This window comes from Bos indicus x Bos taurus, chromosome X (assembly GCF_003369695.1).
Source record: "Bos indicus x Bos taurus breed Angus x Brahman F1 hybrid chromosome X, Bos_hybrid_MaternalHap_v2.0, whole genome shotgun sequence".
NCBI classification, from domain to species: Eukaryota; Metazoa; Chordata; class Mammalia; order Artiodactyla; family Bovidae; genus Bos; species Bos indicus x Bos taurus.
The window spans coordinates 64,269,544-64,542,256 of record NC_040105.1 but is presented as its reverse complement, the minus strand read 5'-3'; the positions used below and the strand labels follow the sequence as shown (position 1 = coordinate 64,542,256).

The following is a 272,713-nucleotide window of genomic DNA, read 5'->3' as shown; positions in this document are numbered from 1 at the left end:
TAGGGTCATTGTTACCCTTTCTAAATTCCATATATATTCGTTAATATGTTGTATTGGTGTTTTTCTTTCTGACTTATTTCACTCTGTATAATAGGCTCCAGTTTTATCCACCTCATTAGAACTGATTCTAATGTGTTCTTTTTAATAGCTGAGTAATATCCCACTGTGTATATGTACCACAGCTTTCTTATCCATTTGTCTGCTGATGGACATCTAGGTTGCTTCCATGTTCTAGCTATTGTAAACAGTGCTGCGATGAACATTGGGGTACACAGTCAGTTCAGTCGCTCAGTCATGTCTGACTCTTTGCGACAGCACGCCAGGCCTCCCTGTCCATCACCAACTCCCGGAGTTCACTCAGACTCACATCCATAGAGTCAGTGATGCCATCCAGCCATCTCATCCTCTGTCATCCCCTTCTCCTCCTGCCCCTAATCCCTCCCAGCATCAGAGTCTTTTCCAATGAGTCAGCTCTTTACATGAGGTGACCAAAGTACTGGAGTTTCAGCTTTAGCATCATTCCTTCCAAAGAACATCCAGGACTGATCTCCTTTAGGGTGGACTGGTTGGATCTCCTTGCAGTCCAAGGGACTCTCAAGAGTCTTCTCCAACACCACAGTTCAAAACCATCAATTCTTTGGTGCTCAGCCTTCTTCACAGTCCAACTCTCACATCCATACATGGCCACTGGAAAAACCATAGCCTTGACTAGACGGACCTTTGTTGGCAAAGTAATGTCTCTGCCCTGCAATATGCTATCTAGGTTGGTCATAACTTTTCTTCCAAGGAGTAAGCGTCTTTTAATTTCATGGCTGCAGTCACCATCTGTAGTGATTTTGGAGCCCAAAAATATAGAGGCTGACACTGTTTCCACTGTTTCCCATCTATTTCCCATGAAGTGATGGGACCAGATGCCATGATCTTCATTTTCTGAATGTTGAGCTTTAAGCCAACCTTTTTACTCTCCTCTTTCATGTTCATCAAGAGGCTTTTTAGTTCCTCTTCACTTTCTGCCATAAGGGTGGTGTCATCTGCATGTCTGAGGTTATTGATATTTCTCCCGGCAATCTTGATTCCAGCTTGTGCATCTTCCAGCCCAGAGTTTCTCATGATATACTCTGGATATAAGTTAAATAAGCAGGGTGACAATATATAGCCTTGACGTACTCCTTTTCCTATTTGGAACCAGTCTGTTGTTCCATGCACAGTTCTAACTGTTGCTTCCTGACCTGCATACAGATTTCTCAAGAGGCAGGTCAGGTGGTCGTATTCCCATCTCTTTCAGAATTTTCCACACAATAAATTCTAGAAAATTCTGAAAGAGATGGAGTACACACGTCTCTTTCAATTCTGGTTTCCTCAGTGTGTATGCCCAGCAGTGGGATTGCTGGGTCTTATGGCAGTTCTATTTCCAGTTTTTTTAAGGAATCTCCACACTGTTCTCCTCTTTCACTTTCATTTAGAGGCTCTTTAGTTCCTCTCTGCTTTCTGCCATAAGGGTGGTATCATCTGCATATCTGAGATTGCTGATATTTCTCCCAGCAATTTTGATTCCAACTTGTGATTCATCCAGCCTGAGGAGAGTGATGTGAGAGTTGGACCATAAAGAAGGCTGAGCACCAAAGAATTGATGCTTTTGAACTGTGGTGCTCAAGACTCTTGAAAGTCCCTTGGACAGCAAGCATATCAAACCAGTCAATTCTAAAGGAAAATAACCCTGAATATTCATTGGAAGGACTGATGCTGAAGCTGAAGCTCCAATACTTTGGCCACCTGATGCGAAAAGCAATTCATTGGAAAAGATTCTCATGCTGGGAAAGATTGAGGGCAGGAGGAGAAGGGGACAACAGAAGATGAGATGGTTGGATGGCATCACCAACTCAATGGACATGAGTTTGGGACAGGGAAGCCTGGGGTGCTCCAGTTCATGGGGTCATAAAGAGTTGGACATGACTGAGCAACTGAATGGCAACAACTCTGCATGTAAGTTAAATAAGCAGGGTGGCAATACACAGCCTTGATGAACTCCTTTCCCAGTTTTGAACCAGTTCATTGTTCCATGTCTGCTTCTAACTGTTGCTTCTTGACCTGCCTACAAGTTTTTCAGGAGACAGGTAACATGGTCTGGTATTCCCATCTCTTTAAGAATTTTCCAGTTTTTTTTGATCCACACAAAGGCTTTAGTGTAGTCAATGAAGCAGAAGTTGATGTTTCTCTGGAATTCCCTTGCTTTCTCTATGATCCAACAAATGTTGGCAATTTGATCTCTGGTTTCTCTGCCTTTTCTAAATCCAGCTTGTACATCTGGAAGTTTTTGATTCACATACTGCTGAAGCCTGGCTTGAAGGATTTTGAACATTACCTTACTAGCATGTGAAATGAGTGCAATTGTATCGTAGTTTGAAAATTCTTTAGCATTGCCTTTCTTTGGGATTGGAATGAAAACTGACTTTTTTCAGTCCTGTGGCCACTGCTGAGTTTTCCAAATTTGCTGATATATTGAGTGCAGCACTTTAACAGCATCATCTTTTAGGATTTGAAATAGCTCAGCTGGAATTCTATCACCTCCATTAGCTTTGGTCCTAGTAATGTTTCCTAAGGCCCACTATGGTTCCCATAGATATAGGGAATAATAGAATATCACATAATTACTCATTTGCTTTATCCCACTAACATACACAACTGTCTCAAAATGGCAGTATTAATACTACCACCACCTATATAATAATGAAAACAATTAAACATTTCTGCATGTCATCTCTCCATTTCCCTCCCTTTAGTAGCAATTATATACTATACTTTTACTTAGAACCTTCATTGAATCTTAGTTCTACATGTGTGTGTATGTGTGTTTGTTATTTATTTAATGCTCACTCTCTGTCCTTATGTGCTTCCCTGGTAGCTCAGCTAGTGAAGAATCCGCCTGCAATGCAGGAGACCCTGGTTTGATACCTAGATTGGAAAATTCCCCTGGAGAAGGGATAGGCTACCCACTCCAGTATTCTTGGGCCGCCCTGGTGACTCAGATAGTGAAGAATCTGCCTGCAATGTGGGAGACCTGTGCTCGATCCCTGAGTTGGGACGATCCCCTGGAAGAGGGCATGGCAACCTACTCCAGTACTCTTGCCTGGAGAATCCTCCTCAGGAGAGGAGCCTGGTGGGCTACAGTCCATGGGATCACAAAGAGTCGGATATGACTGAGCTACGGAGCACACGCCAGTCCTCATGTCAATGTCTTTCTAGTTATTTTGGTTTTCTGAAGTTTTTTCTCTGGTAGATTCCTCAGGTAGGGGGTCACAAAACCAATCTTTCTTGAATGATTACATGTTGATAGTAGTTTGTAGCCTCTAATCTAGAAAGTCAGTGTATTAGTTAGCTAGGGTTGCTGTAACAAAATATCACAGACTGGATGAATTAAACAACAGAAATTCATTTTTTCACAGTTCTGTAGGCTTGAAGTCCAAAATCTAGGTGTTGGCAAGCTTGATTTTCTCAGGCCTTTCTCCTCAGCTTGCAGATGGCCACCTTCTTACTGTGTCCTTGCATAATCTTTTCTGTGTGCATATTCATTCCTGGTTTCTCTCTGGGTCTTCACATTTCCTCTTATGATGACAGTGGGACTGAATTACAGCCCACCCTAAAAATGGTCCCATTTTAACTTTATCACCTTGAAAAGTCCTGTCTCGAAATACAGTTCACATTCTGAGATACTGGGTTTCAGCATAAGAACACTACAAGTGGGGAGGGAAGTACACGATTCAGCCCACACCAGTCAGTTTGGCTAGAGATAAACCTTAGCCCACATTTTCTTTCCTGTATATCTTGAACATGTAAATTTATTTTCTTCTGGCATAAACCATTGCTGTCAATACATCTGATAACTGGCTGATTTTCTTTCCCTTGTTCTCTTTACTAGGATACATAAGATTTTTTTTCTTTAAAGTCCAGTAGTTTTACTATGATATGATCATCTTGGGTTAATTTTCTCAGTTTCACAAATTCCCTTCTTAATTTTTTTTTCAAGTCTGTTGAAAGTTATTTTAGGAAAACTTTCTTAGAGTCTTTATTATTCATTCTTTTCCCCTTGTTTTGGTTTTCTTCTATGTATGTTGACTTTTCTCTAACTTCTGAATTTATCACTTTTTCTCAGATTCTATCTCTTTTTTTTAGTTTTAATTTTTTTCTTCTATTTATTTTCTTTTTCTCTTAAGGAATTGTGTGTTGAGTTTATTTGCTCTTGTGCTTCTTCTAGTTTAGAATTCATTTCTGATTTTTTCTTTTATTTGCAATTCTTTCCTTACTTCTGTCACATAACTTTTGAGTTTTTCTAATTTTGATTTATATTGTTGTTTCACATCTTGTATAATTTCCTTAATGTCCTTTTACTTGCTCTAAAACAGTTGGTTTATAGTTTTCATATTTTGTAGTGTTATTTATCTACCATGATTTTGTTGTCAAGGGATATTATTAGCCTTATTGTTTCATTGTAATAAACCTTGATCCTTTTCTGTTGCTCATTTTTACATGAAAAGGTTTTAATTTTAAAAGAAATTTAGATTGAGTATTTTTTTAATTTCATGGCTTTTGAGCGCCCTCTTGTGTTGCTTTTGTGTAACATTAAAACAAATGATATGGTGCTCTCCTATTTTCATCTGGACCTTCTCTTGCTGCACTGCCTAATTTGGATTCTACTCCCAGAAGTTTCTCCTCAGTGTGGGCTTTGTCCTAGAATGGACCTTTAGCTGGTTGGTTTTGAGAGTTCGGGGCTCACTCTACCCCAGGCCCAGATTGTTCCAGCTTCTTTAGGTCTTACCACTGCCCTGCTATAAGCATATGCAAAACCTCTCTCAGTTTTAACTGCTCTCCTTAAACTGGCCCTCTGAACTTTCCACTGAGTAACTAGCTATTTGGGGATTCTCTGGTCTGTTGGATGCCCCATTGCTTCCCTCTGCTTCCTTTTGCTGAAATCCATATATGTCTTATAGGTGCTGGTAATTTGTCCCCTTTCCTCATATTTTGGGATTCACAGGGGTATCTTATTACCTATTTTTGTTGCGGATATTGTCCATGGGTTTTGGGTTTGCTATCCTATTTTCTCTTTTTATAGAGGAACTTGGGGCAATTGAAAAACTGCTACCTTATCACCTTCCAGAAATCACCCTGTACATTAAGTTTTAATTGCAATTATTATATCTCTCATTTTATGTTTTAAAAGTTTTAATCAACTTTCTGAAACATCATTTACATATAATAAAATATAATACAATATGCCTATTTTACATGTATAGTTTGATGAGTTTTGGCAAATAAATACACCTGTGTAACTTACCACCTCCTTCAAGAGAGAACATTTTTATCATCCCAGAAAGTTCTCTTGTGCTCCTTTCCAGTCAATCCTTCTTACTCATGGCATCAGACAATCATTTATTTGCTTTCCATTACTGTAGATTTGTTTTTCCAGAATGGCATATAAATGGTATCAACAGTATGTAGTTTTTTGTGTCTGGATTCTTTCGCTCAGTATAATGAAATTCTATCATGTTGTTGCCTGTATCAAGTTTGTTTCATTTTAATGCAAAGTATATTCCTTTGTATGGATATGCCACTGTTTATTCATTTATTCTCCTGTTGATGGATTTATAATGTTTGACTTTTATGAATAAAGCTGCTATGGATATTCTTATACATGTCTTCTGATGGATATATACATTAATTTCTGTTGAATTTTTACCTAAGAAGTATAATTGCTGAGTTGTAAAGTAGATGTATGCTTTAGATACTGCCAAATAGTTTTCCAAATTGCTTATATCAATTTAACACTGCCATTAGTAATTATCAGTGTTCAGATTACTCCACATTCTTGTCAAAATTGGTATTTTCAATAAATGAGAAAAATTACCTTTCTAGTGAGAGAAAAGTGTGTTTTACTCATTTTTAACAGTGAGCTGCTCATTTTCCTTAGGAAATTATTTGTGGGAATTTTTTGAGTAGTAGGGTGAAAGAACATTCTTTCAGAAAGTTTCTGTGTTTGCTTCTGCTAGGTACTTAGGAGCAATATCTAGGACTGTAAACTAAATCAAGGTTTTATGTGTGTGTGTGTGTGTTTACCACCAGATGGCGTGTATTTCAGCTATAAACTTGAGCAAGGCCCAGCTTTTTGTTCAGTTTCTCAAGCACTTGATTCTCCCTTCTATAATAGAGAACCAAGGCAATTTTTTTTTCAGTTCCCTGGAGCTGAGGAAGTAGGGTTTGGTGAGATTACTTTCTAATTTGCACTTACTTAGGGTTGTGGCCCTTTCAGGATTCAGCTAAATTCCAGGGGTACAGGAAGAAGGCTTTTCCCCACCTTGGAGGGATCTAGGAATCCACAAAGGTCACCAGGTTTTGTAGATATTCCCAGGGCAAAGTAGCTTCAGTGTATCACATGTCTATACGGGTTCCCTTTTATTTTATCTTATTAATACTTTTTTATCATACCAGTTTTTGGATGCTTTTAACAGAGTTCTTTCTGTTTTATCCAGTCTCTTTAAGTGGTTTTCTGTTGGAAGATTGGTTCAAGTACCTAGTCTACCATATAACCAGGAATGGAAATTTTGCTTCATATTTTTATCATTATTTTCTGGTATAGTTTTTGTTTGTTTTTCTTGGAGTTTCTAATTGTCTTTTATATTTTGATTTTGAGGAAAGATATCACTTCTTCTAATCATTAATATTTTCTAGCTTCTTAATCTATCCATCACTTAGAATCAAGTTGCTTCTTTTTGAAGACCTTCTTTCTGTAGCATGCTGGTTTCTTATTCTAAATTGGACTGACTGCTTTCTAGGCCTGCTTCACAGTTGTCATCCTGGAGGGGTTTTGTCACTGGATTGATGAATTAAGTCTTTTATTTCTTGTTTCTCATGTCTTTTTCTTTCTGGGATTTACCCTGGTTTTGTTGAAGTACACTTTAGAATAACAAACTAAGAAAGGCTCTGCAGAAAGTATTCTTTGAGTCTTTACATTTCTGAAAATATCTTTTTTGTATTCATACTTGATTGGTGATTTGGCTAGATTTTTAATTTAATTTAATAATTTTCCCTCAGAATTTTCGAGTGTTACTCTAGCATTTGGTGTTGCTAATGATAAAACTGATTTTTGTTTCTTGATAGGTAGCCTGCTTTTTCTTTCTGGAAGTATTATCATTTTTCTTTATTTCTGACATATAAAATGATATAGTGTCTTAAGTATGGGTCTTTTTTCCCCTTTGATCTTAGTAAACCCTTAAAATCTTCTTTGAATTATCTGTTTCCTCTGAGATTAATTCTGCTTGTTTATCTTGACCTTTCTTTTCATCATGCTATTTTTCTTCATATTTCTGATGGTCTTTGGCTGTCTTTTCATATTTATAAATGAAATGATAGGTAATTGATATAGTTGATATATGTAGATCCATTTTCTTATAGTTCTCTAAATAGGGGATTGGACTAGATGTCTGTGTAGCTGATCAGGACTTGTGCCTAACAACCTTCTCTTTAGACTTGTGTTTGGAAGTTGACTTTAGGCTGGGGGACCCCAGATACTGGATTAAGAGGAGTTTTCATTTGTTCTTGGGCACCAACACCTATACTACCCTTCAGTTTTCTCCACATGTTTATTCTATTTCTACTGAGTCCTCATCTTTTTTTTTTCTTTTTTCTTTTCTTTCAAATTCCTCTCTTTTTTTTTGCTTTCTTTCTTTTAATTCCTTTTTTTTTTTTTTTTTTGCTGGGAGGTAAGAATTGGGTTAACTATGCAGAATTTGGGGATGATGGGTGAGAAGATCATGGGGAGCCAATGGGGACATTTGTTTCATAGACAGACTTTTAATTCAATCCACAGTTTTCAGATTCCCTTCTTCTTTTGACCTTGAATACTTGCCAGCTCTGAAATGGGAGCTTTTTTGGAATTCTGCCAGGTCCATTGGCTTGTTCCATTCTGTTTCATCAGTTGACACATTTCCAATCTTCCAGAAATTTGTTAAGCCCATTTTTTTCCACTGTTAAGGGCTTATTCCTTTATTACCATTTTAATGAATGTCAAAAGGGAGGAGATAAGCACATATCTTTAGTCAGACATCTTCAGTTAGAACTCTCTTATCTTTATAATGGCTTCATGGTGGACCTTTGTGTGGATGTAATATAGTTTATTAAATGTCCAATTGATGGACATTTGGGTTCTTTCCAGTTTTCCACTATTCAGACAATGCTATAGTAGACATCCTTTGTGCATACATCTTTGGGCAAGTACTTTTTTCTCTTTAAATTTTATCTTTTTAAACACTGAAAACATTTTATATTGGGGTACAGCCAATTAACAATGTTGTGAGAGTTTCAAGTGAACAGTGAAGGGACTTGGCCAGAAGTAAATTTGGTAGATATTGCCTAACTGTGCTCTTAAAACATAGACCCACATCACTCTCCAACTACCAGTGAATAAGAGTATTTTCCCCATACATCTTCACAATACTATTTATTAATTTTTTTAGTGGTTTTTGCCAAACATCAACATGAATCAGCCACGGGCACACATGTGTTCCCCATCCAGAATCCCCCTCCTACCTCCCTCCCCATCCCATCCTGCAGGGTCATCCCAGTGACCAGCCCTGAGCACCCTGTCTCATGCATCGAACCTGGACCAGTGATCTGCTTCACATATGATAATATACACGTTTCAACGCTACCCTCTCAAATCATCCCACCCTCGCCTTCTCCCACAGAGTCCAAAAGACTGTTCTTTACATCTGTGTCTCTTTTGCTGTCTTGCATATAGGGTCATCGTTACCAATTCCATATATATGCATTAGTATACTGTATTGGTGTTTTTCTTTCTGACTTGCTTCACTCTGTATAATAGGCTCCAGTTTCATCCACCTCGTTAGAACCGATTCAAATGTGTTCTTTTTAGTAGCTGAGTAATATTCCATTGTGTATATGTACCACAGCTTTCTTATCCATTCATCTGCTGATGGACATCTAGGTTGCTTCCATGTCCTGGCTATTATAAACAGTGCTGAGATGAACATTGGAGTACATGTGTCTCTTTCGATTCTGGTTTCCTCTGTGTGTATGCCCAGCGGTGGGATTGGTGGGTCATTTGGCAGTTCTGTTTCCAGTTTTTTAAGGAATCTCCACACTGTTCTCCAAAGCGTCTGTCTACAGTGCAGGAGACCCAGGTTCGATCCCTGGGTCGGGAAGTTCCCCTGGAGAAGGAAATGGCAATTCACTCCAGTACTATTGCCTGGAAAATCCCATGGACAGAGGAGCTTGGTAGGCTACAGTCCATGGGGTCGCAAAGAGTCAGACACGAATGAGCGACTTCACTTCACTCACACTGTTCTCCATAGTGGCTGTACTAGTTTGCATTCCCACCAACAGTGTAAGATGGTTCCTTTTTCTCTGCACCCTCTCCAGCATTTATTGTTTGTAGACTTTTGGATAGTAGCCATTCTGACCGACATGAGATGGTACCTCGTTGTTTTGATTTTAATTTCTCTGATAATGAGTGATGTTGAACATCTTTTCATGTGTTTGTTAGCCATCTGTATGTCTTCTTTGGAAAAATGTCTGTTTAGTTCTTTGGCCCATTTTTTAATTGGGTCATTTATTTTTCTGGAATTGAGCTGCAGGAGCTGCTTGTATATTTTTGAGATTAATTCTTTGTCAGTTCCTTCGTTTGCTATTATTTTCTCCCATTCTGAAGGCTGTTTTTTCACCTTGCTTATCATTTCCTTCATTGTGCAAAAGCTTTTAATTTTAGTTAGGTCCCATTTGTTTATTTTTGCTTTTATTTCCATTACTCTGGGAGGTGGGTCATAGAGGATCCTGCTTTCACAACACTATTGAAAAACTATTTATCATTTATCTTTTCCCATTTTGCCATTCAAATGAGCAGAAGTCTGTCCTCTCATTATTTTAATTTGTGTTTTTTAAACATGAGTGAGGTTAAGCATTTTTTGGATGCATTTTTCATTAACCAGTTTCCTCTGTGAGTTGCCTGCTGATGTCCTTTGCCCATATTGTTTGTCTTTTTCAAGTCGATTTGTGGGAGTTCTTTTTATATTATGCATCACAATTCTGACTCTAGGTTTACATAATACATTTGGGGTGTGCAGAGTGAAACAAAAGCTTCTTTACCACAGGATTTTAAAAAACCTTTAGTGTGATAATGTACATTGTGAAGAAGTGAATTTGGTGTGCAACATTTCCCAAACTAATCTGATCACAGAGCTATTGTTTTTTCTTGGACTGTCTTAAGGAGCTGACTTTGAGGGACCAGTTTGGGAACTGCTGTCTTATCTAGCAACTAAGCTCAATGAGAGTGAAGACAATATCTGTCTTATTCACCATTCTATATCCATTGTCCATTCCCTGGCATGTAGTAAACTCTCAGTAACTATTTCTTGAATGAATGAATGAATACATTTTTAATGCCCAATAAATAAGCATTTTTTTTGCACCTAATCATATAGTACTCTAATAGGTGCATATGTGCTCAATTGCTCAGTTGTGTCTGACTCTTTGTGACCCCATGTACTGTAGCTCAACAGGCCCCTCTATCCATGGGACTTCCCAGGCAAGAATACTGGAGTGGGTTGCCATTTCCGTCTCCAGGGGATCTTCCCAACCCAGGGATCAAACCAATGTCTCTGTTTCTCCTGCATTGCAGGTGGATTCTTTACTGCTGAGCCACTGGGGAAGTCCACTCTAATAGGTACTACTCAAGATAGAGAATTTGGATTTCATCTAATCTGAAACATCATTGACTATAATATATTCTCTTGTTTTATGCACTAGTAAGAAAGAAAAAAAATTCACTTTGCTGTACACCAGAAACTAACACAACATTGTAAATCAACTATGTTTTTGTTCAGTCATCCAGTCCTGTCTGACTCATTGCAACCCCATGGTCTTCAGCACACCAGGCCTCCCTGACCCTCATCATCTCCCAGAGTTTGCCCAAGTTCATGTTCATTGCATTGGTGATGCTGTCCAGCCATCTCATCCTCTGATGCCCTCTTTTCCTCCTGCCCTCAATCTTTCCCAGCATCAGGGACTTTTCCAATGAACCATTTGTTTGCACTGGATGACCAAAATACTGGAGCTTCAGCTTCAGTATCAGTCCTTCCAGTGAATATTCAGGGTTGATCTCCCTTAAGATTGACTGGTTTGATCTTGCTGTCCAAGGGACTTTCAGGAGTCTTCTCTAGCACCACAGTTTGAAGGCGTCAATTCTTTGGCCTTCTGTCTTCTGTATTATGGTCAAGCTCTCACAACCATATGTGACCACTGGGAAGACCATAGCCTTGACTATATGGACCTTTGTCAGCAGAGTAATGTCTCTGCTTTTCAACACACTGTCTAGGTTTGTCATCGCTTTCCTGCCAAGAAGCAGTTGTCTTCTGATTTCATGGCTGCAGTCACTGTCCACCGTGATTTTGGAGCCCCAAAACAGGAAATCTGTCACTGCTTCCACTTTGTCCCTTCTATTTGCCATGGAGTAATGGGGCCAGATGCCATGATCTTAGTTTTTTAAATATTTAGTCTTAAGCCAGTTCTTTCACTTGCCTCCTTTACCCTCATCAAGAGGCTCTTTAGTTCCTCTTCACTTTCTGCCATTAGAGTGGTATCATCCGCATATCTGAGGTTATTGATGCTTCTCCCACCTATCTTGATTCCAGCTTGTAACTCATCCAGCCTGGCACTTCTCATCATGTGCTCAGCGTATAGGATTAAAAAACAGGGTGATAGCGGACAGCCCTGTTGTATTCCTTTCTCGATCTTGAACCAATCAGTTGTTCCACACAGGGTTCTAACTGTTGCTTCTTGACCTGCATACAGGTTTTTCAGGAGACAAGTAAGATGGTCTAGTATTCCCATCTCTCTAAGAGCTTTCCACAGTTTTTCATGATCCATACAGTCAAAGGCTTTAGCATAGTTGATGCAACAGAGATAGATGTTTTTCTGAAATTCTCTTGGTTTCTCTATAATCCAGAGGATGTTGGCAATTTGATCTCTAGTTCCTCTTCCTTTTCTAAACCCAGCTTGGACATCTGGAAGTTCTTGTTTCGAATAATGCTGAAGCCTAACATGCAAGATTTTAAGCACGACCTTACTAGCATGGGAGATGAGTGCAATTGTCTGATGGTTAGCACATTCTTTGGTACTACCCTTCTTGGGAATCGGGATGAGGATTGACCTTGTCCAGTCTTGTTGCCACTACTGGGTCTTCCAGATTTGCTGAGATAATGGATGTAAAATCTTGATGGCATCATACTTTAGGGATTTGAATAGTTTTGCTGGAATTTCATTGCATTCACTAGCTTTATTAACAGCAGTGCTTCTTAAGGCCCACTTAACTTAGCACTCCAGAATGTCTGGCTCTGGGTGACTAACCACACCATCATAGTAATCCGGTTCATTAAGATCTTTTTTATACAGTTCTTCCATGTATTCTTTACACCTCTTCTTGATTTCTTCAGCATCTACTAGATCTCTACCATTTTTATCCTTTATTGTGCCCATCTTTGGACAAAATGCTCCCTTAAATCAACTATACTTCAATTAAAAAAATAAACAAAAAGAAGGAAAAATACAGCCAATTAAATAACACAATGCATTTTAGCTTTTATAATTTATATTTTATAATTATTGGGAGTGTTCTTTAAGACTTGTTTAGAAAAGGATTTTTATCATATATAACTCTTTTATATATGCTACCAAGAACTCTGAAATGAAATAAATTGGTTAAGGTATTTTTAAAACATCTTCACATTTGGAATCTGACTCTTCTGAATTACTTTTGGCTCAGTCAATATGTTCTGAATTTTCTACATAATATTATTCTTTGTCATTAACAACATTAGAAATGTATTATTTCTGGTGGTGACAGGGGAGTGGGGGGAGGGGTGTAGGCGAAGTGTTCTACTTTTGTCCATCCAAGGTTTTCTTCCATGTTGCTGCATCCATTTTGCAAGTTTTGATGCTGGTGCTTTCTTGATCTTACCAGAAGGTGTCAGACAATGACAGTTACATCATAACTGCTGCCTGAAAGTGAAAGTGAAATCGCTCAGTCGTGTCTGACTCTTTGCGACCCCGTGGACTGTAGCCTACCAGGCTCCTCCGTCCATGGGATTCTCCAGGCAAGAGTACTGGAGTGGGTTGCCATTTCCTTCTCCAGGGTATTCTCCTGGCCAACAGTAATTGTGAGATTCCATTAGTTATAAACTGCACGTCGATTTTAAAAATGCTAAAAGCATGAAGAAAAGTGCAGTTTTTGATCAATTAAATGGTATTAGTTGCTATCATTGTTCCTTTCATAAATTCTGCATTTTTCTTTAGCTCAATTTATTTTTCTCTTTTCCTTCATAACCCTGCTTTTAAAAAGAACAGTCTGTTTTTATTGTCTCACTTTCCTCCCCTTTCATTCACCCTTTAATCTACTACATTCTAACCCCCATCACTCCAGTGGTGATCTGTTTTAAGTCCTTTTGCAGAATCGTTCACCAACCAGTGAATGCTTATAGTCTGGGAAGATAACAATCAGATCAGATCAGTCGCTTAGTCGTGTCCAACTCTTTGCGACCCCATGAATTGCAGCACGCCAGGCCTCCCTGTCCATCACCAACTCCTGGAGTTCGCCCAGACTCATGTCCATCGAGTCAGTGATGCCATCCAGCCATCTCATCCTCTGTCGTCCCCTTCTCCTCCTGCCCCCAATCCCTCCCAGCATCAGAGTCTTTTCCAACGAGTCAACTCTTCACATGAGGTGGCCAAAGTACTGGAGTTTCAGCTTTAGCATCATTCCTTCCAAAGAAATCCCAGGGCTGATCTCCTTCAGAATGGACTGGTTGGATCTCCTTGCAGTCCAAGGGACTCTCAAGAGTCTTCTCCAACACCACAGTTCAAAAGCATCAATTCTTCGGTGCTCAGCCTTCTTCACAGTCCAACTCTCACATCCATACATGACCACAGGAAAAACCATAGCCTTGACTAGACAAACCTTTGTTGGCAAAGTAATGTCTCTGCTTTTGAATATGCTGTCTAGGTTGGTCATAACTTTCCTTCCAAGGAGTAAACATCTTTTAATTTCATGGCTGCAGTCACAATCTGTAGTGATTTTGGAGCCCAGAAAAATAAAGTGGACACTGTTTCCACTGTTTCCCCCATCTATTTCCCATGAAGTGGTGGGACCGGATGCCATGATCTTCATTTTCTGAATGTTGAGCTTTAAGCCAACTTTTTCACTCTCCACTTTCACTTTCATCAAGAGGCTCTTTAGTTCTTCTTCACTTTCTGCCATAAGGGTGGTGTCATCTGCATATCTGAGGTTATTGATATTTCTCCCAGCAATCTTGTTTCCAGCTTGTGTTTCTTCCAGCCCAGCGTTTCTCATGATGTACTCTGCATATAAGTTAAATAAACAGGGTGACAATATACAGCCTTGATGAACTCCTTTTCCTATTTGGAACCAGTCTGTTGTTCCATGTCCAGTTCTAACTGTTGCTTCCTGACCTGCATACAAATTTCTCAAGAGGCAGATCAGGTGTTCTGGTATTCCCATCTCTTTCAGAATTTTCCACAGTTTATTGTGATGCACACAGTCAAAGGCTTTGGCATAGTCAATAAAGCAGAAATAGATGTTTTTCTGGAACTCTCTTGCTTTTTCCATGATCCAGCAGATGTTGGCAATTTGATCTCTGGTTCCTCTGCCTTTTCTAAAACCAGCTTGAACATCAGGAAGTTCACGGTTCACGTATTGCTGAAGCCTGGCTTGGAGAATTTTGAGCATTACTTTACTAGCGTGTGAGATGAGTGCAATTGTGCGGTAGAGGATAACAATAGTATGGAGCAAGTCACAGTATCTTAAAACTAGAAGATTTCCTAATTCTGCCCTTTTCTTAATGTGGCAAACCATCACATTTGACCATTGTTCGTGGCTCCTTTACCACCCGCCCATTTTAGGTTCATTTTAAGTTCAATAGTTCTAGCTTCTTCAGCCAGTCCTCATATGACAAGGTTTCCAGAAAACTTCCCATCTTGGTTGCCTTGACCTGAACTTAATATGTAGTTGGCAGAGGCCTCCTCAGATGTGGAGCCCCAAGGGAAATTCACAATGTCCCCTAAAGGAACCACAAAGACCCAGCAATCCTTTTACTATTACTAGCTAGCTTTTGCTCCCATTCCCAGTAGATGCTATTTTAAACCGTTCCTCACCTCTCTTCTCACATTGCCTTCTCCATCTCAGTTCCCTCCCATTCTGAAGATGTTCTTGCCTCCCCTCATAAAGAAAATTGAAGCCAAATACCAGCTCCTCTACTTCAGAATCTAGTTATATTTGTGCTCAGCCTTTCCTGTTTACCTCCCTTTTGAAAAGCTTATCTTCTACACGTGTGGAAAGTCCTATACCCTCACATCTTTAAAGAGTCCTGACTTGGCCAATATTATTACTTTTCTTTCTTATCTCTTAAACTTTTTTGTCTTCATCACAGATTCTTGCCCTCAGCAGGTAAACATGCTTTAGAATCTACTGTATTGTGAGAAAAAGGTATGCTTCATTAATTCTATATCCAGGTTTAGTTAAACTCAATTATTCTTTTTTTCTTAGACAAACTTAATTTTAAATTTTTATTATTATTTATGTTTTGGTTCAAGATTCAAAAGTTATAAAAGGGCATACCAGGAAAAACTTCCTTCCCATTCCCATCCCAGTGGGAACCAGGGTTTTCAGTTTCTGTTGTCCCTTTGTAGCCCAGCCCTAGGGTGTCTATTGTATGTAATTAATAAACATCTAGAATGGCATTAGTTACATGCTGTTCTTGGGAAAATTAAAGGAATATTCACACAAAAAATTTTTCTATAGGGCTTTAATCTCTGAACTGTGGTTGAGAAAAGCTGTAGAGATAACTATATATATATATATATATATATATATATATATATATAAGCAGCTATGCATATATATACATATATTTATATATAATTTTTCTTTTTTAGAGAAATGATGTCATCTTATATGCTGTCTTGCATCTGTCTTTATTCACATAACCATATGTATTGGAGATCTATGTATGTTATCTAAATCTATTCTATTTATTAGATAGATACATGTTTGTATGCATCCACAAACCTAAAGATATCCCTTATTAAAAAAAAATTCACCTATATTTTTAAAAAAGCAGCTTGATGCAGCTATATTTCATGTACATATAGTTCACTTATTTTTTTTTTATAGTTCACTTATTTAAATGGGTTTTATTATATTCACAGAGTTTAGCAGTCATCCCTCATTTCCTCTCAACCCTCCCAGCCCTGGCAGCCACTAATCTATTTTCTGTATCTATAAATGTGCCTATTCTAGATATTTAATATAAAGGGAATCTTAACCATGTGTGGTCTTTTGTGACTAGCTTCTTTTACTTAGCAAACAGTTTTCAAGGTTCATGTTATAGCATGAACTTCATTTCTTTATAGTGATAAATAATATTTGATTGTATGGACATACTGTTGTAGGAAGGGGGAGGCCCCCCTTCAGGGTCCCAAGAGTGGGCTCTTATCTAACACTCAGAAAAGAATTGTCCAAGGAGACGCTGGCTGACAAAGCAAGAGATTTTATTGGCAAAGGACACCTGGGTGGAGAGCAGTAGGGTAAGGGAACCCAGGAGAACAGCTCTGCCACCTGGCTCGCAGTCTTGGGTTTTATGGTGATGGGATTAGTTTCCAGGTGGTCTTTGGCCAGTCATTCTAATTCAGAGTCTTTCCTGGTGGCGCATGCACCTCTCAGCCAAGATGGATGCTAGCGAGAGGAATTCTGGGAAGCAGACTGACACGTGGTGTCTCCTTTTGACCTTTGCCGAACTCTTCCGGTTGGTGGTGGCTTATTAGTTCCATATGCCTTACCAGGATCTCCTGTCATAAAACAACTCATGCGAATGGTTACTAAAGGGCCTGGCCAGGGTGGGCGGTTTCAGTCAGTGTGCTTCCCCTAACAATACCATGTTTTATTTTTCTATTCATCAATTGATGGAAGGACCTATGGACATACCACATTTTATTTTACTATTCATCAATTGATGGACATTTGTTTCTATTTTTTGGCTACTATAAATAATGCTGCTATCAATATTTGTGCACAAGTGTTTTTGTGGACATACATTTTGATTTCTCTTGGGTATATATTTAGGTGTACATTTGCTTGGTCATATAGTGATTCTATGTTTAATCTTTGGGGAAATTGCCAAACTATTTTCTACAAAGGCTGTACCATTTTACATTCCCACCAGCAGTGTATGAAGATTTCAATTAATCTACATCTTCACCAATACTTGTTATTTTCTGTCATTTTGATCACAGCCATCCTAGTGGGTATGAAGTGGTATCTTATTGTGTGTGTCTTTTTTCAGGGATTGAACCTGTGGCCCTTGCAGTGCTGAATCTTAATCACTGCACCACCAGGGAAGTCACCTTATTGTAGTTTTGCTTCACATTTTTCTGCTGGCTAGTGATGTTGAGCATCTTGTTATATTCCTTTTGACCATTTGCATATGTTCTTGGAGAAATGTCTATTCAGATCCTTTGCCCATTTTAAAGTTGCTTATCTTGTTTTTTATTGTGGCAAAATATATATAACATAAAATCTATGAATTTAACTATTTTAAAGTGTATGGTTATGTGGCATAAAGCACATCACAGTGTTGTGGAACAACCACTACCCATTTCCAGAACTTTTTCATCTTCTTCAGCTGAAGCTCTGTACCTGTTAAATAATAACTCTCCATTCCCACGTCTCCTCAACCCCAGAAACCACCATTCTACTCTATCTCTATTCATTTGACTACTCTAGGAACCTCATACAAATGGTATTATATTTGCCCTTTTGTGACTGGCTTATTTCCCCTAGAGTGATGTCTTTAAGGTTCATCTAAGTTGTAGCATGTGTCAATATTTCCTTCCTTTTTAAGGTGGTATAATATTCCATTTTATGTATGTACCACAGTTTGTTTATCCATTCATCTGTCAGTGGACATTTGAGTTGTTCCACGTTTTGACTATTGTAAATAATACTGCTATGAACATAAGTGTACAAATACCTACCCAAGTCCCTGCCTTCAGTTCTTTTGGGTAAATAACTCAGAAATGGAATTGCTGGATCATATAGTATAATTCTATGTTTAATTTTTTTTTTAAGGAATCACCATAGTGTTTTCCACAGCAATTGTACTGTTTTTACATTCCTACCAGCAAGGCACAAGGATTTAAACTTCTTCATATTCTTACCAAAACTGGTTATTTTCTATTTTTTGTTTTTTTAAAATAATAGTCGTCTTATTGCAGATGACACCACCCTTATGGCAGAAAGTGAAGAGGAACTAAAAAGCCTCTTGATGAAAGTGAAAGAGGAGAGTGAAAAACTTGGCTTAGAGCTCAATATTCAGAAAACGAAGATCATAGCATCTGGTCCCATCACTTCATGGCAAATATATGGGAAACAGTGGAAACAGTGTCAGACTTTATTTTTTGGGGCTCCAAAATCACTGCAGATGGTGATTGCAGCCATGAAAGTAAAAGACACTTACTCCTTGGAAGGAAAGTTATGACCAACCTAGATAGCATATTCTAAAGCAGAGACATTACTTTGCCAACAAAGGTTTGTCTAGTCAAGGCTATGGTTTTTCCTGTGGTCATGTATGGATGTGAGAGTTGGACTGTGAAGAAGGCTGAGCACTGAAGAATTGATGCTTTTGTTTGTTTTTTTTTTTTTTTTTAGAATTGATGCTTTTGAACTGTGGTGTTGGAGAAGACTCTTGAGAGTCCCTTGGACTGCAAGGAGATCCAACCAGTCCATTCTGAAGGAGATCAGCCCTGGGACTTCTTTGGAAGGAATGATGCTAAAGCTGAAACTCCAGTACTTTGGCCACCTCATGCGAAGAGTTGACTCACTGGAAAAGACTCTGATGCTGGGAGGGATTGGGGGGCAGGAGGAGAAGGGGACGACAGAGGATGAGATGGCTGGATGGCATCACTGCCTCGATGGACGTGAATCTGAGTGAACTCCGGGAGTTGGTGATGGACAGGGAGGCCTGGCGTGCTGCAATTCATGGGGTCACAAAGAGTTGGACACGACTGAGCGACTGAACTGAACTGTAGCTAGGGGTCATTGAGAAATCCTGAAGGCCTACCCCTCCTGGAAAGATACTTTAATCCCTGACTGAGACCTGAGAGAAGAGGATATTCTGTTTTCTTGCCCACGTGTGCCAGGAGTGGAGCTTCAGTCATGCTGAACTGGGGTGGGGGAGGTTGTGGGTCTTTTCTCAAGTGTCACAGAGTCTTCTTATTGAGATTTAGATTTTCTTGAATAAATGTTTTTGTGTTTGCTCTATGCCCATAAGACAGTTTCCAGCGAGTGTTAAATCACTGCCTGTGTCTTAAAAGTAATTTTCACCACTTATGGGTACTTCATTTGGGAGTGGATCTTCACAGCTCTTCACATTGCCACTGGGAAATGGAACCTCCTTCCTCTTTAAAATAACTCTATTACATTGCATTGAACGGACCATACTTTATTTAACTAGTTAACAGGTTATTTAAAAACAATGCTCCAATTAATAACCGCTTGTATATGCTAATAGGGCTTCCCAGGTGGTACTAGTGGTAAAGTGAAAGTGAAAGTTAAGTCGCTCAGTCGTGTCTGACTCTTTGCAACCCATGGACTGTAGCCCACCAAGTTCCTCTGTCCATGGGATTCTCCAGGCAAGAATACTGGAGTGGGTTGCCATTTCCTTCTCCAGGAGGTCTTCCCGACCCAGGGATCAAACCCAGGTCTCCCACATTGCAGGCAGACGCTTTAACCTCTGCGCCACCAGGGAAGCCCTTAAATACAAGAATACAGTCTCTCAGAAAACCTTCTATAGAGACACAGAACTTTAGATCCAAGTGCTAACATCAAAGATTTCAAAGGGAGGAAAGGAAGCCAGGTTGAAAGAAGAAGGGGGAGGAGGTGGGAGAGGAGGGCAAAGGGGGTGGCCTTACAGATGTCTCCTGCCACCTACAGATACCCAGGCTTTATGGGACTTTTCCCTGGGCCTCCGGAGAAGGGAGGACTGGAACTCGGCCCTACCGGAAATCAGAACCAGAATTCGAGTTCTCTGCCAAGAGGAGGTGATCAGTCTCCAATCCTCAGCTCAGGCTGAGGGCCCTTTGACCAGATTCCTGCTTCCAGGACTGGGGAACCAGAAAAACAGGACTGGGGAACTAGAAAAACGGGGAAAGATAGGAAGGGTTAAGGAGAGGAGACAGGGAAGGGGAGCTGCTGCTGCTAAGTCGCTTCAGTCGTGTCCAACTCTGTGAGACCCGGTAGACGGCAGCCCACCAGGCTCCCCCGTCCCTGGGATTCTCCAGGCAAGAACACTGGAGTGGGGTGCCATTGCCTTCTCCAGGGAAGGGGAGAGAGGTCAATAAAGATCCGCCTAACAATGCAAGATATGTAAGAGACATGGGTTTGATCCTTGAGTTAGGAAGATCCTCTGGAGGAGGGCACAGCAACCCACTCCAGTATTCTTGCTTGGAGAATCCTATGAACAGAGGAGCCTGGTGGGCTATAGTCCTGGGGTCGCAAAGAGTCGGGCACGACTGAAGCGACTTAGCATGCATGCATGAATGCATATGCTAGTATATCTGTAAGATACATTTCAATTGCTGGATGAAATAATATGAACATAAATAGCTTTGATAGATGTTCCCAAGGTTACCTCTGTTGAGGGCTTCAACCACTAATATAAAAGTGTATCTATTTCTTCATAGTACTCTGGCCATCATAGTATATTATCAAAATGTTTGGTCTTTCCTATCCTTATGTGAAAACTGATTTTAGATATAATTTTAATTAATTTTTTCCTGCTATGAGTGAAGTTAAGAATCTTTTAATATGCTTATGAGCCAGGCATTTGCTTTTCTGTGCTCTATTTTTATCTTTTGGTCATTTTAAAATTGGGATGATGGTCTTTTTATTGATTTGTAGATTTTTATATATTAAGAAAATAAGTCTTTTGCCATATGAATTACATATTGTTTCCTTTAGTATGTCCTGTGTTTAAATTTTTTATTTGGGGTTTTATTATTTAAGATTTCTTTTATTTTTATGTAGTCAAATTGTTCAGTCTTTTCTTTTGTGACTTCTAGGTTTGAGTCATACTTAGAAGGGCATCTCCCCTTCTTCCTCTGAGATTAAAAAAAAATGATGTCTATGATTCTTCCTAGTACTGTTATGGCTAGTTATGGTTTCAATTTATATTTAAGTTTTTCTTCTATATGGAATTACTTTTATTGTATTTGGGGGGGGTTAGTATTTTTTTTATTTTTATGTATTTCTTTTTGGCTGTGCTGGGTCTTCACTGCTGCATGGGCTACTCTCTAGTTGCAATTTGCAGGCTTCTCATTTCAGTGGCTTCTCTTGTTGTGGAGCACAGGCTTTAGCGTGTGAGGGCTTCAGTAGTTGCAGTATGTGGGCTTAGTAGTTACAGCTCCCAGGCTCTAGAGCACAGGCTTAGTAGTTGTAGTACACAGGCTTAGCTGCTGTGCAGCATGTGGATCTTCTCGGACCAGGGTTCAAATTCATGTCTCCTGCATTGCCAGGTAGATTCTTTACCACTGAGCCACTAGGGAAGCCCTGTTTTATCTTATTTTGGTGCAAGATATACCCATGAATCCAACTTACGTATTTATAGATAGCTACCTATTTGTCCTACAGAATAGAGACAATGTTTTCTTCATGTCTGCATCTTTAGTACCTAACATATTTCCTTGCTCATTGTAGGTTGTATATAAATGTTGTTTGAATGAACAAGATGAATACTCTGCTTCTCTTAAAATATTTAGTACCTGCCTTACTGTGGTGGACATACCTAAAATGACCCCCAATTTGTCATACCATGTATAATCCTCTCCCCTTGAGTGCAGGTAGAACCTGTCACTAGATTCTAATCCATAAAATATGGAAAAGGTGATGGTATGCAACTCTCATGATTACGTTAGGTTATATAAGGCTCTATGTTAGCAAATTAGAATGAGAGAAACTCTCCTGCTATTAGGTTGATGCAAAAGTAATTGTGGTTTTGCATTGTTGAACTTTGCCATTTAATATTGGAATACATTCTTAAATAAACGTGGTTATATTATACATCATTTAATGTGCATTTCTCACTTTATGTTTTTTTGCTAATGACATTATTTGCCATGTATTTTATATTTGTTTTAAACTATGGAAAAATGGAGAAGGAAATGGCAACCCACTCCAGTATTCTTGCCTGGAAAAGTCCATGGACAGAGGAGCCTGGTGGGCTGCAGTCCATGGGGTTACATGACTGAGCATGTGTGCATGAGGGTGGAGGGTGATGGGTTCGTAGCAATAAACTGGTAGAACTAAAAATAAATAAATAAAAATAAACTATGGAAATGATGTTGGACAAAAAGCAAATTTGAGCAATTTTCTTACTGGAATACAAAATGGATCATAAAGCACCAGAGACAACTTGCAACATCAACAATGCATTTGGCCCAGGAACTGTTAATGAATGTACAGTGCAGCAGTGGGTCAAGAAGTTTTGCAAAGGAGACAAGAGCCTTCAAGATGAGCACAGTGGCTGGCCATTGGAAGCTGACAATGACAAACTGAGAGCATTGAAGTTGATCCTCTTACAACTACATGAGAGGTTGCCGAAGAACTCAATGTCAACCATTCTGCTGCTGCTGCTAAGTCGCTTCAGTCGTGCCCGACTCTGTGCGACCCCATAGATGGCAGCCCACCAGCCTCCACCATCCCTGGGATTCTCCAGGCAAGAACACTGGAGTGGATTGCCATTTCCTTCTCCAATGCATGAAAGTGAAAAGTGAAAGTGAAGTTGCTCAGTTGTGTCCGACTCTTAGCGACCTCATGGACTGCAGCCCGCCAGGCTCCTCCATCCATGGGATTTTCCAGGCAAGAGTACCAGAGTGGGGTGCCATTGCCTTCTCCGCAACCATTCCAAGGTTGTTCAGCATTTGAAGCAAATTGGAAAGGTGAAAAAGCTCAATAAGTGGGTGCCTTGTGAGCTGACCGAAAATTTAAAAAAATCATTTTGAAGTGTTATGTTCTCTTATTCTTTGCAGCAACAACGAACCATTTCTCGATCAGATTGTGACATGCAAAGTGGATTGTATATGACAACCAGTGACAACTAGCTCAGTGGTTGAACTGAGAAAACACTCCAAAGCACTTCTCAAAGCCAGCCTTGCACCATAAAAAGGTCATGGTCACTGTTTGGTGGTCTGCTGCCCATCTGATGCACTACAGCTTTCTGAATCCTGGCGAAACCATTACATCTGAGAAGTATGCTCAGCAAATCAATGAGATGCACTGAAAACTGCAATGCCTGCAGTTGGCATTGGTCAATAGAAAGAGGAGCCTAATTCTTTTCCACGATGATTTCTGACCACATGTCACACAACCAACACTTCAAAAATTGAATGAACTGAGTTATGAATTTTTACCTCATCTGCCGAATTCACCTGACCTCTCTCCAACCAACTACCACTTCTTCAAGCATCTCCATGACTTTTTGTGAGGAAAATGCTTCCACAACTAGCAGGATTCAGAGAATACTTTCCAAGAGTTCATTGAATCCTGAAGCATGGATTTTTATGCTATAAGAATAAACAAACTCTTTTTCTCATTGGCAAAAATGTGTTGATTGTTAATGGTTCCTATTTTGATTAATGAAGATGTGTTTGAGACTAGTTACAATGATTTAAATTTCACTGTGTGAAACTGCAATTACATTTGCACCAACCTAACAGCTTTAAAGAAGCAAACTGCTAGGAAATAAACTGCCTATGGCGAGTGCCATGTAGCAGGGAACTGCTAGTGGCCTCTAGGAGCTGAGAGTCTCAGACCCATAATCGCAACAACTGAATTCTGCCAACTGTGTGAGTTTGGAGGAGCATCCCAAGCTCCAGATGAGACCCCAGCCTTGGCCTATACCTTGATTTCAGCCCACTAGGATCCTAAGCAGAGAACTAAGCCTATCTGTGCTGGGACTCCTGACCCATAGAAACTATGAAATAATAAATGGGATTGTTTTAAGCTGATAAATTTGTGGTAATTTGTTATACTGTAGTAGAAAATTAATTTACTTAAATTGTTGACTCTTAGAGCTTCCAAGTTTTCCTCATGTCATTTTAAGTCAGTTCACTCCATCTTATTCCTTTGAAGTCAAGTTTTTAAATTTAGTACATGACTTTTAAGTATTTATTACCATTAAATCCCACCTTCTTGGTTTGGAATCAGTATTCTATGCATGTAGATTATTTGAGAAGTTTTATCTCCTCTTCTGTGAGTTCTTCTTGGATGGTTTTTCTCTGTCCTTTTCCTCTAATACACTATGGATTGTTCTTTCTTTTGAGATATATCATCTGGTCCCATCACTTAATGGGAAATAGATGGGGAAACAATGGAAAGAGTGACAGACTTTATTTTCTTAGGATCCACAATCAATGCAGATGGTGACTGCAGTCATGAAATTAAAAGACGCTTGCTCCTTGGAAGAAAAGCTATGACCAACCTAGACAGCATATTAGAAAGCAGAGACATTACTTTGCTGACAAAGGTCCATACAGTCAAAGCTATGGTTTTTTCAGTAGTCATGTATGGATGTGAGAGTTGGACCGTAAAGAAAGCTGAGTACTGAAGAATTGATGCCTTTGAACTGTGGTGTTAGAGAAGACTCTTGAGAGTCCTTTGGACTGCAAAGAGATCAAACCAGTCAGTCCTAAAGGAAATCAGTCCTGAATATTCATTGGAAGGACTGATGTTGAAGCTGAAACTCCAATACTTTGGCCACCTGATGTGAAGAACTGAGTCATTTGAAAAGATCCTGATGCTGGGAAAGATTAAAGGAATGAGGAGAAGGGGAATAATAAAAGAAGAGATGGTTGGATGGCATCACCAACTTGATGGACATGAGTTTGAGCAAGCTCCAGGAGTTGGTGATGGATGGGAAAGTCTGGTGTGCTGCAGTCCATGGGGTCACAAATAGTAGGACATGACTGAGCGACTGAACTGAGCTGAACTGAAGTCCCCTACATATGAACCTTCAAGTTATGAAATTTCAAAGATGTGAATGTGCATACTATCAGTGTCGGGTGTGTGTGAAATTGCAGCTTTCCCTCCGTCTCCTATTGCCAATGATCCTTCAGCTCTACCATCTCCAACCTCCTCTCCCTCCTCCAGTCAGTAACTCTTCTTGCCAGTTCACTTGATGCTAGACCCTGTATACCAGCTGTTGTACTGTATTATTGTACTTTTCAAGGTACTGTAAGATTTAAAATGTTTTCATTTTTTGTGTTTGCTTTTAATGTATTATTTGTGTGAAAAGTAGTATAAAGTACTATGTAGCCAAGTGTCAGTTGGGTACCTAGGCTTATGAACACACTCTCAGAATGGAAGTCATTCATGTGTAGGGGACTTACTGTATTGCAGCATTATTACAGTACATTGTGATTATCTGCTCACATGCTCATCTTTTCCACTAGACTATGAACTCCTAAAAGACAGGGACCTTGACTTTTCACATCTTAGTGCAGTGCCTGACATAATAGAAGCTCAATAATTCTTTTTGTTGTGTGGGTAAAATGAAAGAAGTGATCAATAATAGGAAATGCTTCATATGACTTAAACAGAAGAGGTTGAAGGAGGATATTGTCGTGGTTTGTGCACAGGTTGGAAAAGAATTTCCGGTGTGAGGCAGAATGAAAGGAGAATAAAGTTTATTAGAGTGGGGGGGGGCAGTTGCTGCTAGCACAGCGGTCGGGCTTCCTGATAATCAGGGAGAGCCAACATTGAAAGGGGTCCTTGGTCCATTTTTATAGCCAGGGTACAAGGAGCGAGATGGGGTCTTGTGGGTCATTTGCTGATTGGATGAGACACATATACTGGGAGGGAGAGCCAACATTGAATGGGGTCCTTGGTCCATTTTATAGCCAGGGTACAAGGAGTGAAATAGGGGTCTTGCAGGTCATTTGCTGATTGGATGAGGCACATATACTGGGTGGGGGAAGAGTAAGGCAAATACCTTCTTCCTATATGGGGTAGGAGGGGAGACAGGTATACTCTCAGGAGGACCTGAAATTCTTGAATAGTTACAACATGGGGGAGGGCAAGGAGGATAAGGGTCTGTTTTTTTCTGTTCCCGCATTCCAAGACCCTCCTTGTTTTTTCTGTTCTTTTGTCCTTGATACACCACAGATATGATTTGAAGTCTCCATGAAAATTGCAACCCCTCTCTGAGGTGAATTCTGCCCCTATTCTCGCACTTACGGATAGAGCTATGATAATAAGCCTCCTTTTGTCCTTTGCATCTTATGGTGGCCCCTTTCCTGACCTAACTGTGCTTGACAGGTACATTTAATTCAAGACTAATTCTGTACCCAATTACAACACGTGTGGGTACCACACCACCAAGCAATTCTCAGACACTAGCTGGGTGTCCTAAATTCAACACAATTCTGACACTATGCGCCTAGAGATAACATCAGATCCCACAGGCTCAGTCCTACAAGACTGAGCCCCATCCAGCTCAGACATCAACTCCAAATTCACATTGTCACCTGTGTTTCAGAATTGCCAGTTATAGAGTAGAGGTTCCAAAACACCCCTCCATGAGTTTAATTACTTTCTAGAGTAGTTCACAGAACTCAGAGAAGTATTTTACTTACTAGATTACCAGTTTATTATAAAAGAGTGTAACTTAAGAACAGCCAGATGAAAGAAATGCATAGGGTATGAGGAAAGGTCATGGAGATTCCATCCATGCCCTCTCTGAGAGCACTCAGACCCAGAAGCCCTTCAAACCCTGTCTTTTTGGATTGTTTCATTTTTTGTTTGTTTCTTTTTGACCATGCCACACAGCTTGAAGCATCTTAGTCCCTGCCCAAGGATTGAACCCAGGCCCCCAGCAGTGAAGTGCCGAATCCTAACCACTGGACTGCCAGGGAATTCCCACTTTTGGAATTTTTGTGGCAGCTTCATTACCCAGACATAGTTGATTAAATTATTGGCCACTGGTGATTGATTCACCCTCCAGAATCTTCTCCTCCCCCAAGGTCAGAGGGTGGGACTGAAAGTTGTTTCTTCTGGCACCCAGCCCCCGTTCTTCCGCTAGGTCATTTATTATATTAACATAACAATAGACACCTTGACTGCTCTCCTCTTTTAGAGAATTCCAAGGATTTTAGGATCTCTGTGCCAGAAGGCAATGGCACCCCACTCCAGTACTCTTGCCTGGAAAATCCCATGGACGGAGGAGCCTGGAAGGCTGCAGTCCATGGGGTCGCAGAGGGTCGGACACGACTGAGCGACTTCACTTTCACTTTTCACTTTCATGCATTGGAGAAGGAAATGGCAACCCACTCCAGTATTCTTGCCTGGAGAATCCCAGGGACGGGAGAGCCTGGTGGGCTGCTGTCTATGGGGTTGCATAGAGTCGGACACGACTGAAGTGACTTAGCAGCAGTGCCAGAAGGGAAGCAAAGACCACATCACAATATCACAAAGATCCTCTCACGGCAGAAAATACTGAAGCCTGAGTACCTGAGTCACGGGTAGGTACTCAGTCATTTGCTGTAGCCTGCCAGGCTCCTCTGTCCAAGGGATTTCCCAGGCAAGGATACTGGAGTGGGGTGTCATTTCCTCCTCCAAGGGATCCTCCTGACCCAGGGATCAAACCAACATCTCTTTCATCTCCTGCATTGGGAGGCGGATTCTTTACTTTTAGCGCCACCTGGGAAGCCCCCAAGTTATGGGTAGAATAAGCTAAATACTCTTTACAGAGTAGAGAATTATTGCCAGCTCCTCTTTCTGATATCTGTGCCGCTGCTACTGCTGCTAAGTCGCTTCAGTCGTGTCTGATTCTACCAGTGCTTATTTCTTACTTTGTGATACCAAACCCCTAAGAGTTGGGAATGGAATCAAGAAATGATACCCTCTGAAATAGTGTAACCACAGTGTCTTATAAGACAAGGACATTTCCTAAATTTTTGTCCAGGAAACCTGAATATCTTCCCTAACCTAAGGAAGAGCTCAGAGTAATTCTCAGTTCTAACAGAGGGTATGGGGCTTATCCTCACATCTGGAGTGTAACTGATGTAAAGAAAATGAAATCACTTAATTTTATTATAATCTGTTTGACGTTGACAAAAAGTTGGTGTTCTATGAGAAGAATAGAAATAATGGAACCAAAAGTGAGAATTCATGAGTGTATCACCAGGCTTGACCTTGAGAGCAGACATAAATTTCTCCAGAGTACAGTAGAGGAGTTAATCATAGTGAAAATTCAAGAACAATGTAAATTTACCATAATAGTTATTTTAGGATATTTCAAAAGGATATTACAGTAGGTTTTGAAGAATGTTTAGTGGTAAGTATAAAAGTTTACTAGAGTTGCCATAACAAAATACCACAGACTCGGCAGTTTAAACAATAGAAATTTATTTTCTCATAGATCTGGAGGCTAGAAGTCCAAAATCAAGGTGTTGACAAGTCTGGTTTCTTCTGAGGCTTCTCTCCTTGACCTTGGGTGGCCTCACGCCCTGCAGTGGCTTGAAGCAGGGTTTTGGTTCCCAGACAGAGATTGAGATTTACTGTAGCAGTAAGAGAGCCAAATCTTAGCCACTAGACCAGTGGTCAGTGACAAGGCCCTGGCCATTTGGCCATGTAAAAAGAATTTTCAAAAAGAAAAAAGTAGTGAAACGAGGTAAGTGTTTATTAGGAGAAAAAAGAGTACAGTACGTGTGGATAGACATACCAGTGGACTCAGACAGTGCACCCTCAGGGCTTTTCTTGCTGGTTTCCTTTGGCCAATCATTTTGATTTGCCTAGTTCTGAGTCTGTATTCGGAGAAGGCAGTGGCACCCCACTCCAGTACTCTTGCCTAGAAATCCCATGGGCGGAGGAGCCTGGTAGGCTGCAGTCCATGATGATGTCGCTAAGAGTCAGACAGAACTGAGCAACTCCCCTTTCACTTTTCACTTTCATGCATTGGAGAAGTAAATGGCAACCCACTCCAGTGTTCTTGCCTGGAGAATCCCAGGGACAGAGGAGGCTGGTGGGCTGCCATCTATGGGGTCCCACAGAGTCGGACATGACTGAAGGGACTTAGCAGCAGCAGCAGCAGCATCTCTTATCTAGGCAGGGCCCAGCCTCCTCTTTCAGTTGTCCTGCTATTTTGGAGTTTCTGTCCACAAGGAAGGAACTCTAGCTGCTCACCCTGGGGCCCATCTATCTCCTGCCTCATCCTTGGCTTGAAGATGACCACCTTCTCACTGTGTTCTCACTTTTTTTTTTTTTTTCCAGTGTATACCCATCCCTTGTGTGTCTGTGTGTGTCCAGATTTCCTCTTATAAGAACACCAGTCAGATTGGATTAGGGCCCACCCTGGTGGTCTCATTTTAACTTCAGCACCTCTTTAAAGGCCCTGTCTGCAAATGCAGTCACATTTTGAGGTCCTGGGAGTTAAGGCTTCAACATACAAATTTTGGAGGAACACAGTTCAGTCCATACAACAGGGGGAAAGTTTTACAATATGAATTAAAAGGCAAGATATAATGTAATATTTTGTTGTTGTTTAGTTGCTAAGGCATGTCCAACCCTTTGCAACCCCATGGACGATAGCCTACCAGGCTCCTCTGTCCATGGGATTTTCCAGGTAAGAATACTGGACTGGGTTGCCATTTCCTTCTCCAGGGGATCTTCCTAACCCAGGGATCAAACCTGCGTCTCCTGCACTGCATGCTGATTCTTTACCACTGAACCACCAGGGAAGCCCCAATATAATATTTAGTGTGATTCTAATCATATAAATATATGCAGAAAAAGACTGGAAAGAAATACTCAAAAATATTAATGGTTTTTAGAGTTTGAGAATTATGAATAATTTAAAATATTTCTTCTTTATGCATTTCTGTATTTTCTAAATTTTCTATAATAAAACATGTATTATAATTAGAAAATGCAATAAAAGTCACATTAAAAATTCATTCCTTTTCCCCTTAATTTTATGACTAAATCAGCTTACCTTCAAGAATGGAAGACAAGGAGATAAATGTGACAGAATAATTGATATCAGTTGTTAAATTATAAGTGGTATTCTATTTTAGGTCATACTATGGTGAGGTTGATCTTGTTGATTGGTTCTCTTTTGAGTAAAATGATTAAAAATGACTTGTTTTTATGTGTGAAGGGGATAAAAAGGTATAAGCTTCCAGTTATAAAATGAGTAAGTCATGAGAATGTAATGTACAGCATGGTGACTATAGTTAATAAAAATATATTGCATATTTGAATGTAGGAGAGTAGATCTTGAAAGTTCTCATCACAAGAAATGAAATTTTTGTTATTATGTATGGTTCAGTTCAGTTCAGTTGCTCAGTCGTGTCCGACTCTTTGCGACCCCATGAACTGCAGCATGCCAGGCCTCCCTGTCCCACCAACTCCCAGAGTTCACTCAAACTCACACCCATCGAGTCGGTGATGCCATCCAGCCATCTCATCCTCTGTCGTCTCCTTCTCCTCTGCCCGCAATCCCTCCCAGCATCAGAGTCTTTTCCAATGAGTCAACTCTTCGCATGAGGTGGCCAGAGTACTGGAGTTTCAGCTTTAGCATCATTCCTTCCAAAGACCACCCAGGACTGATCTCCTTTAGAATGGACTGGTTGGATCTCCTTGCAGTCCAAAGGATTCTCGAGAGTCTTCAACACCACAGTTCAAAAGCATCAATTCTTCAGTGCTCAGCTTTCTTCACAGTCCAAGTCTCACATCCATACATGACTACTGGAAAAACCATAGCTTTGACTAGATGGAGCTTTGTTGACAAAGTAATGTCTCTGTTTTTTAATATGCTGTCCAGGTTGGTCATAACTTTCCTTCCAAGGAGTAAGTGTCTTTTAATTTCATGGCTGCAATCACCATCTGCAGTGATTTTGGAGCCCAGAAAAATAAAGTCAGCCACTGTTTCCCCATCTATTTGCCATGAAGTGATGGGACCAGATGCCATGATCTTAGTTTTCTGAATGTTGAGCTTTAAGCCAACTTTTTCACTCTCCTCTTTCACTTTCATCAAGAGGCTCTTTAGTTTTTCTTCACTTTCTGTCATAAGGGTGGTGTCATCTGCATATCTGAGGTTATTGATATTTCTCCCAGCAACTTTTATTCCAGCTTGTGCTTCCTCCAGCCCAGTGTTTCTCATGATGTACTCTGCATATATATGTATACAAAAGCTTTGCTACTACACTTAATAAAGGCTTGAGAAAGAACATAAAAAAAAGAGATGGAGAAATTGCAGAACACAACTAAATGAAATGGGAGCACTGAATATGAAATAGAAAAAGTGAAACAAACTGGATAAAAGTAATAGATCATCATATAGTCCAGTTGTTTTCAAACACGACTGCTCATTAGAAACATATTTGGAGCTCTGGAGAAAAAAAGCAATACCTGAGCATTTGCACTTTTCAAAAAATTCAAGATAATTCTGATATGCATCTGATCTTAAAAAGTGATTACAAGTTTTTCTATTAGATCCTAGTTTTTGTGATATACAGTTCTATTATTTTTCTGTTGAACAATCAAGATACAATGGTATTAAGTAATAGTTACATAATCATAATAGTAAAATATATTTATCAGTTTTCACAATCAATAGCCAGACAAAAATTAAAGATAATTACAATTGCAAGCCATAATGAGAACTTGATTAACTTATCAATATAAAATAATTACATACAATTTGGGGCGATCAAGCAGAGTGATGTGGTAAGTGGAAGTGCATACATGCATATGTTTCCATCCACCCAGCGAGTCTGTCGTTTGGTTGGTGCATTTAATCCATTTATATTTAAGGTACTTATCGATATGTAAGATCCTGTTCAGTTCAGGTCAGTTTGGTCAGTCGTGCCCGACTGCTCTAAGGTGTTGTACCATCCTATAGTCCCAATTTGGCTTAACAACTGGGAGAATAAGAGTATTGCACAGAGACTGCAGGGAACCAAGAGGCCTTGCCTTAAGAATTTATCTATGAGGGGTTTTAAGCCCTTCTTTACTTCCGACTTTATAGGATATTGTCTCTTGTTAGGATAGGCAGTTTCTGGCCCAAGGGTAATTCTTACAGGTTGGGTGTTTGTGGCCCTTCCAGGGATTCCTTTGTCCTATACGGAAGAGTCTATTGTTTGTAGAATATGGCTGGGAATAGAATCTTGCTCTTCTGGCTGGTCTGTCTTAGCAGAGTCAAAATAAGGGGCTACTTAGGGCCTCCTAACTGGAAGGTGGCCCCAAGGGAGCTCAGAAGGTCCCTCCCAAGGAAAAGGGTAGAATACTGAGGCACAACAAGAAAGGGGCAATAAAGATCCAATTGCAGAATGGTATTATAACTTAGAGACCCATTTTCAGGCCATTTTTCTCTATTCTCCAACTTATACAAAGGTCAGGCACCGTTATGGTAGAACTTAAGTTTTTCCTTTCTCAGTCCTTTATTTTAAACAACTTCCAGTTCTTAAGGATACACTCCAGAGGTGCTGCTTCTGGTTTGTGGGGGTGGGGTGGGGTGGGGATGGGGAGCCCTCCCATGTTGGGTAACTTGCAACAGAGAACAAGAGAGTGCTCCTAGAAATGAAATCTGGTGTCCCAGAAATATTTACCTGGAGGCTTTAGCTTGAAGGGGTTCAGGATGCCCTCTAAATTCCCTTTAAACCTGATGCAGTCTCAAGTGTCCTCTACTCTCCCACTGATTCCTGACCAAATGCCTCTAGTCTTCCTTGGTTCCACATGGATGCTGGGAAAGATTGAAGGCAAAAGGAAAAGGGGGCGGCAGAGGATGAGATGGTTTGATAGCATCACAGACTTAATGGACATGAATTTGAGCGAACTCAGGGAGGTAGTGAAGGACAGGGGAGCCTGGTGTACTGCAGTCCATGGATCATGAAGTTGGGCATGACTTAGTGACTGAACAACAATAACACAAGGTGTCCCCCCACATGGCCAGGGGAGGACATTTGAACCAGTGCAGACCAGTTGCCAGACTTTCCTTTGGAGAGATCCCTTGTCTATAGAGCTTATCTCCTGTAATGAGTTTTCCTGTGCTGGGGTCTGCCTATTCCTCACAACTGAGCATCAACAAAGTTTATAATTTGGGCTTCTGGGTAGCAAGCAGCCTGATAGATTGTCGGTAGCACTGTGGAGGCTGCCAAGGACTGGAGTGAAGGGGTCTGATAAATGCAAAGAGGGACCCTTGGAGAAATTGGAGTTGGGCACTATGGAAGATGGCACAGATTCAAGACTCAAGGGCTGGAAGGTGAAGAAATTCTCATAGTAAATTTTTTGGGCATTGAGTGAGGTGAGAGACTGGACAGCAGAAGAACCCCAAATCCCTTGCCCTATCTGTCTGGCAGCTAAGATAGAATTGGGAATCGTCTGATGATTCTGTCTGACACAGCACCAAGTTTGGCAGTGGCATGGACGCAGTTTAGGAATGAAGTCCAGGAAATCCTTCCCTAAATGAATGCAGAGATAAGAAGTGAGAAGGAGACTTTGTTGTGTGAGTAAGGTGGGAAAGAAAAGCATAGTGGAGGGTTCCATATGGGACCGTGAGAGGAGAGTGAGAGAGATCCCTTGGGCTCCTGCATGGTTGGAAATTGTGTTTCCACCATGTCCCAGCATCAGCTGTTACCCAAGCATTATTTGGAATCTGCAAGGCTCAAGGAATCCCCCTGCCATTCCCAATGTTGGGGGTAGCCATAGTGCTGTGGACAGACAGAGGTTATGCCTTGTGAGTCTTGAAAAGGGGCCTCAAGCTGACTTGAGTCAGGGCCTGTGAAGTCCGTGGTTTACCTTGAATTCTCAAGTTTCAGAACCAAATATGATCTCCAGGTGGCCTTGGCCTGCAGCACCTTGAAGCAGGGTTACAGTTCTCTGCCAGAGATTGAGGTCAGGTCTCAGCAGTGAGAGTGCTGAATCCCAGCCACTAGACCAGTGGTCAGTGACAAGGTCCTGGCCCTTCAGCTTTTCAGAAGAGAATTCCCACAAAGACAGGAAGTAATGAACCAAGTGTTTCTAGGAGGAAAAGAGTACAGTATGTGTGGATAGACACATGGGTGGACTGAGAGAGAGAGTCGTGCCTTTGTGGTAGTTTGAGTCACTCATATGGGGCATTTCTTCTGGGTTTCCTTTGGCAAATCATTTTGATTTGCCTGGTTCTGAGTCTGTATTTGGTATATCTGCACCATCTGCCTTTGGTCACCATCTGCAGTGATTTTGGAGCCCAGGGAAAGAAAATCTGTCACTGTTTCCATTGTTTCCCCATCTATTTGCCATGAAGTGATGGGACTGGATGCCATGATCTTAGTTTTTTGAATGCTGAGTTTTCAATCCAAATTAAGGTTACCAATCCAAAAACAGGAAGGTTGTCTTAGATTACCTTAGTGGGCCCAGTGTAATCACAGAGCCCTTAATAGTAGAAGAGGGGAGGTCAGAAAGATTCAAAGCAGATGGATTTGATGCATTGGAGCTTAGAAATGGAGAAGATTATATGTTAAGGAAATGGGACTTCAGTCCTACAATTGCATGGAACTAAATTCTACCAACAATGTGACTGAACTTGGAAGTGAATTCTTCCCCAGAGCTTCTAAATAGGAATGCAGATACTTTGATTTTACCCCTGTGAGACCCTGAGCAAATAATCCAGCCATGCAGTGCTGGACTTCTGACCTTTATAAAGTGTGAAATAATAAATTTGTGTTGTTTTAAGCTGATAAATTTGTGGTAATTTTTTACTGCAGAAATAGAAAACTAATATAGGTATGTTTCCTTTTGTAATTAATATGTAAACTGTGGGGTGCTACAAGGATCATCTATTGATTATCTTTGTCTGAATCAGTTACTTCTTTGGTGAGTACAAAATGGTGAGTTTTGAATTCTAGCATTTCTTTTTTTTTTAAATTCTAGCATTTCTTATAGATTTAGTAGCTGGTGTTCTTTTTTTAAAAAATATAATTATTTATTTATTTGGCTGCACCAGGTCTTAGTTGCAGCATGAACGATCTTCATGTGTGACCTTTTTTTAGTTGCAGCATGCAGGATCTTTAGTTGTAGCATGTGGGATCTATTTCCTTGAACAGGGATAGAACCTGGGCCCCTTGCATTGGAAGCATGGAGTTTTAGCCACTGGACCACTGGGGAAGTCTCTGTTAGCTGGTGTTCTTCTATAAAGAAGAGCTTCCCCATGCCCTTTTAAAGCATCACTATGAAATTATGCATTTTCTCTGTAAGGAAATGGCAACGCACTCCAGTATTCTTGCTTCGAAAATCCCATGGACAGAGGAGACTGGTAGGCTACAGTCCATGGGGTCACAAAGAGTTGGACATGACTGAAGGACTAACACTTTTACTTGCATCGAATAAATATCAAAAAATACTTCAATATCTTTTGAAACTAAGTGACAGCTTCAAATATAAAATTTCAAAAGTCAAATATATCCACATTCTATTATTCAGCAAGTCCACTGGTAATTTTTTAAAAATATTTATTTAATTATTTTTGGCTGCACTGGGCTTTTGTTGCTGCACGTGGGCTTTCTCTAGTTGCGGAGCTACTCCCTAGTTGCAGTGCACAGGCTTCTCATTGCAGTGGCTTCTCTTGTTGTGGAGCATGAGCTCTAGGGTGCAGGCTCAGTAGTTGTGGCAGACGGGTTTAGCTGCTCTGTGGCATGTGGGATCTTCCTGGATCAGGGATCAAACCCGTGTCCCCCACACTGCAAGACAGATTCTTAACCACTGGACTACCAGGGAAGCCCATGCTGATAGATTTATAACCAATAGTAATGTACATGTTTTCAGCAAATAATATGTATTAGAATGTTCAAAGCAGTACTATTTGCAGTAGTTAAACTGGAAAATAACCAAAAAGTGATCAATAAGGTAGAAGGAATAAATTGTGATCTAGTCCCACAAAGGAATACTGTACAGCTAAGAATGAATGATCTACAATGACACACAACAATATGGATGAATCTCAAAAAGTTAATGTTTTTTTTTTTCAAAAAGTTAATGTTGAATGAACTTCCTCAGTCTAGTAAAGGGTATATACAAAAAACCAACAGCTAGCAACATAGTTAATGGTGAAAACCTGAATACTTTCCCCCTATGATCAGAAACAAGGCAAGGTTGTCTACTCTCACCACTTCTACTCAATATCGTACTGAAAGTTTGAACAGAGCAATTAGGTAAGGAAAAGAAAGAAAGGGCATTCAGATTGGAAATGAAGAAGTGAAACCATCTCTGTAGATGACATTATCTTGTATATAGAAAGTTACAAGGAATCCGTTAAAACACTATTAGAACTTATAAGTGAGCTCAGCCAGGTTGCAAGGTACAGGAACAATATACAGATATCAATTATATTTCTATAGAAGAAAAAGAGGGAAACTTTTTTTTATATAATAATATCAAAAAGAATAATATACTTGAGAATATATTTATCTAAAGAAGTATAAAACTTACTCTCTGAAAACTATAGAATATTGTTGACAAATTGAAAGAAGACCTTAAAAAAATGGAAAGACATCCATGTTCACAGTTCAGAAGACTTGATACTGTTAAGATGGTAATACTTTCCAAATTAATGTATGGATATATGGCCATACCCCTCAAAATTCCAGCTGTCTTTGTAGAAATTGGCAAGCAGATCCTAAATTTCACATGGAAATTCAAGGGATCCTGGAATAGTCAAAATCTTCAAAGAGAAGAACAAAGTTAAAGGACTCACGTTTCCAATTTCAAAACTTACTACAAAGCTACAGTGATCAAGACAGTGTGGGGGACTTCCCTGTGGTCCATTGGCTAACACTATGTATTCCCAAAGCAGAGGATCTGGGTTGGATCTCTGGTCAGGGAACTAGATCCCACATGCCAAAACTAAGACCCAGCACATCCAAATAAATAGATATTAAAACAAAAAAGTGTGGGACTGGTGTAAGGACAGACATATAACTCAGTGGAATAGAACTGAGAGTTCAAAAGTAAACCCTCACATTTTCAGTCAGTTGATTTTTGGTGAGGTGCCAAGACAATTCATTGGGGGAGGAATAGTCTTTTCAACAAATGGTATTGGGACACTTTATATCCATATACAAAGGAATGGATATGGACTCCTACCTCACACCTTGCACAGAAATTAACTCAAAAATGGACCAAAGACCTAAACATGAAGTAAAACCATAAAACTAGTGGGAAACGTAGGTATAAATCTTTGTGACCATGAATTAGGCAATGGTTTATTACATATGATACTTAAATCAGAAGCAATAAAAGAAAAAATAGATAAATTGGACTTCATCAAAATTAAAAACTTTTATGTATCAAAAGACACTACGAAGGAGACTTCCAAGATGGTCCAGTGGTTAAGACTCAGCTTCCACTGCAGGCGGCATGGGTTTGATTCCTAGTCAGGGAACTAAGATCCCAAATGCCATGCAGTGGAGCCAAAAGAATAAATAAATGCAAGATTAAAAAAAGCATACATCTTAAAAAAAATAAAGACACTATGAACAAAGCGAAAAGACAGCCCATAAAATGGACTGCTGCTGCTGCTAAGTCGCTTCAGTCGTGTCCGACTCTGTGCGACCCCATAGACGGCAGCCCACCAGGCTCCCCCGTCCCTGGGATTCTCCAGGCAAGAACACTGGAGTGGGTTGCCATTTCCTTCTCCAATGCATGAAAGTGAAAAGTGAAAGTGAAGTTGCTCAGTCGTGTCGGACTCTTCGTGACCCCGTGGACTGCAGCCTACCAGGCTCCTCCGTCCATGGGATTTTCCTGGCAAGAGTACTGGAGTGGGGTGCCATTGCTATTAGCAAATCTTTTATCTTATAGAAGTCTAGTGTTTAGACAATATAAAGAACTCTTAAGACTCAACAATATAAAGACAATCAATTAAAAATGGACAAAGGATTTGAATAGATTTTTCTTGAAAGAAGACAGCCAAATGGCTAATAAGCACATGAGAAGATATTCAACGTCATTAATCATTAGGGAAATGCAATTTAAAACCATGATAAGATACCAATTCACACTTAGGATGGCTAGGATTAAAAAAAAAGATGAATTATAACAAGTGTTGGTAAGAAGGTGGAATAAATGGAAGCCTCATAATACTGTTGGTGGGCGTATAAAGTGGTGCAGCTTTCACGGAAAACAGTCTGGTAGTTTCTCAAAAGGTTAAAAATAGTTACCACATGACTCAGCAATTCTATTCCTAAGTATGTACTCAAAAGAATTTAACACATATGTCCACAGGAAAACGTGTATACTAATGGTCATAGCAGCATTATTCATAATAGCCAAAAAAGAAGGAAAGAAAAGAGACAACCCAAATGTTTGCTGGCTGATTAATGGATAAATAAAATGTGTTTTTTTTTCCGTACAATAGAACATTATTTGGCAATAAAAAAAGGAATGAAGTACATACTTATACATGGTACAAAGTTGATGAACCTTGAAAACATTATGCTAAATGAAAGGAGCAGGTTCACAAAAGACCACATACTGCAGGCTTCCGTTTAGGGGAATGTTTAGAATATGCAAATTTATGGAGACCAAAAGTAGAATTGTGGTTGCCTGGAGCTGGAGTGAGGGGGTTGGGAGGAAACAGGGAATGACTGGAAATGGGAACAGGGTTTCTTTTGGGGATAGCGAATATATATAAAATTGATTGTAGTAATAGAGGTACAACTCTGTAGTTATACTAAAAACTAGTGAATTGTACATTTCAAAAGGTTGAATTCTATGGCGTGTGAATTTTATCTCAATTATCAAAATAATAATACCATATGCTTTCATTTATATAAAGAAAAACAAACAAAAAATATCTAGGCTGTTAGAAGTTGGGACAGAGGTTGCCCTTGTGGGAAGGGAAAGTAGTTACTAGAAGGAAGCATGAAAGGAATTTCTGGGGTACTGATAATGTTTTGTTTCTTGATGTAGGTGCTGTTATATGAGTGTGTTCATTTTCTGAACATTCATTGAGCTGTATGCTTAATGATACCAGTGTGCACATTTCTCTGTGTATATCATATCTCAATAAAAAGTTTAAAAAGCTTAAACTTTGTAAATAAAAGCAACAAACATTGGAAAATATTTGAATCAAGTATTATAGAAGAAAGTTTAATATCTATATATTCACTCAGTTAGTTCAGTCACTCAGTCGCGTCTGACTCTTTGCGACCCCAAGAATTGCAACAGGTGAGGCCTCCCTGTCCATCACCAACTCCCGGAGTTCACTCAAACTCACGTCCACGTCCAGCGAGTCAGTGATGCCATCCAGCCATCTCATCCTCTGTCGTCCCCTTCTCCTCCTGCCCCCAATCCCTCCCAGCATCAGAGTCTTTTCCAATGAGTCAACTCTTCGCATGAGGTGGCCAAAGTACTGGAGTTTCAGCTTTAGCATCATTCCTTCCAAAGAACACCCAGGACTGATCTCCTTTAGAATGGACTGGTTGGATCTCACATTCTAATTTATAAGGAAAGCATGAGGACCCAAATAACCAAGTTTGGGGGAAAGAAAAGATAGGAATAAGCAATTTCCAAAAGAAATATTAATTCTAAACAGAATGTACTTCCTTCTACTTTTATTAGCAAATGACTTATTTAAATTGTAGACATGCTGTTGAGATTGTGATAAGGTTGGTTTACTCTAACATGGCTAATAGCACTGTAAATTGATAAAAATCCTTTGGGAAAGCACTGTAACAAGTATCAAAGTTTATAAATATGTTTCTTATCTTTGATATTGATTATCAATAATCCCAATCCTGGGAATGAAACCTAAGAAAGTAATTCAACTAAATATAGACATTGTATTAATGAAAGTGTTTCTTAGAATGAAGGAAAACTGGAAACAACCTGAATAAAAGTTTAAGTGGTTACATAAAAAATAGTGTATCAGTACTATGGAATATTATGCAACCACTAGCAATGATAATTTTGAGTATTAGAAGTAATTTGAAAAATATTTGATCATGAAAAAAGAAATAGGCAAAATATATGATAATATTCGGTGGTTTGGGGGACAGTTTTCATTAGTATTAAGTTGTTTTATAATAAAATCACACAAAAGTCATTGTTTTGCCCCTGGCCATTATACCACAAGAAAGAGATAGTGAAGTTGGAGAAAGCCCACAGTGATGGAGGATACCGTGGGACTTTTGGAAAAATAAAAGCTGAGGAAGGAAATAGGGTTGAACTTACACACTCATGAAAGGGATAGGTAAGTGAATGAGAAGAGCTGCATAAAATCTTGAAATGCTAGAATTGGAGAGTACCTCCTGATGCTTCTAATTAATTGATCAAGTTTGTATTGAATAAGGTGAAAGTGAAAGTGTAATCACTCAGTCATGTCTGATTCTTTGCCACCCCATGGACTGTAGCTTGCCGGGCTCCTCTGTCCATGGAATTCTCCAGGCAAAAACACTGGTGTGGGTTGCCATTTCCTTCTCCAGGAGATCTTCCTGCCTCAGGGATCGAACCCAGGTCTACCTGCACTGCAGGCGGATTCTTTACCATCTGAGCCACCTGGGGGACCACCTTCAATTGAAGGTCTATTAAATCCACTGTTAATCTGCACATGCTAGACTGGTCTCTACAGGGGCTCCTGAATTTACTTCATGCCTCTACCCCTTACGAACTAATATATATCAATATATTCCAGTCTGTACCAATGACTTCTTTCCCTGAATTATTTACAATAGCAATTTGTCAGTCTCATAATTGAATCAATCACCTAATCTAAGCAACCAAATAATTATCAGACACACGAATATTATTCTGAATATGTATTAAGTTTTTGTTGAATACTTCCTATGTGCCAGGCAGGACGAATTGACTTCATAAGCACATCTAAGCATCTCAACAACCCTGTGAAACCTGTATGCTGTTGCTACTTAGTTGCTAAGTCATGTCCAACTCTTGGCCAACCCATGGACTGTGGCCCACTAGGCTCCTCTGTTCATGGGATTTCCTAGGCAACCACACTAGAGTGGGTTGCCATTTCCTCTTCCAGGAGATCTTTCCGACCCAGGGATCAAACCCCTGACTCCTGCTCTGCAAGTGGATTCTTTACCACTGAGCCACCCGGGAAGCCCCCTTGAAACATGTATCCAAAAACTGAGGCTCAGGGATGTTAGATAATTTGCTCAAGACCAAGTGTCTGAGCTGGAAATTTAACATAGGTCTAATTCCAAAGACTGCCCTCCTAACCACTAGGTATTAATAATACAGTTTCAATTGTATTGTATATGTTTTCTTTCCCTAACTAGATTTTTAAGACTATGAGGGCAAGGATTTTATTTTCTCTTTCCTTTGCTTTGTGTATGCTAACTGCTATACACATAGTCCTCAATGGGTACTTAAAGCCAATAGCTGTAGCTAGCTGAAACTACCAGTTACTTCAAAATGGATTATATATTAGATGGATTCACTGGTAATCTATTCAGAATGGATTACTTAAAGGAAACAAGGATATTTAGGTCCTTCCTTAATCCCTGAGATGTGTATGGAAGAGAACTACACCTTCACAAAGCTGATTGCTTCTTTCTGACTAAGAACTGATTAGGCTGAATGGGATTAGGGTGTGATCCTTCTTTGATTCTTCTGGTTCTCTTCTGTTTTCTAGAAACTCCTAGCCTAAAAGGGCCCATCTCCACACTAGTGCTTCTCCTGGTCTGGCTTTGCTTGCTTCAGTTCAGTCGCTCAGTTGTGTCCGACTCTTTGTGACCCCATGAATCACAGCATGCCAGGCCTCCCTGTCCATCACCAACTCCCGGAGTTCACCCAAACTCATGTCCATAGAGCCAGTGATGCCATCTAGCCATCTCATCATCTGTCGTCCCCTTCTCCTCCTGCCCCCAATCCCTCCCAGCATCAGGGTCTTTTCCAATGAGTCAACTCTTCGCATGAGGTGGCCAAAGTATTGGAGTTTCAGCTTCAGCATCATTCCTTCCAATGAACACCCAGGACTGATCTCCTTTAGGATGGACTGGTTGGATCTTCTTGCAGTCCAAGGGACCCTCAAGAGTCTTCTCCAACACCACAGTTCAAAAGCATCAATTCTTCGGCACTCAGCTTTCTTCACAGTCCAACTCTCACATCCATACATGACCACTGGAAAAACCATAGCCTTGATTAGACGGACCTTTGTTGGCAAAGTAGTATCTCTGCTTTTCAATATACTATCTAGGTTGGTCATAACTTTCCTTCCAAGGAGTAAGCATCTTTTAATTTCATGGCTGCAATCACCATCTCCAGTGATTTTAGAGCCCCCCAAAATAAAGTCTGACACTGTTTCCACTGTTTCCCCATCTATTTCCCATGAAGTGGTGGGACCAGATGCCATGATCTTCATTTTCTGAATGTTGAGCTTTAAGCCAACTTTTTCACTCCTCTTTCACTTTCAACAAGAGGCTTTTTAGTTCCTCTTCACTTTCTGCCATAAGCATAGTGTCATCTGCATATCTGAGGTTATTGATATTTCTCCTGGCAATCTTGATTCCAGCTTGTGCTTCTTCCAGCCTAGCGTTTCTCATGATATACTCTGCATATAAGTTAAATAAGCAAGTTAAATTGCTTTCTTACACCACTCCTTTTCTTGTGTGGGAAATGGGAAATGGCAACCCACTCCAGTATTCTTGTGTGGAGAATCCAATGGACAGAGGAGCCTGGCAGGCAGTAGTCCATGGGGACTATAGTCCAAGGGGTTGCAAACGTCCGACACTACTTAGTGACTAAACCACCACAAACCACCACGGCACCTATAGAGGCAGGTCCAACATGCCAGGTTTTATCAGTAAAGTGGTCAACAAATAATTATGGAGTTACGTCAGCCAAGTTATGCCTCTGAGCCTCAGTTTACTCATCAGTAAAATGGAATTAAATAAGCCCCCTCCTCTAATATTTCAATATTGTCATAATTTCATAGTTAATATTTAGTTTAATATGTGGATATTGGGTGCTAGAAGGAGGTTCTCCCCAGAGTTGCTGGCCCCTCCTGGGTTGAGTTCTGTTTAATTCCCAAAGAGCCATAGTTAATATTTAGTTTATTAATTAATGGGTAGCTGGAGGTACACTATGGAGAGACTGGGGCCTATACATCTAGATGGGATTAATTAACTCTTGAAATCATCTTCCATTCTCCTGCTGACTGCATTAGGAAAACACCACAGTTGAGGGTGAGAACTGAGGGGTTGGAGTCAGCTGGCTATCCACAATCTGGTAGGGTCCTTGGGAAAGATTTCAGGGGTGAAAGCTCACGTAGAATTTCAGGTTAATTTCAGTTAAATTCAGGTAACCTCATGTAGGAAAGCTTGGGAAGGAGAGAGTTGAGTTGGAGACCCCTCTGTGCTGTTTTCCCCTCCAACTCTCACCCCTCCCCCACTCCTGTCAATCACCGATTCTGACTATCTAGCACAAAGGTAGAAAATCCCCTGGGGGTCTCAGGCCAGGAGGCCTCTTACTGTCCAGCTCTGATGCCTAGAGAAGAATAGGAAAAGGCTACCCTCCCCCCTTTCTCGCTCCCTGCCCACCGGTCTTGCTTTTGCAAGTGGAAAGCAATGTCAGGCCCCACGCAATCCCTTTTGCAAAGCGGGAGAGAGAGAGAGAGGTGTGTGTGTGTGTGTGTGTGTGGGTGTGTGTGTGTGTGTGTGTGGTGTGTGTCGTGTGTGGTGTGTGTGTGGGGGGGTGTGTGTTTGTGTGTGTGGTGTGTAGCGAAGAGGATTGGGGGTGGGATTCCATGACGTTAGCGGCTCCGCCTCCCGGTATATATAAGGGGCGCTTGGCGCGCAACGACCCCAAGCAGCAGCTTTGAAGCCTGAGCAACCGAACTCGGTAGCCCCAACCCAACTCGGCTGAACTCAGCCTCGCGGAATCCTAACCGAGATTTTCCGCGCCCTGGGCTTGCAACAGCTCCTCGGTAAGCCTTGAAGGCCGACACGTGTGTCGGAGGGGACGAGCGAGGGTCTGGGCATACCTAGGATTCTCTGGCAACCATGGCATGCAGTTGCATCAACGCGGCCGTGACCTGTTGCAGGCGAGACCCCAGTCCTGGGAGCCAAGGCTCCCATTTGCATCTCAGCCCCAGACCTTTTCTAGATGAGAGCATAAGAAACTGGGAGCTGAGTCGGGGGGCATAAGGCGGAACCCCTCTTCTCGGGTGCTAGCAATTTCGGGCTGCTCAGGGGCCCCTCTCGCGGGGGGTGGGTATCTCCTTATCTTCAGATGTCGAAGCCCCGCCTCACTGTTGATGCTTGCTGGTCAGCCTTGCGGGGCGGGAGGAAGTGGGGGAGCATTTGCTTACTCCCCTGGGCGACGGCAGTGCCAGTTACAGTGTGGGCTTGGATATGAGGGATGGAACTGAGTCGGTGCTCACTTTTGATCTGTGGCCGAGATTGGTCTCCCCTCTCTCCGGGGGATCTAGGAACCATGCTTATTTGAAGCCCTGGGGGTGAGCCCCGGAAAGGAATGTGGATATTGGGTGCTAGAAGGAGGTTCTCCCCAGAGTTGCTGGCCCCTCCTGGGTTGAGTTCTGTTTAATTCCTAAAGAGCCACAGGGCAGGGGACGGAGGCAAATGAGCTTCCCTAGCTCCTGGGTTGGGGTCTAGGATAAGCTCTATAGTTTCCCCGCCAAAGAAAGAAGAGACTGATATTGATTGAGCACCTACAAGGTGCCAGACCACTGAAGGATGGGGAATTTCACGTGCCTTTTCTGAAATTGTCCTTTCACAAACCTGTGAGGTATTGTTATTCCTACTTGCAAATGAAGAAACTGAGGTTAGAGGAAGAGTGACTTGCCTTTGTCCCCTCAACATCCTCCTCCCCTCCCCCACAATTCTTTTACTTGGTGGCATGGGTATTGTAATTCACTCTCAGAGCTTAGGGATAATGAGCCCTATTGAAGGTCTTTTGTCTTGTTTTTCACCAGATCCTTCCTAGCATCCTCTTCAATTCCAGCTAGAATGCTGTGGCAGGCGCTTTGCAGATTTGGTCAAAAGCTGGTACGCAGACGTACGCTGGAGCCAGGCATGGCTGAGACTCGCCTTGCCAGATGCCTGAGCACTCTGGATTTAGTGGCCCTAGGTGTGGGCAGCACTTTGGGTGCAGGCGTGTATGTCTTGGCTGGTGAGGTGGCCAAAGATAAAGCAGGACCATCCATTGTGATCTGCTTTTTGGTGGCCGCCCTATCTTCTATGTTGGCTGGGCTGTGCTATGCGGAGTTTGGTGCTCGGGTGCCCCGTTCTGGTTCTGCATATCTCTACAGCTATGTCACTGTGGGTGAACTCTGGGCCTTCACCACTGGCTGGAACCTCATCCTCTCCTATGTCATCGGTGAGATGGTGGGGCAGGGGGGCACTTACGCAGCCAGTGAAGGGGCTTGGAGTCAGGAAATCTGGGTGGAATGGTGAAGCGAGATATTCATCATTCACAGGAATTAAATATTCATAAATGCGTGTATTTGTTGGGGGGGCTGGGTGGGTTGAAGGTATGGAGAAATTGTTCGTTCTACCTACCTCTGTCCTGGCTTCCTTAATTGGCTGGTTTTGGTTCTTAAAAGGTAAGAATAGGTGAAAATAGCAGGGTTCTTATGACACTGGTCTGGGAGAGGGAGGAAAGGAGATGAGAGAGGAAGGTTGACCCCGTATTTCTCCCTCTGCTCCATTAGGTACAGCCAGTGTGGCCCGGGCCTGGAGCTCAGCTTTTGACAACCTGATTGGGAACCACATCTCTCAGACCCTGCAGGGGAGCATCTCACTGCATGTTCCCCGTGTCCTCGCAGAATATCCAGATTTTTTTGCTATGGGCCTTGTGTTGTTGCTCACTGGTGAGACAAGGGACAGGGACAGTGACCAGGGTGGGGCTAGTGGGGACTAGGCTTGGGAGCTTGTGGAGGTGGTAGCTGTGAGAAAGAAGAGAAACTGGGGAGTAAAGGTCTGCATCTAGAGGCAGGGAAACAGAGCTGGGACTGAGGCCTTTCTTAAAGTCCTGAATGCCTCTTTCCCACAGGATTGCTGGCTCTGGGGGCTAGTGAGTCAGCCCTAGTTACCAAGGTGTTCACGGTGGTGAATCTTTTAGTTCTTGGTTTTGTCATCATCTCTGGCTTCGTTAAGGGAGATCTGCACAATTGGAAGCTCACAGAAGAGGACTACAAACTGGCCGTGGCCGGACTCAATGACACTTCTAGGTTAGGAGAGGAGATACAGAGCTGGGAGCATGGTGGAGAGCAGGGGATCTGCACTGAGGGTTTCTGGTGGGGGTGGGGCTGGGGGTGGGGATGGGAACCTAGGCCTTGAAGACCCAGCTGAGTAGCTGGGCTTCAGAGAAAAAGAACAGTTGGCTGAACATGCCCTTACCTTTTCTGTCTCTTCTTTCACTTTAGCTTGGGCCCTCTGGGCTCTGGAGGGTTTGTGCCTTTTGGCTTCGAGGGGATTCTCCGTGGAGCAGCGACCTGTTTCTACGCATTCGTTGGTTTTGACTGTATTGCTACCACTGGTAATAGTCATTCCATTCCATTGGGGCTTGTGCACCTTGTTGTGCTCAGGTGGTGTTGTGGGTTGGGGGAAGGGTAGAGAACCAAGCCTGCTTCTCTGATTCAGACCTTGTGCCCCTTCCTGCAGGGGAAGAGGCCCAGAATCCTCAGCGTTCCATCCCCACAGGCATTGTGATTTCACTCTTCGTCTGTTTTTTGGCCTATTTTGGGATCTCTTCGGCGCTCACGCTCATGATGCCTTACTACCAGCTTCAACCCAAGAGTCCCTTGCCTGAGGCCTTTCTCTATACTGGGTGGGCCCCAGCCCGCTATGTTGTAGCCATTGGATCCCTCTGTGCTCTCTCTACCAGGTCAGTGTCAAATGTTTGTTCTCCTCTGCTGCCAGAGTCTCAGGTGATAGTGTTCCATACCAGAGACTACCCCTAAAAAGGCCCTTGCATGCCTGCCTGCATGAGAATTTGCTTCAGTCGTGTCCAACTGTCTGTGACCCTATGGACTGAAGCCTGCCAGGCTCCTTTGTCCATGAGATGTCCCAGGCAAGAATGCTGGAGTGGGTTGCCATGCCCTCCTGTAGGGTATCTTCCCAACCCAGGGATCAAACTTGCGTCTCCTACATTGGCAGGTGGGTTCTTTACCACTAGCACCACCTGGGAAGCCCTAAAAGGCCCTTTAGAAGCCCTTAAAAGGCCTGTGAGCAGAAAGCGGAGGCTCCTTAAGCTCACATTTTGGAGGAAAGAGATACCCGGTCAACACTGCTCTGGGCATTCTTCTCTCCAGCCTCTTGGGCTCTATGTTCCCCATGCCTCGAGTGATCTATGCGATGGCGGAGGATGGCCTCCTGTTTCGTGGCCTTGCCCGGATCCACACCAGCACACACACTCCCATCGTGGCCACTGTGGTCTCTGGCATTATTGCAGGTGAAAACTCTTTGCCATTCCCTTTGTTATTTCACCAACTCCCTTCACTTTGCTCTTGCCTTAGCTCATGTTTTCTGCCCATCAATTTCAGCATTCATGGCATTCCTCTTTGAACTCACTGATCTGGTGGACCTCATGTCAATTGGGACCCTGCTTGCTTATTCCCTGGTGGCTACTTGTGTTCTTATCCTCAGGTGAGGCTCCTTTCCTCTGCATACTGTCGTTTGGGTTTTAATTCTTAGATGAGGAGTGATAGGGATCTGCTTCTCTTCCCCCCTCTCTGCCTTCATCATTCTGACTCTCCTCGAGGAATATGGCTATCCCTCCCTGCCAAAAAATGCGACTACCCTTAGTGGTGATGAGGAAGGTTAACCTGCCTGGGAGAAGATGGTTAAGGGTTGTTTTTAATACTCCCATCTTCCTCTTGCCTCAGGTATCAGCCTGACCGGGAGATGAGGAATGAGGAAGATGAAGTGGAGTTGCAGGAGGAGAAGATCCCTGAAGCAGAGAAACTGACCCTACAGGGACTATTTTGTCCATTCAACTCCATCCCCACTCCAGTCTCTGGCCAAGTTGTCTATGTTTGTTCCTCACTGCTTGGTGAGCATTGGAATTTTTCTCTTGAGTCAGCATGATGTGAACTGGAGAGAGGGTGGCTCTCCTTGGAATGGGGTGCCTAATGTTTTAACATATTGCTCTCAAGAACTGGTTTTGATGCTTTTCAACTTGACTCTTGAAGCTCTGCTGCTGAGTGTCCTTTGCCTAGTACTGGCCCAGTGGTCCATTCCACTGCTTTCTGGAGACCCAGTGTGGATTGCAGTGGTTGTGCTGCTCCTGATGCTCATTGCTGGGATCACTGGAGTCATCTGGAGACAGCCACAGAGCTCCGCTGAACTTCACTTTAAGGTAAATGACCTCTTCTTTCCCCGCAACTAACCCATGTTGGAAGAATAGGTTCTAGAAACCTCACAGTCTCACATATTCTTTCACTGGACAAGAAGGGAAAGATATAGGAGATACCTAGGCCGAAACATCTTATCTGATGCTTATTTCTTTCCTGTTCCATTCCCCAGACTCTGCATATTCTTGAGTCCCATATGAGGTACACTACATGAGCAGGCACTGAAACACATAGCCTGAGTAGGAGTCAGACTCTCCCTTTCCTGGTTAAAAAAGGTTAGGAATCTCGTCTATCTTACCTCGTGGTCTGTACAAAGATTTTGCTTTGTTCCCAGGTACCTGCTTTGCCCTTTCTTCCACTAATGAGCATCTTTGTGAATATTTACCTTATGATGCAGATGACAGCTGGCACCTGGGCCCGATTTGGGGTCTGGATGCTGATTGGTAGGTATTCTTGGGAAGAGTAGGCCTCTTGGGTCCTATCCCACCTCCTTTCTTTCTTGGTCTCAAGTAGGAGTCATATTAAGCCTTTGCAGACCACTATTTCTCTACCTCACAGCTACCTTTTCCCACTAGGATTTGCTATCTACTTCGGCTATGGGATGCGGCACAGCCTGGAAGAGGTTAAGAGTGACCAACCCTCACTCAAGTCTAGGGCCAGAACTGTAGATTTGGACCTCAGCAGTGCCTGTGTGCATTCGATTTGACATCATCACACCTGAATGCTGTCTGGTCTCCCTGCACAATAATGGAGTGTACTCCTGACCACACTGAGCTAGGCTTCCCATGGGATGTTGGTGGGGGAACACAGACAGAGCTCTGTATTTATTGTGGAGTCAAGGATGTGTCTTTGCTGTTTCTCATCTTTTTTTTTTTTTTTCATTCGTTTACTTTTTAATTGTATCTGTAGTTGCTTAACCAGCTTTTAAAAAATTATTATTAAAAGAAACTAGAAAAAGAATCTATGTTTTGTTCTTTGTTTGCTAGAGGTGATGTGGAGCCTGACTTTCAGTGTGGAGAACTTCAGATAAGTCTTTTGTTTGCTCTGTCAGCACAAAAGTATCTGCTATGCCTGTGTGTGCTGCTTATTGGCTTGGGGTTTGAGTAGGATGGTGTAAGTAGCATCAAGTCTAATCACACTTCAGGGAACAAACTTGAGATATACTTTCCCCTTGCTACACTAAAGGTTAGTTTGTAAATAAGTAGGCAACAACACTCATCTCTGGGATTTGGGGGTGGACTCTCATCTCAACATTGGCATTGGTCAAGGCCAACACTGAGACCATTGTCTTCTGTTCCACTCCTTCTAGTTGGACCAGTCCCAGACTCCTGTGACTGCCTGGACAACAGAAATTTTGGCTGGGGTGTTTGGTACTTCTGGGAAGAAGAGGGGACAGCAGGAGAGAGTGGGTAAAGGACTATGTATATGTTATAGATACTTGTTGTAAGGAAACAGGTTAGAGCTGCTCAGACCAAGAACTATTCATTCATCCATTTACTCAACAACCATATGAGGAGCTCCTATAAAATGCTAGGCCCTGTGCTGGGTGCTGAGGATACAAACATGAATAAGACATAGTCCTTGCTCTCAAGGAACTCATCATTTAGTGGTGGAGACAAGCAGGTCAGCAGGAAACAGTGTGATTTGTCCCAGGGTAGAGGTAAGTGCTGAGTGCTGCAGAAGCATGGAAAAGGATGCATTTGACTTGAGTGTGCCTCATGGGGGATTAACCCGAGGCCTCTGCAGGGAAAGCTCAGAGTCCTAACCACTGGACTGCCAGGGAATTCCCCTGAGTAGGTGTTCATGAAGTGGACTGAGGGGAGGGCTTGTCTGCCAGTGAACAGTGTGCACAAGGCTGTGGGAGTATGAAAAGGCGTACTGTATTGGGAGTATGACATATAGTTTAATGTGGCTGAAGGGCAGCAGTATGGGGTTGTGGTAAAAGATAACAGAACATGTGGATGGCCTTGTGTACCCTACCTAGGAATTCAGATGTTATCTTAAAATTGTGTGTGTGTATGGAGGGGAGGGGGTGTTGTCACTGAATGATTCCAAGCAAAAGAGGTGGTTGGATTTATTAGTCTGGCAGCAGCAAGGAGGATAGCTTGGAAGAGGGTGGGGGAAGTTAAAGCAGTGTGATAATAGCTGCCATTTTTTAAGTATTTATTATAGGCCAGATAGTGTGAATAAATCTCTTAGTTCTTGCAATAACCCAGTGAAGTACATGTTATGATAATTATTTTTTACAGATAAGGGAACAGGTTTGGGGTAAGGAATATGCTATAGGTCACATAACTTGGAATGATCAGGGCCAGGATACAAACTCAGTTCTGACTCTGCAGTGTATACTCTTTAACCACTGTGTGACATTGCTAGCAGTGACTAGAAGAGCATCATAGTCATTTGGGCAAAATATTTCAAGAATTTTGTTCATGTGGATGTATAAGGTAAGAAAAAAGTGGCTGATTTAGATTTCTGGGTGAATGATCAAATTATTAGCCAAGATGGAGAGCATAAGAAGAAGAGCATATTTGGGGAAAGATAAATTCAGTTCCTGGAGAAGGAAATGACAACCCACTCCAGTATTCTTGCCTGGAGAATTCCATGGACAGAGGAGCCTGGTGGGGTACAGTCCATGGGGTCACAAAGAGTTAGATATGACTAAGTGACTAACTTTCACTTTTCAAATCCAGTTCCATATATGCTGAGTTTATAAACATGTACAGGAGTTTAGCTTCATATAGGTGAAGATACATAATCACCAATTGGAACTTGGAGCTAGGCTAGAGGTCTTAAGCTAGAGTTACAGATTTAGAAGTCATCAACCGACTGAGTGACTGAACTGAACTGAACTGAACTCAGAGAGCAGATGAGTATGTAATGGAAGCTGTGTGGGGCTAAAGATTGCTTTGGGGTGAAATAAACAAAAAAACTGAAGCACAAATTATATAATTTCCTTTATATACAAAGAACTCATAAAAAGTCAATAAGAGATGAATAACCTGATACAAAGGATATAGTTTTCAGAAAAAGAATATAAAATGCAAACAAATATAAAAAAGATACTCAACCTCACTTATCAAAGAAATGCAAATGAAAACAATCATAAAAATTCAGTTCTTACAGACTGGCAAAACAAATTTCAATGACAAGGCACTGGCAAAAGTGAGGGTAAAAAGGCAATCTTATGCATGATAGGGATATACATTCTTGTGACTTGTGGAGGGTAATTTGATGATACCAGAATTAAAAACACTTCCTTTTTAATCTGATAATTTCATTGATAGGAATTAAAATTTTACATATATAAGGATATTAACAGTGACAGTTTTCATCATAGTGTCAAAGTTGGAAACCACCTAATGTGCACCAGCCAGGAACTAGTTAAGTTACATTAATTCCATGGAATACTTAATACAGCCATTAGAATGATGAGATAGCATGGTAGAATATCTTGCTTTTCTGAATATGAAGCTTATAAATCTAAATAAAATGAAACAGCATGGTATTTACTTAAAAAAAGATGAGATAGAATTATATGTGCCAAGAGATGATATAGATGGACAGAGATCCAAGACAAGTTTTAAGCAGAGACAGAACAAAATGGAACAAAGACCTCCAAGGTGCAAAATATTTATATGAAAGAACAAAAGAGAATGCATCTATACATATTTTTTTGTGTGTGTGGAAAAATTAGCCAGAAACCTCTGATTTCTCTTAAGTACTTTTTCAGTTTTTTACTAGCTACAAACATTACTTTTAAAATTCCTTTTATAATCATAGTAAAAAATTGGAGGTACTAACATTGAAGGGATGGAGGAGGAGGAGGACGCGGTGCAGGAGGAGATGGAGAAGGAATGATTGAGGAGACAGGAGAGTGATGTGGCAGTCTAGGGAGGAAGAAGCTTCTCAAGGGCAGTCAACAATGCCAAATACTGCCTAGAGAGTCAAGTTAAATAAGATGACAACAGAAATGTTTCATTGGTTTTGTCAGTTAGTAGGTAATTGATCATTTTAAGAGCAGGGTCTGTCAGATGTTGGGGAGGGGGGATTGCAGTGGATTGTGAATGGAAGGTGACGAGGATGTGTGCTATAGGTGAGCATTTCAAGGCACAGCTGGAGGGAGTTGAAGGAGAGATTTCCTTTTTTTTTTTTTTAAGATGGGCAATTCTTGTATTTATATGCTTAAAAGAGATTGTCAATGGAGAGAGCACAATACATCCTGGCACTACTGTTTAAACAAATCATTTGTGAAGGAAGGAGTAGTTCTTTGATTCGGTTCTCTACGTCTTTTTTCTTTCAGTGCAGTGTTTCCAGATCTCAGACAGATAAGTATAACCTTCATGAATTTTTCTCTGTGTAAGTACTATACTATTTATAAAAAACACCATTTTTAGATTAAATATACTTCTTTAAAAAAACTATTTGGGGACTTCCCTGGTGATCCAGTGGTTAAGAATCCATCTGCCAATGCAGGGAACATGGGTTCAATCCCTGATCCGGGAAGATCCCACATGCTATGGGGCAACTAAGCCTGTGCACCACAATTACTGAGCCTGTGCGCTGCAACAAGAGAAGCTACCACAATTAGAAGCCCACCCACTGGAACTAGAGAGTAGCCCCCACTTGCTGAAACTAGAGAAAGCCTGTGTGCAGCAACAAGACCCAGGATGGCCAAAAAATAAATTAATTAATCAAAAAAGAAAACATTTTGCCATTATTATAAGTGGAAAATAGAATTTTTCTAATATAAATTAAAATATCCAACTATTAAAAAATGCTTGGCTGTGCATCACCTAAAATAATGGCCTACACCATATTTTGGAAACAGTTAACAAAGTGAATAATCTCTGTAGGATGCTATGCTTGAAGCTGGAGTAGAAAATTTCTTTAAGCATGGTGTAATCAATCTCTTCAAAGAGTCAGAGATAAAATTGCCCCAAATAATTATAGACACAAAGTGGGAAATAATAAGTATCATAAGAGAGGTATGCATGAAGTACCAGTCACATGAGGGAGTTCTGTGAAATCTTCCTGGAGGTTGAAGCTTTTAAACTGATTTAAAGGATGGGTAAAATATGTATCTCCCAGATATGATGGGAGAGCATTTCAGGAGGAGGGAACGTTGTGCTAAAGGCAAGAAGATGGGAAAGTTTATAATTCTGTTTCCCCAGAGCCTAGGATTTTGAAGTACTGAAGTGGATAAAGAAAGAAGGAGAGGTAGATTCCAGTCACTCTTGAACTCAGTTAATTCCAGGGCCTGCAACTAAAGGACAGGAAGTGTGTGGATTAGTATTATAATAAGCGAAGGTGAGAGTGGGTCTGTGATTTGTTTCAGTGAATTACATACACCTCAGATACTTACATCAAATTTTCTGTGTACATCTTCTCAAGTTATAGCTCATTTGCCCAAGTAATCCCACTGCCACAATTCTGACTTCATGAATCCTCCAATTTGCTACTCCGCAACTCTCCAGATATACTTTCTTTTTATCAGTTTCCTCCAATCTTTGCTTGTTCTCTTTTCCACTTACATTTCTGAATTTATTACCATTATCATTCTTGTGAATATCTTTATCTCACTAGGCAATACTCCAGAGTACTCTCTGCCCCACCCAGAGGAATCCAAACATCTTTTTCATACTTTCACCTCTGTAGTTCAAGATTGTTGGTGGCAATCACACAGGTGGGTGGGTTAACGATCAAGCTTGACCAGGCCCTCAAATGTGCTGGAAATCCTCTTTTTCTCTATGATTGCCCTGCTCTCTGAAACAACTATTTCTTACCTTAGTCACGTTCTTCAGATCTCTCCCTCCTACTCTCTGCTGTTGACCTTGTCTCATACTTTATTGCAAAAACACATGCCCATCAGATAAAAACTTCCTCATCTTCCTGTGGGTTTTTAAAAATGGAAATAGCTTTTCTTTTTGTCCCCTGATGATAAAAATGTGTTCATTGTAGGACACTGAACAACTGAAAGATATAAAGAATCCCAAATCCCAACACTCAAAGATAAACATTAATATTTTGGTAAATATTCTTCCACACATTTTTGTTAAAATATGCATACATGAGTGTTTATCTTTCTGTGAACTGTTTTCTTTTTTCAATTTACATATTAGTGGGATTGGTTGGTCCCTGTAGCCATGTATGTCGCTTCCCATTCATACTCAGACAGAAACCATCCCAACAGTTTATTTATTATTTTTTTATATTTATTTATTTTTATTGAAGGCTTCGCTTGTGGCTCAGCTGGTAAAGAACCCACCTGCCAATGTAGGAGATGCCCAAGACCTGGGTTCGATCCCTGGGTTGGGAAGATTCCCTGGAGGAGGGCACAGCAACCCATTCTAGTATTCTTGCCTGGAGAATCCCATGGACAGAGGAGCCTGGCGGGCTACAGTCCATGGGGTCACAAAAAGTTCGACACGATTTATCAGCTACAAACACATATACTTGATTTACAATTGTGTTAGTTTCAGGTGTCCAGCATAGTGATTCAGCTTTGTTACAGATTCTTTTCCATTTATAGGTTATTGCAAGACATTGGGTATAATTCCCTGTGCTATACAGTAAATCTTTGTTGCATATCTATTGTATGTATAGTCTTTTTTTTTTGGCCACACCACATGGCTTGTGGGATCTTAGTTCTCCGACTAGCGATAGAACCTGGGGCCACTGCAATGAAAGTGCTGAGTCCTAACTACTGGACCACCAGGGAACTCCCTGTATAAGTTTTTGTAGTTATTCAAATCTATAAAATTACACCTTTTTGAGCAGTTAGTAACTTCTTTCTTTTTAAAATTCAGTGGTAGGATATAGGCATTTCCCGTCTTACACATTTAGGTTGTTTTCTCAGCAGTGTCTTTAAAGGCTGTATAAGTATTCCACTATGTGGTATTAATGTACACTAGGCTGTATAAATAGTCTAGATTCAACTAGGTGAACAATTAAGAGATTTACAATGTGTCAGTGAACATTTCTGTTAATCTATCTTTGCAGAATTTTCCAATTTCTTCTTTAGGAAAATTCCTAGAAGAGGAATTGTTGTGGAACAGGGTATATACATTCTAAGATTTAAAGATATATTCATTTATTTATTTGGCTGTGCTGGGTTTTAGTTGTGGCATATGGGGTCTTAGTTCTCCAATTAGAGATTGGACCTGAGACCCCTGGAATTGGGAACATGAGAGTCTCAGCCACTGGACCACCAGGGAAACCCCCACTTTTAAGATTTTGATACCCATTTGTACTCCTACGAAGAGTACACAAGAGTGGGTCTTTTGTACATCTTATCAATTTGAAGTTTTGTTAATCTTTTTAACCTTTGCCAATCTGATAAATGAAAAAAAACTCACTTGCTTTATTTGCATTGCTTTGATTACTGGTGAGGCTGAATATCTCTTCATGTGTTTATTGGTTATTTATATTTCTTCCTGTGCAAATTGTCTGATCACATTCTTTGCTGATTTATGTGCTAGAAGATTTGTTTTTTTAACTTTAAGAGCTCTTATGTTAGATATGTTAACTGTTTATCTATTACATATGTTGAAAGTACCTTTTTCTAATCTGTGGTTTGTCTTTCAACCTTGCTTACAGTACCATTAGGAAGATTTTAATTTTTATGTGGTAAAACTTATTATTTTTCCATGTTGATTCTGGTTTTAGATCATGTTTAAATCTTGTTGTGTTTATAAAATATTCACTCAAACTTCCTTTAGAAGTTTTATGATTCAATTTAGTACTTGATTAATTCAGAATTCATTTTGGTATATGAAGTAAGTCAGGGATTTGGTTTTATTATATTTTTAAAATGGCTATTGCACTTCAGTACTTTTTCCTGACTAGCTCTTTTCTCCACTGATTTGAATCCTTTCTATATATACCTGGACCTGTTTCTGGACTCTATTTTGTTCCATTTCTCTGTATGCACTATTACCATACAATTTTATTTATGGTAGTTTTAATATCTAATAGAATAAGCCCATTCCTTGCTTCATTATTAATTTGTTTTTGGAATTTTCCAGCCTATACTTATATTTATTCTAGAGGTCTTCTTCTTTTGACAAGATGTAATGCTTATTAACTAATTTGTATTCTCAGTTGCTTATTCTCTTTTAATCCACTCTATTAATGAGAGTCTTAATAAGCTCTCATTAGAGTCCAAGCTGTTCACCTGCCTTATGTACTTATCTCACCATTTCTGCACTAATTTGTTAAAGGGTTGGAGTGGAAAATTTATAGTTTATGCTAGGGGAAAGGGAAGATAATTTACAGCCGGTTGAGTGCTACTTAATGGTATTTCACTGCTCACTGTTGCATGTCCTTCTCAACATGCACCAGCTTCTTTTATTTCCTTTCCTCTACTCTCTCTCTTTTACTTTTTTTCTGTCTCTTAATCTTACTTACTTGTAACATCTAAAGAGGCTATCGAGACCAAAAAAAAAAAAAAAAAAATTGGAGATACCAAAACAACATAAGGGTTTTTCACCTTTCTGCATATTTTCCTTTTTTCACTGGCCCTTTCAATGCAGTGGTGTCAGCTCAATAAGTAGACCTGACTTTGGAGTCATATTTGCAGTCAGTATTGATCAATTGAGTCACTTGATTCCTGGATGCCTTATATAATCTTGGATAATAGCTATTCTACTACAGACATTATTAGAAACTAAGAGCTCTCAAAGGACCACTATAGGCTTGAGAACTGAGGTCTAATTATCGTCCTGTTTGTTCATTAGTTCATCCATGAACAAAGGAGTTATGCTACAGCCAGGAGCTTGGGTGGGATGATGGAAGTTAGGAGCTCTTAACTGCCAACCAGGAAATAGGGAATTACAATGGGAATTTACATTTGATAAGTACCTACCATATGCCAGCCACTGTTTTAGATGTTAATACGTACACTATTCCATTGAACCAGAAGCCTAGAATGACTTTTATTCCCATCTTACAGATGGGGAAATTGATGTACTGAGATTCTAAGTAGCTAGCTCCAGGTCACACAGTATGTAGTGCATAAAGATTCAGTCAATTATGGGATACTCTACTGCCTTTGGGCTTTCCAGGTGGTGAAGAATACACCTGCCAATGCAAGAGATGCAGGTTCGATCCCTCGGTCAGGAAAATCCCCTGGAGGAGGAAATACCATTCTAGTATTCTTGTTTGGAAAATCCCATGGACAGAAGAGCTTGGTAGGCTACCGTCTATGGGGTCACAAAGAGTTGGATGCAACTAAGCAACTGAACACACACACACACACACACCCACATTGCCCTTTTCTACCATATTTCTTCCCCTAATTTAGCAATCTGCTGCTGCTGCTGCTGCTGCTAAGTCACTTCAGTCGTGTCCGACTCTGCGACCCCATAGACAGCAGCCCACCAGGCTCCCCCGTCCCTGAGATTCTCCAGGCAAGAACACTGGAGTAGGTTGCCATTTCCTTCTCCAAGGCATGAAAGTAAAAAGTGAAAGTGAAAAGGATTGTGAATTATATACCAGGGTTTAATAGAGGAGGATCCAAAAGAAAAGTATTTAACAGCAGTACTTCCTGTTTTACCCCCTCTTCTTCATGATACTATGTGATTTAGATGCACAAAATTTTGAAGAGGGAAAAGAAATTATTTTTAGAAATCTCATCTTTTCCATAGTAAATAATGACTGAATCTGAGACTCTCAGGGTTGCGAGGAAGCTATGTTAGTGTTCCCAGATTTGAAGCCATAATCTCTTCTCTTCATCTTGTTAGCCAGCTCCGCATCTGGCTTGACTGAGGTGCACAGGGCTTAAAAGAGGGGTATGTGAGGCAAGAGGTGGGAGGCTTGTTAATGTTTTGATATGCGATGTCTTAACACTGCTGTCTCTGAGTGGAGATTTCGGCAGAGGCCAACTCCTTCCTTGCAAGCATCACCCATAGATTTAGCTGGAATCTAACATATTCATATATATATATATTACACACCATCAATGAAATCATTTGTTTGGAGATGGGTAGGTCCCTTGCCCTTGCTGTGAACCTGCAGGGGAGTCATTGGGTATTTTTCTTAAGACTTGACAAGGGCAGGGCAGCAGAAACATATCTTGAATATCAGTGCGCAACATTGTTTATTTTACTTTTCTTTCCTTCTTTGCTCTCTTTTTTTTTTTCTTTCGAAGACCTGCTCTCCTCTTTTCTGTAACCCTTACCATCTGCACTCTTCCCGTAGTAACTGCAGTATGTTTTAGTATTACACTATACTCCCTCACTGTCAGTGATTCTCACCCAGCCCTCTGAACTGCGTCCCCAGAACTTCATGTACAGACTGTGCCCGGAAGCTCAGGCTCTACATCCGCTCTGCGACGGCTCTGCGATTTACGTCCTTTGATTTACGTCACTTTGGGGGAGGAGCTTTCCTAGCGTCCGGCGTCTGGCGTTCTCCTCTTCTTCGACGACTCGCTCTGTGGACTGGGTTTGCGGAGGAGCGCGGTGGCGTCGGCTCTGCCGGCTGCTGTGAGTGATTTTTTTGGTCAGGTACAGGTTAGTTGGGTGGTTTCTAATTAGCGAGGAGATGCTGCCATTAGGTTACCACTTAAAAAATATATATATATTTATTTATTTTAATCAGAGGATAATTACTTTACAGTATTGTAATGGCCTCTGCCAGACATTAACATGAATCGGCCATAGGCAAATACTTTTTAAAGTGGTTCTGAGGCAGTGATTTGAACTATGGAACTGACTCTTGGGTGAAGGAAGGTGGGCAAAAGGCAGGGTTTGGGGACATGGATGAAGTATGGACAGTGGTGTGGGGCCACCAAAAGTGGGAGATATTTATTGTAGTTTGGATGTGACGGACTTAAAATTCGGTTGAAGCTTCATGGTTAGTGACCGTTGGGGGCGCGGAGCTTCATGGTTAGTGACCGTTGGGGGCGCGGAGCTTCATGGTTAGTGACCGTTGGGGGCGGGGAGCTTCATGGTTAGTGACCGTTGGGGGCGCGGAGCTTCATGGTTAGTGACCGTTGGGGGCGGGGAGCTTCATGGTTAGTGACCGTTGGGGGCGCGGAGCTTCATGGTTAGTGACTGTTGGGGGTGGGGAGCTTCATGGTTAGTGACCGTTGGGGGCACGGAGCTTCATGGTTAGTGACTGTTGGGGGTGGGGAGCTTCATGGTTAGTGACCGTTGGGGGCGCGGAGCTTCATGGTTAGTTACCGTTGGGGGAAGGGAGCTGAGGCGCGCTAGTTGGGTCTGCAGAGAGCGGGAAAAAAGACGGTCGCTAGTTGGGTCTGCAGAGAGCGGGAAAAAAGACGGTCAGTGATTGGATGTTTTGAACGTATGAGCGGCAAGGGAGATTTTGAACCAATTAGAGGAGGCAGCAAGAAGACAGACCAATCACAGGGTAGCCCGGGCCCAGGGGGCGGTTTTTGTGTTGCGGGGCAGATGAAAATTTTCTCGAAGCCGAGTTCACGTCGGAGGAGCTTGATCCTGGCGTTCGGTAACTGCTTTTTCTGGGTTTAAAAATCTCCTCAGCATTTTTTCTTTTGGAACAGAACTGACAGGAAAAATTTGAAAAGAAATTTATTGCTAAGCTAGAGAATAAAGGACAGAATATTAAAATATTTTATTTCGTAGGCCTGAGCCGGAGATTCCAAAATGGACGACATTCGTTTTCGTGTCATGGACTTTAAAGGTATCTAGCTTTACACTAGAAAATGTAAAAATAGTAAAGAAAATGTTTAACTATTTGCTGCCTTATCTTATTCAGATCATCTGAATGTATTTTATTTCCTAATTTTGTCTCTTCGGAGTATCCATAGCTCCAAGTTTTCTCATTTACGTATTGGAAAACAATGTTAATGTTTAAGACACTGGAATCCTTTTAAAAACTAGCATAAGGAAATAGAATTCACAATTTTTAGCTTGTTTTCTCGGGATTGTTGTGCATGCATAGTGACTCTGGTTTAATCTGAAATAAAAATCTGTGTTAAAAGGACATTAAAAAAATTACTGCTAGATCCTGAAGTGCCTGTCCATAATCATCAGTGAAAAATAAATTATATCTTGTGTAGCATTAGGTTTAAGTGCATTTTATTATATCTTAATTCTTTTGAAAATTGGTACTCAATGGATGATATTTGTGGGAATTCTTAGTTTAAAAAGCAGTTCAATTGACTAGAAAACTAGATTCCGCAACCATGCCAGGTATGGGAGAGTTTACTGTACTTCTTTTTTGGAGGGACATGATTAGACCTATGGTATATTTGCATTCACGTTCATATAATAATGAAATACGTCATAACCAGATTGGCTAGAAATCTGTGATTTAAAAAAGTTTAGGTCAGTGTTTTGTTAATGCTTATCATTTTACAACAACAACAAAGCCCACTACCACTTAACCTTAAGTTTTAATTTAGGATATGCTATTTTAGGGCTTCGCTTGTGGCTTAGCTGGTAAAGAATCCGCCGGCAACTTGGGAAACCTTGGTTCAATCCCTGGGTTGGGAAGATCCCCTGGTGACAGGAACGGCTACCCACTCCAGTGTTCTGGCCTGGAGAATTCCATGGACTGTATAGTCCATGGGGTCACAAAGAGTTGGACACAACTGAGTGACTTTCACTTTCATTTTAAGGATTAAAAACATTGAGTAGGGATTATTACTTTTAAATATATTGTATTTGAGACCTGGTATTTACATAAATATTTGAAGCACACGGAAAAGTTTAGGAATGTAATGAAGACCTGTAAAACTACCACAAAGTTTTGTTGAATCTTCACATTTTGCCACATGCTTCTAAAAGATTGTGCTTAGTTGCTCAGTTTTGTCTGACTCTTTACGACCCCATGGACTGTAGCTTGCCAGGCTCCTCTGTCCGTGGGAATTCTCTGGGCAAGAATATTGGAGTGGGTTGCGATACCCTCCTCTAGGGGATCTTCCCGACCTAGGGATTGAACCCAGGTCTCCTGCCTTGCAGGTGGATTCTTTACCATCTGAGCCCCCAGGGATGCTCTCTAAAGGATTAAGGTGCCTTTTTTTCATCTTTGAAATATTACATAAATTGTTATCATTTTGTATGATATTTTCCTGCAAGTTGTATTTTTTTTTTGCTCTGTATTATGTTTTGGATATTTACCCATACAGATATTTTAGCTCTAGTTCATTTATTTATACTGCTTATTAGTAATATTACACTGACTATAAGTGTACCACAATTTATTTATCTAATCTCAACAGCATTACAACATTGTGTTTTGAAGAGTTTATCAGGAGCTTTCAAACATTTTTGACTACCACCAACACCAATGGAAAGGAAATATATTTTCCATCACATCTTGGTATATACACACTGTATCAAAAGTTTAATGAAATCATTTTACCCTTATTACATACAGTGCATGTGTATGTAATATTTTCTGTTCTATGCTTTTTGAATGATATTTTCTATTCTATGCTTTTTCTTTTAAAAATGTAAATGTTGGTTATGACTCATTAAATTAATTCATTTCTTGAACACTAGTGGATGAAGCTCTAGGGCAGTGCTGAACAACTGAAACATAGTGCAAACGTAAAGAATTTTGTATTTTTTGTACCACATTAAAAAAGCTTAAACAGATGAAATTAATTTTAACGATACAAATATTTAGCTCAGTATATCCAAAATGCTATCATTTCAACATGTAATCAATATAAAAATTATTAATGAAATAGTTTATATTCTTTTTCTTTTCTAGTCAAAATCATTGAAGTCTAGTATGTATTTTATACTTAAAGCATGTCTCATTTTGGACTTGCCACATTTCAAGTGTTCAATAGTCTCATATGGCTAGTGGCTACCCTATAGTGGCAGTGCTACTCTGGATTGTAATTAAGAATTTGAACTGCTGGGTGAAATGCTATAAGCATCTTTAACTTAACAAATATTGCCAAATCATTGTCAAAAGTAGTTTGAACAATTTATACTGCCTCTTCCTTTCTCTTTCCTTATTATTCTAATATTTGCTTTTGTCAGACTTAAAAAATTTTGCATGATTGAAGGGTGTTATTGTTTTTAAGTAACATTTTATTTTAGGACAGTTTTATATTTACAGAGAGTATAGAGAGTTCTTAGATACTCCTCAGCCAGTTCCATTTGCTCTAATGTATTACATGGATGTTTTAATTTGCATATCTGTTAAGTAGTGAAGTTGGGTATATTTTCATAGATTTATTTTCCATTTGAGGTTTATCTTCTGTGTACATAACCTTTTTAGTCAAGTTTTGTAAAAATGGATCACAAAAGGCCATGTGATAGCTTATTTTCTTCTCAGGGAGAATTGACATAACATCTGTCTTTTTGAATCAACAATTACAGTCAGTTTCAAGGTCAAAAAGGAACAGAAATTGGTCTAAATTATACTCATTGTGTCTAAATCATTGTAACTCCTTTTCTGCATGTCAGCTTTTCAACTATTTTAAAATACTTCTGTCCCTGGAAAGTCTCTTCTTCAGATTCAACATTTTTAGTTCTTTTAGTCATTCCTCATATTACATGGATTCTAGTCCTCTCATCATTTTGTGTGCTGTCCTCTGAACATGCTCTATTCTTTTCATGTTATTCCTTAAAGTATGGTACACAGAACAGAACACAGTTCTCTCGGTTCAGTATGATAAGCTCAAAGTAATCTTTTGCTTTAGATTTAGAAATGATCATTGCTGTCTTTAGATACTGTTATAGCTAAGATTGAATTTTTTTTTCTTTTTTTTGGAAGCTGGCAATCACACCATACTAATGACTCATTTTGAGCTTTTGGTCCCAGAAGACCCTCAGTCTTTTTTTAATACATGCTTATATTAAGCTACATCTTGACTGTCATATTGGTAGAGTTAGTTTCAGAGACTTAAATGCAGGACTTTTTGTTTCTTACGTTAATGTCATTCTGTAATTGGGGATTTAATTTTTGTTCCTGATTATATCTTGTCTCTTATTTCTTGTCTCTCTCTCAACTTCTTCATGCAAATCATTGATAAAATTGTTAAATAGGGTAGAGCCAAGGGCGGAATATTATGTTATTAAAAACTTAAGACTGACATTAATTCATTAGGCAGCAAGCTCTGAGTATGCTTTTTAAAAAAGTATTTATTTTTTTGAATTAATTTTTATTAGAGTATAGTTGATTTACAATGTTGTGCTAGTTTCTGCTTATAGCAAAGTGAATCAGTTATACATGCATATTGTATCCACTCTTTTTTAGATTCTGTTCCCATATAGGTCACTACAGAGTACTGAGTAGCATTTCCTGTGCTATATAGTAGATTCTTTAGTTATCTGTTTTATATAAAGTAGTGTGTATCTGTCAATCCCAGTCTCCCAGTTTATCCCTTCCCCCTTTCCCCCTTGGTAACTAAAATTCTGTTTTCTACATCTGTGACTCTATTGCTGTTTTGTAAATAGGTTCATTTGTACCATTTTTTTAGATTCGACATATGAGCAATATCATATGATATTTATCTTTTTCTGTCTGACTTCACTCAGTGTGACAATCTCTAGGTCCATCCGTTTTGCTGCAGATGAAATTATTTTGTTCTTTTTTTTTTGGATGAGTAATATTCCTCTGTATGTGTGTATGTGTGTGTATATATATAACCACATTCCTCCTTTGATGGACATTTAGGTTGCTTCCATGACCTGGGTATTGTAAATAGTGCTGTAGTGAACATTGGGGCACATGTATCTTTTCAAATTATGGTTTTCTCCAGATATATGTCCATGAGTGGGATTGTTGGGTCATATGGTAGCTCTATATTTGCCTTTTTAAGGAATCTCTATACTGTTTTCCATAGTGACTGTACCAATTTACATTCCCACCATACCCTGTCCAACATTTAATGTTTGTAGATTTTTTGATGATGGCCATTCTGACTTGTGTGAAGTGATACCTCATTGTAGTTTTGATTTGCATTTCTCTAATAATCAGTGATGTTGAGCATCTTTTCATGTACCTCTTGGCCTCTGTATTTGGAGAAATGTCTATTTAGGTCTTCTGTCCAGTTTTTGACTAGGTTGTTTGTTTCTTTGATATCAAGCTACATGAGCTGTTTGTATATTTTAGAGAGTAATCCTTATTGGTCACTTTGTTTGCAAGTATTTTCTCCCATTCAATGTGTTGTCTTTTTATTTTGTTTATGGATTCCTTTTTTTTGGCTGCTCCACAGCATGTGGGATCTTTCCTCCTCTGACTAGGGATCGAACCCACACTCCCTGCATTGAAAGCACAGAGTCTTAACCACTGGACTGCCAGGGAAGTCCTTGCTGCACAAAAGCTTTTAAGTTTAATTAGGTCCCATTTGTTTATTTTTGTTCTTATTTTCATTACTCTAGGAAATGGATCAAAAAAAATCATTCTGTGGTTTATGTTAGAGAGTGTTCTACTTTTCTTTTCTTCTAAGAGGTTTATAGTATCTGGTCTTGCATTTAGGTCTTTAATCTATTTTGAGTTTATTTTTATGTATGGTATTAGAGAGTGTTCTGATTTCATTTTTTTATGTAGCTGTCCAGTTTTCCCAGCAATACTTATTGATGAGGTTCTTTTTTTTTCCATTATATCTTCTTGCCTCCCTTGTCATAGATTAGGTGATCGTAGGTGTGTGGGTTTATCTCTGGACTTTCTATCCTTTTCTGTTGATCTATATTTGTTTTTATGCTAGTACCACATTGTTTTTATTACTATAAACTTTGTAGGATAAGTCTGAAGTCAGGAAACCTGATTCCTCCTGCTCCGTTTTTCTTTCTCAGGATTGCTTTGGGTATTCTGGGTCTTTAGTGTTTCCATACAAAATGTAAATTTTTTTGGTTCTAGTTCTGTGAAAAACTGGCATTGGTAATTTGATTGGGATTATATTGAATCTGTAGATTACTTTGGGTAATATAGTCATTTTCACAATACTGATTTTTCCAATCCAAAAAACATGGTAAATCTTTCGATCTTTTTGTGTTATCTTTGATTTCATCAGTATCTTACAGTTTTCTGAGTAGAGGTCTGTTGCCTCCGTAGATAGGTTAATTCCAAAGTATTTTTTCTTTTGATGTGATAATAAATGAAAGTGTTTCCTTAATTTCTCTTTCTGATCTTTTGTTGTTAGTGTACAGGAATGTAAGAGATTTCTGTATATTCATTTTGTATCTTGCAACTTTACCAAATTCATTGATGAGCTCAAGTACTCTTGAGTATGCTTATTCAACCTGCCTGATTTTCTGTTGTTTCCAAAGCCTGGCCACTGTCTTATTCTGTACTTGGCTTTAACTCTAGATTTAGAATTTTGGTTCATCTCTTTGAAGGCCTCTTGAGGCTCTCTGTATATGAACTTCTGTTACCAATTCCTATTCACCTTTCTCCTCAGCTTTATTGAGATAAAATTGACATATAATATTGTGTAAGTTTAAGATGTACAGCCTAATGATTTTTATATATGTATGTATAGCAAAGTGATTACCACAGTAATGTTGTTTAAGGCATCTATCACCTCACATAGTTACAATTTTGGGGAGAAGGATGAGGGAAATGGGTCCAAGTCTCACATCCATACATGACCACTGGAAAAACCATAGCCTTGACTAGACGGACGTTTGTTGGCAAAGTAATGTCTCTGGTTTTTAATGTGTTAACGCTGTGTAAACAGAAGTTAATTAAGTACTTAGATAAAAATAGCCTTTGGTATGGTGGTAACTAAAACAAACCAGATCTCAGCTGAATAAAAGACTCAGTCAAGAGCAGCAGGGCTCAGCTACAGTGGGTAAGAGGATGTAATGAGAGTAAAACTTATACAGAGACTTTGTAAATCTATACAGATACTTAGGGGTAGGATTGGATGAATTGGCAAGTTGAGTTTGGTTTTTGACCTTCCATTTTATAGGCGTGTGAAGGAAATACCAAATTCACTGAAACATTTATACAATGTGCATTTGATTGAGAGGACTGAGTTGTAGCTTTTTGAGATATTCCTCCTACTGCTATAGTTTGTTCAGAGTAAGTATAATTCTACCCTTTAGTCTCTAAAGTTTAGTGCCCTGGATGAGACTAGATGTATTTCCTCACCAGAATCAAGTTGGAAATTCCTTTTTTGATTAGCATGATCTAGTCATCTCTTGCCTTTTTACGCTCCCTGCTGCCCAGCCAGTTGCCCTCTAAAATTTGACGTACCTTTATCTCCTGATGAACCCAGACTTAAGTTTGCTCCAGTCCCTGAGCCAATTCTGTCTGGAGCAAGAAAGAATAACAGTATTATGAAGTAGGGAAGAGGTTGTTTTGGAATGAAGTCATAGTGGCCATCAGATTTGATATTTAACATGCTATGGGTATACTTTGGGCACCTGTTGAGCTTTATCATTTCTAACTGTCATGGTTTTCATGGAGTTAGCCCTGCTCTGTATCCTTTCCTAGTTGCTCTCAAGGATGAAGGTTCTGCTCAGAACTACAATACATTGCTGTGAATAATTCTCTTAAACTATGGTGCATGCAGTTTCATGTGACTTAGGCATTATGATTCACTGATTGGATTCTGTTGTGCCATACCCAGTTCGTCAGTTGGGTCCTCCTGGAACATTGCATAAGAAAAATGATTGTCTCTCTGACCATAAGATAGGCAGTATGATTTGCAGTGTGATTTTGTCCATCACTAACCTGTTTGTCCAATTTTTTTCCCATGCCCCCTTGACACTGTTTTGGACATTTTGACTGTCCTCATTAAAACCAGCCTCTGTTGGGAGATTTTCTTAGCCCACAACAGAATTATAGTGTAGCACTCTGAATAGTGTTGGCTCATTTATTCTCTCTTTACTATTTTTTAGTTGTCTCAGAGTCCTGGCAAGTCAGTTCTTCCAGGCCTTTCTCAATAGGCCCAATATAGTGGAAAGTATAGGATTTCATATTAGAAAGCCTCAGTTCAAGTCCTAGTTTACTACTTCCTCTTTCTGTCAGTTTTAAGAAGTTACTATGCTTTGTTAAATCTCAGTGCCTGCATCTCATAAAATAAAAATATATTCCAGGACCCTGGTGGTTCAGTGGTTAAAAATCCACTTTGCAGTGCAGGGGATGTGGGTTTGATCCCTGGATAAGGAACTAAGATCCCACATGCCAAGGGACAACTAAGCCTGCATGCTGCAACTAGAGAATCGATATACCACAACTAGAGAGTCTGTGTGCTGCAACTAAGACCCAGCCAAATAAATAAATATTAAAAAAGAAGAAAGTTCTTTAAATAAATAATCTCCCTTACAGAGTACATTGATGATTAAATGAAAATGCATATGAAAAAGCTAAGAGACTATATAAAGCACTAGGCAAATGTTAACTTTATTGTCATTTTTCATCCTTTTCTCACTGAAGAATTTGCAGATAATTATTGTGATTTGGAGTAAAATCTTGCCCCTGGAAAGTCTTTGAACTGCTTTGGCTTTTGAATGACTGCTTGAGTTGATGGAGGTCATGGGGAGAGACTTGGCAGGACTGTTGATAGATTTTTTTTTCCATGTTGTAACAGAATCTCCTGTCCTCAAGGACAGAGAAATTTTCCCTATACTGTACCTAAAATGCTGTCTACCTAATTAGAATTAATTGGTACAGATTAACATGGCTGCCTCAATAGAGTGACTCCCCAGTTTTAACCAGGATGAATCTCATTTAAATTAACTGAAATCATATTGTAAATCATAGTTTATTTCAGTAGCCAGGAAGATAATTTAATCATTTTCTTTCAAAATGTACAATCTTGCTTGATATAACCTTAATACAGGATGTTGTCTTCACATCTCAGGAATAGCCTGTATTTATAGAAGCTTTTTTCTGAACTTCTCCCAGAAGAAAGTCTCTCCTTCATAGTGTAACTCTCAACCATTCAGCTATGTGATCTCTCTTACTTACTCAGCTTTGCTGACTGCATTTTATCCTAAAGAACTCCAGTGCTGTCATTACCTCAGCTGGTGTCAGTCAAGTTGCTCAACTGAATGACACTGAAAATATGTTTTGAAAGGATCAGGTTATTTTGACAAAGAATGAATTATATAAAACATTAAGAGAACATTCACAAGTCAGAATCACAGTCTCATATACTATGTAACTAGGAGTTATAATTGATATTCTAATAAAATATCTGGATTAAAAAAAAAGTCAAATTTAAAAGTTTTATATTGGTTTTTTTCTTTTTTAAAACTTAGTTTTAAATTAGTTTATTTATTTTAATTGGAGGATAAGTACTTACAGGTATACATGTGTCCTCCTCCTGAAACTCCTTCCCTCTTCCCTCCCCACTGTATCTCTCTTGGTTGTCCCAGAGCACTGGCTTTGGGTACCCTGCTTCATGCATTGAACTTTCACTGGTCATCTGTTTTAAATATGGTAATGTACATATTACAGTGCTATTCTCTCAAATCATCCCACCCTCGCATTCTCCCACTGAGTCCAAAGTCTGTCCTTTATGTCTGTGTCTCCTTTGCTGCCCTGCATGTTGGATCGTTGGTGCCATCTTTCTAAATTCCATATATATGTGTTAATATACTGTATTTATCTTTCTCTTTCTGACTTACTTCACTCTATATGATAGGCTCCAGGTTCATCCACCTCATTAGAACTGACTCAAATGTGTTTCTTTTTTATAGCTGAGTAATATTCCATTGAGTATATGTACCACAACTTCTTTTTTTATTATTTTATTTTATTTAACTTTACAATATGGTATTGGTTTTGCCATATATCGAAATGAATCTGCCACAGGTATACATGTGTTCCCCATCCTGAACCCTCCTTCCTCCTCCCTCCCTATACCATCCCTCTGGGTCGTCCCAGTGCACCAGCTCCAAGCATCCAGTATCGTGCATCGAACCTGGACTGGCGACTTGTTTCATATATGATATTATACATATTTCAGTGCCATTCTGCCAAATCATCCCACCCTCTCCCTCTCCCACAGAGTCCAAAAGACTGTTCTATACAACTTCTTTATCCATTCATCTGCCGATGGAATCAAGGTTGCTTCCATGTCCTAGCTATTGTAAATAGTGCTGCAATGAATATTGGGGTACATGTGTCTCTTTGAATTCTGGTTTCCTCCATATGCCCAGCAGTGGGATTACTGGGTCATATGGCAAGTTCTAGTACCAGTGTTTTAAGGAATCTCCATACTGTTCTCCATAGTGGCTGTACCAGTTTGCATTCCCACCAACAGTGTAAGAGGGTTCCCTTTTCTCCACACCCTCTCCAGCATTTATTGGTTGTGGACTTTTTGATGATGATCATTCTGACTGGTGTGAGATGATAATTATTCTGGCTTTGGTTTGCATTTCTCTGAATTGAGTATTGTTGAACATCTTTTCATGTGTTTAATAGCCATCTGTATGTCTTCTTTGGAGAAATGTCTGTTTAGGTCTTTTGCCCACTTTTTGATTGGGGTGTTCTTTTTTCTGATACTGAGCTGCATGAGCTGCTTATATATTCTGGAGAAAATTCTTTGTCATTTGTTTCCTTTGCTATTTTCTCCCATTCTGAGGGCTGTCTTTTCACACTGCTTATAGTTTCCTTCAAGCTTTTAAGTTTAATTAGATCCCATTTGTTTATTTTTGTTTTTATTTCCATTGCTCTGGCAGGTGAGTCATAGAGGATCTTGCTGTGATTTATGTTGGAGAATGTTCTGCCTATGTTTTCCTCTAAGAGGTTTATAGTTTCTGGTCTTACATTTAGGTCTTTAATCCATTTTGAGTTTATTTTTGTGTATGATGTTAGAAAGTGTTCTTTCATTCTTTTACACGTAGTTGCCCAGTTTTCCCAGCACCACTTGTTGAAGAGACTGTCTTTTCTCCATTGTATATTTTTGCCTCCTTTGTCAATGATAAGGTGTGCATAGGTGTGTGGATTTATCTCTGGACTTTCTGTTTTGGTCCATTGATTTATATTTCTGTCTTTGTGCCAATATCATACTTTCTTGATGACTCTGGCTTTGTAGTATAGTCTGAAGTCAGGCAGGTTGATTCCTCCAGTTCCATTCTTTCTTCTCAAGATTGCTTTGGCTATTTGGGGACTTTTGTGTTTCCATACAAATTGTGAAATTATTTGTTCTAGTTCTGTGAAAAATACTGTTGGTAGTTTGATAGGGATTGCATTGAATCTGTGGATTGCTTTGGGTAGTATACTTATTTTCACTATATTGATTTCTTTGAATCCAAGAACATGACATATTTCTCCATCTGTTGTGTCATCTTTCATTTCTTTCATCAGTGTTTTATAGTTTTCTGTATACAGGTCTTTTGTTTCTTTAGGGAAGTTTATTCCTAAATATTTTATTCTTTTCATTGCAGTGGTGGATGGTATTATTTCCTTAATTTTTCTTTCTAATTTTTTTCATTGTTAGCATACAGGAATACTAGGGATTTTTGTGTATTAATATTATATCCTGTGATTTTACCATATTCACTGTTTAGCTCCAGTGGCTTGGACCTGGGAAGTGCATGCCACCTTGGGCTGTGGCGACTCCCATGTGGTCCATCCATTGTGAGCACATCCAACCCACACATCTCAGTGGTGTTTGTTATCCCTCCCTTGCCACTGCACAACTGAGCAAGTGAGCCTGAGTAAGTGGCCACTTTTGTCCCCTCATGTCAGCGCAGGAATGAGACACTGAAGAGACTTGCAAGCAGAGGAGGCCAACCTAAGCAAAGAAAAGAAAGGGGAACTGCCCCAGAAGTGGCAGGTGCAACAGATTAAAATCCTGCAGTTAAGCTGAGACTGCATTTGAGGGGCAACTGTTGACTTTGAGAACAAGTACAAGCTGGAACAAGGGATTATCTGACACTGAAATGACCCCACACTGCTTACAACAGCTCCAGAGAAATTCCTAGATATATTTTTCTATATAATTACTATTTTTTAAAAGTTTATTATTTCTTTTTATTTTTTATTCTTATTTTTTCCTGTTTTTTAAACTTTCTTCCCCATCCTCATTTTCCTCATACTATCCTAATATGGTTCTTTATGTTCAATTTACTTTTTTTTTATATTGTACTTTTAAGAGTCCAATTTTTCTATGTTTTTAATTTTTGCTTTTTGATCTTTTGTTATTAATTTTGTACCTTTAAGAGTTTAATTTCTAATACCCATTTTCACTTAGGAATTTGATTACTGGCTTGATTGCCTTCTTCTCTTTTGACTACTCCCCCTTTTCTCCTCCTGATCACCTCTATCTCCTTCCTCCCTCTTCTCTATATAACTCTGTGAATCTCTTTGGGTGTTGCTGGCTGTGGGGAGTTGTTTCACCATTGACCTAAGGGTTTTGTCTTCTGAGTTGTGTGGACAGAGAAGTCTTGATGCTACTGTCAGAGGTTGGGATTGAAACCCAGAAGCAGGAGGCTCAACTCCAGAACTTTGGACTATCATAGAATTCCTGACCCCAAGGAATATTTTTCCTATGACATACCTACACTGAGACCACACTCCACCCAAGAGGCAGCAAGCTTCAGTGCCAGACACCCCACACTAATGGTTTTTTTCTTTTCAAAAACATTTTAAGAAATCTTTCTAAATGATACTTGGATTTTTTTAAAACACTTAAAAATTTTTCCTAATTTTTTAAAAATTGTGGTATAATTGACATACAACATCATGTTGGTTTCAAGTGTGCAACATAATGATTCAATATTTATGTATATTACAAAATGATCAGCATAATAAATCTAATTTAACATCCATCACTATACATAGTTAGAAATTTTTCTTGTGTTGATAAATTTTAAGATTTAGTCTTAGCAGTTTTTTACTCTTAGCAATTTAAAAATATATAATAGTTGTCATGCTATACATCACATTCCTATGACCTATGTATTTTATAACTGAAAGTGTATCTTTTGATTTCCTTTACCCATTTGGCCCACTCTGCCTCCTGCTTCTGACAACCACCAATCTATTTCCTGTATCTATGGGCTTTCTCTTTTTAATGTCTCTATGTGTCAGTGAGATCATATAGTATTTGTCTTTCTCCGACTTGTTTCACTTAGCATAACACCTTTAAAGTCCATCCATGTTGCAGATGGCAAGATTTCATTCTTTTATGGCTGAATAATATTCTTTTGTATATATTTACCACATTTTCTTTATTCATTCATCCATTGATGGGCACTTAGGTTCTTTCCACGTCTTCAGTTCAGTCACAGTTGTGTCCGACTCTTTGCGACCCCATGAACTGCAGCACGCCAGGCCTCCCTGTCCATCACCAACTCCCGGAGTCCACCCAAACCCATGTCCATTGTGGCGGTGATGCCATCCAATCATCTCATCCTCTGTCGTCCGCTTCTCCTCCTGCCCTCAATCTTTCCCAGCATCAGGGTCTTTTCAAATGAGTCAGCTCTCTGCATCAGGTGGCCAAAGTATTGGAGTTTCAGCTTCAACATTAGTCCCTCCAGTGAACACCCAGGACTGATCTTCTTTAGGATGGACTGGTTGGATCTCCTTGCAGTCCAAGGGACTCTCAAGAGTCTTCTCCAACAGCACAGTTCAAAAGCATCAATTCTTCAGCGCTCAGCTTTCTTCACAGTCCAAGTCTCACATCCATACATGACTACTGGAAAAAACATAGCTTTGACTAGATGGACCTTTGTTGACAAAGTAATGTCTCTGTTCTTTAATATGCTGTCTAGGTTGGTCATAACTTTCCTTCCAAGGAGTAAGCATCTTTTAATTTCATGGCTGCAATCACCATCTGCAGTGATTTTGGAGCCCAGAAAAATAAAGTCAGCCACTGTTTCCACTGTTTCCCCATCTATTTGCCATGAAGTGATTGGGACCGGATGCCGTGATCTTAGTTTTCTGAATGTTGAGCTTTAAGCCAACTTTTTCACTCTCCTCTTTCACTGTCATCAAGAGGCTCTTTAGTTCTTCTTCACTTTCTGCCATAAGGGTGGTGTCATCTGCATCTCTGAGGTTATTGATATTTCTCCCAGCAATCTTGATTCCAGCTTATGCTTCCTCCAGCCCAGCGTTTCTCATGATGTACTCTGCATATAAGTGAAATAAGCAGGGTGACAATATATAGCCTTGACGTACTCCTTTTCCTATTTGGAACCAGTCTGTTGTTCCATGTCCAGTTCTAACTGTTGCTTCTTGATCTGCATACGGTTTCTCAAAGAGGCAGGTCAAGTGGTCTGGTATTCCCATCTCTTTCAGGATTTTCCACAGTTTATTGTGATCCACACAGTTAAAGGCTTTAGCAGAAATAGGTGTTTTTCTGGAACTCTCTTGCTTTTTCGATGATCCAGCGGATGTTGGCAGTTTGATCTCTGGTTCCTCTGCCTTTTCTAAAACCAGCTTGAACATTTGGAATTTCATGGTTCACATATTGCTGAAGCCTGGCTTGGAGAATTTTGAGCATTACTAGCATGTGAGATGAGTGCAATTGTGTGGTAGTTTGAGCATTCTTTGGCATTACCTATCTTTGGGATTGAAATGAAAACGGACCTTTTCCAGTCCTGTGGCCACTGCTGAGTTTTCCAAATTTGCTGACATATTGAGTGCAGCACTTTCACAGCATCATCTTTTAGGATTTGAAATAGCTAAACTGGAATTCCATCACCTCCACTAACTTTGTTCATAGTGATGCGTCCTAAGGCCCACCTGACTTCACATTCCAGGGTGTCTGGCTCTAGGTGAGTGTGAGTGATCAACCCCTCGTGATTATCTGGGTTCTGAAGATCTTTTTTGTACAGTTCTTTGGTGTATTCTTGCCACTTCTTAATATCTTCGGCTTCTGTTAGGTCCATACCATTTCTGTCCTTTATTGAGACCATCTTTGCATGAAATGTTCCCTTGGTATCTCTAATTTTCTTTAAGAAATCTCTAGTCTTCCCCATTCTCTTGTTTTCCTCTATTTTTTTACATTGATCACTGAGGAAGGCTTTCTTACCTCTCCTTGCTATTCTTTGGAACTCTGCATTCAGATGCTTATATCTTTGCTTTTCTCCTTTGCTTTTCGCTTCTCTCCTTTTCACAGCTATTTGTAAGACCTCCTCAGACAGCCATTTTGCTTTTTTGCATTTCTTTTTCTTGGGGGATGGTCTTGCTCCCTGTACAATGCCATGAACCTCCATCCATAGTTCATCAGGCACTCTGTGTATCAGATCTAGTCCCTTAAATCTATTTCTCACTTCCACTGTATAATCATAAGGGATTTGATTTAGGTCATACCTGAATAGACTCTTATGCTGGGAGGGATTGGGGGCAGGAGGAGAAGGGGACGACAGAGGATGAGATGGCTGGATGGCATCACCAATTCGATGGACATGAGTTTGGGTGAACTCTGGAAGTTGGTGATGGACAGGGAGGCCTGGCGTACTGCAATTCATGGGGTCGCAAAGAGTTGGACACGACTGAGCGACTGAACTGAACTGAACTGAATGGTCAGTGGTTTCCTCCACTTTCTTCAGTTTAAGTCTGAATTTGGCAATAAGCAGTTCATGATCTGAGCCACAGTCCACTACTGGTCTTGTTTTTGCTGACTGTATAGAGCTTCTCCATCTTTGGCTGCAAAGGATATAATCAGTCTAATTTTGGTGTTGACCATTTGGTGATGTCCATGTGTAGTCTTCTCTTCCACATCTTAGCTATTGTAAATAGTCCTGCAGTGAACATGAGTTTGCACATATCTTTTCAATTAGTTTTTAAATTTTCTTCAGATAAATACCTAGAAGTAGAATCATATGGTAGTTTTGTTTTTAATTTTTTGAGGAACTTTACTGTTTTCCATAGTGGCTGCACCAATTTACATTTCCGCTGACAGTGCTGAGGCATCCCTTTTCTCCAGATTACTGCCAACACTTCTTATTGCTTGTCTTTTTTTATGATGGCCATTCTAACAGGTGTGAAGTGATATCTCATTGTGGTTTTGATTTGCATTTCTTTGATGATAAATGATGTTGAGCTTCTTTTCTTCGTGTACCTAGTGGTCTTCAGTATGTTTCTTAAGTTTGAGTTTTTACCATTAAGTTGTCTGATTTCTTTATATGTTTTGGATATTAAGCCCTTATCAGATATATGATTTGCAAATATTTTCTTCCATTCTAAACTTTTCTAAATCTGTTATCAGTATTTTGAGCAAGGAATAATGGTTACCTAATCTTAGAAGAATAAAAAAATTTAATATTAGCCTATTAACTGCTTTATGGGAGTAAGGAAGCTAGAGGTTTTTATTTTCATATGTATCATTACTTGAGGCCTCTGAAATATATATGGTATGTTTTCCCTAAAATCTGATCATGAAGGGTTCTAAAGATTCTATGAGCTTTAAAAAATATTTGAGTATATTTGAAAATAATTTGCTTTGTGAAGTGGCTATGTGAATCTATTTTCTGATATTTAACAAAGAATTTAATTTAGAAGATGTATTGTTTATTTTAACAGGTTAAAAATCTGTTTATTGTAGCAGATTAAAAATATTCCAGAAGGTGTTCTTATTAGTATCGTTAAAGCTAGTTAATGCTCAGAAGCAGTGCAAGAAATTAGAGACGTAGGTTATGGAGACCTCTGTTACATGAGTTTGTAAAAACTTCAATTTTGGTAATGTGAAAAGCATCAATTATGGTTATACATCATGTTTTAATTTTAAGGAATTCTATGGCTTAATCAGGTTCAGCCATATGGATTCTGAAGCTCAAGTCTTTTAGAAAATGGTGAAATTATTTGTATAGTATTCAGTAACTGGTTAATGTTGTTGCTAACTGAGCATGTCATTTTTTTTCTCAGAAAGTAGGGTCAAGACTTCAGAGTATGTCTGCCTAATGTTTGAATGTATTAATAAGTATCTCAGTTTTACAGGGCATATATCTTAAGTCTCCCTTCAGAATTTCTACATTTTGTAGTTTTGAAGACATTGTTAATTTCTATTTTATAGTTTTAAAATGACCTATTAATAACAATACTATTTGTGAAGTCAATGCATTTTACTTTGAGAATGAGTAATGATAATTAAGTTATAAACAAGTGAGTCCTAGGAAATAGAAAATGTATTTGAAAATTGTACTCTTCCTTTAGCTAAAATAAACTTTATCTCCAGTTCAGTTTTACCCTAAGGATCATTGAAGTTTCTTCATGCTGTAGGAACAGATTTCAGAATGATTTGCTAGTTTCAGCCAGTGTTGATAGTTCATGTCACTTTTATCATTTGTTATTTCAGAAACTATTGAAAACCTAATTGCGACAGACATTTCACCTACCACACCTGCGGCAATTGATAGACTCTTCATGGATATAGGAAATATCAACAGAGAGTCTATGGCTGAAATACAGGATTCTCAGGTTGGTATAAAAATAATTTCATTTCGATATTTGGCAAAACTAATACAATATTGTAAAGTTTAAAAATAAGATAAAATTAAAAAAATAACTTTATGATAAGTTTTTATGATTCACTGTTTTAATTAATGTATAAATAAAAAAACAATCTTCATGATTAACATGAAATCTAAATACATAGAAATCAAGCCTAATGGCACATTTAGGGAAAATAGTGTTTTAGAAACCAATGGAAAAATATGTCTCAAATTACTATGTACTATTTAACCTCTCTAGGCTTCACTCTTCTCATATGTTAAAAGGAGAATAATAAAACCCACCTCCCAATGTTGTTATGAATAGTGAACAAAATAACATATTTTAGGTCCTGGGTTGTTGTTGTTCAGTTGCTAAGTCGTGTCTGACTTTATGACTCACGGACTGTACCACACCAGGCTCCCCTGTCCTTCACTATCTCCTGGAGTTTGCTCAGATTCATGTCCTCTGAGTTAGTGATGCTGTCTAACCGTCTCATTCTCTCCTGCCCCCTTCTCCTTTAGCTTTTAGTCTTTCAGGGCCTTTTCTAATGAGTTGGCTCTTTGAATCAGGTGGCCAAAGTACTAGAGCTTCGGCTTCAGCATCATTCCATTCAGGGTTGGTTTCCTTTAGGATTGACTGGTTTGATCTCCTTGCAGGCAAAGGGACTCTCAAGAGTCTTCTCCAGCACCACAGTTTGAAAGCATCAGTTCTTCAGTGCTCAGCGTTCTTTATGGTCCAGCTATCATATCTGTATATGATTACTGGAAAAACCATAGCTTTGACTATACAGACCTTTGTTGGCAAAGTGATGTCTCTGCTTTTAATATGCTGTCGAGATTTGTTATATAGCTTTTATTCCAAGGAGCAAGCATCTTCTAATTTCATGGCTGTGCTCACCATCCGCAGTGATTTTGGAGCCCCTTCTATGTGCCATGAAGTGATGGGATCAGATGCCATGATCTTAGTTTTTTTAATTAAGCCAGCTTTTTCACTTTCCTCTTTCACCCTCATCAAGAGGCTCTTAAGTTCTTCCCTTTCTGCCATTGGGGTGGTGTCATCTGCTTATCTGAGATTTTTGGTATTTCTCCTGGCAATCTTAATTCCATCTTGTGATGAATTCAGCCCTGCATTTTGCATAATGTACTCTGCATGTAATTAACAGGGTGACAATATACAGCCTTGTCATACTCCTTTCTCAGTTTTGAACCAATCAGTTGTTCCATGTCCAGTTGTAATTGTTACTTCTTACCTGCATACAAGTTTCTCATGAGACAGATAAGATGATCTGGTATTCCTGTCTCTTTAATAATTTTCCATAGTTGTGATTAACACAGTCAAAGGCTTTAGCGTAGTCAATGAAGCAGAAGATGTTTTTCTGGAATTCCCTTGCTTTCTGTATGATCCAACGGTTGTTGGCAATTTGATCTCTGGTTCCTCTGCTTTTTCTAAACCCATCTTATACATAGTAGTTAGTCACTTAATAGCAATTCTCTTTTCCTTCCTTTTGCAGTAGAATAAGAAACTACCTAGTAGTGGGGAACTCAGTTGAATATAAGCCTTCGGAGGTAGTGCTTTTTTTGAGGGGAGGGTATTTTTTTTCTAGTGTTTAATTGGAAGTCTGTCACTTAATTTTGAAATTGCCTTGAGGTTCTGAAACGTTTTGATAATGTTTACCTTGGGCAGATCCTTCCATTTAGGTGACTGTACAAATGGAAAGGTGAGAAGAAAGTTTATTGTAAATATCTTTCATATGAAGGGCACAGCAACCCACTCCAGTATTCTTGCCTGGAGAATCCCATGGGCAGAGGAACCTGGTGGGCTACAGTCCATGGGGTCACAAAGAGTCGGACACGACTGAGTGACTAATACCCACACACACACACATATGTAGCTTTATATATGATTCATATGCCATATAATTTACCCAAGTGTACAAGTCAATGATTTTTAGTATTTCACAGAGTTGTATACTCATCACCAAAGTGAACTTCAGAACATTTTCATCACCCCGGAAAGAAACATGCTCTATTTCCTTCTTTCTTCTCCAGCTCTAGACAGCTTCTAATCTACTTTCTGTCCCTATGGATTTGCCTATTCTGGACATATTATATAAATGGAATTATACAGTATGTGGTCTTTTGGGACTGACTGCTTTCACTTGAAAGTGAAAGTCCAAGTCGCTCAGTTGTGTCCAACTCTTTGCGACCCCCAGGCCAGAATACTGGAGTGGGTAACCTCTACTTTCTCCAGGGGATCTTCCCTTAGCATAATGTTTTCAAAGTTCTTTCATGTTGTAGCATGTATCTGTAACTCATTACCTTTTATGGCTGAATAACATTTCATTCTTTGGGTACGTCACATTTTGTATATCCATTCATCTGTTGATGAACATTTGGGCTGTTTATACCTTTTGGCTGCTATAAATAATGTTGCTATGGCACTATTAACAATATCTAGGACATGGAAGCAACCTAGATGTCCACTGACAGATGAATGGATAAGGAAGTTGTGGTACATATTCACAAAGGAATATTGTTGTTGTTCAGTCACTAGGTCATTTCTAACTCTTTGCAACTCCATGGACTGTAGCACACCACCACTCTCTGTTCCTCACTATCTCCCAGAGTTTGCCCAAGTTCATGTCCATTGAATTGGTGATGCTATCCAACTGTCTCATCCTCTGCCACCCTCTTTTGCTTTCAGTCTTTCCCAGCATCAGGGTCCATCAGTAATGGAATATTATTCAGCTATAAAAAGGAATGCATTTGAGTCAGTGCTAATGAGGTAGATCAACCTAGAGCATATTATACAGAGTGAAGTAAGTCAGAAAGAGAAAGACAAATATCATATATTAATGCGTATGTATGGAGTCTAGAAAGATAGTATTGATGATCCTATTTGCAGGGCAGCAAAGGAGATACACTTTGCTGTCTGTGTCTACAGAATAGACTTCTGGACACAGTGAGGGAAGGACAGGGTGGAATGATTTGAGAGAATAGCCTTGAAGCATATACGCTGCTGCTGCTCCTGCTGCTAAGTTGCTTCAGTCGTGTCCGACTCTGTGCGACCCCAGAGATGGCAGCCCACCAGGCTGTCCCGTCCCTGGGATTCTCCAGGCAAGAACACTGGAGTGGGTTGCCATTTCCTTCTCCAATGCATGAAAGTGAAAAGTGAAAGTGAAGTCGCTCAGTCGTGTCCAACTCCCAGCGACCCCATGGACTGCAGCCCACCAGGCTCCTCCATCCATGGGATTTTCCAGGCAAGAGTACTGGAGTGGGTTGCCATTGCCTTCTCCAACGTATATGCTAGTATATGTAAAATAGATAGCCAGTGGGAGTTGGATGTATTACACAGAGAACCCAAAGCTGGTGCTCTGTGATACCTTAGAGGGGTGGGATGGGGAGGGAGGTGGGAGGAGGGTTCTAGAGGGAGGGGACATATATATACCTATGGCCAGTTCATGTTGATGTATGGCAAAAACCATCACAATATTGTTAAGTAATATCCTCTAATTAAAAAAGTATTAATCCAAGTGAAAAAAAGCTCTTGATATTTTAATAAGGATTATATTAAATCTATATATAAATCTGAGGAGAATGAATGTGTTAAAAATAATGCTGCTATGAGCATTCATGTACAGGTTTTACATATTTTAAAACATTTATCTTTTAATTGAAGGATAATTGCTTTACAGAAATTTTGTTGGTTTCTGTCATTTCTTCCAGGTATATACCTAAGAGTGAATTTGCTGGTCATATAGTAACTCTTTTGTTTTTGAGGAACTGCTGGATTGTTTTCCAAAGTGACTGTACCATTTTACATTCCCAACAGCAGTGTATGAGTGACCCAATTTTTCCACATCAGGAGCAAAATTTATTGTTATCTGTCTTTTTGATTATAGCCATCCTAGTGAATGTAAAGTAGTATCTCACTGTGCTTGTTTTATTTTTAATTGTGGTAAAGTATACATAACATAAAATTTACCATCTTAACTATTTTAAAATGTAAAATTCAGTAGTATCAAGTACATTCACATCATTGTGCAACCAACTCCTGAACTCTTTTCATCTTGAAAAACTGAAATTCTATACCTGTTAAACAACTACTTCATTTTCCTTTTCCCCAGACTCTGTCAACCACCATTCTGCTTTCTATCTCCATAAGTTTGACTACTCTTGGTACCTCATATAAGTGGAATCATAACAGTATTTATTGTTTTGTGACTCTAGGGCGTGTGGACTTTAGTAGTTGTGGCATGCAGGCTTAGTTGTCCTGAGAAATGTAGAATCTTCCTGGACCAAGAATTGAACCTATGTCCCCTGTGTTGGCAGGTGGAGTCTTAACCACTGGGCCACCAGGGAGGTCCATGATCACTGTCTTAAATGACTGAATAACATTCCATCTAGTAGATTTATTGTAATTTATCTATATATTTCTTTATTACTGAGTGCTTATATTGTTCTTAATTTTTCACTATTGTAAATAATGATATGAGGAACACTATTAAGTGCAGAGATTATCCCCTCCATATTTTAGATTATTTCAGTAAAACAATTAACTGTGTCAAAAGATAAGAACATTTTTGGCTCTTTTTACATATTGTTAAATTGCTTTCTAAAATATCAAAAAAGGCAACTTCTTTAAGTTGCTTTATTCTGGATGTTAATATTTCCCTCTAAATACCATTTGTTTTTCTGGGAAATTTTGAGTCAAATATTAACTCCATGTGCTTTTGATGAAACATATCAAATAATACTTCATGTGAAAGTCATCATTAGGTCAGTTGTGGGATGGGGATACTATGTGAGAGAGATGGAGGTAAGCATGACAATTAGCTGCAGAATAGTTAGTGAAATGATGGCCATGCCAAATAAATAATCTGTTTAAAGCAGAGCTCATCAGGGAAATTTGAAACCATAGGGGGAAAAAGTGGCACTGGAGAAAATAAACGAATAAACTAAAATACAATTGTGTACCATTATTGTACACAAACTGAGTTTAAATTTTTTTTCCAGTTATTATTCCTTTTAGTCATTTGCTATCAATATGTTTATGATAAGAATGGTAGGTATATAACTTGTATTGTCGTCACTATAGCACACTGGGAGATTTAGGCCAGAGCTATGGTATATTGGTCTCAGGCAGTAGTACCACCCAGGATCAACTATTGCCTCTAGAGATCTCTTGCCAGAAGCCAACTTATTGCAAATTTTATTCTTTTGATGCTATGAGATTGATTCATTTTTTCATCTGGTTGACCTGATAGAAAGATAAACCCCAAAAGAAGCTGCCAAAATCTTTGCTCCCCTTGTTCCTAGAACAGGACATAGTAAAATGAATCTTATTATTTGAATATGTATTCTTTACTTAGCACTTTGGTAGGTAATGTGAGTGCTACATAAATTGAGTAAGGTACGATCTTTGATATCAAGAAGCCTAGTTGGGAAATAAGAGTAACAACAAAAACAAAAGATAAATAATACAAAGTAGCATAATTAATTGTTCAATTATGTGAAACTTAGTGAATACAGGAATTCAAAGAAGAGAAAGATAATGAAGAATGTAGTAGTTGTTGAAAATTGCATGTATGTTCTTGGTGAGGTTGAATTTGAATTTGAATTACATAAAGATAAGGGGAGGAGGTATATCTGGTGAAGCCAACTATGAATTTCTTGTTGTTTAGTCACTAAGTTGTGTCCTCTTTGCAGCCCCATGGACTGCAGCATGCCAGGCTCCCCTGTCCTTCACTATCTCCTGAAGGTTGCTCAAACTCATGTCCAATGAGTCAGTGGTGCCATCTAACCATCTTGTCCTTTGTTGCCCCCTTCTCCTCCTGCCCTCAATCTTTCCCAGCATCAGGGTCTTTTCCAATGAGTTGGCTCTTCACACCAGGTGGCCCAAGTATTGGAGCTTCCGTGTCAGCAACAGTCCTTCCAGTGAATATTCAGGGTTGATTTCCTTTAGGACTGACTGGTTTGTATGAATAAAGGTACACAGATAGGAATGAACAAGTTGTGTTGATAGGACAGTGATATAATTACTCTGATGTTAAGTTTTTGGGAGAAAAAGTAAAAAGACTAGGTTATGGAGGACATGTGCCGGAGTCCAGCTCCAGCAGCCAGGGAATCAGCCTGAAGGGGTGAGCGGTGTCGGTGGACAATGATGTAGCCTCTGACTCAAGGTGCGGGGCTACATGTTTATTTTAAGCTTCAGGTTTTCTTTTATACTTTGACAAAAGCATTAGGTCAGAGGTTTGACATTTTTAGTCCCCCCACCACACCCAGATTTATTGTCTCCAGAAATCATTGTTGCCCTACAAACAGAGTTCCTGCTTCAGCAATTCTCTCAGAATGGCTTTACTATTATCTACTTCCTCTTATGTGTCCTATACTTAACTTGTGATTATGTTGTAACTCATGCTACATTCCTCAGTTTATTTCTTATCTTTCTAAATCCTGTTTGCCTCTAGCATCTTAAGATCACCATCTCCTAAAAAGGCTTCTAGCTATTTATATCTTTAAAATTCCTAATCTCTGTAAGCTATAGTAAAATATGCTAACACTACAACATTCCTTAAACTTTTAGCTTTCAACTATTCTTAATTACTCCTAAACCCAGCAAACTTCTTTTGCCATAAATATTTCCCTCACAAACAGGTCTCAGATAACAATCCTTCCCATGGCCTCAAGCTGCCACCTGTGTGCTCATCCTGGAACATTCTTTGTAAAGATCCTTGAACAAATGTCAGTGGTTACTTTATAGATTATTTTCTGGGCACAACTGCAGAAGTCTTTGTGCTTTCTCATGCTTCTCTCAAAAACAGTAAGCACCTTAACATTCTTACCAGCCAACTGAAGAAAGGAAAGAACAAGTCAGAATCACAAGACCTAACTCCTTCATCCCAGGACTGTGCCTGCGGGATGAGGAGAGGGGGTTGGGGCCATGCCTCCATTTTGTCAGTAATGCCTAATGCTGCTCCCAACAGATGTGTAAATAACCCACAATAGTCACATAAATGTGAAACATGCAAGAAATAAAATATCATTGGAGGCAGACAGTATTTTAACTAAGAAAATGTTTCTGTTGCACAGATTGAAGAAATGGCAGTAAACCTGTGGAACTGGATAATTACCAATAATATAGGTTTGGTGATAAATGAAGAACAGAAAGCTAAAGGTACGTATATATTTAGTAACTCATACTATGAGGAATATTCTTATTGTACATCAGATTGTGTTCCTGTAATTTAAATATTTTTATCAGTTCTTAAATGCATATTTGTTGAAAGAAAATTAAACAAAACAATCCTTAGACTGTAGTTTCTCGAGCAAACCCTGCCTTGGTTTTATCATTTTTCAGAGGTTAGCTTTTTTTCATTGTAATTTAAAAGCTTCATTGAAGAAATAGTCTGGTGGTGAACAAAAAAGATGATTAAAAATGAGGTGGGGAAAATGAGAACTTGAAGAAGTGTCAAAGGACGTGGTTTGTTTCTCTGGAGAAGAGATGATTAGAATCATCTGGATTCTGAAGAACCATCAAATAGTAGGTTCTCTTCTCCATTAAGAAAATAATGAAAAATGTTGCTGTGTGAGGAATTTAGATTGAATAAAAAATCTGTAAAGAATAGTTTCTTTATGAGGTGAGTTGATAAACATTGGACTGAGTTACTGAGGAAAATTATAAAGCAAACAAGAATAACAACAACTAAAAAAAAACCCCAAACCGTATTCATCTGCTTTGGTGTATTAAATGTGATCCACTGTCTGGCAGAGTATGAGCACTTTAGCTAAATGGGCAGGATCTAGTGTGCTGACAGTTACTGATTTCCAACAAGGATAGTGACAGTTAATGCATTTATGGAAAGTATATTGCTTCATTATAAAGATTATGTTGAGGCAACCTGTCAAAAGGTGAATCTCTGGAGTGCTTTGCCTTGCAGAGAAATGAATTTTGTCTGTATGCAACAAATAGAATTTAATACTAAATATTTATCTGTATGAATATAAACCAAACTGTATACAACCTCAGTGTACGTATTGGGTACTTAGTGGTTAGTATAGTCAATAATATACTTACTTATTAGCCCACTCTTCTATTAAGATGTTTAGAGAACAGTTCTATCTCTTTAACTCTCAGATAAATGTTGATATCATTGCTCCTAGAGGGCTTAGATCCTGGAGTTGTGAGGAGGGAAGAGTTGGAAATTCATCTGTGGGAGAAACCTACTGCATAGATGAATTGTGTGATGTTAAAATGGGTTAATTCTAAACTCCTCCCATTCTGCGTATCAAGGGACACTGCTCTGGCTGTTTTTCACTTCTTGCCCAGTAGTGGGGATTTGGTAGATGAAATGGGAGCTGTAGCCCTAGGACCTTTCCTAATGTACTGACTCTGCAGTTCTTAGATATTTGGGTGCTTGTTATGTGTACAGTATTTTTAAGATACAGTGGAATACAGGATGTAGTGCAGGAAGCATCTGGTTTAAAAAAATTTTATTTCCAAAATACATTGATTGGTTGGAAGATATTTTGTCTCAAAAACAAATTCAATGTGCCTGGATTATGTTATGTGATCAAAAAAGTCATTCAAGATTTATGCACTATAATTTTGTATTCTTGGGAAGGATTATGGAACAATGGACAGAAATGGGAAAGCGAGAAGTAGAGGAATGACTTGTAAACTTTAGTTTTAGACCTGTTGTATTTGAGGTGACAGTAAAGTTAGAGATGTGAGACTGGAGCTTGTGTGAAAGGTTGGGCTGCCTATAGATTTGATAGTTATTCACATGGAGGTGATTGTTGAAGCCACACAAGTTGTTGAATTCTCGGAGGGAGAAAAGAAAGAACAGTGGTTCTTAAATATTTGTATAAATGAGAGTCCCTTGTGGAGCCTTTTTCAAATACAGATGCCGAGGCCCCATCATTGGAGGTTTTGATTTTGGGGTTTAGGAGGAATTCTGGGCATGTCTATAATTTGAAAAAATTTCTTAGGAATTTTCATGCACAGCAAATTTTAAGAACCAATGGTGTTGAGAGAATAGAGTAGTGAGATTTTAACCTTAATTCTTCCAGTTAAGTAAAAGAAGTAAAAGAGCAAGGATAGGAGACATAAAAGGAATAGTCAAAATATTCTAGAGGAGACTCACTATCCACTTCAGTTCAGTCACTCAGTTGTGTCTGACTCTTTGCGACCCCATGGACTGAGCATACCAGGCTTCCCTGTCCATCATCAACTCCCAGGACTCACTCATACTCATATTCATTAAGTCAATGATGCCATCCAACCATCTCATCCTCTGTTGTCCTCTTCTCCTCCCACCTTCAGTCTTGCCCAGCATCATGGTCTTTTCCAATGAGTCAATTCTTCACATCAGGTGGCCAAAGTATTGGAGCTCCAGCTTTAGCATCAGTCCTTCCAATGAATATTCAGGACTGATTTCCTTTAAGACTGACTGTTTTGATCTCCTTGCAGTCCAAGGGACTCTCAAGAGTCTTCTCCAACACCGCAGTTCAAAAGCATTGATTCTTTGGTGCTTAGCTTTCTTTATAGTCCAACACTCACATCCATACATGACTCCTGGAAAAACTATAGCTTTGACTAGATGGACATTTGTCAGCAAAATAATACCTCTGCCTTTTAATACGCTGTCTAGGTTTGTCATAGGTTTTTTTCCAAGGAGCAAGTGTCTTTTGATTTCATGGCTGCAGTCACCATCTGCAGTGATTTTGGAGCCCAAGAAAATAAAGTCTGTCCCTGTTTCCATTGTTTCTCCATCTGTTTGCCATGGAGTGATGGGACTGGATGCCATGATCTTAGTTTTTTGAATGTTGAGTTTTAAGCGAGCTTTTTCACTCTCCTCTTTCACTTTCATCAAGAGGCTCTTTAGTTCCTCTTCACTTTCTGCCATAAGGGTGGTGTCATCTGCGTATCTGAGGTTATTGATATTTCTCTCAGCAGTCTTGATTCCAGCTTGTGCTTCATCCAGCCCGGCATTTCACATGATGGACTCTGCATAAAAGTTAAATAAGCACACCCACTTATTGAGTACATACTCCTTTATAGGGTTGTCAAACCATGTTATGGCAGGCAGTAGGTAAAAGGGACAAGGTAAGACTCCAGAATGAAAATACAAGGCACATTATTCTTGAAGATTTAGAAAGGAATGGATTAAAGCTAAATAAACAGGACAAATAAAGAATTCACAAGTGCCAGCAGATGCAAATCTATGTTTTGTGTAAAGTTAGAGATGTGAGAAAAAATCTTTGTTTTGTGTAGTCTGTCAACAAGCACCCAACCAGGATATTTATAGTATAGAGGGCCAAGAACAGGCTGATGAAAAGATGAGGATAGAACAACAACATCAAAGAAAACATCTTTATACTGAAATAGTGTTCTGTCTTAGCCTCAGCTGCCTTTGGTCATAAGGCTTAATGGTGATAGTTATACACACCTGGATCAAGAACGTAGGCCTGGAGCAAAGTTCTTAGACTAAGACAGTTCCCACAGAGGGACACTGCTTCATGCTGAACTAGGATAGAGTGAGGTGAAGGAAGTGGTATTTTTCAAAAAGGTTATGATCATTGGGAAATGTTGCTGTGAAGTCAGGGAAGCTGATCTTTGTGAGTGCAGCTTTAGTAAAATGATAATGAAGCCTAACAGATGGCAGGACATTAGGGAAAAGAGGGAGCAGTAATAAAATTGAGATAGTGGGTCATTCAGATCATGAAATTTTGAGACTTTTCCTGGTGGTCCTTGTTAAGAACTACCTTGCAATGCAGGGGACACGGGTTTGATCCCTGATCTGGGAACTAAGATCCCACAAGCCTGCACCACAACTAGAGAGACCACATGCCTTAACCAGAAGACCCTAAGTGCTGCAATTAAGACCTGATGCAGCCAAATAATTAAAAAAAAAAAGTTGGGCAATGAGAGGAAGAGGTGAAATGGGATGGAAGCTTGAAGCACAGTGGGGTTAGTTGAATTTTTTCAAAGAAGGGAAATAGATATATTTGAAGGTAGTGGGGAAGGAATAGAGAGATCAGGGTCATTGAGAATACTGAAAAATTAGTAAACTTTGGAAAAAAAAACATTTTCAAAACTGGAAATGCAAGACAAAGTAAATATATGTTTAGAAATTATTTTACTGTAAGTTTTTTTCCAGAAACAAATTAAATTTGTTGAGGGAATGAATAAATTTTCCTTTTTGTGATGGTTAATAAAAATTTGATTACTTCAATTACCCTGTAATTTAAGCTGGGCAAATCACTTTTTATTGGAATATTAATTAAAATGATATTAACATAGAATGGCTGCAGAGTTTTGAAAATATCAAGGCAATTAGTTCAGTTATATGTGGAGTTATCTTTAAAAATCTGGGTATGTTTTATGATGAAAGAAACCACACAAAAAGGTTACAGTTATTCAAGCTTTTCTATTTTCAGGGTAAATTAACTGTACAACGAAGATATCTGTATTTTCTAAGTTATGCTTCAAGAACTTTACCTCATCTGAAGAAAATAATGTATTTAGGAAGTTTCACATTTTAGGAGAATAATCTTAAAATATTCTGATATTCAGAAATTTTGTCAGATGTTGAATAGCTTTAGATTCCAATTCTACTTAGAATTTTCCTGCTGGCATGGTGCATACAAGAGCATCATATGAGTCTTTGGGATTTAAGACCTGTAGAAATTAAAATTTGAAAATATCTGTTTGACTTAAGCAAATTATTCATTTGGTAATTTTCAGGTCATCTACTTTTGGTAATTGATTTTTTAAAAAGGCCTTTAAAAGTCCTATTTTTAACAACAAATATGATTTTACTTCACTCCTCTTTTCTCTTTATAGGTATATATAAAAGGAGAATGAATGTTTTGTGTTTATGGGTGTCTTAATTACTGAATTACTGTTTTGCAGTGCGGCATGTTGCTTGTAAGTTGATTCGCATGTGTGAGCACCCAGATGCTTCAGAAGAAGCTATTCATAGACAAATTCTGGTAAGTCCTAATTAAATCAAGAGAGGGCACATGCAGTGAGATAGTCATTACTCCTATGAAAATGGTTGAATTTTCCTGTGAAGATGGTTGAATTTAGTGTAAACGTGGAAGGGGTGTTATATCCTTTAATTCTGTCAATGTTGTTGTTATTCAGCCTCTAAGTTGTGTTTGACTCGTTGTGACACCATGGACTGCAGCAAACCAGGCTTCCCTGTGCCTTACCATCTCCTGGAGTTTTCTCAAACTGTTCATTGTCAGTAATGCCATCCAAGCATTTCATCCTCTCTTGCCCCGTTCTTCTCCTGCCCTCTGTCTTTCCCAACATCAGGGCTTTTCCAGTGAGTTGGTTCTTTGCATCAGGTGGCCAAAATATTGGAGCTTCAGCTTCAGCATCAGTCATTCCAGTGAATATTCAGGGTTGATTTCCTTTAGGATTGACTGGTTTGATTTCCTTGCTGTCTAAGGGATTCTTAAGAGTATTCTCTAGCACCACACTTGAAAAGCATCAGTTCTTCAGTGCTCAGCCTTCTTTATGGTCCATCCCTCACATCTGTACATGACTACTGGAAAAACCATAGCTTTGACTATACAGATGGACCTTTGTTGCTTTGACTATACAGATGGACCTTTGTTGGCAGAGAGATGTCTCTACTTTTAAATACGCTGTCTAGGTTTGTCATAGCTTTTCTCCAAAGGAGCAACCATCTTAATTTCATGGCTGCAATCACCTTCCACAGTGATTGTTTAACCCAAGAAAAAAAAATCTGCCACCATTTCTACTTTTCCCCCATTTGATTGCCATAAAGTGATGGGACTGGATGCGATGATCTTAGCTTTTGATGCTGAGCTTTAAGCCAGACTTTTCACTGTCCTCTTTCACCTTCATCAAGGGCCTCTTCAGTTCCTCTTTGCTTTCTGCCATTATAGTGGTATTATCTGCATATCTGAGATTGTTGGTATTTCTCCCAGCAGTCTTGATTCCAGTTTGTGATTCATACAGCCCAGCATTTCACATGTTGTACTCTGCATATAAGTTAAATAAGCTGGGTGACAATATACAGCCTTGATGTACTCCTTTCCTAATTTTCAACCAGTCCTTTGTTCCATGTCCAGTTCTGACCGTTGCTTCTTGACCTGCCTACAGGTTTCTCATGAGACAGGTAAGGTGATCTGGTATTCCCATCTCTTTAAGAATTTTCCATAGCTGCTTGTGATCCACACAGTCAAAAGCTTTAGTGCAGTAAGTGAAGCAGAAGTAGGTGTTTTTCTGGAATTCCCTTGCTTTCTGTATGATCAAGCAGATGTTGGCAATTTGATCTCTGGTTCCTCTGCCTTTTCTAAATCCAGCTTGAACATCTGGAATTTTTTGGTTCATGTACTGCTGAAGCCTAGCTTGAAGGATTTTGAGTATTACCTTGCTACCATGTGAAATGAGGACAATTGTATGGTAGTTTGAACATTCTTTGGTATTACCTTTCTTTGGGATTGGAACGAAAACTGACCTTTTTCAGTCCTGTGGCCTCTGCTGAGTTTTCCAAATTTTCTGACATACTGAGTGCAGCATCATCTTTTAGGTTTGAAATAGCTCAGCTGGAATTCCATCACGTCCACTAGCTTTCTTCATAGTAATGCTTCCTAAGGCCCACTTGATTTCACACTCCAAGATGTCTGGCCTCTAGGTCAGTGGCCACACACACCATTGTGCTTATCCAGGTCAATAAGACCTTTTTTGTGTAGTTTTTCTGTTAATTCTTTACACCTCTTCTTAATCTCTTCTACTTCTGCTAGGTCCTTACCATTTCTTTTATTGTGTTTATCTTTGCATGAAATGTTCCCTTGGTATCTAATTTTTTTGAAGAGATTTCTAGTTTTCCTCTTCTTCTTTGGCTTGTTCACTCAAGAAGGCTTTCTTTTCTCTCCTTGCTGTTCTCTGGAACTCTGCATTCAGTTAGGTATATCTTTCCCTTTCTCCTTTGCCTTTCCCTTCTCTTCTCAGCTATTTGTAAGGCCCCCTCACACAACCACTTTGCCTTCTTGCATTTCTTTTTCTTGGGGATGATTTTGGTCACCACCTCTTGTACAGTGTTAACAGACCTCCGTCCACAATTCTTCAGGCACTCTGTCTGTCAGATCTAATCCCTTGAATCTATTTCTCACTTCCACTGTATAATTGTAAGGGATTTGATTTAGGTCATACCTGAATGGCCTAGTGGTTTTCCCTACTTTCTTCAATTTAAGTCTGAATTTGGCAATGATGAGTTCATGATCTGTGCCATAGTCAGCTCCCGGTCTTGTTTTTGCTGACTGTATAGAGCTTCTCCATCTTTGGCTGAAAAGAATATAATCAGTCTGATTTCGGTATTGACATCTGGTGATGTCCATGTGTAGAGTCTTCTCTTGTGTTGTTGGAAGAGGGTGTTTGCTATAACCAGTGCATTCTCTTGGCAAAACTCTGTTGTCCTTTGCTCTGCTTCATTTTGTACTCCAAGGACATACTTGCCTGTTACTCCAGTTATCTCTTGACTTCTTACTTTGCCTTCCAGTCCCCTATGATGAAAAGGACATCTTTTTTGGGTATTCTAGAAGGTGTTGTAGGTCTTCATAGAACCATTCAACTTCAGCTTCTTTGGCATTTAGTGATTTGGGCATAGACTTGGATTTTTGTGATACTGAATGATTTGCCTTGGAAACAAACAGAGATCATTCTGTCGTTTTTGAGATTGCTCCCCAAGCACTGCGTTTTGGGCTCTTTTGTTGACTATGAGGGCTACTCCATTCGTTCTAAGGGATTCTTGCCCACAGTAGTAGGTATAACAGTCATCTGAATTAAATTCTCCCATTCCCATCCATTTTAGTTCACTGATTCCTAAAATGACAGTGCTAACTGTTGCCATCTCCTGCTTGACCATGTCCAATTTACCTTGATTCGTGGATCTAACATTCCAGGTTCCTGTGCAATATTGTTCTCCATAGCATCGAACCCTACTTTCAGCACCAGACACATCCACAACTGAGCATCATTTCTGCTTTGGCCCAGCCTCTTCATTCTTTTCTGGAGCTATTTCTCTGCTCTTCCCAGTAGTGTATTGGACACCTGCTGACCTGGGAGTCTCATCTTCCAGTGTCGTATGTTTTTGTCTTTTCATGCTATCAATGTTACTTTCATAATAATTATATCTGTTACCATTAGAGGTCTCAGTAGTACTGTAGTTGTTAGTACAGTAATTCAGTGGACTAAATGTTGAACTTATAATTTAGGATTTATGAAAAGTAATGAAAGTAGTCAAAAGTAATAGTTTTCTACTCCATCCCTTTCTACCTCTGTCTTGCTCCCTATGAGCAAGTATGTTTTTAATGGAAAATATTTTTCCCAGTATTTTAAAACAGTATTTTATTGAAAAGCTCAAATGTACACACAAAGTAGAAGATACAGTATGATTCCCCTATTTACTCATCACTCAGCTAGAGTAATCATCAACTCACCACCACTCTTGTTTGTTCTATATCTCTCCTAAGCAATCCCATGGATTATTTTGAAACATATCCAAAAAAATATTATTTTGCCCATAAATATTTCAGTACATGTTTCTTAAAGACAAGATTTTTATTCCAAAAAAACCCCTACCTATTATTATACCCAATTAAATTTAATAAGGATTTTTCTAAAATCATAAAATATCCAGTCTTCCCTCCCTGCAACTACTCACACTTATTCTCATCCATCCTGCTTCTTTCCAGTTGGTTTTTAGAATCAGCATTAAATTTGCACCTTGTACTTTGTTAATATATTCTAAATTCTGCATTCTGATAACTACATTGTTAGTGTATTGTTTAATATTAGTACTTTGTCCTCTGTTTTTCCAGAAAACTAGTAGTTAGATTTAGAAGCTTGATCTGATTCAGGTTCATTTTTGTCAGGAAGAATTCATCAGCGGCATGGTGTGCTTCCGTCAGGAGTCAGTAATGTTTGTTGTTTCTCTTCTGTTGTGTAGTGCCCTTTGATGATTGTTATCCCTAGATCCATTATTTCTGTGGAAATTTGCATATTCTACCTCTGTATTCCTTCTTTGTTTATTAACTGGAATAGAGAGAAGCTTTCATAAATGATTTGGTCACTCTGAAGTATACTTTGAGAAAGTCATGACTCTTCCCCTTTATTTAACAGTTTTCAGAATAATGAGTTGGTTCTCTAACATCCTTTAATAATGGCTAAGTGTTTTTTTTTTAACATTGTGAATTCATGGGTTTTAACATACTTAGTGACTGTCAATCCTTTGTAGTTATTATTCTTACTGAAGCACAGTGTCCTACTTTTGGCTAGTAGGAGCTTCTTTAAGTGGTTCTGAGTCTTTTGGCATGAACTCAGCAGTTTTTAATAGTTTTATTTGGTTTCTGATATGACAAGTTATCCAGGTTTGTCTTGTATAGTTCTTGCTCTAGACCTGGAATCAGCCATTCCTCTAAGGAGCCTTGTTTCCTTTTAGTGGAGAGTGTTATTTAGAAATAAGAGTCTGGATGTTACAGGTGCTCATTGCTATTGCATTGGCATTGTTTCTAGACCTTTTAAGTTGACAGAGCTATGAAGTACATTTTTTTAAAAAGAAAGTACATAATGAGTTCATACTGATATTTCCAGTTGCTATTTAGTATTATAGTATTTTACTTAGCTTCTTTTTTTTTTTAAACTTAGTTTCTGGATTTTATATTTGTGTCTCTTGGTTCTAAAAATCTTGGTGCTAAACATTAATATAATGAATAACCTCTTTTATCCTAAAAATTATTTTTATAACAGTTTCAGAATATACCAATATCAATATTATTACAAAGAATGATTTCTAAAAATGGTTAGGAATTTTTTTGCAGTTTTGTTCTTAAAGGTATATCCCACTAGGAATGTACAGTCAAAATATTGTTTCAGTATTATTAAAATATTATTTTAAAATTATGTCAAAAATTCCTTTCTCTATGATTATGCTGTCAACTTGATACAGTTAGATTTATTTGCTTCTATTTGCTTTTGATTTTTGTGATTGCTTCCCTCTTACTCATTTTGATTTAATGTTGTTTTATAATTATGTAAAATATTGACATGGTTCTGAAGTTAAGTCAAATCTACTAAAGGAACTATCTTCGGATAAGTCTAGCTTCTATCTCTCTCTTTTACATGCTATTCCCTCCCTTCCCCTGTAGATAACTATTTTGTTTATTTATTGTTTATCCTTTTGATTGTAGTTGTTAAGTTGCTAAGTCATCTCCTTGTGACTCATGGACTGCAGCACACTAGGCTTCCCTGTCCTTCATATGGATCTGAGTTTGCTCAGATTCATGTCATGTCCATTGAGTTGGTGATGGTATCTAACAAATCCTTTGATAGACATGTATGTATGTATGTGTATATGTATATAAATATGTATACAAACATTTTTCATAAACACATGTATGTATGCCTGTATGTACACATGTATTTTATTGAAGCATTATTTGTAGTATTAGTTTCATGTGTACAGCATAGTGATTCAGTATTTTTATAGATTATACTCCATTTTGGAGAAGGCAGTGGCACCCCACTCCAGTACTCTTGCCTGGAAAATCCCATGGATGGAGGAGCCTGGTGGGCTGCAGTCCATGGGGTTGCTTGGAAACGACTGAGCGATTTCACTCTCACTTTTCACTTTCCACTTTCATGCCTTGGAGTAGGAAATGGCAACCCACTCCAGTGTTCTTGCCTGGAGAATCCCAGGGATGGGGGAGCCTGGTGGGCTTACGTCTATTGGGTCGCACAGAGTCGGACACGACTGAAGCGACAGCAGCAGCATACTCCATTTAAAGTTATTATAAAGTAATGGCTGTATGGCCCTTTGCTGTACAATATATCTGTGTTGCTTATTTATTTTATACACAGTAGTTTGTATCTCTTTATCCCCAACCCCTTTCTTGTCCCTTCTTCCCGTTCACCGCTGGTAACCACTAGTTTCTTCTCTGTATCTATGAGCTTGTTTCTGTTTTGTTATATGTATTTGTTTGTTTTATCTTTTAGATTTCTTCATGTAAGTGATAGCATAGAATATTTGTCTTTCCTTTTGGTTTTAAAGTCTTCCCTGGTGGCTCAGATGGCAAAGCATCTGCCTACAATGCGGGAGACCCAGGTTCGATCCCTGGGTTGGGAAGATCCTTTGGAGAAGGAAATGGCAACCCACTCCAGTACTCTTGCCTGGAAAATCCCATGGATGGAGGAGTGTTGTAGGCTACAGTCCATGGGGTCGCAAAGAGTTGGACACAACTGAGCAACTTCACTTCCACTTTCTTTCTTCTTGTTTTAACATATAAGCAAATAGGTATTCATATCTATTTATCTAAGAATATCTTAACTGTTTATCTAAGAATACTTATAAGATTATTCTTACCTATTTATCTGAGAATACCTGTTTATCTAGGAACCTGCCCCAAGGCTCTTAGATAGTTGGTAACATTCCGTATGTATACTTTTCTCCACCATTTTTTGGAAAATAATAGTTCACTTTATTCTGAGATCACTACAGTTAACTTTGATTACTGTATTCTTGCCTGGAGAATCCCATGGACAGAAGAACTTGGTGGGGTTGTAGTCTGTAGGATCACACAGAGTTGGACATGACTGAGTGTGCATGCTTATGATTTGTTGTTGTTTAATCGCTCAGTCATGACCGACTCTTTGAGACCCCATGGACTGCAGCATGCCAGGCTTCCCTGTCCTTAACTGTCTCCCGGAATTTACTCAAACTCATGTCCATTAAGTCAGTGATGCCATCCAGCCATCTCATCCTCTGTCATCCCCTTCTCCTGCATCAGGGTCTTCTCCAGTGAGTGAGCTCTTCTCACTAGATGGCCAAAGTATTGGAGCTCCAGCTTTAGCATCAGTCCTTCCAATGATTATTCAGGACTGATTTCCTTTAGGATTGACTGGTTGGATCTCCTTGCAGTCCAAGGGACTCTCAAGAGTCTTCTCCAACACCACAGTTTGAAAGCATCAGTTTTTTGGTGCTCAGCCTTCTTTATGGTCCAACTCTGATACCTCTGCATGACTACTGGAAAAACTATAGCTTTGACTATATGGACCTTTGTCAGCAAAGTAATGTCTCTGCTTGTTAATAAGCTGTCTAGGTTGGTCATAGCTTTTCTTCCAAGGAGCACATGTCGTCGAATTTCATGGCTGCAATCACCATCTGCAGATTTTGGAGCCCAAGAAAATAAAGTCTGTCTCTGTTTCCATTGTTTTCCCATCTATTTGCCATGAAGTGATGGGACTGGATGCCATGATCTTAGTTTTTTAATGTTGAGTTTTAAGCTAGCTTTTTCACTCTGCTCTTTCACCTTCATCAAGAGGCTCTTCAAGAGTTCCTCTTCATTTTTTGCCATAGGAGTGGTGTCATCTGCATATCTGAACTTATTGATATTTCTCCCAGAAATCTTGATTCTGACTTGAGCTTCATCCAGCCCAGCATTTCACATGATGTACTCTGAATATAAGTTAAATAAGCAGGGTGACAGTATATAGCCTTGATGTATTCCTTTCCCAATTTTGTACCAGTCCATTGTTCCATGTCCAGTTCTGTTACTTCTTGACCTGCATACAGGTTTCTCAGGAGGCAGGTAAGGGAGTCTGGTATTTCCATTTCTTGAAGAATTTTCCACAGTTTGTTGTGATCCACACAGTCAAAGGCTTTAGCGTAGTCGATGAAGCAGAAGTTTTTCTGAAATTCTCTTGCTTTTTTCTGCGATCCAGTGGGTGTTGGCAATTTGATCTCTGGTTCCTCTGCCTTTCCTAAATCCAGCTTCTACCATCTGGAAGTTCTCAGTTCACATACTGTTGAATCCTAACTTTTAAGTATTTTGAGCATTTCCTTGCTAGCATGTGAAATGCGTGCAATTGTACAGTAGTTTGAACATTCTTTTACATTGCCCTGATTTGGGATTAGAATGAAAACTGACCTTTTCCAGTCCTGTGACCACTGCTGAATTTTCCAAATTTGCTGGCACATTGAGTGCAGCACTTTCACAACATCATCTTTTAGGATTTGAAATAGCTCAGCTGGAATTCCACTAGCTTTGTTCATAGTAATGCTTCCTAAGGCACACTTGGACTTCTCACTCCAGGATGTCTGGCTTTAGGTGTATTTTTTATTTATTTAACTTTTTTCCAGCCATACATATACATGTCCATTTTCCCCCAAACTCCCCTCCCATCCAGGCTGCCACATAACATTGAGCAGATTTCCATGTACTGTAGGGTAGGTCCTTCCTTTTTTTTTTTTTTTACCCAACTTAACATTATATCCTAGAGATCACTCCATAGCAGTATACAGACATATTCTTTATTTTTTTAGCTACATGGTATTATTCAATTGGTGCATGTACTTTATATTCAACCTGCCCTCTTTGATGGACATTTGAGTGCTGCAATGAAATGCCTTGTGCATGTATCTTTTCCTGTTTTTAAGGCTGTTACTCATAACCATTTTTGTTTTTATTTGTCATGTTTACGTCCATATATCTTAATCATATGCTTGTATCACTGTATTAGTTTGCTAGGCTACCATTAGAAAATACTATGGAGTGGGTGGTCTAAACAGTGGGAATTTATTTTCTCACAGTTCTGTCAAAAATCACGATCTAAAATCTAAAATCTTAAAAAGTTTAAGATCAGGGTGTTGGAAAGTTTGTTTTCTTCTGAGGCCTCTTTTTGGATTGCAGATGGCTGCTTTTTGGCTGTGCCCTCTGTGTGTGCACATCCCTGGTGTCCCTTTGTGTATCCAGATTTCTTATAAGGATACCAGTCAGATTGGATTAGGGCACACCTTAATGGTTTCATTTTAAATTTATTTTGTTATAGGACCTACCTTCAAATACAGTCACATTCTGAGGTACTGGGACCTAGGGCTTCAAATAAATTTTTGGATGGGGAGGGGGGCGATACAGCTCAGCGTACAATAATTAATTCTTGATTCATCAGCTTCATATATTGTCTGTTTCTTATACAGAAATACTACATATACCATGTTTCACAGATATGTGAAGATTTATCTCATATTACATATTGCCTCCCTGACTCTGCCTTTCAGTTTTTATTAGTTATATTATACTCTTTTTTATTTATGTTAATGATTATTATTTAAATTCAGATTTATTTATTTTTATATATTTAAGTATTTATTTCTTACTCCATCAGTTTTGGAGAGTATATATTTTTTAAGTTAATTATATTTTTGGACTGTGCTGGGTCTTTAATGCTACATGCAGGCTTTATCTAGTTCTGGTGAGTGGGGGTGCTACTCCTCTTTGCTGGGCATGGGCTTCTCATTGCTGTGGCTTCTCTTATGTGGAGCACAGGCTCTGGGCAAGCGGGCTCAGTCGTTATGGTGCCTAGCCCAGTTGCCCCATGGCATGTGGGATCTTCTCAGGCCAGGGACCAAACCTGCGTACCCTTCATTGGCAGGCAGATGCCCAACCACTGGACCACCAGGGAAGTCCCAGAGAGTATATCTTTACGTTCAACTCTGTGAGGATATTAGTACCTTTATCATTCTCTCTCCGTTTCCTCATCATTAACCTTCCAACTTCAGTTACATCTAATGTTTGCATTTTTGGCTTTATTGATTTTAAAGAATGATAACTAAAAGCATTTTATTGATTGTGACTGCTATTTAATTCTGTGGATAATAATGATGTATCTCTTTGTTTCCATCTATTAGCTGTCCTAATTCTATTTCCTCAGGTATTCTGTTTGTTGAGTAGTGGGTTGTCCTTTCATATTACTGGTTTCCCTCAAAAATTTGGTGATTCTTGCTTATATTTGGTTTGAGAGTCCTTGATAGTTTTCTGTGAATAGCGTGTCACACTATTTACTGTAACCCGAGTCCAATAACTGATCGAGAATTAGGAGCAGAGATTTTGCATTGACTTGTGTTGTCAGCCATTTGGAACTCTACTTTTTTCTAGTCTAAGTGATCATACTCACTGTTCCTTTCTGAGGAGGAGGGGAAAGTCTTTTGGGAGTGAAGCCTACTGCCTGATACTCCTCCTGTTCACATCTAGAATATTTCCGTATTTTGCATTTTTGTGCATTTTAGCATGTAGGTTTTTGCCTCAGTCAATTTGCTATTTTTCAGAGGTTCTTCATAATTTCCAATCAACTAAAAATACTCTTTTTTCAGGACTATTATTAATATTATTTCTATAAAAATATGTAAATTCCTAGAAATTATATGATATATATGATCTGTATCATAATATATATATATATGATATTATATATCGTTTCTAGTATATCATAGTATATAGTATATATACATATCATTTCTAGGGATTTGTAATAGAGGGTGTGGCTATAGTGTATACTCAATCCTCCATCTTGATTCAGTTCTTGTTTGCTTCCACAGTATTTGTATGTATTACTCATCAACTATTTATTTAGATGTCTTTCAGTTATAATAGTGTGAGCTTCTTTGGGGTGCCTGGCGTGTAATGGATATATAATAAGCATTTGCTGAACTAAGAAAATTTTTATTAGAGATATAATTAAATACCAGATCCCAGGTATGTTGACTTATAATCTAGTGTTTATCATAGAAAAATTTCTTCAGGTATGTGAGGCATTAATTTTTAGAACTTTCTCTTCTTGTTTAAATTATCCCAAAGTTTTCTTTTCATATTTCTTAGAAGATGTATTTTCAAGTCTATTAATTTTTTATTATTGCTTTTAAGACCATTTTTCTTTAATTATGGAGTTCCATGGAGAACATAGGATTCTAATAAATGCTGTTACTTTTTTGTTTTCTGTGGATTACACTACTGAATCTGGACAGAGGATTAAATATTTTACCCAGTATAATCATCAGCCAATTTAGAAGAGGTGTGAATTTTAAAAATTTATTAATTTTTAATTGGAAGATACTTAATTTACAATATTGTGTTGGTTTCTAACATCAGCATGAATCAACCATAGGCATATGTATTTCTCCACCCTCTTGAACCTCCCTCCCACCCCATCCAACCCTTCTGCATTGTTACAGAGCACTGAATTTGAGCTTCCTGAATTATACAGCAAATTCCCATTGGTTATCTGTTTTACATATGGTAATATATGTTTCAGTGCTATTCTCTCAATTCTTCCCACTCTCTTTTCCCCCACTGTGTCTACAAGTCTGTTCTCTATGTCTGCATCTCCACTGCTGCCCTGCAAGTGGGTTCATCAATGCCATCTTTCTAGATTCCATGTGAAAGTGAAAGTGTTAGTTACTTAGTCATGTCTGACTCTTTGTGACCCCATGGACTGTAGCCCTTCAGGCTCCTCTGTCCATGGAATTAATTCTTCAGGCAAGAATACTGGAGTGGGTTGCCTTTCCCTTCTCCAGGGGATCTTCTCGACCCAGTGACTGAACCCAGGTCCCCTGCAGGCAGATTCTTTACTATTCAAGCCACCAGGGAAGCCCTAGATTCCATATATATGCATTAATATACTGTATTTATCTTTCTCTTTTTGAGTTACTTCACTCTGTATAATAGGCTCTAAGTTCATCCACCTCATTAGGACTGACTCAAATGTTTTCCTTTTTGTGGCTGAGAAATATTCCATTATATATAGATACCCAAACTTCTTTATCCATTCATCAGTCAGTGGATATCTATGTCCATTGTCTTAGCTATTGTAGATAGTACTGCAGTGAATATTTGGGTGCTTGTGTCTTTTTCTGTTATGGTTTCCTCAGGGTATATGCCCAGTATTGAGATTGTTGGGTTATATGGTAGTTTTTATTCCTAGTACTTTAAGGAATATCCATACTGTTCTCCATAGTCGCTGTATCAATTTACATTCTCACCAACAATACAAGAGAGTTCCCTTTTCTCTACATCTTCTCCAGCATTTATTGTTTATAGATTTTTTTGATGATGATCATTCTGATTGGTGTGAGGTGACACCTCATTGCAGTTTTGATTTGCATTTCTCTAATAATGAGCAGTGTTGAGCATCTTTTCGTGTATTTATTAGCCATCAGTATGTCTTCTTTGGAGAAATGTCTGTTTAGATCTTCTGCCCACTTTTTGTTTGAGTTGTTTGTTTTTCTGGTATTGAACTTCATGAGCTCCTTGTATATTTTAGAGATGAATGCTTTGTCAGATATCTCATTTGTAATTATTTTCTCCCATTCTGAGGTTTGTCTTTTCACCTCATTTGTAGTTTCCTTTGTTGTGCAAAAGCTTTTAAGTTTAATTAGGTCCCATTTGTTTATTTTCATTTTTATTTCCATTACTCTAGGATGTGAATCAGAGAATTTGCTGTGATTTATGTCAAGGAGTGTACTGTCTATGTTTTCCTGTTAGGAGCTTTATAGTTTCTGGCCTTACATTTAAGTCTTTAATCCATTTTGAGTTTATTTTTGTGTGTGGTGTTAGGAGGTGTTCTAGATTCATTCTTTTACATATAGCTGCTCGGCTTTTCCAGCACCACTGTTGAATAGGCTGTCTTTTCTCCATTGTATATCCTTGCATCCTTGGTCAAACATAAGGTGCCCATATGTGCGTGGGTTTATCTCTGGGCTTTATGTCTTGTTCCATTGATCTGTATTTCTGTTTTTGTGCCAGTACCATATTGTCTTGATGACTGTAGCTTTGTATAAAGTCTGAAGTCAGGAAGGTTGATTCCTCCAGCTCAGTTTTTCTTTCTTAAGATTGCTTTGGCTATTCGAGGTCTTTTCTGTTTCCATGCAAATTATGAAATTTCTTGTTCTAGTTCTGTGAAAAATACCATTGGTAGTTTGTTAGGGATTGCACTGAATCTGTAGATTGCTTTGAGTAGTTTAGTCGTTTTCACAATGTTGATTCTTCCAATCCCAATCTAAGAACATGATATATCTCTGTGTCATCTTTGATTTCTTTCATCAGTGTCTTACAGATTTCTGCATACAGGTCTTTTGTCTCTTTACATAAGTTTATTCCTAGATATTTTATTCTTTTTTTTTTTTTTTTTGAAGTAGTGAATGGGATTGTTTCCTTAATTTCTCTTTCTGATTTTTCATTGTTAGTGTATAGGAATGCAAGGGATGTCTGTGTATCTTTTATTCCAATATGCATTCCTTTTCTTTCTTTTTCTTCTCCGACTGCTGTGGCTAGGACTTCCAAAACTGTGTTGAATAATAGTGGCAAGAGTGGGCACCCTTTTCTTGTTCCTAATTTTAGAGGAAATGCTTTCATTTTTGCACCATTGAAAATAATGTTTGCTATGGGTTTGTCATATGTGGCCTTTAATATGTTGAGGTATGTTCCTTCTATGCCTACTTTCTCGAGAGTTTTTATTATAAATGAGTGTTGAATTTTGTGGAATAGCTTTCTCTAGATGATTGTTTTTTATCTCTCAGTTTGTTAATATGGTATATAGCATTGATTGATTTGCATATACTGAAGAATCCTTGCATCACAGGGATAAAGCCCACTTGATCATGATGTATGGTCCTTTTAATGTGTTGTTGGATTCTATTTGCTAGAATTGTGTTGAGGATTTTTTCATATATGTTCATCATTGATATTGGCCTGTGATTTTCTTTCTTTGTGGCAACTTTGTCCCTTGTCTGGTTTTGGTATCAGTATGATGGGGGCTTTGTAGAATGAGTTTGGGAGTTTTCCTTCCTGTGTAATTTTCTGGAAGAGTTTGAGGACAATAGGTATTAGCTCTTCTCTAAACTTTTGGTAGAATTTACCTGTGAAACCATATGATTCTTGGCTTTTTGTGGGGAGATTTTTTTATTACAGTTTTGATTTCCATGCTTCTAGTTGGTCACTTCATTTTTTCTATTTCTTCCCGATTCAGTTTTGCAAGGTTATATTTTTCTAAGAATTTGTCCATTTCTTAGAGGTTGTGTGTTTTATTGGCATAGAGTTGCTTGTAGTAGTCTCTTGTGATCCTTTGTATATCTGCATTGTCTGTTGTAATTTGTTTTTCATTTCTAATTTTATTGATCTGAGTCTTCTCCTTTTTTCTTCATGAGTTTATCTAATGGTTTATCAATTTTGTTTATCTTTTCAAAGAACCAGCTTTTTTAATATAAATTTACTTATTTTAATTGGAGGTTAATTACTTTACAATATTGTATTGGTTTTGCCATACATCAACATGAATCCATCACGAGTGTACACATGTTCCCCATCCTGAACCCCTCTCCCACCTCCCTCCCCATACCATCCCTCTGGGTCATCCCAGTGCACCAGCCCCAAGCATCCTGTATCCTGCATCGAACCTGGACTGGTGATTCGTTTCATATATGATATTATACATGTTTCAGTGCCATTCCCCCAAATCATTCCACCCTCTCCCTCTCCCACAGAGTCCAACAGGCTGTTCTATACATCTGTGTCTCTTGTGCTGTCTCAAACCAGCTTTTAGATTTATCAGTCTTTGCTACTGTCTCCTTCATTTCTTTTATTTCTGCTCTGATCTTTATCATTTCTTTCTTTCTATTGACTTTGGATTATTTTTGTTCTTTTTCTAGTTACTTTAGGTTTAGGGTTAAGTCATTTATTTGATGTTTCTCTGGTGTCTTGAGGTAGGATTGTGTTGCCATAGACTTCCTCATAGCACTGCCTTTACTGCATCGCATTGGTTTTGAGTTGTTGTTTTTCATTGTCATTTGCTTCTAGGTATTTTCTGAGCTCCTCTTTAAATTCTTTGGTGACCTCTTGGTGATTCATAAGTGTATTATTTATCCTCTATGTGTTTGTGTTTTTATATTTTTTCCCCTGTAGTTGATATCTAATCTTATAGCATTATGGTCAGAAAAGATGCTTGAAATGATATCTGTTCTTTAAAATTTACCAAGGCTTGATTTGTGACTCAGATGTGATCTATCCTGGAGAACGTTCCATGTGCACTTGAGAAAAAGTACAGTCTACTGTTTTTGGATGAAATGCCCTTTATGTATCAAGATATCAGTTAGGTCCCATTGGTCCAATGTATCATTTAAAGCTTTTGTTTCTTTATTAATTTTCTGTCTGGATGATCTGTCCATTGGTGTGAGTTGGGTGTTAAAGGCCCTCACTATTACTTTGTTACTGTTGATTTCCCCTTTAATATTTGGTAACATTTGCCTTCTGTATTGAGGTGCTCCTGTGTTGGGTACACATATAATTGTTATATCTTCTTGGATTGATCCCTTCATCATTATGTAGTGCCCTTCTTTGTCTCTTGTAACAGTCTTTATTTTAAATTCTATTTTATCTGATATGAGTATTGCTGCTCGAGCTTTCTTTTGATTTCCATTTGCATGGAATATCTTTTCCAAGCCCCTCGCTTTCATTCTGTATGTGTCTCTAGGTCGGAAGTGGATTTCTTGTAGACAGCCCATATAGCCATCTTGTTTTTACATCCAATCAGCCAATCTGTGTCTTTTGGTTAGAACATTTAATCCATTTATACTTAAGGTAATTATTGATATGTATGATCCTATTACCATTTACTTTATTGTTTGTGGTTTGTTTTTTTTAGTCCTTTTCTTTCGTCTTATGCTTCCTGCTTACAAAAGTTCCTTTAGCATTTGTTGTAAAGCTGGTTTGGTGGTACTGAATTCTCTTAACCTTTCCTTGTCTGGAAAGCTTTTGATTTTTCCTTTGAATATGAATGAAATCCTTGCTGGATAGAGTAATCTTGGTTGCAGGCTTTTCACTTTCATCACTTTAAGTATATCCTGCCACTCCCTCCTGGCCTGCAGTTTCTGTTGAAAGATCAGTTGTTGTGGGGATCCCCTTGAATATTATTTGTTGCTTTTCCCTTGGTGCTTTTAATGTTTGTTCTTTGTGTTTAATTTTCATTAGTTTGATTAGTATTTGTCTTGGTGTGTTTCTCCTTGGGTTTCTCCTGTATGGGACTCTCTGGGTTTCCTGGATTTGGGTGGCTATTTCCCTTCCCATGTTAGGGAAGTTTTTGATTATAATCTCCTCCAGTATTTTTCCTACCCTTTTTTTTTTCTCTTCTTCTTCTGGGACCCATATAATTCAAAGGTTGGGTATGCATAATGTTATCCCAGAGGTCTCTGAGACTGTCCTTTTTTCTTTATTCTGCTTGGCTTCAGTTATTTCCACAATTTTGTCTTCAGCTCACTTATTCATTCTTCTGCCTCAGTTATTCTGCTGTTGATTCCCACTAGTGTATTTTTAATCTCAGTTATTGTGTTGTTCATTGCTGATTGTCTCTTCTTTATTTCTGCTAGGTCCTTGTTAAACATTTTTGTATCTTCTTGATCTGTGCCTCAAGTCTATTTATCTGTGCTTCCATTTTATTTCTTAGTCTTTGGATCATCTTTACTATTGTTACTCTTGATTTATTTTTGAGGTAGACTATTTTCTCTTCGTTTGTTTGGTCTTGTGAGTTTTTACCATGTTCTTTTATCTGCTGGATGTTTCTCTGTCTTTTCCTTTTATTTAATTTACTGTGTTTGGGGTCTCCTTTCTACAGGCGGGAAGGTTGTAGTTCCTTTTAACTGTGGAGTCTCCTTCCCCTAGGTGGGGTTGGACCAATGCCTTGTGAAGGTTTCCTGGTTTGGCAGATTTGTGCCTGTGTTCTGGTGGATGGAGCTAGATCTTATCTCTCTGAAGGACAGTGTTGGGTCCAATAGTGTGTTTTGGGGTGTGTATGGGTTGATATGGCTTTGGGCAGCCTCTCTGCTAATGAGCAAGGTTGTGTTCCTGTTTGCAGAAGTTTTGGTGTGAGGTGTCCACACTGTAGCTTGCTGGCCTTTGCTTGGGGCTTGGTCTCAATGTTGAAATGAAGGCCTTTGGGAGAATTCTCATCAATTAATGTTCCATGGGGTTGCGAGTTCTCTGGGATCCAAAGTCCTGAACTTGGGTCTTCCACTTTTGGAGTTCAGGCCTGACCCCTTACTGTAGGACCAAGACTTCACAGGTCTCACAGCAGAGAAGACTAATGGTGAAAGCTCCACTGAACAGCCCAGAACACCCAAAGAAACTTACACACTTACAAACAGAAGAGAAAAAAAAGAGAAAAGAAATAAAATTAAGATAAAAGCAGGAGTCAGAAGAGAACAGTCAAGCCAATAGACAAACCCAGAAGTGAAAATGAATACTAAAAACTAGACTAGCAAAAATACAAAATAAGAAACATGGGGGAAATGTAAATACTGTAAAAATAGGAAAATAAAATGAATTTATTTAAAAATAAGATGTTTTTTAAAAAGGAATAATAAGTAGGTTATAAAAAATAAAAATTAAAAGAATAATGGAGAAAAAACAACATTAGAACAGTATGATAAAAAAAGGGAAAAAATAGCAAAGTATATATTGAATGGTAATATGAAGAATATTCTTGTAATTCCTCCATTGACCTTTCCATACTGTGTGCTGTACTCAATCTGCCTATTCAGAAATTCCTCCAATATTTCTAGGAAGATCTGTGGAGCTGTTCTGTGCAGTATGTCTGAGACTCATATCTTGCCTTTCTCCAGCTTGTACTTGCTCCTAAAGTCCACAGTTGCTCCTAAGCCCACAGTCTCAGGCTAATTGTGGGGATTTAATCCACTGCACCTGCTGTAGGAGTACTGCCCCCTTCTCTCCTTTGCTCACACATCCTCTGGTGTTCCACTTTGGTTTTGGCCCTCCCTCTGTTTGTGGGCTGCTCTCTGGTGTCTGTTCCCAACCCAGACACAAGGCAGCCTATTAGGACTCACATGCTCAGTTGGGGTGTGTGGGGAGTGCCTGCTGGAGCCAAGACCTGTGGTAAGTTGCCACAGTCTCAGGTGGCTCATGTATTTCCCCATAGGAGCTGGCCCTGAGTTGTGGGTCCCTCAGCAGAGTCAAACTGCTCAGTCTCCCAGGAAGGTGTGGGCAGTGACCTGTGCCTGCTCACAGCTTGGCGGCACTTGCAACCCCTGGGGTTGAGATTGTAGTAGTCTCCTATCCTCTGCCTCTAGCTCTCGCAATGTCTTTTCTACCTTCATAGACCACAGCTGACTCATCCCACCTATGGCACTGGCAAAGGTGAGGTCCTGCATTCTGGGAGTGTGCGTAGTTAGAGCGTTCCCACCACAGTGATCTCTTGCCTCTCTGGCTGGCCCATGATTTTCCCTGGACTCCCTCAGCTGTGTTGTACTAGTCCCCTCAGAGTATCTTGATGGCAGCCAACCCTGATCCTCTCCCTGGGGTCTGACCCCTGAAGCCTGAGCCTGAGCATCTAGCCCCAATTGTCGTGAAGGGCATGTAAGCTGCTTCTCTGCTGAAAAGTGCTGTTTGACAACGAACTCTGGTGAATTCTCTCCGTTTGGCCTTCTAAGCACCTGTTGCTGTGTTTCCTTCGGAGGTTCCAAAGCTCCCCCCTGACCCCTCCTCTGAGGGGGTTTCTGAGTGTGTGGAAACTTTTCCTCCTTCGGGATTCCTTCCCAGGGGCACAAGTCCCTGTCCTGAAATCTTGTCTGTTTTCTTATCTTTATCTTTTGCTGTACGTTGTTGTGGGGAGGTTGGCTTGCCTTTTTGGAAGTCTGGTGTTCAGCAGGCATTCTGTAGAAGTTGTTCCATATTCAGATGAATTTTTGATGCATTTGATGGGTGGGGAGGGTAATCTCCCCATCTTACTCCTCTGCCATCTTGAACGTCCTTGAGGTGTGAATTTTTAACAATTATTTTGTACCTTCTTTCTTCCAGATGAATATGAAAACAGGAAAAGGATGGGTGAATGTTGGAAATGTGGTACTTGCTGATGATTTTTTTCAATCTGCCATAACTGTAAGTTACTGTTGATTTTTAACTGTTAGTAGCAGTTGTGGTTATTTTCATCATTACATTGTAATGTGGTTTATTTTCCAGAGTCTGGAGAAGTTATATTCCAAAATAACTCAGAGGAGCCCCACTGAGGAACATGTGATGGTGCAGAAGAATACTGTGGAGAGGGACCTTCTGAAAGTGCTTTCTTACCAAGCAGAGGCAGTAAGTATCATAGTCACCAGAGGTTTACAGTGGGGCATTTTCTATATGTAAATGCAAAAGTGATGAGATATAACCTATTAGAAGAAAGTCAGGTGTCATTGGTCTTTTATTGCATATTATATTTAACCTTTTTAATCTCTGTTTTATAGCTGAAGGTGACATTACTAATTGTAATTGGTATTTATTGGGGTAGATGAAATTGAAAAGACTTAGATAACTAATCCTTATTTTCAAGCACTGCATGTAATATCTATCATTATTTGTGGCAGTGGTTTCTATTTGAAACACCTATCTCTGTGACTCTCTTATGTTTACAGTATGGCTAAAGTGTGTTGATTGTTCAGTCATTTCTGATTCTTTGTGACCCTGTGAACTGTAGCCTACCAGGCTCTGATGTTCATGGAATTCTCCAGGCAAGAATACTGGAGTGGTTTGCCATTTCCTTCTCCAATACCCAAAGTACTGCCCCAAAAGAGCCTTCACATTTGAAATTATTCTGAGTTGTTTGCTAATATTTTCTAAAAGTGTGCTGATGTCAGTGTTCAGATCAGATCAGATCAGTCGCTCAGTCGTGTCCGACTCTTTGCGACCCCATGAATCGCAGCACGCCAGGCCTCCCTGACCATCACCAACTCCCGGAGTTCACTCAGACTCACGTCCATCAAGTCAGTGATGCCATCCAGCCATCTCATCCTCTGTCATCCCCTTCTCCTCCTGCCCCCAATCCCTCCCAGCATCAGAGTCTTTTCCAATGAGTCAACTCTTCACATGAGGTGGCCAATGTACTGGAGTTTCAGCTTTAGCATCATTCCTTCCAAAGAAATCCCAGGGCTGATCTCCTTCAGAATGGACTGGTGGGATCTCCTTGCAGTCCAAGGGATTCTCAAGAGTCTTCTCCAACACCACAGTTCAAAAGCATCAATTCTTCGGTGCTCAGCCTTCCTCACAGTCCCAACTCTCACATCCATACATGACCACAGGAAAAACCATAGCCTTGACTAGACGAACCTTTGTTGGCAAAGTAATGTCTCTGCTTTTGAATATGCTATCTAGGTTGGTCATAACTTTTCTTCCAAGGAGTAAGCGTCTTTTAATTTCATGGCTGCAGTCACAATCTGTAGTGATTTTGGAGCCCAGAAAAATAAAGTCTGACACGGTTTCCACTGTTTCCCCATCTATTTCCCATGAAGTGGTGGGACCGGATGCCATGATCTTCATTTTCTGAATGTTGAGCTTTAAGCCAAGTTTTTCACTCTCCTCTTTCACTTTCATCAAGAGGCTTTTGAGTTCCTCTTCACTTTCTGCCATAAGGGTGGTGTCATCTGCATATCTGAGGTTAGTGATATTTCTCCCGGCAATCTTAATTCCCGCTTGTGTTTCTTCCAGTCCAGCGTTTCTCATGATGTACTCTGCATATAAGTTAAATAAACAGGGTGACAATATACAGCCTTGACGAACTCCTTTTCCTATTTGGAACCAGTCTATTGTTCCATGTCTAGTTCTAACTGTTGCTTCCTGACCTGCATACAGATTTCTCAAGAGGCAGATCAGGTGTTCTGGTATTCTCATCTCTTGAAGAATTTTTCACAGTTTATTGTGATCCATACAGTCAAAGGCTTTGGCATGGTCAATAAGGCAGAAATAGATGTTTTTCTGGAACTCTCTTGCTTTTTCTATGATCCAGCAGATGTTGGCAATTTGATCTCTGGTTCCTCTGCCTTTTCTGAAACCAGCTTGAACATCAGGAAGTTCACGGTTCACATATTGCTGAAGCCTGGCTTGAAGAATTTTGAGCATTACTTTACTAGTGTGTGAGATGAGTGCAATTGTGTGGTAGTTTGAGCATTCTTTGGCATTGCCTTTCTTTGGGATTGGAATGAAAACTGACCTTTTCCAGTCCTGTGACCACTGCTGAGTTTTCCAGATTTGCTGGCATATTGAGTGCAGCACTTTCACAGCATCATCTTTCAGGATTTGAAATAGCTCAACTGGAATTCCATCACCTCCACTAGCTTTGTTTGTAGTGATGCTTTCTAAGGCCCACTTGACTTCACATTCCAGGATGTCTGGCTCTAAGTCAGTGATCATACCATCGTGATTATCTGGGTCATGAAGATCTTTTTTGTACAGTTCGTCTGTGTATTCTTGCCATCTCTTCTTAATATCTTCTGCTTCTGTTAGGTCCATACCATTTCTGTCCTTTATCGAGCTCATCTTTGCATGAAATGTTGCTTTGGTATCTCTGATTTTCTTGAAGAGATCCCTAGTCTTTCCCATTCTGTTGTTTTCCTCTATTTCTTTGCATTTATCGCTGAAGAAGGCTTTCTTATCTCTTCTTGCTATTCTTTGGAACTCTGCATTCAGATATGCATGTCTTTCCTTTTTTCCTTTGCTTTTCACTTCTCTTCTTTTCACAGCTATTTGTAAGGCCTCCCCAGACAGCCATTTTGCTTTTTTGCAGTTCTTTTCTATGGGAATGGTCTTGATCCCTGTCTCCTGTACAATGTCACAAACCTCATTCCATAGTTCATCAGGCACTCTTATCTATCAGATCTAGGCCCTTAAGTCTATTTCTCACTTGCACTGTATAATCATAAGGGATTTGATTTAGGTCATACCTGAACGGTCTATTGGTTTTCCCTACTTTCTTCAATTTAAGTCTGAATTTGGCAATAAGGAGTTCATGGTCTGAGCCACAGTCAGCTCCTGGTCTTGTTTTTGCTGATTATATAGAGCTTCTCCATCTTTGGCTGAAAATACTATAATCAGTCTGATTTTGGTGTTGACCATCTGGTGATGTCCATGTATAGAGTCTTCTCTTGTGTTGTTGGAAGAGGGTGTTTGTTATGACCAGTGCATTTTCTTGGCAAAACTCTATTAGTCTTTGCCCTGCTTCATTCTGTATTCCAAGGCCAAATTTGCCTGTTACTCCAGGTATTTCTTGACTTCCTACTTTTGCATTCCAGTCCCCTATAATGAAAAGGACATCTTTTTTTGGGTGTTAGTTCTAAAAGGTCTTGTAGGTCTTCATAGAACTGTTCAACTTCAGCTTCTTCAGCATTACTGGTTGGGGCATATACTTGGATTACTGTGATATTGAATGGTTGATGTCAGTGTTCAGAGTTGTACTTTTCCTCAGTTTGGCTTATAGGTTTCCTTCTTTTGTCACCATGCTGTTCGGTGTGCATTTTAAGTTGACAAAATATAAGCTGGAATGAGTTTACTCTCTGAAATTATGTAATTCTGAAAATGAAAGAGAACTTAAAAATTATCTAATCTTATTTTTTAACATCTTCACAGAAATATAATTCATATACTGTAAAATTCACACATTTAAAAATACAATTCAATGGTTTCAGTATATTCATACAATTGAGAACTTTTAGCACAATCTTAAGTTTAAAACATTTTCATTACCCCAAAAGAAATCCCCTATACATTGCAGTCATTCCCTATTCCTCCTGACCGCTGCTGCTAAGTCGCTTCAGTCGTGTCCGACTCTGTGCGACCCCATGGACTGCAGCCCACCAGGCTTCTCCACCCACGGGATTCTCCAGGCAAGAACACTGGAGTGGGTTGCCATTTCCTTCTCCAATGCATGAAAGTGGAAAGTGAAAGTGAAGTCGCTCAGTCGTGTCTGACTCTTAGCGACCCCATGGACTGTAGCCTACCAGGCTCCTCCATCCATGGGATTTTCCAGGCAACAGTATTGGAGTGGGGTGCCATTGCCTTCCTGACCGCTAGCAACCACTAATCTACTTTCTGTTTTTATAGATTTATCTGTTCTGGACATTTCATATAAATGAGATCATATAACAATCTTTTGTGCTTAGCTTCTTTTACTTAGCATGTTTTCAAATTTAATCTTTAATCTATGTTGTGAAAGTGAAGGTCGTTCAGTCATGTCCAATTGTTTGCAACCCCGTGGACTATACAATCTCCAGGCCAGAATACTAGAGTGGGTAGCCTTTCCCTTCTCCAGGGGATCTTCCCAACCCAGGGATCGAACCCAGGTGTCCTGCATTGCAGGCAGATTCTTTATCAACCGAGCCACCAGGGAAGCCCAATCTATGTTGTAGCATCTATCAGTATTTTTATTACCAAATATTATTGTACTATATGGATATACCACATTTTGTTTATCCATTCAGTTATTGATGAACATATGGAATGTTTTCAATTTGGAGCTATTGTAAATAATTCTACTGTGAACATTCATGTACAGATTTTTGCATGTACATGTTTTTATTTCTCTTGGATACATACCTAGAAATATAATTGCTCAAAAACATGATAACTCTGTTTAACCTTTTGTTGAAACTGCTGGACTATTTTCCACAGTGGCTTTGTACCATTTTACACTTCTGCCACTAGTCTCTGAGGGCTCTAATTTCTTCATATCTAGGGATTTTATAGATTTAGAATTTACATTTAGGACTTGACGCATTTCAAGTTAATTTTCATGTATGGTATGAGATGAGAGTCTATTTGCATTCTTTTGCATGTAACTCTCCAGTTGTCCTAGCACCATTTGTTGAAGACTGTTCTTTCCCCATTGAATGGTTTTATCACCCTTGTCAAAAATTAATTGATCAGAAATGTGAGGATTTATTTCTGAACTGTTGATTCTGTTCCCATTGATCTATATGTTTGTCCTTACACCAGTGCTATGGTGTCTTGAGTACAGTAGCTGTGTAGTCAGTTTTGATATAAGGAAGGGTGAATTTTCCAGCTTTGTTATTTTTCAGGATTATTTGACTCTTCTGGGTCTCTTGCATTTCCATATGAATTTTAGAAAAAGCTTGTTAATTTTTGCAACAAAGCCAGTTGGAATTTTCATAAGAAAACCACTGAATCTGTGGATCAGTTTGAGGAGTATTGCTATCTTAATAATGTTAAGTGTTTTGATCCATGGATATGAGATATTACCCATTTAGTTAGGTTTTAATTCCTTCTCATTTTTTAAATGATGAAACTGAGGTTCAGAGAGATGATGTGAGTTAATTGAAGATCTAAGACTAGAACCATGATTCTCTGACTTTTAGTCTAACACTCCCTACCCACAACTTTGTTGTTGTTCAGTCACTAAGACATGTCCAACTCTTTTGTGACCCCCCCATGTACTACAGCACACCAGGCTCCTCTGTCCCCCATTGTCTCTTGGAGTTCACTCAAATTAGGTTGCTGTAAAAAAAGAGAACCCTTTGTGGTAATTTTGTTTGCTTTTAAATGTTAATATCCTTTGTCAGTTACTTGAATGCAACTACTAAAAAATTGATAAAAAGTCCAGCAGGTCTTGGTCTTATATCTTAACTCTTCTACCAACTCGCTCTATGACTTTGGGGTGTTACTTAACCTCCTCAGGCCTATAAAAATCTAATATTTAAGAGATCACAACTCTATATTATATACTGTGACAGGGATGCATTTGACTTGATAGTAGTTCATGTGAAAAAGACCTATATGGTTTATTTTATTTACTGTTTTGTTGACGTATAGTTGATGTACAGTGTTATATGTTACACATGTACAATATAGTGATTGACAATTTTAAAGGTTATACTCCATTTATAGTTATTATAAAATATTCCCATATTATACAGTATATTCTTATAGCTTATTTTATTCATAATAGTTTATACCTCTTAATCCCCTACCCCTATGTAGCCCTTACCCCCCTTCCCTCTCCTCATTGGTAACTGCAAGTTTGTTCTTTGGATCTGTGAGTCTTTTTGTTTGTTTGTTTTATTCACTAGTTTGGTGCAGTTTTTAGATTCCACATACAAGTGATATCATACAGCATTTTTCTTTCTCTATCTGGCTCATTTCACTTTTTAGCATAGTACCCTCCCAAGTCCATCTATGTTGTTGCAAATGGCAAAATTTTATTTTTTTATGGCTGAGCAGCGACTTTACTTTCACTTTTCACTTTCATGCATTGGAGAAGGAAATGGCAACCCACTCCAGTGTTCTTGCCTGGAGAATCCCAGGGACGGTGGAGCCTGATGGGCTGCCATCTATGGGGTCACACAGAGTCGGACCCAACTGAAGTGACTTAGCAGCAGCAGCAGCAGCAGCAGCAGCAACAGCAAGCTTTCTTTATAGTCCAATTCTCACATCCATACATGACTCCTGGAAAAACAATGGCTTTGACAAAACAGACCTTTGTTGGCAAAATAAGGTCTCTGCTTTTTAATATGCTGTCTAGGTTGGTCATAGCTTTTCTTCCAAGGAGCAAGTGTCTTAATTTCATGGCTGCAATCACCATCTGCAGTGATTTTGGAGGCCCCCCCCCAAAATAAAGTCTCTCACTGTTTTCATTGTTTTCCCATCTATTTGCCATGAGGTGATGGGCCCAGATGCCATGATCTTAGTTTTCTGAATGTTTAGTTTTAAACCAGCTTTTTCATTCTCCTCTTTACTTTCATCAAGAGGCTCTCTAGTTCTTCTTTGCTTTCTGCCATGAGAGTGGTGTTATCTGCATATCTGAGGTTATTGATATTTCTCCCTGCAATCTTGATTCCATCTTGTGCTTCATCCAGCCCAGTGTTTCTCATGATGTACTCTGCATATAAGTTAAATAAGCAGGGTGACAATATACAGCCTTGATGTACTCCTTCTCTGACTTGTAGCCAGTCTGTTGTTCCATGTCCATTTCTAATAGTTGCTTCTTGACTTGCATACAGATTTCTCAGGAGATAGGTCAGGTGGTCTGGTATTCCCATTTCTTTAAGAATTTTCCACAGTTTGTTGTGATCCACAAAGTCAAAAGGCTTTGGCATAGTCAATAAAGCAGAAGTAGATGTTTTTCTGGAACTCTCTCACTTTTCCACTGATCCAACGGATGTTGGCAATTTGATCTCTGCTTCCTCTGCCTTTTCTAAATCCAACATGAACATCTGGAAGTTCACAGTTCACATACTGTTGAAGCCTGGCTTGGAGAATTTTGAGTGTTACTTTGCTAGCGTGTGAGATGAGTGCAATCGTGCGGTAGTTTGAATGTTCTTTGGCATTGCCGCCTTTGGGATTGGAATGAAAACTGACCTTTTCCAGTCCTGTGGCCACTGCTGAGTTTTCCAGATACCACCCTTATGGCAGAAAGCAAAAAAGAACTAAAGAGTATCTTGATCAAGGTGAAAGAGGAGAGTGAAAATACTGGCTTAAATCACAGCATTCAAAAGATGGATCATGGCATCCGGTCCCATCAGTTCATGCCAGTAGATGGGGAAACAATGGGAACAGTAACAGACTATTTTTTTCTTAGGCTCCAGAATCACCATGGATAGTGACTGTATCTGTGAAATTAAAAGACACTTGCTCCTTGGAAGAAATACTATGACAAACCTAGACAGCATATTAAAAAGCAGAGACATTACTTTCCCAACAAAGGTCCATATAGTCAAAGCTATGGTTTTTCTGGTAGTTATGTATGGATGTGAGAGTTGCTCCATAAAGAAGGCTTACTGCCAAAGAATTGATGGTTTTGAACTGTGGTGTTGGAGAAGACCCTTGAACGTCCCCTGGACTGCAAGGAGATGAAAGCAGTTAATCCTGAGGGAAATCAGTCCTGAATATTCATTGGAAGGACTGATGCTAAAGCTCCAATACTTTGGCCACCTGATGTGAAGAGCTGACTCATTAGAATAGACCCTGATGCTGGGAAAGGTTGAAGGCTGGAGGAGAAGGGGACGACAGAGGATAAGATGGTTGAATGGCATCACTGACTCACTGGACGTGAATTTGAGCAAGTTCCGGGGTACGGTGAAGGACAGGGAAGCCTGGTGTGCTGCAGTCCATGGGGTCGCAGATAGTCAGACATGACCAAGCAACTGAACAACAACAAATATATGGATGTGAGAGTTGGACCATAAAGAAGGCTTGTGCATCAAAGAATTTAGTCTTTTGAACTATGGAGCTGAAGAAGATACACCATATTAACAAATTGATCATCTCAATAGATGCATAGAAAGCCTTTGAGAAAATTATGATTTATGATTAAATCATAATTTATGATTAAAAACTCTTCAGAAAGTAGGCATACCTTAACATAATAAAGGCTATATGCAGCCAACCCACAGTAAGCATCCTAAATGGTGAAAAGCTGAAAGCATTTCCTCTAAAGTCAGGAACACGATAACAGTGCCCACTCTCACCTCTATTATTCAACATAATTTTCGTAGTCCTAGCCATAGCAATCAGAGAAGAAAAATAGTAGGAATCCACATTGGAAAAGAAGAAGTAAACAAATCAAGACTTTTTAACAGCAGTTCACATGTCAGAATTGACTTTTAGACATATAGCTTGTTATTCATTTTAACCAGTTACTGACATTTTGTTTTTTGCTTTCCCAGGCAGTTGCTGGAGGGAATTTTCAAAAAGCATCTCGTTGTATACTACGCTGTAAAGATATGTTGGTGAGGCTTCCCCAAATGGTGAGTGAAATCTCTGCCTTCATTCTCCTGTATCACATTCTAGGAAGACTCATTACTACTTCATGTGCTCCTATAGAGTTTATATTTTGTATAAGATTTACTTACTTAGCCAAGGTTTGAAATATTTTGCTTCTTTTGCTCTTTAATAGAAGAGGTGTTCTAAAAAGTGATACAGGTTACTTAACATTTCTTTGCTTTCCCTTTTATTGTCAAAATACTTTGGTAATATTTCCTCCATATGTCATGGTATATGATGAAAGAAAGAAAAAATGAGTTTATTGCCCTACTGACAAGGTTGATAGCAGCTATTCATTATCATTGCCATAGTATTTTTCTATATTGGGATTTGGAGGTGTGAGCAGTTTGATAGGATAAATAAAACCTGTTTCTCAGACTGGAGTTCATCAGTATTCCAGAGTAGATAATTTTTAATTTTTCCACTTTATCTCCCTTTTCCATTCTTTCTCCCCTATTTCAGGCCTATGCTTACTTCAGTCTTTACTGTTACAGAGGAGACTGATACCAAAGATAAATTTGGTATCAGGATGGTCTCAGGGCTCCATCACTTGTACCTTCGTGTGAAACTGGTTGTACTTTTCTCTCAAATTCTATGTTATAATGTAGAACTTAATTCAGTAACTATTTATATATTGCTAATATTATGTGGAGGTACTCTTCTAGTCTTTAAAAAAATTAAAAACAATTTCACAGTTACAAAACTGTAACAAGAATCATACAAAGAATTCCTATATATCCTTTGCCCTGAGACCTAGTTCAAGTTTTTCAATACTGATCTTTACACAAAATGGATTCTTTCTAGGATTCACTTAGTCTCTAGTCTCTTTCACTGGAAAACTTCCTCACTTTTGCCTTGACTTTCATGACCTTGACAATTTTGAAGATTCCAGAACAGCCATTTTGTAGAATGTGACTTAATTTATTTTTCAAAAATTAAAAAGAAATTTTATTGAGGTATATTTGACATATAACACTGTATAAATTTGAGGTATTTCACATGTTGATTTGATACACTTTTAATTTGCAGTATGGTTACTGGAGTAGTGTTAGCTAACACCTTTATAATGTCACATAAATGTCATTTTTTTGTGTTGAGAAGAGTCAAGATCTAGTTCCTTAGCAATTTAAAAATTTAAAGCACAGTATTGTTGACTAAAATCACTATGTTGTACATTAGATTTCCAGAAATTATCTACTAGCTGCAAGTTTAAACCCTTAAACGACGTCTCTGCAATTACCTCTCTCTAACCAAATTAGGGTTTGTTCAAAGATTCCTTACGATTAGACTAGGTTATGAATTTGGGGCCAGAAAATCACAGAAATGATTCTGTTGAATGACATACAAGTTTGATTTATTCTATTGGTGGTGGTGCTAACTTTGATCTCTTGGTTAAAATGGTTTCTTACAGGTTTCAAACTTATGTATTTTTTCCCTTTGTTATTCCTAAGTGTTTTGTGAAATGATGCTCTGAGACTTTGTAAAATCCAGTTTCTCATCCAACTTTCACTATCTGTTGAGATTTCCTGCCTGAATTGGTACTGTGATGGTTGACACCTGGCTATTTTTCTAATTCTATCCTTTCTATATTTATTAGGTGACATTCTAGTATAATTTTTTATTGAGCTAAAATATATATAACATAAAATTTGCCATTTTAACAATTTTTAAGCATGCAATTCAGTGGCACTAAGTACATTCACAGTGTTGTATAACCATCACCACTCTGTACTGATAGAAACTCTGTACTCATTACACAAATACTCCTCATTACTGCCTCCCCTGGTAACCTCTAATTTACTTTCTGTCTCTGTGAACTTGCTTGTTTTAGATATTTTATATAAATGGAATCATATAATATTTATCCTTTTGTGTCTGACTTATTTCATTTAGCATTAATATTTTCAAGGTGCATATCATGGCATGTATCAGAACTGGGTTCCTTTCTATGACTGAATAATATTTCATTGTATGTATATACCTAATTTTATCTGTTCATCAATTGATAGATACTTGAGTTGTTTCCACCTTTTGGTTACTGTGAATAATGCTGTAATGAACATTGGTGTACAAGTATTGGAATCCCTGCTTTTAGCTGTTTTAATCTAAGACTTGAATGGTTGGTAATATGGTAATTTTATGTTTAACTTTTCGATGAACCACCAAACTCTTTTTAATACTGGCTGTACCATTTTACATTCCCACCAGCATTTGAATTGGGGTTCCAGTTTCTCCATACCCTTAGCAACACTTGTTATTGTCTTGGCTTTAAAAAAAATTACTATCATAGCCATCTTAGTAGGTGTGAAGTGGTTTCTCATTGTGCCTTTGGCTTGCATTTCCCTACTAAGTAATGACACTAAGCATCTTTTCATGTGCTTACCAATTATTTTTATAGCTTCCTTGGGACCTATGTATTAAAGTCCTTGGATCTTTTAAAATGGGGATTTTTAAGATTACAACTATATTAATATGATTTTAAATACTGTTATAAATAGTGTTACAAGTTGCTGAACATGAAAATATTTAGCATTTCTACTGGTGCCAGTTTTTACAAAATGCTATGAACTAAAGTGTGTCCCCTCTTGACCCAAACTTATCTGCTGAAGCCTTAACTCTCCATGTGTATGGTGGTAGGGTTTTGGGGAGGTAATTAAGCTTAGATGAGGAAGGGCCTTCATGATGGAGTTAGTACCCTTATAAGAAGGGCACCAGAGAACTTGCTTTTCTCATATCCTCTACCCTATCATGCATGAAGGCAGCTCTGGGAAGAGAGCCTTTACCATAGAAAAGTGATGGTTAAACTTTTAATTTTGTACTTTTGTAACCTTCAGAACTGTAAGAAATTATTTCCTGCTGTTTAAATAAAAACAAAGTTGGGTTGTTTTTCCTACAGTGAAGTATCACCTCTTTCTGGTCAAAATGACCATCATTGAAAAGTCTACAAATAATAAATGCTGGAGAGGATGTGGAGAAAAAGGAACCCTCCTACAGTGTTGTTGGGAATGTAAATTGGTACAGCTACTGTGGAGAACAGTATGGAGATTGCTTAAAAAACTAGGAATAAAACTACCATGTGACCCAACAATCCCACTACTGGGCATATACCCTGAGGAAACTGTAATAGAAAAAGATACATGCACTCAAGTGTTCATTGCAACACTATTTATAAACAGCCAAGACATGGAAGCAACCTAAGTGTCCATCAACAGATGAATGGATGATGATGTGGTATATATACACAATGGAATATTACTCAGCCATAAGAAATAATGAAATAAATGCCATTTGCAGCAACATGGATGGACCTAGAGATTAACATGCTAAGTGAAGTAAGCCAGACAAAGACATGTATCGTATAATATTGCTTATATGTGAAATCTGAAAAAGATACTAATGAGCTTATTTAAGACAGAAACAGACTTAGAGAGCTCAAAAACAAACTTATGGTTACCAAAGGGAAAAGGCTGGGAGGGATAAATTAGGTGGTTGGGATTAACATGCATCTACTACTGTTTATATAAAATAGATAACCAACAAGGACCTACTGTATAGCACAGAAAACTATATTCCATACTCTGTAATAACCTGTAAGGGGAAAGAGTGTGTGTGTGTGTATACATAACCATCTCATCCTCTGTCACCCGCCTCTCTTCCTGCCATCTGTCTTTCCCAGCATCAGGGTTTTTTCCAGTGAGTCAGCTCTTTGCAGCAGGTGGCCAAAGTATTGGAGCTTCAGCTTCAGCAAGTCCTTCCAATGAATATTCAGGGTTGATTTCTTTAGGATTGACTGGTTTGATCTCTTTGCTGTCTAAGGGACTCTCAAGAGTCTTCTTCAACACCACAATTCAAAAGCATAAATTCTTTGGTGCTCATCCTTCTTTGGGGCTTCCCTGATAGCTCAGTTGGTAAAGAATCTGCCTGCAATGCAAGAGATCCTGGTTTGATTCCTGGGTCAGGAACATTTGCTTGAGAAGGGATAGGCTACCCACTCTAGTATTCTTGGGCTTCCCTTGTGGCTCAGCTGGTAAAGAATCTGCCTGCAATGTGGGAGACCTGGGTTTGTTCCCTGGGTGGGAAAGATGGCCTGGAGAAGGGGAAGGCTACCCACTCCAGTATTCTGACCTAAGAATGAAAGAGTTGAACATGACTGACTTTCACTTTTACCTTCAGCCTTTTTTATGGTTCAACTCTTACATCCATACATGGCTGCTGGAAAAACCATAGCTTTGACTATGTGGACCTTTGTTGGCAAAGTGGTATCTCTGCTTTTTAATATGCTGTCTAGGGTTGTCATAGCTTTTTTCCCAATAAGGAAACATCTTTTAATTTCATGGCTGCAGTCACTGTCTGCAGTGATTTTGGAGCCCAGGAAAATAAAATATGCCACTATTTCCATTGTTTCCTCACTTACTTGCCATGAAGTAATGGGACTGGATGCTGTGATCTTTGGAGAAGGAAATGGCAACCCACTCCAGTATTCTTGCCTGGAGAATCCCATGGACAGAGGATCCTGGTAGGCTACAGTCCATGGGGTCGCTAAGAGTCAGACACGACTGAGTGATTTCACTTTCACTTTTCACTTTCATGCATTGGAGAAGGAAATGGCAAGCCACTCCAGTGTTCTTGCCTGGAGAATCCCAGGGACGGGGGAACCTGGTGGGCTGCTGTCTATGGGGTCGCACAGAGTCGGACACTACTGAAGTGACTTAGCAGCAGCAGCAGCAATGCTTCTTTTCTGGCAGTTAAAAAATTACTTTTGTTAGTGTTTCTTTCGAAGGCCAGATCCTTGGAGTTCCCTACTGTGTCATTTTCTCTGATGTCACTCACTCTTCTGATTCTTCATCTTTTGTATAAAACATGATTTTTTGCTTTGGAAATTTGCATAATGAGGATAACCAACACTGATGTACCATTACTATGTGCCAGGCATGAGTCTCAGCATTTTGTAAATATGAATTCATTTAACCTTCACAATAACCTTGTGACAACCTTGTAGAATGAATATTATTTTCCCCATCATACAGATGATGACTGAGGTAATTTTTTAAAGGGTTTTAGGAGCTTGACCAAGGATATGCAGTAAGTGCTGAAAACTGGATTCAAATTTAGTGAGACTCCAGTGTCCTTGCTCTTAACCACTGTGCTTTTTCTCTCTTAATTAGAAATGAGTCTTCTTGTATCCAGTGTTTTAAAATTTCATGAAGTGTCTTGGTGTGTATCTTTTTGTATTAATTTTTATGGGCACTTGAAAAATCCATTTCAATGTAGTAATTCTGTTTTCTTAGTTACTCATTTTGTTGATGTACTCTTCTCTATTTTCTGTTTCAAGAGTGCTTGTTTTAAGATGTTAGATTTCCTAGATTAGTTTCTTAATGTTCTATATTTTCTTACCTGTTTTCCATGTCCTTTTCATTTTATTTTACTATTTAGGTGATTTTCTCAGTTTTATTTTCTAAGTGTTCTCATGAATTTTTCATTTTGATATCATGCTTTTAACTTCCAAAAGCTCCTTTTATTTTTATGAATATTCTATTTTCATAGCATCTTGTTCTTACTTCAGGGTTGCAATATTTTATTCTCTCTCAGAAGATATTGATAGATTCATCTCCCCTGTTTTTTTCTCTGCATCTGTTTTCTCCAAGGTGATTTTTTTTCCTGTATGTATGTATGCATGTGTTTTGTCTCTGCCTTTGATTATCACTGGATGCTTACATTTATAATAATAACAAAACACTAAAGATCTCATTGGAAGCTCTGGGTTCTCTCTGTAAGATGTTCTGGATGAGCTGATTTGCAAGATGACCTCTTTGCTGATTTCAGTGTCCTTGTTTCTTTTCTCTTGGGTTGGTCAAATTCCTCTTCCAGACTACTCCTTAGTGAATCAATACCTGGCCTCCTGGGTTCTGGAGTCAAGGAGGAGGAAACAGACTTGGGTCTTGATAGTCAATGTGTAAATTTTTACTTGAGCATCCTCTTTTCACTATAGCACCCTTATTCTCAACTGTGCCTCATCTTTCCAAGTTCAGAGGCCTTCAGTTTTGCCCCCTGTAGTCTGTTGGTAGGATCATGGAAGGATAATTGCTTGTCTGATGGAGTGAGGAAAGAGACTTGAGGTCTAACTCCTTTTTAAAGAGACTTTTAACCAATCCTCCTATTTTTAGCTCCACTTTTGTAATGTACCTGGGGTGCTAACTGCTAAATTTTGGAGGAGGATTTAGAAATATAAACTGGATTTTCAGATTTCCCTATTGCTAGCATAGCATTCTGCTTTCTCATGTCTATTAGGTCATTTACTAATTTACCATCTCTTTTCTAGCTTCCAAAATTACATTGGTCTTGGTCTGCTATCATATTGTCTTTATCCTAGTCTATTTGTATTTTTTTTAACTTAATAGCATCAGAAGAATGGAATAGTGAAGAATAAATTTACCCAAGGAGGTGAAAGACTTGTACACTGAAAACTTTTTAAAAAACTGATGGAAGAAATTAAAGCAGACACAAATACATGGAAAAACATCCCATGTTTATGACTTAGAAGGCTTACTATTGTTACAATATCCATACTGCTCAAAACTATCTACAACCTCAATGTCATCCCTATCATAATCTCAATGACATGTTTTGCAGAAATAGAAAAACCATCCTAAAATTTGTACGGAATTTCAAGGGAACTTGAATAGGTAAAACAATCTTGAAAATGAAGAGTAAATTTGGAGGCCTCATACGTCTTGATTTCAAAGCATATTGTAAGGCGAAAACAATCTAAACACTGTGGTACTGACATAAAGATAGACATGGAGGCTAATAAAACAGAGTAGAGAGCCTAGAAATAAACTCTTGTGTATATAGTCAAATGATCTTCAATAGGTATGCCAAGGCCACTCAGTGGGGAAACAGCAGTCTCTCCAACAAATGGCTATGGGAAAACTATATAAATACATAAATGCAGAGAATGAAGTTGGAGCCATAGCTTACACCATATACAAAAGTTAACTCAAAGTAGATTGAAGAATCTAAATGTAAGAGTTAAAACTATAAAATTCCTAGAAGAAAACATAGGAGAAAAACCTTATGACATTGGATTTGGCAGTGATTTCTTAGATATGCACCAGAAGCATGGGCAGCAAAAGCAAAAATGAACAAAAGTGACAACATTAAGTTTAAAACTTATGTACATCAAAGGAAACAATCAACAGGGTGAAAAGCCAACCTATGAAATGGGAAAATATTTGCAAGTCATATATTTCTGATAAGTGGTTAATATCCAAAATACACAAAGAATTTCCACAACAACAAAAAACAAAGAACCAGAATAGATATTTCTCCAAAGATATACATGGCCAACAAGCATATGAAAAGATGCGACTATCACTAATCATTGGGGAAGAGGAAATCAAAATCACAATGAGATATTGCCTCACACTACAGGACAGTCAAAACAACAAAATAACAGATGTTGATAAGGATGTGGAGAAATTGGATGTGGAGATTGTAAACTGATGTAGATTCTATAGAAAACAGTATGACAGTTCTTCAAAAAATAGAATCACTGTATAAGCCAGCAATCCCATTCTGGGTATATGTCCAATAGAACTGAAAGCAGGTTTTTGAAGAAATACTTGCACACCCATGTTCCTTGCATCATTATTCACAAGAGGTAGAAGCAACACAAGTGTTAATTGACAAATGAGTAGATTGCAAAAAACACAGTGAAATATTATTTACTCTTAAAAAGGAAAGAGCTCTGATAAACTACTACAACATGGATGAGCCTTGAGGATGCTATACTAAGTGAAATAACAGTCACAAAATCCAAATACTTTATGATTTCCCTTATATGAAATATCTAAAGTAGTCAAACTCACAGGAAGAGAAAATAGAATTGTGATTGCCAGTGGTTTTGGCAGGGGCAAATGAAGGGTTATTAATCAGTGGGTAAAGAGTTTCAGTTTTGGAAGATGAAATAATTCTGGAGATCTGTTACACAGCAATATGAGTATAGTCTATAACACTACCAAATAGTACACTTAAAAATGATAGAGATGGTACATTTTGTTATGTGCTTTTTACCACAGCTAATAAGTTTTCTTTTATTGTCATTTTACTGGGGTGTTAGGAGGGAGCAGAGGTAATTGTGTGTGCTCAGTCTGACATTTTTAACAGGAATGTAATGCTGGCTTTTTTGTTTTCTCTGTTTTTTATTTCATGTTTAATTTTCCCACCTTCCTGTGGGTTAAATGAACATTTTTAAAATTGCATTTTATCCGTATTATTTTTGAGTGCTGCCATTATAAAGACAGTCATGTTGGATTTAGGATACACCCTAATCCAGTTTTCCTTGATGACACTACAAAGACCCTATTTCCAAATAAAGACATTCACTGGTTCCAGATGGACCTGAATTTTGGGAGGCGGGCGTTATTCAATTCAGTAGTCTTGATAGCATAAGTTCTTTAACTTTATTCTTCTTCAGCATTGTTTTAGCTGTTCTGGGCCTTTTATTCTTCCATATTCCTTATAGAGTCAATTTTCTTCATAAAGATATTTGACAATAAACTGTTGTCATGTGTGTGTGTGTGTGTGTGTTGCTCAGTCGTTTCTGACTCTTTGGGATCCCATGGACTGTAGCCTCTTCTATCCATGGAATTCCCCAGGCAAGAATACTGGAGTGGGTAGCCATTGCTTTCTCCAGGGGATCTTCCTGATCCAAGGATCAAACCCAGCTCTCCCGCATTGCAGGCAGATTCTTTACCATCTGAGCCACCAGGGATAGTGATATCTTAAAGTTTACATTGTTGAGTTGGTTGTCATTGCAGATGCTTTTAAATGTTTGTTTAATATCAACAACTTCTCTGAAATCTTGTGAATTCTGATAATTTTATCTGTAAAATTTCTTGGATTGTTTGCATTTGCATGTTTTTTACTATCTGCTTCTTTTGTCATTATCTTTGTTGCTATCTATTTGACGTTATAAATTAGTAGAGGATAGAGACTTCTCTTTAATATGCTTTGTAGAGTAAATGGACAGTGAACTGGATATTGAAAAATATGAAAGGAGACTCAGGTAGTGGTTAGGGAAAGGAAACTTGTGGTATCTTGCTCAGAGTTAGAGTTGATAAAGAGAAAAGCAAATGTAGAGGGCAGGGGATAGACTGAATTAGAGGTTTCGAGGATATGTAACAGAAAAGTAATTAACTATGCCTTTGTCAGAATGGGGCTACCAGTAAAAGACCTTGAAGTTCATAGTTAAGAGTTTATATTTAGAAGATGATTGATAAAGCTATACTGTTAGAAATATTTTCATTCTAAAGGTCAATGAAATTGTTTTGTGTGCTTTTGATGAACTTAAGATTTAGATGAGACTTGAAAATCTAGGGCAAGAAGTCTTGCGAGAGGAAATGACCAGATAAAGGTTGGAGAGGAGCTAACTGTAGTGTTAGTCACTTAAAAGGAGTTAATGAATTATATAAGCCACCTTTCTTGTTTTCTGATACATCCTTCCTGTATCCCAAAACTAGATTAAGAATTATCTAAGATGTTGACATAATGGCAGAAGGTACTGCTGTATTGTTGTTTAGAGGCAAAGAAATAAAGTGTTTGGAAAATTTTTTCTTAGAGCACCAAGAGAAGTAACTAATGACTAATGAGTTTATTATTACTGAGATATCTGAGGGTTAGAGAAAGCTGAGTAAGGGAGGGATTGGAAGATACATGTCCTAAAGCCATTAAGGAAGAAAGTCAGGTGCCGGGAGCTGGCGAGAGGCACTCCACTCGTGACAGAGGTTATGAGGAAGGAGGCTCGGCATACGCAAAGGCGGGATCGAGCCTCAGGAGTCCCCCTGGATATTCTCGAGCATCTACCCCCAAAAAACCAGAGTCTGCCTACTTTATTGCTTTGTGCTCTCCCCTCTGACTTTACTGGGGGCTGTCCCCCACCACCATCTCGCTCTCTCTGACAAAGAGTTAACTTATAGCTCCAATTAATAAAGTTCCTGGGCATTAGGAGTGTTTAAATCTAAACCCCTCAGATAGCTCTCTAACTCTCCTGACAAGTTTACCCAGACTCCTACAGCTATGCATATGATTGTTTACAGTCTCCCAGCCTCGAGAGAGGCACGGGAAGCTTAAGATATTCAAATAGCTTAGAGCCTCTCAGAGAGTTAGAAACTGTCAGAATAAAACTAGTAAAAGATTTCATTGATGAGCCAATGCTTGCTGCCAAGTTTCCACATCCCCTGTATTGTATCCTTGAATGTGTATTAATTAATATACTTGGTATGTAGAAAAAATAAGTAGTGGCCTTGGTGTTAGCAACTTTAGACCCTTAAGGTAATAAATTCTTTCCTTTGTTGTAAACCCATTGCACTTCTGCCCTATAGGAATGCAGTTTTATCTAACACCTTCGGAAGATGGCGCCAAACCTTAAAATAATTACTCTTAGAGAAAATAAGTCTTAAGGTTGACAAACCTTTGTCAAGAGTCATAAAATGTTAATAGGCCTTCTGGCCAGAAGATGATGTAAATCACCTAAACCATTTGTATACGATAAATTTGTAGGAAAGAAACCCTAGTTTTTGATAAGGATCAAAGACTGCTGACTTTGCATGATTTCACATCCCCTATTATCCTCTATGTGTAACTTAGGGTATAAAAACCCCTGTTGAAAATAAAGCTATGGGCTTTGCTCACCAAAGCTTGGTCTCCCCATGTCATTCTTCTCCTCAATTTCCAGCTGAGTCTCCATCTGGAGCTCAGAGGTCCTCTGCGACCATTTATTTGCCTGCGCTTCTAAGACCCACTCGAGAAGGTGTCTAAGGTGTGGCACCTTCCGCTATTTGAGAGGGCGCCTGTGGCCTCCGTGGTCAGAGATAACCTGGTGTCACAGGTTATATTGATTTTCTGCATAAACCAAGCTACTCTGCCTCTTTTCTCCACTGAATTTTCCTGCTGAGCTATCCTCATTCTATTACTCTCTATATCTTTGATGAATATTTAAATAGTTGCCGACGCCGTCTCCCCTTCAAATACTCTGGATCAGCCGGGGCTGGACCCCGGCAGTCAAGCAATTATCATTTAATTATTGCTACACTATTATACTTTAACAAAATGTAAAAATGCATGATCTATAAATGTTTAAAAGACAACAAAATCACAAAGGAAAATAGCTTGGAATGAAAATAATAGGTCTGCTTTTTCTCTATTTTAAGAATCTAATTTACAAAGTAATATACAGAAATGAAATTATCTGGTTAATTAAAAATAAAAAGTCTTGTATTGAACTCAAAAGTTAGTGATCAAAGTCATTTTTAGCTGCAGTATCTAAGTGAGTTTTAAAAATCATCTGTATAGTCTAATCTTGGCATTGTAAAGTAGGTATTTGGTTGGATCTGTCATTTCTGGGCCAGAGATGTAACAGTGGCTAGAGGTTCTAGAGATTCCATAGTTCTAGTCTCATAAGTCCATTTCTATATGACCAATATACAATAGACTTACAGATCTACCATCTTTGTATTACTTGCAATTGTATATTACTTGCAAAGTGAGATGTTACCACTGCATGGAAGGCCAGGAAAGTATTTTTAAAAGAGATATTTGTATAGATCTTAGTATTTAATACCCCATTATAAATATTTCATGAGGATAGGGATCTTTGTTTTGTTCATTGATGTATCTTTAATATTGCCTAATATTATAGATATTCCCTGGGTTTGAGACCTGGGTTCGATCCCTGGGTCAGGAAGATCCCCTGGAGAAGGAAATGGCAACCCACTCCAGTATTTTTGCCTGTAGAATCCCATGGACGGAGGAGCCTGGTGGGCTACAGTCCACGGGGTTGCAAAGAGTCGGACACAACTGAGTGACTTCACTTTCACTTTCATAGAAATTCCCTAGTGGCTCAGATGGTAAAGAGTCTGCCTGAAATGTGGGAGACCTGGGTTCGATCCCTGGGTCAGGAAGATCCCCTGGATAAGGGAATGGCAACCCACTCCAGTATTCTTGCTTGGAAAATCCCATGGATAGAGGAGCCTGGCAGACCCCAGTCCATGGGGTCACAAAGAGTTGGACACAGTTGAGCGACTAACACCCTCACATTATAGATAGAACATGTTTAGTAAATATTTATTATTCATAAATATTTTTATTTTATTTATAATATTGTTTATTATATAAATGAATGAGTGAAGGGAACATTATTGATAATTAAAAGATTTTTTGATCATTACAGTGAAATATGTTACAGATCTCTTAGTATATTTATGATACTAAATTAGTGTATTTAAAATGTTAGATATTTTAGTATTTTGTAGGTTTGATCTTGAGCTTCACAGGTAGCTCAGTGGTAAAGAATCTGAGCTGTGAGTTTGATTCTTGGGTTGGGACAATCCCCTGGAGAAGGAAATTGCAACCCACTCCAGTATTTTTGCCTGGAAAATCCCATGGACAGAGGAGCTTGGCAGGCTATGGTCCATGTGGTCACAAAACAGTTGGACATGACTTAGTGACCAAACCACAACAAAAACAACAAGGTTTGGTCTTATAAATTTGTTATTATTTGGTATTCTTTTCTCCCCTAGAAAGTAGCATTTAATGTAAGTACACTTGAAAGAATTGTGAGGGCAGAAAAAAAGAAAACACTGAGGAAATTGGATAAAGACTCAGTATATTTAATGTTCATCAAAAGTTTTACTTTCCATTTTTCTCTGTATAAGTTAGTTGCAAGCCTTTCTGCAGCAAGTGGGTACAAGCTGCATTATTCCAGTATAGCTGTATAATTGGTGTGGCCCTGTGTGCACCTATGGGATCTGGGGCATGTAATGAGTTAAGCTTTTTCTGTTAAAATGTTGAGAATGCATTTAAATACTTCTGGATTCTTGCCAGGCCCACATTACCAAGACTATTCTTTAGTTTGGATTTAAATATACAGTAGGTCTGATGTACTCAGGCACGCATATTGAACTTCTACTTTCTTAATGTACTGTACAAAATTTCAAAGGGAAACATTTGAAGCAAGACAGCTGTTTACATATTCCTTATGAATAACTTGCCTCAGGATCTGCCTCTGTAGTCTTACTCAGGTAAAACTTATATAAAAGATTCCTTTATATGGGTATGACAGATTCTGGATAGATGATTTCTATAAATACTGGGGGAATATTTGGATAAATTATTAGAATTAAATTTTTTCTTTTATGCCATTTCCCAGTATTTTTTTTTAATTTTATTTTTAAACTTTACATAATTGTATTAGTTTTGCCAAATATCAAAATGAATCTGCCACCAAATTCTATAAGATATGACATTGTTGATACAAGGACTGAGATGCTGGTTAATAATCTGTAAGAGTATTTTCCTATGGCATCATTCACATACTGTTTCTACTTTCATCTCAGTTGTAATTTAGGTAAAGAAAATTTTTGTTGTTATTAAGAGACACATTAATTCTTTAAAAAAATAATTTTATTTATTTTGGCTGTTCTGGGTCTTCATTGCTGTGTGGGCTTTTATCTCATTGCAGCAAGTGGGGGCTACTGTCTAGCTGTGGTGCATGGGCTTCTCAATGTGGGAGCTTCTCTTGTTTCAGAGCACGGGTTCTAGGGTGCGCAGGCTTTAGTAGTTGTGGCATGTGGACTCAGTAGATGTGGCTCCTGGGCTCTAGAGTTGTGGCACATGGGCTTAGTTGCTCCGAGGCACATGAGCCTTCCTGAATCAGGAATCAAACATGTGTCTCCTACATTGGCAGGCAGATTCTTCACCAATGAGCCACTTGGGAAGCCCCAAATTAATTATTTCTAGATAAGTCTTATGACTAGATAGTGCTTTGAACTTTAGAATTATTTTTAATTGTCTTAATTTTGAAAGATATTCATTTTTTCCCCCTTCAGTAGTGATTTTGTTTTCTTTGCATATACTCTTTTCTAATGCTTTTTAAAAAATCTGGCAGCCCACAGAGGCCTGTTCTTTTGCTGGGCAATGATTGGTTTCCCCATTTTCTGTTACAAAGAACCTTTCAAGTTCAACTAGTAATTATTACTTTTCCATATGTAACTCATGCCACACCCTGAATACTTTTAGCTCCTCTTTATATAAATTGAGAAGTTTTGTTAAGGATGAGTGAAGGTGAAAGTTGCTCAGTCGTGTCCGACTCTTTGTGACCCCATGGACTATATACAGTCCATGTAATTCTCCAAGCCAGAATACTGGAGTGGGTAACCTTTCCCTTCTCCAGGGGATCTTCCCAACCCAGGGATCGAACCCAGGTCTCCCGCACTGCAGCCAGATTCTTTACCAGCTGACCCACAAGGGAAGCCCAAGAGTACTGGAGTGGATAGCCTATCCCTTCTCCATTGGATCTGCCTGACCCACGAATTGAACCGGGGTCTCCTGCATTGCAGGCAGATTCTTTACCAACTGAGCTATCAGGGAAGCCCAAGGATGAGTGGGTTATTGGTTATTTTGATGTACAGAATACTTAATGTCTTAAAGACTCTGAAATGCCATAAATTTTTTAATGTTAAAAGAATCACAAATCTGACATATCTTGTTTATTTGTTTTTTATATTGCAGGTTTGTTATCTTCATACTGTCTGTTACAACTTTGGACTACAAACCTACAGGGAGAATAAATATGAAGAAAGTTGTTTCTGGCTTAGGTAATATAAAAAAATAATGAATGTAAATTCACGATTATTATCATAGAGTTCAGTTAATACTTAGCATGGGGTACTTTGGAAGTTTAAATATTTTCTGATTTCAAAAGCCAACATGCTAAATTCATTTACTCTTTTAACATGTATTGTTTATTCTTGTATGTTTCCAGTTGATAGAAAAGTATATTCTATTCTTAATACTAACATAAAGAGCATCTTCTGTGTCCATTCCTCCTTTGTATTTCCAACAAGAATATGGAAAACTTTATTTTTTGCTTTGGTGTATATATTGGTGTCTGCTACCCAAGAGTATAAGGGCAGGTGGGTAAATAGGAAGATCAGCTAAAATTATTATTCTTAAATGAATTTTGGTATTTTAACAATATTCAAGTAAATATATATTAAGCACTTATTATATGCTTATTACTATACTAAGATTTGTACTATTGTGTTGAATCTGGAAATATCAAAGGAATAGTGAAAAAACGTAGCACTCATATGCAAGAATCCTGTGTTTCACTTAATACCTATGCCCAGTACAGGTTCTGACACATGGTAGATACTCAGTAATTGCTGGTTAAATGAATTTTTGTGAAAAACATTTTTCTGTAGATGTTACATAAAGTGCTTTGAATATCAGGGGATTATGGGGTAAAATATATTAAATTAATTCACTAAATGTTTCCCTTCTCTGAGTATCGAGTTAATTATAGTTATTTGGAGATAGCCTCTTGTTAGTTTAACTAGTGAAAATTACATTTGCCATTAATGAAATAAATAGAAATATCATTAAGATTATAGTCCTCACAGGCATATATATTTCTAATAAAATATTTATGCAAATAGTTTGTATAAAAGACTTTTTTGGGCCCACAGATTGATTAAACTCTATAAAGAACTATGACAGAACAGGCTTATGCAGTTATAAGAGATATACTTGTCTCAATGTAGACTGCTTCACACAAGTGGGATATACCTGCAATTTTTATTATAAATCACACTTTATAAACTGAATTATTAAAAGTATACCAAAGGAACTAACTAGTTTAATGTAGGTTTACCACAGGTTTCCTTTATTTATTTACTTATTTGGTTAAATTAATTTATTTTAATTGGAGGCTAATTATTTTACAATATTATAGTGGTTTTTGCCATACATTCACATGAATCAGCCATGGGTGTACATGTGTCCCTTATCCTGAACCCCCCCTCCCACCTCCCTCCCCATCCCATCCCTCAGGGTTGTCCCAGTACACCAGCCCTGAGCACCCTGTCTCATGCATCGAACCTGGACTGGCGATCTATTTCACATATGGTAATATACATGTTTCAGTGCTATTCTCTCAAATCATCCCACCCTCACCTTTTCCCACAGAGTCCAAAAGTCTGTTCTTTACATCTGTGTCTCTTTTGCTGTCTCATATATAGAGTCATTGTTACCATCTTTCTAAATTCTATATATGTGCATTAATATACTGTATTGGTGTTTTTCTTTCTGCCTTACTTCACTCTGTATAATAGGCCCCAGTTTCATCCACCTCATTAGAACCGATTTAAATGCATTCTTTTTAATGGCTGAGTAATACTCCATTGGGTATATGTACCACAGCTTTCTTATCCATTCGTCTGGCGATGGGCATCTAGGTTGCTTCCATGTCCTGGCTCTTGTAAACAGTGCTTGATGAACATTGGGATACACATGTCTCTTTCATTTCTGGTTTCCTCAGTGTGTATGCCCAGCTGGGTTGTATGGCAGTTCTATTTCCAGTTTTTTAAGGAATCTCCACACCACAGGTTTCCTTTAAATGAGCAGTCTTTTTATAAAGTGGATAAAGAGTAAGTTCTACTCCAAGATTTGGCAATATTTTAAGGAGGAGCACTCAGAAAGATGGCATCAACCTATCAAAGATTAGTATGCCAAAGGGACAGAAATGGGAGGGACAAAATAAGAAAAAAGGATGTTATGGTGCCATGGATGGCTTCTGGAAGATTAACACTATGGAGGTGAGCCTGTAGTTTATGCCAGGAATAAATATGAACATGAATATTCTCTAGGAAGTGGTTTATAAGAGTAGACTTAGGCTGAAGTGGCATAACATGTAGGTTATTATCATATATGCCATGGATTGTTGACCTCTTACCTGTCATCATCTTTTTAAGAAAACCTTATAGAAGGAAACTATGATGGTGATAGAACATGACTGATATTTCTATCGTAAACTAACTGTATCAGATTTTTACTATATGTTTCAGTTCAGTTCAGTTCAGTTCAGTCTCTCAGTTGTGTCCGACTCTTTGTGACCCCATAGACTGCATCATGCCAGGCTTCCCTGTCCATCACGAACTCCTGGAGCTTACTCAAACTCATGTCCATCTAGTCGGTGATGCCATCCAACCATCTCATCCTCTGTCATCCCCTTCTCTTCCCACCTTCAGTCTTTCCCAGTGTCAGGTCAGTTCTTCGCATCAGGTCGCCAAAGTATTGGAGTTTCAGCTTCAGCATCAATCCTTCCAATGAATATTCAGGACTGATTTCCTTGAAGATGGACTGGTTGGATCTCCTTGCAGTCCAAGGGACTCTCAAGAGTCTTCCAATACCACATTTCAAAAGCATCAATTTTTCAGTGTATGTTTAGTGGCTGTATTATTAGCCCTAGAGAATTCCATAGTCCATGGGGTCACAAAGAGTCAGACATGACTGAGCGACTTACACACACACATACAAACACACACACACAATTATTAAGAACATTATTTGACCCACAGTCATATTTTCATCAAAAACTACATAATAACAAATTTATAGAGCACCACTATCTTTTGACTCTTTTGTATTCTTGTCACTAGAATGAGATTGAGGAAAACAGGAAGGGCTTGAATTCTTGGCCTAGTTATTATATATTATTTTAATCTTCCAGTTTTTTTCCCACATCTTTTTGGGATATAAAAATAACTTAGTGAGGTATTATCAAATGCCTTGAAAAAGACTGTATTTTAATGAGTTTAAAAACAGGCAAATATAGTTATCAACATTGTTATACATATTTTTAGATACCAACTTTTTGATTATGATGATGCATATATAGTAGAGTGTTTAGTAACATGCTTTGGAAATAAAAATTGCTCAATAAATGGCAGTAGCTTTTCATATTACTAGATGATAACGGGCACTAATATGGCCACTACACTAGTTTATTCCAAAATTTATCAAAATGAAATAAAATGCAGATTACATCTTGACTCCCCAGGTAAAAATATTACAGAGACAAACACAACTTTTATCATATAATGCCAGTCTTTGGGTCAGTTTTTCTTTGGACTTTAATTATCTGTATGTTGGGACCAGTTGGGAGCAGTCGGTGATACAAGCAGGAATAAATAGCTGCTAATTAAGCACCCTTCTCTGTGAATTTTGTTGTAGAAGGAGGGCATGGAAAGTGAGCGTACTTTCTATAGTCTTAACTTTTTTGCAAATAGTGAATATCTGAAGCTAGAAGTTATGTACAAATTGAAAGTACGTCTTCAGTCTAAAAGGAAAACCCCTCATCTTTACACAAAGGATAAGAGATCAAAATTGCTATAGTGTATTAGAATTCTGTTGAAGTAAAAGCCTAGGACATAAAGGGTGGTAGTGGGTATTGTTTATAAAGCCCTTTTCATTCCCTCAGTTCTTGTTAACAGATCTCAGTTTAGGACCTTGTTAGTTTTTGTCTCCCCCAAGCCTTTTCTTTTGGTAAAAAACTTCATAAATAGCTGCTGCTTTCCTTGAATTCTTCCACACTTTTTGGATTATATCTCCTGATTAGAGATGCCACAGATTAAAACAGGCTGCTGTAATTATGAATGAAATTGGGAATCCTTAAGCTAGGAGTAGAAGATATTAAGAAGAGGTGGCAAGAATACACAGAAGAACTGTACAGAAAAGATCTTCATGACCCAGATAATCACGATGGTGTGATCACTGACCTAGAGCCAGACATCCTGGAATGTGAAGTCAAGTGGGCCTTAGAAAGCATCACTATGAACAAAGCTAGTGGAGGTGATGGAATTCCAGTTGAGCTATTTCAAATCCTGAAAGATGATGCTGTGAAAGTGCTGCACTCAATATGCCAGCAAATTTGGAAAACTCAGCAGTGGTCACAGGACTGGAAAAGGTCAGTTTTCATTCCAATCCCAAAGAAAGGCAATGCCAAAGAATGTTCAAACTACCACACAATTGCACTCATCTCATACGCTAGTAAAGTAATGCTCAAAATTCTCCTAGCCAGGCTTCAGCAATACGTGAACCGTGAACTTCCAGATGTTCAAGCTGGTTTTAGAAAAGGCAGAGGAACCAGAGATCAAATTGCCAACATCTGCTGGATCATCGAAAAAGCAAGAGTTCCAGAAAAACATCTACTTCTGCTTTATTGACTATGCCAAAGCCTTTGACTGTGTGGATCACAATAAACTGGAAAATTCTGAAAGAGATGGGAATACCAGACCACCTGACCTGCCTCTTGAGAAACCTATATGCAGGTCAGGAAGCAACAGTTAGAACTAGACATGGAACAACAGACTGGTTCCAAATAGGAAAAGGAGTACGTCAAGGCTGTATATCATCACCCTGCTTATTTCACTTATATGCAGAGTACATTATGAGAAATGCTGGGCTGGAAGAAGCACAAGCTGCAATCAAGATTGCTGGGAGAAATATCAATAATCTCAGATATGCAGATGATACCACCCTTAAGGCAGAAAGTGAAAAGGAACTAAAAAGTCTCTTGATGAAAGTGGAAGAGGAGAGTGAAAAAGTTGGCTTAAAGCTCAACATCCAGAAAACTAAGATCATGGCATCTGGTCCCACCACTTCATGGGAAGTAGATGGGGAAACAGTGGAAACAGTGTTTGACTTTATTTTTTGGGCTCCAAAATCACTGCAGATGGTGATTGCAGCCATTAAATTAAGACTCCTACTCCTTGGAAGGAAAGTTATGACCAACCTAGATAGCATATTAAAAAGCAGAGATATTACTTTGCCAATAAAGGTCCATCTAGTCAAGGGTATGGTTTTTCCAGTGGTCATGTATGGATGTGAGAGTTGGACTGTGAAGAAGGCTGAGCACCGAAGAATTGATGCTTTTGAACTGCGATGTTGGAGAAGACTCTTGCAAGTCCCTTAGACTGCAAGGAGATCCAACCAGTCCTAGGTGTTCCTAAAGGAGATCAGTCCTAGGTGTTCTTTGGAAGGAATGATGCTGAAGCTGAAACTCCAGTACTTTGGCCACCTCATGTGAAGAGTTGACTCACTGGAAAAGACTGATGCTGGGAGGGATTGGGGGCAGGAGGGGAAGGGGACGACAGAGGATGAGATGGCTGCATGGCATCACTGACTCTATGCACATGAGTTTGAGTGAACTCCGGGAGTTGGTGATGGACAGGGAGGCCTGGTGTGCTGCGATTCATGGGGTCGCGAGAGTTCTGTGATGGTTTTTTGAAAAATAGACTTTCATTTGAGTTAAAAAAATTTTTTTTTGCCCATGCAGCACGTTTTTGGATCTTAGTTCCCTGACCAGGGATCAAACCCACACCCCCTGCATTGGAAGCATGGAGTCTAAACCATTGGACTTCCAGTGAAGTCCTTCTGTGATCATTTTAAAATATAGTTATTATGTTTACAATAAGGACAGTGTTAATTTATCAATATTGAGCTTTTAGTATGGTTGTATAGGAGTATATAATGCCAAGGTCGTCTAATAAGAAGTAAGGGAAACAGCAAAGGAAATATGCATAAATGTACTTGTGTTCAGAAATATTAATGGTTCAGTATATGAGCCCAAGGGAAGTTTGTATCAGTTTTAATGCTATTTAATATTCGTTGCTTTAATTTTGCTTCTGTTCTCAGCCTGAGACCTTGAGAATTTGACACCATTATCTGTAATCAGGCAGTGCAATCTAGGGAAAGATCATAGAACTAACATTAGAAAATCTATTACTAATGAAATGTGTGACCTTGGATCACTTATGTAACTGCTATGTGCTTTGATTTACCCATCTGAAATATTAGTTCAGCATTATTTGTGTAGATGACTTGCAATAAAGATAGCATAAATAATACAACAGTACTTTGAAAAGTTAAGGGTATGTAATAATAGACTATGATTAAATTATTAACTATAGAAATGATCATATAGAAGACATGTTTTGATGGAAAATGGAAATATATTAGCGCCATCTTGTGGAAATACAACAAATTATATAGTAGCAATTTTAATAAGATAATTTATTACACATAACACTTTATCACTGTGAGAACTCTTACAGATCATCTAGTTCAATAATTAAGAAGCTATATTCTGTGGTGTCCTTGGGGTCTACCAGAAGAGCTAGATATATAATATAGGGTTCTTAGTTGATAATTTTTTAATTAGTCATCCCTGCCATTGCCCCCATCATTTGTGATGAAGAGTCAGCTGTTAATCTGACTTTTTACATGTATCATTCCCTTTTACATGATGAAACATTTTTCTCTTATTGTTTTCAGTATTTTCTCTTTGGATAATTTGACCATAATGTGTCTGAGTATGGATTTCTTTGTGTTATCCTATGTGGAGCCTATTAAGCTTCTTAATGTGTGAAAAACAGTGAAAGTGAAAGTCACTCAGTCGTGACCGACTGTTTGTGACCCCATGGACTATACAGTACATGGAATTCCCCAGGCCAGAATACTGGAGTGGGTAGCCTTTCCCTTCTCCAGGGGATCTTCCCAACCCAGGGATTGAACCCGAGTCTCCCACATTGCAGACGGATTCTTTACCAACTGAACCACAAGGGAAGCCCAAGAATACTGGAGTGGGTAGCCTATCCCTTCTCCAGCAGATCTTCCTGACCTATGGATTGAACGGGGGTCTTATGCATTGCAGTCAGATGCTTTGCTGCTAAGTCGCTTCAGTCGTGTCCAACTCTGTGCGACCACAGAGACGGCAGCCCACCCGTCCCTGTGATTCTCCAGACAAGAACACTGGAGTGGGTTGCCATTTCCTTCTCCAAGTCAGATGCTTTACCAAGTAGATTTTTTTTTTTCCATCAAATTTGGGACATTTTCAGCCATTGTTTCTTTGAATATGTTTCCTATCCCTTTATCTTGCCTCCCTCATTTTGTTACTCTGATTGTGCTTATGTTGGTGTGCTTATTGGAAAAGACTGATCCTGGGAGGGATTGTGGGCAGGAGGAGAAGGGGATGACAGAGGATGAGATGGCTGGATGGCATCACGGACTCAACGGACGTGAGTCTGAGTGAACTCCGGGAGTTGCTGATGGACAGGGAGGCCTGGCCTGCTGTGATTCATGGGGTCGCAAAGAGTCGGACACAACTGAGCAACTGAACTGAACTGAATGATGTCCCACATTTCTCTGAGGCATTGTTCTTTTTTTTCTCATCTATGTTTTATTTAGATTTCTATAATCACTATCAATCTATCTTCACGTTTGTTTATTCTCTTTTTGCCTGCTCAGATCTACTTTGAGCCTCTTCTAGTGAATTTTTCATTTCAATTATTGTACTTTTCAGCTTGAGAATTTGTACTTTTTAAAATTATTTTGATCATTTAATCAATATATTCTTAAATGATGAATCACTGTTACCATACCTTCCTTTAATTATTTAAACATGGTTTCCTAAAGCTTTTTGAGCATATCTCCAATAGCTTCTTTGAAGTATTTTTCTAATAAGTGTAATATTTAGGACTTCTCAAAGGCAGTTTGTATTGCTTTCTCCTATTCCTCTGTATGAGTCACTGTTCTATTGTATGTCATATAATATTTTGTTGAAAACTAGACATTTTGGATAATATATTGTGGCAAGTTTGAATACCTATCCCCCTCTTTTCTGGTAGTTACTTTTCTTTTATTGTTTGTTTGGTCATCTATTTGTTAGTTCACCTGACTGGACTAATTCTGTGAGGTCTGTTTTTCTTACCGTATATGACCTCTAATGTCCCTGCTGAGAGGTTTTTTCTCCTGTTTTTGTCTTTTCATAGCTCTCTGGGGTTCACCCCTGCATCTGGAAACATAAACCTCATGTTGGTCAAAGGTTGTTTTAAGCCCACTTAGCCAGTTTGATTTTCACCCTTTCCTTTTGATTATGTGTTTGGCTTAAAGACTGTCTTCACAGTTCAGTGAATTCATTATTTTGCCCTGTATTCAGCCAGGGGCTAGTAGCCAATATGCTTTCTCTCTGGTCATGCCTGAGTGAGTAATCTTGGGCATGTGCACAATCTCCAACACTACTCGCCACCCCTCACCCCCCAGAAATGAATGTGATTTCATTTTTTTAAGACAGAATTTTTTTAGGACAGTTTTAAGTTTATAGCAACATTGAGAGGAAGGTACAGAGATTTCCCACATGCTCCCTTCCCCGCCACATGCATATCCTCCTCCTTAAGAATAGCTAAGATCTCCATTGTTTTTGACTATACTCTTAGGCAGGAATCTCTCCTTGCTTGGTTTTCAAGTCATTTCCCTTAGGCAGAAATGCTGAGCTCTTCCTCTTTATTGCCTTCTTCTTTCCTTGGGCAGAAACTGTGCCACAGTGCTGTAGTTGGTGGCAGGAGTGTGGTAGCTCCTCCTGCAGTAGACGTTGTGGAGATGGTAGCCCCTAATCTTCTTAGTATGCCCTCCATTCCTGGAGCTTCTGCCCCAAGAGCCAGCCTCGGTGAAGGTGATCAGCTGTTAACACCAGGGGTAGAGCCCTTAGCCTACGAGTGAGAACTGAGTTCGGAAAAGGAAGACCCAGTCCTTTCATTGTGCCTGCCCATGATAGTACTTCTGCATCACAGATCTGGGGAAGATAAGAGAGGCTAGCAGCCTGAGTCTAGGACTTGGAGGAAGAGAGAATTCCCACTTACTTTTTGTTTTAAATTGGAGTATAATTGACTTTCAACATTATATCAGTTTCAGGTGTACAACATAGTGACTTGATATTTTTGTACCTTACAAAATGATCACCACAAGTTTAGTTGCCTGTATTCCCTATACTGTACATTATGTCTCCATGACTTATTTATTTTAAAACTGGAAGCTTGTGCCTCTTGATTTCTGTCACATAGTTCACTCATCTCCCCACCCCACTGCCTAATTCCTTTCTTGACAGCACTCATCTGGAGTAGCTTCCATCACATGGAGGTGGTGTGGATAGGAGCAGGTCATGGCTCAAATGCCAGAGACTCACTGTTTTTACTGAAATTCTGTTGGTTTTTGTTTAATAAATATTTTTCGATTGCTGTATGCCCTTAGGACACTTTCCAGAGACCTTAAATGGTTGTTTTAATGATTTATCCAGGCAGATGGTTGTTTCACTGGGGAGAGAGAGTCCAAGAACTTCTTAATACCACGGTTGCAGAAGTTCTGTTTTCATTGATGATTTTAAAATCTGGAAGTAGAAGGTTTAATGTACCAACAGAGACCTCTATGAAACAGGGCTTTCAATGAGGCTATTATAATATAGGCCAGCTTTATACCTTCGTTAGCAAGCTGAAAACTCAGTTTGGTAGCTCTGGGTCTTAGAGTTTTTAAAAAGAAATTCTTCAAAACAATGGCTTCAATTTAGTACAGTTCACCAAAATTTTATTGACTTCCATCCTTGGAATACCAGTTTTATGGTGAGTGATCTTTGTTTTGCTTTTAGGTGTTTTGAAAACCTGAGGCTCATATTCATACATTATTTGTGGTTATCAGAATGTCCGATAGATAATATAGTATGGTAATTAAAGCAGATAACTGAAAGTCAAATTTCTTTTCTCCCCAACCCCTTGGTCTCATTTTCAGTATTAATCTAGGAAATATTAGAAATCACTTAACTGCTAAACTGATTCATTCAGCTGCAAAATGGAACTAATATTGTGCATCACAAGGGTGTTGTGAAGCGTAATAAGTATTGCTGAAACATTTGTTTTCATGAAAACTCATGTATTTGTTTTATTATAAAAATATATTTCTTACAGTTTAAAATGTGCTCATAAAGCAAGGGCTTGTACACATATGTAAAACAGTTTTATATAGTATATATAGCCAAATGGAGGAGAGCAATACTGTAATTATGGTGTTGATTTATTGAATATACATCCTCAGGAAATTGTGGTTTTCTAAACTTAGAAAATATTGCTTTATACAATTGATTTTTATTAATAGGCTAATAATCTGTTGTAGTACAAAATAAAAAAGTTGCAATTAAGTATAATTATCACATGTCTTCTTGGTAATACGTAATGTTGAAAAAAAGTATTATTTGAAATAAATGTGTATATATATGTTCTTTTTTCCTTTTTAAATTACAGCCAAAGCTTTGATATTGGGAAGACGGATGGGAATTCTGTTGAGCCAGAAATGCTGGTAAGAATCATGTTAAATATTGCAGAAATAGGTGGAAGAAATACAGTTTATGTTATTTTAATAAATTTATAGTAATCTATCCCTCTATTTGTGAGTGTTCATTGGGCACATCACTTAATATCTCAGTGTTAGTTTTTATAAAGTTGATAAACTTATAGAATCTACCATCCATGTAGATTCTTATACTCATGAGTTAATACATGTAAAGTGCTTAGGACAATGTTTGGATATATACGTTTTAGCTTTTATTTAAATGCTCAAAAATTTTAGGTTTCCTATAACCACTCAGATAGTACACGCCTGGTATGGAAGTTTAATTTTACTGTTTAATCAAATAAAATGTGATTATGTAATAGATCTGATATAAAGCTAATTTAATAAATGCCATAACAGAATGGAATTTTTTTGAATATCCATTTCTGCTTCTTACCATTATTACAATATATCAATCAAAATGTAACTCAATACTTATATACATCTAGCATTGTGGTAGATAGAGAATAAAAGAGAAACATAAAACATGGCCTCTATCCTTAAGAAGCTTATGTTTAAAAGATGAAACTAGTATAAGTGAATACAATGGAATATTATTCAGCCATGAAAAGGAAAGAATTTCTGATACATGCTACGACATAAATGAACCTTGAGGACATTATGCTAAGTGAAGTAAGCCATTCACAAAAAGACATACTGTATGATTCGATTTCAATGAGGTATCTTGGTTTGTCAAATTCATAGAGACAAAATAAAATGGTAGTTGCAGAGGTTTGGAGAGAGGAGAACATGGTGAACTATTGTTTAATGAGTATAGAGTTTAAATTTTGTGAGATTAAAAGAGTTCTGGAGATGTATGATGGTGATGGTTGAACAACAGTGTGAATATACTTAATATTACTGAACCATGCACTTAAAAATGGTTAAAATGATCAATTTTTTGTTATGTGTATTTTGCCACAATTAAAATAATAAGATTATATTATGATAGTGTCATATATTAGAATTTTATACAGCAATGAGAATAGATTACAATAATTGTAACTATGTGGATGTCCTCACATATAATGTTGAACAGAGCAAAATACAAGGTAGTATATACTGTATATTTACATAAATATGAATGCCAAAAGTAGGTAGAGCTAATACATGGTGTTAAAAGTCAGATAATTGGTTACCCTTGTTTTGAATAGTGTCTGAAAAGAGGTATGAGATGAGACTAATGTTCTGTTTCTTGATTTCTGTGTTGTTAATATATGTTTGTTCACTTTGAGAAAATTCTGAGTTGTACCATTGAGATTTTTGAATTTTTCTGTATGGATTTTTTACTTCAATTAAATGTCAAAAGAAGATTAAAAAGAGTACAAGTGAAACAATTTGAGAAAAATAAGTCACAGACTGTGTGGTACTAAGCTAAAGTATGCAGAAGGGTATACAAAATAGGGGAATATTAGTATTGACTAGAATATTTGAAGAAGTCTTCTGATGACCCCTGGTGGCTCAGTGGTAAAGAATCTACCTGCCAGTGCAGGAGAAATGGGTTCTATCCCTAGTCCAGGAAGATCCCACATGCTAAGGAGCAACTAAGCCTGTGCACCACAACTATTGAGCCTGTGCACTAGAGCCCGGGAATTGCAACTACTGAGCCCTCGAGCCACAGCTACTGAAACCCTTGCATCCTAAAGCTTGTGCTTCACAGCAAGAGAAGCCACCACAATGAGAAGCCTGCATACCATAACCAGAAAGTAGCTGCTGCCTGACGCAATCAAAGAAAAGCCCGTGCAGCACTGAAGACCCAGCATAACAAATAAACAAAAGAATAAAAAAAAGGAAACCTTCTGGTAGGAGATAGACCTGAAAAGCAGATGGAGTTCGTATAGTTAAAAGGGAGGGAAAAGGGAATTCGAGGCATGATCTAGTTGAGAAGACATCTGAAGGAGGAAATGAAGATGGAAGATAGGAATTAAGTGTGATTGATACCTAATATTCATATTGTGAGGTATGGAGAAGTAAGATTATGAAATAGTTTTTCTTTCATGCTAGCAATACTTTATTGGGGTATAACTTATATATATATAATAAAGTTATGACCAACCTAGACAGCATATTTAAAAGCGGAGACATTACTTTGTCAACAAGGGTCCGTCTACCGTCTAGTCAAGGCTATGGTTTTTCCAGTGGTCATGTATGGATGTCAGAGTTGGACTATAAAGAAAACTGAGCGCCGAAGAATTGATGCTTTTGAACTGTGATGTTGGAGAAGACTCTAAGGAGATCAGTCCTGGGTGTTCATTGGAAGGACTGATGTTGTAGCTGAAACTCCAATACTTTGGCCACCTGATGCGAAGAGCTGACTCATTTGAGAAGACCCTGATGTTGGGAAAGATTGAGGGCAGGAGGAGAAGGGGAAGACAGGATGAGATGGCTGGATGGCATCACCGACTCAATGGACATGGGTTTGGGTGAACTCTGGGAGTTGGTGATGGACAGGGAGGCCTGGCATGCTGCAATTCATGGGGTCACAAAGAGTTGGACACGACTGAGCGACTGAACTGAACTGTACAAATGTTAAGAGTATACAGCATGATGAATTTCAGTTTATCTATATAGTCTTATAACAACCACACAGATCAAGATACAGACATTTCCATCACCCTTAAAAGTTACCTTGGCCCCTTTCGAGTTAACAGCTATTCCTACCCTCCTTATAAAACCAGTATTCTGATTTTTATTGCTGTAGATTATTTTTGGCTTTTCTTGAACTTTGTATAAATGAATCATACAGTATGTACTGTTTTATTTCTGGCTTCTTTTGCTTAACATAATAGTTTTGAGATTCATCCATTTTGTGTTACCTTTCTGATTATTTGACCCTTTTACTGTTACAGAATAACTGCAGTCTTTTTCAGAGATGCCATAATTACTCCATCAAAGTCCTCTGGAGGAGTTTATAAGTTGAAAGTTGTTCCATGATAATAATAATGATATTAAGTACATTATATCCATCTTAATTCTTGAATTAAAAAACTCACAGATGTGACACCCTAAATGTCCTTTCTCAAAGATTCACAGAGCCATAATGTGCTTAACATTTTTTTTTTTTAAGTTAGAAGACCACCTTTGTCTGGTCCTACTTTCCTCACTATACTTGAAGGTAGAATATTCATGGAAATAGGCCTTCTTCTTTCAAAATGTGAATCTGTAGTTAAACAAATGTGTGCTGACTAGACTTACTCTCCTTATCAATGTAGACCTGCCTGGAGAAACTGACTTAATTAAGAAATACTTTATTAATTTTAAAACTTGGCTGAGTTGGGAGAAATCTTCTCTACAGGAAAGAGTATCTGTTCCTACTGAAACAGTGCTGCAGTTGGTTAATCTCAACTAGGCTATAAAGACTTTGAGAGAAGAATTATGTCTTTCTATTTATTGCTTTTGATGGATGCCTAATATAATGCTACCAAAACAGTAGGTGATAAGATGATTACATTAAATATTGCTGTGCTTTAACTTCCTTATTTTTAAAGTGGGAATGAAAAAGTACTTTAGCACTAGAAAACTGTTAAGATTACTATAAAATTCTCAGACGGTGTTTGGTGTGGGTAACGTGATGATGAGATATATCCTAAGACTATGTTGTTGCTTAAGGAAATGATATTTCATAATTATGACTGAGGTTTGAGAAATGCCTATCACTGTGTAAGTCATAGTCAGCTATTGTATTGCAGTTTAACCCTCAACTATGTGTGTGTGTGTTTTCTGTTTTCAATTATAGGCTAAAGTTCTGCGGTTACTAGCCACAGCTTATTTGGATTGGGACAGCAGTGAATATCGTGATAAGGCTCTCAACATTATAAACCTAGCAAACAAGGTATAAGAAGTTTTTACTTTGAATATTATCTTAATGCAATTCTGAAAGCATTGATTCGCATTTTGAAATCCAGTTTAGACATTTGCTCCAGTATTCCTTTTTTTTTTTTAAATAACATATTGTGACAGTTTCTTCTGCAGTGCAGAAAGGAAGAATAAAATATACTTCTATGACAACAGATATTTTTGAAAAAATTTTCTTTTGTACAGAACAGAAAGTGTTGTCTACTGTGAGTAAACTTTAGGATAAAAAATAAATGATGAGAAAATAGATAATGGGATTTAGTTTAAAAAACAACATCAGTGTTTCACATTAGCTCATACTCATACATACAAACACGCACACACACATACACACATATATACACGTGTACATACTTTATACTCCCGAACAAGGAACACTGATAGACTGATAACTGTTTAAATAAAAGAGATTCAGTTAGGATCAATGTGTCTTATTCTGTAAGGCAATTAAATATACTAATATATTTTTAAAGGTTGTTTTTTTTTTTTCAACAAAATGGGATGCATGAAAGGGATAGTTTAATCACGATATTAAATTGAGAGACCATTTATTTGAACTATATTTTCTTGAAATTTATGTCACATGGATGGGGTTATTTAATGCTGAAAAGCTTCTTTTATATTAAATTTTTAAATTTAAAAACATTAATATACACGAACATTTTCAAAAGTTGCATCCTGTTTTGTTTTGCATTTGCTGAGATGGAAGTCTAAATAAAAACAGAATCCAAGACAATTCAGGTGGTTGCGTACTGGCTACATGGCTTCTTTTCAGCATGTGTTTTTGTTCACTAGATGTAGAAGTTACAGTTTTTATAACAATAATTGTTCATCTGCCTTAGTCCTGACATAATACATTTAATAGGCTAATTATTGATCATGGATATCAATAAACTAGGTGTGTTAGGATTTCAGTGGCAGTATATGTATAAAAGAGTTTTATTTGTAAACAATTTCAAACCTAGAGAAAGACTGAAAGAATAATAGTGTGAAGAATACTTGCCTATATACCTAGCATCACCTGTTATTGTGCATCACCTGTTATTGTGCATTCTATTTCTCTATATTATTCAGTTCAGTTTAGTTGCTCAGTCGAGTCCGACTCTTTGCTTCCCCATGGACTGCAGCACACTAGGCTTCCCTGTCCATCACCAACTCCAGGAGCTTGTTCAAACTCATGTCCATTGAGTTGGTGATGCCATCCAACCATCTCATCTTCTGTTGTCCCCATCTCCTCCTGCCTTCAATCTTTCCCAGCATCAGGGTCTTTTCAAATGAGTCAGTTCTTCACATCAGGTGGCCAAAGTATTAGAGTTTTCAAATGAGTCAGTTCTTCACATCAGGTGGCCAAAGTATTAGAGTTTCAGCTTCAGCATCAGTCCTTCCAATGAATATTCAGGACTGATTTCCTTGAGGATGGACTGGTTGGGTCTCCTTGCAATCCAAGGGACTCTCAAGAGTCTTCTCCAACACCACAGTTCAAAGGCATCAATTCTTTGGCGCTCAGCTTTCTTTATGGTCCAACTCTCACATCCATACATGACTAATGGAAAAACCATCGCTTTGAGTAGATGGACTTTTGTTGACAAGGTAATGTCTCTGATTTCAATATGCTGTCTAGGTTGGTCATAGCTTTTCTTCCAAGGAGCATGCATCTTTTAAGTTCGTGGCTGGAGCCCAAGAAAATGAAGTCTGTCACTGTTTCCATTAGTTCCCCTCTATTGCCATGAAGTAATGGGACAGGATGCCACAGTCTTCATTTCTTGAATGTTGGGTTTTAAGCCAACTTTTTCACTCTCTTCTTTCACTTTCATCAAGAGGCTCTTTATTTCCTCTTCACTTTCTGCCTTAAGGGTGGTGTCATCTGCATATCTGAGATTATGGATATGTCTGCCACAATCTTGATTCTAGCTTGTGCTTCATCCAGCCCAGCCTTTCTCGTGATGTAATCTGCATATAAGTTAAATAAACAGGGTGATAGTATACGGTCTTGATGTACTTCTTTTCCAATTTGGAACCAGTTTGTTGTTCCATGTCCAGTTCTAACTGTTTCTTCTTGAGCTGCATGCAGATTTTTCACGAGGTAAGTAAGGTGGTTTGGTATTCCCACCTCTTTAAGAATTTTCCAAAATTTGTCATGATCCACACAGTCAAAGGCTTTGGTGTAGTCAACAAAGCAGAAGTAGATATTTTTCTGAAATTCTCTTGCTTTTTCGATGATCCAACGGATGTTGGCAATTTGATCTCTGGTTCCTCTGCCTTTCCTAAAACCCACTTGAACATCTGGAAGTTCTTGGTTCATGTACTGTTGGAGAATTTTGAGCATTACTTTGCTAGCGTGTGAGATGAGTGCAATTGTGCGGTAGTTTGAGCATTCTTTGTCATTGCCTTTCTTTGAGTTTAGAATGAAACCTGACCTTTTCCAGTCCTGTGGCCACTGTTGAGTATTCCAAATTTGCTGGCATATTGGGTGCTGCAGTTTACAGCATCATCTTTTAGGAATTGAAGTGGCTTAACTGGAGTTCCATCACCTCTAGCTTTGTTCGTAGTGATGCTTCCTAAGGCCCACCTGACCTCACACTCCAGGATGTCTGGCTCTAGGTGAGTGATCACACCATCGTGGTTATCTGGATCATTAAGATCTTTTTTGTATAGTTCTTCTGTGTATTCTTGCCACCTTTTCTTACTGTCTTCTGCTTCTGTTAGGTCCATACCGTTTCTGTGCTTTATTGTGCCCATCTTTGCCCATCTTTGCATGAAATGTTCCCTTGGTATCTCTGATTTTCTTGAAGAGATCTCTAGTCTTTCTCATTCTATTGTTTTCCTCTATTTCTTTGCATTGATCTCTGAGGAAGGCTTTCTTATCTCTCCTTGCTATTTTTTGGAACTCTACATTCAGATAGGTATGTCTTTCCTTTTCTGTTTTACCTTTTGCTTCAGCAGATTTTTTTTTAACTTAAGCAACTATATTTGAAGTCTGGAAAATGTGTAAGATTGCTTAAAGAGAGTGTAGGAAAAGGAGTATTTAGTTTTATAGAAGCTGAAAGCCTCACAGTAAGGTGCTAGGAAGATAAGAGGAACACCTTAAAGTGGGTATAATACCCACTACATGGGCAAAAACTTAGAAGTCCAGTAATTCCAAGTGTTAACAAGGATATGGAACACTGGAAATTCTTATCCACAACTGATGTCAGTGTAAAGTGGTATACCTCTTTGGAATTGCAAGTATGAGTCATCCTGCTTTGTTCTGTTTCCAGGTTGTTTTGACATTCCTTGCACTTTCATATGAATTTGGGAATTGGTTCCCAAATTGATCAGCCTATCAATTTCTACAAAGATGCCAGCTGGGAATTTGATTGCATTGAATCTATATCAGTTGGGAAATTACTTCTATCTAAACAGTTATAAGTTTTCCAATCCAGGAATATGAGATGTGTTTTCATTTATTTAGGTCTTCTTCAATTTCTTTCAATAGTGTTTTATAAGTTTCAGTGTAGAAGTCTTGCCCTTATTTTTAAAATTCATTCCTATGTATTTTATTCTTTTTTGTTGCTATTATAAATGGAATTATTTTCTTACCTTCACTTTTGGATTGTTCATTGCTAGTGTATAAAACATGTTTTGAGCTCAAGACATATTTGAATATGCCCATTAGGAAAGATGGTAATGTAAGAAACTAATGCATTCTTAGTTTATTCTTGTATTGATATCATCATTATTTGCAATTGGTTATAATACCTGTGGTTGCTTTCCCTAACTTTCCATTCCTCAGGCATCTCACGTATGAATTTACAGAGCATGGAACTAATGAATATAGTGTCCATGTAGAGGTTGATTAATGTTGTAGAAAGAAAAATTCTGTTCTGTGAGCCTAGACTGCACTTTTAATTGTAGACAGCTGTTTCAAAATGTACACTGTCAGGCAGAAGTAGAACCAAGTCCAAGTAGCAAGGACTTGGAAAAACCATTCTGAGTATATTGTTATTAATAGTAAATGTGACAGGCATATTATAGTATGTTTATTTCATTCAACCATTATTTGCAAAGGACTTTAGTTGTTATTAAGATTTCAAAAGAAAGCAGATCTAATTGATGTGTAGGGTTTTGCTTACCAAGATAAGAATATGGTCTTATATTCTCACAGTTTAAATATTGACCTTGCCATTAAATGCTTGCCACTCAATAGACGTGTTTACATGTTCTTTTCCATGTACTGTTCAATTTAGATTGAATAAAATATCAGAAAATAGCCTCATGGATAGACTGGATATTATGATTTTATCTTTTATAATTTTGATTTCCTTTGATCATGAGTCATCTTGGTGTGGTTTAGTGAAATAGGCAATTACTTGAAAATTGTCTTTTACATTCTACGGTTAATATCATTGTGATTTCTTTGTTTAAAATAGGAACATTTAGATCCAGTTGGGCTTTTCTTAAAGGTGAAAATCCTCTTGAAGGGTGAAATAGGTAATGAAGAACTTTTTCAAAGTAAGTAACATCTCTGTGTGTGAAAAGTACAGAAATATTAATACCAATTTGTTGACTGTAAGATATTATGTATTAGCATAGGTATAATTTGATGGTGACTGAGAAAGAAACTGAGTACATAAAATTGTCAGGAAGCAAAGGAGAAGGAAGAGAACACAGTAGCAAATTTAGCAAGTAATAATAAAAGAGCATAGTAAAAGCTATCAATTTTCCTTTTGTCTAGCAGAAAATTGCAGCTGCCCAACCTGCCCATCATGAAAAAAGATACCTATTGATAGAAAAGCCTTTGCAATGCTGTGCCTTTTATAATTACTTGTCTGTGAAGTGAATGTGAAAGTCGCTCAGTTGTGTCCGACTATTTGCAACCCCACGGACTGTAGTCCATGGGATTCTGTAGGCCAGAATACTGGAGTGGGTAGCCTTTCCCTTCTCCAGGGGATCTTCCCAACCCAGGGATTGATCCCAGGTCTCCCGCATTGCAGGCGAATTCTTTACCAACTGAGCCACAACGGAAGCCCAAGAAAACTGGAGTGGGTAGCCTATCCCTTCTCCAGTAGATCTTCTTGACCCAGGAATCGAACTGGGGTGTCCTGCATTGTGGTGGATTCTTTACCCAACTGAGTTATCAAGGAAGCCCAAATACTTGTATAAACATTGCTATTTGTTTTTCAAAATTCTCAAGGAAGTAGAGTGTGCATATGTCAGCATAAACTGTTATGGAGCTCTGAGTCATTTGGCAAGTCACTTAAATTTTCTGTGCTTCAGTTTCTTCAGCTTTAAAAAATACATAATATTAATGTCTATCTCATTGTGTTGTTTTGAGAATTCTATGAAAAAAGTATGTAAAGCATTTAGTTCCATGCTTGGTACATAGTTAGTGTGCAATAAATATTACCTATCATTTAGTTATTATGATTACTACTATTAACTGTTATTACTACTATATAGAGGAATTAAGTGAGGAAAAATATCTCTCTGTGCACACTGACCTAACAGTATTTCAATTATGTTTAGTCATAAAACTAATTTAAAATTTTTGATGTGTACATGCTTTATTTTGTACTGTATAAAATATAATCATAGAACTGTATTATTTTTGGTATATAAAATTACATGTTAGTATAACTGATTATCCAATAAATAATAGCAATTTATAATAAGTAGGACAGTAATCAGATTTGGAAGTTGCTGTAAGTTTAGTGCCTATTTAGTACTACTGAAACTTTCTGTGATTTCTAGAATATTAGCCAATCATCAGGAGATCACAGGATCTAAAATACATAGAGGATTCTGCATCTCTAGGTAATAGTATCAGCTCAGATATGCACAGGCTGAAATCTTTTTGGAGCCAGAAAGACAACTTCATTCTTTTTTTGCAGTATGGGAATAAACAAACCAACTAAGCAAGTAGAGGAATAGTCTTACTCAAACTAATAAAGTGTGGGAAGATCAGAGAGATTATTGGAGTTACCTAGTTTGAAGTTAATTCCTATTAAATTTTTTAAAATCAAAATGTAGAAAAGAAACAATTTAAAATGAAATTATTCTTTATTTCCAGATTGTTTTTACTTAACTTGGTCTAGATACTCATGATAGAGTAATGAAATTGCAACATCAGATTATAAACTAGGAAACTTCCATGAGTTTAAGTTTTGTATAGTTTAAAATAATACAATTATCTTTCATTTTGTTATATTAAAAGTTTTGGTATATATGAAACTCACATTTTTATATGTTCATTTCCTTGCTAATGAAAGTACTTTTAAGAATCATCAACCTAACTACTGTCATTGGAACTTCACTGGTATTTTTATAGTAGAGCAAGTAGACATTTTAAAAATATTTAATGTTTTTTATTATGAAAAAGTAGTACATACCCATTGAAGAAGTTTTTGGAATATACTAAAAATACTTATTGTCCACCATGCACTGGAATATTAGCTCTGTGGCAGCAGAGATTTTTGTGTGCTTTGTCTATTGCTGGATTCCCAGCACAGCTCCCTGGCACAGAGAATACGCTTGTTAGCTATTTGTTGAATAAATAATCTAAACATAATCACTTTTAGAAATTTGATGGTTTATTTTCAGTATTTTTCTATTTTAATTTGCTCTTTTACAGAATTTATAGATAGCCTTTGTTTTCCAATTTTGTTTTACCAATCTTATAATTCATATTGGTGCATATTCATTTTTTAAATGGAAAACACAGTTTTATATTTAACAATTTTAATGGTTGCATAGTAATTTGTCACTGTCGTATAGTGGAGACTCAGTATGCATCATTTTTATTGTCATTATAATCTGTGTTGCTTTTATTAATAGTATCTTTGTTCGTTACATTTCCCCACATTTATTTCAGGTGACTTTTCAGAAGTACAATTTCTGAAATAGAATCATAAGAGCAGCTGTCGTTTATTGAATGCTTACTAAGTGCTAGCTCTTTTGCTATGTAATTTACATGTATTATCTCACGTAAATCTCTCAACAACCCTGAGAGATTGGTGATTTGTTCCCCACTTTACAGATGGCAAAACTAAAGTCAGAAAAATTAACTAAATTGACTATCGCCATAAAAGTGGCAAGTGATTTCGAATATGGATCTATCTGACTGACTTCATATCCCAAGCTCTTAATCACTGGGTTTTTAGCATATAGTACTCAAATTGCTTTTCAAAAGGTTACTTTGCCTGTTTCACTGCATTCTCTGCAGCATTGGATATTACTGGCATATAAAAAGGCTTTGATAAATTGTTAGGCAATACATGATATATGGCAAACATTTAGAAAGTAGATTTTGAACAAAGGAAAATTATTGAAAATAGCTAAGCTTCCTCAAAAATGAAACTGATGTGATTATTTCATTTTTTCTTTTTGTTAGATGTTATGGAAATTCTACATTTGGGCATGACTATGAACTTCTGTCTGAATATTGTTAAACTGCTGATGGATCATGAAAGGTATAGAAGAATTGATTTTCTTTTTTTAAAGACTAACATTTTTCTAAGGTTTCAACATAAGTTGAATTATATCTGTTTGTATCTGTATCTATCTATACCCATATTCACAAAGCACAATATTTGGCATTGTGTTAATCAAATTAGAAGATGGAACTGCTTGCTTACTGATTTAAACAATAAGTTCAGTTCAATTCAGTCGCTCAGTTGTGTCCGACTCTTTGCGACCCCATGAACCACAGCACGCCAGGCCTCCCTGTCCATCACCATCTCCCGGAGTTTACCCAAACTCATGTCCATTGAGTCGGTGATGCCATCTGACCGTCTCATCCTCTGTTGTCCCCTTCTCCTCTTGCCTTCAATCTTTCCCAACATCAGGGTCTTTTCAAATGAGTCAGCTCTTTGCATCAGGTGGCCAAAATATTGGAGTTTCAGCTTCAATATCAGTGCTTCCAATGAACACCCAGGACTGGTCTCCTTTAGGATGGACTGGTTGGATCTCCTTGCAGTCCAAGGGACTCTCAAGAGTCTTCTCCAACACCACAGTTCAAAGCATCAATTCTTTGGCACTCAGCACGCCTTATGTGCAATTAGTGGCAATTAAATTGACAATTAGTGGCAATTAATTGTTTAACATCTGAGTTCCTACAGTGTATCAGTTATTTTATTGCTGGGCACTGAAGATATAGAAATTAAATAATATGCAGTCTCTAGTCTCAAGAAGATCACTGCCTAATGGGGAAGAGTAGTTCAAAATTATGAAATAAATATAGTAACAGTTATTTTGGTATTACCAAAGAGGGGCTTATGAGTGGATGATTTATAAAGATAAAATTATTCTTGCCTATATATTTGGCATTAGCATTGTATCATTTTGAGTTAGTGTACTCTTGCTGCTCTTGCTTTTATTCAACCATATTGATAACTAATTTACCAGCCCCACAGTATCTTCAAGACCTATCATTTTTCAACATGTTCACATTAAAGCCATAAACTATACAAATAAGGAATCTTGCTATCAGAGACTTCTAATATAGGAAAGAGAAGAAAGAGATGAAAGTGAAAGAGACTATGAAAAATAAGAATTGGGGACTTCAGTACCCCACATGTAGCAGTAGATCATCCACACAAAAATCAACAAGGAAATATTTGACATCAGCCATACAGTAGGTCAGTAGACCTAATAGACATTTATAGAACATTCCATTCAACAGCAGCAGAACCCACATTCGTCTCAAGTGCACATGGAATGTTCTCTAGGATTAACCATGTGAAAGTACACAAAACACATCTTAGCAAATTTAAGATTGAAACCATATATCTTGTCTAGCCACAGTGTGTGAAACTAGGAATCAACAGTAAGAGGAAAGCAGAAAAATATGCAAATATGTGGAAATTAACACCACTCCTCAGCCAGTGGGTCAAAGAAGAAATAAAAAAGGGAAATTTAAAAAATCTCAAAAAAATGAAAATGCAAACACAATACCCCAAACATATAGGATGCTGCAAGAGCATTTCTCAGAGGGAAGTTTATACCAATAATGCATATCTTGGAAAAATAGGTTGCAAATAAGCAACTTAACTTTACATCTCAAGGAACTAGAAAAAGAAGGATAAACTAAACTCAGAAGATGATAGAATGAAGGAAATAACAAAGATCAGAGCAGAGATAAATGAAATAGAGGCCAGAAATAGAAAAAAATCAACAAAACTAAGGAGTGGTTTTTTAAAAGATAAGCTAAATTGACAAACTTACTGCTAGATTAAAGAAGAAAAGTCAGAAATGAAAGAGGATACAACTGGTACTACATAATACATAGGGGAATAAGAGGCTATTTTGAGGGATTATATGCCAACAAATTGGCTATCCTAGAGGATAAATTCCTAGAAATGTACAACCTACCAAAACTGAATGAAGAAGAAATCGAAAATCTGATCAAACTAATAGCAAAAAGATTAAATCAATAATCAAAACTTCCAGACACAGAAAAGCCCAGGAATAGATAGTTTAACTTGTGAATTCTACCAAACATTTAAAGAATAATTACCAGTTCTTCTCAGACCCTTCCAAAAAGTTGAAGAGAAGGGAATACTCACAAACTCATTTTACAAAGGCAGTCCTGATACCAAACCAGATGTGGACACTACAAACAAAGAAGCTGAAGAACAATATTCCTGATGGATATAGATGCAAACATTCTCAACAAAGTATTAGCAAGTCAATTCAATAGAATATTAAACTGGTTAAATGACATGACCATCTGGAATTTACCCCTGGGATACAAGGATGGTTCAACATAGGCATATCAATAAATGTGATAAAATACGTTAATAGAATGAAACATAAAAATGATATGACGCTCTCAATGGATGTAGGATAAAAAAGTATTTGACAGAATGTAACATCCTTTCATGAGAAAATGCTCAACAAATTGTGTATAGAAGGAACATACCTTAACATAAAAACACATGACAGTCCCGCTGTTAACATCATATTCAATGGTGAGAGATTAAAACCTTTCCTCTAAGATCAGGAACAAGACAAGGTTGCCCACTCTTATTCCTGTCTTCAGTGTAGAACTGGAAAGTCCTAGTTAGAGCAGTTAGATGGGAAAAAGAAATAAAAGGCATCTAAATCAGAATAAAAGAAGCAAAATTATTCATATTTAAAATGATATGATCTTAAACAGAAACTTCTTAGGACTTCACTAAAAACTATTAGACCCAATAAAGGAATTCAGTAAAGTTCAGTTCAGTCGCTCAGTCATGTCCGACTCTTTGCAACCCCATCAATCGCAGCACTCCAGGCCTTCCTGTCCATCACCAACTCCTGGAGTTCACCCAAACTCATGTGCATCGAGTCGGTGATGCCATCCAGCCATCTCATCCTCTGTTGTCCCCTTCTCCTGCCCCAAATCCCTCCCAGCATTAGAGTCTTTTCCAATGAGTCAACTCTTCGCATGAGGTGGCCAAAGTATTGGAGTTTCAGCGTTAGCCATGAAGTGATGGGACCAGATGCCATGATCTTAGTTTTCTTAATGTTGAGCTTTAAGCCAACTTTTTCACCCTCCTTTTTCACTTTCATCAAGAGGCTTTTTAGTTCCTCTTCACTTTCTGCCATAAGGGTGGTGTCATCTGCATATCTGAGGTTATTGATACTTCTGGCAATCTTGATTCCAGCTTACGCTTCCTCCAGCTCAGCATTTCTCATGATGTACTCTGGATATAAGTTAAATAAGCAGGGTGACAGTATACAGCCTTGACATACTCCTTTTCCTATTTGGAACCAGCCTGTTGTTCCATATCCAGTTCTAACTGTTGCTTCCTGACCTGCATATAGGTTTCTCAAGAGGCAGGTCAGGTGGCCTGGTATTCCCATCTCTTTCAAGATTTTTCCACAGTTCATTGTGATCCACATAGTCAAAGGCTTTGGCATAGTCAATAAAGCAGAAATAGATATTTTTCTGGAACTCTCTTCCTTTTTCCATGATCCAGTGGATGTTGGCAATTTGATCTCTGGTTTCTCTGCCTTTTCTAAAACCAGCTTGAACATCTGGAATTTCACGGTTCACATATTGCTGAAGCCTGGCTTGGAGAATTTTGAGCATTACTTTACTAGCATGTGAGATGAGTGCAATTGTGCAGTAGTTTGAGCATTCTTTGGCATTGCCTTTCTTTGGTATTGAAATGAAAGCTGACCTTTTCCAGTCCTGTGGCCACTGCTGAGTTTTCCAAATTTGCTGGCATATTGAGTGTAGCACTTTCATGGCATCATCTTTCAGGATTTGAAATAGCTCAGCTGGAATTCCATCACCTCCACTACCTTTGTTCATAGTGATGCTTTCTAAGCCCACTTGACTTCACATTCCATGATACCTGGCTCTAGGTGAGTGATCACACCATTGTGATTATCTGGGTCATGAAGATCTTTTTTGTACAGTTCTTCTGTGTATTCCTGCCACCTCTTCTTAATATCTCTTTCTTCTGTTAGGTCTGTACCATTTCTGTCCTTTATCGAGCCCATCTTTGTATGAAATGTTACCTTGGCATCTCTAATTTTCTTGATGAGATCTCTAGTCTTTCCCATTCTGTTGTTTTCCTCTATTTCTTTGCATTGATTGCTGAGGAAGGCTTTCTTATCTCTCCTTGCTATTCTTTGGAACTATGCATTCAAATGGGAATATCCTTCTTTTTCTTCTTTGCTTTTCACTTCTCTTCTTTTCACAGCTATTTGTAGGGCCTCCTCACACAGCCATTTTGCTTTTTTGCATTTCTTTTCCATGGGGATGGTCTTGATCCCTGCCTCTGTACAATGTCACAAACCTCCATCCATAGTTCATCAGGTACTCTGTCTATCAGATCTAGTCCCTTAAATCTATTTCTCACTTCCACTGTATAGTCATAAGGGATTTGATATAGGTCATGCCTGAATGGTCTAGTGGTTTTCCCTGCTTGCTCCAGTTTGGCAATAAGGAGTTTGTGATCTGAGCCACAGTCAGCTCCTGGTTTTGTTTTTGCTGGCCTATAATGAAAAGGACATATTTTTTGCATGTTAGTTCTAGAAGGTCTTGTAGGTCTTCATAGAACCGTTCAACTTCCACTTCTTCAGCGTTACTGGTTGGGGTATAGACTTGGATTACCTTGATATTGAATGGTTTGTCTTGGAAATGAACAGGGATTATTTTGTCATTTTTTAGATTGCATCCAAGTACTGCATTTTGGGCTCTTTTGTTGACTATGATGGCTACTCCATTTCTTCGAAGGGATTCTTGCCCGTAGAATGGAATGGGTGAATTAAATTCAGATGACCATTATATCTACTATATAGATATAGATATATAGATATATCTACTATATAGATATAATGGTCATCTGAATTTAATTCACCCATTCCAGTCCATCTTAGTTTGCTGATTCCTAGAATGCCGATGTTCACTGTTGCCATCTCCTGTTTGTTCAGTTCCACTTTGCCTTGATTCATGGACCTAACATTCCAGGTTCCTATGCAATATTGCTCTTTACAGCATCAGACTTTGCTTCCATCACCAGTCCCATCCACAACTGGGTGGTGTTTGTGCTTTAACTCCATCCCTTCATTCTTTCTGGAGTTATTTCTCCACTGATCTCCAGTAGCATATTGGCATCTACTGACCTGGGGAGTTCCTCTTTCAGTGTTCTATCTCTTTGCCTTTTCATAATGTTCATGGAGTTCTCAAGGTGAAATACTGAAGTGGGTGCCATTCCCTTCAGATGGGTCGTTAATACCTACCCATCTGAAATTTTTCCAAAAAATTGTAGAGAAAGGAACACTCCCAAGCTTACTCTATGCAAAGCTACCATCACCCTGATATCAAAACCAGACAAAGATATCCTCAAGAAAGAAAATTATAGGCCAGTATCGCTGATGAACATAAACATAAAAACCCTCAACAAAATACTGTCAAACTACATACAAAACACATAGAAAGGATCATACACTGTGATCAAGTGTGATTTATCCCAGGGATGCATGGATTTTTTGATATATGCAAGTAAATCAATGTGATACATTGACATTAAATTTAAAAATAAATCCCATATGATATTCTCAATAGATGCAGAGAAAGCTTTAGACAAAGTTCAAAACCCATTATATTTCAAATGTTTAATTAATTTTTTAAAGAAATTAAACCTTTTTTGTGGTAAAATATATAAAACATACCATCTTAACTATTTTTAAGTATACAATTCATCAGTGTTAAGTACACTTAAATTGTTATGTGTGTTACAATGAACATTCATAGTGTTTAAAGTACATTAAGAAAACTCTTGAGCTCTTTTCATCTTGCAGAATTACAGCTTTGTACCCATTAAATAACAAGTCTCTGTTCTCCACTTTGCCGTCTGTGGCATACACCATTCTACTTTCTATGAATTTGACTACTGTAGGTACCTCATATTAGTGAAATTATACACTATTTGTGCTTTTCCCATTTATTGTATTTCACTTAGCATAGTATCCTCAAGTTTCATCTGTGTTGTAGCATGTGTCCAAATTTCCTGCTCTTCAAAGGCTAAATAATATTCCACTGTTATGTACTGCATTTTGTTTATTCATTCATCCATTGATGGAGACTTGTAATACTTGCACCTTTTGGCTGTTGTGAACAATACTGCTATGCCCTTGGGTGTAAAAATATCTCTTTGAGACCTTATTTTTTGTTATTTGGGTTTATACAAAGTAGAATTAGTAGATAATATGGAAATTATTTTTAATTTTTTAGAGGAATAACCATACTGGTTTGCATAGCAGCTATACAATTTTACATTCTCACCAACAATGCACAAGCTTTCCAAGTTTTCCATATTCTGGCCAACATTTTTTTTTGTTTGTTTTTCTGACAGTAACTATTTTAATGGGTATGAGGTGGTATCATTGTGCTTTTTTTTTTTTTTTTTCATTGTGCTTTTGATTGCATTTCACTAATGGATTAGTAATATTGAGTATCTTTTCATGTGATTTTTTCCATTTGTATATCTTTTTTGGGAAGAATGTCTATTCAACCTCTTTGCCCATTTTAAAAGTCAGTTGATTTTTTATTGTTTTGAAAGTGAAAGTTAGTCACTCAGTCATGTCTGATTCTTTGTGACCCCATGGACTGTAGCCCACCATGCTCCTGTCCATGGAATTCTCCAGGCAAGAATACTGGAGTGGGTTGCCATTGCCTTCTCCAGGGGATCTTCCCGACCCAGGGATCGAACCCAGGGTTCGAATCGTCTCCCATATTGCAGGCAGACTCTTTACCAACTGAGCCACCAGGGAAATCCTTCTTTGGGAAAATATCTAATCAACCTCTTTGCCCATTTTTAAGTCAGTTGTTTTTTTTGTTGTTGTTGTTGTTGAGTTTATATATCTGGATATTAACAGTGTATCAGATGTACATTTTGCAAATATTTTCTCCCATTTCATAGGTTGCCTTTTCACCCTTTTGATTGTATTCCTTGATATACAAAATGTAAAAATTTTGACATAGTCCTGTTTATCTGTTTTTAATTTTGTTATTTGTGCTTTTAGTGTCATATCAAAGAAATCATTGTCAAATCCAGTGTTATAAAGGTTTTCCCCTATATTTTCTTCTATAAGTTTTACATTTTAGTTCTTCCGTTTAGGTTTTTGATCCATTTTGAGTTTGTTTTTTTATATGATGTAAGGTGATTTCATCAAAGAATGAAAAGAAAGAATTTCATTCTTTTGCTTATGGATATCCAATTGTCCCAGCACTGTTTATTGAAAAAATGATTTTTTTTCCTTCATGGAATGGTCTTGGCACCCTTGTTGAAAATTATTTGACCATGTATGTGAGATTTTCTTTCGAAACTCTTTGTTTTATTCCATTGGTGTATGTGTATCTTTATGCCGGTACCACACTATTTTGATTACTGTATCTTTGTAGTAAAATTTGAATCATGAAGTATGAGTCCATCAGGTTTGTTCTTCTGTTTCAGGATTGTTTTGGCTCTTCTGGGTACCTTGATACTCTGTATGAGTTTAGGATGGAGTTTTCCATTTCTGCAAAAAATATCTTTGGGATGTTCATAGGGATTGCATTACATCTGTAGATCAGTTTGGGTGTGTTACCATCTTAATGATACTAAGTCTTCCAATCCATGAACTCTTTGCATTTAACATAGTCATTATCTACTGTTACATTATTTGTGTAATGAAGCATACTTTTTAAAGGAGTTGTTGACCGAGGGAATTGGGAAATTTCTTTTCATTCTTTCAGTTTTATTAAGATATAATTGACATTCAGCACTATGTAAGTTTAAGCTGTATAGCATAATGACTTGAGAAGATAATCAAAAGGTACAAAGTTCCAGTTATAAAATGAATGAATATTGAGAATGTAATGTACATGTTGACTGTAGTAAACAGTGCTGTATGGTATATTTGAAAGTTGATTCTAGAGTAGATCATAAAAGTTCTCATGACAAGGGACTAGTAAATTTCTAATGTCTGTTCGTGTATCTTCACTTGATATATCTCATGTTACAGTATTTATTTATAAATTGGCATCCATTTTGGAGAAAAAGAATAATTAAATATTAGTAGAGAGATGATTATCTAACTGTATATATTTATTTATAAGAAGAAAATGCTTGTGGCTTGATAAATAGGAAGTGAATTAAATTATCTGTTATTGACAAATAGTTTTGTTGAGATATTTAATGGTATTACTTAAGCTCAGATATAGTTTTATCTTGCCTGTTTGGGTCATGCTCAAACAAATTTTTAAAAAAGGTATTTTATTCACACCACTTAAAATTGTGTTTTCTTGAACAGAGACTCTGTTGGATTTTATTTCCTGAAGATTATCTGTGAACATTTTCAGTCATCAGAAGATACTAGTAAAGCTCAACTACTCCACATTGACATGCTTTTACAAAGGAAGGAAGACTTGTTTGCAAAGGAGAAGGTTGAAGAAATCATTATAGGTCAGTAGGATTTTTGCAGATGTTTTAGAAAAGTGTTCATATGCATGTCCTTCAGAGATGGATATCAGAACAGTAGGAAAATCCTCAGATCAACAGATTTTTTTTCTTTTTCTCACTATTTTTCCTCCCTAATATCGTTTAACTATAACAATTCACCTAACCAGATTCCACCTATGTGGTAAGCCAGGATGAAAACTAAACAAAAATAACAAAATATCAACAAAAATAGACTCAGCTTAAAACTCATCTGTAGTGGAAAATTGTGAGATGGGAAGCCTAATTTCATGTTTCAGTTTGATCTCAGATTAGTTTGTGTACCTTCAGGCAAGTCAGTAATATCTCTGGATCTTGGTTTTTTCCAACTATATAATGAAGGTTGTGAACTACAGTCCTAATTTTTTATTTCTTTTCAGCAGCAGTAGCATCCTTTTGTGATGCAATGTTATGTGAACCCTGCCCCACATAAAACAGATTAGAGTTGTTGTAGTTAAAGCAAAGATGTAGAGCCAAATCTCAGCATTCCATTAATCCCCCACCTCTCTGTAGAACCTTATACTCTGAAGAACACAGATAGTGTGAACTCTTTCTTAGAAAATTCTTACCCTAATCTGTTCTTTCAACTCTATACATATAGAGATATTACTGGAACGATAGTCACTAATGTTAACACTGGGATTTATTCTGAGTGGTGGAAGTTTTGGTGATTTGTTGCTTTTCTGTTGTTTACCAGATTGCTTGAATTTTATAAGTATGAATCATGTTTTATAAAAACAAAGGCATTGATTTTTAAAGGAAATCTTTTGACTAGATAATCTCTGAGTCTTTTGAACTCTAGATTCTATGAAGTGTATTTTACTGATGACACCTTTCCTCCGTATCCTCACTAAGAATCTAGTTATTTTTAGACCCAGTGTTGATAAGCTTGGTTATGTGATTTTCCAACCCTCAGCATTTTAATGGTAGTATATTATGAAGGGAGAAAGGATGACCTACAAGGAAATATAAAGATATCCTGATTACAAGGGAGGGAAAAACCTTATAAATTGTATAAAAACATTTTAAATACTTTTAAAAGTATAATAATATGTGAAGTTGCTAAGTCATGTCTGACTCTTTGTGACCCCATGGACTGTAGCCTCCCAGGCTCTTCCATCCATGGGATTTTCCGGGCAAGAATACTGGAGTGGGTTGCCATTTCTTTACTATACAATAATCCCTGAAGTCATCATTATGGTATACTAACAGTATAATAAAATACAATGGCTGTAATTGTTGACCTTCAATAGTCTAAAAATAGTTATGCTTCATAAACTAGAAAGTATGTTTAAAATAAATAAATTTTTTAAAAAAGACTAGATATATTCATGGATAATAGCTTTCCAGCACTGAAGGCTGGAGAAGCCACTCTGGGAGGATCTGGCTGAGATGAAAGTGTTTCATGTTGGTTTCTCTCATTGTATCAGAGATCCAGATGGTAAAACGGATTTTCTTATTGGTTCATTTCCTGGGCATTTTTCTTTCTCTTTGTTTCTTTTAAAACATGATTCATTTAAAAAATATATTTAAAAAAGAAAAACATAATTCTTAAAACATGATTTTTAGAAAAATTTAAGAACCGTAAGTGATTTAGACTTCTTAAAAATATTTTGTTTGATGAAAGTAAACTGCCAGGTAATTAGAAAACTTTATTATCTAGAATAACTACTTTTCCATGATTACAGTTAGCCAAAGTTGTATTATGGTATCCAATTATACAGTTATACTTTCAACATATTATAATATTTTAGGTATGTACTTTACAGGGCTTTTTACTTTCATGTGACTATTTTTGACTAAATCGTGGAACAAACTTTGCTGACTTGCTTGAGGGGTCAGAGACTTTTTTTTAATATAAAATTATTTATTTTAATTGGAGGCTAATTACTTTACAATATTGTAGTGGTTTTGCCATACATTGACATGAATCTGCCACGGTGTACATGTGCTCCCCATCCTGAACCTCCCTCCCTCCCCATCCCATCCCTCTGGGTCATCCCAGTGCACCACCCCCGAGCACCCTGTCTCATGCATGAAACCTGGACTGGCGATTCGTTTCACATATGATAATATAAATGCCTTTTCAATGCCATTCTCCCAAATCATTCCACCCTCGCCCTCTCCCACAGAGTCCAAAAGACTGTTCTATACATCTGTGTGTCTTTTGCTGAGAGATTCTGTTTTCTAATCAAGACTTTTGTGGAAATTGATTGTGACAAAGCGGTGGAATTGGAAGAGGTATACAATTCTACTATAGATTAAACTTTACTTTAGTGTGTGCTAATGTATTTGAGCCCTGTAAACGTCTAGACCAGAAACAATCAGACATATTACAATTTAAAGTAATAGAGTTTATGTGTAAACATGGTCTTAAAGTATTTTACAAAGGCTTTAAGATATAATTGGCCTTTCTTGTGAACTTGAACTGATCTAGTTAGTATATAATAGTATAAACACTTCTTATTCATGATTTCTAGCATTGCTGTCTGTTCACTGATAATAACATTAAGGCACCAGATGATGATCAAATTTGGAACATAGAAAACACATTAAAAAGAAACTGGGCTGGAAAACTATTACAGATTGATGGGAAAATTACAGTGATTCTAGCAAACTCTGATTGTATTATATAGTCAATTTTGCTAGAAAAATCTAAAATTGATGATGAAAACCTGTCTGAATGTGGTTGTGTTTGTCCATTACGTAAAGGTTATAGGTTCTGAATACAGTTATTGCTCTTTATTTAATGTAATAGATCTTGATTCTTGTTTTTAGAGCTTTTTTTTTTTTTTTTTTTTTTCAGGTCACCAAACAGGAAAACCACTGGCATCAGAATTAATAGGCTATTTCCACAACATTATTTGGAAACAAGCTGCCAAAAGTTTTGAGGTTTGGGAATAATCTATTTTTATTCTTTATATTCTTTCTTCACACTAACAAATAAAACAGTGTGTTCACTATAAAGATCATAGAGCATCAAATACTTAATAATCTCTTTCTGCTTATATACTATTTATTAAATGTAATACAGAACATTAATGGGCAGTGGACAAGAATTTATTTAAAAATGCTAAGATGTGATTCATCCCCACTGGGAGTTTGTTGCTGTTCAGTCTCTAAGTCAGTGTCTGACCCCTTGCAACCCCGTGAACTACAGCACACTAGGCTTCCCTGTCCTTCACTATCTCCAGAGTTTGTTCAAATTCAAGTCCATTGAGTCAGTTGGTGATGCTATCTGACCATCTCATCCTCTGCCATGCTCTTCTCTTTTGCCTTCAATCTTTCCCAGCATCAGTGTCTTTTCCAATAAGTCCTCTCTTTACATCAGGGGGCCAAAAAATTGGAACTTCAGCTTCAGCATCAGTCTTTCCAATGACTGTTAAGGGTTGATTTCCTTCAGGATTGACTGGTTTGATCTCCTTGTAGTCCAAGGGACTCTAAAGAGTCTTCTTCAGCATCACAATTCAAAAAGCATCAATTCTTTGATGCTCAGCTTTCTTTATGGTCCAACTCTCACATCCATACACGACTACGGGAAAAACCATAGCTTTGACTCATATGGACCTTTGTCGGCCAAGTAATGTCTCTGCTTTTTAATACGCTGTCCAAATTTGTCATACTTTTTCTTCCAAGGAGCAAGCATCTTTTAATTTCATGGCTACAATTACTGTCCACAGTGATTTTGGAGCCCAATAAAAGAAAATCTGTCAATGTTTCCACTTTTTCCCCTTTTATTTGCCATGAAGTGATGGGACCAGATGCCATGATCTTAGTTTTTTGAATGCTGAATTTTAAGCCAGCTTTTTCACTCTCCTCTTTTACCCTTATCAAGAGATTCTTTAGTTCCTCCCTCTCTATCACCAACTCCCGGAGTTCACTCAGACTTACATCCATCGAGTCGGTGATGCCATCCAGCCATCTCATCCTCTGTCGTCCCCTTCTCCTCCTGCCCCCAATCCCTTCTAGCATCAGAGTCTTTTCCAATGAGTCAGCTCTTCGCATGAGGTGGCCAAAGTACTGGAGTTTTTCAGCTTTAGCATCATTCCTTCCAAAGAAATCCCAGGGCTGATCTCCTTCAGAATGGACTGGTTGGATCTCCTTGCAGTCCAAGGGATAAGGATAAGAGGCTTATGGAAGCTTCCTGATGGGAGATACTAACTGTGAGGTAAACTGGGTCTTGTTCTGATGGGTCATATTCTGATTGAATATGTAGTTTGCAGGTATTGTCTCTAATTTCATAGGTTGCCTTTTAATTTTGTTGATGTGAGGGAAGAAGAGAGAATATTGATTGCCACTATGACTTATATTCATCAAGGCTGGTAATAAAATGCACTTAGCATCCAACTAAGATGTGTTTTGGTTGACTAAAAATTTCAGCATTACCATTTTTTGTTTCTAGAGATGACTTGGACCAATTAGGGTCGAATGTAGAGATATCTCTGTAATTTTGTTATTTCTTATTAAATTTTAGGTACACAATTTTGATGATGCCCTGCACTGGTACTGTTATTCTCTGAGATTTTATGCAGCTGATCAATCTGATCTGGACTTGGCCAAGCTACAGAGGAACATGGCTTCTTGTTACCTGCATTTGGGACAATTTGATAAGGTCATTTAATTTATCTCTTTTTCAAAAATAGCATATGTTATAGGCGGTGGCAGAGAGATAATTACAATGTGATATCTTGACTATTAGGTTAGGATATCTGAGAGTTCCTTCATACAGGACAAAGTCAAATTGATAGTTTCCTGACTCACACACTAGTAGAACTTCCCAATAGGAGAAAGAATTTATAGACTCTTAATTCCATTGCTTACTATTTATTTTAACTCTGTTCTGAAAGGTAGTGTATCATTGGAATTTATGAACAGAGTTATCTGCTTACTAACCATCTGCAGTATTGTCCTTTGAAGCAGAATAAATTTTAAGGTAAACACTTTTTTGGTCAGGCACTCAGTTAGAACAAATACTTGGATGAAATATCATTCTTTTACTTTATGGGTTAGCTCTTGCCTTTCTACCACTATTTAAAAAGTTCAGCAATTGGTTTCTTATCAGGACAAAATTCTAGAAGGTAAAATAGATAAAACTTGTTTGAGGATAGAGCCATTCCTACTTCCCAAAGCAATTGGGACATTTCTTCCTTTGCTTACATAATAGTATGCACATGATGGGAAGGGAGTATATTATATTGCATTGTTGTAGGACAAAGAAACGGGATGGACAAGTATGGACCCAGTATGAAGCTTTTGGTTGCTTTTTAAGTTTTAATGACAAATTTAGGGGAAAATATGTGATTAAAGGATGTAATTATAGACATTTTCTTTGAAGATTTGTTCACTTTGAAGGATTATTTGTCTGAATGAATACTTCAGATTTTCTTTCACAAGAGTATTTACCATTTAGTTTGTATAAATTCAGTCCTGAAAGAGAAGTTGAAAGTTTATTTACTTCATCGTATTTCTACACAGGCTAACATTTAATTGTTTCAGAAAGATAATTGACTACTATTTATTTAAAGACCTGAAAAGATGTCACATAGATTTTGTTACCTAATTAATTATATTTCTGCTCAGAATACCATTAACTATTTCAGAAAGTTAATTTCCCACTGCTTACTTAAAGACGTATAAAGAAGAGAATCACAAAGCTTTGTGACTTCTATGATTTGTGTTAATCTGGAAGATTGAGAAGTACTGAGACCTAGAGCTGGGAGATGGATGCATCTGCAGGCCAAGGAGGGATATCTCATCAGCTCATCAAGATGGAAAGAATATTGTATGAGATACTGTAATAGTCTCTGAAGTTACAAAGATGAACAAGTTGCCTTCAGCTCAGTAAAGCAGTTGGCATCAGGGTATCCTAATGAGCAAATCAGAAGATTATGGCAGTGGGGAAAGTTTAAGTTGGAAAGATTCCATAAGTCAGGCACATAGGTAGTTGGTATCACATAAGCTCATCAATCAGGGAACAGGTCTTCAATCATTGAGATTTGGACTCAGATGCAGGACTAAAATCTTTATATCACTGGGCGTATGTGTACATAGACTAAAAAAAGCAAGGTCGAGCTCCAAACCTAAAGTGACTGGCTCTAAAGAGGAGCTCAAGCATGGGGAGCCAGACTGCAGTTACCTAAAGAGAATACAAAGTGAATAGATAATAGAGTTTTCTTTCTTTTTTTTTTTTTAAATTTTATTTTATTTTTAAACTTTACATAATTGTATTAGTTTTGCCAAATATCAAAATGAATCCGCCACAGGTATACATGTGTTCCCCATCCTGAACCCTCCTCCCCCCTCCCTCCCCACACCATCTCTCTGGGTCATCCCAGTACACTAGCCCCAAGCATCCAGTATCTTGCATTGAACCTGGACTGGCAACTCGTTTCTTACATGATATTTACATGTTTCAATGCCATTCTCCAAAATCTTCCCACCCTCTCCCTCTCCCACAGAGTCCATAAGACTGTTCTGTACATCAGTGTCTCTTTTGCTGTCTCGTACACAGGGTTATTGTTACCATCTTTCTAAATTCCATATATATGCGTTAGTATACTGTATTTATGTTTTTCCTTCTGGCTTACTTCACTCTGTATACTAGGCTCCAGTTTCATCCACCTCATTAGAACTGATTCAAATGTATTCTTTTTAATGGCTGAGTAATACTCCATTGTGTATATGTACCAGAGCTTTCTTATCCATTCATCTGCTGGTGGACATCTAGGTTGCTTCCATGTCCTGGCTATTATAAACAGTGCTGCGATGAACATTGGGTACACGTGTCTCTTTCCTTCTGGTTTCCTCAGTGTGTATGCCCAGCAGTGGGATTGCTGGATCATAAGGCAGTTCTATTTCCAGTTTTTTAAGGAATCTCCACACTGTTCTCCATAGTGGCTGTACTAGTTTGCATTAGAGTTTTCTAAGACTTGAAGCAATGCTTCTTAAATTTCCTTTGTGTTAGCTTTGGTTCTAGAGCCTAGTGTAGGACTGAGCCTATAATTGGGAGTTCAAATGGTATTAGTAGTGAGGAAGGGAAGAATAAGGCAGCAGGAAACCAGGTGGGTTCTAATATGTATACTCGGTTTGTGATTATATCATTTAAGGCTAGATTGCCTACTTGATTACTATTAGTTTATTTCTCCATTTTATTTTTCTTGTCTTAAACTTACCAGATACCGATTTGATACCCTCCATATAAGAATAGTCTACTGTGCACTAAGACAGACAGAAAGGTGAAAAAAATCACACAGTTCATCATATTTTACTATTTTGCTATTCCCACCTAGCCTGGTTAATTTTATTTTGTGATTTTTTCACTCCTTCCCTTGATCTATTTGAGCATTGTTCAGAAATTTTTTTATTCATGTTTATTGAATCTGATAAAATTTCTTAGTTTTCACATGCTAAGTTGCTTCAGTTGTGTTCTACTCTTTGCAACCTTATTGACTGTAACCCACCAAGCTCCTCTGTCTATGGGGTTTTCCAGGCAAGAATACTGGAGTGGGTTGACATGCCCTCCTCCAGGGGATCTTCCCAGCCTAGGGATCGAATCCACATCTCTTATGTCTCCTGCATTGTCAGGCAGGTTCTTTACCACTCCTGCCACCTGGGAAGCCCAAGTGTTAGTCGCTCAATCGTGTCTGATTCTTTGCAACCCAATGAACTGTAGCCCACCAGGCTCCTCGGTCCCTGGAATTATCCAGGCAAGAATACTAGAGTGGGTAACCATTCCCTTCTCCAGGGGATCTTCCCAACCAAGGGATCAAACCCAGGTTTGCTTTGCAGACAGATTCTTTACCATCTGAGCCACTAGGGAAACCCACAGTTTTCACATAAGCACTAACTAAAACGGACTCTTGTTGACTTTCTGTCTTACTCTCCACCAACCCTTGGTAATTGTGAAATGTTTTTTATCCCTAAGCCCAAAGCTTTATCCTTTGTTTTAGCCAAAAAAAAAAAACCACAACAAAAATTAATTTTCTGGGTTTGTAGCCACTGACATCAGCTCCTCTCCTCTTTATCCATTCTTTCTTCTCGCTTATCTCGGAGAAAGAAGTAACTTTCCCATGGGACCTTCTCTACAAATTTCAATGCTAGTTTTTTAATCTTTTTCTCTCTACTGTTTCTTTCCCTGTCACTACAATTATTTTTATGCCTTCTCTATCCGAAAGCTTTCCTTCAACCTGTCATCCTCCCCAAATTATAGTTTGTCCTTCTTTCATTACCAAAGTTTATAACCTAAAATTACTGCCTATATTTTTTTAGTATTCATTCATTCAAAAAATATTTATTAACTGTCTACTACATGTTAAATACTATTCTAGGCACTGGGGATATAGTAGTGACCAAAGTAGACAAAACTGTCTACCCCTACAGAGTTTATATTCTACTGGAGACACAGACAATGAAAAATAAATGTTATGGTATATTAAAAAGGTCAACATATTTTCTGTACAGAACCAGATGGTAAATATTTCAGGTTTTCTAGGCCACAGTCTTTCTTGCAAGTACTCAACTTTGCAGTTGTACCATGAAAACATCTGTAGACCAAATGTAAACAAACTGACATGACTTTGTGCTAATAAAACTTTATATTTAGGAACATTAAAATTTGAATTTCATATAACTTTTTGTGTCATAAAGTATTCTTCTTTCGATTTTTTCAACCTTTAAAAAAGTAAAGCTTAGCTTGATAGATGGTAAACTGGATGTAGCCCAAAGGCCATAGGTTGCTGATCCCTGTTATATTAGACAGTGATAAGTGCTAGAGAAAACTAAGTAGGAAAGGGTAGTAAATGTTTTAGAGGAGGAATGAAGGGTTGTAATTTTACAGAAGGCCTCAGTGAAAAGGTAGTTTTTGAGTAGAAACCTGAGGAAATGGGGGATCTAGCTATAAATATCTTAAACAAGAGCATTCCAGACAGAGGAGTAGCAAGTGCAAAGGCTGTGGGGGATGTGGGAGTAGGAGCATATGGGTGGTGTTTGACGAACAGCAGAGAGATTAGTGTGTCTGGAGCTAAGGGAATATTAGGGAAAGTAGGAGATATGATCAAGGAAGTAGCAGGGAAACAGATTTGTAAGAAAGACATTGTATTTTATTGTAAAGATTTATGTCATTAACTCTTGAGATGGAGAACCAGTGAGGGAGTTTGAGGCAGAGGAGTGATAATATCTGACTCTCATTTTAATAAAATCACTCACTCACTGTGTTGAACAGATTGAGCTGGGTGTAAGAGTAGAAGCAGGGGGAAGAGGTAGGATGTTGCTGAAATTATCTAGGCAAGAGATTATGGTGGCATGAACCAGTATGGAGGAAGTGTGAATGGGGAGAAGTGGTCAGATTCTAGATAGAATATGAAAGTGGAGGTGAGAGAATTCTCTGACACACCACATACAGGATAGTAGAAAGTGAAAGTGAAGTTGCTCAGTCATGTCCGACTTTTTGCAGCCCCATGGACTGTAGCCTACCACACTTCTCCATCCATGGGATTTTCCAGGCAAGAGTACTGGAGTGGGTTGACATTTCCTTCTCCAGAGGATCTTCCCAACCCAGGGATCAAACCCAGGTCTCCCACACTGAAGGCAGACGCTTTACCATCTGAGCCACCAGGATAGTAGAGGGAAAGACAAGTTTTTGGCCTCATCATCTACTCCCCTCTTCATGATTTTTATGTCCATGATTCTATAAATTGCTCTTTTGAATATCACTAGTGACCTTTTAAAAAACTTCTTTACCATACCATGTGGCATGTGGGATTTTGGTTCCCTGACCAGGGATCAAACCTGCATCCCCTGCATTGGAAGCACAGTCTTAACCACTGGACTGCCAGGGAAGTCCCACTAATGACCTTTTAATGATAAAGTATAATGATTTTTTCTCAGTCCTTCTTGTTTTCTGGTCTTTCTAGCACAAAAGAATATAATACTGTCAACTACTTTTTCCCTTCTAGAAACTTTCTCCTTGGCTTCTATAACATACTCTTTTTCATTGAAGTATAATTGATTTACAATGTTGTTAGTTTCTGATTTACAGCAAAGTTATTCAGATATATATATACACACATATGTATTTTCATATTCTTTTCCATTATTGTTTATTATAAGATACTGAATATAGTTCCCTGTACTGTACGGTAGGGCCTTGTTGTTTGTTTTATATATAGTATTTTGTGTTTGCTAATCCCAAACTCCTATTCTATCCTTCCTCTACCCTCTTTCCTCTTTGGTAACCGTAAGTTTGTTTTCTCTGTGTGATATACTCTCTTAATCCTGTGCTCTGACTCTTCCTTTTCTATTTATGTTACCAGCAGTCTCTTCCCAAATGTTGGATGAGGGCAGGTTCTATGTTTATCTCATTGTCCATTTTATCCTTAACACTGCATGAACATTCTGGGTACATGATAAGTTTTCAGTAAACATTTTAAAATTTATTTTCTTGGTGTTTTATAAGTTTTCAGTAAACATTTGTTGAATTTATTCTTTTATTTCAGTTGTACACTATGCCCTCAGTAATCCCTCAGCTGCTTTCTTAGCTTCAGCTCTCCATTCCCACATCTATATCTCTAACCTTGATCTTTCTCACAGCCCACTTCTACCTTTTTACTGTCCTTGGGTATATACATCTATCTAAGACTGAAATATCACATTCATGGACTCTTTCTTCTCCCTCTATATTTAGTCATGTTCCACATCTGGTCACTTTTACCTCTGCATTACTTTTGCCAACTGTCTCGTCTTCCATCTTTACCTTACTATCCTAGTCCAAGCCTTCATTACCTCTAAGACAATTGGAATAATCTTATAAATTATTATTATATCTTGCTAAAAATTTTCACTGGCTCACTATAAATAAAGACCAAATTCCTTAGACTTAAGGTCCTCCGTAATCTTTAAATAAAATAATCCTATTTTATTTCCTGTACACATGTACTATGTTTGTCCCCAACTGAAGTACCTGCTGCTTCCTAACCATACTACATGTTTTTCTGCCTCTGTAACTTTTCCCATGCTTATGTATTGCAAATTACCTCTTCTGTATATCCCTACCTTTTGAAATAACTTTTTCAAAGCCTGGATTACAATGACAGTCTTAGCTTCCTAAGGAAATTTCTGAGTCTTGGTCTTCCTCTAAGATTTTGTTACACATCTGTTTTTACCTAGGTACTTATGTTATGTCTTCTCTTCTAGTTATCTGTATACCTGTTTTGTGTGTGTGCTCAGTCATGTCTGACTCTTTGCAACTCCATGGACTGTAGCCTTCCAGGCTCCTCTGTCCATGGAATTTCCCAGGCAAGAATACTGGAGTGGGTTGCCATCTCTTCCTCCAGGAAATATTCCTGACCCAGGGATCAAACCCACGTCTCCTGCATTACAGACAGATTCTTTACCCTGAAGCACAGGGAAGCCCTATACCTATCTTAGCTCCCTATTAAATTGATACCTCCTCTAAGATAGGGCTATGTCTTTATTTTGTCTGATATCTAGCATAGAGCCTATTGCATAGTAAACACTCATTATATTAAAAAAATAGTCATAGAGACTCCATAAATGCTTGTCAGTTTCCCTGATATAGGAATTCTATTTGTTCATGCTATTTGTGTCCTTCCTACTGTGGATAATTGGAAATTAAAAGTAACCAAATATGTGAATGTCTTGGATTATCAGAAGTGAATGAGGTTATGTTATTTTAAAAATCATCCCATTATTCCTTTCTCTAGCTCAGTTCCTTTCTTTTGACATGAAACATTGAGTCATAGATCATAAATCAATTTGAATGGGTTAAAGAGGTTGGAGAATCTATTTTCTGAACTCTTAGTAGGTTATGTTACAGATTCATCAGTTCATGTATTTGGTGACATCACTCTGAGATAACAATGCTAAATATAGGTAGTTTCTTTAGTTTATTTTTCTAACTTGTAGAAATGTAAATTTTTAATCACCATTATCTATTCAGTATCTCCAGTACATTTTGTGAGGCAATATTAAACTCTGTAGTTTCATAGACATCAAATCTGTCTTTGGGAAATTTGTAGCACCTTAAGCCCAATACCCTAATTTTTTTTTTATTTTCGAAGGTGTTAAAGTGTTTGGCTTGTGAAAGTCATAGACTTGAATGGACAGACTTTATATGGGAGAAATGAGCTGGGGTTACAAGTATAGGAGTAATTTATTGCAACTTGATATAATGGAATTTACTGCAAATCATAATAAAACTTTAATATTTGTTAAGAGAAGGATAATGGATTCTTTTGGTGATAGTTTATAAGTTAATAGTCATACACAATTGAGTACTCTTTAACTCAGTACAAAAATTCCATCCTCAGCTTGTATCTGCAGTTTAGATACATGAATGTCATTGTATCACTATAGATTGATAAAACTAAAGCATAATCTCAAAGCGCAGTATGGTCATAAGACTTACAACAGCCCCAAGATGAGACTCTTTATAGAATATTTATAAGACCTAAAATGCAACCAACCATGTCTCATGTGTTGGTTTTATATTGGTTCTGTTTGCTATATGAAATACCAAAAATCATGCCTTTCCATTATAGGAGTGAAAATGAGCTTGTAATCAGCAGAAGTAAACGAATAACATTCACTAGATGGCACTGTGGCCTCTGTTAGTACAATAATAACTTATCAGTGATTTTGAAGCAATTTTGTGATTCTTTGGCAGGTATAGCTTTCCCCACAAACGTTTCTGTATGGATGTAAAAGAAAGTTAGCACTTAAGTAACCCTGAGGTAAAGATTAATGTTTACTCATTCTTGGTACAGCCATAATGTAAAAACACTATAATTTAGGTTTTAAGTCAACAAATATTTATTGAAATCTAATCTATGCCTGATAGGCTTCCCAGGTGACACAGTGGTAAAGAATTTACCTGCAATGCAGGAGATGCAAGAGACCCAAGTTCAGTCCCAGAATTCGGAAGATCCCCTGGAGTAGGCAGTGGCAACCCACTCCAGTATTCATGCCTGGATAGTCCCATGAACGAGGAACCTGGTGGGCTACAGTACATAGGGTCACAAAGAGTCAGACACTACTGAGTGATTGACTGAGTGTGCACGCGTGTGCGTGTGCGTGCGCGCGCACACACACACACAATCTATATTGCCTCGTACAAAGAATGTTCAAGTACTGCATAGTTGCACTCATTTCACATGCTAGCAAGGTTATGCTCAACATCCTTCAAGCTAGGTTTCAATAGTATGGGAATGGAGATCTTCAAGATGTACAAACTGGATTTAGAAAAGGCAGAGGAATCAGAGATCAAATTGCCAACATCCATTGGATCATAGAAAAAGCAAGGGAATTCCAGAAAAACATGGACTTCTCCTTCATTAACTACACTAAAGCCTTTGACTGTGTGGATCACAATAAACTGGAAAATTCTTAGAGAGATGAGAATACCAGACTACCTTACCTGCCTCTGGAGAAACCCATATGCAGATCAAGAAGCAACTGTTAGAACTGAACATGGAACAACAGACTCATTCAAAATTGGGAGTGGAGTATGTCAAGGCTGTGTATTGTCACCCTGTTTATTTAACTTATATGCAGAGTACCTCATGTGAAATGCTAGGCTGGATGAAGCTCAAGCTGGGATCAAGATTGATGGGAGAAATGTAATAATCTCAGATATGCTGATTACACCACCCTAATGGCCGAAAGTGAAGAGGAACTAAAGAGCCTCTTGATGAGGTTGAAAGAGGAGAATGAAAAAGCAGTCTGAAAACTCAATGTTCAAAAAACTACCCTGTACTTCACCATTTCCTGGAACTTGCTCAAAACTCATGTCCATTGAGTCGGTGATGCCATCCAACTATCTCATCCTCTGTCATCCCCTTCTCCTGCCCTCAATTTTCCCCAGCATCAGGGTCTTTTCAAATGAGTCAGCTCTTCGCATCAGGTAGCCAAAGTATTGGAGTTTCAGCTTCAACATCAGTGCTTCCAATGAACACCCAGGACTGATCTCCTTTAGGATGGGATGGTTGGATCTCCTTGCAGTCCAAGGGACTCTAAAGAGTCTTCTCCAACACCACAGTTCAAAAGCATCAATTCTTTGGTGCTCAGCTTTCTTCACAGTCCAGCTCTCACATCCATACATGACTACTGGAAAAACCATAGCTTTGACTAGACAGACATTTGTTGATAAAGTAATATCTCTGCTTTTTAATATTCTGTCTTGGTTGGTCATAACTTTTCTTCCAAGGAGCAAGCGTCTTTTACTTTCATGGCTGCAGTCAACATCTGCGGTGATTTTGGAGCCCCCCAAAATAAAGTCTGTCACTGTTTCCACTATTTTCCCCATCTATTTGCCATTAACTGATGGGACCAGATGCCATGATCTTAGTTTTCTGAATGCTGAGTTTTAAGCCAACTTTTTCACTCTCCTCCTTCACCTTCATCAAGAGGCTCTTTAGTTCTTTCACTTTCTGCCATAAGGGTGGTGTCATCTGCATCTCTGAGGTTATTTGATGTTTCTCCCGGCAATCTTGATTCCAGCTTGTGCTTCCTTCAGCCCAGCGTTTCTCATGATGTACTCTGCATAGAAGTTAAATAAGCAGGATGACAGTATCCAGCCTTGACATACTCCTTTCCCTATCTGGAGCCAGTCTGTTGTTCCATGTCCAGTTCTAACTGTTGCTTCCTGACCTGCATACAGATTTCTCAGGAGGCAGGTAATGTGGTCTGGTATTCCTATCTCTTTCAGAATTTTCCAGAGTTTGTTGTGGTCCATACAGTCAAAGGCTTTGGCATAGTCAACAAAGCAGAAGTAGATGTTTTTCTGTAATTCTCTTGCTTTTTTGATGATCCAACGGATGTTGGCAATTTGATCACTGGTTCCTCTGCCTTTTCTAAAACCAGCTTGAACATCTGGAAGTTCACGGTTCACATACTGTTGAAGCCTGGCTTGGAGAATTTTGAGCATTACTTTACTAGCGTGTGAGATGAGTGCAATTGTGCAGTAGTTTGAGTATTCTTTGGCATTGCTTTTCTTTGGGATTGGAATGAAAACTGACCTTTTCCAGTCCTGTGGGCACTGCTGAGTTTTCCAAATTTGCTGGCATATTGAGTGCAGCACTTTACAGCAACATCTTTTAGAATTTGAAGTAGCTTAACTGGAATTTTGCATCATCTTTTAGAATTTGAAGTTGCTTAACTGGAATTACATCACCTCCACTAGCTTTGTTCACAGTGATGCTTCCTAAGGCCCACTTGATTTCGCATCTAGGTGGGCCTAGATGGGTGTCTGGCTCTAGATGGGTGATCACAACATCATGATTATCTGGGTCATGAAGATCTTTTTTGTACAGTTATTCTGTGTATTCTTGCCACCTCTTCTTAATATCTTCTGCTTCTGTTAGGTCCCTACCATTTCTGTCCTTTATTGAGCCCATCTTTGCATGAAATGTTCCCTTGGTATCTCTGATTTTCTTGAAGAGATCTCTAGTCTTTCCCATTCTATTGTTTTCCTCTGTTTCTTTGCACTGATCCCTGAGGAAGGCTTTCTTATCTCTCCTTACTATTCTTTGGAACTCTGCATTCAAATGGGTATAGCTTTCCTTCTTTGCCTTTCACTTCTCTTCTATTCATAGCTATTTGTAAGGCTTCCTCAGACAATCGTTTTGCCTTTTGGCATTTCTTTTCCTTGGGGATGGTCACAAACCTCCATCCATGGTTCTTCAGGCACTCTGTCTATCACATCTAATCTTTTGAATCTATTCGTCACTTCCACTGTATAATCATAAGGGATTTGATTTAGGTCATACCTGAATTGTCTAGTGGTTTTCCCTACTTTCTTCAATTTACATCTGAATTTGGCAGTAAGGAATTCATGGTCTGTGCCACAGTCAGCTCCATGTTTGATATCAATGAAAGATAAATTCGTAGCTTGATATCTTTTGGCCTCCCATATAATATGATTTGGGGCTGTAGATACATGAAAGAGTCTCTTCATATTATACCTTAGGGATTGGTTCTCCCTACCCTGTTTTGTTTCATTCTTCTCAGAACCAAGGTAACTTTTTTTGTAGTCTCCTGAGAATGTGGATAAAAGTGAGTTTACTTCTGATTTACCTTTAGCCTAAGAGTATGGTCCCTTGAGTTTTGATGTCTATTTTCCTGAGCTAGTTTTGCTAAATTAAAGTTAGCATTTGCCTAGGTTTACAAATGCCCACCAGAAAAAGAAAGTCGCTGGACTTCTCTCATGGTCCAGTGGTTAAGACTCCATTTTTCCAATGCAGGGATGCGGGTTTGATCCCTAGTTGGCGAACTAAGATCCCGCATGCTGCACAGCATGGCCAATAGATGAATAAATAAATTTTTTCAATGGCTTTAAATCTCCATTTACTTCTTTGGGACCTCACTTTTCCTTAGATATTTCTTGGTAATTGCTTTACTAGTCAGTTGCTTTTGGAATTAAAAAAAAATGTCATGCAATGTTTTTGCTTGTTTTAAGTAGGTTTGACATATAAAATGTGTTTTGTTGGTTTGACATATATAATATGCCCTGTTTTCAGGAGCAGAATTCTTGATTTCTATTGCATTGTGATAGAACAGTTCTTTAAAGATTTTTCTTATGTTCATGACTTTTCATTATGAGTGTCCCTAAGCCAATGTGACTATATTGATAGTATTAGTATGGTAAGATCTTCCTTATATGTTTTATGAAAACACACTAATATTCCTTTTTTTTTTTTTTTCCCCAGGCTAAAGATGCGGTTATCAAAGCTGCACAACGTGATCCTAGAAACATTTTCACTCAGTTTTATATATTCAAGATTTCAATCGTGGAAGGCAACTCTGGCAGAGGTATAAATGTTATATTGTCTATTAACACAAAGAATAATCATCTTTGACCATAAAAGAAAAAAGTAGTCTTTAAGACAATGGAGTTGGGTATATGTATGTATGTATATGTGTATGTGTGTATATATGTATATATATGTGTGTGTATATATATATATATATATATATATATATATATATATATGGTAGCTTCCTTATGTAAAGATGATACAACCATACAACAAGAAACTATGGAAGGTTGCATAAAAATAAAAGCAAAAGGTCTACCTACTGAAGGAATAGGAACTAGGCAGATGTCGGATAAGAATTAGGGGGAAGTCTTGTCACTGTAGACTTTTTTATACTTTGTCATTTGAAACAGCCTATTAAAAATTAACCTTAAAAAGCTGGGGGCAGGGAGAAATTATAATTCAGTCAGTTAAGAATTTGTCTTTAGAGAATGGAAGTCTCCAGGATACCTTTTAATTGTTTTCACTTAGCCTTGGAGGTTATCAGTGAGATATTTGGCCCTGAAAATGGAATTTCTCTCCACAAAGTTGACAGTGTTAAAATTGCTAACATGAACCTTATCCCATTAGTGCTTTGTCCTTTCTGTTAAGTTAAGCATAGTTTCCTTGCTAGGTGTCTGCACACATGGGTATCTTGACTTGGTTATCGGTTTCCATATGCTGTGATATTATTCCTGCTCAACTCTGGATGACTGAGCAAATCCTGGAGCAATGTGAACTCCAGACTGGTTGCCCTTTGTTAAGGGTACAAGGAGAGAAACTGAGAAACTTGAGTTAATGGGTTCAAACAGAATTTATACTAATCCAGTTAAGCAGCTATTTATGAATACTACTGTATGTGCTGGAGAAGGCGATGGCAGCCCACTCCAGTACTCTTGCCTGGAGAATCCCATGGATGGAGGAGCCTGGTAGGCTGCAGTCCATGGGGTCGCGAAGAGTCAGACACAACTGAGCGACTTCCCTTTCACTTTTCACTTTCATGCATTGGAGAAGGAAATGGCAACCCACTCCAGTGTTCTTGCCTTGAGAATCCCAGGGACAGGGGAGACTTGCAGTGGACTTCATTATTCACTCTAAGAAAAAGATATTTTTTCTTTGAAAAAGAAGTGTTCTAGGGTAGTAAAGTATACCTGTATATTAATTAAGGAATAACAAATTGCAATCAGCTCTTTATCAAGGTTAATATTGCTTTCAATGTCTGTTTTTAAGGTTTTTATTAGAGACTTCTGGGCATTTATTTTTCTTGATATATTATGCTGAAGTATAGAAGCACTTGAAACTTTTGTCAGCAGAAGTAGCAAAAAAATAACCCCACAAAACCAGATTTCCAGTTAAACTTTTTCTTTTAACATTCTATTAAAATTATTTTACTTTTTAAGCATAACATAAGCTCAGTCTTTTTATTTCTTCCCCATTTATCTGTGATCATTTTTAGTCATACATACTTACTGAAAATACATACAATAAAATTTATTATTGCCTAGTGTAGGATTTTATGAGATTTATTTATATTAGTAACTGACATGAGTGTATGACATGACAAATTGACAATTGCATACACTCATGTAACCAGCACCACAATCATGATATAGAAGAAAAAATTAACTTCATGCCCCTTTGTTGTCTCTCCTTCCCACTACTTCTAGCCATTCCTACTAATCTCATTTCTCTCTATAATTGTACCTTTTCCAGAATATCATATAAATGAATTCATATAATATGAAGCTTTTTTTCTTTCACTTAGTATAATGCATTTGAAACTCATTCATACTGTTGTGTGTGCCTTTGAAACTCATTCATACTGATATAGTTTGTTCTTTTTTTATTCATGTAGTATTTCATAAGTATGAATGAATTTTATACATTATACATTTGCAATTTATACATTTACCAGTTGAAGGATATTCAAATATTTTTCAGTGTTGATGATTATGAATAAAGGTGTGATAAACATCTATTTACAGATTTTGTGCAATGACAAGATTTCACTTCTCTAGGGTAAATATTGAGGGATATGTTTGCTGGGTCATATGATAAGTATATGTTTGTTAGAAACTTGCCAAGCTCTTTTCTAAAATGGCTCTACAGTTTTATGCTCTAACTAGCTATATGTTAAAGTTCCAGTTGATCTGCATCCTTATAAGCACTTGGAATTGTCCACTGGAAAATTTAGTCATTCTAATTAGCAGGTTGAGATATCATGATAAGGTTATAATTAGTGTTTCCACAATATCTAATATTTGACATCCATACATCTTGTTTGATGGAGTGTTTGTACAAATCTTTTGCCCAGTTTTATATAAGGAGCTTTTATATTCTTATTGAATTTTGAGAGTTCTTTATATATTTTAAATACAAGTTATTTATCAGATATGTGTTTTATAAATTTTTTCTTTTTATTTTCTTAGTGTATTTCATGACAAGTTTGATGAAGTCTAATTTATATTTTTTCTTCTTTTATGGATCTTTTTGGTATTGTAACTAAGAAATCTTTACTTAATCCATAATCACAAAAAGTTTTCCCTATGTTTTCTTCAAGAAATTTTGTGGTTTTAGGTTTAAAGTTTATGGTTAGTTCTGTGATCCATTTTGCATTTTTTTGACTTAAGGTATGGATTGAAGTTCCTTTATTGGCACATGGCTACCTAATTATTCCAATTTCATTTATTTATAAGTTCTGTCCTTTCCCAACTGAATTTCCTTTGCACCTTTAATGAAAATCAGCTGTGTATGGGTCCCTTTCTCGACTCTTCATTGTGTTCCACCGATCTATTTATCTTTACACCATTCCCACACTGTCTTGATTAATGTAACTATATAGTAAATTTGAAATCAGGTGGTATTGGTCCTCCAACTTTATTCTTCTCATTCAAATTGTTTAGGTTAAGTCTTTGTACATCTCTGTGAATTTTAGAATCAGTTTTTTCAATTTCTACAAAAGTAAATATTGATTGAGATTCCATTGAATGTAGATATACATCAGTATGGAGAGAATCAACATCTTCCAATCTGTGAAATGGAGTTATATACCTCCATTTGTTTAGCTCTTTAATTTCTCTCAGAGATCTTTTCTATCTTTTATCATATCAGTCTTACTCATCTTTTGTCAGATTTATCCTTAAGTATACTGTATATTTTATGCTATTTCAAATGGCATTTTTTAAAAATCTTGGAGTTTGATTGTTCATTGCTAGTATGTAGAAATACAAATGATTTTTGTATATTGATCTTGTATCCTAAAGATTTCTAAATTCACTTATTGCTTTCAGTAGCTTCCTTGTAGATGTAATGTTATCTACAAATAAAGACAATTTTACTACTTTCTGCCCAATCTGGGTGCAGTTTTTTTCATGTGTTATTGTACTTGTTAGAATCTCTAGCACAGTGTTGAGTAAAATTGGTAAAGAGCAGATATCCTTGACTTTTTCCTGATTTTAGAGGGAAACCATCCAATTTTCAATCATTAAGTATGATGTTAGCTATAGGTTTTTCATAGATACTTTTCATCAGATTGAGGAAGTTCCCTTCTGTTTCCAGTTTCCTAGATGTTTTTAATCAGAAATGGATGTTGAATTTGGTCATGATTTTTTTTACATCTATTGAAATTATCAAGTTAAAAAATTTTATTGGAGTATACTTTAATAGTAATTAAACTAAAGTATTAATGCAATATTGTATTAGTTTCAGGTGTACAACCAAGATAGTCTGTTATACATATACATATGTTGACTCTTTCTTAGATTCTTTACCAATATAGGCCATTTCAGAGTATTGAGTAGAGTTTCCTGTTCTATACAGTAGGTCTCTATTAGTTATTGCTTTTATATACAGTAGTGTGTATATGTCAGTACCAATCTTTTGTCTCTCCTTCCCCTTACACCCTAGTAGTCATAAGTTTCTTTTCTACATCTGTAACTCTGTTATTTTGCAGATAAGTTCACCTGTACCCTTTTTAAATTTTTTGTACCCTTTTTTTAGATTCCATATATAGGTGTTATCATATTTGTCTTTCCCTGTCTGGCTTTCTTCACTCAGTATGACAATCCCTAGGTCCATCCGTGTTGCTGCAAGTGGCATTATTTCACTCTTTTTAGTGGCTGAGTAATATTCCGTCATATATTTATACCACATCTTCTTTATCCATTACTCTGTAGATGGGCATTTAGGTCACTTCCATGTCCTGAGTATTGTAAATAATGGTGCAGTGAATGGTCATGTATCTTTTTGAATTACGGTTTTCTCTGGAGAGATACCCAGGAGTGGGATTGCTGGATTATATTGTAGCTCTGTTTTTAATTTTTTAAGGAGCCTCCATACTGTTCTCCATAGTGTCTATACTAGTTTACATTCCCACCAACACTGCAGGAAGATTCCCTTTTCTCCACGGCCTCTCCAACATTTATTGTTTATAAATTTTTTGATGATGGCCCTTCTAACTGGTATGAGGTGCTATCTCATTGTAGTTTTGATATGCATTTCTTTAATAATTAATGATGTTGAGCATCTTTTCATATGCTTTTTGGCCATCTGTATGTCTTCTTTGAAGAAATATCTGTTTAGATCTTCGCCTACTCTTTGATTGGGTTGTTTTTTGACGTTGAGCTTCATGAGCTGTTTGTGTATTTTTGGAAAGATTAATCCATACTGGCACAAAAACAAATACAGATCAATGGAACAGGATAGAAATTCCAGAGATAAACCCACACACCTAATCTGTTGCAAAGGAGGCAAGAATATACAATGGAGAAAAGACAGTCTCTTAAATAAGTGATGCTGAGAAAACTGGGCAGCTCCATATAAAAGAATGAAATTAGAACACTCCCTAACACCATCCGCAAAACTAAACTCAAAATGGATTAAAGACCTAAATGTATGAGGCCAGATACTATAAAACTATTAGAGGAAAATGTAAGCAGGACACTCCGTGACGCAAATCACAGCAAGATCTTTCTCAATCTACATCCTTGAGTAATGAAAATAAAAGCAAAAATTAACAAATGGGACCGAATCAAACGTAAAAGCTTTTGCACAGTAAAGGAAACCATAACCAAAATGAAAAGTCAACCCTCAGAATGGAAGAAAATATTTGCAAACAAAATGATCAGTTTTTTGACGTTTTTTGTATGGTCAGTTATATTGATTTTCCAACTGTTGAACCAATGCTGCCTTCCTGGAATAAGCTCCACTTGGTCTTGATGTGTTCTTTTTTAAATATAATGTTAGATTGGATTTGCTAATAGTTTGTTTAAGAATATTTGTGGCTGTGTCCATGGTCACAGATATTGGCCTCTGGTTTTCTTTTCCTGTTAGGGTAATGCTTATTGCATAGAATGAATTGGAAAATACACTTCCTTTTTACATCTTCTAGTAGAGTTTTTGTTGCTCAGTTGGTGTTATTTTTTTGTTAAATGTTTGGTAGAGTTCACCAGTGAAGTCATCTGGGGCTGGAATTTTTTTTATGAGAAGGCTTTTAATTATAAACTCAATTTCTTTAATAGATAATAGAATTCTTCAGGTTATCTATTATTTCCTGAGCTTTGGTAGTTTATGTCTTTGAAGAAATTTTGTTTCATCTAAGTTGTTGCAATTATTGGCCTAAAATCATTCATTATGTCATTCATATTATCCTTTTAACATCTGTAAATTCTAAAATGATGTCATATTTCTCATTCTTGATATCTGTAATTAGCATCTTCTCTCTTTTCCTGTCAGTGGCTGTAAGCTGATCAGTTTTATTGACCTCAAAGAACTAGCTTTTGGTTTCATTAATTTTTCTCTATTTTTTCTGTTTTCTGTTTCATTTATTAATTTTCTGATCTTTATCACTTCCGTTCTTCTACTTACTTTGAGTTTCATTGGCTATTTCTTTTCTAGTTTCCAAAGGTTGAAAGCTGAGGTTATTGATTTAGACCTTTATTCTGGTCTAATATAAACAGTTAATGCTATAAATTACCTTCTAAGTGCTGCCTTAGTGACAATCCACAAATTTTTATATATTGTGTTTTCATTTTAATTCAGTTATATTTTTCAATGTGACTTGACTCCAGTGAAAACCCATGGATTGTTTAGAAGTATGCTATTTATTTTACAAACATTTGTAGATTTCCAGAGAATTTTTTTCAGATAACTTTTTTATTAATTTAATTTCTGTTTCAGTCTATGATCATAAGTTTGTATGAATCCTTTTAAATATGCTAAGGCTTGTTGTATGGACTAGAGTATTGTCTTTCTTGATAAATGTTCCCTGTATACCTGAGTGGAATGTGTATTTTGCTGATGTAAGGTCAAGTGTTCTATAAATGTCAATCAGGTCAGATAGATTAATACTGTTAAATATCCTATTTATAAATATTCTAAATATCCTAAATATAAATATTTTCTGTCTACCTGTCCTGTCAATTATTTGAGAGCCTTCATTGAAAACTTTGACTATAATTATGGATTTGTTCATTTCTCCTTGGAGTTCTGTAAGTTTTTCCTTCTGGTACTAGGTGCATAAACATTCAGGATTGTTATGTCATCATAATAAATTGATTCCTTTATCATCATGAAATAACCTTCTGGCACTAACTCTTTGCTCTGAAATCTGTTTTGTCCATTATTTTTTAAATTAGTTTTTATTGGAGTATAGTTGTTTTAAAGTACTATGTTAGTTTCTACTGTACTGCAAAGTGAATCAGCTATACATATACACATATCCCCTCCTTTTTGTATTTCCTTTGCATTTAGGTCACCACAGAGCACTGAGTAGAGTTCCCTGAGCTATACAATAGCGTCTCATTGCTTATCTATTGTATACATAGTATCAATAGTGTATGTATGTCAATCCCAAGTTAGATCATTGAAAAAGCAAAAGAGCTACAGAAAAACATCTACTTCTGCTTTATTGACTATGCCAAAGCCTTTGACTGTGTGGACCACAACAAACTCTGGAAAATTCTGAAAGAGATAGGAATACCAGACCACATTACCTGCCTCCTGAGAAATCTGTATGCAGGTCAGGAAGCAACAGTTAGAACTGGACATGGAACAACAGACTGGCTCCAGATAGGGAAAGGAGTATGTCAAGGCTGGATATTGTCACCCTGCTTATTTAACTTATGCAGAGTACATCTTGAGAAACACTGGGCTGGATGAAGCACAAGCTGGAAGCAAGATTGCTGGGAGAAATATCAATAACCTCAGATATGTAGATGACACCACCCTTATGGCAGAAAGCAAAGAAGAACTGAAGAGCCTCTTGATGAAAGTGAAAGAAGAGAGTGAAAAAGTTGGCTTAAAACTCAGCATTCAGAAAACTAAGATCATGGCATCTGGTCCCATCAATTAATGGCAAATAGATGGGGAAACAGTGGAAACAGTGACAGACTTTATTTTGGGGGGCTCCAAAATCACCGCAGATGTTGACTGCAGCCATGAAAGTAAAAGACGCTTGCTCCTAGGAAGAAAAGTTATGACCAACCTAGATAGAATATTAAAAAGCAGAGACATTACTTTGCCAACAAAGGTCCATCTAGTCAAGGCTATGGTCATGTATGGATGTGAGAGTTGGACCTTAAAGAAAGCTGAGTCCCGAAGAATCGATGCTTTTGATCTGTGGTGTTGGAGAAGACTCTTGAGAGTCCCTTGGACTGCAAGGAGATCCAACCAGTCCATCCTAAAGTAAATCAGTCTTGAATATTCATTGGAAGGACTGATGATGAAGCTGAAACTCCAATACTTTGACCACCTGATACAAAGAACTGACTCATTTGAAAAGACCCTGTTGCTGAGAAAGAGTGAAGGCGGGAGGAGAAGGGGACGACAGAGGATAGATAGTTGGATGGCATCACCAACTTAATGGACATGAGTTTGAGTAAACTCTGGGAGTTGGTGATGGACAGGAAGGCCTGGAGTGCTGTAGTCCATGGTGTCACAAAGAGTCAGACATGACTGAGCGACTGAACTGAACTGTCAATCCCAATTTCTCACTTCATACAACCCCCCACTTTGCTACCTTGGTGTTTATTTTTTTGTTCTCTGCATCTCTGTCTCTACTTCTGTTTTGCAAATAAGATCATCTATATAATTTTTCTAGATTCCACATATATTCAGTAATATGCAATTGTTTTTCTGAATTACTTCACTAATATGACAGTCTCTAGGTCCATCCACATCTCTACAAATGACCCAATTTCATTCTTTTTTATGGCTGACTAATATTTGATAGTCTGTATATACCAAATCTCTTTATCCATTCCTCTGTTGATGGACATTTAGGTTGCTTCCATGTCCTGACTGTTGTAAATTGTGCTGCAGGGGTGCATGTATCCTTTTGAATTATGATTTTCTCTGGGTATGTGCCCAGTAGTGGAATTGCTGGGTCATATGATAGTTTTTAGTTTTTTAAGGAACCTCCATACTGTTCTCCATAGTGGCTGTGTCAATTTGCATTCCTACCAGCAATGCAAGAGGATTCCCCTTTCTCAAGAGGCAGGTTGGGTGGTCTGGTATTCCCATCTCTTTCAGAATTTTCCACAGTTTATTGTGATCCACACAGTCAAAGGCTTTGGCATAGTCAATAAAGCAGAAATAGATATTTTTCTGGAATTCTCTTGCTTTTTTGATGATCCAGTGGATGTTGGCAATTTGATCTCTGGTTCCTCTGCCTTTTCTAAATCCAGCTTGAACATCTGGAAGTTCACAGTTAACATATTATGGAAGTCTGACTTGGAGAATTTTGAGCATTACTTTGCTAGCGAGTGAGATGAGTGCAGTTCTGTTCTTTTAAGTTTAATTAGGTCCTATTTGTTCTTTTTTTTTTTAATTCTAGGAAGTGGTTCAAAAAAGACCCTACTGTGAATTATGTCAATGAGTGTTCTGCTTATGTTTTCCTCTAAGAGGTTTATAGTGTCTAGTCTTACATTTAGGTCTTTAATCCATTTTTAGTTTATTTCTGTGCATGGTATTAGGAAGTATTCTATTTCATTCTTTTACACATAGCTGTCCAGTTTTCCCAGCACCACTTATTGAAGAGGCTATCTTTTCTCCACTGTATATTCTTGCTTCCTTTATCACAGATTAGGTGACCATAAGTGCATGGATTTATCTCTGGACTTGCTGTCTTGTTCCATTGCTGTACATTTCTGTTTTGTGACAGTACCATACTGTCTTGATGACTGTAGCTTTGTAACATAATCTGACATCAGGGAATCTGATCTCTCCAGCTTCAGTTTTCATTCTCAAGATTGCGTTGGATATTCAGGGTCTTTTCTGTTTCCATACAAACTGTAAAATTTTCCTACCTAGTCCTGTGGAAAATGTTGTAATTTGATAGCGATTGCATTGAATCTGTAGATTGCTTTGGGTAGTATAGTCATTTTCACAATATTGATTCTTCTGATCAAAGAACATAATATATCTCTTTTATCTGTTTGTATCATCTTTGATTTCTTTCAGCAATATCTTACAGTTTTCTGTGTACAGGTCTTTTGCTTCCTTAGGTAGATTTATTCTTAGGTTATTTTATTCTTTTTGTTGCAATGGTAAATGGGATTGTTTCCTTAATTTCTCTTTCTGATCTTTCATTGTTAGTGTTTAGGAATGCAAGAGATTTCTCTGTGTTAATTTTGTATCATGCAGCTTTACTAAATTCATTGATTTGCGCTAGTAGTTTTCTGGTGGTATATTTAGGGTTTTCTGTGTATAGTATCAGGTCATCTGCAAACAGTGAACGTTTTACTTCTGTTCCAGTTTGTACTTCTTTTATTTGTTTGTTCTCTGATTGCTGTATCTAGGACTTCCGTGACTATGTTGAATAATAGTGGTGAGATTGTACACCTTTGTCTTGTTCCTGATCTTAGAGGAAATCTTTTTAGTTTTTCACTATTGAGAATAATGTTTGCTGTGGGTTTGTTGTATATACCCTTTATTATGTTGTGGTAGGTTCCCTCTATGCCCACTTTCTGGAGAATTTTTATCATAAATTGGTATTGAATTTTGATGAAAGCTTTTTCTTCATCTATTGTGGTGATCATATGGTTTTTATTCTTCAGTTTGTTAATATGGTGTATCACATTGATTGATTTGCATATATTTAAGAATCCTTGCCTCCCAGGGATAAATCCCACTTGATCGTGGTGTATGATCCTTATAGTGTGTTGTCACATTTGGTTTGCTAGTACTTTGTTGAGAACTTTTGAATTTATGTTTACCTGTTTTGTGTGATATTAATATAACCACTCCGGTTTTCTTTTGATAACCTCTGCCAGAGTGTATATTATCCTATCATTGTCTTTTAACCAGTTTTGGCTTTATTTTTAAAGTATGTTTTTTGTTAGTTGTGTATAGCTAAAAGTCGCTTTCTTTAATTCAGTCTGTCTCTGTCTTTTAAATGGATCCTCTAGACCATTTATATTTTAACGTGATTGTTGATATGGCTAGGTTTAAATTTAACATCTTGTTATTTGTCTTCTGTTTGTCTTTTCTGGTCTTTGTTGCCATTTTTCTTTTTTCTGCTTTCTTTTTTTTTCTGCTTTCTTTTGGGTTAATTCAATGTTTTATCATTATGTTTATCTCATTCTTTGGCTTATTAGCTATAACTTTTTCTTTTGTTATTTTAGTTGTTACTTAAGGTCTATAGTACATATATTTAACTTACCATGGTCTACCTTTAAGGCATATAATGAAATGTAATATAATTTTTTTTACTCTGTTCTGTATTATATGTACCAAATTATATTTATCCCATTCATTATTGATTAAATTTAGAATATTTTACTCTTATAAAAAATTGTTGTGTGAATATATTTGTATGTTTTTATTCACTTTTGCAGGTATATCCATGGAATAAATTCAAAGAGGTGAACTGCTCAGTTGGGCATTTTTCTGACTTTCAAGTCTTCCTTAACAGTTTAGCTATTTAGGTGACTTTTGAAAATTAATAAGATATTAGTGCTCTTAAAATGAATTCCAAAGTCATTGTGGTGTAATAACCATAGATAGCTATTATCTTTGATAAGAGTATCTCATGTTTAATTGTCTCCTTGTTTTTCAGCTTTGCAGGCAATTTTCAGTTTGGAGTATTTATTAACGACTGAAGAGCAAAATGAGAATAATGTATCTACAAAGAGAACTTCAGGTGTCATGCTTTTCTGTTTGGCTGCCCAGTTTGCTTTAGAGGTAATTCTTATGTAGCCACTTATGAGATTTTTACCTCTTTTCCATTTTCAGAGACTATTATGATGGAATCATCATCAGTTAGGCACAGGAGAGGTTTTTCTTTACCATCTATTTTGCCTCATTATTTTCACACCAAATTTGGTTGTAGAATTGTTTTATTTCTCTTCATCTTTTTATAATTTAAAGTAAATAAAACAAAGTGAAGTTAGATATTTGTTCTTAAAACAATAGGAAAATACACATAGCAAAACATTAACTTTTAATAGAAACTTGAGATTTAAAATGCTCTACTATGCAAAAAAAAATATTTATTTGGAGACGTGTCTATCTCCTTGGTTTGCAAAAAAAAAGTTTGAACCTTAATGGACCTTTCTAGTTGATAACCAAAAAACAACTTTAGTTTGGAAGCAATAATAACTTGTACCTCCTTTTTTATTGGCAAAATTCTGGTCTTAGTAATACATAGGATTAGGAAAAGCATTTTAACAACTGTCAAGTATATTATCAACAATATACAATCTGGCCACAGTTGTCTCTTCTACTTTATCTCATATTACTCCCCTGTATCATCATCATAGTGATATAAGCCACTATTACCTTAGGCACAGGGTCTAGAATAGCAGACACATAAGACTTCTATAACTCCAAGCACATTCAGTGTTTCTCAAACAGGCCAATCACATTCCTTTTTCCCTGTCTTATTGACACCATTCTATTTTTTAAGAAATGTTCTTATTTAAATGTTACCTTAAGATTTTTTTCCACTGTACAGATTTCCCAAATCAATTCTAGTTCTCAGTGCTCTCCTCCTACTCTGAATTGCAGTCATTTTTAATGTGTATACTACTTATTTGGTCTATATTTTATATACTGTCTTATATTGCTAATGCATGGATTGTCTGTCCAACTTGACTTACAAGATCCTTGAGTGTTGAGATCCTTTAATGGACCAGAACCTGGTGGTCTGGAGTTGATGATAAGAAAGTAAAAGAGAGAGAGAGGCTGATATTCCCTGGTTTACGCAGAAAACCAGTGAAGTCCTTGACACAGGGCTTGTGTTGCTCACGAAGGCACTGGGCGCCCTCTCCAGGGGGTGAAGGCACAGTGCGCCTTCTTGAGAGGGTCTTAGAAGCCTGGGCAGGAGAGTGAGCATGAGAGTTTCTGTGCTCCAGAGAATTAGCCAGAGAGAGAGAGAAAGACACGGGGACCCAAGCTCTGATGGAGCAAAGGTGTTTTATTCAACATAGTGTGGGTATATATAGTGTCTTACAAGGTAGCTTTGTTCAGCAAAGATAAAGATCAAAAGTCTAGACTTACAAACTATGAAGGAAACATAAGGCAATCTATATCAAAGAGAGAGGGTTGTAAATAATCACTTTTACCTTATGGTTCATAAAAAGGAAGAGGGTCGTAAATAGTTACTTATTATTGTATGGAAAAACTAACGAAGGAAATGCATGCATTCCTCAGCCCTGGGAGCGGTTTGCCACCCCTCTTAATTCCTGAATATTTGGGAATTAATAAGGAACAGAAGATTCATGACAGATCCAAAACAGCACACAGGAAGCCTCCTGTTAAATGCTTCCTGACACTTGAGGACTGTATTTCTGGTACCCAGTCCAGTATCTTGCTCAAAGTAATAGCTGAATATAGTTTTGAATGATATGTGTTTTGATGTTAATGAATAGGATAATAAAACTCCTGGAAGAGGAAAAATATTTGGCAGATGTGGATACAGGATGTGTTTGTGCAGAAAATGAGAAAAAAATCTGTAATGGGGAACCCAAAAACAAATATATTTTTAAAGGAAGGTTTATACAGTTATATCTGATGGAAAGCAGAAGAAAGGTGGTGGAAGAATTATGGAACTATATTTCTGAAAAGCAAATAATTGTAATAGAAGAGAAAGAATTGGGGGGAAGAAACCCAAAGTAGTTTGAATTAGAAGATGGAAGGAAGTATGGATGAGCCAAGCCCAGGAAATTGAATATATTTCTACAAAAGAACAAGGATGGAATCCAGTCTTCACTTAGTGTATTGCAAAAGGCATTTCAAGTGCTAATGAGACTGTCATTCATTCAGCAGATATTTATTGAGTAGCTACTATGTGCCTACCATTGTTCTGGGCTCTTGGTATAAATAAGTAAACAAAACATTGATATGCCTTCTTGGAGCTAACATTCAAGCAGGAGGAAAGAAAATATTAATAAGCATAATAAATAAGAAATGACATAATATGTTAGAAGTTGATAGCAATATAGAAAAAATAGAGCAGTCTTAATAGAGCAGATCAGGGATGGGGATGGGCTGAAATGGGTGTGAGTTATTTTTTTCAAATAGAGTGATGAGGATAGGTCTCATCAAGAAGATGACATTGTATGAAGACTTGAAATTGGTGAGGGAGTTAGCCCTGTAGATGGGGAAGTGAAGAGGAGCAGTATTCCAGGCAGAGGTAACACCAATTCAAAGTCTGTAAGGTAGGAACCAGGAGTAGCAAGGAAGCCAGTATGGCTAGAGTGAATAAAGGGTGGGATTAATGAGAGATCAAGTCAGAGAGGTAATAGAGAGTCTGGATTATATAGATCCTTATAGACTAGTGAAAGTACTTTGACTTTTACTCTGAATGACATTGGAGTGTCGTGACATGATTTGACTTTTATTTAACAGAAATACTCTTGGGTGTTATACTGAGACTAGGCCAGAAAAGAAGAGCCAAGGTGGAAGCAAGGATACCTAATAGGAAATTTTTAAAGTAATCTAGAGAAAAGATTAAGGTGACTCAGATAAGGGAGATAACAGTGGAGGTAAATGATAAGAGAATTTGCTGACAGATGAAGGGTATAAGAGAAAGAGACTGGGTCATCAAAAAGAGTTGCCATCAACTGAACTAGGAGAAGCTGCAAATAGAGCAGAGTTGGGAGGACAGTTAGGAGTGCAATTTGGACATGATGCATTTGAGATGTCTGTTAGACTATCCAAATGGAGATCCGAGTAGTCAGTTGATACAGCTCTGGAGTTCTGAAAGAGGTCGGGGCTGAAGAGAAAGGTTTACTGCTGCTGCTGCTAAGTTACTTCAGTCATGTCCGACTGTGCAACCCCATAGATGGCAGCCCACCAGGCTCCCCCATCCCTGGGATTCTCCAGGCAAGAACACTGGAGTGGGTTGCCATTTCCTTCTCCAATGCATGAAAGTGAAAAGTGAAAGTAAAGTTGCTCAGTCGTGTCTGACCCTTAGCATGGACTGCAGCCTAGCAGGCTCCTCCATCCATGGGATTTTCCAGGCAAGAGTACTGGAGTGGGGTGCCATTGCCTTCTCCGAATATATAGATGATATATAAAGCTATTAGACTGGGATACCATCACCAAGGAAGGGAGTATAAATGAAATAGAGAAGATGACCAGAGACTGAGCCTGGAGCTCTCAAATATTAATGGTTTGCAGAAAAGCAGAGGAACCAGTAACTGTTCAGAGGAACTGTGGTATTAGAGAAGATTCTTGAGAGTCCCTTGGACTGCAGGTAGATCCAACCAGTCCATCCTAAAGGAAGTCAGTCTTGAATATTCATTGGAAGGACTGATGTTGAAGCTGAAGCTCCAGTACTTTGGCCACCTGATGCGAAGAACTGACTAATTTGAAAAGACTCTGATGCTGGGAAAGATTGAAGGCAGGAGGAGAAGGGGATGACAGAGGATGAGATGGTTGGATGGCATCACTGACTCAATGGACATGAGTTTGGGTAAACTCCAGGAGTTGGTGATGGACAGGGAGGCCTGGCGTGCTACAGTCCATGGGGTCACAAAGAGTCGGACACTACTGAGTGACTGAACTGAACTGAGAGGAACCAATAAAAGGGTAATTAATGAAAGAGAACAACCCATGAGGTAGGAGAAAACAAGGATGGTGTGGTGTCTTAGAAGGCAGCTGTGTTTCAAGGAGGAAAGAGTGATTATGTTGATTGTTGCTGATATGTCAAATACCATGAGGACTGAGAATTGACCATTGGAATTTATAATATGTTGGTCGTTGGTGAGTTTGACGAGCAGTTTGGGTCGAGGTAGGACAAATGCCTGATTACAGTAGGCTCAAGAGAGAATTGAAGGAAAGAAATTGTATGCAATAAGTATAGTCAATTCTGTAGAAACATTTACTACAAAGGGAAGAAAGGAAGTTGGGCAAGAAAAATAAAAGAAGTTGGGTAGTAGTTGGTGAGAGAAGTAGGATAAAGAGGCTTGTTTATTTGCTTGAAATGGGATGAATGAGAATGCTTATATACTGATAGGAATGACCCAGTTAGAGAACAAAAGTTGGCAATGTTACAAAAATGAAAGTTGTTAGACTAATGTCATTAAACAGTAATGGACACAAGTGTGTAATTTTGGGGATTGGCTCTAGGAAGAAAAGCTGGCTTAAAACTCAGCATTCAAAAAAAATAAGATTATGGCATCCAGTCCCATCACTTCATGATGGATAGAAGGGGAAAATGTAGAAATAGTGACAGATTTTATTTTCTTGGGCTCCAAAGAAACTGTGGATGCTAACTGCAGCCATGAAATTAAAAGACACTTTCTCTTTGGAAGAAAAGCTACGACAAACCTAGATTGTGTATTAAAAAGCAGAGACATCACTTTTCCAATGAAGGTCTATATAGTCAAAGCTGTGGTTTTTCCAGTAGTCATGTATGCTTCACTTTTCTCAATGAAGTGGTAAACAAGGTCATCACCCGAGAGTAAGAATAGGAGAGGAGGTGTTGGAGACTTGAGAAAAGAGGACAAGATGTCAACTAATCATCCAGAAAATCAGAAAAGTGAATGGCAAGGGTATGTGGTATGCTTGCCTTGTAGCAGTAAGGTCCATTTGATGAAATTTTAAAATAAATAGTTGTATAGGTTTTTATCTGGCTAGTTTCAGCTGCATGGATACAGGCACAAAAGTGACTAGAAAGTTGAATTTAACCAGGCTTGGGTTTGCTGACATGACTTAGTGACTGAACAACAACAACATACTTTTGCCAGATGAACACAACGAAGCAAAAGAGGGGCGGGAAAATCAAGAAAGAAGGAAATGGTTATAATGAATCCCCATGGAATTTAAACTAGATACAGAGGAGGACTTCAAAGAGATTAGGAATGGTGAAATGTTAGTAGTGTCAGTGTATTGGTGATCTTAATGCAGTGGAAGAATTGCTGGAGTGATAAAAGGAGTGAATTAGAAAGGTTTGTTGTTTATAGTCAAAAAAGAGTTGTATCCAACTCTTGCCACCCCATGGACTGTAGCCCACCAGGTTCCTCTCACCATGGAACTTCCCAGGCAAGAATACTGGAGTGGGATCATCCTGACCCAGGGATCAATCCTGTGTCTCCTGCGTTGGCAGGTGGATTTTTTTACCACTGAGCCATTTGGGAAACCCTTATGTGGATTAGGGTGCTGGAAATGAGGGTGATCTCAGAGTCTGGGGTTCTTTTGGTTACTGCTGATAAACAGGAATAAAGAGCACAGTAAGATTAGTCCTAGTGGAGTTAAGGCAGTGTTGGCAAGGCTATGAGTGTTTGTGGATAGAGAGGAGTGGCTTTCTGGGGCCAATATGAACCTGTTTAGTAAAAAGTTTTTCAGTGAGTAATCCTTCTACCATCTTGCAGCAACTCTTAGTTTGAGAATGCAAACAGACAAGTTTAGATTTTTTTTTCTTGTCCTTAATGGGCAGGAATATAGACAGTATTTTATAAGTATCATTTTGAAATGTAATTTAACATATCATATTTATCCTTTTTAGAATGGCCAACAAGTCGTAGCAGTAAAAGCTTTGGAAAATTTAGCTAAATATTCGGAAGAGCCGCCACAAGTTCTTACAGCTTTAAAGTAAGTAATCCACATCCTGTGGATGTAAAAGCATTTCCTCTATACATGTTACTCTTGGTCTATAAATTTTGCCGTAATAGTACTGATGGCTTCAGGCTGAAACAATGCCTACAATACCAAGTGGGGTTTTTTTCCCCAGCTTTATTGAGATATAACTGACAAATGGTGGTATTTTGTAAGTTTAAGGTATGTAACTTGGTGATTTAATACACATTCATATTATGAAATGGTTAGCACAAGAAGATTACATCCATCACCTCACAAAATACTACACTGTATGTGGTGAGAACATTTTAAGATTTACTCTCTTAGCAACCTTCATGTATATAATACAGTGTGGTTAACTACAGTCACCATGCTGTACATTAGATCTCTGGGCTGTATTCAATTTGTAACTGGAAGTTTATACCCTTTGACCAGCATCTCTCCATTTTGTCCACCCACAGGCCCTAACAAACATCATTCTACTCTGTTTCTGTGTGTTTGGATTTCTTCCTTTTTTTGTTATTTCTTGCTTGCTTGCTTTTTTTTTTTTTAGAGATTCCACATATAAGGGAGATAATCCAGTACTTGTCTTTCTTTGTCTGACTTACTTCACTTAGTATGATGCCTTCAAGGTCTGTCCATGTTGTCACAAAAGACAGGACTTTTCTTTTATCTAGTTAAATAATATTCCTGTGTGTGTGTGTGCAAGTACACATACTACATTTTTTTATTCCTCCATTGATGGACACTTAAGGCTGTCTCCATGTCTTAGCTATTGCAAATAATGCTATAGTGAACATGGGGGTGCAGATATTTCTTCAAGACACTGATTTCCTTTCTTTCAGATACATAACCCAAAGTTGGGTTGGTGAATTGTATAGCAGTTTTATTTTTAATTTCTGAGGAACCTCCATGCTCTTTTTCCACAGTGGCATTCCCGTCAACAATGCACAAGGGTTTCCTTTTTTCTATAAAAAAACTTATCTCTTTTTTTTGGATAATAGCCATTCTAACAGGTGTGAGGTGATATTTCACTGTGGTTTTGACTTGCATTTCCCTGATGATTATAATGTTGAGCATCTTTTCATGTACCTGTTGGCCATTTGGATGTCTTCTTTGGAAAAATATCTCTACAGGGCTTCTTCCCATGTTAAAATAAGATTGTATTTTGCAGTTGAGCTGTAGGAGTTCCTTATATATTTTAGATATTAACCACTTATCATATATATTATTTGAAGATATTTTCTTCCATTCTATTAGTTGCCTTTTCATTTTTTTGATAGTTTCCTTTGCCATGCACAATATTTTTACTGTGATTTAGCCCCACTTACTCATTTTAATTCATTTTTGCTTTTGTTGCTTGTGCTTTGGGTATCATATCCAAAAAGTCATTATCAAGGAATTTTTCCCTGTGTTTTCTTCCAGGAGTTTTATGCTTCTACGTTTTTTTGTTTTTTGTTGGTTTTTTTTTTCTTTTTTAAAAATTTATTTGTTTTTTAATTGGTTTTAAGTCTTGTATTTAAGTCTTTAATCCATTTTGATCTATGTCTTCTGTGTAGTGAGAGATAAAGGTCCAGTTTCATTCTTTTGTGTGTGGATATCAATTTTCTCAGTACCACTTATTGACAAAGATTTTATTTCCTCTATTAAGTATTCATGTCTCCCTTGTCAAATATTGGTTGATGATATATAGGTGAGTTTATTTCTGGGCTCTCTATTCTATTCCATTGGTCTATGTGACTATTCTTATGCCAGTACCATGCTGTTTTAATAACTATAGCTTTGTAGTATAGTTTGAAAACAAATGTGATGGCTCTAACTTTCTTCTTCTTTTTCAAGCTTGCTTTGGTTGTTCAGGGTCTTTTGTGGTTCCATACGAATTTCAGGATTTTTTTCTTTTATTTCTGTGAAAAATGCTATTGGAAATTTGGTAAGAATGCTTAAAGTAAAAAAACAAACAAAAAAAGAACATATCAGTTAAACCTGATCTTTTCTTTATCTCTTTCTATGAAGGAAAATGATTTATCAAAAGGGAACTTTTACATACAATAATCAGGCAGAGGAGGCTGAGGTAATGGTAGAGAATATGCCAGTGGAAAAACTGGAAACCAGAAGGGTTCTGTAGTGATTATCCTGTTGGCCAACTGTACTTGAGTCCACTCTTCTGAAGGGAAATGGAATCACAGATATAATAATATCAGAAGGAGTCTTGAGATACTTGCATATGTTTAGTCAGATAAATATCTAAAATCATCCAGGATGATTGATAGTGTTTTTTATTTTTAAAGATTTTTAAGGTTTGAAACTTAACAAAATACCTTATTTTGTCCATTTGTCATCATGCTGCCAGATCCCTTCAAAAAGTACTCATCCTAGTTTATATGGAACCCAAAGGCCAGTTCCAGGTTCCTTTATAGAAAGAAAAATATAAAAGACTTGTACATTATGCCTAATGTTCCAACAGGTGATTTGGGGCAATGATATAAACTGTGGAACTATTTAAGAATATCTAATAAGCAGTGCTTTTGTTTTAAAATTATTTTACTAAATTACTCTTCCAAAATTACTAAGTTGGTATGTTTTCATTGCAACCATTAAGACATACAAAGACTTACAAATAAAATAATTAATCTCCTTTTCCTCTCTCTTTTCTTACTTCCACCCCCTGGGGTAATCAAGATTACTAACTTGATTTCTTTCTAAGCATCATTTTTTTTTATTACTTTATCATACAGGTGTTTGTTTCGTCTTTGTCTTCCAAGAATTTCTCAAATGCCAGAATCTGAAAACAAGTAAGTTATAATTCAACAGAAATGATGTATTCACCATTAGAAAAAAAATAGAAAAACTTCCACTAGAAATGTAATATTGAGAAATATATAGTATAATGGGTAAGGGCAGTATAGACTCTGGGGCTAGTCTTCCTGGATTTATATTTTGGCTCTGCCACTTATTAGATATGTAGCCTGGGCCTCTGTTTGCTCATCTGTAGAATGGGTGTAATAATAGTACCTACCCTATGAGGTTACTGTGATGACTTGATGAATAAATAAGTGTAAAACACTTAGAATATTGCCAGACCCTTACCATGCCCTCAGTAACATTAGCTATGATTTCATTATGATATTGCATCTGTTTTTCCCATTTATTTATTTATGGCTGTGCTGGGTCCTCGTTGCTACATGCAGGCTTTCTCCAGTTGCAGTGAGCGGGGGCTACTCTCTAATTGTGGTGCGAGGGCTTCTCATTGCGGTGGCTTCTCTTGTTGTAGAGTACAGACTCTATATTATAAGCTTCAGTAGTTGTGTCTCATGGGCTCTAGAGCACAGGCTCAGTAGTTGTGGCACGTGGGTCTAGTTGCTCCTGTGGCATGTGGAATCTCACCAGACCAAGGATCAAACTTATGTCCCCTGCTTTGGCAGGCAGATTCTTAACCATGGACCATCAGGGAAGTCTGTTTTTCCCTTTCTTAACAGGAGACTTACATATAGATGTATCTCTTACTTTCCCACAGAAACATAAATAACCTGATTTTTGTTGATTCCGATTTTCTATCACCTCAGCTGGGAGTATTCAGATATCTTTCTGCTCACAGTTTCTGTGGCATATGATATCAAGAACTTAACAATTTGTGGAAGAATTAGGTCAGCCATTTTTCATTCACAAAATTCATTTACTCCTAATAATTTAAAAGAAAACTATTCAAGATCTTGAGTAGGGATGACTTTCAGAGAAATATCACTCATCTCTATTGTCTCTGCTTGAACAAAAAGTCTATAATAGTGTACCACTACTTCATTTTTGCTTTGTATGTTTGTACCTGGAGGTATAGTATTTTTTCAGCTAAATTCATTGGGAACCGTCTATAACTGAGGTAATATTATATTGATGACATAACTTTTTTTATAATACAAATTCTACCCATACATGTATGGTTAAGTTTTGCCTCTTCTTTACAGGTTCTATGAATCCATTTGAAGGGCACTTAAACTTAAAAAAAAAAAGTATTGAGATAATTGGAATTTGAATAATGATCAAATATTTGATGATATTAAGAAATTATTGGAACTTCCCTGGTGGTACTTGGCTAAGACTCCACACTTCTAATGCAGGGGTCCTGGTTTGATCACTGGTCAGGAAACTAAATCCTACATGCCACATCTAAAAGATCCCACATGCTACAACTAAGACCCAGCACAGCCAAATAAATAATTTAAAAATTTTTTTAAAAGTATTATCTTTAAAGCATATAATGGTAATATAGTTATGATTTTTAAAGAATCCTTTTATCTTATAGACACACCCTAAAATATTTATGGATGAAATTATGTGATGTCTGGAATTTGCTTCAAAATAATATAGCTAGGTGGAAGTATCACTGAAATAAGATTGATGATGAATTAATAATTATTGAAGCTAAGCCATGGATACCTGGGGGTTCATTCATCTGTTAACACATGTAAACTTCTTTGAAATTTTCAACAATGAAAAGTTAAAGAATAAAATAGGAAACTCAGAGACTAAACCTTGATAGCTAATAGAACATAAAAGCTTCTTGAAGGCTAAAAAGGGCTATTTATATTGATCTTTGTATCTCTGAAACCTAGGACAGTATCAGATACGTAATAGTCACTCAATTTGTTTAAATGACTAAATATCAGTTCTTTATAAGAAGATCTTATATTGGACTTAAAGGGTGCTTCATACTCCATGTAATTGCAATGCAGTCAAATCCCACTCATTAAAACTAATTTGAAGATAGGGAAAAAGAAAGGCATCTTGTTTGAATTAAGGACAAACTTAAATTACGGAATATTTTTAAAATATGCCTTTATTGTTTTCATGTAAATACAGTAATAAAGAACATCCAAAAAAATAAAGAACATCTACTAGCCCACGAATGGTTCAACCAGAGCAGCTACACTTCTGTCTCTTCTTGTATATTAGAGTTTTATAAAATTTTATCTGAAACACAGGTTCTGGTTTCCCCTCTTCAAAAAAAAAAAGTTGAAAATCACAGAGATCAGTACCTGCTCTCAAATTCTACGACCCTGTAATATAAAACTTTATCAGTCATTGAAATCCTTTGCTTAGGTGTAGAGGGGGAAGAGAGAAAAAAATACGAGGACATTGGGGCTGAGGAACAGTATCCTATAATGGGGAAAAACAGTGTAAAATGATAGATTTGCACCTTGAGCAACAAACTTCACAATTTTGCATTTTCTTTGAGAAGCTCTCAGGTACAAATAGAGTCTCTTTTTGATACTTTTCTGAAGTAAAGCTTTGGAACAGCAGGAAAATACTCTTTTCTTTACTTTTTAGAAGGCAAGAAATGGATAGAATTTTGGCTTACTTCAATACAGGTAAATATCTCCTTGATTATTTTCACTCATTCATCTTGCCTCTATCCTCTATCAATATATAAATTCTCCAAGTATATTGAGCACACTGCCTCAGGCTTCATGTTTGAGTTAAGCTTCATGTTTTTACTAACATTTGTCACAGCAGTATATCTAGTTTCTTTATTCACAAGCAGAGAAAAGTTTGCTGTCACTAGCATTCATCTCCAAATGTGATTTCAGCTCTGTTTTTATTACAGTTTTTAAAAAGACATTTCTGTTTTTTCCTTCCTCCCTCCCTACCTGCCTTCCATCTCTGTTTCCACTTGATTCTAACCTAGAAAATGAACAAGTAAAAAAGGATCAAAACAAAAACACTCTGAACCCCACTAATTTTCATGATCTCTGCATCAAATTCAGATTGCTTACTCTGTTATTTTGAGGCTGTCCATCGATCTATCTGGACTTCCCTGGTGGCTCAGACGGTAAAGCGTCTGTCTACATTGCGGTAGACCCGGGTTCAATCCCTGGGTCAGGAAGATCCCCTGGAGAAGGAAATGGCAATCCACTCCAGGACTATTGCCTGGAAAATCCCATGGACAGAGGAGCCTGGTAGGCTATAGTCCACAGGGTCACAAAGAGTCGGACACGACTGAGCGACTTCACTATAGTCACTATCCATCTATCCAAGTCTATGTCACCTCCTCTGTATACCAATAATTCCTGCCTGCCCACTTCATTCAGCTAACTTCCTAGCTCCATTGAATTTCTTTTTCCAACTCCATGCTTTCTTTCTTGGTGTTGCTTTTGCCTAATAGGTCTTCTGATTTCTACTGCCCATGCCTGGTGGCTCAGTGGTAAAGAATCTGCCTGCAGTGCAGGAGATGTGGGTTCAATCCCTGGGTCAGGAATATGCCTCAGAGAAGGAAATGGCAACCCACTCCAGTATTCTTGGCTAGGAAATCCCATGGACAGAGGAGCCTGGTGGGCTACGGTCCATGGGGTCACAAAAGAGTTGGGTATGACTTAGCGACTAAATAACAACAATGTACCAATTTCCTTAAGTCTAAAATACACCAAAAACTCCATATCCTAGGAATTCTATCCCATTTATTGCAGTAGTTCACTTCTACACCTCAAATATCTGTCAACAGGTTGTTAAATGTAACAAAGCAGTTTAGAAACCACAGCTTTTCAAAAGAGGAATGTTTACTGTTGGCATTCTTCTCTCTCAGAAGGGCACAAGAGTATGTAATAAATGTTTTCTGATGATCACAACAGATTTTGGTTCTGTACTTTGCTTGCTTAGGAGTTCAGTAAATAAATATTATGCTAACCTATCAGTATCTTTCCAATCCTCAATCTCCATTTCAGTATTTTAAATGATTATTTCTATTTTTTTCCTTACACATAAATCATATCTTTCTACCTCAGGTAGTGAATGATTGCTCTAATTAAAAATCTCTCCAAAGATGTGTTTGTTCTCCAGAGTTTGAATTAACAGTTTATAAGAGCTTGGTAATGCTTTTTGTCATTTTAATTATTTTGGTATGCACTCATGCACACACACTGAAAAAGGACTTTCTAAATCCAGGCTCATGTCTGACTGTTTTTAAAGCAGGATTAACAACTTTGTTAGAGTATAAAGTAAAAGACCTCAATATCAGATTTTCTTGTTTGATGCAGCACTCCTGAACCTTACTCAGTTATTTGAAGGAGAAACCTGGACTTTAGCCTCTAAGATTAACGAAGCTCATTGGTTTCGAAAAACAGGTAAAAGGAAATTGTGTGGCTAAGCGAAACATTGTGGGGTGATAGAATCAGACAGATTAAAATTCTAGCTCTTAAATTTATAGCTATGGGTAAAAGGATAACTTGCTTAATCTCAGTTTTACTGTTTAATCTCAGTTTTACTATAAAAAATGGGGAACCTGGGACATACCATGCACTCACTGTTAGTTTTCTTCATTTTCTATTGAAATGAATCTAAGAATAAAATAATGAATTAGAACTGCAGGTCTCCAAGGTTATGTTCCTAAACTTGTTCTAGAATGCCCAATTTATCTCTAAATGTGAATCCTGAAAAATAAACTATATGCAACAATATGAATGAATCACAACAAAATGAATGTTGAGCAAAAGAAGCCAGATGTTATGTATATACTGCATGGATCCATTTATATATAGTAAGAAACAAAAAGCCAGCAAACTAATTTACAGTCTTAGAACTCAGGATAGTGGTTACCCTTGAAGGGAGTAGTACTTGAAGAGGGTAGGTGGGATTGCTTCTGGGTTTCTGGTAATGATAAAGATCTTTGATCTGGATTGGTTACATGGATATTATATACTTTATGAAAATTCATCACGTTATACGGTTATGAGTTATGCAATTTACTTTATGCAGATTCTATTTATAAAATTTACACTCCAGTGATAAGTAAGCAAGAGCAATTAAGCATCAGTGTTATAAGGTTAACTGGTTCTTCATGAACCTTTTTCTGCTTTATGGGGTTTACTGGGTCTCTAGGAGAAAAGGGAATAAATACAACAATCTGGTTTCTGGGAAACTTATGTGTATAATGGAAAATAGAAAACATTTAAATTACAGAAAGATTTAATGACTTTGATGTTTTAGAAGTTCAAAAAGTTATTTCTCAATACTTGTTTCACTGAATTTTAATTTTGATTTTTCAAGATAAAGATCATGCTGAATGTTGCCTAATGGGGATGTCCACAGCTCTATGAAAGATGTGAATCTTTCCATCAGTTTTCCTGAACGTTGAGTCTAATATACCTGATCTTTGCTTAATTTTAACTTTCTTTCAATGTGATACTCATTTTTTAGATGGATTCGTGTCAACTAAGAATTTATTGTATATCCCTGATTTTAAAAAAAATTCAACACTATTGCCATTAGTCATTGTCCTAGAATTAAAGATTGGAAGTAATAGAAGTCTCTAAGTTTACCTGGAAAAAATTTCTCTAAAAACCTAAAGTTAGCTTTTTTTAACCCTTGAGAAACCCCACATTAGTATGTTAATATTAAGGATGTGGAGATTATAAATCTGTGGAGATTATAATGGTACAGAATAAACAGTGAATTTTCATAATTATGTTATTTTATGTTAATGTTCAGCTTGGAACTTGGCCGTGCAGTGTGAGAAAGATCCACTGTCAATGAGAGAATTTTTTGTACTTTCTTACAAGGTAAGTCTCTTCTAACAGGTATCTCATGTATGAACCACAACAAGGATATGACCCTATGGCTATAGTCAAGGACTAAGTATAGAGTGAGATTGGCTTTTAATCTAGGAACTCTTAATATACGTTTAAGCAGGAATGACCTAAGGAGAATTTGCTCCCTAGAGGATATAATATGAGAACATGAGGTAGATCTCCCCATACCACAGTATCACAAACAACCATCCTGGAGTGTAAAGTTCTACCATAAGAGACTTACTCTTTTATCTTTGAAGGAATTTCAGTCTCTCAAAGTCCTATATAAAAATCTAACTATTTTTAGAAGGAAATACTCTAAGAAGTTGTAAATTACCAAAACATTAGGAACGGTTCTGGATATAAGTCTGTAGGAATATAGAATAGGTATTTGGGGACAACAGGAGGTTAAAAGGATGCTAAGAAGTTTAGATCTGCTTTATAACTTTTCTGAGAGCAAGCTCTATGTATAAGGATTTGAGTTTGTTTTGCAATTATAAGCACTTAAAAATAGTCATTAGCCTGCAAGGTAGAGGTTAAATGACAGGCAAAGGAACAAGCATTGATGAGAGGATGAAAGGGGAGGTGGTAAAGAATATCCCTCATACACATTCAGGAGTATGAAATCTGTTATGTTGACATAGATCAAATGTTTTAGAACTGGAAAAGACTATATAGGTAATCTAGCACAACTCCTTCACCTTATATATGAGTTACCTGAGATGTCGAGATTGAGTATCTTGAAATGCTATTTAGTTAAGTGATGGTGATGATTATGATCACTAAATATTTGGGGAGCATAAGAAATAATGTTTGAAAATTTAAGTATAATTGCCATTTAATGAGGTAAATCAGTTTTAGTTTTGACATTTATGATAGCACTAGTAGAATTCCATGTTAGAATCCTAAGTAGCCTAGAATTTTATTGTAGTACAATGCTGGGAGGTTATTTTTTGAGGTTAATTTGTGCTTTTATTTGCCAGCATAACTTGGCTAGAGTGGCCTACAAACTTTGTTAATCTTGTGTGTAATATGTATACACACATGAAAGGGAAACAAAAGTTTTGCCAAAAATGTCTACCCTGAGTGTTAATTCTTTTTTTTTTTTTTTTTTTTGACTTTTTAGACCAGTTTTAGGTTTACAACAAAATTGACAGGTACAGAAATTTCCCATATATCCCCTTCCCACACATGCATAGCCATTATTAACTAAGTGGTACCTTTTTTAAAAAAACCAAGAACGAAATGCATTGACACATCATAATTACCAAAGTCCACAGTTCACCATAGGGTTTGCTTTAATAAGTGAGAGTAGTGTTGCATATTCTGTGGGTTTAGACAAAAGTACAATGACATATATCCATCATTATAATGTGATACACAGTATTTCACTGCTCATAAAACTTCTGTACCCTGTGTATTCATCTCCCCTCTCCCCCCAAACTCCTGGCAACTGTTGATCTTTTTATGGTCTCCATAGTTTTATGTTTTCCAGAATGGCATGCTGTTGCAATCTATTTTTTCTTTTTCTTTCCTTGGAAAGAGAGGTTCAAAGCCTTTATAAGACCACCCATGGCCCACTCATGTGTGTACCTCACCAGCTCTAGGTGGCAAACTTCTCTATTAAATACTGTAGGTTTTCTTCCAGTATTGAGCCCTACTGGTCCTACCAGCAACCATGTGGAGCTACAGAGAGACATGTGTTTGGGTATTTGTTCATAGAAAGGCCACAAGTTTTGTGCCCCTTGTCACAATGAACCCAGATTCCTGTTGGGTGTGTTATAAACAGAGGACTCATTTCTTCAGGCCCCCTACTCTAAGCACACCCCATGGGAGTTTTTTTCTAAAGCTAGAGTACAAGGTTTAATGATGAAGTTATCCTAATGCCTGTCAAGATTTGACATTGTCTCTTTCAGCCATGAACAATATAGGTACTAATTTCAGCTCTATTCAATGCAAAGGGAAAATCTATTTGCCAGGGGAAAAATCACTTAGAAATTACAACATAAGCCAAGAAGTAAATCACTAGATAAAGATACAGGGCCAAATGACAGTACTTGTCACTGGGAAAGAGGAAAATTCTGAAGAAATGAAGCTTTTTAATCTCTCAAAAAGTGCTAAAAAATAGAAAGTAATATAACATTAAAACCATAAATCAGTGTTATAGCCGATATCATCGTTAAGGTGAGATGTGGTTTTCCAGCTGAATTTTGTCATTCAGACAGGATGTTGCTGATTTTCATTCTGATTGTTTGTGTTCACCTGGCAGAATTCTCCCTATTCATTGATGTTCTGGTTATTTCTTATCAGATGTCCCTGTTTTGTCCTTCTGATCAAGTAATTCTGATTGCACAGAAAACATGTCTACTCATGGCAGCTGCAGTTGATCTACAGCAAGGGAGAAGAGCTTCAACAGCTTTTGAACAGGTAACGTGCAACCTTCAAAGAAAATGCAAGCATTCAGTGTACTGTTTGGTATGTTTGCCTTCCTTCATGCAATTCTTTTTGATTCTCTTTTTAGAATTTTTTCCTCCATTCTGGCGATATCTTGATTTCAAAGATTTGTAATTCCTTTCTAAGGAAAGGTAATATTTGGCTTAGCCTCTTCTTTTAAAATGCCCCTTGCCACGGACCGCTCTTTGTGAATCTGCTTTTAAATATTCTTTATCTTCATCATCTCCCTGTGATCACAAGTGGTCCATAGGTTGTTCTACTTCTGTTTCCTTTCACACATTCTCTAAGGAAACACATTTACTTCCACAGCATTTTTTTTCCCATTTGGCTGTGTTGGGTCTTAGCTGCAACATACAGGATCTTTCGTTGAGGTGCATGGACTCTCTAGGTGTGGCATGCACTTCAGTAGTTGTGGCACACGGACTTAGTCGCTCTTCAGCATTTGGGAACTCAGTTCCCCAAGGAGGGATCAAACCACACCCCCTGCATTGCAGGGCAAATTCTTAACCACTGGACCACCAGGGAAGTTCCACTTCCACAGTTTTGTTAGCCATCTGGAATTATTTAGCTGACTTGTTTATTGTCACAGACTGGTTCCAAATTGGGAAAGGAGTACATCAAGCTGTATATTGTCACCCTGATATTTCATTTATATACAGAGTACATCATGCGAAATGCTAGGCTGGATGAAGCACAAGCTAGAATCAAGATTGCCGGGAGAGGTATCAGTAACCTCAGCTGCCTGCAGTGAGGGAGATCTGGGTTCGATCCCTGCGTTGGGAAGATCCCCTGGAGAAGGAAATGTCAACCCACTCCAGTACTCTTGCCTGGAAAATTCCATGGGCAGAGGAGCCTGGTAGGCGGTCCATGGGATTGCAAAGAGTCCCACACGACTGAGGCAACTTAACTTCAGATACACAGATGACATCACCCTTATGGCAGAAAGTGAAGAACTAAACAGCCTCTTGATGAAAGTGAAAAAAGAGAGTGAAAAAGTTGGCTTAAAACTCAACATTCAAAAAACTAAGATCATGGCATCCAGTCCCATCACTTCATGACAGGTAGATAGGGAAACAATGGAAACAGTGACAGACTTTATTTTCTTGGGCTCCAAAATCACTGCAGATGGTGACTGCGGTCATGAAATTAAAAGACGCTTGCTCCTTGGAAGAAAAGCTATGATCAACCTAGATAGCATTTTAAAAAGCAGAGACATTACTTTGCCAACAAAGGTCCATCTAGTCCAAGCTATGGATTTTCCAGTAGTCATGTATGGATGTGAGAGTTGGACTGTAAAGAAAGCTGAGCACCAAAGAATTGATGCTTTTGAACTGTGGTGTTGGAGAAAACTCTTTTGAGAGTCCCTTGGAGAGCAAGGGGATCCCACCAGTCAATCCTACAGGAAATCAGTGCTGAATATCCGTTGGAAGGACTGATGCTGAAGCTGAAACTCTAACCCTGATGCTGAGAAAGATTGAAAGCAGGAGAAGAGGACGACAGAGGATGAGATGGTTGGATGGCATCACCAACTCGGTGGACATGGGTTTGGGCAAGCTCAGGGAGTTGGTGATGGACAGGGAAGCTTGGCATGCTGCAGTCCATGGGGTCACAAAGAGTCGGACATGACTAACTGAACTGAACTATTTATTGTCACTCAATTGCATTTGCTTTCTTTGACCCACATTCTTGAATATTTTATCATTCAGTTCAGTTCAGTCACTCTTTGTGACCCCATGGACTGCAGCATGCCAGGGTTCCCAGCAAGCAGGGTGACAATATACAGCCTTGACGTACTCCTTTTCCTATTTGGAAGCAGTCTGTTGTTCCATGTCCAGTTCTAACTGTTGTTTCCTGACCTGCATACAGGTTTCTCAAGAGGCAGGTCAGGTGGTCTGGTATTCCCATCTCTTTCAGAATTTTCCACAGCTTATTGTGATGCACATTAACTCAGTTTTAACAACAAGAAAACAAAATACCTACTTTTGCCTGAATCCCACTCTCAGCTTAAACTTTACACCTTTTAAGGAGATAGCAACATCAGTATCTCACTCTCCCGTATACCAGAGTATTCACTCATTTGTCTTTAGTTCTTTCCTTCCTTCTTTCAAGTTAGGAAATTTGTCACCAAATTGGACTTCTAGCATGTTTGTATGATTTTAACTTCTGGATCTCTCTGGTTTTTTTCTCTTACCTAGCCAAAGAAAACTTCCTAATTTTCCATACTTGCCAGCTTCTTTTCTTTCCAATTGGTCCAAAATCCTTCTTGCTGTTTAATTCTGTTCCTTCTGTTAATATGTTCTTTTATATGATTCTTCACATCTGAAACAAGCTATCAATACATCTCTGTCAACATATTTTCTTTCCTTTCTTTTCCATTGTTGAGTTCAACTCAAAAAAACATGTGAGTACCAAGTACTCTGCTAGTTACTAGAGATAAAGGATATAAAGCCCTTGTTCTGAGTAGTAAAGGGACCTCTTTTTAGAAACTTTTCCATAGTAAAAGAAGATGAAAAAAATCTACAAGCCTCAGAGCAAAACCAAAACAACCGTTTTGGCTTCTTTATAAGTAAGGGTGTTGTCAAACTGAAATTCATTCCAAACAAACTGAAATGTCAGGGTTTGGAGCAGAGAAAGGCTTATTACAAGGCCATGCAAGAAGAATGAGTGGCTCGTGCTCAGAAGACCTGAACTCCCCAGTGGGTTTCAGGGAAGTTTTTTGAGGCAACATTTGGGGAAGTGGCACTGCAGAGTATGTAGCTCTTCTCTGATTGGCTGGTGGTGAGGTAATAGAATGGTCATCATCTCAGTCTGATACTAGCCTTCTGGTTCCAACCAGTCTGGGGTCCACATGCTTGTCCTCAGCCTAAGGTTATCATCCTCCACCTAGATAGAGGCCTTAATTCCTGTAGAAGAACTAATCTTGTTCCACTGTAGACAGAGTACATACTTTGTCTGACTTCAAGTTATTTTAAATGTATTTGAAGTTTGTGTTGTGGTCTAACATATGGTCTGTCCTGGATAAAGTGCCATGTGTGCTTGAGAAAGAATCTAATTTGTTCTTGGGTTGATGAAATGGTCTGTGTATATCTTTTAGGTATAAAAATAAACTATACATAGTTTTACACAGTATTTTAAAATAAGAAAAGAAATATATTATCAGTGCACTTTGTTTTTTCATTTGTATTCAAATTGCTATTGGTGTCACATGCTCTCAGCCTGAAGAACTTCTCTTAGCATTTTTGTAAATGGTTCTGCTAGCAAAAAGATGCAACTTTTTTTAATCTGGGAATTTCTTTATTTTTCTTTCAGTTCTGAGAGAGAATTTTGCTGGGTATTAGATTCTTGGTTGCCTGTTTTCTTTCATCACATTGAATATATTATCCCACTGCCTTTTTAATCAATATTCTACATTTCCTGACATTGTCATCTTGCCTTCCTTTTTTAAGTGTGGTTTCCTTTAATTGTTTTAACATATTTGAAACAGCTGCTTTGAAACCTGTGTCTGCTAATTTCCAATATTGGACCTTTCAAAAGTCAGTTCCTGTTGCCTACTTTATTCCTGTGTATGGGTCATACTTTCTTGTTTCTTTGCATATTTTATAATTCTTTGTTGAAAACTGAACATTTTGCATAATATTTTGGAACATCTTTGGGTACTGATTCCCCCTCTCTGGGACTTGTTAATATGTGCTTGTTTGTTTGATTAGTGACTTGTCTGGGCTAGTTCAGTGCAGTCTTATTTCTGCAGCTGTATAATAGTATAGAGCATCTAATGTTATTCCTCAGAGATCGCAGTCTTTGCCTTTGTAGTCACCATGACCCCTCCTCTGGAAAGGAATGAAAGTAGTTTTAGCAGGGTTATTTTTGAGTATCGCTTTCCATGATCACCCTGTTAAGCTTCTGCTGCTGCTGCTGCTGCTGCTAAGTTGCTTCAGTCGTGTCTGACTCTGTGCGACCCCATAGACAGCAGCCCACCAGGCTCCCCTGTCCCTGGGATTCTCAAGGCAAGAACAATGGAGTGGGTTGCCATTTCCTTCTCCAGTGCATGAAAGTGAAGAGTGAAAGTGAAGTGGCTCAGTTGTGCCTGACTCTTAGCGACCCCATGGACTGCAGCCTACCAGGCTCCTGCGTCCATGGGATTTTCCAGGCAAGAGTACTAGAGTGGGGTGCCACTGCCTTCTCCGTTAAGCTTCTGAGTGGTCTTCTGTTGGTATCATACACAGGTGTAAGGCTTGATGAATTACTAGGTGACTGGTGTGTGTGTGTGTGTGTGTGTGCGCACGCACGCACATGTACGTGCATGTGTGCATGCGCACATGTACGTGCATGTGTGCATGCACGCATGCACGTTTGAAAATACTCTGGTATAAATTGCTCCACAGTCTGATCCAATTAATGTAAGGCCCCTTTGAAGGGGTAAGTAATCTTAGCTTTCTCTTCCCCTTAGTTCTCTCTGTAAACTTGTATTCTACTGTTTGGCTTGTCATTATCACTGAGTTACCAGCTTCCTCTTAACTGCCCACACCAAAATCTTCACTTTTTTTTTTTATAGTGTCTTTAGACTTGAACTTCCCCAAGCTCTATTTCAATAAATGTCAGTCAGTCTCTTTAGGGTGACTGCAGAGCTCACTCTTCTGATGACCTTCCTCTCCTCCTGAGCAGAAACTCTATACACTGCTTTGGAGCTAGAGGCAGGGACCATGACCCATTTGTATCAGAATGACAATACAGCTCTGTAAATCAGGATCTAGCAAAAGTCATAGTCCCTAACATTCTTAACTTGCCTCTATGAGCATGGAAACTCTCTTATAAGGAAGCTGAGGTGAGGGCCATTGTGACCCAGTATTTTCAACTGCAGTGCTTGGAGGGACTGGGTAGAAGAAAAGAGTGCCAGGCTTCTTAATTGTGCTTGTTTATAATAGAACTCGGGCTTCCCTGGTAGCTCAGCTGGTAAAGAATCCAACTGCAATGCAGGAGACCCTGGTTCAATTCCGGGGTCAGAAAGTTCCCCTGGAGAAGGGATAGGCTACTCATTCTAGTATTCTTGCCTGGAGAGTCCCCATAACAGAGGAGCCTGGCAGGCTACAGTCCATAGGGTCTCAAAGAGTCACACATGACTGAGCAACTAAGCACAGCACATATTCATGCAATACAGGTCTTGGGGAGGGGAATGAGAAGTCCTGGCAACATGCCCCTTACGGTCATCCCTAGCCTGGAAGCTGAGGGTATAGTGAGCCCTATCCTCTTGGTTATACCCACCTAAAGTACATTTACATCATACTGAACTGGGGAGGGGAGTTGGCCAGATCATGGCTCAACAGCTACAGGTACTCACTGTTCTTACTGAGACTTTAGAAGATTTCCTGGAATAGATGTTTCCCCATTGGCTATTAATATATGCCCTTAGGGCAATTTTCTGAGACTTTACATGATTATGTTTTATCATTTTCACCAGTTATGGTAGTTTTGCTGGGGAGAAGATCCATAGATCTCCTCATATCACCATTCTGGAAGCAATTTTCTTCTGTCCTAGATTATTAAAATTGATACTACTCAAGATTTTCTGTTTAATCCTCAATTTCCTATAAGTTAAGTGATTATGCTATGCATCTTAAACAGTGCTGTTATATCAATTGTACCTCAATAAAACTAGGGGGAGAAAAGGAAAGAGAAAAAAAATAGAGGCTAATATTTATATATAAATCCAAAAATATTCAGTTTATACTTCGATTTTTCTAGTTTAATTTTTTACTGCTTTTAATGATATGATTTTTATTTGCTTAAAGTTTTGTTTGGTTGAGACTAATTTTCTCATTACTTTCTTACCAAACAGAACTGCTTCCTAAATCGTGCACTTGATCTGATCCGTAAATGCAGAGACATCTGGAATGTCCTGAAAACAACAGGTACAGTGGGACTGGGAGTATGGTAACATGGTTATAAAGGGGGTTTTGGATCTGAATAACCTAGTCTTTTATCAACAGAAATTTGTGCCACTGAAATACTTGATAACCAGCCAAATGATCCTTTAAGAACTAGCTTTTCCCCACTCTATGTTTGTATTTTGTATTTTAAATCTTTGACACACTACTTAGAGTAAGAATATTTTTTAAAATATTTATTTACTTGGCTGTGTTGAGTCTTAGTTGCAGCATGCAGGATCTTCAGTTGTGGCATGTGGGATCTAGTTCCCTGACAAGAGATCAAACCTGGGCCCCCGCATTGGGAGCAAAGAGTTTTAGCCACTGGACTACCAGGGGAAGTCCCAAGAATATATTTTAATCTTGATTTTCATTGTAGTGTTGAGTATAAAAATAGTACCATCATTGTTCAATATGACTTTATTGCTCTTAAGTCACTGGATTTGATATCTAATTTAAACAAATTTTGACTTTGACTAAATGTAGGATACAGAATCTTCCAAACCACAATGATAATATCAGATACTGTTAACATTTTGTAATGAAATAACCTGTGTAGTAGTAAACCATTAGAAGCTATATAGTAGCTTGCTATGGTATCCTAATTAAGGATGGTATTATTATATAGACTTTATTATATTGTGTCCATCTATTCCTGTTTTAGTTAGAATTTTTTAAAAATATATACATACTGAATTGAATTTCATGCCTTTTATTTTTTATTAATTTATTTATTTACTTTGGCTATGCTGGCTCTTTATTGCTTTGCACGGGCTTTCTCTAGTTGTGATGAGCGGAGGCTACTCTTTGTTACAGTACACAGGCTCTTGTTTCAGTGGCTTCTCTTGATGCGGAGCACGGGCTGTAGGTGTGCAGGTTTCAGTTGTTGTAACCAACACATAGGCTCAGTAATTGTAGTATGCAGGCTTTAGGGTGCATGGGCTTCAGCACTCAGGCTTAATAGTTGGTGTCCATGGGCTCTAGAGCTCAGGCTCAGTAGTTGTGAGGCACAGGCTTAACTGCTGTGTGGCATTTCGAATCTTCCTGGACCAGGTACTGAACTTGTGTGCTCTACATAGGCAGGTGGATTCTAATCCACTGTGCCACCAGGGAAGTCCCAAATTACGTGTCTTTTAAGCTTCTCTAGAGATCATTACATGGTTTTTCTCTTTTGAAGTATTAATATCTTAAATTATAATAATAATACATTTCCTAAAATTAAGTCATCATTGGATTTCTGGAATAATCCATTTGGTCATTGTGTATTATTTTAAAAAATGGTGAATTTGGTTTCCTTATATTTAAAAATTATTGGGCTGTCATTTTATGTGTATATTCATGATACCTTTGATGAATGTTTATATCAAACTATAGGAATTACAAGAAAGAACATAAACATATAAAATTTAATTCACCTATCTCAATCTATGGCAGGCATTTAGAAGAATAAAAACAATAAAAAGAAAGGAGAGAAAATACCTAAATAACATACTCAGTATGGAAGATTTAATAGAAATATACCAGATAGCCTGAAAAAATACTTTATACTCCAGTACTCTTGCCTGGAAAATCCCATGGATGGAGGAGCCTGGTAGGCTTCAGTCTATGGGGTCGCTAAGAGTCAGACACGACTGAGCGACTTCACTTTCATTTTTCACTTTCATGCATTGGAGAAGGAAATGGCAACCCACTCCAGTGTTCTTGCCTGGAGAATCCCAGGGACGGCAGAGCCTGGTTGGCTGCTGTCTGTGGAGTCGCACAGAGTCGGACACGACTGAAGCGACTTGGCAGCAGCAGCAGCAGCCTGATAATAGAAAACTCATTTTCTTTTCATGTGCCCTTTGAACATTGATAGAATTGATCACAAGAAAAACCTGAATGAAAAAAAAAAAACCTGAATAAATTCTAAAAATAAAACAAATAGCATTATCTGACCACAATGTTTGACAATGCAGTAAAACTAGAAGTTAATAATGGAATTAGGAAACAGAATGCTTTACCACTTGGACATTTTAAAAAACAAAAGTATCTATGGAATATCTGGGCTTCCCTGCTGGCTCAGTGGTAAAGACTCTGCCTGCCAATGCAGGAGACTTGGATTTGATCCCTGTATCAGGAAGATCCCCTGGAGAAGGAAATGGCAGCCCCACTCCAGTATTCTTGCCTGGAAAATTCCATGGATAGAGGAGCCTGGCAGGCTACAGTCCACTGAGTTGCAAAAGAGTTGGACTTGGCTTAGCGACTAAACAACAGCAGCAGCAATATGAAATATCTAGAAAATGATGCTTAGAATACCTCATAACAGAATCTAAATTACTAAAGTAGTGCTCAGAGTGAAATTTATACCTTTAGTGCCTTTTATTTAAAAAGTATGTCAGAATGCTAGCTGTCTACTGAAAATCAGTTTCTTCATTCTAGGAACACAGCTAGATTCTCTTTATATAGCTATATCTATCTATGTCTTTAGAGACTTACAAATGTAAACAATGAGATACCACTACCCACTTATTAGAATGACAAAAATTCAAAACACTGACAACACCAAATGCTGGTGAATATGTGAAAGAATAGGAATTCTCATTCATTGCTGACAGGAATGCAACATGGTATAGCCACTTTGAAGAACAGCTTGGCAGTGTCTTACAAAACTAAACATACTCTTGCTATACAATCCAGCAGCGGTGCTCCCTGTTATTTATGCAAATAAATTGAAAACTTATGTCCATGAAAAGACCTGCACATGGATGTTTATAGCAACTTTAGTCACAATTGCTAAAACTTGGAAGCGACCAAGATACCATTCAGTAGGTGAATAGTCAAATAAACTGTGGAATGTCCAAACAATGAAATATTGTCCAGAACTAAGAGGAAACGAGCTATTAAACTATGAAAAGACATGAAGGTAACTTAAATGCATATTACTAAGTGAAAGAAGCCAATCTGTAAAGGCCACATACTATATGATTCCAACTATATGACATTATAAAAAAGACAAAACTATGAAGACAATAAAAAGATCTTTGGTTGTCAGCATGAACTGAAGAGGGAGGAATAAATAGATAAAACACAAGAAACTTTTAGGGCAGTGAAACTATTCTGTATGATACTACAGTGGTATATACATGTTATTATACATTTGTCAAAATCCATAGAATGTACAATGCCAAGAGTGAATCCTAATGTAACATGGAATTTGGGTAAAAGTGGTGTGTCAATGTAGATTCACTGATTGTAACAAATGTACCACTATGGTGCAGGATGTTAATAGTGGAGGAAGTTGTGTGCAGTGGGGGATAGGGTATATATGGGAATGCTCTATACTTTCCACTCAATTTTGCTGTGAACCTAAAACTATTTAAAAGAATGGCTATTATTGAAAAGACAAGGAAGATGTGGAGAAAAGGGAATTCTTTTGCACTGTTGATGGGAATGTAAATTGGTACAGCCACTATGGAAAACAATGTACACGTTCCTCAAAAAAGCAAAAATAGAGCAACCATCTTCAAAAACCTCAGTACTGAGTATATATCTAAAGGAAATGAAATCACTATTGCAGAGAGGTATCTGCATCCCCGTGTTCATGTCTCACAATAGTCAAGACATGGAAATAGTCTAAGTATTAATTGAAGGATGAATGAATGAAGAAAATATGACATACATATATATATATGTATATATATGTATATGTATGCACACACACACAATTAACTATTTGGCCTTATAAAAGAAAGAAATCCTGCCATTTGTAACAACATGGATGAATACCTGGAGGACATTATGCTGAGTGAAATAAGACAGAAAAACACAAATACTGTTAGACCTAACTTATATGTGGAATCTTAGAAAAAAAAAATCTCAGAGAAACAGAGAGTAGATTGTTGGTTGCCAGGAGCCAGGGGCATGGGGGAACATGTGATGGTGGTCACAGGGTACAAACTTCTAGATATAGAATGAATAAGTTTTGAGAGACCTAATGTACACCGTTGTGACTGTAGTTAACAATACTGAATTGTATACTTTGAAAGTTGGCAAGAGAGTAAATCTTAAATGTTCTCACCCCTCACACACACAAACACAAATGGCAACTATATGAAGTAATGGATATGTTAACTAGCCTTATTTTGGTAATCATTTCACAGTATATACATGTATAAAACCATGTCATTGTACACCTTAAATATACATAATGTTATATGTCAAATACATCTCAATGAAGCTGGAAAAAATCCAGCAATATATGAAAAGAATTATATGCCAAAGACTACTAGGTATAGCTCCAAGGATGATGGATTATTTGTTGTGGTTGTTCAGTTGTTCAGTAGTGTTCTACTCTGCATCCCCATGGACCACAGCACACAGCACACCAGGCTCCCCTGTCCTTCATTGTCTCCTGGAGTTTGATCAAATTCATGTCAATGAGTCAGTGATGCCATCTAATCATCTCATCTTCTGTTGCCTCCTTCTCCTTTCACCTTCAGTCTTTCCTGGGGGTCTTTTCCAGTGAGTCGGCTCTTCGATTAGGTAACCAGGGAATTGGAGCTTCAGCTTCAGCAACAGACCTTATAATGAATATTCAGGTTCACTTTAGAATTGAGTGGTTTGATCTCCTTACAGTCCAGTGGGCTCTCAAGAGTATTCTTCAGCACCACAATTCAAAAGCATCAGTTCTTCTGCACCCAGCCCTTTTTATGGTCCAGCTTTCACATCCATACATGACTACTGGAAAAACCCTAGCTTTGACTATACGGACCTTTGTTGGCAAAGTGATGTCACTACTTTTTAATATACTATCTAGGTTTGTCATAGCTCTCCTTCCAAAGAACAAATATCTTTTAATTTCATGGTTACAGTCACCATCCACAGTGATTTTAGAGCCCAAGAAAATAAAATTTGTCACTGCTTAGACTTTTTCTCCTTCTATTTGCCATGAAGAGATGGGACCAGATGTCATGATCTTAGTTTTTGAATGTTGAGTTTTAAGCCAGCTTTTTGACTCACTTTCACCTTCATCAAAAGGCTCTTCAGTTGCTTTACACTTTCTGCTATTAGAATAGTATCATCTGCATATCTGAGGTTGTTGATATTTCCTCCAGCAGTCTTAATTCCAGCTTGTGATTCATCCAGCCTGGCATTTTGCATGATGTACTCTGCATAGAAGTTAAGTAAGCAAGGTGACAATATACAGCCTTGTCATACTCCTTTAACAATTTTGAACCAATCAGTTGTTCCATGTCCGGTTCTAACTGTTGCTTCTTGACCCACATACAGGTTTCTCAGGAGACAGGTAAGGTAGTCTGGTATTCCCATGTCTTTTAGAATTCTCCACAATTTGTTGTGATTCACACAGTCAAAGGCTTTAGCATAGTCAATGAAGCAGAAGTAGATGTTTTTCTGGAATTCCCGTGCCTTCTCCATGATCTAATGAACATTGGCAATTTGATCTCTGGTTCCTCTGCCTCTTTGAAACCCAGCTTGTATATACATCTGTAAGTTCTCTCTTAACATACTGTTGAAGCCTAGCTTGAAGGATTTTGAGCATAACATTGCTAGCATGTGAAATGAGTGCAATTGTACAGTAGTGTGAACATTCTTTGGCATTGCCCTTCTTTGGGATTGGAATGAAAACCAACCTTTTCCAGTCCTGTGGCCACTGCTGAGTTTTCCAAATTTGCTGGCATATTGAGTGCATCACTTAACAACATCATCTTTTAGGATTTGAAATAGCTGGAATTCCATAACTTCCACAAGCTTTTTTCATAGTGATGCTTCCTAAGGCCCACTTGACTTCATACTCCAGGATGTCTGGCTCCCCTTGCCTTTCTCTTCTCTTCTTTCCTCAGCTATTTGTAAAGCCTTCTCAGAAAGCTACTTTGCCTAGTTGCATTTCTTTTTCTTTGGAATGTTTTTGGTCACTGCCACCTGTACAATGTTTTTGAACCTCCATCTATAGTTCTTCAGGCACTCTGCCTACCAGATCTAATCCCTTGAATCTATTCATCATCCCCATTGTATAATCATTAAGGATTTGATTTAGGTCATACCTGAACAGCCTAGTGGTTTCCCTTACTTTCTTCAATTTAGCCTGAATTTTGCAATAAAAGAGTTCATAATCTGAGCCATAGTCAGCTCCAGGTCTTATTTTTGCTGACTGTATAGAGCTTCTCCATCTTTGACTTACGAAGAACATAATCAATCTCATTTCGGTATTGACCATCTGGTGATGTCCATATGTAGAGTCATCTCTTGTGTTGTTGGAAGAGGGTGTTTGCTGTGACTAGTGTGTTCTCTCAGCAAAACTCTGTTAGCCTTTGCCCTGCTTCATTTTGTACTTCAAGGCCAAACTTGCCTGTTATTCCAGGTATCTCTTTATTTCCTCCTTTTGCATTCTAATCCCCTATGATGAAAAGGACATCTTTTTTTGGCATTAGTTCTAGAAGGTCATCATAGAACTATTCAGCTTCTTCAGCATTAGTGTTTGAGGCATAGACTTGGATTACTGTGATATTGAATGGTTTGCCTTGGAAACGAATAAAGATCATTCTGTCATTTTTGAGATTGCACCCAGTACTGCATTTTGGACTCTTTTGTTGACTATGAGGGCTACTCCATTTCTTCTGAGGGATTCTTGCCTACAGTGTAGATATAATGATCATCTGAATTAAATTCTCCCATTCTCATCCATTTTAGTTCACTGATTCCTAAGATGTTGATGTTCAATCTTGCCATCTCCTGCTTGACCATGTCCAATTTACCTTGATTCATGAACCGAACATTCCAGGTTCCTATACAATATTGTGCTTTACAGCATCAGACTTTACCTTCACCACCAGACACCAGACACTGAACATTGTTTGCGCTTTGGCCCAGCCACTTCATTCTTTCTGGAGCTATTAGTAATTTCCCTCCACTCTTCCCCAGTACCTCATTGGACACCTTCTGACCTGGGCAGCTCATCTTCCAGTGTCATATCCTTTTGCCTTTTCATACTGTTCATGGGGTTCTCTAGGCAAGAATACTGGAGTGGGTTGTTATTTCCTCCTCCAGTAGACCATGTTTTATCAGAACTCTTCACTATGACCCATCTATCTTGGGTAGTCCTGCAGGGAATGGCTCATAGCTTCATTGAGTTACACAAGCTCTTTCACCATGACCGGGCTGTGATCCATGAAGGGGAACAAGGAATATTCAGTTCAATTCAGTTGCTCTGTCATGTCCGACTCTTTGCGACCCCATGACCCACAGCACGCCAGGCCTCCCTGTCCATCACTAACACCCGGAGTCCACCCAAACCCGTGTCCATCGATTCAGTGATGCCATCCAACCATCTCATCCTCTGTTGTCCCCTTCTCCTCCTGCCCTCAATCTTTCCCAGAATTTGGGTCTTTTCAAATGAGTCAACTCTTCTCATCAGGTAGCCAAAGTATTGGAGTTTCAGCTTCAACATCAGTTCCTCCAATGAACACCCAGGACTGATCTCCTTTAAGATGGACTGCTTGGAATCTCCAAGGGACTCTCTCAAGAGTCTTCTCCAACACCACAGTTCAAAAGCATCAATTCTTCAGCACTCACCCTTCTTTATATTAGTCAGCCATAAAAAGGAACGAATTTGAGTCAGTTCTGGTGAGGTGGGTGAACCTAGTGCCTGTTATACAAGATAAGTCAGAGAAAAATATCATACATTAATGCATGTATATGAAATTTAGCAAAATGGTACTGATGAACCTATTTGCAAGGCAGGGATAGAGATGCCGACATAGAGAACAGACTTGTGGACACAGTGGGGAAAATATAGCGCTTTGGACGAATTGAGAGAGTATCATTAAAACATATACATTACTGTATATAAAAAAGATAGCTAGTGGAAAGTTGCTGTATAACACAGGGAGCTTAGCCTGGTGCTCTGTGACAACCTAGAGGGGTGGGATGGGGTGAGGGGTGGGAAGGAGGTTCAAGAGGGAGGGAATATAGGTATACTTTTGGCTGATTCATGTTGTTGTATGGCAGAAACGGACACATTGTAAATTGTAAAGCAGTTATCCTCCAGTTAAAAATAAATTTTTAAAAAAGAAAAAGGACATTAGGTTAAAACTAAGGGAAAAATTAAAGAAAAGAATTTGTTGTTTCATCTAGGAAATCTATAATTTGTTGGCATACAATAGTTCATAGTAATCTCTTGTAATCCTTTTTATTTCTGTAAAGTCAGTTATAATGTCCCCTCTTTTGAAGCCTCTCTTTGAATTACTAGGATCTGATTATAATAATGAACTTCTCTTATTGTCAGTGTAGCTAAAATTTTGTCAATTTTTTAAATCTCTTCAAATTGTTGGTTTCATTGATTTTCTCTATTTTTCTATCCTCCAATTCATTTTTCTCTGCTCTTTATTATTTCACTTCTCTAGTAGCTTTGAATTTGTTTTGCTCTTTTTTCTACTTCCTCATGGTTTAAAGTTGTGGTATTGCTTTAAAATTTTTCTTCCTTTATGGATGTTTATAGTTACAAGTCTTCCTTTCAGTACTGTTTTTACTACATCCCATAAATTTCATTATGTTTTGTTTTTGTTACCAACCATCTCTAGGTATTTTTCTAAGTTCTCTTGTGATTGTTTTTTCTTTTGGCCCAATGCTTGTTGTTTAATTTCCACATACTTGTGACTTTTCCAGTTTTCTTTCTGTTATGGATTTCTAGCTTCATTCCATTATGGTCAGAGAATATACTCTATGGGATTTTAGTCTTATTAAATTTATTGAGACTTATTTTGTAGCCAGATATATGGTCTCTACTGGAGAATATTCCATTAGCACTTGAGCATAAAGTGTTTTCTTCTGTTGTCGGATAGAGTATTATATATAACATCTGTTAGTTCTAATTGGTTTATAGTGTTGTTGGCATCCTCTTATTTCCTTGTTGATCCCCTATCTACATATTCTATCCATTTTTGAAAATTATTCATAAAATGTATGATTTATGTTTATCTGAAGGTAAAAATATACTAGGAACAGAGAAGACAGTCAGAAATCTCCAGGAACTGCCCATAAAGAGTAAAATTTCTGAAATTTTTATATTAATATTTTACCTATAAAAATTTAACGTAGAGAAGGCTAAGCATCTCTTCTGATTTTGAAACTCTTCTCATGCAACTCTTAGCAATAGTAACCCATCAAACAAACCTAATTACTTCTTACATTTCCTCTCTTTATGAGGAGAAAGGATGAATTTTTGCAGTTTTCCAGGGGCCCTTTTGGGAATCTCAAAGATAATTTTAGTTTAGAAGATATCCTGAAAACATTGTTTTATATTTTCTATATTTGGGATGTGACTTTTCAGGGCAGAACTAAGAGTTGTTAGAGGCAGTTGGGCACTTGATTAAAATACAATTGTGGGTGCCTGAGAAACAGTACTTGGTTACCCATCTAAGCAAAATGACAATAACACATTTACAAATAAGTGTAGAAAATAACACAATTCTAAAGAACTTTAGCTCTTCAATAAATTAGAAAACTTTTTTCTTAATCTTTTTGTCATTAAATGATCAAAAATAACGACATCACAAAGATAATAAAGATCAAAAAATTATTCTGGTAAAACACAAAATCTGCTATCTAGGTAGATTACATACAAGGCAAAGAATAGACTTGTAGTATAAGTGAAACCATCATTTAGTAAACTAAGGAAGCAAGCCCATCAAAAAAAATCAAGATAACTTTGCTCCATTTTAATACATTACAGAGCTTTATTTTAGACTCAGGTTTAAACTAGGGCAAATGAAATTTACTTTCCAGATTTGTCCTTCATTATGCTCTTTTATATTCTTGAACAAACTGACAACCTTTTAGGGGATCTGCCTGTCAAAACTAGCTTTATGAAAAGACTAAGACAGTTTTTCAGAGGCTACATGATGTGTGATACTGTAATAAGATTGGATGCAGAAGAAAATACAGAATCTAGCTATTTCTGTTAAGTCAGGCATTAAGGAGCTTTTCAAAACTGTGAAACAATCTTCTCATTCATTTTTTAAAATTTTGTTTATGGATAATTGCTTTACAGTATTATGTTGGTTTCTACCAAACATCAACATGAATCAGCCATAGGTTTACCCATGTCCCCTCCCACTTGAACGTCCCTCCCACCTCCCTCTTCTCATTCACTTTCAAAATACAATTACTTTTTAATTGACATTAACACACAGTGACTTCATCTCAAATTAATTCAATCAGGAAATATATTTAAATTTTGTTTTAATTTCTAAAATGGTAAATATCAATAGTTATAACCTGCATATGAAAAATCTCTTTGATAAGTTTTTCAGAGTACATGGGGGTCCTGAGAACAGAAAGTTTGAGAACCACTGATTTGGGAGTAAACTGCATTTTCCTTTAAAAACAAAGGCATATATCCATTTGACGCTATTGCTCATAATATAATCTCAACCACTTGTTTTAATTGTACTTTTAACCAAAATAATTTTTATTTCAAAGAGAAAACTTAGGTGTAATTGAGACCCATCTCTCACTCACTAGTAGTGTAGCAGACTAGCAGAGTTCATGAACACACAGCACAACTTTCTCTGACTACCTTCATCCCTTTTAAAGAGGAAAAATGAACACATTCTTTAACCCAAAGATATTGCCTCTCTATAGCATATAAAAATAAGAAACAATAGTATATAAACTTAAAACTATGCTTAGTAATGAAAGTATTTGGTTTTACTGAAAAGTTATCTTGGTATCTATTATCCATTTATTAACTCAATGTAATATCAGTTTAACATTTTAAGTGAACTAAATATCTTAAAGTTTATAGTATTTTTCTTGATTTTCTAACTGTTCTAAGTATAATTAATTTTGGGCTTCCCTGGTGGCTCAGTTGATAAAGAATCTACCTGCAATGTAGGAGACGTAGGTAAGATGTTGGTAAGATCCCCTGGTGGAGGGCATGACAACCCACCCCAGTATTCTTGCCTGGAGAATTCCATGGACAGAGGAGCCTGGCAGGCTATAGTCCATGGGGTTGCAAAGTCAGACACAACTGAAAACTAACACAACAACAAAAAAATTAATTTTAATGAAGTTCAAGAATATCCAACTATGTCAATAATTGCATTAAATATAAATGGTATAAATCAGAGGTCAAGGCACTTTTCTTAAAGGGCCAATAATATTAATAAATATTTTAGGCCAGCAGGCCATAGGGTCTCAGACACAGCTACTCAACTCTGCCATTACAGGCAGGAAAATAGACATAGATAATATTTAAACAAATGGACATGACTCTATTCCCATAAAACTTTATTGCCAAACAAATGGCCAGCCCACAGACTGTAGTTTGATCACTTGTGATCTAAATACACCAATTAAAAGATCAAGAAAAGAAAAAAAGAATATAAGATTGGCTAAAAAATCAACATCAACTGCATGCTGTCTATAAGAAACTCACTTAAATATGAATATATAGATAAGTTAAAAATAAAAGGAACTGAAAATGATACACTATGCAAACATTAATCAAAAGGAAACTGGAATGCCTATATTAATATCATATAAGACACTTTTTTTTTAATATTTATTTGTTTGACTGCCTCCAGTATTAGTTGCAGAACACAGGATCTTCATTATGGCACGCAGAATCTTTCATTGTGATACGCAGGCTCTTCATTATGGCATGCAGGCTTCTCTGGTTGTGCACTGGCTCAGTAGTTGTGCCACATGGACTTAGTTGCCCTACTACATGTGGGCTCTTAGTTCCCTGACCAGGGATTGAACCTGCATCCCCTGCATTGGAAGGCAGATTCTTAACCACTGGACCATCAGGGAAATCCCCAGAAAAGATGCTTTAAAACAAGGAATATCACTAGGGATAAGGAGGGATATAATGAAAAAGTGATCAATTAAGCATGACAACATAACTATCCTAAATGTGTAATTTACCTAATGACAGAACTTGAAAATACATGAAGCAAAAGCTGATAGAACTGAAAGGAAGACTAGAGAAATCCACCCTGTGGTTGGAGACTCCAGTATACTCAGTAATCAGTATAATAAGTCAATAGATACTCAACAAGGGTGTAGAAGACATAAGTAATACTATCAGTCAACTTGATCTAATTGACATAGAATGCTCTACACCAGAATACACATTTATTTTCAGATGCATGTGGATCATTGAACATATACCACATTCTAAACCTAAACAAACCAGAAAAGGGTTAAAAATATTAAAATATAAAAAGTATTTTCTCTTACCATAATGGAATTAAATGATAAATCTATAATATAAAATATATGTATGGTTTATATTTTTATTTCCAAATATATATTTGGAAATGAAATAACATACTTCTATGCAAACACTATGCAAACATTAATCAAAAGAAATGCCTGTATTAATATCAGATAAGATACTTTATTTTTTAATATTTATTTATTTGACTGCCTCCAGTATTAGTTGTAGAACACAGGATCTTCATTATGGCATGCAGGATCTTTCACTGTGATACGCAGGCTCTTCATTATGGTATTATGATATAAAGAGAACATGTATCAACATAATTAAGGCCATTTATGATAAACTCACTCATACTCAACAAGGAAATAATGGAAGTCTTTTTTGTAAGACCAGGTACAAGACAAGGATGCCCTTTCTCACTACTTCTGTTTAATGTAGCATTGGAAGTTCTAGCCACTGCAATCAGACCAGAAAAAGAGAAAAAAAAAGCATCCAAATTAGAAGGGAAGAAGTAAAACTCACTACTTGCAGATGAGATTATACTGTATAGAAGAAACCCTAAATTCTTCACCAAAAAAACTGTTAGGACTGATAAATGACTTCAGTAAAGTTGCAGGATATAAAACTAATATACGGAAATCTGTTACTTTTCTATACACTAATTATGAACTATCAGAAAGATAAAGCAAGAAAACAATCCTGAATAAAATCACATGAAAAGAATAAAATACCTAGGTTACTCTGAAAACTATAAAACATTGATGAAGCAATTTTAAAATTATACAAAGAAATGGAAAGATTTTTTCCTGTTCTTGGATTGGGATAATTAATATTGTTCAAATGTCCATACACCCAAAGTGATCTACAGATTTGAGGCAATTCTTATCAAAATACTCATGACATTTTTCACAGAACTTGAATAAATAATCCTAAAATTTGTATGGAACCACAAGAGACCCTGAACTGCCAAAGCAATCTTGAGAAAAAAGGACAAAACGGGGGGTATCATGCTCCCTGACTTCAGACTATGCTCAAAGCTACAGTAATCTAAACAATATGGCACTGCCAAAACAACGGACACACAGATCAATGGAACAGAATAGAGAACCCAGAAAGTAACCCATACACCTCTGGTCAGTTCATCTATGACAAAGGAGTTAAGAATATACAATGGAGAAAAGACAGTCTCTTCAATAAGTGATGCTGGGAAAACTGTACAGCCACATGTAAAACAATGAGATTAGAACATTTCTGCACACCAAATACAAAAATAAACTAAAAATGGATTAAAGGCCTAAATGTAAGACCTAAAACCATAAAACTCCTAGAAGAGAACATAGGCAGAACACTCTGTGACATAAATTATAGAAATATTTTTCAAATCTGTCTCCTAAGGCAAAAGAAATAAAGGCAAAAACAAATAAATGGGGTGTAGTTAATCATAAAAACTTTTGCACTGCAAAGGAAACCATTGACAAAACGAAGAGACAAACTATGAAATGGGAGAAAATACTTGCAAAGGATATGATCAATATATACACAGCTCATACACTCAGTATAAAAAAAAAATCTCAATTAAAAATGGGCAGAAGTCCTAAACAGACATTTTTCCAAAGAAGACATACAGATGTCTAACAGGCACATGAAAAGATGCTTAATACCACTAATCATTGGAGAAATGCAAATCAAGACCACAGTGAGATACCATCTGATACCTGTCAGAATGGCTGGCCTCAAAAAGACCTCAAATAACAAACATTGGTGAAGATGTGGAGAAAAGGGAACCCTTGTACACTGTTGGTGGGAATGTAAATTGAAATTCCTCAAAAAACTAAAAATAGAACTACCATACTACCATGTAATTCCTTCCTGTGTATGTATCTGGAAAAAAAAATTCAAAAAGATACATGCACCCCAACGTTCATAACAGGATTATTTAGAATAACCAAGGTAGGGAAGCAACCTGTGAACAGATGAATGGATAAAGAAAATGTGGTGTGCATAAATGTGTGTGTATGTGTGTATATATACACACAATGGAATGTTGCTGTTGTTTAGTTACTAAGTCATGTCTGAATCTTTTGTGACCCACATGACTATAGCCCGCCAGGCTCCTCTGTCCATTGGATTTCCCAGGCAAGAATACTGGAGTGGGTTGCCATTTCCCTCTTCAGGGGATCTTCCCAAACCAGGGATCAAACCTATGTCTCCTGCATTGGCAGGTGGATTCTTCACCACTGAGCCCACAATGGAATATTATTCAGCCATTAAAAAGAATGAAATCTGCATTTGTAACGTGGATGGACCTAGAGAATATTACACTAGTGAAATAAGTCAGACAGAAGAAGACAAATACTCTGTTATCCCTTATATGTGAAACCTAAAAAAAGTAAACAAACCAATGTACATAACAACAGAAATGGACTCACAGATATAGAGAACAAACTAATGGTTACCCATAGGGAAAGTGAAGGGGGAGGGGGCAATACAGGAGTATGGAATTAACATGTACAAACTACTGGTGGATGCATGTTGATGTAAGGCAAAACCAATACAATATTGTAAAGTAAAAATAATAATAATAAAACAGACAAGCAGCAAGGATGTATTGTACAGCACAGTGAAATATAGCCATTGTTTTGTAATAACTTAAAATTGAATGTAGCCTGTAAAAATATTGAATCACTCTGTTGTACACCTAAAACTAACAATATTGTAAATCAACTATGCTTCACTTCTATATCTTTTTATTAAACTTTTTATTTTGTATTGGAATATAGCCAATTAACAGTGTTGTGATAGTTTCAGGTGGGTAGCAAAGGGACTCAGCCATGCATATATATATATCCATTCTCCCGCAAACTCTCTTCCATCCAGGCTTCTACATAACATTGAGCAGAGTTCCCTGTGCTATACAGTAGGTCCTTGTTGGTTATCCATTTTATTTTTTCAGTTTTTTCTTTTTAAAAAAATTATTTAATTTTAATTGGAGGATCAATGCTTTACAGTATTGTGTTGGTTTCTGCCAAACATCAATATGAATCAGCCATAGGTATCCATATGTCCCCTCCCACTTAAGTCTCCATCCCACCCCTCTAGGTTATTACAGAGCACCTGATTTGAGCTCCCTGCATCATACAGTAAATTTCCAGGGGCTATCTAATTTTACATATGATAATATATATTTTCAATGCTACTCTCTCAATTCATTCCATTTCCCCACCCCACCCCCATATCCACAGATCTGTTCTCTCTGTCTGTGTCTCCATTGCTGCCTTGATGATAGGTTCATCAGTACCATCTTTCTAGATTCCATGTGTATACATTACTATATGATATTTGTCTTTCTTTTTCTTACTTCACTCATATAATATATAACAGTGTGTACCTGGCCATTACAAACCCCCTATCCCTTCCCCCCATCCTTCCCCCTGGCAATCATAAGTTTATTCTCTAAGTCTGTGATTCTGTTTCTTCAGGTTTTTTTTAATGTCCTTTTAAATAATCAAATGGATCAAAGATAAATTCATAGAGGAAGTTAGAAATAGTTTGAAAGGAAGTAAATGAAAACACAGCATATAAAAATTTGGAGGTACAGCTAAAGTAGTGTTTAGACAAAAGTTTGTAAAATTAAATGTCTCAATTAGAAAAATATCTTAAATAATCTAAGCCTTCACCTTAAAAAACCAGGGAAAAATGATCAAATTGAACCAAATTAATCAGAATGAAAGGAATAATATAAGCAGACGTCAATAAGATTTAAAACCGGAAACAATTGATAAAATTGATGAAAACAAAAGCTGTTTTGTTGTTGCTGTTTGTCAATGCAATTGAGAAACCTCTAACCAGGCAGATCAAGACACAAATTAACAATGCCAAGAATGATAGTGTAGACATCACTGCAGATCCTACAGACATTACAAAAAGATAACAAGGGGATATTCTGAACAAATTTATGCCCATTAATTTGAAGGGTTAGATGAGACTCACAAATTCCTTTGAAAGTCAAACTACTAAAACTCCCACAAGAAGAAACAGATAACCCATTGAATTCAAAGTCTAACAGATTTTAACCAAGTGAGATTTGTCCTGGTTTCAACATTATAAACTCAGTTAATTCACCATATCAACAGATTAAGTGATAAGATTCAATATCCATTTATTATAGAAACTCTCAACTAAACAGGAATAGTAGGGAAGTTCCTTAACCTGATAAAAGCCATCCATAAAAAATAAAACCTACAGCTAATGTCATTTTAATGATGAAAGACTGAATACTTTCTCTCTAATGACGTAAACATTCAGAAAATGTTCAGAAATTCAACATTCAGAAAACGAAGATCATGGCATCCAGTCCCATCACTTCATGGGAAGTAGATGGGGGAACGGTGGAAGCAGTGTCAGACTTTATTTTTTTGGGCTCCAAAATGACTGCAAATGGTGACTGCGGCCATGAAATTAAAAGACACTTACTTCTTGGAAGGAATGTTATGACCAACCTAGATAGCATATTGAAAAGCAGAGACGTTACTTTGCCAACAAAGGTCCGTCTAGTCAAGGCGATGGTTTTTCCAGTGGTCATGTATGGATGTGAGAGTTGGACTGTGAAGAAAGCTGAGCGCCGAAGAATTGATGCTTTTGAAGTGTGGTGTTGGAGAAGACTCTTGAGAGTCCCTGGACTGCAAGGAGATCCAGCCAGTCCATTCTGAAGGAGATCAGCCCTGGGATTGCTTTGGAAGGAATGATGCCAAAGCTGAAACTCCAGTACTTTGGCCACCTCATGCGAAGAGTTGAGTCATTGGAAAAGACTGATGCTGGGAGGGATTGGGGGCAGGAGGAGAAGGGGACAACAGAGGATGAGATGGCTGGATGGCATCACTGACTTGATGGACGTGAGTCTGAGTGAACTCCGGGAGTTGGTGATGGACAGGGAGGCCTGGCGCTGCGATTCATGGGGTCGCAAAGAGCCGGACACGACCGAGCGATTGAACTGAAGGACGTAAACAAGTCAAGAATATCTAGTCTCACTACTCCTGGTCATCATCATCCTGGTGGTTCTAACCAACGCAATAAGGCAAGCAAAATAGTGAGAAAAGATGTGTAGAGTGAAAAAGATAAAATAAAACTATATGTATTTGCAGAGGACACATAATTCTCTTTATAGAAAGTCCAAAGAATCTACCAAAAGAGTTATAGGAACTAGTAATGAATTAAGCAAGTCACAGGATACAGGTCAATATTCAAAAGATGGTTATAGTTCTACATGCTGTCACTGATGTTCAGTAATAAAAATAACAATCAGTAGTGATAGAAGTCAAAATAGTTGTTAACTCTGCAAGGTGGTATTAACTGGAAAGGAGCACGAGTGTTGGAAGTGTTCTTTATCATGATTTGGGTAGTGGTTATATGGGTTTTAACAGACATAAAAATTCACTGTTTTAAGATTTAAAATTCACACTTTTAAGATTAATATACTTGTTTATTGTATATATGCTATACCTCAAAACTTTTGAAAATGTTCAGTCTAATAAGGGTGATTGGAAACCAACTTACATAGTATGATATATGCCACCTGATACAAGATTCTGCCCATGGTAATAACCAAGAAATAAATATTACTGACTGACTAAGTGAAACAGTTTGGAAACTTTCCCTTACTTAGTTGAAAATAAAACTACAGTTGTTTTATATTTCACTGGACCTTCTGGTTAACTCAGTCATTAAAGTAAGGCAGGCAAACATTATATTTGAATTAGATAGCAGCAGGAGTTTTCCAGGCTATTTAGAAATATCATGGCAATAATTTCAGGAAATGTAGACAACTTTAGCGAATGCATTTCAGGGTGTGAAAGTATTGGTAAGTTTATAGATTTACAAATGTAAAAGATATATCTAAAGGAGCTGAGATAACCTCAAATTGTAAGTAGAATTAATTTTCCTCAATAGGAAAATCTCCCCAGAAGAGAGTAGAATAGCAGAGAATAATGAAATGTAATCACAGAGAATGTTGCGTTTTTGCCTCTTTCTTAGGGGACTTCTCAAGAGATCCATGCGAGACGTTGCTTATTCTGTATGAGTTTGAAGTGAGAGCCAAACTGAATGACCCATTACTGGACCACTTCCTGGAACCAGTGTGGGAACTACCTACTTTGGAAAGTAAAGCATTTGAAACAATGGCAGGTAAGAGCTAAATTTGTTTTTGGAAGGCTGGTACCCATTTAAATCATACTACATTTTTCTTTCTTCTCTCTCTCCTCTCTTTCATCCAGGTGGGAAGCAATGTACCCCCATAGAACTTTGTTCTCCTTCTCTAATAGCATTCTTGAACTATTCTGTATTACAATTATTTGTGTTTATCTTATTCTTTATATGAAATTATAAGCTCCTTAGAATCATGAATAATAATTACTTACATTTGTTGTACTTATAAACCCTAACCATGTGCATTGCTCATAATGGGTACTTATATTTATTTTGTGTAGAATCAAATAATGTAACTACACAATAGGGATAGTAGCTCAAACTTAAGAAAGTTTTGCTCAGCTAGCTAGAAATAGATAATCACCTGCTTCACTAATCAAAGGTGATATAATCTTATTTATTAAAGTGTACAGAGAAATATTGGTGGTATTTTTAACATAATCGCCAACCTCAAATTTTTCGTTGGGCTATAAGTGGTATTTGGGGACTCAGCCTCTGTGGGGATATACTGCAAGACATGGCCTAATTATCTTCCCTTTATATCTTTCACCCTCCTCAGGAGCCTGTATATGGCTAGTAAAGGTATTGGATAGCCCCAAATGTACAAGAGTCACATTTGCCTTTCCTTGTCTTGCCAAGACAGAATTTCTAGGAGCATGGAGCTGGTGGTGTATACCTTATAGCTATGTGATGGTGACCACTGCTCCTTGTATAATGGAACTCCAATTCTAGAAGCCTGGTGAATGCATCTAGAAGTTTTGAGAGTTTTATCTTTGATATGTATTCTTATGCCAAGGGTTTCCTGTTTTTAATATTAGATAGAAACAGTATATTGTAGTAAAAATCTAAGTGTTTTTTTTTTTTTCATTAATTCTGAGCTCAGATCAAGTGTAGAAATTTTCATAGTTATAAAGGTCTATAGTAAAACCTTTTCATCATTGCTCAGAACGGATCAGCATTTCATATATACACACCCTCAGTCCACTCTCATTCACCCACCAGTAAGTTCTCAATTATCCACTGTTACCTTTACAGATGCACACACACATGCCCACCTTAATGTTTTAAAAACATTTTTCTTTTGCTTTTTGGAACTATAAAGACCATGCATCTGGTAAACTAAGAGGTTTTCTGATGTTCAGATTTGACTACTTTCATTATTGATCCACTTCAGTAAAAGCAGATCGTGGAGAATATAAATGTGTTTTTGATTAGTACCTTTTTACTGATCTGCTTTCTGTTTTTTCTTCATGTGCCCCTCCTTCACTTTGGTTCATAAGATTATTATTTCGCCTATATAACTGTGTGCTGAGTCACAGAAACAGTAGGTTCTCTGTTGATGTTTACTGGGGGGCGGGGGGGAAATACATATATATATATATAACCTAGTGATCCTACCATGTTACTCTGCCCAGAAAGTAGAAACTATCTCTGAAAGCCACCACGGGTTCATCATATTATGAAATTCATTTTTGGAATTTCGTGTTTGTTTTTGTATTTGTTTCCGGTCAGTTTCATTAGAGAAAACAAGTTGTAACCTAGGATGAAAACTCAGTGGATGAAATTATGATGTTCACAATCTTTTTGCTTTCCTTCTTGTAGCATTGGCCATGGAAATGCCTGCATGCTATCCTTCTATTGCTCTGAAGGCCTTGAAAAAGGCTTTGTTTTTCTACAAAAGGAAGGAATCAATTGATGTTGTGAGATACAGGTTGGTAAATATAATTCAACATGGAATCCTAGCTTTTTGATAGCCAAAAGTGCTATAATTAGTGTCCCATTTGTTATCAATCATACTCAACTGGTGCAAAAGATGATTGGGGTACTCTTGTAACTCCTGGACTAAAAAGTCCTCAGCCCGCAGAACAGCTCCACATTTAGAGTTGTGTTACAGACTGAGGCAAAGGTGAAGGAATCTGGTTGTCCCAAAGGAGAAAAAGAAGGAGAAAGTTACTTTTGTGAGTCTTTATATATAATAAAATTATTGATTAAGTGTCAGTACCTTTCTTTTAGTACTAAATATGCCGATTGTACAGAAAAGTACAAAGATTAATATAACAAGCACCAATGTATCCACTGCTCAAATTTAACGGACACTAACATTTTGGCACATTTGCCTCATATTTTTTTCTAAGCACCTTTCTTTTAAGGACCAATAAGTGCTGTACATAATATAAAATAATATTTATTGGAGATTTTATGTTCTCTATTCCCAATATGCGGGGAAAATAGATATTGTGTGATTTTTCTCTGGAAAACTTCATAACAGTCTTCCTTTTCTGAGACATGAGAGACAGTTCTCCTGGAATTATTCCCAGTTTAAATCCAATTCCCTTTCCCCATTTGAGAATGTAATGAGATGCTTTAAAGTGCATGTAGATTAAACCAGCTCATAAAATATAGTAAACAGACACAACTCCTTAGTTCAGGAAACTAAAAAAAAAGTGAAAGACAGCCATAGGCATAATAAAATGAAGGATTGGTCAGCCCCTTTTATATCTTCAAAAATCTGTCGTTGAGCTTGGAGGCCAGATAAAATGGAAGGAAGAACAGACGTGTTTTGAAGCTCTTAGTCTGGGATGAGGTCCAGATTTTACTTGTCTCAGCCATGAAGTCAATGATTTCTTTCCTTATGGGATGAGTTTTCTCTTTTTGATTTTCAGCCAATGTATGCACAGCTTGGTTAACCTCTTAGTGCCAGATGGGGTGCCGAATACAGAACTCTGTCCCATGGAAGAAATTTGGGGCAATTTTGAAGATGCTCTGATCTTTATTAGCCAAACCGTAAGTCAAACAATATTAAACTTTAAGCTAATTTTAAAGAATTGAGTTTTCTTGTGTGTTAGAAATTACATAGAATAATGCTTTTTGATATGAGTTTTATGGTGAATAAATTCACTTTAAAATGTGGTTACATACTATAAAATTTCCCTGGGTTTGTGAAAAGTAAATATTAATAGTTAAAAGTAGAAAATTTCTAATACAAGTGTACTATGGAATAAGTCAAAGTGTACCATCTGGCATTTTTAATTATTTTGCATTTTCAAATGTGGTAGAATTGTTATTTCCTTGTGATCATACTAACTCTGGAAAAGTTTGTTGTTACTCTGCCACTTCTGAGATAGGTAATAGAGTGGAAGGAACACTGAAGACGACCTGTATTTTAGTCCCTCCTCTGCTGATTTTCTCTTCAGTGCAGGTTTAATTCAGTAATTTTCAAATTAGCTTTATTAAGATGTAATTTACATACCATAAAATTCACTCATTGTTTGTGTATAATTCCATGATTTTTAGTAAATTTATGGTTATGCAGCTGTCACCATACTCCAGTTTTAAGAGTATTTCCATTACCCACAAAGTTTCCCATTGCCTGTTTGCAGTTAATCCCTGCTTCCATTTTCAGATCCAAGGAACCACTGATCTACTTTTTATCTCTATAGATTTTCTCTTTCTAGATACTTCATATAAATGAAATCATACTTGTGACCTCTTGTGTCTGGCTTCTTTCAATTTAGCTTACTGTTTTTGAGGTTCACCCATGCTGTAGCATGTATCAGTAATGTAAAGGAATGGCCTTTTTATTGCTGAATAAATAGAATACTATTCTGTTGAATCAGTATGCCACATTTTGTTCACTAGTTGATAAATACTTTGTTTCCACTTCATGGCTGTAATAAATAATGCTACTATGAACATTTGTGGGTAAGTCTTTGTTTTCAAGGGTTTTCAATTCTCTAGAGTATGTGAATTAATGGGTTATATGGTAATGCTCTGTATTTAACTTTTTGAGGAATTGCAATCTGTTTCCCAAAGTTGTTGATCAATTTTATGTTCCTATCAGCAGTGTATGAGAGTTCTAATTTCTTTACATCCTTATCAGTGCTTCTTATTGTCCATATTCTTTTATTATAGCCATCCTACTGGGTATGTAATGGTAGCGCATTGTGGTTTTTATTTGAACTTCCTTGGTAGCTAACACTGTTGATCTTTTTTTCATGTGCTTATTGACCATTTGTTCTTTGGAAAGATACCTATTCAATTATTTTCCCATTTTTAAAATTGGATTCTCAGTGAGTTTTAAGAGTTCTTTATGTATTCTAGATACAAATCCTTTATCAAATATACTGTTTGTAAGTATTATCTCCCAGTCTCTGGCTTGTCTTTTCATTTTTTAGTGGCATTATTTAAAAAGCAAATGTTCTGAATTTTGATGAAGCCCAATTTGTCATCTTTTCTTTTATGGGTCATGTTTTTAGTCATGATAAGAAGTCTTTGCCTATTCCAAAATTACAAAGATTTTCTTCTATTTTTTTCTTGTAGCTTTTATACCCTTATTTCATACATGTTGGTCTGTGATTCATTTTGAGTTAATTTTTGTTTATGGTGTATGAGGTAAGGGTCTAAATGGTTTCTTATTTGTTTGTTTTTGCACAAGGTTATTCTTCCTCTGCTGTTTGACTTTAGTTTTCTCATGTAAAATGGAAATAATACTTTCTCTTACTCCTACACTGAGGTTCTAAGGATCAACTGAAATAATAATATGTGTTGTGAACTTTAGCAGCTCATATACATGTAAGGTAGTATTGGTATTGTAAGGGAGCTATAAAATATTAAGAAGGTTAAATGGCCTGCTTAAAGTCACACAAAAAGTCATTATTTGAGTCCATGTTAATATCCAAGGATCCTGACTTGCCCAACTGCTTCTTCATATACAAATGTCTGCAAACCACAACAGATGGTGGAATAATATAGCAGGGTGACAACCTGGTACAAACTAGCATCGTCTTGCAGAAACCCAGAATTTTGGAACTATGTAATTATGGCCAGTGTGAATTTAAGTTTAAAAAAAAACTTCAGCATTGAACATTTTGGAGATACATACATCTTTTTTTTTTCCTCATCTTAACTTCCTTTTGGAAGAAGAAATAATTTAATTTCTAAGCCATGAGCCTCATCTGGACCTTCAGATGTGTTTGCCATAGTAACGAATACAAACTAAAATTAAATTGTACTATAAATTCAAATTGATCAATTTCCATAGTCTCTATATAAGGTCAGAACTGCTCTGAGCATTTTGTTTTTGCCACTTTTATTCTGTCTAATGTATTACTGTTCCATCTCTCTGACTCTTGAATTGCCTGTTAGGTTAATATTTTTGTACTTTTTTGACCAGTCTCCCACCATAATTGTTAATTCTCTAAAACGTGATGGAATAGTTAGCTTTTTATGCATATATTTAATAACCCTCTATCTCCTTATATAGTATATGTTGGTTTTTACTGTTTGATTGAATGTGGTGTGCACCCCTTTTGTTTTAAATGCTTGGGAAAAAAATTTGCCCTTGTTTGACTTTTCTGACGACCAGTCACTCATTCATTATTTATTAAGCAGATAACCTTTATCAAGTATGTCCATACAGTGGCAAAATGGCTGTTGCACAAACATAAAACCTCAGGCCCACAGTATCATGTTTTACATTTTACAGTGCATTCTTACATCCATTATTTCATTTGACCACCCCACCCTCAGTAATTCTATGAAGCAGGCAATACGTATTATCCTTGATTTACAAATGAGAGAATTTTTAAGATTCAAAAATGTCAAGTTACCAATTTGCCTAAGTTTGTACGACTAGTGAATGAAAGAATTAGAACTGTCTGACCTCAATTTCAGAACTCTTTCCATCAGAACACATCTTATTTATTTATTTGCTCTTGCTAGGAATTTCAGTTCAAGTTGGTATTTAGTATACTTTGTGCCTAGCCCTATATCCTAAAGATTTTCTCCTCTTTTTTTAAGCTTTATGTTTTACATTTAAGTTCATAATACATTTCAAGTTAATTTTTGTGTGAGTTGTGAGATTTAGGTTGAGGTTCATTTTCGCTTACGATATCCAGTTGTCTTAGCACCGTTTGTTGACAAGGCTGTCTTTCCTCCATTAAATTGCTTTTGTACTTTTGACAAAATCGGTTGGATATACTTATGTGAGTCTGTTACTGGGTTCTTCATTTTCTCTATGTGTTAATCCTTCTGCCAGTACCATACAGTCCTGATTACTATAATGTCTTAAAAGCAAGTAGAGTGATTGCACCAACTTTATTGTTCTATTGCATAATTGTTATAAGCTGTCTAGTTCCATTGACTTTCTATATTCATTTTAGAGTAATCGTCTCTAAATCAACAAAAATTCCTCCTGGGATTTTGATAGGAATTGCATTAAACTGTATTTGATTCCTAGGACTGCTGTAACAAATTGCCACAAACTGGGTAACTTATAATAGGAGAAATTTATTCTCTCACAGTTCTGGAGGCTAGAAATCTGAAAATCAAGGTGTTAGCAGGGTGTACTCTCTCCATAGGCTCTATGGGGAGGATCCTTCTTTGCTTCTTCCTGTCTTTTGGTGGTTGCTGTCAAACCTTGGCATTCCTTAGCTTATAGATTTATCACTCCAGTCTCTGTCACCACATGGCATTCTCCCCATCTGTCTGTCTTTCTCTTTTTCTCATAAGTGCACATCCATTACTGGATTAAGGGTTCACTCTACTTCAGTATGATCTCAACTTAATTACATCTGTAGTGACCCTATTTCCAAATATGATCATATGATGGAGGTACCAGGAAGGATATGAATTTGGAGGGGGAGCTACATCCAACCTGGTACACTATATATCAAGAATTGACATCTTAAATTATATGTCAGTTTTTAAAAAGAGTTGATGCCTTTATTATATTGAATCTTCCAACCCATGAACAGGATATGTCTCTTCATTTATTTAGATTCTTTATTTCTTTCATCAGCATTATATAATTTTCAACATACAAATCCCATATATGTGTTGTTAGATTTACATCTAAGTGTTCTGGGGGTTGTGTGTTGGTTTTTTTTTTTTTTTTTTGAGTGATTGTAAATGGTGTCCATGTGTTAATTTCTAGTATGAAGAAATACAATTTATTTGAAGATTCTTCAGGATTTTCTGTGTAAACAACCATCTAATCTTCAGATAGGGATGGTTTTATTTCTTACTTTCCGATCAATATGCCTTCTCTTTCCCTTTCTTGCCTTATTGCACAGACTAGAACTTTCAGCACCATGTTAGTAAGAGTGATGAAAGTGGATATTCATCATTAAGTATAATGTTAGCCATAGGATTTTTGTAGAGGCTCTTGATCAAGTTAAGAAAGTTCTCCCTTATTCCTTTTTTTCTGAGTTTCATGAATGAGTACAGAATTTTGTCACATGCTTTTCATTTACCAATTGATATGAGCATGTGATTTTTCTTCTTTAAACTGTTAATATGAGGGGTTATATTGACTGATTTCAAATATTAAACCAGCCTTGCATTGTTGGAATAAACCCCACATGGTCATAGTGTAAATTCTTTTTATATATTACTAAATTCTGTTTGCCAGCATATTGTTAAGTTTTTTTTCCCCTATATTCATGAGGGATATTGTTTGGTAGTTTTTACCTGTACAGTCTTTGGTTTTGATATCAGAATAATACTAGATTCATAAAATTTAATATTTTTGGAAAAGATTGTGTAGAATCTATGTCAGTCTTTTCTAAATGTTTGGTAGAACTCTGCAGTTTAGCTAGAGATCTTTCCAAGAGTTTTAAAACTACAAATTCCATTTCCTTAATAATTATAGAGCTGTTCACATTATCTATTTTATATTGGATGATTTATGGTAATTTATATTTTTCAGTGAAGTGACCTGTTTCTTCTAAGTTGTCAAATTTAGGTGTATAGACTTCTTTGCATTATTATTCCTTTATTATTATTTTGATGCGTGCAGTGTCTGTAGTGGTATCTACTGTTTTGTTTCTGATGTTCATAATTTAAATCTTCCCTTTTTTCTCTGTCATTCTTGCCTAGAGTTAGTAAATTTTATTCACCTTATCAAAGCACCATCTCCTCCAATGATTTTTCTCTACTTTGTGTTTTCAGTCTCATTAATTTATGCTCTTATCTTTATTATTTATTTCCTTCTACTTGCTTTGCATTTAGTTTGCTCTTCTTTTCTAGCTTCTTGAGATGGGAACATAAATTAATTTGAGATTTTTCTTCTTTTCTAATATATGCTTTTAGTGCTGTAAATTTCCCTTACTGTACTACTTTAGCTGTAGCCCACAAATTTTGCTATGTTGTATTTTCATTTTCATTTAACTCAGTGTATTTTTTTAATTTCCCTTGAGACTTCCTCTTTAATCCATAGATTACTTTGAAATGTATTGTTTAGTTTCTAAGTGTTTACAGATTTTCCTATTATCTTTCTGTTATTAAATTCTAGTTTTGTTCCACTGTGGTCAGAGAACACAACTTGTATAATTTCAGTTATTTAAAATGTTTGAGATTTTTTTATGGCCCTGGATATGATCTAACTTACCAAATGTTCCATGGGCACTTGAAAAGAATGTGTATTCTGCTGTTGTTGGGAAGAGTATTCTATAAATGTTGATTAGATCTCTCTGGTTAATGGTGTCACCAAGTTCTTGTATATGTTTCCTTATTTTCTGGCTAATTGTTCTATTATTTGTTGAGTAGACATGTTGAAATATTCGACTTAAAGTGTGAAGTTGCCTAGCTCTTCTCATGCTTACTGGTTTTTGCTTCATGTATTTTGTGACTCTGTTATTGGATTCATACACATTTATTATTGCTATGTCTTCTTTGTGGATTTCACCTTTTATCATTGTATAATGTCCCTCTATATCATGAGTAATTTTCTTTTCTCTGAAGTCTATAATGACTAATATTAATATTGCAGCTCTTTCTATCCTTTGATTAATGTTTACATAATATACCTATTTCCATCCTTTTACTTTCAGCCTTCCTATTTGAAGTAAATTTTTTGTAGATAGCATATAAACAACATGTTTCTTTCATCTACTTTGCCAATCTCTCTTTTTTAATGTTCCCTTTTTTATTAAAAGTTTCAGGTATACAACATTATAATTCAACATTGGCATATACTACAAAGTGTTTACCCCAAAAAGCATAGTTACCATTTATCACCATACAATTGACTCCTTTTGCCCAATTCCCAGTGCTCTTCCCCTCTGGTAACCACCAGTATAATCTCTATATCTATGAATTTGTTTTGTTTTTATTTTTTAGATTCTACAAATGAGTGAATAACCACCAGTATAATCTCTATATCTATGAATTTGTTTTGTTTTTATTTTTTAGATTCTACATATGAGTGAAATCATAGCATATTTTTTCCTTAAGACTCATTTAACATAATATTCTCAATACATATTATCACAAATGGCAAGATGTATTATTTTTTATGGCTGAATAGCATTACATTGTGTCTACATGTGGAATGCTACTCAGCCATAAAAAATAATAAATGCTGCAGTGAACATGGGGCACATATATTGATATCATTTTTAATTATTGTTTCATATTCTTGGGATAAATTCCCAAAGTGGAATAGTTGGATAACATGGTAGACCTATTCTAAAGTTTTAAAATAATCTCCATACTGTTTTCCATAATAACTGCACATTCCAGCCAACAGTGCCCAAAGATTGTCTTTTCTCCATGTGCCCTCCAACACTTGTTGTCTTTTTGATAATAGCCATTTTAATAGATATGAGGTAGTATCTCATTGTGATTTTGACTTTCACTTCTCTAATGATGATGTTGAGCATCATTTTCTGTGCCTCTTGGGCATCTGTATGTATCCTTTAGAAAAATGTCTACTCAGGTCCTCTGCCCATTTTTCTGTTTTGTTTCGTTTCCTCTGCCCATTTTTAAATCAATTGTTGTTGTGTTTTTTTTTGAGTTGTATGAGTTGTTTATATAGTTTGGATATTAACCCTTTATCAGGTATATGATTTATAAATATCTTCCCCAATTCAGTAGGTTGCTTTTGTGTTTTGATGATGATTTCCTTTACTGTGAAGAAGCTTTTTAGGTTGATGTAGTCCCATTTGTTTGTCTTTTGTTTTCCTTGTCTTTGGAGACTGATCCACAAAAACATCACTAAGACCAGTGAGTTTAATGCCTATGCTTTCTTCTAGGACTTTTATGGTTTCAGGTCTTACATTCAAGTCTTTAATCCATTTTGAGTTCATTTTTGTGTATGGTGTAAGATAGTGTCTCAGTTCAGTTCAGTCACTCAGTTGTGTCTGACTCTTTGAGACCCCATGAATCACAACATGCCAGGCCTCCCTCACCGACTCCCGGAATTTACTCAAACTCATGTCCATTGAGTCGGTGATGCCATCCAACCATCTCATCCTCTGTCGTCCCCTTCTCCTTCTGCCCCCAATCCCTCCCAGCATCAGAGTCTTTTCCAACGAGTCAACTCTTCGCATGAGGTGGCCAAAGTATTGGAGTTTCAGCTTCAGCATCAGTCCTTCCAATGAACACCCAGGACTGGTCTCCTTTAGGATGGACTGGTTGGATCTGCTTGCAGTCCAAGGGACTCTCAAGAGTCTTCTCCAATGCCACAGTTCAAAAGCATCAATTCTTCAGCACTCAGCTTTCTTCACAGTCCAACTCTCACATCCATACATGACTACTGGAAAAACCATAGCCTTGACTAGACGGACCTTTGTTGGCAAAGTAATGTCTCTGCTTTTCAATATGCTATTTATGTTGGTCATAACTTTCCTTCCAAGGAGTAAGCGTCTTTTAATTTCATGGCTGCAATCACCATTTGCAGTCATTTTGGAATCCAAAAAAATAAAGTCTGACACTGTTTCCACTGTTTCCCCATCTACTTCCCATGAAGTGATGGGACCAGATGCCGTGATCTTAGTTTTCTGGATGTTGAGCTTTAAGCCAACCTTTTCACTTTCCTCTTTCACTTTCATCAAGAGGCTCTTTAGCTCCTCTTCACTTTCTGCCATAGGGTAGTATCATAGTTTCACTCTCTTGCATGTGGCTGTCCAGTATTCTCAATGCCACTTATTTAAAAGACTGTCCTTTCTCCATTCTTTGCTCCTTTGTTGTAAATTAATTGTCTATGGTGGTTTGGTGGTTTAGTCACTAAGTCGTGTCTGACTCTTGCAACCCCATGGACTGTAACCTGCCAAGCTCCTCTGTCCATGGGATTTTCCAGGCAAGAATGCTGGAGTGGATTGCCATTTCCTTCTCCAAGGGATCTTCGCAACCCAGGAATCGAACCCTGGTCTCCTGCATTGCAGGTAGATTTGAAAAGTTGTTGAACCACACAAAGACCCTGGGATTCTTGGCCTCCGGAGGAGGAGAATTCAGTCTGGGGCCAGAGACGAGACTTGATCACTCAGAGCTTTTGTGTAATAAAGTTTTATTAAAGTATAAAGGAGATAGAGAAAGCTTCTGACATAGACATCAGAAGGGGGGAGAAAGAGTACCTGCTTGCTTAGTGTTAGCAATGGAGTTATATACTCTCCAAAGAATCCAAAGAATGTCTGAAGGTGGTAAAGGCCTCACCAGACCTCCTCCCATAATTTACATTTTAAGATAACAGAATTAGCCAGAAGGTTTAATCCAGAGACTGTCCTCAGGCAGGATACATTACTGTTATATAATCCTTGTAAAGACCAGGCCTACTCCCATAATTTACATTTTAAAATAACAGGATTAGCCAGGTTTAATCCAGAGACTGTCCTCAGGCAGGATACATAATCCTAAGGAATGTAGAAGAAAGAAAAGTTTGTCCTTTCTTCCTCCTTGAGAATTCCAGACCCCTCTCTCATTGGGGACCCCTACATTTCTTCACAACCTGCCTAGGAAATGACTCTCGCAGATTCTTTACCAACTGAACTATGAGGGAAGCCCAAATTATCTATATGAGTGAATTATTACTGGGCTGTCAAATCTGTTGCATTGATCTGTGTGTCTTTTTGTTCCAGGACCATACTATTTAATTATTATCACTTTATTGTATACTTTGAAATCAGGAAGTGATATACCTCCAGCTTTGTTCTTCTTTCTCAAGATTGTTTGGCTATTCAGGATTGTTTTGTGGTTCCAAACAAATTTAAAATTTTTTTCCAGTTGTGTGAAATATGCCATTAGAATTTTGATAGGGACTGCATTGAATCTTAAGATTGCTTGGGTGCTATGGATATTTTAACAATATTAATTCTTCCAATCTATGAGCATGGATTTGCTTATTTTCAGTTTCTTTCATCAGGATCTTATACTTTTCAGGGTACAGTTCTTTCACTTTTTGGTTAAATTTATTTTTAGGTATCTTACTCTTTTTAATGCAATTGTATATAGGATTTTTTTCTTAATTTCTCTTTCTGATAGTTTATTATTAGTGTATAGAAATAACACAGATTTCTATATATTAATTTTTTATCCTGTAACTTTACTGATTTCATTTATTAGTTCCAACAGTTTTTTGATGCAATCTTTAGGGTTTTCTATATGTACAGTGTCATGTCATCTGCAAATCATGGGTTTTACTTTTTTCTTTCTGATTTGGATGAATTTTATTTCTTTTTCTTGCCTAGTTGCTCTGAATAAGACATCCAAAACTATGTTTGTATCAAAGAGGTGAGAGTGGACATCCTTGTCTTGTTTCTGATCTTAAAGGAAAAGCTTTTAGCTTTTTGCTATTGAGTATGATGTTAGCTGTGGTTTTGTCATCAGTTCAGTTCAGATGCTCAGTCGTGTCTGACTCTTTGCGACCCCATGGACTGCAGCACACCAGGCCTCCCTGTCCATCACCAACTCCAGGAGCTTACTCAAACTCATGTCCATTGAGTCGGTGATACCATCCAACCATCTCATCCTCTGTCATCCCCTTCTCCTCCTACCTTCAATCTTTCCCAGCATCAGGGTCTTTTCAAATGAGTCAGCTCTTCTCATCAGGTGGCCAAAGTATTGGAGTTTCAGCTTTAGCATCAGTCCTTCCAGTGAACACCCAGGACTGATCTCCTTTAGGATGGACTGGTTAGATCTCCTTGTAGTCCAGGGGACTCCAACACCACAGTTCAAAAGCATCAATTCTTTGGTGCTCAGCTTTCTTTAAAGTCCAACTCTCACATCCATACATGACTACTGGAAAAACCATAGCCTTGACTAGACGGACCTTTGTTGACAAGGTAATGTCTCTGGTTTTTAATATGCTATCTAGGTTGGTCATAACTTTCCTTCCAAAGAGTAAGTGTCTTTTAATTTCATGGCTGCAATCACCATTTTCAGTGATTTTAATGGGCTCAATAAAGGACAGAAGTGGTATGGACCTAACAGAAGCAGAGGATAGTAAGAAGAGGTGGCAAGAATACACAGAAGAACTGTACAAAAAAGATCTTCACGACCTAGATAATCACAATGGTGTGATCACTCACCTAGAGCCAGACATCCTAGAATGTAAAGTCAAGTGGGCCTTAGGAAGCATCACTACGAACAAAGCTAGTGGAAGTGATAGAATTCCAGTTGAGCTATTTCAAATCCTAAAAGATGATGCTGTGAAAGTGCTGCACTCAATATGTCAGCAAATTTGAAAAACTCAGCAGTGGCCACAGGACTGGAAAAGGTCAGTTTCATTCCAGTCCCTAAGAAAAGCAATGCCAAAGAATGCTGAAACTACCGCACAATTGGACTCATCTCACACGCTAGGAAAGTAATGCTCAAAATTCTCCAAGCCAGGCTTCAACAATACGTGAACCGTGAACTTCCAGATGTTCAAGCTGGTTTTAGAAAAGGCAGAGGAACCAGAGATCAAATCAACATCCGCTGGATCATCGGAAAAGCAAAAAAGTTCCAGAAAAACATCTATTTCGGCTTTATTGATTATGCCAAAGCCTTTGACTGTGTGGATCACAATAAACTGTGGAAGATTCTTCAAGAGATGGGAATAGCAGACCACCTGACCTGCCTCCTGAGAAATTCTGTATGCAGGTCAAGAAGCAACAGTTAGAACTGGACATGGAACAACACACTGGCTCCAAATAAGGAAAGGAGTACGTCAAGGCTGGATATTGTCACCCTGCTTATTTAACTTATATGGAAAGTACATCATGAGAAATGCTGGGCTGGATGAAGCACAAGCTGGAATCAAAATTGCTGGGAGAAATATCAATAACCTCAGAGATGCAGATGACACCACCCTTATGGCAGAAAGTGAAAAAGAACTAAAGAGCCTCTTGATGAAAGTGAAAGAGGAGAGTGAAAAAGTTGGCTTAAAACTCACCATTCAAAAACCTAAGATCATGGTTTTGTCATATACAGCTTTTATTATGTTGAGGCACATTCCCTTGCTACCCACTGTTTTGAGCTTTCATCATAAGTGGATGTTGAATTTGATCAAATGCTTTTTTTGTGTCTACTGAGATGATGTAATTTTTATTCCTTCATTTTGTTATATGGTATATCATATTGATTGATTTGCAGATGTTGAACCATCTTTGCATCCCTGGAATAAATCCCACTGAACCATGGTGTATGATTCTTTTAATGAATTGTTAACTTGGGTTTGCTACTGTTTTATTGAGAATTTTTGCATCTGTGTTGATCAACAATATTGGCTTGTAATTTTCTTTGCTTGTGGTATTCTTGTTTGCTTTCAGTATCAGGGTAATGCTGGCCTCATAAAATGTGTTAGAAAATGTTCCCTCTTCTTTAATTTTTTGGAAGAGTTTTAGAAGGATGGGTAGTAAATCTTTAATTTTTGGAAGCATTTACCAGGGAAGCCATTCCATCCTGAACTTTTGTTTGTTGGGAGGTGTTTTATTACTGATCTAATCTCCTTTACTAGTAATTGATCTATTCAGTTTTCTATTTATTCATGATTCAATCTTGGTAGGTTGTATGCTTCTAGGAATTGGCCCATTACTTCTGGGTTGCCCAATTTGTTGACTTATAATTATTCATATTATTCTCTTATGATCCTTTGTATTTATGTAGTATCAATTACAACATTTACTCTTTCATTTCTGATTTTATCTATTTGAGTCCTCTTTTTTTTCTTGGTTAGTCTAAACTAAAGGCTCCTCAAGTTTGTTTGTCTTCTCAAAGAACCAGCTCTTGGCTGTGTTGATCTTTTCTATAATCTTTTTAGTGTTTACTTCATTATTTCTGCTCTGATCTTTATTATTTTCTTCCTTCCACTAATTTTGGGTTTCATTTGTTCTTTCTTCTCTGGTTTCTTTACATGTAAATTTAGTTTGTTTATGGAACAACTTTTGCTCTATCCCATAGATTTTGGTACATAATATTTATGTTTTATTTTTATTTTTTGGGGTATATTTTGAGTTCTCTTTTGATTTCTTCTAAGGCCAGTTGGTTTTCAGTAGCATGTTGTTTTATATCCACATCTGTGTGGTTTTTCTGGTTTTCTTCTTGTAATTGATCTTGAGTTTTTTATGGTCTTATGGTCAGAATGGAGAAGGAAATGGCAACCCATTCCACTGTTCTTGCCTAGAGAATTCCATGGACAGTAGAGCCTGGCGGGCTGCTGTCCATGTGGTCACACAGAGTCAGACATGACTGAAGCGACTTAGCGTGCATGCATGCATTGGAGAAGGAAATGGCAACCCACTCCAGTATTCTTGCCTTGAAAATCCCAGGGACAGAGGAGCCCAGTGGGCTGCCATCTATTCGGTCGCACAGAGTCAGACATGACTGAAGTGACTTAACAGCACCAGCAGCAGCAACATGGTCAGAATAGACACTTGATATGATTACAGTCTTCTTAAATTTATTGAGACTTGTTTTATGGCCTAATATGTGATCTATCCTGGAGAATGTTGCATGTGCACGAGAAGACTATTCTGCTGCTTTTGGATGGAGTGTTCTGTATATGTCTGTTAAGTCCATTGGACTAATGTGTCATTAAGGCCAATATTTTCTCATTGCTTCTCTGTCTGGATGATCCATCCCTTGCTGTAAGTGAGGTGTTAAAATCCCCTACTATTATTGGGTTGTTTTCAGTTTCTCCCTTTAGGTTCATTAATACTTGATTTACATATTTTAGGTGCACATATACTTATAAGGTGCTTTGTATCTTTCTGAACTGACCTCTTTATCATTATGTAGTGCCCTTCTTTTTCTTTTATTATAGTTTTTATTTTGAAGTTTGTTTTGTCTCATTTGAGTATAGCTACACTACCTTTCTTTGGTTTCTTTTGCATGGAATATCTTTTTCCATCCCTTCACACTGCCTGGGTCTGTCCTTAGTTCTGAAGTAAATCGCTTGTAGATAGCATGTATAGTTCCTGTTTTTCAATCCATTCAGCCACTCTGTGTCTTTTGATTATGAGTGTTTCATACTTACCTTTAAAGTAATTATTGATAGGTATGTATTTACTGCTATTTTGTTAATTATTTCCTATTTCTTTCTGTAGTTTTTTTCTGTCCCTTTTTCTTCTCTTTCTCTCTTCCTTTGTGCTTTAGTGGCTTTCTTTAATGTTTCTTTTGAGTGTTTCCTATAATTTTTTTCTTTGTGGTTACCATGAGGTTCACATGTAACAGTCTGTGTATATACCAGTTTCTTATAAGTTGTTAGTAAATTAACATTAAACTCATTCCAAAGCTTACATTTTTGCTCCATCCTTTACAAGTTTTATATTTTTGATGGCACCATTTATGTATTTTCATTTTATGTATCCCTTAACTAATATTGTAATTATAGTTAATTTTACTGCTTTTGTCTTTTAACCTTCATATTTCTTCATAAGTGATTGATCTACTACTTTTACTATACATTTACCTTTTTCCAGTGAGAGTATTACTTTTATATGTTTCCTTTTTATCAGTTACTGCCTTTTTTTTAGCTTAGAGAAATTCCTTTAACATGTCTTGTGAGGCATGCTTAGTGATGAATTCCTAAAAGAGTTGAAGCTTTTGCTTATCTGGAAATCTCTTAATCACTCCCTCAATTCTGAGTGATAACCTTACTGGGTAGAAAATTCATGGTTGAAAATTTTTTCCTTTCAGCACTTTCAATATGTCTTGCCACTCCCTTCTGACTTGCAAATTATCTGCTGAAATATCTGCTAATAGTCTTATGTGGTTTCCCTTGAATGTAATGTTGTTTTTTCTCTTGCTGCTTATAAGATTCTCTCTTTATCCTTAACTTTTACCATTTTAATTATACTGTATCTTGGTGTGGTTTTCTTTGGGTTCATCTTATTTGTAACTCTCTGGGTTTTCTGGACCTAGATGTCTGTTTCCTCTCCTAGATGGGGGTTGTTTTCAACCATTATTTCTTCAAGTAATTTTTCTGGCCCTTCTTCTCTCTCTTCTCCTTCTGGGACCCCTTTAATGTGACTAATAATATTCTTGATGTTTATCTAAGAGGTCCCTTAAAATATCTTTACTTTTTTTTAAATTCACTTTTAAATTCTTTTTTCATTTTGTTGCTCTAAGTGATTTCCATTACTTTATCTTCCAGCTCACTAATTTGCTGTTAAATCCCTGAAATGCATTTTTAGCTCAGTTATAACTTCTGTTTGGTTCTTTCTTATAGTAATATTTTCTTCTCTATTATTCTCCTGAGTTTGGTGAGCATCTTTTTAACCATTATTTTAAACACTTTATAAGGTAGATTGTTTATGTACTTTTCATTAAAATCTTTTTCTGGGGATTTGGTCTTTGGCTTGGAACATTTTCTTTTATATCCTCATTTTGTCTGACTCTGTGCTTTAAGTGAAGTGAAATGAAGTGAAATTGCTCAGTCGTGTCTGACTCTTTGCAACCCTATGGTCTGTAGCCTACCAGGCTTCCCCATCCGTGGGATTTTCCAGGCAAGATGCTATGCTTATCTACATATATTAGGCAAAATAGCTACCTCTCCTGGTCTTGAATGAGAGTTCTTGTGTAATAGATGATCTATGGAGCCTGGAAACACATTCTTCCCTGGACTCAGAGCCAAGCACTAAAGAGATGTCCCTTATGTGGGTTTTTGTGGGGCCACAGCTGCTAATGGGGAGAGTGAGGCAAAGTGTGTGTGCTTATGCCCTCAGTTGTAGCACAGCTGTTGCGTGGAAGGTTGAAGATGGGGTGCATGCTGACCTGGTTGAAGAACAGTTGTTATATCGGGGCTGGGCTCAGGGTGCTCCCCTGGCCCAGCTGTGGTAAGATTGCTGTGCAGGTGGAAAGCACAGGATAACTGCCTGATCTCATTGCATTGCAACTGCTTCACTCAGGAGGGTGGGGGGCGGTGTTCTCACCCAGTCCATGTATAGTACAGCTGTTGTGTGAGGTAGGCAAGTGCTCAGGGTGCTCACCCAGCCAGGTTGTTGTGTAGGGTGTGCAGAGCATGTACAATTGTGTAACCAGGCTAGAGAGTGGACACAAAAAATGTCATCTACCAGCTTAGTCACCAGCAGTTTAGGATATGCTTCTGTCCCTAGAGAAAGTCTCAGGAAGTTTCTGCCTCCCCAGTAGCTGCTGTAAGATCAGTAAGTAGGTCTCCCTTACTTTAGGTGCTTTTCAAACTGTTGCTTTTCCTCTGGATCTCAGTGTGAATGGGATTGTCTATGAACCATTTAAATGCAGGTTCTTCATTCCCTATAGTTCTTCAATTCTCCTGGAACTCTTAATCCCCATTGATTTTTAAAACCAGACATTTTGGGATCTTGTCTTTCTGTTGCTGGATCCAGGGGTTGGGGTGCCTGTTCTGGGGTTCAATCTCTTCACTCCTCAAGGGAAAATTCCATATTTTGGTATCCCTCACAACTGTGGGTACACTGCTCCTAGAGTGGAATCCCAGGCAAGACCATGTCTCTGCCTCTCCTACCTGTTTCAAAGTGTCTCCTTTATCTTTTGTTTGGGAAAGTGCTGTCCATCTAGTTTTCAGGTCTTTTTCAAAGTAAAATCATTCCAAATATAGCTGTAAATTTGTTGTGTTCATAAGAAGAATTGTGTTCATGGTTTTCCTTTTTGAACCTCTCCCTTCAGTCTCTTTTTTTTACATTAAAGTTTAGTTGACTTAAAATATTGTGTTAATTTCAGATATTATAAGATATTGAATATTGTTCCCTGCACTATACAGTAGCACCTTGGTACTTATTTATTTTACCTATAGTAGTCTGTATCCATTAATCCAGTACTCCTAATTTATCTCTCCCTCCTTTTCTCCCTCTGTGGTAACCCCAAGTTTGTTTTCTCTATGAGTTTGTTTCTGTTTTGTATGTAGATTCATTTGTTTTATTTTTTACCTTCCACATATAATATTTGTATTTCTCTCTCTTACTTACTTCGCTTAGTATGATATTCACTAGGTCCATCCATGTTGCAGCAAATTGCATTATTTCATTTTTTTATAGCTAATATTCCATTGGATGTATATATTCCACATCTTCTTAAGCCAGTTGTATATTGATGGGCACTTGAGTTGTTTCCTTGTTTTGACTATTGTAAATAATGTTGTTTATGAACATTGGGGTGTATGTATCTTTTCAAAATAGAGTTTTCATCTTTTCCACATATATGCCTAGGAGTGATATTGCTGGATCATGTGATAACTCTCTTTTTAGTTTTTTAAGGAAACTCCATACTGTTTTCCATAGTGGTGCCACCAGTTTACATCCTCATCAACAGTGTAGGAAGGTCTCCTTTTCTCCACACCCTTTCCAGAATTTATTATTTGTAGATTTCTTGATGATGGCCATTCTGACCGATGATAACTCATTGTGGTTTCGATTTGCATTTCTCTAGTGATTAATGATCTCGAGCATCTTTTCATGTGCCTATTGGCTATCTGTACATCTTCTTTGGAGATGTGTCTATTTAAGTTTTCTGACAATTTCTATTGAGCTTTTTGATACTGAATTATATAAACTTCTTATATTTCAGATATTATACCATTGTTTGTTGAATTATTTGCAAATAATTTCTGTCATTCTGTAGGTTGTCTTTTTGTTTTATTGATGTTTTCCTTATAATTTGTTTTTATTTTGTTTGCCTTGGAAGACTGACCAAAGAAAACATTGCTGTGATTTATGTCAGGTAATGTTTTGCGTATGTTAACTTCTAGGAGTTTTTTGGTGTCAGGTCTTATATTTAGGTCTTTAAACCATGTTGAGTTTATTTTTGTATATAGTATGAGGGAGTGTTCTAATTTTATTGATTTACATGTAGCTGTCCAGCTTTTCCAACACCACTTGCTAAAGACTCCTTGTCTCCATTATATATTATGCCTCCTTTGTCATTATTGTTGTTCAGTCGCTCAGTCATATCTGACTCTTTGTGAACTCATGGACTGTAGCATGCCAGTCCACATGGTAGCATGTGCTTTACCATCTCCTGGAGCTTGCACAAACTCATGTCTCATCCTCTGTCGTCCCCTTCTCCTCCTGCCTTTAGTCTTTCTCAGCATCAGGGTCTTTCCCAATGAGTTGACTCTTCACATCAGGTGGCCAAAATATTGGAGCTTCAGCTTCAGCATCAGTCCTTCCAATGAATATTTAGGATTGACTGATGTGATCTTCTTGCAGTCCAGGGGACTTTCAAGAGTCTTCTCCAACACCACAGTTCAAAAGTATTCTTCAGTATTCAGCCTTCTTTATGGTCCAGCTCTTACATCCATACATGAATACTGGAAAAACCATGGCTTTGACTATATGGACCTTTGTTGGCAAAGTAATGTCTCTGCATTTTAATATGCTGTCTAGGTTAGTCATAGCTTTTCTTCCAATGAGCAAGCATCTTTTAATTTCATGGCTTCAATCACCATCTACACTGATTTTGGAGCCCAAGAAAATAAAGTCTCTCACTGTTTCTGTTGTTTTCCCATCTATTTGCCACGAAGTGATGGGACTGGATGCCATGATCTTAGTTTTTGAATGCTGAGTTTTAAGCCAGCTGTTTCACTCTCCTCTTTCACTTTCATCAAGAGGCTCTTTAGTTCTTCTTCACTTCTGCCATAAGGGTGGTGTCATCTGCATCTCTGAGGTTATTGATATTTCTCCCTGCAATCTTGATTCCAGCTTGTGCTTCATCCAGCCCGGCATTTCACGTGATGTACTCTGCATATAAGTTAAATAAGCAGGGTGACAATATACAGCCTTGAGATACTCCTTTCTCAATTTGGAACCAGTCTGTTGTTCCATGTCCAGTTTTATTGCTTGACACCAAGAGCACAAGCAATAAAATTTTTAAAATCAATAAATTAGATAATAGCAAAATTAAAATTTTTCGGCAAAGGACCATCAAGGAAGTGAAAAGGCAACCCACAGAAGGGCAGTAAATGTTGGGAAATGATACATTTGTTAAAGGACTTGTGCTTAGAATATAGAAAGAGCTCTTACAACTTGACAATATAAAAACAAATTTTTTAATGGACAAAGGATGTGTATAGACAGTTCTCCAAAGAACATATTCACATGACCAGTAAGCATACAAAAGATTCTTGACATCATTAGTCATCAGAGATAGGCACATCAGAACACAGTGATCAAAAAAAAAGTGATCTACCACTTGATACCCACTAAGATGGGTATAATCAGAAAGACATACAATAATAAGTATTGACAAGGATGTGGAGAAATTGGTGATCTCATACACTGTGTTACTCTACAGTAGTACAGCTGCTTTGGAAAACAGTCTGGCTAAGTTCTTTAGAAGGTTAAACATGGAGTTACCACATAACCCAGTAATTTCAGTTCAAGGTATATACCCATAAAAAATTAAAACAAATGCTAAACAAAGACATATATAGAAATGTTCATAGCAGCATTATTCATAATAGCCAAAAATGGGAGCAACCTAAATGTCTACCAACTGATGAATGGATAAACAAAATGTCATATGGCCATTAAAAAAATGAAGTGTTGATACATGCTACAACATGGACCTTGAAAACATTGTGCTAAATGAAAGATGACTTAGGACATTTATCTGAAATGTCCAGAATGGTCCAATTTATAAAAGACAGAAATTAGATTAGTGGTTACCAAGGGACTGGGGGGGAGATGGGTATTGACTGCTAATGGGCACAGTTGTTTCCTTTTAGGGGGATGAAAATATTCTAAAATTGATTGTGGTAGTGGTGGCAGAATTCTGTGAGTATACTAAGAGCTGTTGAATTGTACACTTCAAAATAGGTAAATGGTATGGTATGTGAATTGTATCTCAGTAAAGCTGATATACTTCAGGACCCCTGAAGAGAACTTGAAAAGATGGCATTTGTGTTCCAGAACATCTGCAATTTTGTTAGAGATATGTATGATCGCTATATTTATTAAGATCTTAAGGACAGAGAAAACTGGCTTCAGATATGAGCGCGAGAAAGTCGTAAGTGCAAACACCTCTATTTGCTGGAGTTGGTTTGTATATTACCATAGGCAAGCCTGTGTTGCATCGGGGTGAGTAGCTGCATAGATGCATTTCTTTGTTGAAGATTAATGGTTCACCTGAGCAGTGCTGAACAGGAGGGTAGTTAATGCAAATGAAAATAAAACTCTTTGAGTTCCCTAACTCGTTGAATGGCACTGTCATTCTTGTAGTTATCCAAGCTAGACATCTAGGAGTTATCCTCAACTCCTCCCTCACTCCCATTTCTATTACTAAGTCCTGTCAATTCTACCTCCTAAATATCGTGTCCATTCATTTTTTCTCATCTTCCACCATCACCAACCTAGTTCAGGTTATCATCTCTTACCTCGGCTACTACAGGAAACTTTTAGCTGGTCTCCTAGCATCTCTTGCTTTCTTCATCTCTCCATCTAGCAACCAGAGTGATCTTTTAAATTTTCAAATACATACGACCTTGCTTAATCTCCTTCAGTAATTTCCCATTGCTCTTAAAAACCAAAATCCTGAACATGACCTACAAGGGCCTGCCTACCTGTCTGTCCTCATCTTGAGTCACTCTTTCCATCACTGTCTGTACTGCTAACCACACTATACAAGGCCACCAGTTGCTATCTCCCTAGACAAATTTGAAGACCTCTTTCTTGACCCTGGCCTTCATAAACCACTGCCTTCCTTACTGAAATTGTCTTTTCTTCTGTCCTTTATTTTCTCATCGCTCTTCTGTGTTATCTTTCTCCTCTTACCACCCAACTATGAACATTTCTAATATTCTCTACTCTTTCCTTCTCCATATTCTATAATCTGTCATTTAAATGGGTTGATATTCTCCAACCTGAGTTCCAGTCCATATCTGCAACAGCCTGCGTATCTCCAAAGTTGCCTCAGCCTCAACATGATTAAATTAGAACTTAACATTATCTTGATGCCTTATCCCCAGAAACATTTTATTCCAATTTCTTCTTTTAGTGGTATCAGCATTCTCTCAGCCATTCAAACTATATACTTTAAGCCATTTTTAATTGACCTGTCTTCCATTCCCCATATCAATCCAAGTTATACTGATTCTTCCTTTAGAACTTTTCTTACATTTTTCCATTTCCATTGTCACTGTTCTAGTTCTGACCCTCATCACATCATACTTTGTCTCTTACAAGTCCATTTAGTCTCACTGTATTTGTTTTCTCACACTCAGGTCTGTTCTAAATACCGTTATCATTTCAGTCTTATTAAAACTCCACTTTTATCATGTAACTTTCCTTCTCAGAAGGTTTCAGTGACTTCATTGCCAGCAGAATAAATTTCAAAATCTGTAGCCTGTTATGAAAAACCTTTAACACTCCAGCCCAATGTTGTACAAACTAACTTCCACAATATGTTAGTAAATGATGTACATACTCTGGATTAAACAAAGTTAACATAGTTTCTTCATTACTGTAAAACTTCCTAAAACTTTTAACGAACTAATGTTCATTATAACGCTCCAAGAGGTTATATATAGAATGTAGTACTTCCAAAATGTATTTGACTAAAGAACTCTATTTTTATACACCATCTGTTAACATTTTTCATGACACTAATGTTTAAGGAAAAGCATCTAGGAAGTGCTTAGGTAGCCCCATCCTACATTTCCAGTCCTATTTCCTACTAATTACCCTACATCAATTGTCTGCTTGGGCCAAATGACCATTAGTCCCCCTCAGACTCAAACACAGTCTGAGTCTATTGACTCAGTTCTGCCCACATGAAATGCCCATCTCTTTCTCTGTATATATTTTTTTAAGTTGAGATACAATTCATTTATCATAAAATTCACAATTTTAAAGTCTGCAATTCAGTGGTTTTTAGTATATACACAAAATCCTGCAAATATCATTAGTATCTAAATCCAGAACATCTTTCATCACCCTGAAAAGAAATCCCATAACTATTAGCAGTCACTCCCAATTCCCCCCTCCCTCAGCCCCTGGCAGCTACCAATCTGCTGTCTCTCTGGATTTGCCTATTCTGGACATTTCATATAACCTCTCTATAGCTAGATCACCTGTGCATCTACCCTAAGATCATGTCTATTTGTTTAGTCATTGTTCAGTTAATCAGTTAAAAATCACAACATGGTCATGTGTCAGGTTGTAAATATTCAAAGGTAGATGACATTCTGTCTTTAAGGAACTCCCAGCCTAGTGGGTTTGGAAGATCCCCTGAGAGGAGGGCATGGCAACCCACTCCAGTATTTTTGCCTGGAGAATCCCCATGGACAGAGGAGCATAGTGGGCTACAGTCCATGGGGTCGCAAAGAGTTGGCCATGACTGAGTGACTAAACAAAGCACACAGCACAGCCTAGTGGAGAAGACAGACAGTACAGCTTGTAAGTGCTGCTGTAGTGCTGTGAACAAAGTGTCATAGAAACAAAGTGGTGCATATGTATTCATTGTGGAGAGTCTTAGGGAAAGCCTAAGAGGAGGTAGCATTTGACTGGATGTTGATTGATTTGTTCATTCATTCACTTAGCAAATATGTATTGTGCCCTTATTATGTGCCTGGCACAGTGTTGGACCCTGAGGATACAAAGATGAACAAGAAAAGTTCCTATACTCAAGGAGCTCAACCTGGTAGAGGAGATACATAATGCACAGTTTAAAAACAATGTGATATAAGTTGTATTAGAGGAATGTAAAGCTTGCTGTGGGAACAGAGAAAGGAATAACTTTGCTTGTTAATTGGAAGAAAAAGTAGAACTTTATCAGGTGGATAAGGACTGGGTGGGAGTGGTAGCATTTCAAGCAGAAAAATTAGACCTCTGACTGGCAGCCCAATGCTCGTTCCTTTGACTGAGCTGAAGCATCTCATGCCTGTGTCATTCTGACTACTCCTTAATCATGTAACTGGTGTGATCCTCTGTATACATGGATAACTTTATACAGTGTCTCCCTGGAGGGATTATGTGTCATTCAGGATAAAAGCTTTGTCTTCTCCCTCTTAGCACCCTCATTCTCATAGTGTTTTATGCATAGTAATTTTTTATAAATCCACACGAGTGAAAGTACAGCTTAGATAATGTCATTGACACTCTCAAGAAACTGCTGCTCAGGTCTTCTATCATATGTCCCCTTTCAAGGGCTCAAAACTTCTTGTGTAGATGAACGGTTTTAATATGAAATGAGCACACAAGTGGTCCCTTTGTGGTCCATCTCCTATACGAGAATTGTGAAAGTAGCTCCTTAGACTAATCCTTTTTGCTATTGCAAAATCTGTGATCAACCATGTTAAAAGACAAAGGGGAAATTGGTTAAAGATGGCAGAGGAGAAGGACATGTGTTCATCTCCTCCTACAAGAGCACCAAAATTTCAACTAGGTGTTGAGCAACCATCAACAGTAGGACCCTGGAACCTACCAAAAAATATACCCCACATCCAAAGACAAAGGAGAAGCTGCAACGAGACAGTAGGAAGGGCACAATCACAGTAAAATCAAATCCCATACCTGCCAGGTAAGTGATCCACAAACTGGAGAACAATAATAACAAAGAGCTTCTTGATAAAAGTGAAAGATACACAGATGAAACCACCCTTATGGCAGAAAGCGAAGAGGAACTAAAGAGCCTCTTGGTGAAAGTGAAAGAAGAGAGTAAAAAAGTTAAAGTGAATGTTAAGACTCAACATTCAAGAAACAAAGATCGTGGCATCTGGTCCCATCACTTCATAGCAAATAGATGGAGAAATAATGGAAACCATGACAGACTTCTTTTCTTGGGCTCCAAAATCACTGCAGATGGTGACTGCAGCCAAGAAATTAAAAGACGCTTGCTCCATGGAAGGAAAGTTATGACCAACCTAGACAGCTTATTAAAAAGCAGAGACATTACTTTGCCAACAGAAGTCCGTCTAGTCAAAGCTTTGGTTTTTCCAGTGGTCATGTATGGATGTGAGGGTTGGACTATAAAGAAAGCTGAGCGCTGAAGAATTGATGCTTTTGAACTGTGGTGTTGGAGAAGACTCTTGAGAGTCCTTTGGATTGCAAGGAGATCTAACCAGTTCATTCTAAAGGAAATCAGTCCTGAATATTCATTGGGAGGACTGATGCTGAAGCTGAAACTTCAGTACTTTGGCCACCTGATGTGAAGAGCGAACTCATTGGAAAAGACCCTGATGCTGGGAAAGATTGAAGGCAGGAGGAGAAGGGGACAGCAGAGGATGAGATGGTTGGATGGCATCACTGACTCCATGGACATGAGTTTGAGTAAACTCCATGAGTTGGTGATGGACAGGGAAGCCTGGCGTACTGCAGTCCATGGGGTCAAAAAGAATTGGACGTGACTGAGCAACTGAACTGAACATGATCCTGCCCACCAGAGCAAGACTCAGTTTTTCCCACCACCACTCCCTCCCATCAGGAAGCTTGCACAAGCCTCTTAGCCTTGTCCATCAGAAGACAGACAGAAGAAAGGAGGAGAGTCCCACAGAGCCTACAACAAAAACCACATTACAGAAAGTAATGATGAAAAAGCAGAAAGTTATGTCCCAGATGAAGGGACAAGATAAAACAACTAAATGAAGTGGATATAGACAACCTTCCTGAAAAAGAATTCAGAATAATGACAGTGAAGATGATCCAGAATCTCCGAAAAAGAATTGAGAAGGTGCAAGAAATATTTACCAAAGACCTACAAGAACTAAAGAACAAATAAACAGAGATGGACAATACACTAGAAGGAATCAATAGCAGAACAGCTGAGGCAGCAGAATGGATAAGTGACGTGGAAGACAGAATGGTGGAATTCACTCACTGCCACAAAGCAGAATATAGAAAAAAGAATGAATAGAAATGAAGATAGCCTCAGAGATCTCTGGGACAACATTAAACACACCAATATTTGCATTACAGGTGTCCCGGAAGGAGAAGAGAGAGAGAAAGGACCTGAGAAAATATTTGAAAAGAAATAGCTGAAAAATTCCCTAACATGGAAAAGGAAATAGTCAGCTAAGTCCAGGAATCATAGAGTGTCCCAGACAGAATAAACCCAAGGCAGAACACACCGAGACACATAGTAATCAAACTGACAAAAGTTAAAGACAAAGATAAGATATTAAAAGCAAAAAGGAAAAATGACTACTAGCATACAAAGGAACTCCCATAAGATTATCAGCTGATTTCTCAACAGAAATTCTACAAGCCAGAAGAGAATGGCATGATGTATTTAAAGTGATGAAAGAGAGGAACCTACAACCAAGAATACTCTACCCAGTGAGACTCTCATTCATATTTTATGGAGAAATCAAAAGCTTTCCAGACAAGCAAAAGTTAAACGAGAATTCAGCACCAGAAAACCCAAGATAAGGAGAAAAGATCTACAAAAATAAACCCAAAACAATTAAGAAAATGGTACTAGGATCATACATATTGATAATTACCTTAAATATAAATGGATTAAATGCACCAACCCAAAGACATAGAGTTGCTGGCTAGATGAAACCATGTGCTTGTACACACCTCCACTTACCACCTCAGTCTGCTTTTAACCCCCTAAATTGTATGTAATTATTTTGTATTGTTAGGTTAATCTTGTTTCCATTATGGCTTGTGATTATAATTATATTTTATTTTTTGTCTGGCTACGGATTGTGAAAACAGATAAACATCTTTTACTATTGTGATTATGTAACTATTACTTATTTAATACCTTTGTATCACGATTGGTCGACAGAAAATAACAGAATTCTATATCGCTAAAACTACCACTTAATAGAAAAACCTGTAATCACTTTTTAAATTTTTTTCATTTATTTTTAATTGAATGATAATTGCTTTACAATATTATGTTGGTTTCTGCCATACATCAACATGAATCAGCCATAGGTATATGTGTGTCCCCTCCCTCTTGAACCTCCCTCTCACCTCCCACCCCATCCCACCCCTCTAGGTTGTTACAGAGCCACAGTTTGAGCTCCGAGTCATACAGCAAATTCCCACTGGCTATCTATTTTACATATGGTAGTGTATATGTTTCTATGCTACTCTCTCCATTCGTCCCACCCTCTCCTTCCCCACCCCTGGTGTCCATAAGCCTGTTCTCTATGTCTGCATCTCTATTGCTGCTCCAAATAGGTTCATCAGTACCATCTTTCTAGATTCCATATGTATACATTAATATATGATATTTGTTTTTCTTTTTGACTTAACTTCACTCACTAGGTTCTTCACACTCTAGGTTCATCCACCTCAAATGCATTCCTTTTTATAGCTGAGTAATACTCCATTTTGTACATGTACCACAGCTTCTTTATCCATTCATCTGTCAACAGGCATCTAGGTTGCTTCCATGTCCTAGCTATTGTAAATAGTGCTACAGTAAACATTGGGGCACATGTATCTTTTTCATTTATGGTTTTCTCAGGGTATATGCCCAATAGTGGGATTGTTGGGTCATATAGTAGAAGTTTTAGTCCTAGTTTTTTAAGCATTCTCTATACTGTCTTCCATAGTGGCTGTATCAGTTTATGTAATTACTTTTTAAATCCAGATGCACATTAGAATTCTCTTGGGATTTTTTGAAAAATACAGATACTGTTTTTTCCTCCAAAGCTCCAGATGTGATTCTGATGAGCAGCCTTGTTTAAAAACAACTGAACTATATGATGATCTTTTATTTTTATGTAGTTTGTTTCACTTTTTCTATTTCATTTAGTTTATATTTTCCAATTTCTCTTGTTGTTGTTCTTTCTCAAGCCTTTATCAAGTGTAGTAGAAAAGGTTTTGTGTATATATGTATATGCATATATATAATTTATGATATGTATATATTTTAGAAAAATTATGAATTTTTCCTAGCTAAGAAATTTGACATTTTGATTCCACTTGTTTGACTAAGTATGAGTAGAATGCTAGATTTCTAATTTATATTCACTCAAAACTTAAATACAATTCCATTTATTCTGGCATATACTATTACTGCTAAAAATCTAGAAAGCTTATTATCTTAGTGATTTAAAAAATTTGAATGAGGCTTGAAACTTCTATTAAAATAATCCAATTCTGAGAATATAAAGAAATACTATGTTGTTGTAAAAAATGGAAAATTTAACATGTGCTGCAATATTATTAACTAAATTACAGATTTTGTTCAAATTTCACAAAATTTTATGCTAGTGTCCATTTTTTGTTCTCATAAATTATTCAAGATTCCACATTGTATTTAGTTACTTACATTGAGCAACTTCAGCTGCATTCAATAAATTCTGATAAATTCTCTTTTCATTTTTATTCTGTTGCAGATACTTTCTAATTTTCCTTGTTACAGCTTCTTAGATACATCCATCATTTAAAAGTGGACATTTAATTCCCAAATATATGGGTTTTTTTAAGTATCTTTGATATTAATCTCTCATTTGATATTAATTTCTTATTTAAATATTTTCTTCTCTGAAGTCACCCTGTGTTTTTTCACTCTTTTAACTTTATTGAGGCTTTCAGTGGCTAGGTTCAAAGGTCTCTCTTGGTACATGTTACATTGCATATGTGGGTTATTTTCAAATGTCTTTTGATACTGATTTCTAACATAATTCCATGGTGGTTAAAGACTGTGTATGATTTCAAAACCTTTCGACCGTGAAATTTTTGCACCTTGTTTTATGTCCCTGGATATGTCCTACTGTCTCCTGTTTTATAGTCTTTGGGAACTTGAATAGAATTTGCATCCTACTGTTTTTTGAAAATTGTGTAAATCTTAATTATGTTGAGTTGGTTCATAGTGCTTTTCGAGTCTGCTGCATCCTTCTACTTTTCTGTCTATTCATTCTATTAATTTTTGAGAGTTTGATATTGAAACTCCAACTAAAAATCTGAATTTATCTACTTAATAAGTGTAATATATAGTAGAACTCTATGTAACTTTGTTCTGTATTTTCCAAGTCTCCTATACATGCATTATCTATCATACACACGTATTTAATTTAAAAAATAAAATGAAAGAAAAAATTTAAAAAGAAATGTGTCCTGCATTCATAGCTAGGTAGATACTGTCAACACAAAGATTAGTATTTTTAAATTACAATAAGTTGACTTCAAGTAAAACAGATTACCCTCCGTAATCAGTTTTTACCTTCAAATCGAAAACTGAGGTTTCCTGGAGAAGGATTTCTGCCTCAAGATTGTAACAGAAATTCTGCCTGGGTTTCAAGCCTACTGGCCTGCCCTACAGGTTTCAGACTCAAGATCACAACATCATGAATTTATACATGATGTTGATTTATACATGATGAATTTATACAGATTTCAGACTCAAGATCACAATTACATGAATTTATAGCCTGCTAGCCTGCTCTACAGATTTCAAACTTGCCAACCCCTATATTGTGTGAGCCAGTTCCTTAAAATAAACCTCTATCGATATATGCAAAAAAATAAAGATTAATATAAGCTCTGTTCCAAACACAGGACTGATGCAGGTCAAGAAAATTAAGAGATTCAATAAAACTGCAGACTCAGTAAAACTGTTGACAAGCTTCTCTGAAAATTAGAGATAGGTATTAGGGAGATAATTGACTGAGGACAGCAACAAGGGAAGCTCCAAACAGGATACAGGTTTTTCTCCTGCTTCAGAAAAAAACAGAACTCAGTGCAGAGGGCTGCACTGAGAGACACTGCTGCACTCAGAGGGCTTCACTGCTTTTTTAGTTTATATGTCACTTCATGAGGTCTTGCTATGGAACATGCTACAGCTGACAGAACTTAAAGGTGCTCTTCTCCTCCTCTTCCGGAGCACAGGATTGCTCACAGAAGCTGTGGGTTTCTTCTTCAGTGTTGGCAGAGCACCCATTGTTTAATAATAATGGGATGCAGCTCTGATAGAATCAGTGCTACAGTGATTGTGACAGTAATACCTGTAAACTTCTTGTTCTTGGATTTTAGGAAGGCTACCCAGAAATGGAGGTTCTCTGTCTGATGATCAAGTCCTGGAATATTGGCATATTTCTTTACAGTGAACGCATGTATGTATCTACTGAAAAATGGTGCGGCCTGGCACTGCGTCTCCTTGACTACCTTGGCTCCCTCAAGAGCACCTATGAAACTCAGGTGAGGAAGGAGAAGGTTAGGGGTGGATGGCATGACTCAGGGGATAGAGAGGTTCTATCTAGCTCTCAGTAAAGACACAACCCTACCTTCGTTGACTAGGAAAGGATCTTGACCATTGTTCCTCTTGGTAGTTCCATGAACTGTAAGAGTTATGGGACTATAAACAGTAATTTCTTAATTACTGAAAGCCAGTAATTAGTGAAATTCTTAATTAGTGAAAACTAGGAAGAATGACAAACAAGGCAAATTTAGGAATAGCAAGTGGAATCTAAGAAAAATGCCAGGAGTGAGCTCAGGAAAGATGTATCACTGTCAGTGCCAGTGCACATAGGGAAGACCTCTCTGCAAACAGTGACTATTTAAAAAGACATTTTCTGCAGGAATTATTTTGAGCAGAATTATTTCTGGGCCCCTACCTCACCAGGAGAGGCTTGATGGAGAGAAAGTTTTTGTATCAAATAAGAGCAAAGGATATTTTATGTTTTAAGTACCTTATCTTTTATAATCAGATCAGATCAGTCAGTCAGTCGTGTCCGACTCTTTGCGACCCCATGAATTGCAGCACGCCAGGCCTCCCTGTCCATCACCAACTCCCGGAGTTCACTGAGACTCAACGTCCATCGAGTCAGTGATGCCATCCAGCCATCTCATCCTTTGTCGTCCCCTTCTCCTCCTGCCCCCAATCCCTCCCAGCATCAGAGTCTTTTCCAATGAGTCAACTCTTCGCATGAGGTGGCCAAAGTACTGGAGTTTCAGCTTTAGCATCATCCCTTCCAAAGAAATCCCAGGGCTGATCTCCTTCAGAATGGACTGGTTGGATCTCCTTGCAGTCCAAGGGACTCTCAATAGCTGCTAGTAAAATTAAACCTAGTGTCACAGGATCCCTTTTCCCCAAGAGAGCACTGTATGTTCTCCCCAGAGTGGTGCTTCAGGTCTCAGAAGGTAAAGGTTAGATTCTCATGCCATCAACATGGGTCTGGGAAGCTTTCCCACATTTCCCTTTCTCTCAAGAAATCTATTTGCTGTTCTCTTTCCCAGGTGAATATTCTGTACGGTGAGCTTATGGAAGCATTAGAAAAAAACAAGCGCTCAGCTTTTAATGAAGAGTGAGAACTGCTGGAACAAGATATATACACTGGCAAGCTGACAGCAACTTGAAGATGTGTACACGGTTCTAAGATGTTGAATGCTTAAATTCTTACCAGGCTTGCTGTTGTGCTTCTGTTTTCCCCTGCCCTGTTTTCTTGTTAAGTGAAATTTCCAAAAATAAAAGCATTTTGACTTTTACTATTGTGACCAGCTCATTTCTGAGGGACAAATGATTTTTCCAAAGTGCTAAGAAACATATATACATAATATATTGGGCTTTCCTGGTGGCTCAGACCGTAAAGAATCTGCCTGCAATGCAGGAGACCCAGGTTCAGTCCCTGGGCTGAGAAGATCCCCTGGAGGAGGAAATGGTAACCCACTCCAGTATTCTTGCCTGGAGAATTCCATAGACAGAGGAGCCTGGAGGGCTATAGTCCATGGGGTTGCAAAGAGTCAGACACAATGGAGCAATTATTCAGATAGCCCATGTGAGAGCAAGATGATTCATGCCCCATGTGAACAAAAGGGGATGTTCATGCTAATCCAATACAGATTGCATTTTATTCGAGAAGTGCTCTAATTCCCAATACCTGAACATAACAGAACCATAGACTCTTCATCAGATGGACCTTAGTGGTCTGTGGGCCCAGCATTGATCAGATTTCATGAAATCTATGACATTCTTGAGACTTGGTTGTCCAGGCTCTATCAGAACATATCCTGACAGAAAACAATCTTGAGACAATGCAGTCCACCTTTTTTTTTTTTGCTAATTGGTAAACTACACTTCCTCATACTGAACAGAAATTTGTCTCATACCAAGTTTGCTCCCTCTGTCCATCATCCTGGCTTTTTTCTTCTGGTTATATATCCTCAGACTCCCTCACTTGTTCTCATATGATGTAGTTACCTCACCTTTCCCAGAGCCAAAGCCCACGTTCCAGTGAGGTCTGACCCACACAGAGTTCAGCAACCTCATTCTGGCTAGAGTTGCGTTCAGTTCAGTTCAGTCACTCAGTCATGTCCAACTCTCTGCAACCCCATGAATCGCAGCACTCCAGGCCTCCCTGTCCATCACCAACTCCCGGAGTTCACTCAAACTCATGTCCATCGAGTCGGTGATGCCATCCAGCTATCTCATCCTCTGTCGCCCCTTCTCCCACCCCCAATCCCTCCCAGCATCAGGGTTTTTTCCAATGAGTCAGCGCTTCGCATGAGGTGGCCAAAGTACTGGAGTTTCAGCCTCGGCATCAGTCCTTCCAATGAACACCCAGGACTGGTCTCCTTGAGGATGGACTGGTTGGATCTCCTTGCAGTCCAAGGGACTTTCAAGAGTCTTCTCCAACACCACAGTTCAAAAGCATCAATTCTTCGGCACTCAGCTTTCTTCACAGTCCAACTCTCACATCCATACATGACCACTGGAAAACCATAGCCTTGACTAGACGGACCTTTGTTGGCAAAGTAATATCTCTGCTTTTCAATATGCTATCTAGGTTGGTCATAACTTTCCTTCCAAGAAGTAAGCATCTTTTAATTTCATGGCTGCCATCACCATCTGCAGAAGCCCCATTTTGGAGCCCAGAAAAAGTCAGCCACTGTTTCCCCATCTATTTCCCATGAAGTGATGGGACCAGATGCCATGATCTTAGTTTTCTGAATGTTGAGCTTTAAGCCAACTTTTTCACTCTCTTTCACTTTCATCAACAGGCTTTTTAGTTCCTCTTCACTTTCTGCCACGGGCTTTTCTAGTGGCTCAGACAGTAAAGCGTCTGTCTGCAATGCAGGAGAGCTGGGTTCGATCCCTGGGTTGGGAAGATCCCCTGGAGAAGGAAATGGCAGCCCACTCCAGTATTCTTGCCTAGAAAATCCCATGGACCGCGGAGCCTGGTAGGCTTCTGTCCACGGGGTCACAAAGAGTTGGACACAACTGAGCGACTTCACTTTCTCACTTTCTGCCATAAGGGCGGTGTCATCTGCATATCTGAGGTTATTGATATTTCTCCTGGCAATCTTGATTCCAGCTGGTGCTTCTTGCAGCCCAGCGCTTCTCATGATGTACTCTGCATATAAGTTAAATAAGCAGGGTGACAATATACAGCCTTGACATACTCTTTTTCCTATTTGGAACCAGTCTTCCATGTCCAGTTCTAACTGTTGCTTCCTGACCTGCATATAGGTTTCTCAAGAGGCAGGTCAGGTGGTCTGGTATTCCCATCTCTTGAAGAATGTTCCACAGTTTATTGTGATCCACACTGTCAAAAGCTTTGGCATAGTCAATAAAGCAGAAATAGATGTTTTTCTGGAAATCTTGCTTTTTTGATGATCCAGTGGATGTTGGCAATTTGATCTCTGGTTCCTCTGCCTTTTCTAAAAGCAGCTTGAACATCTGGAAGTTCACGGTTCACGTATTGTTGAAGTCTGGCTTGGAGAATTTTGAGCATTACTTTACTAGCGTGTGAGATGACACTGACTTTTTTCCCCAGTTGGTTTGTATTAACATTTATTAACATGATTTTGAAATAGTTTCATACTCAGAAAACGTGCAAGTTACTACATACCCTTTACCCGAGTCCCCATTTGTTAATATTTTAGCACATTGCCTTACCATTCTCTGCTTTTCTTTCTGAATCATTCAAGATTTGCAGACTTCTCACTCCATTACCCCTTTGCCACATTGCATATTTCCTAAAAACAAGAATACTATTCTCCCAAATGACCATGGTACAACAATCAATATTAGAAAATTCATAATGATACAATTCTACCACCTAATCCACAGACTCCTTTCAAGTTGCATTAATTGTCTTAATAAAGTCCTTTATAAGTTCAGGATCATAAGTTGCTTTTAGATGTCATGTCTCTCATCTGCAAACCAAAGTTTCTCAGTCTTTCCTGATCTTTCATGACCTTGACACTTTTGAAGAATGTAGGCTAATTACTTTCTAACATGAACCTCCACTTCGGTGTAGCTGATGTTTCCTAATGATTAATTTATACATTTTTGTAAGCACACCACAGAAGTGATGTGTTCTTGGTGCATCATACAAACAGACACACAATGTCAGTTTGTTTCATTGATGGGTATAGTTAAGACAATGTCTACCATATTAATAATTCATAAGTAATTATAAAGTATCTTGTGGAAGATACTTTAAGATCAAATATCCCATTCCTCATTAAACTCTCACTAGTTTTAGCATCCACTGATGACTCTTGCCTAAATCCATTTTTACGGTGATGGTTACTAAATGTTGATTTTTTAAAAATTTATTCCCTCTTCATTTATTAGTTGGCATGTGTAAAGAAGAGTATTTTCCCCTTATTTATTCATATTTTTAAAATATATTTTAGTATAGACTAAACTTTGGCCACCTGATGCGAAGAGCTGACTCATTTGAAAAGACCCTGATGCTGGGAAAGATTGGGGGCAGGAGGAGAAGGGGATGACAGAGGATAAGATGGCTGGATGGCATCACCGACTCTATGGACATGGGTTTGGGTGAACTCTGGGAGTTGGTGATGGACAGGGAGGCCTGGCATGCTGTGATTCATGGGGTCACGAAGAGTCGGACACGACTCAGCAACTGAACTGGACTGAAGTGAATGGATTCCTATCTTATTCAATGTTATAATACACTATTACCACTATTTTGCTACTCAAAGCTGCCTCCTATGTCCTTTTGACATGTCCCCATCATTCACTAAACAATTTCTTACTCTGTGACAAAATAAGATGTTTCAGGCTTGTCTTGTACTTTCCCTGCTCCTGCACTGGAATCAGTTATTTCTCCAAGGATCCCGTATTCCTTTTAATGGAGAATGATAGTTATTATCCAAGATCTGAGTGCTAGGTGTACTAGGGTGCAATTGTTTCTACAGCCTCTCAGTGGACAGAATTAGGAAATAAATGTGTGGTGAATACATACCTACAGATAAATGTGTGTTTTGCTAAGTCTCTTCAGTTGTGTCCAACTCTTTGCAACCTTATGGACCGTAGCCCACCAGGCTCCTCTGTCCATGGGATTCCCCAGGCAAGAATACTGGAGTGGGTTTCTGTACCCTCCTCCAGGGGATCTTCCTGAACCAGGGATCTAACCTGAGTCTCTTATGTCGCCAGCATTGGCAGGTGGGTTCTTTACTACTAGCGCCACCTGGTGAATATATGTATATATAAAACTTCATACTGATACTGAGTTCATACTGATACTTGCATTTTCAATCCAACACCAGAGGGTTTATTCTAGCCTTCCTACTTTTCCATATTTGCAGCTATCTCTGCCAACATTGAGAAACCTGACTCCTATTAACATCAACTATTCACTTATTTGCTCAGTCTCCCTGTTTGAGAACAATCTCCCAGTCAGGCCTCAGTCCTAATGCCACCATACTGACCATGAGGGCTGCCCCTTCAGCCAAAAAGCCCTGGCAAACGCTAGCCATCAGCCAAGCTCCCGGCCCAGGGAAGGAGTCCCTTGCCGAGCCCCCCACCAAAGGGAAGGGCAAGGAAGCACATTTAAGCAGGCGTTTCATAGCGTTGACTCACGAGACTTCTTGTTTACTCTCTCCAGTGTTCACCTTGGTTTTTTTCCTATTTAGTTTTCGAGAAGTCAGCTCAAGTGTCAGTTCCTCAAAGAAACCTTTCTCAACCAGGTCAGGTTCTCTTGTCATATGCTGTCTTAGTGCTCTGTTTTGTTCTTCATAGTTTGTAGATAACATATTTCCTTGTGGACTAATTTGATTAACATCTGTCTCCCTCAATAGTCTTTAAGCTGCAGAAGGGCAGACAGTGTGTATATCCCAGTGTCTAGCACAGTGCCTGGCACTTTCAATAAGTATATTTGTTAATGAATGAAAACTAAGTCTTTTTTTTTTTCATATATCCTGCTGTTAATTGATGTCTCAGCTTGTACTTGGAGAAGGCAATGGCACCCCACTCCAGTACTCTTGCTGGAAAATCCCATGAACGGAGGAGCCTGGTAGGCTGCAGTCCATGGGGTCGCTAAGAGTCGGACACAACTGAGCGACTTCACTTTCACTTTTCACTTTCATGCATTGGAGGTGGAAATGGCAACCCACTCTAGTGTTCTTGCCTGGAGAATCCCAGGGACAGGGGAGCCTGATGGGCTGCTGTCTCTGGGGTCACACAGAGTTGGTCATGACTGAAGCAACTTAGCAGCAGCAGCAGCTTGTACTTTCAGTCTAAGTGCATTTATCACTATTAAACTGCTCTCACCAGTTGTTCTTTTTAAAATTTCTATCTTTGTTACAGTGTTATCCCTCTCAGACCCACATTATCTGCATATTTCATCAGTACACCACCTTATGTCGTCATCCAAGTAGGTGAAAAGATGTACTTAATAAGGAAGGGCTGAGACAAAGCTTGGTGGCAGGCCTTGCAGTCCTACCCACAAGTTTGTTCATTCATGCAACAAACACTTTCTGAACACTTTCTACTACGTATTGGACATGGTTATAGGTACTGGGGATAAAGTCATGAATAAATTAGAGGACAAGGTCTCTCCTTCGAGGAGCTTACATCCAAGTGGAGGTGACAGATAAATTAGTATATAAATAAACTAAACTTTGATCCATTAACTAGCAGACTTTGGGATGATCACTCATTCCATAATTGTACTATATACATTTTCCCAACTTTTTCATAAGGAAAAAGTCACACATGAGTGGCTGTCAGTGCCTTGCTGGATCTAGATACACTATGTCTACAATGTTCCCCAGCTTTACCCATTTATAGATGCTCACCTTGTTTCAGAAAAGAAAATGAGCTTTGTCTTGTACTCTTCTTAGGTAGAGTTTTATAAACCCTTTGTGGTCACTACTTCCCTTCCAGGTCTCATGCAAACCATCCTTTCCCATAACATAGAAACTTGCCTGGGATTAAGATGAAATTTGCCTATCTAAAGCTTATGAAACCTACCATCCTCCCTTTAAAAAGGAGTATTTGGAGGCTAATTACTTTACAATATTGTATTGGTTTTGCCATAAATCAACATGAATCTGCCTCCAATTAAAGTAAACTTATAATTAAAATAAAATAAAAAGGAGTATTTGTCCTTCTCTAAGATTCCCAGGAGAAATATCAATAACCTCAGGTATGCAGATGACACCACCCTTATGGCAGAAAGTGAAGAGGAACTAAAAAGCCTCTTGATGAAAGTGAAAGAGGAGAGTGAAAAAGTTGGCTTAAAGCTCAACATTCAGAAAACTAAGATCATGGCATCTGGTCCTATCACTTCATGGGAAATAGATGGGGAAACAGTGGCTGAGTTTATTTTTCTGGGCTCCAAAATGGGGCTTCTGCAGATGGTGATTGCAGCCATGAAATTAAAAAATGCTTACTTCTTGGAAGGAAAGTTATGACCAACCTAGATAGCATATTGAGAAGCAGAGACATTACTTTGCCAACAAAGGTCCGTCTAGTCAAGGCTATGATTTTTCCTGTGGTCATGTATGGATGTGAGAGTTGGACTGTGAAGAAAGCTGAGTGCCGAAGAATTGATGCTTTTGAACTGTGGTGTTGGAGAAGACTCTTGAGAGTCCCTTGGACTGCAAGGAGATCCAACCAGTCCATCCTCAAGGAGACAGTCCTGGGTGTTCATTGGAAGGACTGATGCTGAGGCTGAAACTCCAATACTTTGGCCACCTCATGCGAAGAGTTGACTCATTGGAAAAGACCCTGATGCTGGGAGGGATTAGGGGCAGGAGGAAAAGGGGACGACAGAGGATTAGATGGTTGTATGGCATCACTGACTCGATCGACATGAGTTTGAGTGAACTCTGGGAGATGGTGATGGACAGGGAGGCCTGGCGTGCTGCGATTCATGGGGTCGCAAAGAGTCGGACACGACTGAGCAACTGAACTTAACTGAGGCTGCCAGCATTTTTCTTGTTCTCCATGGTTACAAACAGCAGTGCAATGATCTCATCTACAGGTTCTTTCAACATCCTGAAATACAACCTGTCTCAGCCAGGAGACTCAAAATCATTTAAAGCACTCATGCTTTCCTACAATTTTCTTATTTACTATGATCCTCAGTTCCTTCTTTACCAATGTCTGCTTGACCCTTTCCAGTCTAATGGACAGAGTTTGTATGGTGGAGAAGACTAGAGCAAAGGAGAAGTTAAAGAGGCTGTCTGTCAACATTACACCATTTCATTTTTTACCCTGTGGTACTACTGGAATTCTTTTTACACGTGTTTATATTACATTTAAAATTTTAAAAACTAATTAAAACATACCATTCTGCCCCAACTTGCAGCCTTCATATCCTCCTTGATTTGCTTCTTGATGCAAACAAACTGAAAACAAGCCTCTTTATCTTACTCCTAGCATTAGCTCATTTGGGGTCAGGCCTCCCTGATATGATTTTGACAGCTCCATGTTACTATTTTATATTCATCTTTGGTCAGATGCCCTCTCTCCACCTTTTAAATGTTTCATCATCAAAGAACTCCTTCATTTACATCATTTTCTTTCCATACTTTTATTTTTACTTCATTAAAATACTACACAATTATAAGGTCAGAATTTAGCTTCTAAGAGCTTTAAAACCCTTTTGGAAGGGCATTTGAGTAGAAAGTGCAGGAAAACTAACAGTGAATATATCCCTACTAAGCACGGAGCCCTTCATGTGTGCCATCCCATCTAATTGTTGTCACCCCTGGGAAGGAGGTGGTGCCATTCTATTGTTGCTGTTCCTTCCTTCTTTCCTTTCTTTCTCCCTCCTTCCCTGTCATTCCCTGTCATTCTGTGGGCAACAGGCTCAGAGAGTTTAAGTCACTTAATCAAGGTCACACAGCAGGGAAATGGCAAAGCCATGATTGAAAACTAGATGTGTTGGACCCTTGCTCTTTCTTTGCCTTCATGCTACCTTTTCTCTGAACCATCTGAAGTCTGCCTTCTTAAATTCTAGAGCAAAATACCTTACTATGTCCAGCCTTATGCTGTCAAAAATCCAGAGCTATTATGGTTACTCTTCGTTTCCACTTCACTAATCAGTTGTTTGTTATTGGTCAGAATTAGGTCATGGAGAGCAAACAGTTTGCTTGTGGATTTACTTTCTGAGGGGAAATATTGTCAGCAAGACAAGTAAAATATTTCAAAATGTTCTGCTTTTAAGCAAATGAAACAATAGAAGTCCTGGACAAAGTACCTCATTGCTGCTAAATCTTGCCCAATGCCATGTTTGTGATCTGTGTCAGGAATACATCAGCCATTTCTCCCATTTTGTAAAGTGCTGTGTGACATGCTTACACTATTACTCCAGCTCCTTTCTCCTTTCAACTTCACCAAAACTCTGTAGAGGACTCTGTCCCCACGTTTGTGGATGTCTATGCCTGGTGTGCTACGGTTCATGGGGTCGCAAAGAGTCAGATAGGACTGAGCAACTGAACTGAACTGAACTGAACTGAAGCACACAGCACAATGCCATCTCCCATTCTCAAGGGAGTCTTTCTTTACAGTGTGCTCCTGATACCAAATTCTAGTTGTGTTTCATTCCACCAAGTCTTAATGACATCTTTTAGTTGGTATTTATTGCCTTGAGGTAAAATTTCAATATTACCTCGTAATACTAGGTTGAGCCATATGAAGTTGCCATTTCTGTAAGTCAAAGCAGTAGAATATTGGCAATTTCATGTGGTTCAACCCAGTGTATGTGCTGTGCATTGATACACAAACAGCTTAAGCCATAAATTCTACTTATGACTTTTCCCAGATGTATTCTCCCAAGACTGAACAGGCACCTCTTCCATTGCTGTTCTTGTTGTCATAACTGATATCATAGTAATTGATTTTATATTATCAGGTCATTTTCCTCCTTTCCCCTCCATTTTCAATTTAAAGTTCTCTTTATCAGATCAGCAAGGCTTTGGGTAAACACATTTTTCCCAGTTATCATAGAGAACTCTGTCCCTAGCCAAGAGCCCAGCAATCCAATATTTTAAACTATAGTCCAGACAAAGAAATCCTATTCTGCAATTCCATCTCTATAGGCAGCTATTTCACCATTCATATTTTCTTTTCTAAAGTATCAGTTTTCTTTTGTAAGGGAAAAAACACTTGATTGATCATGTCATTGAATTTTCCGGTCACAATAGTCATTGGGGATGGTTTCTATGTCTCCTTTGGTGGGGCCATTCATTTCTATCAGATGTCCACCTGTTAAGAGGTGAAAGAAGGTGGAAATGGGCATTTGGTTGATAGCTTTACCATGGCTCTCTGCTAAACTGCAATGAAAATACATGATCAGAGAAAATATTCATACTATGTCGGCATACTTCTGGCCCCCTCCACATTGTCAACCCAGAAACCATCAACCATTCATTCATCTGTCCATCACTGAGTAATTGTGGTTTAGACCCAGATCCACCCTCAGTGAACTGGTTAGGCTTACAATTAATGTATTATAATGATTATAATATTAAAGCTAGAATGTGACTAATATAAAAGTAGGGGAAATGTGTTGAGATTACCAAAGGAGGGGATCAGGAAATATTTTGTGAAGGTTGAACTGGATTTGGACATAAGGGACAAGGGGAAGAGTATTTTAGGCAAAACAAAACAACAACAACAAAACCCCAGCATGGCAAAGGCATAGTCTTCCGGTAGTAGAAATGGTGGGTCCCTTTTATGTGCAGTATAGAGTGCTTAAGGTAAATATTGGGGGAAAACTTTGAAATATAGGTTGGAAGCAGATTGTGGAGGATCTCCAACACCTGACTAAGGCATTTGAACTTGATTCTCTAAGCCATGGAAGAATTTGAGCTGGGGAGTTGTATGGTCAGAGACAGACTGTGGGAACATCAGGGCAACAGTGCATGAAGTGGATTGGAAGGGAGAGTCTCAGTTCAGTTCAGTCGCTCAGTCATATCCGACTCTTTGCGACCCCATGGACTGCAGCACGCCAGGCCTCCCTGTCCATCACCAACTCCCGTTTACCCAAACTCATGTCCATCGAGTTGGTGATGCCATCCAACCATCTCATCCTCTGTCGTCCGTCCCCTTCTCCTCCTACCCTCCATCTTTCCCAGCATCAGGGTCTTTTCCAGTGAGTCAGTTATTTGCGTCAGGTGGCGAAAATATTGGCGCTTCGCTTCAGCATCAGTCCTTCCAAAGAAATCCCAGGACTGATCTCCTTTAGAATGGACT

General features: G+C 37.8%; 2 protein-coding genes and 3 non-coding genes across 5 annotated transcripts; 2 read left to right on the top strand and 3 right to left on the bottom strand.

Annotated features, from left to right (window-relative positions):
- Positions 1–43,884: 43,884 nt before the first annotated feature.
- SLC7A3 (solute carrier family 7 member 3) lies at positions 43,885–49,394 on the top strand. The gene is made up of 12 exons (XM_027534818.1): positions 43,885–44,045; positions 45,054–45,457; positions 45,792–45,950; positions 46,133–46,310; positions 46,506–46,618; positions 46,744–46,966; positions 47,394–47,533; positions 47,625–47,727; positions 47,967–48,133; positions 48,273–48,439; positions 48,769–48,877; positions 49,010–49,394. The coding sequence occupies exons 2-12, from the start codon at positions 45,088–45,090 to the stop codon at positions 49,138–49,140; spliced, it is 1,860 nt and encodes a 619-aa protein (XP_027390619.1). The 5' UTR covers positions 43,885–44,045; positions 45,054–45,087; the 3' UTR covers positions 49,141–49,394.
- A 9,413-nt stretch (positions 49,395–58,807) lies between these two features.
- On the top strand, positions 58,808–262,740 carry TEX11 (testis expressed 11). The gene is made up of 30 exons (XM_027534571.1): positions 58,808–58,918; positions 60,038–60,095; positions 76,585–76,706; positions 83,813–83,897; positions 88,638–88,717; positions 107,393–107,473; positions 107,555–107,674; positions 116,026–116,106; positions 130,691–130,776; positions 141,088–141,142; positions 144,912–145,007; positions 149,440–149,521; positions 152,400–152,478; positions 160,799–160,950; positions 163,790–163,875; positions 165,458–165,595; positions 177,705–177,807; positions 188,848–188,972; positions 194,743–194,828; positions 197,549–197,605; positions 200,136–200,176; positions 201,839–201,925; positions 203,289–203,359; positions 205,679–205,795; positions 211,656–211,728; positions 229,997–230,146; positions 231,770–231,878; positions 232,831–232,951; positions 261,289–261,453; positions 262,492–262,740. Exons 2-30 carry the CDS (start codon positions 60,059–60,061, stop codon positions 262,561–262,563), a joined length of 2,757 nt encoding a protein of 918 aa, XP_027390372.1. The 5' UTR covers positions 58,808–58,918; positions 60,038–60,058; the 3' UTR covers positions 262,564–262,740.
- LOC113888294 lies at positions 205,067–205,197 on the bottom strand. The gene has a single exon (XR_003509930.1). It is a non-coding gene; the product is annotated as a small nucleolar RNA SNORA11 (small nucleolar RNA).
- On the bottom strand, positions 231,042–231,111 carry LOC113888285. Its single transcript, XR_003509921.1, has one exon. It is a non-coding gene; the product is annotated as a small nucleolar RNA U2-30 (small nucleolar RNA).
- Positions 231,254–231,333, bottom strand: LOC113888286. Its single transcript, XR_003509922.1, has one exon. It is a non-coding gene; the product is annotated as a small nucleolar RNA U2-19 (small nucleolar RNA).
- Positions 262,741–272,713: the final 9,973 nt, after the last annotated feature.

Bases quoted from the DNA above. Each gene is read 5' to 3' on its own strand.
- TEX11 (XM_027534571.1), top strand. From the start codon at position 60,059: ATGGACGACATTCGTTTTCGTGTCATGGACTTTAAAG. The intron at 130,777-141,087 runs GTAATATAAAAA...TTTAAATTACAG, and splicing joins GAAAGTTGTTTCTGGCTTAG to CCAAAGCTTTGATATTGGGA. The intron at 141,143-144,911 runs GTAAGAATCATG...TTTCAATTATAG, and splicing joins CTGTTGAGCCAGAAATGCTG to GCTAAAGTTCTGCGGTTACT.
- SLC7A3 (XM_027534818.1), top strand. From the start codon at position 45,088: ATGCTGTGGCAGGCGCTTTGCAGATTTGGTCAAAAGCTGGTACGCAGA. The intron at 45,458-45,791 runs GTGAGATGGTGG...CTGCTCCATTAG, and splicing joins CATCCTCTCCTATGTCATCG to GTACAGCCAGTGTGGCCCGG. The intron at 45,951-46,132 runs GTGAGACAAGGG...TCTTTCCCACAG, and splicing joins CCTTGTGTTGTTGCTCACTG to GATTGCTGGCTCTGGGGGCT.